The sequence below is a fragment of the Heteronotia binoei genome, chromosome 4 (genome assembly GCF_032191835.1).
Source record: "Heteronotia binoei isolate CCM8104 ecotype False Entrance Well chromosome 4, APGP_CSIRO_Hbin_v1, whole genome shotgun sequence".
Classification (NCBI taxonomy): Eukaryota; Metazoa; Chordata; class Lepidosauria; order Squamata; family Gekkonidae; genus Heteronotia; species Heteronotia binoei.
In genome coordinates this window covers 132,444,073-132,732,430 of record NC_083226.1, presented here as the reverse complement: position 1 = coordinate 132,732,430, position 288,358 = coordinate 132,444,073, and the positions used below count along the sequence as shown (strand labels likewise).

Genomic DNA, 288,358 nt, shown 5'->3' with positions numbered 1-288,358 from the left:
AAGAAGAGGTCATTCTGGCCCTCAAATGGGGCAGCGGGGGTAGGGGGCAGATGGTTCCATTGCAGAAAAGGCAGGTTAGGGTAGGCTGGCGCACACAAGTGGAGGTCCCGGCTGCAGTCCGGGGCTGGGGATCAGTGGAGAGGTGATGTTCGCCTGCAAGGGTTTTCTGGCCTGGTCTCGATAGCCACCCAAGTGAGGGTGGGAGCTGCACTTGGGCAGCCTCAGCTCGCTCTCCAACAGGAAGAAATCCGAATTGGAGGTCTTGTAGCCCCAGAAGTCAGTTATGACTTGGTGGCACCTTCCACCACCACCACTCCTCGTCCCGCCAGGCTTGCCTAGCTGGATCATGCTACAGGTAAGGGCAGGAGACCGTGCGGCACATATCTAAACCTCTGAGTGGCTCCCCACCAGAGCTGCTGGAAGAGGGGTGGAAGGGGATCACTTTGGGGCAGCTGTGGGGAGGGGGGAGGCTGTATGGCAGCGAGCTGGCAGCTTTCCTCCTCAGTGGTGGTAGGAGAGAAGGCCATGGAGGTTGGGACCACTATGTGCCCCCTGAAAAAAAATCAGGGCCCCCCAATTCTTCAAATCCTGGCTACGGGGCTGAGTAGAGAAGTCTTATACATCACATAACACCTAATCCTCTTAATGAGAGTTTCCAGGGGTCAACCCTGGTACCTTCTGTATGCTCTAATATTGATCTTGACCCCTTCGTGCTTTTAGGGTTGCCAGGTCTAGTGTTTTGCCAGCTGGCACCTGAAGTGCTGGCAAAAGGAAATGATGGAAGTCACATCATAGACACTCCATGACTGGCAAAGACTCTGTGGGTTTACCATAGAGTTTTTGCAACTCCCAGAGCATCCTGTGACATCATGTTTGTTTTTACGTGAAGCAATGTCAGTGTCCTGATATGATGTGGCATGCCAGTCCCTGCCTCCTGATTGTTCACAGAGGTTGCCACCTGTGGCCTGGCAACCCTACTTGTTTTCCAGATTTTCTTTCTTTGAAAACATGGCAAATTATAGGTGCCTAGAATTCCATTCTGAAATAGTTTAAGCAGAGAGAAATTAGACTGCAGAAAATTTTGGAGTAGAAAGTAATAGTTTATGCATGCAAGACAATGAGGTTAGAGTGGGCTGCACCACTTCAGACTGAATGTGGTAGATTCCAACTTTGGTTCTTTCTGTAATAAAATACCATGCAAAATTAAAATTAGCAGTAGGCTTGCCAATCCCCAGGTCCCAGCGGAGGTTCTCCCGCTTTCCCAGGCTCCTTCCTGCCCCCAGTCAGCTGGCCAGCGGGGGGAAGCCAGCCCTGCCCCCACAGCCATCATGTGCCTTTTCACTTCCAGAGGCTTCAGTCTCTACTTGAGAAAGCCTTCCTCTCTGGATGGTATGTCTGCATCTTTAAGGCTGAAGGAGAGTGGGGGGAGGGGGAGACGAGGCAGAACAACATGGTTATGAAAGGAACCCAGACCCTCCATTTGTTGCACATTCCTAGCAGAGGTCATTTGCATAGTGTGAAGGTAAACTTGAACATTTGGTTGCCCTGTGTTACTGGGAAAAGCTTGAAAGTTCAGCAACTCGTGAGTAGAGGCGCCAATCCTCAGGTGGGGGCAGGGGAACCCCAGTTTGGAGGCCCTCCGGAGCTTCAGGGTCATCAGAAATGGGGGGGAGGGAGGGAAATGTCTGCTGGACCATAGGGTATAATGGAGGTCCATCAGTGGCTATTAGCCACAGTGTGTGTGTGTGTGTGTGTGTGTGTATACATACATACATACATACATTTTTGGCCACTGTGTGATACAGAGTGTTGGACTGGATGGGCTATTGGCCTGATCCAACATGGCTTCTCTTATGTTCTTATGAGAATTAATCCTGGGGTATCTGGGGCTCTGGAGGGGCGGTTTTTTTAGGTAGAGGTACCATATTTTCAGCATAGCATCTGATGATCTCCTCAAAATGCTCTCCAAGTTTCAAAAAGATTGGACCAGGGGGTCCAATTCTATGAGCCCCAAAAGAAGGTGCCCCTATCCATTATTTCTAATGTAGGGAAGGCATTAAAAAGGTATGTGGTCCCCTTAAATGTGATGGCCAGAACTTCCTTTGGAGTTCACCTGTGCTTGTCACAACTTTACTTATTGCTCCACCCCCTTTGTCTCCTGGCTCCACCTCCAAAGTCCCCAGATATTTCTTGAATTGGACTTGGCAGCCCTAAATTTAGCAGTGAAAATGGTTCTCCGTCTCTGCTTGCTGTATTGGGTTTATATTTGCAGAGAGTTTTTAACCCAAGGGAACAATCCAGGATGTTATCCTCCATTAGGGCCACCAGTTCTGGGTTTGGGTAATCCTGGAGATTGGGAGGGGAGGTGAAGTGGGGGAGGGCATGGTTGGGGAGGGGTGGGACTTCAGTAAGCTGTAATGCCATGCAGGCCACCCTCCAGAGCAGCCATTTTCCCCAGGAGAAGTGATCTCTGTTGTCTGGAGCTCAGTTGTCAAGCTGAGAGATCTCCAGGCCCAACCTGGAGGCTGGCAACCCTATGACCTTCATGATCCTCCATCTACAATTTGAAACTATGCACTCCATGCTACCATCTTATGTGAATGAACCACCTCATTGTCATTTCATCCCCTGCATGCGTGAATGAGTGGAGGTATATTTGGCTGCAGAAACTATACTTGTTCACCTTCAAATTCTTCTAGCAATTAAAAGAAAAATGTACCTGAGAAAACTAACAGCAGTTATCTCAGTGAGGCATTTGACCTTGCTTCCCAGTTCTCATCTAATTCTGACATAATTCCAACAAGCCCTGTGATTAAGAGTGTAGTCTGGTAGAGTGTAGCTCTTTGCCTAAATTTGCTGAGGAAACAGAAAAAAGTAATGTCCATAATAATACACTTGCCCCGTATGAAGTGGCAGTCTGAGAATGCCAATAAGATGTTTGACAAATTCATCCCCCCACTCTATTTTTTTTGAGATTGCACTGCCAAACGACAGGTCTATAATGGCTCATATAAGAAAATATTAAATCCCCGGGCCCCAAATAACTTGTCTGGGTCCACAAATTTCTAGGGAGGATCAGGAAAACACCAACAGAAAGGTTCTCAGAGTTCTTTTCTATAGAATATTCTGTCAGTTTACCAGTTTGTGGGTTAGTGCAGAACACGACGGCCAGGCTGTTATTGGTGCTCCCTAAGTGGGAGCCCATACAGCCGGGGCTGCGGGAACTGCACTGGCTGCCAATAGTGTACCAGATTCGTTACAAGGTGCTGGTTATTACCCTTACAGCCCTATATAGTCGAGGACCTGTCTACTTTAGGGACCATCTCTCCCCATATATTCCCCAGAGGGTACTTCAATCTAGTTCTCAAAACCTATTGGTAATCCCCGGGCCGAAGGAGGCCAAACTGAAAGTCACCAGGGAAAGGGCCTTTTTGATCGCTGCCCCTCACTGGTGGAACCAACTGCCAGAGGAAGTGCAGGCCTTGTGGAATCTTGACCAGTTCCACAGGGCCTGCAAAACCATCCTCTTCTAGTTGGCCTTTAATTAACATGGAGCCTACATCGTAGATGGAATGCCACCGCACTGAAAAAATGGAATGATACAATACTTAGATCTTAGCATCAATTGAAATGAAATACTGATTTTAATTACTGAATGTATAATTTTATTGAATAGGTTGTATGGTTTTTTTACTATGGAGTTTTATGTTGTGAGCCACCCTGAGCCTGCTTCAGCGGGGAGGGCGAGATATAAATCAAATTAAATAAATAAATAAAGCCTGAGCCGCGTTTTGCTTCTTTCCATCCCCCAACATCTCTGTGTTGTGCAGAGAGGAGCTGGGCTGCCTCTCCTTCCTTCTCCCTCTCTCCCAGTGCTTGAGAGAATAGCCGGAGTCCATTGGCACTTTAGACCCATGAAGTGTTCTTCAAGGTATGAACTTTCATGTGCCTTTCAGTATGTTGTTTTGATATTTCCCTGGGAGGTCTGGGCAGCAAAGGAAGGAGGGGGTGTTTTTTCCAGCCAGGAGGGGTGGGGAGTGGGCATTCCAGTAGCTATTTTTTTTACCAAACGACCCCTGAGCAGAATTGTTGCTGGCTGTGGTCATGTGATGGTGAGTAAGGCTTTTTGTTTTCTTTGACCCCCCCCCCCTCTCTTTCTTTCTTTCCCTGCAAGTGATGCCCTGTCTGTATTCTTGGTGGGGGGGGGGAAGCAACAGTGGGAAGGCTTCTAGTGCACTGGTGAACATTCTGGTGCTTTTTGGGCACTGTGTGAGAGAATTTTGGACTGGATAGTGCACTGACCTGATCCAATATGGCTTCTCTTATGTTCATATGTTCTTTCTTTCCATGTCTTTCTTTTCCTTTCCTTTCCTTCCATTTAATTTTTTCTCTTTCTTTCTTTCCTTCCATTTTTACTGGATGAAACTTTTCTGTTCATCATACTGTTGTTGCAGACATAAAAGCTCTGCCAATGAAAAGTTGGCACCCCCAGTTGTAGCCAGCTGGCCTTTCTATGAGATTTCTGTGTGAGTGAGTGAGAGTGAAAGGTGTGGGACAGAAAGAGATTATTGGAGATTACTGCTGTATATCTCAACAGCACTGGAACTGATGGTCCTATGAACTTGGCACCATTTTACTGGTCCTGCTTTTAACTGCTGTCTGACACCAAAATTAAACAACTCCTGTAGATATTTAAAAGGATGAAAGAAGTTTACTTGCTAAATATCTGCACAATAGGTTGCTTTTAAAGGCATGTGAATCACAGCCAGTAAAAAGCTGCAAGCCCCTCATAAATATCCTTTTTGGGATAATTGCAGAAAAACTTGTATAAACTTCATATAACTTGAAATTAATTCATTAATTGCAGTACAACTACCTTTCACAGCACTTCCCAGTGTTTCAACCAAGGAAAAGTATGAAAAATAGCTGTCAAAAGATTTTCTTGAAACTAAGCAAGATTGGTTGTAGCTTGAGGCAGGGTTCCAGTAGTAGCAGCTGAAGGAAGGGCCTACTAAATGTGTCAGCATATTTTGAGGTAGAGCAGCTGCCAGGGCCCAGTGTGGGTGGTACACAGTGCTGGCATTCCTAGCCAGCACTTCCAACTGCATACACTGGCCAGTGCTGTTGAGGAAGGGGTGTGTAGGTGGTGCAGGCAATTGAACATGGGCATTAGGAGTGCTTGCAAGCTGCAGAAGAACACACAAACAGATAGGTGCAGGCAGGTGTGGGGGTGGAAAGAGAGGTCCCTGGGAATGTATGAAAAAGTTGCAGACCACCCGCTTTCCACCCCCATTTTGGCTCAGCATGAGTTTCAGAGAGATTTTTCTGAAAACGAAGTTACTTCAGAAGAGGCAGGTTTGGGGGAATGCCCTGGAAGTGACATCACAGGATGAGGTGGAGTTTCGCTTCAGTGTGCCCCAGAAGTGACATCACTTGGCCCTTGACCTGGAAGTGACACCACAATAAATGACATAATTCCTGTCTCCCAGCTCCACCCCCGAATTTTAGTGGGCCACGAAAGAGAAGTGTGAAAATAACCAGGTCACAGGAGGAAAGTTTGGGGAACCCTGATCTAGATGAAGAGGCCAATTTGGTTTATATTACCAAGACTTGGCTAGTTAAAGAAATAAGAATAGATTTCTCCCATAATTAAGTCAGATCAACATTAAGCACATTGTGTTAATGAGATCCAGTTTTAACTCTCCTGTTAACATAGTTCATGGTCATTATGTTGTATACAGTTTTAGGGAGTGTCAAAATGAGCACTTTCTCTAACTCTTATTAGTTTAAAATAGATCAGGATATAAATAACAGGGGAGAGAGAGAGAGAATTTCCTCAACAGTTTATCCCAAGGACCAGGGTTAGTAAATAGTCTTCAATTTACTTTTATTCATTAAGGAGTTACAATCATGAAGGCTCTAATTTGTTAGTGGGTACATTGTTAAACTGTATCTTCAATATTTGATCCTAAATGCAGTTTTGTTTGATATTGTTTGTGGTTTTATTTATTTAAATTTATTTATTTAAAATGCTCTAAACCTGTCTATCTAGTCAAGACAGGTAACATCAGCAAAAATGTTAGAAAAAACAAAATCATAACTAGACTCATGAGTGAGCATTGAACATTCCTCACAATGATTGAAGTGCCTGGGTTTTCATGTGTTCAAGAGAAAATGGCTTTTGATCAAACATTCATGCCAATAGATCACTTTGTTCTGTTCTCCCCCCCCCCCCCCTCTTTTTACTCCTTCATTGTTTACTGGTCTCCAAAGTGTTTCATTCTGGCAGGGATCAGAAACAATGCTATGTGATCAATCACACATACAACAAAGGACGAAGCATCAAAATAAACACTTTTCAAGCACCCATGATCCCACCCCAGACAAATCACTGGCATAGCTCTGACATCAAGATCAAGTGTAAGACTTTGCCTAGAATTGCTAAAATTTCTTTTCCTGGCTGGACTCCTGAGGTATGCATTTATTTACCCTGTCTCATTGATGCACATATGGGCACCTAATTATTTATAATATGAGATTATAAAAGGAAAGTATCCTTGTTCCTAAGGGGCTCTATGGCTACTGAAATTACCACATGCTTTCTATAATAATAATAAATAATAATAAAATTTTATTTATATCCCGCCCTCCCCGCCGAGGCAGGCTCAGGGGGGCTAACAACATGTCCATACAGTAATTTATACAACACTTTAAAATCAATATTAGTCTTAAAACCATTCTAATTTACAGTTAACATAAATTGGCAATAACAATAGGCATTTCTGGTGCTATTCTGTCGGTTAGCATGATGGCGAGTGAGTCAGAATGGATGGAACAGCAAATATTATGAGAGACTCAGATATGGAGAGATTAATTCCACCATCACTGCTCCTGTTCCTGCTCTGTTCATTTGACAGGGCCTGCAAGTGCTCCTGCCAAACCCCATTTAAGCTCTGTAGCATCAATGTGTGTTGAATGGCTTCCAGCATGCTACCTCTCCTGTAACAAAGGGTTAAACAATTTTCTTTAAAAAGGAGGCCTTGCCTGCTCTTTTCACACTCTAAGACTTCATATTTCCCTGCTGACATGAGATCTATTACTCCAGCATGTCATTCCATCAATTTTATAATCATGTGCACTTCACATGACCTACTTTAGGTATGCCTTTTTGAAGCAACCCAGCGTGTTCTAGCCATAGAACAATATTTCACGGGCTGCCCCACATGTAAAGGCCACTATGTTACCTCTGCCTCTCCTAGTTCATTAGTGACTGCCAAATCCTAAAAAGGAAAAATAATTCTTCCAGGAGCATCCACATCGGCTATAATATACTATAACTCAATTAAATTCAGAATAGTCCTCTTCCCTTAGAGCTTTTAGCACTCATTTTTCTTGTCTAGTATTGCTTTTGTTTTAAAATGAGGGTATAGAATTCTGGGTTCTGCTTTTAATAAACGAACTAGATGGCACAGGTGCCAGTTGACAATGCATTGAAGCAGCCCTTTAATAAATCTTAGGTGGCTGGGCCTTTTTAAATGTACGTGCAAGCAGCAATTCAGACAATTATTCATGTGTTGATGCAGTTGGGGTTAGCAGACAGAATTTAATGTATTTCAAATACCATTATTTCACTTTTCTCCTAATCAGTGGGACTTGAAGCTGTTCACATCATTAAAACCAGCTAAAATCTCAGTTCACAGAAAGATGATATAAATAAAAAGATGAGAGCAAGCCATTACCCATTACCTATCATATTAACTGACTTCTACTCACAAGCCACCAGAAGAACATTGGAAAAATTCTGCTTTACAGAATTTATGAAAACTCTGTAAAGCTGGGACCCTCTCCATGTCCTTAGGAAGGCTGGCCCTAGACTCTTTGGCACCCTAACTACTTATGCCATCCCTCTTTCCCTGGGGTCACTGCAGCCAGATCTCTCCATTCTGTCCTATGAGCCCATAGGATAGAATGGAGGGATCGGGCTGCCACTGCGGCACAACTCTATATAAGGGGTTTTAAACTTTGAGCAGTGCACTCCAGGGATGCAAAAAGCTGGGAGAAAGCCCCGCCACCCACGCCTCTCAGAGGCCCATGGGGGGGGGGGGACTGGGCAGGACTGTGATGTCACCGAATCATGTGGGGGGCACCCAATTCGGCACCCCCAGATGGCCAGCATCCTAGGCAGTCACCTAGTTTGCCTTGTGGCAGGGCTGGCCCTGAGAACAGTTTGCCTTGAGCAGGGCTGGCCCTGAGTAGTGGCTGCCCATGAAGCCTAAGCATATACAATTAGAATACATTCTGAACAGTATTATATGAATTCCACATTTTGCTATTAGTTTTCTTGGGTAGCTAATTCTTTTTACACATGATAAAAAGAAAAGACTGATATGCCAACATAGTTCTTTGGCAATTCCTTTCACACCTTGATGCCAATATTCAGTTTTCCTATGGACTTCCTGGGATGGGCAGTCAATTCTTTGAAAGCCTCAGATTGCTATGTTCAAAAAAGAAAATGAGTGATATGCCTCACAAGGATAAGAAAGGAACATTATCATTCATTCTGAGATTTAGAGACAATAGAGGCTATATTCAAGGTGAAAGCTTTCCATTTCTACTTTATTTCTTTTAAAGACGTAGATGCTGTCTTTTCAGCTAAAGAATGACACAATGTGGCTTACATTAAATCAGAGTTTAAAACAATTTAAAACATTACTAATGAGCAAGAACACAGGCAATAAAGTAGTAGACAAAAATAAGAAGCAGCACAGTTTTTAAGAAGTATTATTCTACCCATTTGAAAGCTCTCTACAAAAAAATAATTATTTTAACCTAAACTTAGAAGATATCAGATGACTTTCCCTGGGTAGAGAGTTTCAGTCTGGCTGCCACCTCTTTTGTCTTGTAGTCATCCACAACCTCTGTGACATGGAGTTGAGCATTTTTGATAACCCCAGATTTTGGACAGGCTTATGCAGGAGTAGGTGATTACTGACTTCAGATATTTTAGGACTTTAAAAGTCAACATGAGTGCTTCAGCTGGGCCCATAAACCAAGAAGGACCAAAATATGTTTGCAGTACTCCAATAACATACTGCATGTGGCACATATGGGATATGAAAAGATACAGTATAGCCCAATCTCATCAGAACTTGGAAGCTAAGATGGATCAGTACCTGAATGGAGACTGCTAAGGAAGACTTTGTAGAGGAAGGCAATGGAAAACCACCTCTGCTTTTCATTTGCCTTGAAAGTCCCTTGCTGGGGTTGCCATAAGTCAGCTGTGACTTGACAGCACTTTACACACACACACATGGCACAAACAGGTTAAAACTGTTGCTGCCACATGCTATTGGGATCAGAATGTTGTAAGTTCCTTGTTGGCTATCACTGTATAAATACAGCAGCAATGTTACAGAAAAGTATGCTTGCTTTGCATTCATCATTGCCACTGGAAAGTTCTTGAAATGGAGTCTAGCTGAAGTCTTGTCGAATGGGGTCTGACCAAAGTCTGGCAGACTGACAGCCAGTTTGGTATAGTGGCTAGGAGTGTGGACTCTAATCTGGAAGAACCAGGTTTGATTCCCCATTTATCCACATGCAGCTGCTGGTGTGACCTTGAGTCAGTCACAAGTTCTCACAAAGAGCTGTTCTCTCAAGAGCAGTTCTCTAAAGAGCACTCTCAGAACAGGAAGATCTCATCTGAAGGAGCCCTATTATCTCTAATCACAGAAGTATATTATTGTTATCGTTATTAATAACCTTGCATTTCCCCTAACAAGCTCAGGGTGACACGTGTTTGTCATCACAACATCCCTGTGAGATAGGAGAGCTTGTGTCCAGTAACAGGACCTGCCCTGGACTTGCATGATCAACTTACCTTGGCATAGAAAATCCATAAGTGACTAGCATCTGTAGCGGCCAGTTCAGGATGCACTCAGAACAGGTAGATCAAGGCAGCAGACTCTAGGATCCAGAATAGGATGTGGCAGCCAGATGCAGCCAGTAGCATCCTCAGACCCTGCCTGGAGCAAACTAGGCAACAGTTGCATCTGAGACAGAGCTTCAGAACACTTCTGACTGGGAAAAGGGGCAGAGAGGAGGAGCAAGCCAGGAAAAGGGATTGGAGGGATGGCCTATTTAAGAAGGGTCTGCAGCAGGACAGGGCGGAGGAAGTATTTCTGCTCAGACAAGGTGAAAGAACAGATGCTATGGAACCACAGATGAACAAAGTGGTGCACCTCCTTCCCCTTTCCAATCTGAGTTCTTGCAGGTCCTCTACTAAAGGAAAGGTCACAGTGGATCAAGGGTAACATAGCCTTGATCAAGGGGAACATCACAGGCTGAGAATAACTGGCTATTATGAGATATGTTGTTGTTAGCTATCAGGATTTTCATGGGTCTGCAGGATATAAATGAAGAAGCAAATAAAAGCTGTGCAATGTCTATGAGATAGCACCTAATACAATTGTTCTACTTTAATGTAAATGCATAATTCTACTAAATGGAAAAATTGCTGTTTTATCAAATTAATGTAGGCATGTAGTATGTCCCTCATTACCATTACAATTATATCATTCCTAGAATTCCTTGGCTAAGATGCCATTTAAAATATGATTGTATAATGTCTGCAATATTCTGTAGGTTGCATTTTGCTAGTCAGATGCATAAATTCAAAGTATTTTGGCAGTGCAGGCTATATGTGGATTAACAGACTATGGTTGTTTTCCCTCACTTTCACAATGCATATCCATCTGGTTTTCTTTACTGTTCTGCATTGATTCCCTTCAGCACTCAGTTTGCTTTTTGGTTGCTGTTTTCCTGGGTTTTCTGAGAGTGCTTTTGTGCCAATTTTTGCTTGTTTTGCTTCCAAGCCAAAGGTAATTCAAGAGAGTATAGATTATCTTAGATTTCCCCCTGCCCTTTTGCCACCCATCAAGGGTCACTCCCCCACCCACAACAAAGTCATTCCACCCACTCTGCGCCTTTTGCTATCCCCCCCTCATCAGTGTACAAGATCCATTTTTCCTAGTTTAATTTTTTTTTTTTTACAGTTGGCATGAGACTAACGATATGAGACTATTGCTAGTCTTGGATCGTTGAGCAAAAAATTAAAATAATGAAGGAGAAGTTTAAAAGGAGCTGCACAAAGTTTAGTTTTGGTATTGCCTTAAAAGAGGGATCAGAGAGGAGGCAAATGGCAGTGTCCCCAGTGCAAAAAAAAGAAAAGAAAAGATTTCAGTGCTAGTTGCAAACAAAATTAAGGGAACGGATCATCAGTGTGGAATGAAATTGACATGAGAAGTAAAGAGAGAGAGAGAGCCTGGGATGGGAACTCTAAAGCTTTGAAATTATTTTCCTTTAACACTTTAGTGAACAGCATGGGGGGGGGCATTTTGACAGTCTCTGGAAGCCTAACATTAAAATGGCAGCTGAGCCACATTGACCATCTGCTAACTTAAGAATCGGTCGGAGTTGATCCATTTGGAGGACAGAATGCAATCAGCACAAGACAAAATTTTAAAGATCACAAGTTCACAGCCATCCAAATTTGCAAGGAAGGGCAGGAAATTAGTGCCATTATGCAGCTGTGCTAGGACATTGGTGAAAATACCTGCATTTTTTTAAAAAAAATTAGTGGCACAAGACTAAAAAAGGTGTCCAGAGCTTCTGCAAAATGACTCCTCCCCCATACAAATTGCAGCCCTGTGCAAAGCATGGTGGAGTTGCAGCCAACTTGGGGAGGGACGGTGGCTCAGTGGTAGAGCATCTGCTTGGCAAGCAGAAGGTCCCAGGTTCAATCCCTCGCATCTACAACTAAAAATGGTCCAGACAAATAGGCATGAAAAACCTCAGCTTGAGACCCTGGAGAGCCGCTGCCAGTCTGAGTAGACAATACTGACTTTGATGGACTGAGGGTCTGATTCAGTATAAGGCAGCTTCATATGTTTAATATGTTTAACTTTGCACAGGCATGCACACACAGAGAGACATGTTGCCAACAATCACAGTTTGTAATGCCAATGTCAGTGGGTTCCACTGTGCATTCTGTACACTCAGCCTGTTCCCCCATATTATGAGATGGTGTGATTCTTTCTCGTTTTTCAGAGTGGCTGATAACACAGTAGAGAATCCCCTCAGCAATATGGGAAATGGGGCTTCACAGCCCCTTGTCAGTTTCAAAAAAAGTCTTGTCAATTTCAGCATTGGTTTCCCCCCCCCCCTTTGCCTGCATTCCTTTCTGTTCCCTTTCATTCAACAGACTAATGCTAAAATGTATTCACAAAACCTAAACCACAAGGATTTAAATGGAAAGCTCATGCTGGACACCACTGCACAGCTACGATAATTACATTAAAAAAAAAAAAAAGCTTTGGGCACCACTCCCCACTCATCACAAATGACATTCCATCCTGATTTAGAAAAGTGCATTTTTTAATTGTGGCTGCAGAATAATTGTAGCTGCAGAACATCAGAAGAAAAAGAATGGTGTGTAAGGTGGTCACAGAATTTGAAGTCAAGATTTAAACCTCCTTGTTCCTCCAGCCACACATGGTTTATATAATTTTAATCTCACAGCATCACCCCTTACTGCTCTGAAATTCTGCAGTAAGAACTGCATGTGTAATGGGCCTCTGTGACAAAATTTATAGCCATGGTGACATACTAGATAAAATATTGGACTTGAACCAATTTAATTAGGTTCAAATCATCACTCTGTCATAAAGTTCAATGGATGGCCTCAGGCATCACTGTCTCACACCCTGACATCATAGGGTTGATGCAGTGAGATTAAAATTATATAAACCATGTGCAGTTGGAGAAGGAAGGAGGTATAAATGTAAAATTCTGTGGATTCAAACAGCTATTTTTCTCCCAGTCATGTAGTAATTTCTGTCAGGGAGGGCCCCCTTTTGGCAATGTATCTGTGATGTAAGCCAGTGTGGGTCCCCTTTGGGAAGAAAGGCATGGTATAAATGAAGTAAATAAATGTTCACACATAAAATATTTGTTCTTTAAAAAATTAGAATCATTTTTGGGAAACTCATTAGATTCTAGGCTAATTGAAGGCATCAGTTTTGTAAAAGCAGAACAAGTTGGTTAACAGATAAAAGAAAAGAAACAAATTAGAAATAGAAACACTGCTTTTATAAATCAGTGATGTTTTGGGCTGCAATAAAAAAATTACTTGGGTTATGCCAAGCAAGGCAGAAAATGTTTTCACCTGCTGGTGGAAGACAATGATCAAGGGTGACAGACAAAAATCCCTGGGGAGAGAGTTCCAAAAAGTCAAGCATCATCATGGGCCAAGAAGACCCTTTCTTACGTTGCTACGTGTCTAGCTTCAGATGGAGGGGGTACCCAAACCGAGGCCTCCAAAGATGGCCTCAGTAGATGGGTAGGTTCATAACAATAAGACAGTCCTTAAAATATTATAATCTAATAATTGCAATCTAATTATTAAATTATTTTAAAATTTACTTTATTGTTCTTCTATTAATGGAAGTGAATATTTTCCCTAAAGGTCACCTTTGCAAATCTTATTGAGTTTTCCTACATGTAAGAAATTGGAACAATTCCCAAAGAGAGAAAAGAAATTAAAACATTTCCACATTGCTGCTTGTTCATTTTAAGTTTAAAACGTTTAAGGAAGAAACCTGGCACAGCTATTGACTCAAGTAATGCAATTTACAGTAAGTGCTACATTTTGTTGCTGTTAAGGAAGATAACCGTATTGGTTAAGGGAGACAAATATATTGTCATTTGAACTGTGTGATCAAGAAGAGCAGAATTGTCACATTAATTACATGTGGTGAAATAGTTCACATGTTTTTAATGCTTTCCAGAGGTCCCTATAAAAAAGGGAGCATTATATCTGTACATAAACACACACATACATTAGGGACATGTTCCATTGGTTCTGTCTCATGAAATGAGAAATGAGAAAGGATTATTTCTTGCAATGAAAGATTCCACAGCAGAAGGAAGATTTTGGATCTAACCTTTTGTATTTACTCTATGCACTGATCCTAAAAAATAAATGACAATAACAAGCAAGGATATTAAGTAGCATGAGGATGAATCTGAAAGAAGTGCTGTATGCAAGGACATTCAGAATAGCTACTTATCACCCTAATTGTAACTCCAAAATCGACTCAAACTCAAAGAGAAAACTATTCTCAAGGGAACAAGGGATGTGGCACAGAGATCTGCTGTGGAAAGGCAGAACTGTCTGAAATTGCTGCCTCCTGTTGCACAAGCAGAAGTGTCATTCAACTTGCAGAAGGAGGAAATGGGTCCAATTCATACTATATATAGGATTGTACTATAAACGGAGTTTTTTTAAAAAAAAGATTGTATATATTTGTACTTTTAAATTTTCTTTTTTCAGTTTTTGCTTTATTGTCATGATAATTTTTAAAGTGCAGACATTGTACTAAAGTGAAAGCATTTGATCTAATTGGTATGCATTACTTGATCAACTCCCTTTGTATTAAGATCCCCAAAGAGAGCTGGGTGGTATTTTGTCACAATTCCACCCTATATGTATACTCCTAATTAGATCCAGCAATAATAATTCCCTACAGTTAAAAAAAAATCCCAAGTGCTGCTTTATTTAAAATACCTATATCCTGATTTTAAACACATTCTAACAAATAAAAATAACACTAAGAATCTAAGTATAAATATTTTAAACAAACAAAAGGCCTGCAATAAATCAGTCCCTAACTAGCAACAATATTGGTAAAAAAAACTTGTAAAATGTTCTCTTTGTGAATAACTTGGCCCTTCTGTACAGATATAAGACCATTCAGCACTCTCTCTTGACATGGAAGAAGACACTTTAGATTCATCACTAGTTCCAAATCTGTCATCATGGAATTGACATGTGGGTGTATAGAGAACAAGGGTGCATTTTCTTCTTCTGGTGCATGTCAGAATCTGAATATACCAACCAAGGATTCTGTAAATGTCATTCTATGACTGCCTTTTGATTTCCTTCCAATGCATCTGCCTAGTAGCTGCTTTCTGCATAAACTGTCAGCTTATGAAGGTCCCGTCAGATGTTCAGACTGTCAGAGACACCAATACTTCATCATTGTCCACAGAATGCCATTTGCTTTGCAGAGAGCAAAGAAATCACAAAGCAGTTTATAAAAAAAAAGAACAAAACAGACAATTTAAAATATCAATAACAAAAGAGACATCAGAAGTACCATTATTTTTTTTAAAGAACCTTAATTACCTTCCAAAGGGGGAAAGCCAGATGAAATTCCAAAGAGAGAGTCAACAAATCTATTTTAAATTATTTATTCTCTGCAAGTTTCTTTGCATGCTCATACTTTCTTATGTGACTTTCAATGATGAGGCAAGAGGCAGGGGATTGTATCACTATAATCTTGAAGGCTTCAAATTTACACACCTACACATAATACACACCGCTTGAGAACTCTACTTATATGTGAAGTTCTTGGTTTGAACTTTCATCTGGAGAAGGCAGGAGCAACAACTGGAAAGACAATTGCTGCTTGAGTTGCCCTTGCAGAGAGCTAGCATAGCCATAAAGCAGACCTTGCAAGGCACTCCCTCCTCTTCCTCCCACCGCTTATTTTCCTTCCTGTCCCTCTTCACCTTCTTGTGGGGCAGTAATAAAATTTGGAACAACCATCCTTCCATTCACCTTGCATCAAAAGATATTAAGAAATGTTAACAAGGTTATGGAGGGCTACTGAGATAAACATGTGAATACAACAACATTAAAAGAAATGTAGGAGATCTGAAATTGTATTATATGTGCCAAATGAATGACACAGAATATTCAAATTACTTCCATTTAAACTCCAGGCCAATTTGGGAGGAGATTTTTGTGAGAAAGCAGAGTGATCTTTCTCTCATATTCCTGATTGGTGGTAAGCCCATCAAGAAGAGGTATTTTATTTATTTATTTTTAACAATCTTGAAAAGGACCCAGTGAGGTCTGGGATGAGGATTATTTAAAACACCCATTTAGGATGCATTCACACTAAAAAAAATTGCATTTTGCAACTGTATTTTTACTGTGTAAGAATAGCAAAAATCCAGTTGCAAAATGCATTATCCAGGTAGTGTGAACACAACCTTACTGTGCTCACAGACCGATGAACATGTGAGTACTTACATACAGGTTTTAATATGTAACTTCCCAAATCTTATAAAAAAAGAAAAGAGGGTGAGACCAATTTAAAAAGGAAGCCATGCAGGGAAATACTCATTCCTGCATCTAACATTTCATTTCTATCCATCTCCTATCCTTGGTAGGGATGCCAGCCAAGTGAGAAAATGGCTCCTTTGCATGGTGGACTCTTGGGCATTATACCACATCAAAGTCTCTCCCCAAATCCCACCCTTTCCAAGTTTCACCCCCAAATTACCAGAAATTTCCTAGCCTGGAGTTAGCTACCTTACTCACCTGTGCTTTTCACCAGGTTGAAATTTTCATTTCCAGTACCTAAATTGACGGTAGAAGTACCGTACTTGGAGAGAAAAGCTGCAGGCATAGGAGAGTTCTTCTGCACACCTATATACCCAAGGTACATTGTGCAGCCTTCTATCTTTGTGTAAATAGCTACCCTTTAGTTTGCCTCTCTGCAAGAATGCAGTCTGTACTGGAACCATGTAAAGGGCAATCTGCAACTGCTCCTTTGTGTTCCACTTTCCATGAAGCTGATCTAGATGTATTTATTTACTTACTTTATTTGCAACCTGCTTTTCTCCCCAATGAGAATCCAATGTGGCTTACATAAGTCTCCTCTCTTCCATTTTATCCTCACAACAACTCTGTGAAGTAGGCTGAAAGAATGTGACCCAAGGTCACTCAGCTGGCTTCTATGGCACAAGTGAGGATTTGAATACAGCACCACCAGATACTTGTCTGACATTAACTACTACACCACACTGGATAGACACATGTATAGCCACTTCTGTTGGCGTCTTTCTCTGCTTACTTTGATTCATGGTCCAATTGCTGTCCTGTGAAGACTGAATGAAGAAGCCAGCCAGCAATTCTGTATTGAATGTCAGGATTACTTTATAGACAAGAACTGATGGGAAAGAAATTTTCTAATATGATTTCTACAACTAAGCAATTTATAAAAACCTGAAATCTTACGTACCCTCAGTATATTAATTCCTGCTTTACTTTACTTGCATAGCCCAACCAAATGGAAAGGTTTTGTTTTCCTGATGTAATGTTAAACATTTTGTTAATTACTTACAGGAGTGATGAAGATGCTTGCTAAAGGCTTGGTTTTTCTAGGTGGCAGTCTGCTGGGTTTGGTTTGATTAATATTAGGAAGCTGACATAAAACCATGATCAAGGATTCAATCACTGCTTGTTGTCACTAGAACTGATTGCTGGAATTTTCTTGGTAAACATAAACTAATATGTCAGCTTTTCTATACACTGTCCGTTGTTCATTCTGTTCCAGCTACAGGACCCAAATAATAATTCATTCACATAGGGAATCTGCCAAATACACAAGAAGATTAGAAACTTTTACAGCATCTGCTGTGAAACATCTTGTTATTAGCCCTTGGCTGTGAAAATGTGGATTTTACATCAATTTATATCAGTGCAACCAGTTCAGCTGACATGGTGACTTTCATATTAATTCTGTGCCAGGAAAGCTGCTTTGAGACCATAAACTTTGCAGGCCTGACATTGTGTCTTCTAATGCTTCTTGCAAAAATCATCATCTTCACACATAGGTGGTTACAGAGTGCAGCAATCATAACCCAAAGTCAAACAGCCTGCAGGACTCGCACAATGAAAATTATTAGTATTCCTTACTGTGTACTTTTTCATTTCTCTAGGAAAAAATATTTAGATGTTACCAGCCGTGAAAACCTGAATTCTTTGAAAAAATATTTTGATCATATGTTTTAAAAATTGTTGTTAAATGTTTTTATTGTTCTCTGTGAATTTTTAATTGTATTATTTTGTTTATCCTTGCATTTTATTTGTGAGCCACCCTTTCAGGGAGGGTGGCTTTGAAGTAGAAAAGTGGCATATAAATGCTATGAAAAATAACATGAACTACTTTAGTGAACCACTCCAGGTTCATCTCTGATTTTTGCCTTAGAAATGCTACATTTCCTTTAAATGCCACAAGGCTGATGGATGAAGTTGCAGATCGTACCTTTCTCACCATCTCACCATTTATTTCCCCCTCCTATCCTCATTGCTATGGACCTAACTAGATTTTAGCTTGCCAGTGCACAGATAAAGGAGAAGAAGTGTGCAAGAGACTGATCTGAAGAGAAGCAGGACTGAGGGGAATGGCAACTTGATGGGAACCAGGCAGGAGGGCTTGGGAGTCAAAGCAACTTCCATGCTGGCTTGAGTTCTAAAATGACTCTTCTTATAAAGGATTCCATTACCTTGGGAACAATTCTTTCTGTACCAGGCTGTGGCAGTCTTTAATTAGTGTACATCCTTCTCAATATCACAGGCCTTCAAATGTTAAGAAATAAATTGCTGTAACACCTAGTGAGCTCAACGTTTGTGCAGCAGAAAATAATAATTTACTGTCTATGGCTCTGTTAGCAATAACAGATGGAGTGGGAGAGCTGCAAATCCAAAGTGTGTGGGAATTTAGCAGGGAACAGCAGAGATTATCACCCTTTTCACACATTTTAGGCACAAAGACAAAACTTTTTAAATAAATCAGTTTAACTGGTTTGTATGTTAGAAGGATAGACCCCACAGACATAATTCTGCAGTATTAATAATAGAGGCATTTTTTGGCTCATTTAGTGAGTTCACCTTGGCTAAAATCCTCATTTGTGAACCTGAAATTTGCCAGAACTCACACGATAGAAACTGAATGTTGACAATTATTGACTCTCCATCTGCAGATGATTCAGTCTGACAATTTTTTTCCCTTCAGTCTACAACATGGTGAATATATTAAACAGAGGAGAGGATCTGCATGCTTTGGCATGGAATAAAAGCATATTTTATTTATATTTTAAAATTCTTTATAACTATCAGCAAAGTACAGTAAGACTAGCTAAAAGCTTTCCAAAGTGTAGCTCAGAAGCTCAAGATCCAAGAGCTTAATTTGAGCTGTGGCTCGCTTGCTGGAGATGAGCCATGATCAACATATGAATGACTTTTCCCAGCTTTTTTAGCATTCTCCTCCTGCAGATGTAATGTTTACATTCATACAAAACTTTTATGACCAGTTATACAAGCTAATAACACTTAATGTGGGAAATAGACTGGCCAGACTTCAGGAATAATCTGAGAGGTTGTGAATTTGAATGTTTTCTTCACTTTTCCAAGCTTAGTAGATAGTCCTATTTTAATTGAATAAGGACGTCAAGAAAAGATGTACAATGCTGGATCTGTTATAGCAGGAGTCCCCAAACTTGTTGAACCTGTGGGTGCTTTTTGAATTTTGAGAACAGGTGCCATTACAAAATGGCTGCCATGGGCTTCTGGGTCAATCAGAGAATGCTAGGAGGCTGCAAGCCAAGCATCTTCCTATGATGGAGGCAGTTGTATCTGAATGAGATCTCCTTATGGACACAGTGGTAATGGCTGGGGTTCTTCTGTGGCACTTCTTGTTCAAATGAGATAGAAGAAAGCCTTCAGGGAGGCAACAAATGGGTGCCAGAAAAACCATGGTTCCCCTGCCCTCAATCAGAGCTTGTGTTCATCTAGCTTTACTTAAATTTTGGAATAAAGACAACAGTACCAACATATTTAGCAAACAATGTTATCAGCTAATGACACGTAAGGATGCACACTGGTTTGCTTGCTATAATAACATACTTGCTCATTATTCTATTCCAGATGATCTATTAGGGGCTTTGATTAATAATCCCAATTTACAAAACTGGGTCTATAAATGTGATGCCCTTTTGGACAGTTCTACAATTGTCCAATCCAGATCTTCCCCTTGGTTTAAACCAGTGGTGGCCAAACTGTGGCTCGGGAGCCACATGTGGCTCTTTCATACATATTGTGTGGCTCTCAAAGCCCCCACTGCCCTGTCAACAAGCTTGGAGAAGGTATTTGTCTCTTTAAATTACTTCTCCAAGCCGAACCAGCTGGTGGCTTGGAGCATGCTTTTAAGTTAAGCTTTCTTTCCACCCCTCTCTCCCTTCTTCCTTCCTTCAGCTCTCAGACATCTGACGTTTATTCTTTGTGGTTCCTACATTAAGCAAGTTTGGCCACCCCTGGTTTAAACTATTTAAAAGACCACATCAGGTCCCCTTATTTAGTGAACATTTCATTTCAAATTCTCAGAAAGGCATTCACATCTTTGCATTTTCAGCCGATGCCAATGGCTGCACTTAAGGGAAGATATCTTCAAATTCCAATGGCTCAGCATTTCTGTATCTGTAGTGCTACAGTTTTAGAGGATTTAATCCATTATATTTTATTTTACCCCATGTACACAGAGGCTAGAGCCAAATTTATTGATAATCTGTTAGCAGGGTGTACATTTTCTTCTGACACTGATAAATTGGTTTTCTTGTTATCCGATAATGATCCATTTGCCACCTATAGAGTCTCTCTTTGCCTTGGCTACTAAAAAAATCAGAGCCAAAACTTCTTCCTCAGATTAGTTGGCTTTTTCTTAGATGTCTAAAATTTTATATTTGCCACAAATTGGTTTATCGGATTTATAATGTTTTTAACTTAATTGTTTAGCTATTATCTTAGCATTATGGTCTTTTAATATTTTAGCAGTTTAAACCTCACTGCTTTTGCTTTAGTATTTTAGCAATGTATTTAATGTTGTAGCCCACTTAACCTGTTGTTCTGTATGTTTCTTGAACCATTCTTAATTTCTGTTTGACCACTTTTTATGATACTGTGTTTAACCTTGTATTGTGATGGCCAATGGCCACATACAATAAATCTGCTTCTGACTGCATCACTACACCAGATGTATGGCTAAATTAAATCCAGGTCATCAGCACTTTTTTTGTAGCAGAAACTCCTTTGTATATTAGGCTCCCCCCCCCCCCCCAATGCAGCCAATCCTCCAAGAACTTAAAATAGGCCCTGTAAGAAAAGCCCTGTAAGCTCTTGGAGCCTAATATGCAAAGGAGTTCCTGCTACAAAAAAAGCCCTGCAGGTCAATAAGCTGTTACCGCTTGGAGAAAACATAACCCTTTTGATTTTGATGGGTTGCTCCAGGTTAGTATGGGGTTTCCATTCATGGAATGCATATCCAGAGGTGTCAAACCCATTCGTTGCAAGGACCAGATTTGATATAATTTCACATAAATGTCCCTTTGTCAAGCCAGGCCATGTGTGCCATAAAAAGTAATGCCAGGGATATGAGATGTAAACTTTATAAAGAACACAGGCAAACTTGATTAATAATATTATTTTTTACTCCAAGTACAACATGCTTAAGACATGAACACACAGTATTTCCTTTATTTAGCAGTCTTTGATAACTGACACCTCTTGCTCTGAATTATTGCATCAAAAATCTGGAGTAAACATCTGTGCTGTACAGGGCAAGTGCTGGGGAGCTAGCGCAAGGCTAGCACCCCAGGCCAGATGCCCACCCCCCCCCCTCACTTCCTCGGCAAGGGCAAGCTCGGTGGTGGCCACAGCGGGGCTTCTGGCCTCAGCGTGCTGTGAGAAAAATACCCCTAATTCCAGAACATCGTAGTCACCCATTTGGTTGCCAGGGTACCTGGAGACTCAATTCACACACATCTGCCAGGAGAATGTGGGTTTTGTCTATCAGACTGGAAGGGACTTATGAGTACTAACAGCCACAATGTTGCAGCAGCACTCCGTGTCTCTCGAAGAGGGCTAACCAGGAGAACAGATGGTTTCCAGTTGCTCCATGCGATACCCATCTCGGCCATTGTAGTGGAAGAAGTTGCACCGCCAGGAACTGTCCAGGCAAGTGGTTTCCAGCCTTAACCATAGAATCCATCTTAGGAGGCTAACACCACCAGCAGCTATCTTCCTACAGTGCCAGATTCCATAACAGCGAAGCAGGAGGCTCACGTACTCAACAGATGTCACCTATGCATAAAGCCATCAAGCTTATCTTAGGTGTGGATCCTGCCAGACTGCCTAAGCCTTTGTCCAATGGAACACAAGACAAAGACTGGTGCCAGTAGAGGGATGAAGAGGAGGAAGAACATCTTCACCTAGAGCCAAGTGTCTTTGTCTAGACCGGGTGTTACCTTAGGTAGCAATTTGGCCATCTATTGTCACCTTTTTAGATAAGTTTTAATCACCCCCATCCCAATCATTTCTCCCATTCTTTCCCTTAATGGTCATCCTGGAGCCTCCCACTTTGGCCTATTGTAGCCTGGAAGTCCAATCAGGTAACCAGGGCCAAGGCAGCCCATTGGTCAGGTAGGGGCATCCAATCAGGTGCCTCCACTGGCTATTGGCTACCGCATAAGTCCAGCTCTTATGGTCACTGCGGAGCTTCCCCTTTTTCTGTGGTCATGTAACAGCTGACCACTGTCATCCACCCCTGTACCTCCCATCCCCTAAGGGCTCAAGGTAGTCCTTATAACCTGTGGTCCAGCTCCCCACAGGTGTGCATCTAGCAGTATCCCTACTCTGCTGTTTAGATACATCCCCGATTCTTGGCCAGTTGAGGGTCCCTTCCCCCTAGTCCTCGTTCGTCGCCGTTGGAGCCTTCCTTGAAGGCTACAATCGGTAATTATCATCCTGTTTGTCCATCCTTGTGTTATCTCTGCATTTCTTTCTATTTTTATTAGGACTGTATGTGTGTTGTATGTATTCATTGCCTTGTACGTGTATTCTATATTTTTCTATAATAAATTTTTAATTGTTTTACTTAATTAGTGTCCTTGGCAAATTTAATCAATAATTTCTGGACGTGTATCCTGTATACATAGATTCAAGATCCTTTTTAAGCCAGGTGCCCACCTGTCAATTCCCCAACCTCGTTTTGAGGGCACTTTGGCTTACAGTGCATGCACATGTGCCTGCCATCGCTCCACCCCTTGCACCTGTGCTTTGAAGCACAGATGTGAGGGACGGAATGACAGCAAGTGGCGTGCATGAGTGCTGCTGCTGAGCTTACTATTTCCCTCACTGAGGAAGCAAGGGCATGCAGGAACACCGAAACCAGTTCCCTCCCCCCAGAGCCACACTCCAGACAGCCGTCTCATGCTGCCTAGTGGATGTGCCGGCTCTGGTGCTGTAGCATTCTTGAGAATGCTATTCAGGTGTGTATCTATAAGCTAAGAATGTAATTTTAATATACTGACATTCTTTACAGAAAACAGCTGTTTGCAGACATATGTTGTCACAAATATAGATGGAATTTTAGAAGCAAAAGTCATAAGTTGGGGGTAATTCAGACCCCAAAACTGGTAATATTTGCTAATGCCAACTTCAGGAAGCTTATCCTTCAGTACAATAACATACTGCCAATAAAACAGTGCCACAAATCACACCCTGCATGCTTCAGGTCTTTGATAGACCCACCCAGTTTAGCCTCCTTCCACTAAAGTAAGAGGGTGCCCCATATTTCTCAACCCATGTAAAACAGGGTTGGCTTGGTTTTTTCAAACCTTCTGTTTCATTGAAATGGAATAATGTAGATACTATTAATAAATAACAACAGTTATGATATTACAGAGAATTTACAGAGCTAATATAGCCTCTCCCACTTAGCTTGAGGGATTCTCTTGTGCCAGCTTTCCCACAATTTCTCGCTCTCACACCACCTTCCCTGCTCTTGCACTGGCTTTCTTGCTTTCAGAATGCCTTCCCCACTCTTGGGCCAGCTTTCCCACTCTTGTGCCAGCTTTCTCACTTTCCTGCCACCTTCTCCACTCTCACAGCCTCCCTCCTGGGCCCTTCAACTTTCATCCTAGCCCCTCAGAATGAGGAAGCAGAGGCTGTCGCCAGTGTCAGCAGGGGGGGAGTGAGGGAGGAAGGGCAGCAGTACAGGAAGTTGGGGGTGGGGACAGGTAGGGAGGCCTGTCAGCCTAGGGCACCAAGAAGCCTGGCACTGGCACTGTGCCCATTTTATGAGGTTGTGTGCAAAAGGAAGACTGGGATGAAGAGGTCCCTGAGCTGGGACATCAGATAGGAAGAAACTTCCTTATCCTGTCCCCTGAACATATGACTTTGGCAATTGTAAGTCTCAGATCCTGGCTGTTTATATGACCCCCCCCCTCCTCCATCTCAAAATAATGTTTAAATCTTTACACATAATTAGCCTCTGTGTTGTTTTTTACAGAAAAAAGGAGTTTATCCATCACAATTGCTGTTTTATGTTCTTTTCTTTTTGGGACAAGGTATGAAATATAACAGCAGTAAGTATAAAATGAAGACCCATTTGGTAAGTAAATACACTAGTACCATAATGACAGTTCTTCAGTATCATATCCAGTTGTGTATGCATTTTTTAAAAAGCATAACTGCAGTTTCAGCAGCTCATTCAACCAGTCAATCCAGATTATGAATTTAGGTATTACAAAGTCTTAATCTTTCTTTTTAGTTTGCTTTTGCAAAAAAAAAAAAATGGCTTTGGTTCTTCCCCACTCTATGCTAATAAAGTCATATCAATGTTCAAAACTTTTATTTTCTACTAATGGATCCCATGCATGATCAGGCTAAGTTGAAAGCATGCAAAGGAAAAGACTTCACCACCTTTCTATGCATCTTGTTGTTCAAATGTTCATACCAAATCTTTCTAATGCATTGTTGTTTTGTTTTGTTTTTGGAAGGCTGTGCAGTAAGCACTCTATCAGTGGAGCACATCCTCCATACATACACAAGTCTTTCTGCTTCCCACAGAGTGTTGTAAAATCATCAGTGCTACTATCACTGCAACACAGAAAAATACCACTACTAGAAGTATCAAATGGTTGGAACATAATGAAAATAATTTTTAAAGGAAAGAGAAGAGTGACAAGAAGGATTGCAACTGAGAATGAGAGGGGGTGTGAGAAGGTAAAAGGTTTCCAACAGAGTGACACAATTCACAGTTGGAAGCCATTCCGCACCTTCCCCTGTGTTATTAGCAACACAGACATCCGACATCTAAAGCAGGAGAGTAAGAACAATGACATTTGATTGCTTAGCTTTTCAGATGATTGTATGAGCAGCAGGGCAAACTGGCTCCAGGTATTATGGTTGCCTGAATGAGGTTTTCCTTGGAAACAAGAATTCAGATAGACAGTTTGTACTAAAGGTTTTGCTTTTGGTTCATATAGACAGTTGAATACAAAAGGGTAATGTGCAGGAAGAACTCTTCAGCTGCTAATCCACAGGTAGTTTTAGGTTTGTATTGCCTTCTCTGCTCTTGTGCTTGGACCTGCCTATGGTCAACTCCCTTAACTCCCATCCTTGGATCTGCTCTTTTGTAATTTTTTAATTTAAATCTTCTTACTTTGCTAGATAAATTACTGCCCTGCCTGAAGTGAGTAACTCTCACAACACCCATGACACAGACAGGCAGAGGAAAAAGCTGTTCCTGCCTCCCTGAAAGGACAGTGGGAATCGCCCACCAAGATGTCCTCCACGTCAGAGGAAGAATTTATATTTATCCAAGTAGATCCGGTTCACATTCATTTTACAGCTGAAAGGGGAGAAAGAAGCCTAATCTAAAGAGTACTTGTATCACAAATGACCAGCTAATCTAGCATTATGTGTATGTGAATATGAGGGCATTGTTTCTACAGGTGAGACTTGAATACATGTGTCTCCATGGAAGGTCATGTGAAGTGAAAGTGAGAGGACAAAGCAAGTCAGATGGCAGCTCCCAGGTTAAGGTTCCTATTCAAGGAGATAGCACCTACTACACACTTAGTTAACCTCCCCCCCACCTCCCCACCTCCAATGTTCAGGCATGCTGAGTTGCTCATTCCAACAGAAATAACATGAGTGGCTGTTTTTTCCCATCAGGGGCAGGATGGGAAAAACAGGGAGATTAATATATTGCCTGCTCCAGAAACATGTTCATTGTCGAATGCTGCATCAGTCGTATTTTGGAGTTAATATGCTGGGATAAAACAGAACCTAAAATACTAGGCTAAAAGGGTTTCCTTTTACACCCCAAATTATTGTCATTTTCCACTCGTGGTAGTCACAAGGTTTTCTCACTACTTCAGTTACTCAGAAGGGGTGCTAACAGGGTAGGAGACAAGGTTTTCCTGTGGTTGTGATTTATTTCAAATTCTGTATTTATTTGTTGCTATTTGCATCCTTCCTCTTGGCACAAGGCAGCTATTGTTTGGATCATGACTTTTTTCTGAGGGAATTCAACGGAACGAAGTTCCAAAACCTCTTTGTGGAAACAAAATTCTCAAAAAATGTTTAAAAGAGAGCAGCACTTGTGTCTTTCTTAGAGTTGCCAGGTCCAATTCAAGAGCCATCTGGGAACTTTGGGGGTGGAGCCAGGAACAGGGGTGTGACAAGCATAATTGAATTCCAAAGGGAGTTCTGGCCATCACATATAAAGATTCCACACATTTTAAATCCCACCATTGGAAATAATGAAGGATAGGGGCACCTTATTTGGGGGCTCATAGAATTGGACCCCCTGGTCCAATCATTTTGAAACTTGGAGGGTATTTTGGGGAGAGGCAATGGATGCTATGCTAAAAATTTGGTGCCTCTACCTAAAATAACATCCTCCCAGGGCCCCAGATACCAGTGGACCAATTCTCCACTATACCTTATGGAAATCAGTTTTCATAGGGAATAATGGAGTGCCCAGCAGACATTCCCCCCCACCCGCTTTCTGATGACCCTGAAATTGGGGGAGGACCTCCAAACCAGGGGATCTCCTACCCCCATTGGGTATTGGCAACCCTAGTGTTTCTCCTTCATTTCCCTCTTGAGAGTTCCAGTACCTCTTTTTTCCAGGGTGGGGGGGAAGCCCTGATTTGGATACTGATGCATTAGTGCAGAATATTGAGTAATTGTTATTGGTAATTGTTCTATATGCATTTTAGTCTGGGTATGGAATGATCCCATGGAGACACGTCGAGATATATGATGGTTTCTCATGGCTCTCACTAGGGCAATGATGCCATTTAAAAGTAATTAAAATGCTATGAGAACCTAGCCCTAATTGGGCCTAGAGCACAGCAGGCTGGACTGAGGTGTTGTCCCTCTCCTTATTAAATGTCCTCCTTGTCCCTCTCAAAAATGGCCATACTTCCGCCCCAAGACTGTTCCAGGACTTCAAAAGGCACAGGGGGCTGAACAGCATTGACTTTAAAAGGACATTGTCCTTGTGACTCCATTACATCTAATTTGGCCCTCAGTTCATTGATTTCAAAGGACTTAAACTGGAGCTACTCTGCATAGGATTGCTATTTTCTTATATATCTAGCAGGCAGAGTATCTGGAAACCTAGGTAGGAGAAGTAAGCAAGCAAGGTCATTTCTATTGAAGATAGTTATTAGTGGTTCACTGAATGAATGTATTCATTTATTCCTGACCCAATGGATTTAATTTCTTGGGGAAAGAAGTAATGTTATTTCAAGGACTGCTGTCCAAAAGTCTTCATAGTTAACCTGAGTCACAGAAGTAATTTCTAACACCAAAGAACAGAAATGCAGATAATTGCCTCCTCCAGGCTTTGCTGACATTCTTAATGAGCTTCTAAGGCAGTGTATCCTGTTCTGTTAAATGTTTTGGATCCACTTTTCAGTCATGTTTGCATATTTAGGAATAACATTTTAAAAATGGATCTGAACCCTACATATGTAGGGGAATGAAATGGCAGTGAAGTGAAAGGTTGCGAGTTCTGGACTGGAAAATTCCTGAAGATGGATCCTGAGCAGGGCCAGCTCGCCCACTAGGCAAACTAGGCAGTTGCCTAGAGCACCGGGAGGGGGGTGCCGAATTGGACTCCCTGCCTCCCAGTGCCCAAGACAAATGCCTACATTTGCCTCTCCCCCCCCCCCCCCGCCACCACCACTGCCACCACCAACCCTTTCCCTTCCCTTGTGCCACACTGCGCTCTGCCTGCCCCCCCTGCACACACACCTGACACAATCAGAGGAGCATGCCGTGACGAGGCTGGACCCTACCAACTTCGAGGCAGCCAGCATCTGAGCGTTTTTTGAAGAGAGAGCTGGAGGAGCTTCGCTCCCCCTTCACTTCTTGTTCTGGAAAGGAGGGGGGAGAAGCCTCCTCCAGCATTCTCTTCAAAGCCAGTAGGGTCCAGCCTCATCGCAGCGTGCTCCTCTGATCGTGCAGGAGGGAGGGCAACAGAGCGTGGTATGGCAGGTAGCAGAGATGGCAGGGGGCAGTGGGCAGGGAGAAGAAGAAGAAGAATTGCAGATTTATATCCCGCCCTTCTCCCTGAATCAGAGACTCAGAGCGGCTTACAATCTCCTTTATCTTCTCCCCTAACAACAGACACCCTGTGAGGTGGGTGGGGCTGGAGAGGGCTCTCACAGCAGCTGCCCTTTCAAGGACAACCTCTGCCAGAGCTATGGCTGACCCAAGGCCATTCCAGCAGGTGCAAGTGGAGGAGTGGGGAATCAAACCCGGTTCTCCCAGATAAGAGTCCGCACACTTAACCACTACACCAAACTGGCTCTGCTGGCACTTATCCTAGGGCAGGCACTTATCCTGGGGTAGGTGGAATTTAGGGAGAGGAGGGAGTGCAGCAGGTTATAATGCCATAGAGTCCACCTTCCAAACAGCCATTTTCTCCAGGGGAATTTATCTTTATAGCCTGGAGATCAGTTGGAATTCTGGGAGATCTCTGCCCACCACCTGGAGGCTGGCAACCCTTGAAGAGACAGGATGGCAAGGTGCTAGAATTCCTGGCATCATTTCAGACTGCAGGTGGACAATTATACCGATTCCTCACTAGCAGTCACTCCACCCCTGGACTTTTGCTTTCCTCAGAGCAAGTGACCAGTTCCCCACTAGTTGCTGCGCAACCACATTTTGACTCACGACTCCCTCCAATTTCCCCCATGGTGACTTGGTCTTGTTTTTTGGAGATCCAGAAGCTGCAAGGGAAATTGGAGGGAGCTGTGAGTTAAAATGCGGCCACACAATGACTAGTGGGGAATCGATCACTTGCTCCAAGGAAAGCAGAAGCCTGGAGTGGAGCAACTGCTAGTGAGGAATTGGTATTAGATTTTAGAATACATACCTGCATTTAAAGCTGCCTGCAAACAGAAAACCTGCACTGCAAGCAAAAAGAGACTAGCATCTTTTCTGTACTTGTTCTAATGCTCTAGCGAGAGAGTTTTTTGTGCAAAGCATAGCCCAAGTCAGTGGGTTTAGAATATAGTTTAGCATGGTACAATTAGTTGCTTACTTAAGATGCGTCACCTGAGAAGAAGCATTTCTTGTTTTCTCTGATAGATAAGGGAATGAGTCTTTTATGCTCTCTGCAATTTTTGTAAGCACTTGTATTAAATGTAATTAATTTGTTTTAAAATTAATTAATGGCATGTTTTTGGTCAATCAAAGTGCTTTCAAATCAGTCTAACCAATTAACAAATGCAACATTGTAGCCCTAGTATCAGACAAGAAAGAGAAGGGAGGCAAAATGCATTCATACACATTCAGGTTTTGTGTTGGATGGAATGGGGATTGGATCATCATGTGGAGCAGAGGTCCATTGAGAGCCAGTTTGATGTAGTGGTTAAGTGCATGGACTCTTATCTGGGAGAACTGGGTTTGATTTCCCACTCCTCTACTTGCAGCTGCTGGAATGGCCTTGGGTTAACCATAGCTCTCACAGAGCTTGTCCTTGAAAAAGAGCAGCTTCCGGGAGAGCTCTCTCAGCCCCACCCACCTCACAGGGTGTCTATTGTGGAGAAGGAAGATAAAGGAGATTGTAAGCCACTCTGAGATTCAGAGTGAAGGGTGGGATATAAATCCAATAACATCTTCTTCTATTAGCCACAGGATATAGATGGAACTCTCTGTCTGGGGCAGTGGTGCTCTGTATTCTTGATGCTTGGGGGGGCAGCAGTGGGAGGGCCCCACTAGTGAACCTCTGATGGCACCCAGTAGTGGGTTTTTTTGACCACTGTGTGACAGAGTGTTGGACTGGATGGGCCACTGGCCTGATCCAACATGGCTTCTCTTATGTTCTTATGGGTCTGAATAAATATCTACATAAATAGAATTCTATATACATATTGGTATAGCTCTTTTACAACCAGTTATCTTGTTGACTGGATATATTTTTGTTTTAACTGTAAGTTTTCAAGAACTAGCTGCATCTGGGAATAAACCTCACTGAGTAGATTCTGAAAAGACTTGCTTAGGATTGCTGTACAACAGGGGTCCCCAACGTGGTGCCTATGATGGTGCCCACTGACACCTTTTTCTGAATGGGGAAGACTTGTCTTAGCAGTAGTATGTGCGAAAAGGATCTAGGGGTCTTAGTGGATCATACGCTGAACATGAGTCAACAGTGTGATGCAGTGGCTAAAAAGGCAAATGCAATTTTGGGCTGTATCAACAGAAGTATAGTGTCCAGATCACGTGATGTGATGGTATTGCTTTACTCTGCTCTGGTAAGACCTCATCTGGAGTGTTGTGTTCAGTTTTGAGCACCACAATTTAAGAAGGATATAGACAAGCTGGAACAGGTCCAGAGGAGGGTGATGAAGATGGTGAGGGGTCTGGAGACCAAGCCCTATGAGGAAAGGTTGAAGGAGCTGGGGATGTTTAGCCTGGAGAAGAGGCGAATGAGAGGTGATATGATCACCATCTTCAAGTACTTGAAGGGCTGTCATATAGAGGATGGGGTGGAATTATTTTCTGTGGCTCCGGAAGGTAGAACCAAAACCAGTGGATTGAAATTAAATCAAAAGAGTTTCCGGCTCAACATTACGAAGAACTTCCTGACCATTAGAGCGATTCCTCAGTGGAACATGCTTTCTCGGGAGGTGGTGGGCTCTCCTTTCTTGGAGGTTTTTAAACAGAGGCTAGATGGCCATCTGACAACAATGAAGATCCTGTGAATTTAGGGGGAGGTGTTTGTGAGTTTCCTGCATTGTGCAAGGGGTTGGACTAGATGACCCTAGAGGTCCCTTCCAACTCTATGGCCGTTTTCGCACTAGCGTTTACTCCGGCGTAGCACCCCATTTACCTCCGGATCTTTTCCTGGTTTTCTCACCTGTTGCTCCGGCGCTGCGTCTTGCTCCGGTGCTGCAGGGGTTTCACGCCGGAGTATCTAGATCCACCTCCTTCCGGAGTTTTTGAAAACCTCCGGATCCACACCGGATCCACTCCTCGGAGTTTGCTGTGGGAAATCCATCCACGCCGGATCGACTGCTTTGTGGGCGTCACCCTCTCCCTTTCCGTCCTCCCACCCCATCCACCCCCTTGGCCAATCATCAGCCGTTCGCGGCGCTTCCCAAAAGTGCCCGCACGGCCATTTTTTTTTTAAACTTCATCTTTCTTGCGTAATAGCGATATTTCGAAATTAACAAATAGAAAAAAAAACCCTCCTGAAGCGGCGGGTATGTGAGGTTGCTTTTCCGCTGTTGCGTTATTTCGCAACTTCGAAATTGCATTATACATTATACATTGTTGGGGGGGGGAATCTAGTGCCGGCGTGGGCCAAAGCGTTCATGTGTGTGTGTTTTAAAAAGGCAATGCCTCCCTCAGCTGTGCCACCAGCATTTCTGGACCTGCACAAAATTGCCATGTATAAAATGGGAAGTTGGAGTCCTGCATTCTCCTCCCTGGCTACATTCCGCTCGGTTAGAAAACAGACGCGAGCTCGCTCTTCACACGCGCCACAGAAGGGGAAGGAGAGAATGGGGCGGGGGGGGGAGCTCTGGCAGCAGGAGTCAGTCAGGTCCCCGTTGCAGCTGCAAGCGCCAGCCGGGGAGGGGGAAGAGCGCGGAGGAAATGCCAGCTTCGCCACCCGAGAGAGATCGAGGCTGGGAAGGGAAGAAGCTGCCACACACACACACAAAAACCCCTCGATTTCTCTCTCTTCGTTATTGCGATATTTCGCAACTCCGGAAAATAGACGCGAGGTCGCTCTTCACACACGCCACAGAAGGGGAAGGAGAGAATGGGGCGGGGGGGGGAGCTCTGGCAGCAGGAGTCAGTCAGGTCCCCGTTGTGGCTGCAAGCGCCAGCCGGGGAGGGGGAAGAGCGCGGAGGAAATCCCAGCTTCACCACCCGGGAGGGAGCAAGGCTGGGAAAGGAAGAAGCTGCCACATACACACACACACACACACACACGCAACTCTGGAATTTGTGTTGGGGGGGGGTGGAATCTAGTGCTGGGATTCTCCACTGTGAATGCTTCTGTTAATACATAAAGGGCTGTGGAGGATACTACAGCTGCAGCCACTCCATAAGCAGAAGCGGCACACGTGATGCGGTTTACGTTGTTACGTTGTTACGCAATTAGACTTGCGCTTAAAAAAAAAATTATTGACAGGGCATCGAACTCAAGTCGATGCTAGTGCAAAAACGATTTGAGCCGGGGCTTCATGGAAAGCGACTCCACTAAAGAGGCAATGTGCGAAAACGAGGAAAATGATCCGGACATAATTGCGCCGAGGAATAAGGGGAGCAAACGCTAAGTGCGAAAACGACCTATGATTCTATGATGCCTGCCAAATGTTTTTTAGAAAGTGGGTGGGGCATTTGCCTAGCAAAGCTTTTGATTGGCCATTGTAGATTTTTTTAGCTATGATATCTTTTAAAAATATTGCTTTGGCTGCCACAACTGCACAAAGATCTTTACTGTGCAACTGAAGATAAGCTGGCTAGGTAGCTCCACTTCCTGAGTTAGCCCTGTTGTGGCAGTCATTTTGTGGCTATGCTCACAGACTCAAAAAGGTTATAGACCTCTGCTCTAAAGAAATATCTTGCTCCAGTCCCTCCATTGAGCATCACAGGAAGCCAGGTACTCTCCTCACCTTTGGATTTTTCAAATGATTTCTGTGAATATAAAAATACATTAATAAAATGTGAAAAAAGCCATTGTTTTACAGGTTCTCATTTTAGCGTTGTGTAGTATTTTCTTTTACACAGTCTCAACTATGCAATAATGCAACATTCCTGTTAAATGCATAATATTTTTCCATAGTAAAATGTTCTTGTGTGATAAGGCTTTTTAGCTGCCAGATATTTCACGAAGAATGTTTTGCCCTTGGGAAATGCTAAAAGAGTTATCATTACAAGGATAGTTGGCATATAAATGCTGTCGATTGATTCCATTCTATACAGCTGAGGTATTTAAGTAGATAAAGAAATCTTCTCAAAAATCCATATTTTTGACATCAGTGCTGCTTTTTAAAATACAATGCACTTCTTAGCTTTCATTGTTCTTGGCCTCAACTATTTGCCATTAGGACTGAGAAAGAGCTCCCCTCCCCCAGTTTCGTCTCTTCAGCTGCCGTTTTTGTACATGTTCCAAACCAATCTTGAGCTCCTCATTATTCCTGAAGGTTATTCCTTATCAGGCATAACCCATTTTTCCTCTAATAAAATATTATACAGAATATTGCTGGAACTTCTGTGGCTTATAAAGAGCAGTTGTCACAAAGAACCAGACCTTGAATACTAACAATGGGAAGTTCACCACTGACTGATGATGTCAGAGCACTGTCAATATGATGAGTATTAACATATTACCATTAAAAAGTCATTACTACACAGCAATTCCCTGGAGTTATTATTATCCAATCTTAACTTTAGAAGCATCATATTTTAAAAAAATAATAAAGTATACCTACTGATGAAAACAAGGGAATTTTAATAGTAAGTTGGAATCTATCATTATATCATAGTTATTTAATGATAACTGTTCCTAGAAACAGTATGTGCAGTGGTGGGATTCAGCAGGTTCGCACCACTTCTATGGAACCGTTACCTAATGCGCTATCGGTTCTATAGAACCGTTTGTTGGTCGGGCACCCTCGGATCAACGGGGACTTTCCCCTCTAAGTGCCTAAAACTCACCAGTTTCTTTCCCCCACCAGACTGCAAAAAAGCCCAAGCGAACAAGTTAGACGCGCGCCCTGCCAGGAATTGCGTCTCACTCCCTCCAGCCCCTTCCAGCTTCACCACTCCCACGTGTGATTAAAACCCAGGCGCCGAGGAAAAAGCAGCTCAAGCTAACCACTGTGGTGCCTTCTGGGACTCGTAGTCCTTGCGCTCGGTAGCGCAGCAGGCAGGAGGCTCGAAAGACTACCAGACCCGGCATGCCCCTCGGCAAAGAAGGGCTCCGCTTGCTCGTGCGCGCTCGCGGAGTCAGGAAGCCCCGCCCACTTTCATTCCTGGAAGGATGAGTAGGCGAAGGTCTGTGGGCTGCAAACGCTTGTGGGGGCGTTGGGCTTGTTTGGTTTTTTTGCAAATGGCAGTCAAATTAGGTGACAGATTTTTCTTTTTGCAGAGAGATAAATATTGGAGCGTGTTGCCATGTATGCAAAACAAGGCTTGATAGCTGGGCTTTTCCCCAGCCAATGGTTGATCTGTTCAGATGGGTTCTGTGGCATGCATTTGGGAGCCCCAACTGTAGTAGCTTTCAGGTGATGGTAAAAAACCCCTCTGCCTGGACATGTGAGTCCTCCACCCGTGTTTGCTCAAGCTTGTATAACCAGCTTTGGTTGGCACACTGCTTTTTTAGGGAGGCCAGCCTTTTAAGCTCACATTGCCAGAGTGACACTTCGTTCTGCAAAGCCGGGGTGTCAACCATCTGACCTGGGGGCTGAACTCAAAGTTGAACTTGTTGATCTTCTGACAAAAATATGTAATCTTTCATTGAAATCTGCCTCCGTTCCTGAAAACTGGAAGGTAGCAAATGTCACCCCCATCTTTAAAAAGGGTTCCAGAGGATTTCCGGGAAATTACAGGCCAGTCAGTCTGACTTCAATACCGGGAAAGTTGTTAGAAACCATTATCAAGGACAGAATGAGCAGGCACATTGATGAACACGGGTTATTGAGGAAGACTCAGGGTGGGTTCTGTAAGGGAAGATCTTGCCTCACTAACCTGTTACAGTTCTTTGAGGGGGTGGACAAAGGGGACCCAATAGATGTTGTTTACCTTGACTTCCAGAAAGCTTTTGATAAAGTTCCTCATCAAAGGCTCCTTAGAAAGCTTGAGAGTCATGGAGTAAAAGGACAGGTCCTCTTGTGGATCAAAAACTGGCTGAGTAATAGGAAATAGAGAGTGAGTATAAATGGGCAGTCTTCGCAGTGGAGGACGGTAGTGCCTCTCCCCAAAATACCCTCCCAGTTTCAAAAAGATTGGACCAGGAGGTCCAATTCTATGAGCCCCAAAAGAAGGTGCCCTTATCCTTCATTATTTCCTATGAAAGGAAGGCATTGAAAAGGTGTGCCATCCCTTTAAATGTGAGGGCCAGAACTCCCAATATGGAAATATCTTCAATAAATCTTTCTTTAAACATAATCTAGTTGTCTTTACCTCTTTTACTGTTCTTATTGCAGTATTTAATGCGTGAATTATTAAACTACCTTTCGGTATATCTTTTGATATAGTTAAAATGGTCATTAGGACATAGAACCTGTTGTTAATTTATTTGAATCCCACCACTGAGTATGTGTAATGGTCAGAGTGTAAAAGTAAGACAAGAAAGGCTCAGGTTCAAACATTCACTCTGTCATTAAGTTAATTTCATGACCTTGGATCAGTCACTTTTTCTTAGCCTAACTTATTTCACAGGGGTTTTGTGGAAAGAAAATGGAGGATGAGAACCACATGTGCTATGCAGAACTTCCTGGAGGAAATGCACAGGGAAATTACTGGCAAAATTTTCTTTCCCTGTCCATCAGAGGTTTCAGAGAACCACTCTCCTGTTTCTCCTTAAACTCTACAATGCTTATAATGTAGTTTGGATATTCCAGCTGGAAAAAAAGCACAGCAGTTTCCTCCAGTTGCTATGATGCCATATCCTCCCAAGCACTGATTCAGAGCAGACAAGTTAAAGGAATTATTTATTTATTAAAATATGTATAACCCATCTTTGCTTGTGGTTCAAGGTGGCTTATAGTAATAGTTAAAAACATTTCCAGTTAAAATCAGAATAAAATAAGAAACCCCAGATCTCTCCATTCTTCTTAAAAGATGCCTGCCATTCAAACTCCCTCAAAAGCCCCAATGGACAAACTAAGGCTTGCAGCACCTTCTGAAGATCTCCAAGGAGGGGGCTTCCCCTGACATCTCCCTGACCCCATTCCACAGAGCAGGTATCACAATGGAACAGAACCAGGCTCTTGGATGATGCCCGTCAGGCCAGTCTAAATGGCTGGATAAAGATGTTTTTACCTTCTAGCAATGTAATAATATCATTTTAGCCACTTCGGCCACTAAAGCCAACTCATAAATTTGGGTTGATTGTCAGAATAGAGCTACAATTGCCAGACAGGAACTGGCACCCAGCTGGAGACTTGGGGGGAGGGGCAGGGATGGGGAGTGACAGCACATTGACAGTGTGATGTCATTTTTGGGACAAACTCAGAAATGATTTCTTCTTGTTTTGACCTGGAAATGATGTAATTCTGCCAACACAACAGCAGGTTTTTTTCTGGATTCTCCCCTCACACAGTTTATGAGACAACAGTGGGAGTCGGGATTACTGGCAGGTGATCTCCTGCTATGGCAAGAGACACGGGAACCCTAAATTAAATGGGAACATTCTCCCAACATTGCACATACTTTGAAAATAAATATATCAATCTGGTATTTCTGTGAATACAGAGTGTTTTCCTATTAAAATGTAGTGCAGTCCCAAACAGAGTTATGCCCTTCTAAGTCACTGAAGTCAATAAGCTTAGGAAAGGTATAACTATGCTTAGGATAGCATTGTAGGTAAACAGAATGTTTTCATGCAAGATTGCTTCAAGTGAGCCTGTAGTGATACGGGCTGCCACACCAATTTCAGTCATAGTCACACATGTATTCTCTAGAATAAACACTATAATATACATCTCCTAAGGGAGTATCCTCTGACTAAAACCATTTAACTGTTCTGTTCTGAAAATATTTTACAGTTCACTTGTTGAGTCCAGAATAGAATATACAGTACTAGAGTCAACTCATTTATAGTGACCACAGATGTATAAAATCATTTCAGGTTGTGGTGGGGTAGCCATGTTGGTATGAAGCAGCAAAACAAAATTTTAGTTTAGTGGCATCTTTAAGATCAACAGAATTTTATTCACAATATAAGCTTTTGTGTGCAAGCTTTATAGGATCAATTCGTCAATTGCTCAGTCTGTTATGTGTCTATATTATTAGTTTTATTATTGTTACATAAAGTATTGCATGTTTTTGGCTCTTCTGTATACGCTGAAGCAGCCTGTCGGTCACTTCCGGGTTCCTGTCCTGCATCTCGACCTGTGTTATTAGTGACAGGCTGCTTCGGCTCTTCTGTGCACGCTGAAGCAGCCTGTTGGTCACTTCCGGGTTCCTGTCCTGCATCTCGACCTGTGTTATTAGTGACAGGCTGCTTCGGCGGGCCGCTGCGCCGGCCCCCTGGGTCCCACAACGATGGGACCGATGCCACAGGGATGGGCTCGAAACACTCTATAACCCCTCAAAAGAACAGCAGTCTAGCTCGCTTCCCCCGAGCCCTGCCGCCATAAGCCTCAAGGGGGCTCATTTTGCGGCATCTCCTGGCGGGAGGGTGGCACCCGCACGGGACACATATCAAATGAAAGAGGGGGCGCAGGGCTATCAGAAACAGCCGGCGGAGGGAGTCGCGAGACCAGCCCACTGGGGGATCCACACCCCGAAAGTGATGAAGGTGGCGCAGATAGAGCCAACAGAGCAAACAGGACAAAATAAATAGGCTGCATTATGCAGCACAACTGAGAAAGTGCCTTATCCCATATACTGATGAAGTATATACAGGATTTGAGAACAAAATTGTTTCCGGCGGTGATATTTGGGGGATTTTTGGGGACGTCACAGGAAGTGCTGTGAAGTCACTTCCTGTTTCCGGCAGTGGCATTTGGGGGAAATGATGTCATTTGGGGGAAATGATGTCACAGGAAGTGATGTCACTTCCCGTTTCTGGCAGGCGACGCGGGGAAATGATGTCATAGGAAGTGGTGTCACTTCCTGTTTCCGGCGGTGGCATGACATCACCGGAAGTGACGTCACTTCCTGTTTCCTGTTCCCCTACCTTCCCCCCCCTCCAGGTGTCCCTGGCTGGCCTTCAGACATTATGGTCACCCTAGATCACGATGTCCATGTGTATGAAAAGTAGGGGGCTTTTTCTTACAATGAGTAGTTACCTTGTTTCCACACTGCATTTCCATTAATTTATAATGTGCATAAAATGTAATTAATGTGGTGAGTCTGTAGCTTTTCTCAGCAGGAATCCACTTAATGAATTTCATGATAATCTGGGATGCTAATTTGTGAATGTTTTCCTTATGTTCACCTGGTATTCACCTTTGACCAACATAATGCTGGATCAATTTGTGCAAGTGACATCAGCAAATGAAGATTATCTATGGTTGTGCTTACTTATTTATTTGCTCCGTTTTTACTCTGCCCCCCCCCCGTGGGAATCCACATCAATTTACAGCATTCTCCTCTACTCTGTTTTATTCTCACAACAACCCTAAAAGGTAAGTTAGGCTGAGCATGTGTGACTGGCCCAAGGTCACCAGCAAGTTTCCATGGCAGAGTGGGACTTCACACCTGGGTCTTCCAGATCATAGTCCAACACTACATTGGCTTTCTGTAGTTCTTCTTCTTCTTGTAAAATAGTTTAGTTTTAACATTTTAAAATAAAAAAATCATATCAATTATTTTTATTACATTAATACTACCATAAATAGTAACTACAGATGATAGGTGGTGGGATACTCACTATGTTAGAGTACTTTGATTCAAGTCCAGTACCACCCTAGAGACCAATAAGAGCTTCAGTGTATAAGGTGTCAAGAGTCAAAAGTCTCTGTCAGAAGAAGAGAACTTTGATTCTCAAAAGCTCATACCCCAAAAACCTTGTTGGGTTTTAAGATGCTATGGGCTTGAATCTCAGTGTTCTACTACAGACCAACACAGCTACCCTCTGAAAAGTTCACTGTGTTAGATGATAGTAAGATTTTCAGATAGTTTATCACCTTCCACTGATATTCTACCAAGGACTTATCAGTATTCTATTGAAGACTCGTGCAATATTGAAATTATTACTAAAAAAAATGCATACCATCACAAGAGAAGATTGAAGAAAAGGTCTGACAATGCAGTGTGGTATTCCTAACATCTAAACTCAACTTAGGAGGTAGAACTAGATGTTACAGCTGATAGTGAACTCTTCCTGCTAGTTTAATGCAATGGGTTGGATCCAGCAACCCAACAATGATGGATAAGGACTGTGACAGTTTTCTGGAGTAACTATACAAAGAACTTAGCCTAGAAAATTGTTACAGTCCTCATCCACCAGTGCCTTTCACTGAAGGATCTCTGAGTAGTGTCCAGTGAAGTCTATACACTAGTCCAGATGTGTCATTTTCCCACTTTCCCCAAGTGTTCCCACCTGCCCAAGGGTTGCAGGACTAGCCATGCAGGTTGGAGTCTGCACCCTCTTTCATCAGCAAAGTTATAATAATAATAATAATAATAATATTTTATTTTTATATCCCGCCCTCCCCGCCAGGCGGGCTCAGGGCGGCTAACAGACATGGGGATCCCATGATTCACATAAAACAAGATAAACAGTTTTAAATATATCAGTCACAAATAAATTATTTAAAATAGTTAAAATATATAAAATGGTGCTAAAATACTGTATCATAGTGTACGCAAGATGGCTAGATGTCCATTCGTTGGATTAATCAAGTTCTATCTCAAAAGCCAGCTGGAAAAGAAATGTTTTGCAAGCCCTGCGGAACTGGTTCAGGTCCCGCAGGGCTCGCACCATCTCAGGAAGGTCGTTCCACCAACGAGGGGCTATCACTGAGAAGGCCTGCTCCCTGGTAGCCTTCAACCTAGCTTCTCTTGGCCCAGGGATTGTTAGTAAGTTCTGAGAACCGGATCTCAGCGCTCTCTGGGGCACATATGGGGAGAGGCGGTCCTTTAGGTAGGCAGGTCCTCGGCCATATAGGGCTTTAAAGGTGATGACCAGCACCTTATAGCGAACACGGTAGACAACCGGCAGCCAATGCAGATCCCGCAGCCCAGGCCGCGCAGGTTCCCACCGTGGTAGTCCCTCCAGTAGCCTGGCCGCCGCGTTCTGGACTACCTGAAGTCTCCGTGTTCGGTATAGGGGCAGCCCCATGTAGAGGGCATTGCAGTAGTCCAATCTCGAAGTGACCGTTGCGTGGATCACAGTTGCTAGGTCGGTGCGCTCCAAGAAGGGAGCCAACTGCCTCGCCCTCTTAAGGTGAAAGAAGGCGGATCTAGCAGTGGCGGCTACCTGGGCCTCCATTGATAAAGAGGATTCCAGTAGCACTCCCAGGCTCTTGACTTTGCGCACTGGTACCAGTGGCGCACCGTCAAAGGCCGGTAAAGTGATCTCCCCTCCCGGTCCGCCGCGGCCCACGCAAAGGACCTCAGTCTTCGCCGGATTCAACTTCAGCCCGCTCAGCCTGAGCCAGTCAGCCACGGCTTGTAATGCCCGGTCCAAATTTGTAGGGACATCGCCAGCCCGGCCGTCCATCAATAGATAGAGCTGGGTGTCATCTGCGTATTGATGACAACCCAGCCCATACCTCCGTGCAATCTGGGCAAGGGGGCGCATAAAGATGTTAAACAACATCGGGGAGAGAACTGCCCCCTGAGGCACACCACAATGAAGTGGGTATCTCTGAGACAGCTCCCCCCCAATTGCCACCCTTTGTCCCCGACCATCAAGAAAGGAGGAGAGCCACTGTAAGGCTAGCCCCCGAATTCCTGCGTCGGCGAGGCGGCGGGTCAGCAGCTGATGGTCGACCATATCGAACGCAGCCGATAGGTCTAGCAACAGCAATACCGCCGAGCCGCCTCGATCCAGTTGTCGTCGGAGGTCATCCATGAGGGCGACCAGGACTGTTTCCGTCCCATGGCCCGGGCGGAAGCCGGACTGGCATGGGTCTAGGACGGAAGCGTCCTCCAGAAATTCCTGTAACTGCACCGCCACAGCCCTCTCGATAATTTTGCCCAAAAAGGGCAAGTTTGAGACCGGCCGGTAGTGTGCCAATTCGGCCGGGTCTGATGACGGTTTTTTCAGGAGAGGGCGGACCAATGCCTCTTTCAGGGGTGTTGGAAAAACGCCTTCTGAAAGGGATCGATTTATAATATCCCGTATAGGATATCTTAATTCCTCCTGGCAGGCCTTAATTAGCCAGGAGGGGCATGGGTCCAGATCACAAGTTGTGGATCGTGCAGTGCCAAGAATTCTGTCGACTTCCTCCAAGCTGAGCGGGTCGAAGCAATCCAGAGTTAACTCAGAAGACACGCATTGGGTTTCGAGTCCACTTACTGCCTCAAAATTGGCGGGGCAGTCCTGGCGGAGCGATTGGACCTTATCCGCAAAGAATTTTGCAAAAGCCTCACAGCCAATCTCCAATTCCTTAGCTTTTGAATTGCCTTGAGGCAATGTAGTCAGATTCCGAATTATTCTGAATAATTGGGCTGGGCGCGAATTTGCGGATGCAATCTTAGCCGCAAAGTATGTTTTCTTTGCGGCCTTGATTGCCATCTCATAGGACTTCATAAACTTCCTGTAAGATGTTCTAATCGCCTCGTCACGAGTACGTCGCCATTGCCTCTCTAGCCGTCTAAGGCCTTGTTTCAGCTGGCGTAATTCCGGGGTATACCACGGAGCCAGCTTAGTCCGAGGTCGCAGAGGGCGCCGAGGTGCGATTTCCTCGATGGCCCTAGAGAGCCGGCTATTCCAGGTCTCAATCAGGCCATCGAGGGAATCGCCAGAGGGCCAGGGGTCCCGTAGAGCCATCTGGAACCGTTCCGGGTCCATTTGGCTCCGCGGGCGAGCCATAATCGGCTCCTCGCCTAAACAGGTTTGGGGGGGCATATTTACACGGGCCTTGAGAGCGAAGTGATCCGACCATGGCACTACCTCTGCGGTTATGTCGCTCACTACAATCCCGGCCGCGAAGATCAGGTCTAACATGTGTCCGGCCTGGTGAGTGGGGGTTACAACAAATTGAGAGAGTCCCAGTGTCGCCATGGAAGACACTAGGTCCGTCGCCTGACTGGAGGACGGGTCATCAGCATGGACGTTGAAGTCACCCAGGATTATCAGCCTTGGGTGCTCCAGCGCCCAGCCTGTCGCCGCCTCGAGCAGGGACGGTAAGGCGTTGGCCGGTGCGTTAGGCGTACGGTACACCAGCCAAATCGCCAACCCCTCTTCATCCCCCCACGCCAGACCGGCACATTCAATGCCCTCAATCTTTGGGGCCGGGAGCGCCCTGAAGGAGTAAGCCTCCCGTGCAAATATTGCCACTCCTCCCCCCCGCCCACTAGTCCGCGATTGGTGGAAGACTGAGTAACCTGGGGGAGCTGTTTGCGAGAGGGCTACTGTATCACCCTCCCGGATCCAGGTCTCAGTCACGCAAGCCAGGTCCATATTCTGCTCGAGCATAAACTCTCGGAGAATTGAGGTCTTATTGTTAATGGACCTGGCGTTGCATAACACCAATGACGGAGGCGGGTTACTCCTGGCCCTACTACCTGTCACCCTTGGGATGGGCCGCAGATTGGAGGGGGGCCGAGCACCGACTTGTCTCTGTCTTCCTCCCTTATAATATCTGCTCCCACCGCCATACCTCCCCCTCCCCAGGAGCACTGGAATCCCTGAGCCGGCCATTCCTCGTTGGCAGCAGCTGCAATAAGACCACTATCAAGGCTGGTATCTGGTTATACTAGTTATAGTGGTATACTAGTACTGGACAGCTTCACCCCCCCCCCCACCAGGTTCTCCCAACCTACAGTTGATTCGCACCCCACCAGCCACTCTGGTCTCCCAATTACAGACCCACTACCTATTCCCTAGTTTAATTAATTAATATGGAAAGCCCTCCCACAATACTCCCTCAATTGATTAGTTAAAAACCTAATAACTTCAATTCTAGCATCACTAACAAAATAATACCCTAACAATCTTCCCAGTTAATGAGCTAAAAATTTAACAAAATATACAGTCCAAAATAAATATATAAATAATTTCAAATTACTAATCAATCGGCTAAAAATCCAGTTAATTAATTAATATTAATAATAGTGAAGTTTCCAATTAGTGGTCTGTATTAAGTGCTGGGTAAGTGCTGAGCAGGTAAAATAGGTAAAGTGCTTGAGTAAGTGCTAAGGTGCTGGGTGGATAAAGTGCGAGGATGAGTGCAGGCATCGAGTTTATAGCATAGCGTGTGCTACACTAGGACAGCAGTCGGGGTGGAATGTAATATGTGATCGGGTCCATGAGTTCTCGGCCAATACCCCTGGCACAATCCGGCAGGCCCAGGGAGGTAAACCCCCCCGTGCTTCCCAGTCGCGCTTCAGGGCTCCACAGGTCTTCTTATGGAAATTGACCAGTCCAGTCAGGGACCCACAATCCACTGAAATGACTAGTGGCCTCGGGGCCGCCACCTCAGGCTTCCCTCCGTTGGTAGCAGCCCCTATCGCCGCTGTCAGTCGCCCCGGCCGCGCCCTCACTCAGCGCTCGCGTCGCGTGATTGCGAAGGTCTCCAGCCGCTCGCCTGCCTCTGTACTCTCCCTCGTCCGGCCTCTCCGCTCGATCTCTCCGCTCGTCCACCACACGCCGCTAGCTATGTTGGGCGTGGGCGTCCCAGCTGCTCTGCTCCGTTCTCCACTCCACTCCACTCTCTCCGCCCGTCGGCCACTCCTCTCGCTGGCCGGCTTCACCCGGCTGGCGGCGCGGCTAGCGCAGCCCAGCCCGGCGTCTCAGCTTCCTCCGCACTCGCTCCCAGGCCTCGCCTCGCCCCGCAAGCCGACAGCAGCTCCGGCAGCTCCGCGGGACCCTCGGCACTCACACCAGTCTCTCCTGCTCCAGGTGGGATACCTTGTTGGTTGCACTTGATGTTTTAACGTGCAAACCAGTTGTTTTTAGTTGTTTCTGGGGATGTTTAAGGGAGCTCTAGCACCCAAGCTCTTGCCGTCGCCGCCATCTTGCTACACTAACAGCACTGCATTTGCTACACTAACAGCACTGCATTATTTAATGCTTGTGGGTCTTGCAATCTTGGTAATCAAGACTGGAAGGAATTGCTGCCTGGAAGGGAACATGGCAAATATCTGTGTTACTTGCACAAGGAGATTGCTGGATTCAGCCCATTGTGTGACATAGTATCACTTGCAATGCATCTCTCTGCTCCATCATCAACCACCAATAACAGCAGGCATATAATATTTTCTATTAAACTAGAGATTACAAGAAAGAAAAGGGAAAAAGTAAAGAGATATGAAGGAATGGTACCTCCATTTCTCTTATAACATGTATTTTCATTAATATTACCCTATTCTTCTGAGACCACTAATTACCACCCCAATTACAATTTTACTCTCTTGTTCTCCACAGTTGATCTTTAATTTCATCTTTATGACCAGTTCTTTTCCTCTCCGTCGCTGCATTTTGTGCATCGCAAATTTCTAACTGGCTGATACTTTCCTCATCTGATAAATGTTGCAGTTCAGGAAGCCATAGACTGCTTCTGGAACAACAGCAAATGTGTCACTAAAATTCAAAGACTGGTCAATTAAGGTTAAGCATGCCTGACTACTTTTGTTACTGTCCTATTCTGCTCTGCTGTTACTCAAGCAATGCAGTAAAATATCTTAGCAGCTGCTCTCTAAGAAGAAGCAAGTCACTTAGGAGAGAAACTGAAACAAAAAAAAACCCTATCAACTGAAGACAACTGTAACTCAGCACTTTGTTAGAATACTGATGTTGCAAACATATTATGAAAAACTGTCTTGAAACAATATAGTCAAACTGATTGCCATTCAAAAACCACTAACCCTGAAGAATCACTGTAATCTAAATTACAACATCAGTAATCACCATCTACTGAGAATTTAGTAGCACATCCCCTTTTAGGGTTGCCAGGTCAGTGCTGGAAAATACCTGGAGACTTTGGAGCTGGATCCAGGAAAATGTGAGGTTTGGGGAGGGGAAGAGCCTCAGCATGAAATAATGCCATAGAGTCCACCCTTCAAAGCAGCCATCCAGGGGAGCTGATCTCTGCCAGCTGCAGATCAGTTGTAAAAACGGCAGATCTCCAGGCCCCACCTAGCTGGCAACCTGTTTTTCTGCTTTTAAATGCAACAGTTTAAATTCATCACCTTTTTCTAAATCAGTTGTTCATTCTCTTACAGTAATTTGACATTCAGACATCTTAGATTCTCTGATTGTGTTTCTCCACCTGTAATTCTCTGCAGGTTCCCAGCTTGTATAAATAACTCACAGAGCAAAAAATACATTGACTGTTGCCACCTGGAAGAGAAGAGAAGCTAAATTCAAACATCCATTACAGTCTGGCTCTGAGTCAAATGACACATTTTACCAGGGATCCCTCAGTATGTTAATCCCATAGTGCATGGTTGAGCCCTAAAAAGCAACTTGAGGAAGATAATGTGGTTTAGGACTGTTGGTAAGAGTTCTTTCTCCAAGGCCATTTGTCTGTCTGAAACTGCTCTCCCCCATTTGTTTCTTGTAGCCCAAGTGGGGGGAGGGAATTACAAGGATGTTCCCTTGGCCAGTCTTTTTCCCCTATTATGGCTAAAAGAAACCAAGAGTGGATGGTTTTATTTGGGAAACAGTATGAAGAGGAAGACTTAAACACTGCTTCCCACGCACAGAAAACCAGACTCATAGCAACCTTGACTCACACTTGCTTTCAGGATAGCATCCTCTACACATAGGGTTTGCAGTTCAATCCTAAAATGGTCTATTAAGAATCCTACTGAAGCCCACTCAATGGGGTTTAGTCCCAGGGAAGTGTTCTTGGGATTGCACTGCTAATCATGGATACATACATAATAACTAGTTTGGTCCACTTAACTTCTTTAGTCTTTCATAATACAAAGAGACCTTCCCCAAAATTATTTAAAACAAGCAAACCTTTCCTATTCAAACTTGGTGATTTTGTATTGCAGCTCTGTTATGAGTTAAAACAGCACTGTCTGCGTAGCATGCCACTAGGTAGACATTAAAGCAAAATGAACACTCTTCTGACTGATCCGTAAGTTTTATTTCCTCATCTTCTTTATGAACAACACTGAAAAAGATGAAGAAACACACTGACGTACATAGGTCCTCTATCCTACAACAATGCCATTTTGTTCTCAACTGGGTTTAATTGCAGCAAGTTTACATAACAAAATTAACAGTTTGCAGAAGCCAAATTGTTCTGAAGCATTTTTAAAAGCCGTGATAATTTTATTAACACTAGCCAAAAGAATACAAAACAGAGTTTAAGATTTCAAGTTCTCTAAAACTCTTCGTAAGGCTGGATGCTAAAAACCAGAAAACAATGGGAGGGTGGTAGAAAGAAAAGATATTTCAGGCATAAACTTAAAACTTCTTGTGTGCATTTGAAGGTGATATCTGGTTGCATGTTTGGTGTCTGGTAAGAAGATGACAGAACAATGACAGTTGCAAATATAAATCCAAAATTATAATTACATCATTATACTTAAGTTTGAGATGAACATCTGCAGGGTTTTTTTTTTTTTAGCAGGAACGCACAGGAACACAGTTCTGGCTGGCTTGGTGTCAGGGGTGTGGCCTAATATGCAAATAAATTCCTGCTGGGCTTTTTCTACAAAAAAAAGGCCTGGACACCTGTATATCTAAATCTGCTGCCCACATTGAGAGAAAGGAAATTTTTCTGCAAACTTGGGGGTCATGCAGCAGAGGCCAGGAGTTGCAGTGAACTCATTTGCAGCTACGACGAGGGGGGAAAGAAGCCATGATACTCAGTGGGGATCCCTTCCCCCTTCTCGCTCCAGTCACATCCCCTGATGGAAGTAGGGATGCCAGTCTCCAGGTGAGACCTGGGGATCTCCCAGAATTACAGATCTCCAGACTATAGAGAAGTCCTGGAGAAAATGGATCCTTTAGACTAGTGGAGTCTCTGGCATTTGTGAGGAGAAGCCCCCTTTTTGAACATTATAAATACCAGCATGGGTAGGGTTGCCAAGTCCAATTCAAGAAATATCTGGGGACTTTGGGGGAGGAGCCAGGAGACTTTGGGGGTGGAGCCAGGAGACATTGGGGCGGAGCCAAGAACAAGGGTGTGACAAGCATAATTGAACTCCAAGAGAGTTCTGGCCATCACATTTAAAGGGACAGCACACTTTTTAAAATGTCTTCCTTCTATAGGAAATAACAAAGAATAGGGGCACCTTCTTTTGGGGCTCATAGAATTGGACCCCCTGGTCCAATCGTTTTGAAACTTGGAGGGTACTTTGGGGAGAGGCACTAGATACTATATTGAAAATTTGGTGCCTCTACCTCAAAAAACAGCTCCCCCAGAGCCCCCAAAACCTCCAGATTAATTCCCCATTATACCCTATGAGAATTGATCTCCACATAGGGAATAATGAAGACGTTTCCCTCTCCTCCTCCCTCCCCCCCCCCCTTTCTGGCAACTGAAGCGAGGGACTGGCCTTTCTACTCACGAGTTGCTGCCAGCTTCTTTACAGCAGCAGTCACACCATCCCAAAGTGGAGCCTTGCAATCAAGCCTCCGGAGGTGCAAAGGCACATGGTCCTTTGCAGGCGGGGCTTCTCTCCTCCCCCCCCCCCCCAGCCAGCTGACTGGGCGCGGGAAGCAGCTTGCGAAAAGGAAGAACGGCTGCTGCAACGGGGCTGGGTGGGAAGGGAAGGGAGGAGGAGAAGCATTGGAGTCCGTCAAGACCCGCCTGCGTTCGGCAGCCACCTCCACCCGCTCGCTGGCGAGCCAGCCTCCCTTCTCAAGATTTCCCTTGCCAGGCTCAGCACCTCCTCCCCGGACGACGCAAATGCTCCTTGGCGCCATTCCCCCCTCCTCCCCCCGCTTCCAGAGTTATGGAAAGCGGGAAAAGAGGCTGAAAATCCAGTATTCTCCCGCCAGGGCGGGAGGCTTGGGAAGGCTAAGCATGGGTGCCAGCACACCGGGAGAAGGTGACTCGCGCTCATCTGGCCAGGGAGTGTGGGTGCACCTATCCAGGAATATAAAGGACTTGTGTTGTACAAAGAGCCACGAGTTAACTAGACACTCTAAACCGGTATAGAGTGTCTATAAGCAAAAAAGAATGTCTTCCTGTCGTTCAGAGTATCAGCCATGGAGTGGAAGAAACTGCGCCGCCAGGGAGTTGTCCAGGTGAACAGCTATGAAGCACTGACCATGGAATCCACCGTGGAAAGCTAATACCACAGGCAGTCATCTTCCCAACAGGCTTACTTCCATTCTAGCAGGACCAAAGGCTCACGTACACATCGGATGTCACCTTTGGCTGACCCATCAACCCAAAAGACTGTTTAAATGTTCAGAAATCGCTTCCTTTGATCGACGGAACCCAGAACAAAGGCTGGTGCCAAGAAGGAGACTAGAGAAGAGGACGACCATCTCCAGCCAGTGCCAAGGCTTTTGTCTAAACCGGGTGTTACCTAGGCACCAATTTGAATACCTATTGTCACCATAGTGTTAGTTTGAAGTGCCCCTTTTTCCCATTCTTCTCACAGCGGTAACTTTGGAGCCTCCCCTGGGTACTTTTCAATATGAAAGCCTCACCAGGTAACAATCAACCCAGCAAGTTGATTGGTCAGCCCCAACACCCAATAAGGTATCACCAATCAACTCCCCATTGGCTACTGCATAAGTCCAGCCCTTATGGTCATTGCAGAGCCTCCCCTTTCTCCCCCCCATCCTCTGAGGGTCAGCAATAGTTTATTTAACCTCTGACCCAACTTTACTCGTGTGTGTATCTATCAGTATCCCAATCCCCGCTGTATAGATCCATCCCCGATCAGTTTCGGGCCCCTCACCCACACCCTCTCTTGTCGCCATTGGAGTCTTCCTTGGAAGCTACGATAGGTAAATACTACCCTGTATGTCTACCCTCATTGTTCCCCTATCGATCTATCTATATTTCTTAGGACTGTGTGTGTGATTTTATGAGTATTTTATCTTGTATGGAAGACTATATTTTTCTCAATAAATTATAAGTGGTTTTATTAAATTAGAGTCCCAAATATTTAAGCATTACTTTTCTGGATGTCTATTCTTGTATACATTGGTAAAAGATCCCTAGTGAGTCAGGTGCCCACCTGATAATTCCCCAACCTCGTTTTTAGGGCATTTAGGCTTACACATTATACCCCATGGAGGTCCCTGTCCTCCTGAGACTCCATCCCCAAATCTCCAGGAGTTTTCTAACCATCTGGCAGCCCTACTCCCCACCTCTTGCTGGTAACCAGGGAAGACCTGCCAACCCTAGATGAAAGAGGATTTGCCAGGCTCATAGGCCACTGTTTGACTCGGGCCTTATGGCTTGAAAGAGGCAAGGAGGAAAAGATGAAGACGGGGGCAGCTAAAGGAAGGTTGGCTGGAGAGTGAAAAGGAGAGAAGGAAGCAGGAAAAGGAGGGGGTTATGGGGAGCCAGAAAGGGTGCCAGGGTGCCTGCTATGGTGGACAATCTTCTTGCTACTTGATTGATCAGTGGGAGCAAAAATGGGAGGAAAGTAATACAACAAAAAGTGATGTACTGATCCAGAAATGATGTCATGACTCATGACAGTGCGCTGTGCCAGTTGATAAGGTCCCTAGGTCCCCTTTCCATACTACTGGGGGTTGCTGAAGGCTGACAATCCTATTGGGAGGGAAGGAAAGAGGAACTAGTGTTGGAAGGGACACAGGAGAAAATGAGATGTCTCTTACAAACCCTTGCAGGTGTCTGCTTGTTTCACTCAGATGAACATACATGTCCCTTAAAAAGCTGAATGCATAATATAGTAGTGGGTTCCACGCAATGATGAGGCGAGGTGGTAGTGTTCATAGCTCCTTTATTCGATACAGCATAGTATAACACTGCACTCAAAGACTGGAAACTGGGCCAATGAGGCTAACTATATATACACTCAAAGTTCCCGTGCTAGCATGCTATTGGACCATTCAAACCAGCAGGGGGCTCATGATTGCAGCAGAGCAGCAGAGATTTGGATCCTGCTGCCTATTGTTCCTGAGTCCCCAAGCTCAGTCCTTCAGGCTCCAATGAGCCAGGCAAGAACTCCATATAATAGTCACATTTTAGATCACATATACAACAGAATGAAATTGGGTATCATTATATTAACAAAACTGGAGACTGATTTTAGAAGATCCCATTTTCAATAATGGCTCAGATATTATAGAATATAGTTCTGAGAGAAATCCCACACCATCCTTTGAAATGAATGGGTGCACAGCCAATGCAAGAACTCAGGCAGAGTTCTTTCTCTCACTCCTGCCCCCAAACCAAAATCAAAGGTCTGAGGGGGCAGCCTAACTTCACTTTGTGGTAGAGCTGCCTATACAAAACACCACAGAGATGTAAACAAAAAGTAACAATAGCTTCAGCGCCTCCTTCTGTAGTTCCATATTTATAAGCACAGCAGAATTGTAATGAAACTTTATGATAGTTTCTGGCGTAAGAGTCACAAATTCAGTTCAAGTGTAGTTGTTGCTTTTCCTTCCTCAAAGCACAGAAAAGGCCATAAGCATCCTTCTCACATCATGGCTTGGGAAGCATGGGTGAGTGACTCAGCTGTAATCACTCTTCTGAATCCCAATGCAGAGTCCAGAATGACTCAACAAAACTGCCTTTTCAGACACAGTCTAATCAAGACTGCAGTCTTATCAAATAGTAGCTGTGCCCACCATCACAACAAATCAATATTTAAGGCCACAAGATACTCATATATGATATTACAGCAGAACTGAGAGACACAAAACAGGCAAGTCTTCTGCTATATAAACTCCATTTTGCCATTAACAGATCCAGACTGAAGACAAGACAAACTTCAGGAAATTGGTGCAACTCAGGTCAATGGCAACTTAAAATGTAGAACAGCTAAACTAATCTCAGGCACAGTTCTGGCAGAAAAGAGCCAATAATTCAATAAAATAATCTGGAGCCTCCATACAGCTATCAGAGTTTAAACTCACAGCAGAAAAAGAAAATACTAGCCAGCACTACAACCTATCATCAACCAATCAATCAAAACTATATTGCTTAGCCAAAAGTCATAACACTCAGGAAATTTCACAAGTTTAATACAGAAAAAAAAATAGCAAACGGACCAGCATAAATTAGTACAAGCTTATCAGTCATCACCTTTAATATCCACAGTGTTCATTTTAAGAGATTTAACAAATCATGAAGCTAGCAGCTGCTACAGCAAGCAATGTAACCATCCTAAGAAATGTATGCCAGCATGCCAGACTCCAGGCGGGGCCTGGAGATCTCCTGCTTGTATTACTGATCTCCAGGTGGCAGAGATCAGCTCTCCTGGAGAAAATAGCTATTTTGAAGGGTGGACTCTATGGCATTGTTCCATTCTGAGGATCCTCCAGGTAGTTTCCAACACTGATCTGGCAACCCTACAGCATCATGTGACAGAAAGATATGGGTTGGGTACATTACTTAAAGCCATTCTACTGAGAACACCCAGCAGCAATTTTTCTCTAGTAGATGGGCATTGAGAGCAGTCCAAGAAATAATGGAGCAGGTCTCCAATCTCACCCATCCACAGGGCCCTCAGCAGGGATGTAGCCAGGGTGGGATGGATGAGTTTACCACCACATCTGGAGTGCTGATTCAAATAATATTTTGAGGGAAAGGGCTTTTTTATTTATACCATAGAGCTCAGCTTCCATTAAAGAACTAAATATTATTTTGAAAATAGGAAAGTCTGGTAACAACTAAAATTCGGTGGTGGGTAGGGTTGCCAGATTCAGCTCAAGAAATATCTGGGGACTTTGAGGGTGGAGCCAGAAGACTTTGGGGTGGAACTAGGAGTAAGGATGTAACAAGTACAATTGAACTCCAAAGGGAGTTCTGGCAATTACATATTAAAGGGACAACTCTCCTTTTAAATGCCATCCTTTCATTTGGAAATAATGAAGGATAGGGGCACCTTTTTTGAGGCTCATAGAATTGGACCCCCTGGTCCAATCTTTTTGAAACTTGGGGGGGGGGGGTGTTTTGAGGAGAGGCACCGGATGCTATGCTGAAAATTTGGTGCCTTTACCTCGAATAAACAGCCCACCATGTTGTTCCATGCCTGACTGGCTAGTTCTTTAATGGAAGCTGAGCTCTATGGTATAAATAAAAAACTGGGGGGGGGGGTGTTTTGAGGAGAGGCACTGGATGCTATGCTAAAAATTTGGTGCCTTTACCTCAAACAAACAGCCCACCAGAGCCCCAGATACCCACAGATCAATTCTTCACCCTATGGGAGTCAGTCTCCATGGAATATAATGGAGTGCCTAGCAGACATTTCCCTCCCCCCCCCCACTTTCTGAACCCTGAAGTGGGAGAGGGTCTTCAAACTGGGGGATCACCTGTTCCCAATTGGCAACCCTAGTGGTGGCAGCTTCCAGTTGCCATCCTCCAACTGAGATCATTTCTGCTGAACAAAATGGCTGCTTTGGAGGGTAGACTGTATGGTATTATATCCTGCCGAGATCCCTCTGCTCCCCAAACCCCAGCCTCCACACACAAAATCTCCAGCTATTTCCCAACTGGCAACCCTGACTGCAACCCCACAGATATGGTGATGTTCTAAGCTCTATATATGATCCATTCAGCTCTGACACCCAACAATCTCCTTGGTGGATTTTCAAGATCACTATCATCCTAATGCTTTAGTAATGATAAAAAGTCTTCCTTTGGCTATCATGCCTGACCATAGCTTCAAGAAAGGAAGAGGTAACTTTGACTATTTACATAAGAAAGACCCTCATATTTTTAATAAGCCTCCAAACTTGAAAAATATTTGCTGTTCTTCATCTCGTGATTCTTTGCTTGTAATAAAATACTTGTTGGTGAGAGGGTTCTAGAAGTTCCTCCAGATTGTGGAAAACTCACATATTTACTGGTCCTCACAGATGTTAAAAGCTACATGGCAACACTTTCCTATAGAAGCCCCAGTGTTGTTGCAACTGCTGATTCATTGCAGCATCAACAGGGCTTCTAGATGGCACCTTCTCTTCTGGATAGGGTTCCCAACCTCCGGGTGGGGCCTGGAGAGCTCCTGGAATTACTTCTGGTATCCAGTCTGCAGGGATCAGTTTCCCAGGGTGAAATGGCTCCTTTGGAGGGTGGACTCTATAGCATTATACCCCACTAAAGTCCCTCTCCTCCCCAAAAATCCACCTTCCCCAGGGTCCACCCCCAAATCTCCAGGAATTTCCCAACTTGGAATTGGCAACATTACTACTGGAAGCAGGGGAGGGGCAAGTTTTATTTTAAAACCAGTAACGGCATGCTGGTATACTAGTTGACATACCAATGACCAGCTTTGTTTTATTTTTAACCCCCCGCCAAAAAAAAAAATCCCTAGTGCCATGCTACAGGAAATGGTTGCTGAGGAGACTGGAGCAAAGAAATGGCTGCCATATGAGTGGTACCACTTTTCTACACATACAGCAATCAGCTTTGCTTTGCTATGATCTTTCCTAAAACATCACAGCAAAGGTGTTTGGGAAAGATCACAGAAAGTCAAAGAAAATCCAGGTGGAAAGGCACCACAATGCTGTGGGGATGTGGGAATAAAACCACTGCTCTCTCTCTCTCTCTCTCGGCAACAGGGCAATCTTGGGAAGGCGGTGGTTTTCCATCCTAGAAATATGCCCTGCCCAGCGCAGCTGCGTCTTCAACAGCAGTGCCTCGATGCTGGTAACCTCTGCCCGCTTGAGGACTTCAGTGTTGGTCACAAAGTCACTCCAGTGGATGTTGAGGATGGTGCGAAGGCAGCGCTGATGAAAGCGCTCAAGGAGTCGCAGGTGATGACGGTATAAAACCCACGATTCGGAGCCATAGATGAGGGTTGTCATCACAACCGCTTTGTAAACATTGATCTTTGTGCCTTTTTTCAGATGCTTGTTGCTCCCTCTGGGAATCCTACCCCCCCAGGGAAAGTGCATGCGCAATACATAGCCTCTCCTCTCCCGGTGTAGTGAACGCCGCGTGGTCACTGTCTGGCTATGCCTGGCAGAAAACCACTGCTCAGCAGCATTAAACCAGGGGCAAATCACCTGTGCAGAAATGGCCAAAATGCATTCAAAGAATATCCATTATGGATGCTTTAGTCTGGAGCATAATGCTGAAATGATCATCTGCAGAGTATCAACAAATGAATTCAGAATTATAGGGATATTTGAATTAGTAAAACTGGGGCATAACTTTGGGAATCTGAATGGCTGTCAGAACCTGCTGAATCACCAGATTCATCCATTTGAGCTTTGGCAACTCCAGCTATCATTGTCAGCTAGTATCACATGTCTCTTAAAGCTGCAGAATTATATCTACAATAAAGGAACGTTCATGTCTGTAACAAAGCTGAACTGTAGTTTGATCACATCTAACTGGCTGAGGTCATGATAAGCAGCAACAACCATGAGGAAAGCATAGGAGGCCTGCTGTTTTTCAGCCATTGTTAGTTCTCACTCCCTGTGTTTCACATCCAGCAAGCATTTTAAGATATTAGTGGAATTATTTTTCTTTCAAAGATGCACAGATTCAATGGTTTCTTCCTGGTGGGTCATTATTCCCACATGGAAGGCTCATGTGAACACAAATAAAAGAAGGCCAGTTAAGGCAGAGAGTAAAGGAAAATAATCAGATCTATGTGAATTTTTACAACATTGTCATTATATTCAGTATTCCTTCTGTGACTTATTAAAATAGAGTTTTGACTTTAAAAGATGTGCTCTTACATTTATGTTCATTCTGAGTATCTGCTATGCATGCAGGGGTACATTATTGGACTAACATGCCCTCCCTCATCTTGCACAGAAACATCCCTTGAAAACTGGCATACGTTCTGACTTGGATAGCCCAGGCAAGCCCGATCTCATCAGATCTCAGAAGCTAAGCAGGGTCAACTCTTGTTAGTACTTGGATGGGAGACCTCCTTGAATACCAGCAGTCAGGAGGATGATAGGGCCAGGCTTTATTCAGTCACCTCTCTGAATATCCTCCAGGCCCCCAGTAGGGGTCAGTTACTAGAGGATGACATGATTTCCGGGTGCCAGATATACACATGCACATACACAATACCAAAATACCAAAAAGAAAACTGGCATACACTACTGGCACAAAGCGTTCACAGGCCCAATTCTCTCCCACAGGAAATGCCTCTGCCTTTTTCTCAATTAACAGTTCACAATTAACAGTTCACAAATAGCTGTTCCCAATAGCTGCTTTGAGCAAGCAAAGCAAATTCCTGCCCTCTGGTGGAATTTCATAGCCAATATGTTATTTTGAAGATCCATTCATGATATGCCAGAGAGGAGCTCTAATTTTGCATCATGATCAGAACAAGGAGGTTGCCATCTATTGTAGTATCAGTCTGAGACAAATCTGGAAGAATTCTTTTGTTCCTCTGCTCCTTATATAATCCAGTGGATTTCTTGACTTGGGCCATCCCTGATCTCCTCCAAATTAGGCTTCCCACCCCACCCCACCCCGCTTTGGCGGGAGACTTCTGGGTTTGCAGCTTCATCCCCCGGTCTCCAGAAATCAGGAAGCGGGAGGGTGGGGGGGTGGAGGGGGGGGGGAGAACATACCTGTAGGGTTCATGTTGGTGTAGCAGTTTGTAAAATGTCTGTCCTGAGCAGTTTGTAAAATGTCTGCCCCTTTAAGGCTGGGCAGGAAGGAGGAAACAGGAAGGGCTTCAGAGAACGGCCCCTCCCTTTCTTTGCTTTCGTTTTCACAGCAGGCAGAGGGAAGAAGACCAAGTAAGTACCGGTATTTGTGTGTGTGAGAGAGGGAGGGGGCAGGGAGGGGGGATTCCCTGGTATGGAGGCCCCCCCTTTAGAAAGCGTGGGGGGGGAGGGAAATGTCTACTAGGCACTCTATTATTCCCTATGGAGAACAATTCCCATAGGGAATAATAGGGAATTGATCCGTGGGTATTGGGGGCTCGGGGGGGGGCTATTTTTTTGAGGTAGAGGCACCAAATTTTTAATATAGCATCTAGTGCCTCTCCCCAAAATATCCCCCAAGTTTCAAAACGATTGGGCCAGAGGGTCCAATTCTATGAGCCCCAAAAGATGGTGCCCCTATCCTTAATTATTTCCTATGGAAGAAAGGCATTTAAAAAGGTGTGCTGTCCCTTTAAATGTGATGGCCAGAACTCCCTTGGAGTTCAATTATGCTTGTCACATCCTTGTTCCTGGCTCCACCCCCAATGTCTCCTGGCTCCACCCCCAAAGTCTCCTGGCTCCGCCCCCAAAGTCCCCAGATTTTTCTTTAATTGGACTTGGCAACCCTACTCCAAATTCTGCCTTCCAAAGCTAATATTCTCAGATGGGGTGAAGCAATGCTTCAGGTAGAACTGTGCTATCATGGCTCTAATTTCATTTCTGTAGGGAAAACTGGCTCTTAGTAGATTTGTGGTCAGTGTGGGGAATTTTGCTTTGTCAGATGAGCTGCAATATTTGAACAACTACTTTAAGTTATCAAATATATTGCTCTAGTGATAAAAAGAAGTCAGAAGGATGTTTTCATACATTTAACCAATCAATCTTTTATATTTGGAGGCCTGAAGTCAAATTTGAATTTTAATTAGGTCAGATTGCCATGGAAGTGCCTCATGTTTATGAATCCATAAAGAGCACTTTTCTTCCCTTCTGTAACACTGAAGTGGATTGTTATCACATCTGATGCAACTGAGTCATAAATTTACTGTCTCTATTTTTGCCCATTCTTCCATCTATTGGACTGGTATACTATAGGCAAAAATCTGCATTGACTTGAGGGAAAATAGAATTTGGTATTTCCAAATATTGCAGAAGGTGATTATTGCCATGAGTCCTTCCACCTCTGTAAAGAAAATCAGCTCAAATATTTCAAAGCATCACAAATAGATATCAGCATACAAAACTATTCTCATGAAACCTTCCTGTGGTCATAAATAATATGTCATTTTAATTGATATAGTGATTCTCTGAAAAACTATTCCTGCCAAGGATGAAAGAATTTCTTCCAGTAATTAAAACAGCAAATTTAGCTGCTACAAGAAGATCATTGTATTTAATTCTGAACAATGGCCTCAGATGGTAAATCAAAATATCTGTGCAATGTATAGAAAGTCTGGTGAAAGCTCAAGGTTTTCAAAATAATATGAAATATTTAAAAATGAGGATTAAAAATCCTAAAATGATAGGTATAATGTCTATTTCTTTAAGAAATTTCATGAGACTATATTGTAAGATCTCAGTGGCCACTATGGTGGTTGATAAGCAACCCTGATCAACTTTGTCAGGGCTTTCAAGACTTGGTTAGTGTCACCAGTGGGGGAGAGAGAGATAGACTAAGGTTGGAGGAAGGGGGGGGGGGAGGCAGAGGAGGGAAGATCAAGGCCTACTACAGGATAAGCAGGTGGCAACTGTTGCCAGGAGTGCCTTTTACAAGCTTTGATTGGTTAGCCAGCTGTGACCTTTCCTTGGTGGATAACATCTGGCCACAGTGGTGCATGCCCTGATTACATCTTAATTAGATTATTGCCATGTGCTCTGAGAAGTGTTTGGACACTTCAATTGGAACAGAATGGTGTGGCCAGGATGTTGACTGAAGTCTGTTGTAGGGACCATATCACTCCAGTCTTGGCCCATCTACACTGGCTCCCAGTGTGTTTCCGATGCCTCTGAATGCCTTTTGGCCTTGAAAAACCCATGGGATTGCCACAAGCTTGACAGCAGTTTTCACCACGTATGTGTCATTGGCAAGACAGCACAGTTTTTCCTGTTGTTTATCTCCATCCCCATTTTCTTCCCTTTGTTATTTCCCTTACAACAAATATTAAATTGTAAATGTGTGTCAGAGGCTTATCTTCTTGTACTCTAAATTGTCAGGCACACTGATGGCACCATATGAGTATAAAAGTAAAGGTAAAGATAGTCCCCTGTGCAAGCACCAGTCGTTTCCGACTCTGGGGTGATGTCACATGACCTTTTCATGGCAGACTTTTAACGGGGTGGTTTGTCATTGCCTTCCCCAGTCATCTACACTTTCCCCCCAGCAAGCTGGGTACTCATTTTATCGATCTCACAATTACCTGGTGAAACTAACCACCTGCAAAGGCATGGTAATGGGCACACCAACCCTTGGCCTATACAAATCAAGCAAATGGTTCTTCAGATACTGCCAAACATTTGCATCCTTTGTTTCTCCTATGGACACTGCTACTTCAGCATTTTGCTTCTTCAATCAATATGACAAAAGTCTGGAAATCGATCGAAGGAAAGAGAAAGGAAAGAGAAATCCTTTCTTTAAAAATACTACAGGCTTCTCTGTCTGCCCCCCCCCCCTTCCCACAGAGTCTTTCTGTTCTCTTTCAGTCAAATATTGCAACTTGGATATTTATATAATCTAATACTAAAACTGGTTTAAAGCATTGTCACACTTCAAAATGAAATATGAGTCCCATTGCATTTTGGCAGAAAACAGGACCTCCATATAGGTTCAGGCCTGCCTCTGGATTCCAGGCGTCCAGCCGGCCTCCCGCATGCCTGCATTCCACAGCTTTCTTTGTGGCTTTGCAAGGATGCTTGGAAACTGCTAATTAGAGTTGTACACACATCATCAATTTCAGCCATGCCACGCCAATGAAAGGAGATGAAGGACCAGATAAAGGAAATGTGTTGCTGGCAGTCATTTGTACTCACAAAGCTATCAGGTAGTTTATTGGTGACCTAAATCTACTTACGGCTCATTAAAGTTTATGGTACTAGATGTGGATGTAGATATGATCATTCCCTTTTAAACAGTAGTTAAATATTTGGAAAAAATACTTATTCCCTGCCTTGAGTGGCAGCCTGAACTAAGATTGCCTAAAATTGTTCAGTTCTTTTCATTTCCTAAGCAATCCTTACTTTCTGTATCAATTAATGCTTTCTAGCCTGACTGTTTTTTCTAGTATTAACACCCTTTGTTCATTCATTAGTTTCTGGGAACCCCAACAATAGTTCCCTCAAATCCATTGCTATCCCATTTTTAAATTTCTTATATGATCCATTGATCCTGTAGAACAATAGGCAGAAACATTCACTGTGTTGATTAGACAAAAGTCAAAGGTCAGCCACCTGGTAAGGTAGGCTTCCCAATCCCCAGGTCCCAGCAGGGGATCCCCCATTTTTACAGGCTTCTCCCCACCCCCAGCCAGCAGGGGAAGTCCCACCCCCCACAATCACCATGCAGTTTTAGAGCTCCTGCAGGTCTGTTTTTTAAATATGTGCCTTTAAGGCTGAGCAGGAAGCAGGAAACAGGAAGGGCATTGGAGAACGGCCCCTCCCTTTGTTTTGCTTTCATTTTCAGATCAAGTAAAGTTCTGCAGGAACGAGACCCAGTAAGTATTTGTGTGTGAGAGAGAGGGAGGGAGGGGGCAGGGGATTATCTGGTTTGGAGGCCCTCCCCCCACTTTAGAAAGCGTGGGGGGAGGGAAATGTCTACTGGGCACTCTATTATTCCCCTATAGAGAACGATTCCCATAGGGAATAATGGGGAATTGATCTGCGGGTATTGGGGGCTCTGGGGGGGGCTGTGTTTTGAGGTAGAGGCACCAAATTTTCAGTATAGCATCTAGTGCCTCTCCCCAAAATACCCCCCAAGTTTCAAAACGATTGGACCAGGGGGTCCAATTCTATGAGCCCCAAAATATGGTGCCCCTATCCTTCATTATTTCCTATGGAAGAAAGGCATTTAAAAAGGTGTGCTATCCCTTTAAATGTGATGGCCAGAACTCCCTTGGAGTTCAATTATGCTTGTCACACCCTTGTTCCTGGATCCACCCCCAATGTCTCCTGGCTCCACCCCCAAAGTCTCTTGGCTTTGCCTTCAAAGTCCCCAGATATTTCTTGAATTGGACTTGGCAACCCTATGGGAAGGCGTTTAGCCAGTTTGGTGTAGTGGTTAAGTGTGCGGACTCTTATCTGGGAGAACCGGGTTTGATTCCCCACTCCTCCATAGGGTTGCCAAGTTCAATTTAAGAAATATCTGGGGACTTTGGGGGTGGAGCCAGGAGACTTTGGGGGTGGAGCCAGGAGACATTAGGGGTGGAGCCAAGATCAAGGCTGTGACAAACATAATTGAACTCCAAAGGGAGTTTTGGCCCTCGCATTTAAAGGGACGACACACTTTTTCAATTCCTCCCTTCCATAGGAAATAATGAAGGATAGGGGCACCTTCTTTGGGGGCTCATAGAATTGGACCCCCTGGTCCAATCTTTTTGAAACTTGGGGGTTATTTTGGGGAGAGGCACTAGATGCTATAATGAAAATTTGGTGCCTCTACCTCAAAAAACAGGGCCCCCCTGAGCCCCAGATACCCGTGGATCAATTCTCTATGATTTGCCTTGTAGTTAGCAACATTTTGCTCACTTCCCTTCCCCCCCTTTCCATATTCATCACCTTACATTTTAAATATGGTTTTTCTTTTTATGCATTTGGTGTTATCATGGTAACTTTGCACCCAGGGACAAAACCTTCTTTTGGACTCCCCAAGGAAGGTCACTAAGAAAATCCAGGCATTCTTAATATGTAGAAGAGTCTTTCAAGAGGCAGAAAAGATTGTTTAGTTTCCAGGGGAGGGAGGGAAGGGAAGGGAGCGGGCGAAGGGCAGCGGGGCCAATCACCTGCCTGGCTGGGCTTGGCAACATTCAAGGGCGGGCCATCGGAGACCTTCGGGGTGGAGTCTTGGGGAGGGGGCGTCAGGATCCAGCCAGCCAGCCGTGCTGCCAGCAAGGAAGAGGCTCTGCCTGGCGGTAGGGTCTCCTCAGGAGGAGAGAGGGGGGGCTGCCCAGGGAAGGGGTTGGGAGCGCACTAGGACGGGGGCTGCTGTGCTTCTCCCGAGCTCTGGCACCTTCGCCTTCCCCCCACCCCCGACAGCTCCCTCCCTCCCGTCCCCTGCCCTCTTTGCCATTTGGGTTCGCTCTCCAGAGGCCCCCCCTCCGGCTGGTCTTGAGGAGAAGCGGGAGTCGCCCTCTCCCGTGGATGGCTGCGCTCCACTCCGAAGAGTCTCAGAGCAGCTCACAATGGCCTTTCCCTTCCTCCCCCACAACAGAGAACCTTACACTTAAGAGATCCGCACACTTAACCACTACACCAAACTGGCAGGGACTCCTCGGGAGGAGAGAGAGGGACTGCCTCTTTGGCGGCGCGCTGGGCAGGGGCGCTCCTGCTGGGCCGTGTGTGTTTGCGTGCTGCCCTTCTCCGGTCCGGAGCTCCTGCACGTTGGCCTCCCCCGCCCCCACCGCGAAGGCTCCCTCCCTCCCGTCCCCTTCCCGCCTTGCCTTTTGGGGCCTTCTTGATCGAGAGGCCAGCGGGCTCCTGAGCGCCCCTCCGGCTGGCCTGGGGGGAAGGAAAGGGGGGTGTCCTTTGTGGCCGGCGGGGCCTTGGAGCGCAGCAGGGCGCGGAGGGGGGAGGAGCCAGCCAGCAGGTGCCCGGGCTGTGCTGCGCTCGAGGCACAGCCTGTGCCTGGCGGTAGGGTCTCCTCAGGAGGAGCGAGAGGGGCTCCCTCCCGCACCGTTTCCTGAGGAAGGGCTTGGGGTAGGGTTGCTGTTTCCCCCTTCTCCCCCCGCTTCCATTTTTGGGGGGAGCGGGAGAAGAGGGTGGAAATCCTGGGGTCCCCCGCCAGAGCGGGAGGGTTGGGACCCCTACTCCTCCATTTGCACCTGCTGGAATGGCCTTGGGTCAGCCATAGCTCTGGCAAAGGTTGTCCTTGAAAGGGCAACTGCTGTGAGAACTCTCTCCAGCCCCACCCACCTCCAGGGTGTCTGTTGTGGGGGAGGAAGGTAAAGGAGATTGTGAGCCGCTCTGAGACTCTTCGGAGTGGAGGCCGGGATGTAAATCCAATATCTTCTTCTTCTTCTGTTTTGGTGTTATGATCCAATTCCAGCAGGTCTGGAGAGATGGCATATGAATTGTCTAAAGAAAGAAATACCTAGCTTGATCCATCTAATGACCTCTGCTGTCTGTCTGTTGATGATGCTGGTAGTCACCAGAGAAGCACAAATATTTCATTTTTCGTTTCTTTTGGTTTCCAACACATTCAGTTTGAACAGTTTCACCGCATATGTTTTATTTGTTACTTTCCCTCTATCATTCATTTCTTGTATGCTATTTTAATGCCATTTTGTTACCCTGTTGGAAATCAGTCCTAAAATGGCTGACTGACTCCATCTTAGTAATAGTGATGTTGTTTCTGCAAATGTCATGCTGAGTCATGCTAAATCATGGCCCAGCTGTTTCTTGTTACTGAGGTAAGGTGGAATGACCTCACCTGTAATTAGGCTTTGTGCTGACTCTCAGAGCTGATGCAACCTTGCATGATTGGTGAGTGTATTAAGGGAAGCTCAGTGAGCTTGCTCTTCCTGCCTCTAAGGATTGTGTGTACTGTGTTACATACCGTCCGGGTGGCAGCGAACACTGCTGGTGTTGATCCTGGGCTATTGTGCTTGGATCATTCTGTGTATACTTACTGGTGTATACTCTTATCTACTGTAGTGTGAACTGATTACTGTGTATGACCTTGGCCTGGCAACGACTTTGAATATTGGATACTGTCCTGGTAAATATATTCCACTGTTGCATACAGTTGTCTCTCTTGTCTATTACTTCCTGTGTTCTCTGTCCCTCTTCTTCAGTGTCTTCTGCTGCATATAAATTCTCTAACATACCCTATCCTGATGTTTTCTAGTAAACTTTATTACTTTGATAAGCTTAAGCCTCGACTCCAATTATTACCATTCCTAGACTCTGAATTTAACATGTATTTCCCAACACGTTTTTGTTCTGTTTATATATAAACCAGTCATCTGCTTTAACATCAGCCTCACAGTTCAGTTTTGTTACTTTGGTTGAGGAAAAGATGGCTGCAATGCACAAAAGAAACACCAACTTTGAAATTGAGCCGGAATGTCCACAAAATGAATATTTTCTGAATATTAAGAGTATCCTTTTTCACGGTGTTCTCAAAGAGTTGCCAGCCTCCAGGTGAGGCCTGGAGATCACCCACTTTTACAACTCATCTCTTGCTGATGGAGATCAGCTCCCCTGGAGAAAATGCCAAAAATATATTGGCTTCAGTCTCAATGCAACAAACTGGAAAAATCACCAAAGCAAAAATGGTTTGAAATGACCACTATTTACTACAATTCATTAAAGTGAAAAATTGAAACAGAAAAAGATTGGTGTGTAAAGCGGGCACAGAATCTTGTCAATATTAAAGACTTAACTGCTCTTTAAATCCACAGTAAGATGTGCATGCATAGTGGGTCTGTCTCCTCTCATCTTCTTGGTTTTTAAAGGAAACATCTTCAGAGCAAAACCTTCTGAAGATGCTAAAATGCAAATAGGTAAAACTGGCAACAGAGATACATGTACCTTTTCTGTAGTGGTTCCCACCCATGGGGGAAGCCTGCCCACCTGTTCTATCATTCATCAGGCTGTGCAAAACAGAAATGTTCAGGAGGATATGTATGTGTAGGCTTGCCAACCTCCAAGTGGAGCCTGGAGATCTTCGCTTTTACAAGTTATCTCCAGAGTACAGAGATCACTACCCTTGGAGAAAATGGCTGCTTTGGAGGGTGAATTCTATGCCATTGTACGATGCCCTCTCCAGGCTCCACCCCAAAATCTGCAGGTATTTCCCAAACCAGAGCTGGCAACCCTGTGTATTTGCCTTCAGAGATGATCCATAGATCACTCTCCCAGGGGTTCCTGAAGATTCTTTAGCTTTGATGTGAGACGATAGGGTTAAGATATAAATCCAATATTATCATCTTCTTCTTCTTCGTCTTAACATTCACAAAGATACTTATTTTATTGGCAATATTGTTGTTTTTAAGCTGTACCTGACATGGAAACAAGGTGCACTGCACTGAACTCAGTTTGGCTAACCATTTGTAAAATATGGGTGGGGGGACTGATGGGGGGCAAGTGGTAAAAGGAGCCATAGAAACCCCCATTACTAAGGCAACCAAGAGCCATTAATGGCTTTAATGGGATTGCTTAATCCCTAAATTACAGTCATCTCATATTAAATAGCAGGAGCATGAAAACGGCTTTCTTTTTTCATCTTCTGGTGATAATGTTCTTGAGAAGTCTATGTGCATGTATTTGTAAGTCTTCTTTTTGTAAAGTAATTGCCATACATCGCTGCTGTGTCTCTTCCTTGACTTCTCCGAGACCCTATCTCTTCTCTGTATGTTATGTTTAATCTTGCACCTCTTTGCTAGTATGAGCTGATTATTAAAAACCATGTATTGTTCCTATGTAAGCCTGGGTATTGTGCATTTGAAGCATTACCACCATTATGTATGCTGTTTGACATTTTTTAGCACAAGTACACCTCACAGACTACTGTAGTCTGTCTTTTTGCATTGAAACATTAATGCCATTACATTTCCCCCCAAGTGTGTGTATGTATGCACACTCACTGCTTTGAAAATGGCATAACAGCCACTCTTCTGCATAAAGAAGCATAGATGTGGAATACTAAACAGTGACAAATTACAGGGGTGTGGTGCAGGCCATGCTGACAACCCATTTTGCTAGAAACTGATAAGGTTCTCTGTGCACCTACAGGAATGGTAACAATGTTCTTGTTCAAAGTATTGTTTGTGTGTATGTGTATGCAGGGTTTTTGTTGTAGAAAAAGGCCAATAGGAACTCATTTGCGTATTAGGCCACATCCCCTGATTTTACCATTGTTTCACAGAGAGCGTCTTTGTAGAGAAAACCCAGCAGGAACTCATTAACATATTAGGCCACACCCCTGATGCCAAGCCAGCTGGAACTGCGTTGCTGTGCATTCCTCCTCAAAAAAAGCCCTGTGTGTGTGTGTATGTGTGTGTGTGTGTGTGTGTGTGTGTGTATATATATATATATATATACACATACACATACACATATACAATACAATACAACCCCTTAAACTCTTGCTATAATGAATTTTGCTTAAATGGCAGTAAAACAAAGATTTCATTTAATTTCATTTATATTCCACCCTACCCCAAAAATCAGGGTAAATAAATAAAATTGGGGTAAATAAATTAATAAAGTTTTTATCAATTTTATTAATTGATAAAAACAATTAATAGTATCAACAATTCATAGCAAACAACCTATGGCTCATGTCAGATAAAAATAAATACCACAGAGACTCCAGTGCCCAAATAATATCCAGAGGCTGCAAAGGCGCTAAGGAGGGGCTATGGACAGGGGAGGCCAGAATAGCTGAGCGTCCATCGTGTCAGCCAAAAGCTCGGCAGAACAGCTGTTTTACAGGCCCTGCAAAACTGTAATAAGTCCTGCAGGGCCCTGATCTTGAATGGGAGCATGTTCCACCAGGTTGGAGAAAGGGCCAAAAAAGCCTTCATCCTGGATGAGCCTAAAGGACATCCCATGGGCCGTGGGGACCACCAGGCAGTGCTGGTCAGAAGAGTGCAAAGCTCTCCTGGGCTCATAAGGGGAGAAGTGGTCCTGCAGGGTATGATGGCTCCAGGCCGAATAGGGCCTTAAAGGTCAAATCATGACCTTGAACCAGATCTGGTATTTGATTAGTAACTGGTGGGCAACACTGGCTGAATGTGCGCTCATGCAGACATCACTGTCAACCGGCATACTGCTGCATTCTGCACTAGGTGCAATTTCCAAATTAGGCTCAAGGGTAGCCCCGGATAGGGTGAGTTACAGTAATCCAGCCTGGAGGTGACCATTGTATGGATCACTGTAGCCAAGTCCTGGGGGATGAGATAGGGAGCCAGTTGCCTGATCTGCCAGAGATGATAAAAGGCTGAACTGGCAACCAGTGACCTGGGTCTCCATCTAAAGTGAGGAATCCAGCATCATCCCGAGACTCCTTACCCGTGGCGTTGGCACAATAGTGCCCCACTGCAGCTTAATTCCCAATCTCAGATCCATCTTAAGTACAGGACCTCCTATATACTAGATTGATTCTTTTATAGTCAGCAGATGGTTGGTGGTTTAAAAAACACTAACTGAACAAATAATACGCCTTTTCTTAATTTGAACAAGTAGCACCTCCATTTTATATATATGCAGAGCTGAAACAGATAGAACATCATATGAAATTGGGTCTCTTTATGAAATTAGTTTAAATTTATATGCCTCAACCAGGTTTCTCCTTTGTCTAGCTGGAGACCTGTGCTACTGATCTGTTCCTCCTTGAAACCAACCTATAAATAATGTTTACTGCCTCTGAACATGGAGGTTCCTTTTAGTCACCATGGCTAGTATCCACTGATTGATCTATCCTCCATGAATCTGTCTAATTCTCTTTTAAAGCTGTCTATGCCTGTGGCCATCTCCTGATGGTGAATACCATATTTTAATCACTGTATGTTTAAGCATTTCCTTTTGTTCATCCTGAATCTACCACCCATCAGCTTCACTGGATGCCCTGAAATTTTAATATTTTAAAAGATGGAGAAAAAATTCTCTTTGTAAACTCTGTCTACCTCATGCATAATTTTATAAAGCTCATATCCCCCCTTAGTTGTTTCTTTTCTAAACTGAAAACAGCTTTTCCTCACAGGGAAGGTGCTTCAACACCCTAATCATCTTGGTTCCCCTCTTCTGTACTTTTCTCAGGTCTGTGATGTCCTTTAATTTCTGGGCTGAGCAGCATAGAGGCCCCTACTTCTCATGCCCTCAGCAGCTTCTGCTCAAATCTCAGGGTTTTTGAACCCTTTTTCCCAGAAAACTGACATCACTTAACTCTACCTTATCTAATGTTATGTATGCCAGTTACTGCTGATACAGATGGCCAGTATCTTGCTTCCTCTACATTATAAGGTTGCTTCCTGCCTATACTATATATGGAGAATCCTGTCCTCAGATAACTGTCAACTTTAACTTAGTTTGTGCTCTCTTGACCTAGATTCTCAACTTATGCTTTTGGCTGAGATCAATATTAATGAAGAGCTAAGAACTCTTGTTGCCAATTTCATAAAGAGACCCAACCCAAAAGGAATCCTGCCACAATAGGATTCCACTAGGGTTGCAAATTCCCAGGTGGGGGCAAGGGATCCCCCAGTTTGGAGGTCCTCCCCCCAACTTCAGAGTCATCAGAAAGCAGGGGGGGGAAGGGAAATGTCTGCTGAGACCGATTCCTATAGGTTATAATGGAGAATTGATCCACGGGTTTCCGGGGCTCTGAGTGGCTGTTTTTTTAGGTAGAGGCACCAAAGTTGGAACATAGCATTCAATGCCACTCCTCAAAACACTCTCCAAGTTACAAAAGGTTTGGACCAGGGGGTCCAATTCTATGAGCCCCCAAAAGAAGGTGCCCCTATCCTTCATTATTTCTTATGAAGGCATTTAGAAGATATGCGGTCCTTTTAAATGTGATGGCCAGACTTCCCCAGAGTCCCCAGATATTTCCCCAGAATTGAACTTGGCAGCCCTAGATTCCATCCACACCAACTCGACCTTTCCCAAGAGTCAGACTAAATGATACAAGGTCTGCTTATTGCCAGAGACAGGCCTAACAATTGGATGCTCTGTTCTCTCCCAGAGGTAGAGCTAAACCACTCTGCCACACTATCAGGCAGAGCTACCCTGCTCTTCTGTTTGCTCATTTTCTGAGCCAGACCTGAGCTCTCACTTCTCTTTCCCTGTGGCAAAATTCAATTCTCTCTGCACTCTCCCTGAGGCAGACCTGAACTCACTCACTCTGCTTCCTTCCAACATTCCATTCCCCTTCAGAAAAGTGATTGGATGAGCAGTACTTCCATAGGCTCAGCTGAGTGGCTTTTCCCCCCTTCAGCGACAAGATGGCCTCCTATCTGTACTTCATTACTTCGAGTATTGTCTTCGAAGTTTATCTATTACAATGCATATTGTTCCGGAGTCTAGACATAGTAAAAATTAATACATATATTGTGTTTTGAAGTTCAGTTCAATTTATTTTGAATGAATGAACCCAATTCCACATAAGCAATTTGAACTTTGCAGCTTCTGAATTTTATTTCTATCATAGAGCTATAGTTGACTTATATTTAAATACACCCAGTGCCGGAGGAAGAGGAGGAGATTACAGAATATTTCTAAGCAAATAGCATATTGACAGCTTTTTAAAAAATCCTTGTAAACGTCTGAACAGCATAAACATTCACTTTTAGATTAGTAAAAGATTACTTTTTTGTGCATGGCTTTAAATGCCAAGACATTTGTTTCAGTAGGTTACTACTGCCCTCCTGTGGCAGATACCAGGATAAAACTACATGCCGCAATTATTCATCACGGAACACAGTAATTAGTTTAAATTTAATCTGAAACCTGCAAGGAGCTGTACTTTTCAAAAACTTAGCATAAATCATTACATCTGTTGTCATAATAGTTACAGGATTCAGGAGAAAATAAAAGTACAACTCTGAACCTAATTTAAAGAGGAGTCCAGCAGTCCTGTAGTATCAGAAACTCAAATGCTTCTCTAAATATCTATATATTACACATCATCTTCATTTTGTCTTTTAATTATAAAACCACTGGCAAGGTACATTTGAAAAAGCACATTTTAAGACCTTGACAGGCATTGTATTTTTAACATTATTGATCGTAGCTACAGAAAGGCACCGGTAAATGATTTAACATTCCTAAATTTGCAAATGACATTAAATTGTTCAGGGCAGTGAAAACCAGGAAGGATTATGAGGTGCTCCAGAGAGATCTGATGGGGCTGGATGAATGGGCATCATTTGGCAAATGAAATTCAATGTGGGCAAGTGCAAAGTAATGCACATTAGAGCCAAAAATCCCAACGATCTGTATAAATACACATTGATGGGGTCGGAACTGGCAGTAACTGACCAGAAGAGAGAACTTGGAGTCATGATAGATAACTCACTGAAAAAGTCAGCTCAGTCTGTGACTGCAATTTAAAAAGATGCTGGAGATTATTAGGAAGGGAACTGAAAATAAATCAGCCAGTATCATAATGGTTCAATATAAATCTATGGTGCAGCCTCATTTGGAATACTGTGTACAGTTCTCATCACCGCACCTCAAAAAGGATATTACAGCATTGGAAAAGTTGCAGAAAAGGGCAACTAAAATGATTAAGGGGATGGAATATTTTCCTCTGAAGAAAGGTTAAAGAGGTTAGGGCTCTTCATCGTGGAGAAACGATGACTGAGGGGTGACATGATAGAGGTTTACAAAATTATGCATGGGATAAAGAAGGTAGAGAAAGAAGTACTTTCCCCCCTTTCTCACAGTACAGGAATTCGTGGACATTCAATGAAACTGATGAGCAGTAGGTTTAGAACAGTTAAACGGAAGTATTTAATTAACATGTAGAATTTACTGCCACAGGAAACAGACAGCTTCAGGAGAGGATTGGATAAACATATGGAGCAGAGGTCCATGTTTGTCGCAAAAAGGAGGAGGAGAAGCAGAAGAAGAAGAAGTCATTGTCTGGGTCTGGGTCTGGGTGAGTCATGTAAGTCAAAAAAGCCCTGTCTTCCTCTTGCCTTACGGAAACAAATTAAGCCTATAATGCTGGGAAATTGTTGTGGCCTAGCAATGAAAATGCCAGGTGCTAATGGCCCAGCCTTTCCTCTTGAGACCAGTTGATGCTAATCTGACATATAAACTTAATTCCTGAGCTGAGGGTAGATGAAATTACAAAAGGAACTGAAGGAACTTGAGTTTGAAGCTTGCACTGAATAGGTTTCTGTGGGACCTATTACACTGGGAAACATGTGGCATTAGAAAACCGCCTTCAGGGAAACTCAGCTGCAGGAACACAACAGAAAAAGCAATATCATCCTAATTAAGGTGAACAGGTAAATCAGTAAATCAACCTGTTTTCATGAGACCAGCAAGACCCTGACAGTTCATTAAGAATTTGTCTCAATAAACATTAAAACAATCAACAAAATTACAGAAATGATGACTACAAGAGAAGATACTGCATGACTAAGGAGGAACTGAACCAGGTCATTGAGCCAGTTCACTGCTAGAATTCGTTTCCATGATCTACAGCTGGAACAGCACTGTTTTCTCCCAGGGAGAGGTAGCCAGAGGGTGGGACAGAGGGAATGCTGAAGACAGGGGGGCAGATAAAGGCAGATAAAGGGTTAGATAGGCCATCCATCAAAACTGTAAAATCCATGACCATTTCATAAGAATATACTTGGAACATATGCACAATGAACACTGTTTCCAGTTCTTGTTGTTTTTAGCCATTTCCCACAATGGGACAGAGAAGAGACAAAACAGAAGATTAAATCAGCATGCTGGAAAGCTGCACTGCCCCATTTTCAACTACATAAAATCTACATAAACTTGCTCCCCCTTTGTAGCTGATCATACTACTGCATCTTGTGTGGTACTTCCGAAGCCAGATCCTGCATTTGTAGGTACATAAGAACATAAGAACATAAGAGAAGCCATGTTGGATCAGGCCAATGGCCCATCAAGTCCAACACTCTGTGTCACACAGTGGCAAAAAATTTTATATACACACATACACTGTGGCTAATAGGTAAAGTTCTTATTTATTTTTATTTTTATTTATTTTATTTTATTTGATTTATATCCCGCCCTACCCCACCGAAGCGGGCTCAGGGCGGCTTACAACACAAGGATTCTAACATAAAATTCAAATTTTAAATATAATAAGAAAATACATAATTAGAAAATTCTGAAAAATGCCAGTCACTGTGAGTAACTTCTAAATAGCGTTGGTATAGCTGCAGCATCTAGGATATTTTATGAACATTTCCCCTTCCACTCAAATAGTGTTTGGTCCAGTATTTATAAGCTACATCTAGGAACATTTTAATATCATTTTTATCAAGAGTTCTAAACTGGCTCATGATGTTTGGATGCATACACATTCTGTTATTGCTGCTTGGACTGTACTGTGAGTTGTACTATGAGTACAAGTGAGCCACAGTGTCTTTAACTGCATGTGTGAGGCTCCCTTTTCCATACATGTATGGAACATACCAGATTGCCCTGGTTCCTCATTGGCTGCAAGATTCTTTATGCATGATTGTTTCCTTGGAAAGGATGTAAAATTCTTCAAACAACTTGTGCATTTTGTCAAGTTTTAAATTGGTTTGCACTTAGGGCAGTGGCTATAGTTTTGCTTTAGCTTAAGTATTGTGTTTTTACTATGTTTTGTGTATTGTGGATTTTTGTATAGCTTTTTCAGTAGTCTTTTTAATAGGAAGGAGAGTTAGAAGTTCTCTAAACAATAAATACTAGCAGTATATGGCTCAGACAAGCCTGATCTCAACAGATCTCAGAGGCTAAGCAGGGTGAGTCCTCAATATCTTCTGCCTTGAAAACCCTACAGTGTCACCATAAGTCAGTTGTGACTTGACAGCACTTTCCATCGCCAGCAGCAGCGGCAGCAGTATATAGAGTTGGTTTTGGATGTGGAAAACTCACATGTAAATGCCTGCTTATCTCAGGAACGACATTTCAAGTATGCATAGGGGTGCAAGATAAAATTCATAGCAATGTTCAATGGCTTATTCTTGGAAATGATCAAGACTAAGCAGGAGAAAGTATTCCAACTTTAAGAACTTTTGGTTGCTTTTTTCATAACTTCTAATAACTAGAGAAATAATTTTTTCTAGGAATCAATGCCTTTTAATCTAAAGCACAGCAATGCAGGAATTGCTCTTAGCCACTCTCCCTAAATGATGTTGTTGTTGTTCAGTCGCACAGTCAAGTCTGACTCTATGCAACCCCATGGACAAAGTCACGCCAGGTCTTCTGTCTTCCACCATCCTCCGAAGTCTGCTCAAATTCGTGTTTGTTACATCAGTAACACTGTCCAGCCATCTCATCTTTTGCTGTCCCCTTCTTCTTTTGCCTTCAGTCTTTCCCAGCATCAGGATCTTCTCCAGGGAGTTCTCCCTTCTCATTTGGTGACCAAAGTATTTGGGCTTCAGCTTCAGCATCTGACCTTCCAGAGAACAGTCAGGGCTGATTTCCTTTAGGACTGACTGATTTGATCTTCTTGCAGTCCAAGGGACTCTCAAGAGTCTTCTCCAGCACCACAGCTCAAAAGCATCTATTCTTCTGTGCTCGGCCTTCCTTATGGTCCAGCTCTCACAGCCATTCATTACTACTGGGAATACCATCGCTTTGACTATATGGACTTTTGTTGGCAGGCTGATCTCTCTACTTTTTATTATACTGCCCTGGTTCGCCATAGCTGTCCTCCCAAGGAGCAAACGTCTTTTAATTTCATGGCTACAGTCACCATCTGCAATGATCTTGGATCCCAGAAATATGAAGTCTGTCACTACTTCCATGTCTTCCCCTTCTATTTGCCAAGATGTGATGGGGCCAGATGCCATGATCTTAGTTTTTTTGATGTTGAGTTTCAAGCCTACTTTTGTGCTTTCCTCTTTCACCCTCAACAAGAGGTTCTTTAGGTTCTCCTCACTTTCTGCCATTAGAGTGGTGTCATCTGCATATCTGAGGTTGCTGATGTTTTCCCCGGCAATCTTAATTCCGGCTTGTGCTTCATCCAGGCCAGCATTCCACATGATGTACTCTGCATATAAATTAAATAAGCAGGGTGACAGTATACATCCTTGTCGAACTCCTTTTCCTATTCTAAAGCAATCAGTTGTTCCATATCCTGTTCTGACAGTTGCTTCTTGACCCTTATACAGGTTTCTCAGGAGACATGTGAGGTGGTCTGGTACTTCCATCTCTTTAACAACTTGTCACAGTTTGCTGTGATCCACACAATCAAAGGCTTTAGCATAATCAGTGAAACAGAAATAGACATTTTTCTGATACTCGCATGCTTTCTCCATAATCCAGCGAATGTTGGCAATTTGATCTCTTTTTCCTCTACCTCTCCGAAACCCAGCTTGAACTTTTGGTAGTTCCCAATCAACAAACTGCTGAAGCCTAGCTTGTAGGATCTTTAACATGACCTTGCTGGCATGTGAAATGAGTGCAATGATGTGATAGTTTGAACATTCCTTGGCGTTACCCTTCTTTGGGATTGGTATATAAACTGATCCTTTCCAATCCTGTGACCACTGTTGTGTTTTCCAAATTTGTTGACATAATGTGTGCATCACTTTAAAAGCATCATCTTTTAGGACTTTGAATAGTTCAATTGGGATACTATCATCTCCGCTCGCTTTGTTGTTAGTAATGCTTTCTACAGCCCATTTGACTTCACACTCCAGGATGTCTGGCTCAAGGTCATCAATTTCACTGTCATGGTTGTCCAGGACATTGAGATCCTTCTTGTATAATTCTTCTGTGTATTCTTGTCACCTCTTCCTGATCTCTTCTGCTTCTGCTAGGTCCCTACCATTTTTGTCCTTTATCATGGCCATCTTTCCACGAAACATTCCCTTGATTTCTCTAATTTTCTTGAAGAGATCTCTTGTCCTTCCTCAGCTATTTGTAAAGCCTCATCAGACAGCCACTTTGCTTTCTTGCATTTCTTTTTCTTTGGGATGGTACTGATTGCTGCCTTCTGTACAATGTCATGAACCTCTGTCCATAGTTCTTCAGGCACTGTCTATTAACTCTAGTTCCTTAAACCTATTCTTCACCTCCACTGTATATTCATAAGGGATGTGATCAAGGTCAAACCTGAATGGCCTAATGTCTTCCCCAGTTTTCTTCAGTTTAAGTCTGAATTTTGCAATGAGTAGCTCATAATCTGAGCCGCAGTCAGCTCCAGGTCTTGTTTTTGCTGTCTGTAAGGAGCTTCTCCATTTTCGACTGCAGAGTATATAATCAATCTGATTTCTGTGTTGCCCATCAGGTGATGTCCACGTGTAGAGTCACCTATTAGATCCTAATCCACTAAGATGTTAGATGGCTGGCTTTGGACAACTTGTTCTCAGTCAGACTAACCATCCTCAAAGGATTGTTTTGAAGCTGAAACGTCACTCGTAGCTCCTTGGAATGCAAATGAAACAGCAATAAAGCAGATTTGTTTCTCATCCATGGACACTGCAGCTAATATCCTGATCAGCTTTTGTCAAGCTTCCTGGCAGTCAAACAGATGTGAAAGGAAATCTTTTATTTGATGTTGCTCCCTTCTAACGTGTGAAGGCAGATGAGCCTAATCCAGCACAAAGAAGAACAAAAGCTGAGAGCTCACCATGTGTCAAGACAGGCCCCAGAACAATGACTGCTCTGCGAGCCCTTGATGGCAACACCTGCTGCAATAGGGCTAATGTTGACACGATGCGAGCAGAATTGAAATTCTGGTTCAGGTTCCCAGAAATCCTGGTGCAATGTTGAGAAAATCCCCCGGCAAGCTGACATTCATAGTAGGGCAGAAAAGGGCTAGTTGTTAATGCCCTCAGCTGTCTTAGAAATTGCTTGTAGAAAAGATTAGTGTACAACATCTTAAGATTTTTCACTGGACTCACAATGTCAAGCAGCCTTGACCATAAGGGCATGTAATATGGTTACAGGGAAATTAACAAGCATCGATGTATGGAAAATAGCAAGCATGCCAGATTTAAAGTGGTTTAAAAGCAAATCCCTCTCCCCTGGGGAACTCTTGTAAGTACAGAAATTGCTAAACTTTGTTAAAATTGCTAGACTTCTTCATAGCTCCCTCATCAAACTACATTTCTGAGGATTCTTTCAGGAAATTAATGAAAGTTTAACTGATAAAAACAGAGGTAATTTGATAGCAAACACATACTGAAAGTGACCCATGATAGCATAATGTTAAGAGCCAGCATGATGTGATTAAACCAAGACTAAGGAGACCTGGAGGAGGGAAGACAGCATGGTGTAGCCTGATCTCATAAGATCCTGGAAACTAAGCAGGGTCAGTACTTGGAGGGGGGACCACACCAAGGGTGACTCTGCAGAAGAAGGCAATGCTCCTCAGTTGCCTTGAAAGCCCCTTGCTGGGGTCACCATAAGCCAGCTGCATCTTGATGGCACTTTACACACACACAAGGAGACCTGGATTCAAAGTCTACCATGAGGCTCATAGGATAATCATGGGCCAGCCATTCTTTTACAACCTATCCTACCATACAAAGTTGTTATAACAATAAAATTAGTAAAAGGAACATAGAGGAGGGGGGAGTTGGTTTTTATACCCCACTTTTCTCTACCTTTATTTATTTATTTATTTATATTTCTACTTATATCCCGCCCTTCCCACCGAAGTGGCTCAGGGCAGCTCACAACATGTAAACTTACATAAGTTTAGCTTAAAAACAATTTCATAGTAACAGTTAAAAGTTTAGCTTAAAAACAATTTCATAGTAACAGTTAGAACAATAAATTAATAAAACATAGAACATAGAACATAAAAACCGGCAGTCTGTCAAATGCATTCTAGCTCCATCCAGAAATTCTCAGTGTCAGTTAGTTGTTGTAGGCCAGCCGGAAGAGGACTGTCTTACAGGCCCTGCGGAACTGCCCTAGGTCCCGCAGGGCCCTCACCTCCTCCGGCAGCTGGTTCCACCAGTAAGGTGCCGTTACCAAGAAGGCCCAATCCCTGGTGGATTTCAGACGGGCCTCCTTTGGCCCGGGGATTACTAGCAGGTTTTGTGAGCCCGATCTTAGTACTCTCTGGGGAACATGTGAGGAGAGACGGTCCCTAAGGTAGGCAGGTCTCCCCAGTGGAGACTCAAGGTGGCTTAAATTGTTCCCCTCTCCTTCATTCAATCATCACAACAACCCTGTGAGGAAGGTAAATCTGAGAATGTGTGACTGACCCAAATTCACCCAGCAAGTTTCCATGGCACAGCAGGGATTTGAATCTGGGTTTCCCAAATCCTAGTCCGATACTACTATAGGACTACTTTGTTTATATAGGACTATATTTATTTATATAGTACAATTTTATTAGGACTACTATAGTTACGCAATCAATATAAATTAAGGAAAAGAGTGCTCGGCATGGAAGAATCAACTGAGAAATAGATTGAAGTAAGTGCAATGAAACCCACAGCTTGTCTAGTCTGCTTATTTTCTCTTTAGAACTCAACTTCTCCCATTTAAATTACCAAATATCTCTTGCTCAGTTATACAAAAGAATCCTGTCCTTAATCAGTACATGCAACAATAAAACATAGTGGTTGGGTGGATTGCAGCTCTTTCACAACTCAATAGCAACACAAGACAAATTGGCAAACCAGCCCCTCTGCATTTTTGCATTACTACTACTCCAACTGCAGCCACTGCTGCCACCACTGCCAGATGGAAAATATAAATTATATTAGAAAGGGTTTTGTCTTTTAGCAGCAAACATGACTCTATATGGAAAGCCATGAATGTTTTGCAATGTGGAAAAGTTGTGCATGCAACAGGGCACAGTGAGGCTTCCATAAGAGTCTTGTGCTAGCCTCATTGAAAGGAGCATTGTCTACGTAACACCCTTTTACTAGGACCAACCAAGTAGCACATAACAGTGTGTGATCTTTGAGCTCTGAACTTTTCATCAGATGAACTTGAAAACTCAGACACCATATTACGTATCATTTGGTTGGTCCTGATTAAATACCTTTACCTTTAAATAAGATATTATTATTGTTGTTATTATTATTATTCCACCCAGCTAACAATTTCTTGCTAGTAACTCTTATGACCAAGAGAGGGAGTTCATGTGCTTTTAGTGGGAACAAGCAAAAGGCTTTTGAGGATCATTTATTCAACAAGACTGAGCACAAACTGAGACAGGCATGAGACCAGGTTTCAGAATAAAAAACAAACAGTACTTCTTCCATGTGCACACCATTTTAACATATCTAAACAAAGATGCTCCTGTCCCACATGACAATAGTTTCAGAGAGTAGCTGTTTTGGTCTGCTGTAGATTTGAGTCCAGTAGCACTTTAGAGTAGGGGTGTTGAACTCATGAGGGCCAGATCTGACATAAATGTGTGCCATACAATGTAATGCCAGGTTGCATATAAACTTCAGAAAGGACACAAACACAATTAAAGTTTTTTTTAAAAAAAAACTTAAAATATGCTTAAAGGATTAGCACTCTTGCAATATTTTGTTAATTTAACAGTCTCTGATCACTGACACCTCTTGCTCTGAATTTTTGCATCAAAATTACAATGATCTATGTTGTGACCCACCGTGAGCCCACTTCAGTAGGGAGGGCAGGACAGAAATTGAATTAATAGATAATAATAAAATCTGAAGATGATGTCTGTGTTGCAGATTCTTGAATATACTGTTCAGTTGTTGTTCAAGTTTATATCTTTAAGTTGCAAACCTACTTTTCATTTATTGATGTTCACTGCAGAAATCGCATGGTCAATGTTTTGAGCCTAAGACCCAGAGGAAAACATGAAAAGGTTGTGCATTGCAAATTTTGCTCTGCTCTGCTCTGTAGCCCCTGTGCAGTTGGGCAAGCCTGGCAAAGCAAGCTGTGTTGCAGAAGGAAGCAAGAGAGAGGAAGAAGGAAGCAGACGTGCTCACGGGCCTGATAGGAGCCCTCTGGGCCTGATCCAGCCCCCAGGCTGCACATTTGACATCCCTATCTTAGAGGCTAACAAGAGTTTCAGGGTATAAGCTTTGAAGCAAGAAAGCTCCCTTCCTCAGACATTGTCTGAGGACTAACATGAAGGGAGGTTTGAGTCTCAAAAGTTTATTCCCTGAAATTTGTTGGTCTCAAAAATGCTCTGGACTCAAATCCATCCCACCAATGTTCTTTTTGCAAGGCCAATCTAATTTCACTAAGGTTCTGATTCCATGTTAAGCTACCATTTATTTAATTTTTTCTGATGTAGCTAGTAGAGATGTGCAAAAAAAAATTCAGTAGTACACGGATTCTGAAATATACGGGGGGGGGGGATACGGAATCCCGTATATTTCTGAATTCCGTAGTCGGAATTGCCGCATATACGGTAGATGCGCGGCTATTTCCGAATATACAGCCCCATTATACCCTATTGGCCATTGAAATCAATGGCAAATAGGGTATATTTGAAGCTGCCTGGAGGGGAGGGGGTTTGAGGGAGAGCCCCCAAATTTGCAGGAGACCTGCAGGGGACTCTCCCCTACAAACCCCCCAAGTCTCAAAAAGATTGGGCCAGGGGGTCCCATTCCAGGGGCACCCAAAGAGGGTGCCCCTATTCCACCATTATACCCTATGGGCCATTAAAATCAATGGCAACATAGGGCATAATTAGAGGCTACTGGGGGACAGGGGGTTTGAGGGAGAGCCCAAAAAACTGCAGGGAACCCGCAGGGGACTCTCCCCTACAAAACCCCCAAGTCCCAAAAAGATTGGGCCAGGGGGTCCCTGTCTTTGGGCTCCCCAAAAGGCCCATTGCCAACAATGATGGGGAAAGCCCAATTAGCCACTTCCTCCACTATAATTGCTGTGGAGAAAGTGGCTCTGGCCAGAGGGGGGTTTGAGGGAGAGGCCCCAAAACTGCAGGGCAGCTTCAGGGGACTCCCCAGCATGAAACCCCCCTGGCCCAAAAAGACTGCACCCATCTGTGGGCACCCCAAAAGGAACACTGTTCCCAATGGTGAGAAGAAACCAATTAGAGCCACTTCCTCACTGTAATTGTGGTGGAAAAAGTGGCTCTGGGGAGCAGGAAGTTTTGAAGAGAGCCCCCCAAACTGCTGTGCAGCTTCAGGGCACTGTCCCACACAAAACCCACAAGGCCCCACAAAAATTGGACCAGGGGGTCCAATTCCTGGGGCACCCAAAGCCAAACCTAACTTCACACCAGAGAATCTCTATAGGATCCAAATGCACTACATCCCTCTATCTACTCTATGAACCCTGCAGGCCTGGAACCAAAATAAACCCAGTTGCCAACGTCACTGCCGCACAAAGCACAATCTGCTCAAGGTCTGCTCTGCAGACCTGGCGGCAGCAAATCCAGATGCCAGCTCTCCAGCCCTGCCCCAAACAACACAGGGAGAGCTGGCCAAGCACAACAAGCATGCTGGCTCTGGGTCTCTCACCCAGGTGCCAGCTTCCCTGCCACAGAACACAGAATCTACAGATGCCAGCTCTCCAGCACTGCCCCAAACAACACGGAGAGAGCTGGCCAAGCACAACAAGCATGCTGGCTCTGAGTCTCTCACCCAGGTGCCAGCTTCCCTGCCACAGAACACACAATCTACAGATGCCAGCTCTCCAGCCCTGCCCCAAACAACACAACTCTCAAACAAGAGAAGTGGTGGACCACCACACCTAGCTCCACATCATTCTGTATCTGACACAAAGCAAGAAGTATTTTGACTTACCTTGAGTGATGGATGGTTGGCTGGTCCAGGCTCTTTTGCGTTACCCAGGGTGCACCACAAGGAGGCGAGCCAGAATTGCCAAATGAGGAAGATCACTGGGAGGGCCTCAGATTGTGTGAGAGGAAGGCAACCATTCCTTCTTTCTCAGCTCAGCAACACACCAGCATCACTGTCCCATTAGAGGGACCTCAGCATCGGTATGGCTGCTGGCTGCCTGTCATCATCACTGGCACCTCCCTCTTTCTTCCTCCTTCCCCTGAAAAAAAACCTGGGTTATCCGGGATGGGCCTGTGGGTGCTGTCGGTTACAGTTGGGGGCTGCAATGGACCTTTCAGTATTATTAGGCATGTGTGGATGGGGGACTGTGGAAATTTGGATCACTTTGCAGTTTTTAAACGAGCATTCACTTTTAGTTTAAGGAGGGATGAGGGGTGGGGGGAGATGCACTGCCAATCAATTTGTGAGTGAGTTTTTGGGCTGTCTTTGGACTCCAGTCTATTTTTAGTGGAGGAGCGTTTTACAACCACCTTCCAAGCGTGGGCCAAGAGAGGATGCAGGCACGTGCTCACTTCATTCACTCTCAAAGTCTATGTTCGGGGAGCTGAACAGAGGCAAGTTGACCTTCAGGAAGACCAACTGCTCAACTGTCCAGGGTTGCAGGCGATTGTGATGTGGGCAGACAACGTCGCCCATATGCGAAAAGACGCGCTTGCTCTGCACGCTTGTCGGTGGGCATGAGAGGAACGCCTCGGCCATGGAGGAGAGGGCCGGCCAGACCTCCTCCTTCGTGACCCAGTAGTCCAAAGGAGACGCTTCCTGCGGCTCAAGGAGCTCCAAAAAATAGTCCCTCACCATCGCAGCACCCATCTTTGCTCTTGGTGCCCTACCACTCCTAGAGGAGCCAACAACCCGCCTGATGAGTGTCACCTCAGGACTCTTCGTGGCGTGAGTCTGGTGGGAAACACTGCCTAGCTGGGGAGGTTGGGGATGATCAACAGCAGTAGAAGTGGCAGATGAGCTGCTTCCACCCCCCCTCCTCCTCAACTACCGGCACTGGGCCTGCCCTGACTCTGGAACGCTCGACCTTCTGGGAGAGCTCATCTAGCCAGCGATCGTGCTCGTTGGCCCGCTCGGCGACTGTGCCCTTAAGGCGCGGGTCTAACATGGTTGCCATCATATAGACCTTATCCTGGGTGAAAGTCCGAAAGTGGGCCTCAAGCACTTCCTGCAGCCTAACAACCAGGGCTCGCACCGCTGGAAGAACGTCTGCACGGCCTTGAGCTGGCACTAGAAACGAGGCCAGGTCCTCACGGGCCATCTGGGGACAACCAGTGTGATGCTCGCCGTGTCAGACAAGAGCATTTCTGTGTGGGTCTTGAAGGGCCCAAGAACCTCCACAGTCTGAGAAATGACCACCCAATCCTCTTGGGTGAGACGGTTCTCATCCTGAAAGACCCTCGTCTCAGAGACAAAGGCATCCAGGGCTGCTCTCTGCTCCACCATGCACTCCAGCATGAGACAGGTGCTGATGTCACCAATCAGGCGGTGCCCTGGCACTCCTGTCAGTGTCTGTTTCTCATGCAACCGATATGAGTCCATATTGCTGCGTGAGAAGTGACCCGTGATGTGCCGACACTTCTGGAGCAGAAGTCGGTACTCATGGGTCGCGGCTAGATACCGACGATCCTGGCTTTTCGTCTGGCCCAATGCGTCCTTAACCACCAGTTGGAGAAGGTGGGCCACGCAAGGAAGGCGTTTTAGGCCCTGACGTTGGACAGCCGCCTTGATGTGGGAGCCACCATCAGTCACCACAAAGCCCATGGCGACGTCCCCGCTGCCTACCTAACCCAATAACTGCCATGAGAGGATGGCTCTGAGAGTGTCCGGTGTGTGTGGCGCGTCGACTGCTTCGGCGTGCGGCAAGGCCTGGTAGCCCTGACCCTGCCTGCCACTACTGCTGCCACCCCCACACTGCACTGCCCCCAGCTCTCTGGGTTGCCACCAATGCGCAGTCAGGGAGAGATACCCCTCGAACGCATGTTGAGAGCTCCAGATATCTGAGGTGAAATGAACAGTCCCCCCGGCAGCACGGGACAAATGCTCCTTCACCACAGATCTGGTCTCCCTGAAAACAGCTGGCACAATGGTCCTGCTAATGGTGGTTCTCGCAGGAACTTTGTACCAGGGCGCCAGGTACTCGAGCAACCCTAGCACCCCAGGATTCTTGATCACTGAAAATGGAAGCCCATGGGCGATCGACCTGGCAAGGTTCCAGGCGATCACCCTCCTGCCATACCTGATTCCCCCTCTTGGCACACAGGTGCATCCCCCACCAAACATCTCAGGCAGAGATGCCTGGCGTCCCTGTACTCCGACAGAACGCTCCTGGAGAGCGGAGGTAGTCGCGATGGGACAGATCTTCTGGCTGGGTGGTGTTGGCTGCTTGGGCACCACAGCACCAGCCTGCTTCTCCCCCTTAAGAAGCACCCCCAGGTGGTGCTTCCGCAGATGATTCCACATCACCCCCCCGCCCCGGAGTCGGGTGGGCAGGATCCCGCCCACGACTGATCCGGGCCCTGCACAGCTGGCACCTCGCATAGCGTGGATCCTCCATAAGTTGGAAATGCTTCCAGACTTTGGAGGTGAACGGATGCCCAAACTGATTGGCAGCTTGGGTGTCCGGAGCCACCTCCTTTGAGGTGCTCAGGCCAGACACATCATGTCTCGTGGTGGCAGGAGGAGCTGGCTGCCGGGGGGAAGTGGGCGGAGATGGAGGCACCTCGCGTGTCTCCATCTCTTCCCCCTCCACCCCATGTGGCCTCCACTCCTGGTCATCCCCTGAAGGACTGCCTGTGCCTGAAGAAACCAAAGAAGGGGGCTGGTCCTCCTCAACCAGCTTCTCCTCCAGCTCCTGCACAACACTCTGCACCCTCCTTGGGGTGATCATTTTGGACAGAAGACTGTCCCCAAAGCTCATCTCCAAGGAAGGCTGCTCTTGCTGCCCCTCCTCCGGCTGCTGAGGCCGAGCGACATCAGCTGGAGGAGAGACTGCCCGAGCAGCAGACCCCTGCTCAGTGCCAGCACCTACTGGCACCTCTGCTGAGGGCGCCCCAGCAGCAGCCTCGATGAAGGGCCCAAGGTGGGCCTTCTTCTTCATCACACTCCGGCCAGAGGTTGGAGTGCTGGAAGGCGGCTGTGTATTGGCCCTACGCACAGGTGGGGGGGAGACCTGGGTCCTCCCCCTCCACCCCTCTAGTCTTCTCCTTGGCCTTGCCCCCAGGGCCCCTCTTCTGCTGCCTGTCACTCATGTCACCCTTGGCCAGTTTCACACAACCTGAACTGAGAGTGGGGTTTTTTACAAACCTAACTCACTGCACTGTACTCTGAACCAACAGGTGCCCTGACTTCTTTTTAAGAACCCTCCCACCAAAACTTGTTTGTTTGGTTTTTTTGGTCCCTAACCTGTCCCTCTTTGGGTTGGGGTAGTAGTAGTCTGGTAAAGTGGATGAGTAGGGGACACATTTGGGAACACCTAAAATCTGACAGCAGAATGATGATTACACATTCTCCACGCAGGGACTAAAGGCTCCAATCCACAAAGGTATTCCATATAGCAACTGAGGGAGGATTTTAGCATTGTAAATTTTCAGAGTTGCTTGAATGAACTGGTTAACTCCTAAGAAACAGAACTTTTTAATTTGCGCCAGAGAACATCTTACTAGACTTACAGCTCTATTATGATGCGTTGGCCATTAAGGTTGTAGTTAAGGGTAATTCCCAAATACTTGTAAGCCTTCACTTGTTCAATTTCTTCTGTACCAATGTACCATTTACATAGGTGCCAGCTCTTTGAAAAAAACAGGATTTTTTATTTTTTATAATTAATTACCAGTCGATTCAATCTACAGTATTGATGAAAGGCTTTCAAGTGTTTTTGGAGGCCAATTCTGGTACGTGAAAGAATAACAGTGTTGTCAGCATATAGCAGTAAAGGCACTGCTAATTGTTCTAAGAAGGGATGGTGGCCATTCACAATGGACATATGTTGGTTCAAATCATTCAGAAACAGATTAAAGAGATAAGGGGCAAGAACACAGTCCTATTTTACTCCCTTAATAATTGGGAAACTGGAAGAGAGCTGACCATCAGGGGATACTTTAATAACACCCGAGGTAGCATTATGTAGTTTCTTGATTAAGAAAAACAGCATGTTGATTAAGAAAAGTAGGCGTGGTTCCATCCCCAGAGTTATAAGTTTTTTCCATAGCAGATCTCTGATCTGAGTCGAAAGTGCCCTTTAAATCGATAAAGGCTGTTTACAGTTTCCCTCTTTTAGGCTTCATATATTTATCTGCCAAGAAGGCAAGGTTGGAGCAATGATCAATTGTAGATTTTCCTTTGAGGAAACCAATTTGTTCCGGGCCAATTATCTTTTCTTTAGTTAACCAATTTAATAGGTGATGTTCAAGATGTTTAGAATACAGCTTACATGAGATGGAGAGTAGACTGACTGAGCAATAGTTTCCAGGGAAAGCCGAATTACCTTTTTTATATATTGGGCATATTAATGATCTTAACCAGGACTCAGATAGTTTGTTCCAGTTGCTCAAAAGCATTAAATCGTCCTCAGGTGGTGGAAGAGAAACATTTACCAGAATCAGCATAGAATTAGTTAAGTGAATTAGCAGAGCCTGTGCTAGGAGAGGGGAAGAGTCAAGTAAAGTTACGTCGGAACATATATTTGTTTTAATCATAATTGTTAATCCAGCTTTAAATCTGCCCCTGGAAGCATTTCTATGAGCAGCAAGGTTGAATAGAAGAAATCCAGGGATATTGATTTCTAATTCTGACCAAGTTTCTTGAAGTATAATACAATCATAATGGGTAAGGAAATTGATAAAATCAGGGTCACATGATTTATTCAGCCAGCCGGCAATATTCCAAGATAAGCGGTGAAGATCTCTAGTTGAAGACTTTTCAGAAAGTCAGTCCAGCTCTGTAATTTGGTTGCGTAGTTTTTGAGAGTCTTGATATATACAACCATTGGTAGATGGAAAGCTGGATGGTGTAGAATTAGAGGCCAAATTGTTAGAGTTAAAGTTGGCCTGAAGAGAATGGTTGGAGATTATAGGAGTACAGGCTTCTTCTTGTTGATCTGAATTTGTTGGTAAGGTGTCCTGTGAGATTTCTATTTGTTTATTGGGAATCCCTTGGATTCTCTTTTGGAATTTAGTCTGTTTTAATACGAGATTTTCCCTCAATAGATTCAGCCTCTTTAGGATATCCTGTTGTTCTTGCGCTTGAAGTGATTGGAAGTGATCTCTGATATTATCTTCCAGAATATTATTTCCTGCTACTATGTCCATAGTTTCATCAAAATTATTAGGCGGGGAAGGGCAGTTGGTTGAATCAGCTGGCTCTTCCCTATTTGAATTTTTTTTGGTATTTTGGAAATTTCTAGGTGGATCCAATATTCTCGCTTGAGGTAACTTCTGCCACTGTTTTGTCTAATACCCTCTAAACCCATTTGTCCCTTCATCATGGTACGTATTGTCCCATCCCAGTGTTAAATGCAGTAGAAAGTTTCCTGTCTGCAGGAGTCCACTGGGAACAATTTGTTCTGTTCTTTAGGATCCTTATGAATGTATGAGTCATTTGCTGAGCCTTCCTTGGGCAAAAATCACCTAAACAAGGTCTATTTACAGCAAAATCAACACTGTCCAGTTGTTGTTGGACAACTAATTGGACAGCGTAAGTCAAGGTCACATCCATAATGTGGTTCAGTTTTCAATAGAAGAGAGATGGTTATTTCTGTCAGGTAGGGCAAGATCCATAGTAAAATTCAAAACAGTATTTGGGGTATTTTCCAGTTTAAAATGCCCCCGGAATTATATCTTTAAAATGTGTTTTTATGATTATCTTTTTTCATGACTATTTTCTTTATACTGTAGCTACAGTGATACAGCAGTATGTCCCCCCCTCAACCCCTCTTTTTTTTTAAGCTAACAGTTTATGACATGTTGAAGGGGTACATGGGCATTAATTATTTATAACATTCAGAGTGCTGAATGGCTCAGAGGTGCTCCTGAGAATTAGTTACATGTAGGGCTTTTTTGAGCAGGAATACAGTTCCAGCTGGCTTGGCATCAAGGAGTATAGCCTAATATGCAAATGAGTTCATGCTGAACTTTTTCTACAAAAAAGCCCTGTGTGAAACAATGGTGATGTCAGGGGTGTGGCCTAATATGCAAATGAGTTTCTGCTGGGCTTTTTCTACAAAAAAAGCCCTGGCTACATGTGTTCCAAAAAATGGCAAGGGGAGATAATGGCCCCTCCTCTCTCTAAGCCCTTTTAAACATCTCCACAACCAGCATTACAAATTTTCAAATATGCTAAAGGGGGAGGGACTATTTTAATTGAGTTGGAAGAGGAGCGAATAATATCCTAAAATAGAAAGAAGTGTGTCTCTCAGGCAAATATGTGACAGTCTAATGCTGCCTAGTGTGAAAGTGAGAACACAATATAAACAGCATGTAGATATTTTTACATCCCAGCTCCTTTAGGCTTAGAATGCTATTTTTCATGAAAGAAGAAAATTCATTATTCTCCCTGAAGAGTCTTCAGGTACCCCATGGACTCAATTTCTGGATATTTCTAGTGCCTGTATATACTCTTGCAGACCTGGGTATGAGAAATTCATTTTTATGGATCATACCAATGGGAAAAAAAACTTACTAAAGGAAAAATACAAGTATAGAGAAGTAATAGTTAACTATTGCTGCATTTAATTTAGTTTATCATACAAAATAAACAACTGCATTCCATTGTTACCATCAAAAAGCTAGATTTTTTAAAAAAAATCATACATAAGTACATAGGGAAAGCTCTCCCATTAATTTGTCAAATACCCTTTTAAAGTAATTTAAACCAGCTGTCATCAGCACACCTTTTAGCAAACATATCTGATACCCTAAAAGCATGGTTGGCAAACATGGTTCATTATAGAATCATCAAATCACAGAGTTGGAAGGGGCCATAAAGACCATCTAGTCCAACCCCTACTCAATGCAGGATCAGCCTAGAGCATCCTTGACAAGTGTTTGTCCAGGTGCTGCTTAAAGACTGCCAGTGAAGGGGAGCTCACCACCTCCTTAGGTAGCTGATTCCACTGCTGAGCAGTGTTGGGTGTCTCAGCCTTGCCTCATAGGGCTTGGTCTCCAGGCCCCTGATCACCCTCATTTCTCTACTCTGCACCCATTCCATTCTGTTCACATCCTTTTTGACGTGAGACCTCCAGAACTGCACACAATACTCCAACTGTGGCCAGGCCAATGCAGTGTACAGTGGGACTATGACATCTTCCAGTTTGGATGTTATGCCTCTGCACCCCAAGATCATGTTAGCCTTTTCTGTCATTGCATCACACTAGTTGCTCATATTTGACTTACAATCTACCTGTACCCCAAGATCCTGTTCATATACACTGCTACCCAGAAATGTATCCCTCATCCAGTATGCGTGTTGCTTAGTTTTGTTACCCAGATATAGAACTTGGGCACTTATTCTTGTTAAATTGCATCTTGTACACATCCACCCACTTTTCTAGCATGTTCAGATTTCATTGAATTCTATCCTATCTTCTGGTGCATTTGCTGATCCTCAGAATTTGGTGTCATCTGCAAATTTAATGAACAGCCCTTCTGCAGCCTCATCCAGATCATATATAGATATATTGAAAATGCCAGGTCTCCCATAGAGCATCTCCTAGTGTTCGGCAGTATGAAAATGGGGCTTTGTAGCTTCTGTCAGCTTCAAAAAAAAATCTTGTTAATTTCAGCAACTGGTTTTCCCCCTTTGCCTATGTTCCTTTCTGTTCCCTTTCATTCAACAAACTAACCTAAAATGCATGCTCAAGACCTCAACCATGAGGATTTAAACAGAAGGTGCTTTTTGGAGACTACTGTGTAGCTGCGATAGGGCAACTGCATAATTTAAAATAACATCAGCCTTGGATACCACCCCCCATATGTCACAAGTAACATTCCTGATTTAGAAAAGTGCATTTTTAAATTGTAGCTGCAGAATAAATACATCAGAAGAAAAAGAATGATGTGGGTAAAGAATCTGAAGTCAAGATTAAAGGCTTACTGTTCTGAAAATCTGCAGTAAGTAGTGGGCCAATGTCTATGGAACAGCTTTCTTCAGGGCATGTTAATCATCCCTGGGCTTAGTGTTATTTTATTCAAATCTTACCCTATATTTTAACAGATTCCACCTCCTTCTCTGCTGCATACTTCCTTGAAGTAAATCTGTTGGTTTTGATATTACTTAGCATAGAAACTTAGAGTGAAAATTAGTCATTTGCATTTACCAGTTATTTGGATTATATTTCATGCTATATTATTCATTGGAAGGGACTACTATTGACAGTGGAACTGTTTATATTTTGCCTGGAAGCATACACTTACTCCTAACAAGCATAATTAAAGAATGATCACATTTTAAGTAATGTCTGAAATATTTATTAAGAAATTGTTTCATAGTGTAGTGTGAATTCAGCTTTATTTGAAATTACTTACAGAACTGGTAAGGTAAAGACACAGGGATCCAAATACCTAAATACATGGTTTTTATATGCATGGAATATTATACATATTGCTCATTTTGGTTTGGTAAGCATGTACTGAAGCTGCCAGAAGAATTGAGTGTTCAGATTTTGACAATGGTAGCCAAAGCTATGCAACTTAAAAGATCTTCACAGGACTGTTCCAGAGAACACTACTCCTCCCCCCTCTTCAACATGCTATTGTCACGTTTGCTGATTGTTCTGGGAAATATTGTCACCCACTAGATTATTGATGCAAAGCCCTTGCAAAGGCTACATTGAATTAAAGTCTTAAATCATCCAGTGATGTCACTGCTGTCTGTGTCATTGTGTTAGGTGACAGCAGAGGCTTCTTATTGAAAAAGATACAGCAGCACATATTGCAGAGGAGGGAACTCAGCATGTACAAATCTCACTGGCAAGGAACTGTGAAAAGACTTTATTTAAAAATAACAAAAGTATTAATGCTTTTTGAGCTGAAAAAATGTATCCATCCCAGCATCCTTTGCATATATAGTACACACTTAATTCATAACAACATTATTTTTGTTTTTAAATGTTATTTTCCCCATATTTTTTAAATTACAGATTCCCCTCTCCCCAAACACTTTGCTTTAGGGTTAGCAAAACTATTCATTTAGCCAAATAATTAGTTAACCACAATAATATACAAAATATGCAAGTAATACTTGGAGAATTTTTAAAGAAAAGACCAGATTCCATTCCTCAGGATGTAGGTCAACTTGTGTTGTGTTACTGTTGAGCAGATTTAGGCAGACTATCATGGCACAATAGTATATATGGATCAAAGTTCTTCAGACCAGAGTTTCAGTATATTTATTAATATGCTGAGGTTTCAATATCAGCTTGATTGTAGGGAAAGTGTGATACTTTCCTGTGAATTTCTCCCTTATGATAGATTTGTACCCATAATATCACTTGAAAGGTATTATAGCATTTCTTATGACTGTAGGGTCTGGTATGACTCCACTTGATGCAAAAATAGGGCTGCCAATCTGTCAGCAGGAAAATAAAGCAGAAAAAGGCCAGCAGCCCAACACTGTGACATCATTTCCAGGAAAAATCCAGAAGTGATATTAGTACCCTCTAGGAATAATTGAAAACTCTAATATTTAACTACAATTCTTAGAGAGGCATAATGACACTGATGTCACTCTCCTCCATCTCAGACAATGTTTGGCAACTCTATGCAGAACCCTTGCTGAAACAAAGCAGATTCAGGGATTATCAGTGTTAGACTTACATGTACCATACCAGGGTCCACAGAAAATAACAATAACCACAACAATGATAGAGTGCAGTCAACCTATTTATGGCAGCCCTCATGGGGTTTTCAAGGACAGAAATGAGAAAAAGTTGTTTGTGATTGCCTTTCTCTGCATAGCAATTCTGTGTCTTCCTTGGTGGTCTAAGTACTAACCATGACCAACCCTTCTTAGTTTCCTAACTCTGACAAGCTCCAGCTAGTTGGGGTTAAACAAAATATAAATTAAAACAATAAACATTACTTTGTGAGCACCTTTTAACATTCTCAATTATGTGGCTTTCATTAAAATATCACAGGCACTTAATACCACCATCCCTTGTATATTTCAGTATTCTCAGTGATTGAATGAATACTTCACTCCCAAACACTTGCAGTTTGGCTATATTGATACATACCTAAATAATTCTAAATTAGGTTGCTGTATTTCTGTAATTGAAGAGAACTGTGAAAGCTATCTTAGAAACTTCATCCCATAAATGAGGGGTGTACTTTTCTTAAGTGACTTTGTTAAGCTTTGTTTGTTGTAATTATATGTTAGTAAGAGTGCTTTTTGTTTTGTTCGCTTTTTCTACTGGTTTCAGTTGGAAATCCATTTTGTTTTGTATTTTTTGTTTATTTTTAGCTTTTATTTACTATTACTGAAACATACAAGAGAAGACCATTGAAAAAAGAATGATGAATGCAACAGAGCTAAAAGATTTTTTTAAAAAAGATAACTATAACATATCACCTATTGGCAGTTCTTCCATCCATCAATCCATCTCATCCAGCTTTTGGAGGAAATTTTCAGGACTTGTATCCCTCACTCAAAGGTCCTTCCCCAATCAACATTAGAGATGCAGGAGAAATGATCTCATTAAAAGGGATTGTGTTAGGCAAATAAAATAACTTGTAAAAGCTCATATAACGGTTAGAACAAATAAATAACTAATAATCTGTTTATATTACTGTCTTAGAGATCACACATTCCACAGTCTAGTTATTCTATGCACATCTTGATGTTTTCATAATAAAGTTAGTTTTAACAGTTTATACAAATCTTTAATTTTAATTAACCAATCTCAAACCAATGGGCTATGACTTGAGTGCCATATTTCTGCAAAAACAAGTCTTGCAGCCATCAATAAATATAAAGCAATAATTTGTTTTTTTAAGAATTTACATTCCAAACAGATGCTCTATCACTGAGCTACAACAGCCCCTTGGGCTGTGAGACTACATAGTTCAATATGAGACTATATAGTTCAATAATGCAAGCTCAATTCAATTCTTAACATTACATTGTAAAGACTATGTTCTCAAACATTGCCATAACTGGACAGTTACTTCTTATTGTATGAGGATTTAAACCTTTTATATACACTACAGCTTCACTCAGCCAAATACACTTTCAACTCCTCACCTCCCAACTGCTGTTTTTCAACTATCTCGCACTAACATTCCACCAGCTCCCATTGGTTGCTCTTAGAGAGGTGGAACCTAACCTGTCCATCACAGTATTCTTTTGAGATATTCTACTTATTCCCTCAAACATGAGTAAAATTGCTTTAAAACCAGTGTAATCTTTATAGTATCCAACCCAGTTAATCAGTCTCAAACCAATGGGCTATGACTTGAGTTCCATGTTTATGGTATCCAACCCAGAAACTGTTGTGATTACAGTTCTGTGAATTGCTCACAGGATACAAAGGGAGGATTTCTTTAGTGGCCAGAGGCAGGCAGGCAGCCGGAAGATGAAGTCCCTCTACTCACTCTTGCAAGGAGGAGCTGCTGACACCAGACACTTTCTAGAATACAACCAGCTGCTCAGAGCCTGCTTGTCCATCTTTTTCACAGCAAAAGGCTGTTGTTCTGTGGGTTCAAAGGCATGATATGTGGGAATCCCCCCCCCCCCTTCCAGCAAGAACACCCTGTGAGGAACCATCAGTGACAGCTTGGGGGGGAAGTGACCACAATACATTTTTCTGTTACCTCCACCCAGTACCTCAGGCACACTAAATAAAATCCTGTCAGAAAATAACTAAGCACCAGATGCTTTCAAATTCAAAACCAAAAAGTATATTTATTGATTTGCAAAAGGCAAAGAAGGGAGTGAAATAATAGTAATTGGTTGGAATTTAACAAATCAGTTGGCAGGCAGGCATTCAACTAAAACAAACAATCTCTAATCCCCATAAGATGTTAGCAGGCTGAAGTAATATCAGAACTACAGGCAGGCTTAAAATCTATAAACTAACAAACAGGCAGGCTGTGCTTCCTTAGCACTAGGAACACTCTATGCAGAGAAAGATTATCAAACCTATGCTCAATCTACCAGGATATAAAATAAAAAGGACCACACACACTTTGTCTTTCACACTGAGGACTATCTGACTTGTGCCAGAATTTTCCCCACACAGACGCTCTCATTAGCACACGGGCACACCCCAGGCCTTAGAGTGATGCCTCAAAACTCACAGCTTCTTGCAAGTTGATATATTTGGTATCCATGGCTGCAGCTCAGCCAGTAAGAGCAAGCTGTTCCTGCTTACTCAGGCTAACTGCTTCAGTCCATTACACACCCATAAAGAAAAAACCTTTCTTAAAGTAAAATTAAAAATATTAGTGCAACATTAAAATGCAACAGGATTTCAACTGAATGAAGAAACAAGTATCAACTTAATAGTCCCTCCCCACAAAAGTAATTCTCAGGGTTCTCTGTGGAGGAGCCATGGCAATTAGACTACTATAGGTATGGCTTATCAAAATATTAGCATAATTACAATAGTAGCCATGTTAGTCTGGTTATTCCAGGGGTTGCCAAACTTGCTTAACATAAGAGCCACATGGAATAAATGCCAGATGTTTGAGAGCCACAAGAAATGAATGTCAGATGTCTGAGGGAGGGAGGGAGGGAGGAAGGAAGGAAGGAAGGAAGGAAGGAAGGAAGGAAGGAAGGAAGGAAGGAAGGAAGGAAGGAAGGAAGGAAGGAAGGAAGGAAGGAAGGAAGGAAGGAAGGAAGGAAGGAAGGAAAATAGGGGGCAGGAAGAGGTGGAAAGAAAGCAACTTTGTTCTCCAAGCCTCTGATTGGCTTAGCTTGGAGAAGTGATTTAAAGAGAGAAATGCCTTCTCCAAGCTGGCTGACAGGGTGGTGGGGGCTTTGAGAATCACACAATATGTATGAAAGAGCTGCATGTGGCTCTTTTTCAGTTTGGCTACCCCTGGTTTATTAATATATTTAATTCATTTATACGTTGCCTATCTCCACAATGGGGATTCCAAAGCTGTTTACATCATTCTCCTCTCCTCCATTTATCCTTATGACAACCCTATGAGGTAGTTTAAGCAGAGACGTAAGCCAAAATGCCCTCAAAAGAGGTTGGGGAATTAACAGGTGGGCAACTATCACTCAAAAGGATCTAGAATCTATATATACAGGATTCGACTTCCAGAAATTTTTACTAAATTTACGGAGGACACTAGTTAAGTAAAACAATTATGCTTTTATTACAGAAAACTATAGAACACACATACAAGATAATGGATACATACAGCACACATATAGACCTAATAAAAATAGAGAGAAATATATAGAGGTAACACAAGGATGGACAAACAGGGTGATAATTACCGATCGTAGTCTTCGAGGAAGGCTCCAATGGCGATGAATGAGCGAGATGGGGGAAGGGACCCTCAACTGATCAGGTATCAGGGGCGTATCTAAACAGCAGGACTGGGGTACTGTCAGATGCACACGTGTGGGGAGTTGGGTCAGAGGTTATAAGGATTACCTTGAACCCTTAGGGGGTAGGAGGTCCAGGGGATTATGACACTGGGTCAGGTGGGACATGATGCTGTATCACATGGTACATTACCTCAGAAAAGGGGAAGCTTCAAAGTGACTGTAGGGGCTGGACTTATGTGGTGGGCAGTGGCCAGTCTATTCTGGGTACCTAATTGGATGCCCATATCCAGCCAGTGAGCAGACCTGTCCCTAGTTACCTGATTGGGTTTCCAGGTAACATTAGGCAGGGGGAGGCTCCAGAGGGGAGGCATGGGTGGAAGCATGGGTGGAGGGGATTAAACCAGCTATCCAAATTTATCTAAAGGTGACAATAGAGGGCCAAATTGGTACCTAAGGTGACACCCGATCTATACAAAGAACTTCTGGCTCTGGGGGAGACTGGTCTTCCTCTTCTTGCTCTTCTGGCTAGCACAGTCCTTTGTCTGAAGTTCCATTTGACAAAGACTTGGGCGGTCTGGCAGGATCCGTGCCTAAGCTAAGCTTGATTGCCTTATGTAGATGTAACAGCTGTTGAGTACGTGAGCCTCTCACTTCTCTGTCATGGAGTCTGGCACTGCAGGAAGATGGTCGCTGATGATGTTAGCCTACCAACATGGTTTTCATGGTCAAGGCTGGAAACCACTTGCCCTGTTCCTGACAACGAGCCTTCTTTCACTGCAACAGCCGAGATGGTGCACGCACGGAGCGGCTGGAAACCCATCTGTACTTCTGGCTAGCACTCTTCCAGAGATATAGAGTGCGGTTGTAACACTGACGCTGTTAGTATTCACATAAGTCTCTTATAAAATGGTAGATAAAACCCACATTTCGTAGCAGATGTGTGTGAGTTGATGCTCCAGGCACCCTGGCAACCAAACAGGTGATTACGATGTCTGTATATAACTGAAATTAGGGATCTCTTGCTCACAGAGAGGGTGATTGAACAAAGTTCACCCAGCAAGTTTCCATGGCATGAGTGGAAATTCAAACTGGGACTCCCAGATACCAGTCATACACTCTTAACCACACTGACTCTTTGTTGCAGAAATCAAATGGCACCCTTAAGACTAACCAGTTTTATTCCAGCATAAGTTTCATGAGTCATACCTGAGTTCTGCAGATATTTATGAAACAGAATTTTTACATGAACATTCATAACCAAAATCACCAGGGGGGCGGGGTGGGATGAAATAGCTGTGGCACAGGCAGGGGTGAAATTCTAGCAGGAGCTCCTTTGCATATTAGGCCACACACCCCTGATGTAGCCAATCAAGAGTTTACAAGGCTCTTTTTTGTAAGCTCTTGGAGGATGGCTGCATCAGGGGTGTGTGGCCTAATATGCAAAGGAGCTCCTGCTAGAATTTTACCCCTGGGCACAGGGATATCTGTTGTAAATCATTCAGAGATGTGTGTGAAAGGGGTGTGAAAGAAAGCTGGTTATTACATGTCATGATTGATGAGAGCGGTCACAGGTTCCAGCCATCCATGGGATTCAGTTACAGAGAGCTGAATCAAATTACAGCGAAATTAAATCTGATCTATCCCTTGTTGGGAGCCTGTCCTTTACCACACTTGGCAAGCAAATCTAGGCTAGGCACATCTTTTGCCTCCTGCATCACTCACCACACTGGATCAGAGAGCCTAGATGGGTTGCATCACTCTCCAGTTCAATCTCTCACTGTATTGGGACAAGGCTGAGTCAGCCCTATTCCTTGCCTTGGTGGGGTGAGACCATGCCCATGCTTTACTGGGCTAGGCTGGACCAAGCCTTCTCCATGCCTCACAGAATCACCCCTCCCTTGGGGCTGGGGTGGTGGTGCCCTAGGCCATCAGCTCACTGGGACTTTTTCCAGTAGCCTCAATATCCAGTCTGCCCATGATCTTCAATGAGGTGAAATTTTTATCCTCCTGTAGTAGATTAACAGTTTCTGACTGACACTTCCTTTGTCTTTCTAACAATTTAGCCATTAGTGACACTGTTTCTCAAGTTGTTTTCCTTACAGCTACAATTGTATGAGCCCCCCCCCCCCACCCGACCAACAAAAATCTTTTTTTTCCCCTACAGGGAAATAAATGAACTTTACCACTAGACTTTTCTTTGGTATATATGAGCAGACAAGACAATAACATGTTAAATACCAGGACAAAGGAGAGGGCAAGAGTATCTCCACAGCACTCCAGAGGCAGATTTAATCAGCCTCAGTTATTTACCTCATAGTTGGCTTACATTTAGTGAATTAGCACTAATTCATTTAGTGACTTACAAAACACTAACAGGCCTGTTCATACTCAAATCTTTGTCCTCACTGGTTAAGTTTGCTTGGTGGTGGGGCAGAGCGGTGTAGGGGTTTGTCCTTTAATATTCACAGTCTTAACATGCTACCGGTTACTAAGTGTATGCTCTTCCCACCAAAATAAAAGAGGGCTTCAAGGTTGCACTCACACACTATTATTATAAAAGAGAAATAAGACGACCAACATCAACCCAAGGCAAATGCAGAATATCAAAAATACAATATCTAAATCAGAATCATTCTAAAACCACTGGAAATATTTAGACAAGGAAACTGCTGCACTAAATATGGGCTGTGTGACAATTATTTTATTAACAATGAAATAAAATATTAAAACACAACAGGACAATATTGAAAAACTTCTATATGTATGAGCTGTACATTTTGTTACAGTAGTATATAAGTAATTGTATGCGTTTTTAAATAATTAGAACACTCTCGTTGTATGCCCATCATCTCAGTCCTAGATCTTGATTACTTTAGCAATACCTGCTACCAATTCCACACAAAGTTTCAGTTATTACAATGATCTTATGAAATATGCATACATTTATCCTTATTTTTGTGGGCTCTCATTGGGTTTAACTCTCCACTCTGCTGCATGAGTATTTTTACTAGTGGTCAACTGTATATATATATATATATATATATATATATATATATATATATAAACTAGAATGTTAATGTTATGAGAGTCACAGATTACAAAGTCTCCATACTGGCTGATGTTGCTGTTTTGGTGGCATGTTGTTATATCAAATGTGTGTGATGCTGAAAATTGTGTGCTCTGTAAATATATAGTATTCTGTGCAACATGCTTGGGTAGACCACTATGACACATACATTGATTCTAAAATTCTTCCACGTGTCACTTGAGTCATTGGAAGGTTCTTTCTTTCTGATGAGGTTCCAATAAACCCCTTGCCAAGAACCAATTCTAAGATCAACACAAGTATCATGTGGTCTGTAGTTTTCAGTTGTGCTGAACTAGTACATTGGGTCTCCGCCCCCCCCCTAAAAAAAATCCGACGCTAGCCATAGCAGTACTTTTCAATGGTAAACCATTAAAGCATGGAGTAAAAGAAAGCCCACAACATATTTGAAAAATATGCACTTTTTCACCATTCAAAAAGAGATCCAACAACTTGTGTTTATAGAGAAGAAAATGTGAAACAAACAAAAATTTTCCTTTCTTCCCCATTTCAAGTTTTACAGTTGTTTCAGATATCTGAAACCTTCTGCAAATTAACCCAACATATCAGCTTTAGATGGTTATCACATCTCATGCATTTAGTATCCAAGGTGCAAACATGAAGTTAGTTGCTGGCTCTGTGAAGATAAATCCAGATGAACTCACCTGCCCACCACTATCTAGTCACTGTCTTAACACATGTTATTCTTGTGATTACTGACAACATATTTAATAAAGTTGCCCTTAAAGTGACACCAAAGTGCACCAATTGGTTGTGGATTCCAATAAAGAAAAGTATCCCTAGCTGCATGAGACACATCCCAGCCCAAACAATCCTAACATGCTGTATCTAAGCAGTGCCCATTGCTATTAGTACAAAAATCTGGCTTCCAAAGGAGGAACATGTAGGCGCTGGGGTGAAGGTACAACCAAACTCAGGCAAAACTGCTAGTCAAGAGGATATTTTGGAAGAGTGACATTATTAACTTATATTGAGATACAAATTTCTCAAGGTATGAACCAGATGTTTGTACTTTAATGTATGAAGAAAACCATACTGTGTATTGTTTATAAGCTGTACCCATATGCTTGTCCTTGTTCTCTCCTTACTTATTTAATGCAAAACAGGTAAATGGTTTCATTAATGAGTGCTAGCTGGATCAAGTTTGCATAAAGAACTTCCACATACAAAAATGCTGTTTTAAAGTCAGTTTGGTGTCTTGATGCAAGGAACTGGAGAAGGGACAAAGAAAATCAGAGAGAAAGATAAAGATAAAGAAGAGAAGAAGGGTGGTAAAAAAAAGTCAGACATTCTAAAAGGTGATACATGGTAAGAGTTAAACTTCATAACTGTTTTCTCCCCACCCCCCGTGTGTGAGAGAGAGATTGCTGTATATAATTTTCTGTCCCACCCCCCTTGGTATCACAGGCATTACTTCTTAGGCAAGGCATCTGGATCCTTCTTTGTTCTCCAGTGGTTCAGGGAGGGGGTACTTCTTTACAAACACTTCAACAGAAAAGTGTTACAAGTTGTTCCTCTGGGACAGTCACAGAGCTTCCCAATCCTGGCTCCTTTTCTCACTGCACACTGCTCTCCAGCATCACACTGTTGATAGCAACCAACGGTTAGACAAAGGACACAATGAAAAACCAAAACTAGAGCAAAACGTTGCAACTGGATTCCTGAAAATTTATTCTTGAGGACTTATGCTTAATTTCTAATATTATAAGAAGAGATCAAAGGAATGGAAGATTAAATCACTATATCTGAAGTTCTGTTACACTACTGGAAAATCTACAATCACATTAAAGCTCTTAATATATCTCAGAAACATATTTCCTAGAAATACGTACTAGTTTTTAAACAAACATGTAAATATATTTTAATTAAATAAACTTATCTTTTTTGAACAAAGCCCAGATTTTTATGTCAAATTTTAAATATATATAAAACCCCCAAACTGACAGCTCCCAAACCCGATGTGAAAATTGCTCAAATGTCAGACACTGACTTTTCAATATGCAAAATTTAGGAGTCCATGATGGCATCCCTCTCTCCAGTCCCACTGGATTTCATCTGGAGGGGGTCACATGTATTATTTAGAAATCCACCTTGCACACACACAAAAAACAAACCTGGGGAGGAGGCAGCAGGAGATCTCATCCATTTTGATGGGGGGAGGGTGTTTTTATTGTGCTGCAGGATTCACCAAAATTATATGAGGGGAAGACTAACACTGATATCCTGTGATCATTTTGCACAAGGAAATGAACACCTCTGTACACAACTGGACTTAACTGCTGCATAATAGTGTGTGGGCTGTTTAGTAGGACTGAAAAAGACAGAAAGCCTGGAACTCTGTCAATTACACACAGAAGATTATTAGAAAGAAAAAAGTGGAAAAGCTACAAAGGGAGTGAAGAGGGGAGACAATGGACAAGCCTCAGTGGCAATTATTTCAGAAGAATCTCTGGGTTTCTTAAGACTCACACCAGTCCATCTGTTTGCTGCTGTGTTTGGATCAGAGGTGCAATTTTCAGATTCACAGACCCTCTGGACTCTCTCCAGACTTCTTTTGTTCCCCTGCTACTAGCTGCTCTTTCATTTTTTTGCCAGAAGTCACTCACCATAGGAACTTGGCCATACTTCTTCTCATAATGAGGGAGCCTTTTGCTTTTCAGCTTCTCCAGGACCTCTTGCAGAGCCTCGATCTGCAAATACACAAACTTTCCCATCAATAGACAGAACAATCTGTAAAGTGTGGGGTGGGGAGATGCAGCACTAGAGACAAGGCGTTTCTTCCCCCAGGAAGGCTGGGCACCAGGCTTGTTGTCCTCATTGAACTACCTCCTACTAGTTAGAGTGCTGCCTTGACTTTCCTTCCTCCTGTATTAATCTTGCTGCTCTTCCAAACTTTAATTGCCCAAGTTCCCCCTTTACACTATACAAAAGAAAAGCTCAGCACGTAGAAGCGTTAAAGATAAATAGATTCAAACAAGATCCCAGCACGATTCTACTCCCTGTTAACACACACACTTCCCCCGACTTAGTTGCCTCGCAGTAGGGTTTACCAGTTCCTTCTCATGGGACGTGTCCTCCATGGCGGAATAGAGGTCCAGGGCTCGCGGCTGAAGCTCCGTCTCTTCCTGCCCGCTAACTCCCAGAAGCAGCACCAAAGCGGCTCCCAGCAACGCGAGCGCTCGAGAGCTCTCCATGGTGCTAAAGTACAGCTCCGCCGCGCGGAGCCTTCTTTATAGGGCTGTCAGGGTCACCTGTTGACAAAGCTTCAGGCACTGGGATACGTCAATCCATCGCGGTTGGCTGGGAGGGATGGGGAGTGAGCGACCGTATCGGGACCTGACAGATGAGTTGGGCAATGATCTCAATTTCCTTCAGGGCAGATAGGAGCAGCGAGGAGACGCAAAACAAAAACCGGAAGGGAGCGCTCAGAGGTAAAGAAGACTTCACTTGCCTCAGTCTTTAAGACAGCAGCACTGTAGATGCAAGGCAAAGTGCTACTCATTCATGTGAATTTCAATAACGGATAAGGGCATCAAACCTGATGCACTGTCACATTTTGGTTATGTGTTACATTTGTTAAAATACATATATTAAGCACCTTTCTCCAAAGCATCATTTACTTTTAAAGTAGTATGTAGCTGAAGGAGTAGAAACAGCAGCATCACAGTTGATTGTTTTACTCATTTCCAAAACTTATACCCCTCCTTTTTACTCTGATCAGGGACACCGAGGTGGCTAACAGATTAAAAACATGCATATTAAAACACATATTTAAAAAACATTAAAACAACCCCCCCACATAATTAAAACTTTTCAAATCAAGTTACAATATGGTACAATAAAATAAACATACATAAACCAACAAATATAATATAGGAGGGTGGGAAGGAATCCTGAGGGGATGCCAGATGAAAGAAACAAAAAAAAGTCTTCACCCATGTGGAAGATGGCAACAGAAGGAAGCAGCCAAGTCTTTCCATAGAGAGGGTTTCAAAATTCTTGTGCCATGACAAAGAAAGCCATCTCTCAGGCTGACACCCAGCACCACCACCCCCAGAGCATCTAACAATGACCACAGTAGTCAGGTAGGTTCATAAGGGAGTAGGTGGTCCTACAACTATGCTGGTCCTAAGCCATATGGAGCTTTAAAGGTTAACCTTACCACCTTGAATTGTGCTCAGAAATGTATTGGGAAGCAGTGTAAATGGGCCAAGACTGAAGTTGTATGGTTCCTATGGCTCCAGTTAACATTAGACACCAACTGAACATATGTCAAAGGCAGTCTCACATAACTCATATTGCAGTAATCTAATGTGAATCTAACAAGGGCATGCATCACAGTGGCCAGATCTCACGTGTCCACAAAAGGCAGCAGCTGACTAACAAGTCAAACCCAGAAAAGGCATGCCCGGCCACAGCAGCCACCAGCTAACCCAGCAATAGGCTTGTCCAAGAACATGCCCAAACTATGGATTTGTTCCTTCAAGAGGTGTGCAGTCTCTTCCAGAATGGGTGACACTTTAAGTCCTGGATCAGACCTTGCACTCACCAGTAGCACTTATTGTCAGCTTATTAACCCACTCGCACTCCAAAGCTCCAGAATTTACAGCCTCCCTGGGATCATCCAGGAGTGAGATAGAGCTGATTGTGTCATCTGCACGCCAGTGACAATTCAGCTCAAACCTTCAGATGACATCACCCAGCTGTTTCATGTAGATATTGAAAAACAAAGAGGACAAGCTGGATCCCCACAGTTCAAGGGCCTCAGCAGCAGCAGTCCCCCAATACCATCTTGTGAACCTACCTTCCAGGCACCACAAATAAGATGTACATTCAATTCAATTAGCATCTTAGTCTCTAGCATCTGTAGCAATGAAGACAAGTGGAATATGACAAAAATGGCAGGGGGGTGGACCAGTGGTGATGTTTTGGAGGGGCCACAACACTCATAAATCTCTAATTTCTCTTATTACAAGTTGTTCACAAGTTATTATAGTGTAAACACTGCTGAGAGCCAGGAAATCCCTTGGCTCAAATCTCAGCCCTGTAGACAGGCTACTCTCTCTCATCTTCAGTCATAAGGAATAACAACAAAGAACCAATTCAGCAAGCTTTTGTAAGCATTATTGGGCTAATGTGTGAGAAATACTTGAAAAACTTGGGGAAAGTGCTACAGAAATGCTAACAATTGCAAAGATTCAAGTTTGGCAGCATCTTTATTTAGTTATCTGAAAGGCTGGAAGTAGGAAAGGAACCATCTGGAAGCATGGCTCCAATACCTTTTTGGTTAGTGGCTAAGACAGCCCAGAGTCAGACATCTTTCAGCAAGCTTTTGTAAGCATTATTGGGCCAATGTGTGAGAAATACTTGAAAAACTTGGGGAAAGTGCTACAGAAATGCTAACAATTGCAAAGATTCAAGTTTGGCACCATCTTTATTTAGTTATCTGAAAGGCTGGCGGTAGGAAAGGAACCATCTGGAAGCATGGTTCCAATACCTTTTTGGTTAATGGCTAAGACAGCCCAGAGTCAGACTTCTCCATACATGTTGTCTTTACAACTCATTTAGAACCTCTGCACAGTAAACTAATTGCACACTAAATATATCAGGATGCATGAATAGATCGTACCTGTATTTTGTCATTGTACTGGGGGGTTGTGTGTTAGCAGGTCCATTTCAAAGCTTTTATGATTTTAACCTGTCAAAAAAATGTCTGCCAAAGAGCTTCAGGTTTACTAACTAAAAGCACACTAGATGTATTTGATATGTAAAGCTTTTCACGTAGTCTGAACCTATCTACATCTATATGAAATCCCTGGAAGAGATTGTCAGGAGATTTGGAGTTGCTACCCATGTGAAGAACACTCTGCATTATTTCTCCCTAATGATGGAGTTGGGTGGGTCTGTGGAATTTGAATATGCGCTGGGAGAAGGTAATAGGATGGATGAGGGCTAATAAATGGAAGCTCAGTGTAACCAAGAGGCTACTGTCAGGAGCTGAACACACCGGAACAGTATCACTCATGTGTTGGAAGATCTGCACCGGTTGCAGATCTTTGCTTTCAAGCACTATTCAAAATGCTAGTTCTTACCTATAAGGCTCCTGTCAATGCCCTGGTTGACCTCTGAAATGGAGAAATGGCCTAGGCAACTGACACAATTTGATTTAGGTGCCCTCTCTCAGGTCAAAGGACCTGGGAAGCCCCTTGGTTTACTGAGGGACTGCAGATGATGAAAAGACGGAGGAGACAGCTAGACTGATAGTGGAGAAAGACTCAGGATTAATCTGGCAAAGCATAGGCTAGAGCTCATTTGAAAGCCTACTTTGTGAAAGTGATGGCAGCAAAGAAGCAATGCTTTCCCACCACCATTGGATCTGCACAGTGTAGACCTGCAGAACTCTTCTGTGTGGTCAAGGCCCAGTTGGGTTTTGGCCAACAGAAGCAAGTGGATTGTTCTGCAGCCTGCTGTGATCAGTTTGCTAAGCACTTTGTGGATAAAATCTCTTGAACCTTTTCTGATTTGGAGTCTATGTTAGCAGCAACAGGATTGGATGGTCCCAGCATGGCAGTTTGTCCAGTTGTACAGGGTAGCTTTCAGCTTTTGCAGTTTGAGAACATGGACAGGATTCTTGGAAATTTGAGAACAAGCTCTGCTCACAACCTGAGTTTGATCCTGGCAGAAGCTGGGCTAAAGGTTGACTCAGCCATCCTTCTGAGGTCGGTAAAATGAGTACTCAGCTTGCTGAGGGTAAAGTGTAAATGACTGGGGAAGGCAACAGTAAACCACCCCATAAAAAGTCTGCTGTGAAAACATTGTGATGCAATGTCACCCAAGTCAGAAATGACTAGTGCTTGCATAGGGGACTGCCTTTACCTTTTACCTGTCTCTCCTGGCAACCAAGATGATTATGGGGCTGGAGCATTTCCCCTATTAGGAAAGTCTGAAGAGTATGAGATATCTCAGTTTAGAAAGGAGATGGCCAAGGTGGGGGGATGACAGGGATTTATAAAACTATGCAGGGGGTGGAGAGAGTTGACAAATAAAACTTTTTCTCCCTTTCCCAAAACACTAAAACTTGAAGTCATCCAATGAAGCTGATGGGCAGTAGATTAAGGACAGACAAAAGGAAATACTTCTTTACACAACCAGTGATTAAAATGTGGTTTTTGCTGTCAGAGGATGTAGTGATGGCCACAGCTTTAAAAGGGGATTCAACAGATTTATGGAGGAGAGGCCTATTAGTAGTCATGGTTGACTTAAAAAGAATCTGGTGACTAAAAAGAACTTCTACATTCAATGGCAATAAATTTCTGGATACCAGTGCCAGGAAGTGACATCAGGGGAAAGCCTCGGCCTGTGTGTCTTGTGCCTGCACCTCCAGCTCCAGAGGAACTGATTGGCCACTGCTTGAGAAAGCTGAGCTAGATGGATCACTGGTCTGACCCAGCATGGCTGTTCTGTTAACTTTGTTATATGATTTTAGATTTTACTTTATGAGCTACCTCAAACAAATTTCTGAATACACAGAATATTTAAAATAAATAAATCCTTGGCATCTCCACATAAAGCGTCTCAGCAGCAGGTGCTGGAAAAGACCTTTCTCTGGTTGAGCCCTTGGAAAAGCCACTGACAAAACTAGATAGACTAATAGCTTATTATAAGGCTATTAACCTCAAGTGTTTGTTTTATTTTCAATCTGCCAGCCATCCTGAGGTGATAGCTGTTACACTGGAAAATGTAGGACATCCATGAAAATATATCTATGAAAATATATCCTTTGATGCTTAGTAACTTATGGATTGAATAAATTACTCAATTGGCTTTCATGGTTAAATGGTTTTGCTCACTATCCTCCCATTGGTATTTTTTGCCAGCCCCAAAATCTGTAAACTTACATTAATTCTTAAACTAGCATATTTTAGCAGCAATAAGCATTTGCAGTTATTCCAAGGCATATTTTGGCTTGAGGCTATACTTATTATATTGAAGGCACTTTAGGAAAAATAAGTATCTTGCTTCACATTATAATAAGAGAACAGAAGGTAATATTCTCAGTTGCATGAAATCTGTATAGATACATCCTCCTTCTTATCAAGATTATTGATGAATTTATTCCCTGCTCAAGAAGAGATTTAATTACTACTCTCTGTGGAAATGCTTATGGGCTGATAATATAATTCTGAAGCATATGGGTAGTGTTGGGGGGGGGGGGGGAATACTCAGCCTGTCCATTCCTGTAACTAAAAGACAAATAATGTTAGGAATAGTTAAGTGAAACATTGTTTGTTTACTCAGGCCAGGACGTGTTCACCCAGGCCAGAAGAATATGTAATACCTGATGGAATAATTGCTATGGTTCCTTGTTGCAATTGCTACTTAGGCCTTATTCCCATATAATATTTTTATTTCAGGGGCTTGTCATTTCCTTATTACCAAAAGCAAAATGCATCTGCAAAAGGTCACCAGGCTTTGATTTAAACATTATTAAAAATAAATATAATTTGTCACTACTATTGATTACAGCTTCAGAAGCAGGAACATTTTATATAGAATGCAAAAGTAGGAAAATTTCAGTGCACGATAGTTATATGAATCCATATTAGCCCTTTATGGCCTTGGCAATTATCACTTCCCTCCTTGTTCCCAATGATCCACATCGAAGAATTTATTTATTTTGTTGATATTAAATATTTTTATTCATTCTTTTGCTGATATTAAACATTAAACACATTCTCCGTTGCTGTCCTAATATCTAGCATCAGTTGCAATCACTGATTTTGATAAAACCATAAAAATCCATCCATTTGCACAGGCTTTGAGTAGTTAAACTATGCATTTGGATTACAAACTTGAAACTGATTATTGCTTTGGTTTCTTTTGACTGTTTTATTAGTGATGATATATTGAGTATTTTATTATGCATGTGGAGTGGGAGTTTTTTCTACTATTCATTGTAGTTTGCTAGTAAGAGCATATTTTCATTGAAATATGGGTTGTAAACTTCCTGATAAATAAATAAATCATTGTTGGCCTGCTTTGATTCATCAATAATTTCTGTAAAGGAACAGTTTACTCTTCATGCAGACTATGGATCAGCAAAGCAGCTCATAAAGCTAAGCTTGTACCTAGTATTCAAAATCCTATTCAGCAATAACTATTGTTCAGACTCTACTTCCTCCCCATAAAATGGAAATTTTCAACTCAGGGCTTTAGTGATAGACATTTGAGTTATTTTGAATGGTGAACAATGAAACTAAGAGACCTTACTTTTTTCTTAGCCTTATTTAAATTAGACTTGAGTGTCACATTTAGAATTCATGGATCAAAGACTAGCTTGCTATCCAATTTGCCTATATGTCTTACTCTGCAGGAAAAGAGCAGAGTGAGTTCCATGATATTTTAAAATGTCAAAACATCTAGCAACTCTCATTGCATTGAAATAGACGTCTGTTTCTCCCTGCATATTAACTCAATTTTTCCTGGCAACTTAAACCACCACCACCCGTCCCACCTATGTGTAATTCTTGAAAAAGCTTCATTTGACTACCCACCTGAATTGATTGATCTGTCTACTCTGCTATTAATTGTAGTATGCTGGGGGAGGGGAATGCAAAAAGACATGTATAATTTCATTCTTTCCAATCTAATCACAGTTAATACAACTCTTTTCAATTAAGATACGTATGTACTGAGCACATAATTATATTAACAAATTAATTAATACTGGAATTTAGAGACAAATAGAAACAATAAGTGGGGGACCTACAAGAAAAACAGGTTGCTTACCTGTAACTGATGATCTTCGAGTGGTCATCTGTGCAGTCCCACACATGGGTTTTCCCCCTGGAATAGAACCCGACCTCGGAGAATTCAAAGCTAGCCTAGGAGCTTATTTTGGCGCGCATTCCCTCTCGGTCTGGGGAGCAGGCATCCACTGCACATGCCTAGAGCGAGGGGGAGGCGGTCCACCCACCCAGTTTCTTCCAACCACTGTATAGAGAAAATTGTTAGTAGAGAAGCGGAGAAGGCTGGGTGGGTGGGTGTGACTGCACAGATGACCACTCAAAGATCATCAGTTACAGGTAAGCAACCTGTTTATCTTCATCGTGGTCTCTGTGCAGTCCCACACATGGGTGACTGGTAAACTGAAGTGCACGGAGGTGGGTGCCGGTTCTGTTAAACATGCATAAGAGTAATAAGAAGTATTGTACTCACAGGGCATGGAGCTGGAGACGTCAGTCAAAAATGGAGCGAAGTATAGCCTGCCCAAAGGATACGTCACACCGAGCACGAACATCTAGGGCGTAGTGCGTGGCAAACATAGATGGAGAAGACCAGACCACAGCGGCACAGATGTCTTCCATTGGTACGACTCTACAGAAGGCTGATGACGTGGAGATGGCTCGAGTGGAATGAACTCGCAAGTGTTCAGGGACGGGTTGTTTAGCCAACTGGTAGCATAAGGCAATGGCGGCTACAATCCACTTAGAAAACCTCTGAGTTGAGATTTTGTATCCCTGCTTATGTGTTCCATAAGCCACAAAAAGTCTAGAGTCCTTACGGAAAGTACGTGTCCTCTCAATGTAGAAAGTGAGGGCCCTTCGTACGTCAAGATTGTGTAGGGTCCGTTGCCCGGTGTCACTAGGTTTTTTGTAAATGGACAGCAGGGTGGTCGACTTTCCGAGGTGATATGGTGAGACGACTTTCAGAAGGAAAGCAGGGTCAGGGCGTAGAACCACTCTGTCATGGTGGAAGACAGTGTAAGGGGGGTCTGTCCGAAAGGCACAGACATTGCTGACTCTCCTGCCGGACGTGAGTTCCACCAGTAATGCCGTCTTCCAAGACAAGAGATGCAGTGGAATGGATGCCATTGGCTCAAAAGGGAATTTCATCAGTTGACTGAGGACAAGAGACAAACTCCATGTGGGTTGCAGTTGGCGAATTGGAGGCTGAAGATGTAGGATGCCCTTTAGGAAGGCTTTTGTTGTGGAATGCATCCTTCAATGTGTGGATGAAGGGCTGAAATAGCGGCCAGGTGAACCTTTAGAGAGGAGTAGGCTAGGCCTGAGTTTGACAGAGACAAAGTGTAGGTGAGAATCTGTTTGAGAGAAAAATGAGGGTGGTGAACCATGGTTGGTGGGGCCACCAGGGAGTGATGAGGATACAGTTGGTCCGGTCCAGTCTGATTTTCTGAAGCGTTCTCGTTATTAGTGGGATAGAAGGGAACAGGTAGTGTAGTGGTCCCAACCACGAATGGAAAAAGGCATCTCCCGCAGATTGTGTGGATGGAGGGCCCCAAGTGTAAAAACGTGGGCATTGAGCGTTGTTCAGAGAGGCAAAGACGTCTATGGCCGGAATCCCGAATATCCTGAAAACTGTTTGAAGATAGTTGCGGTTGAGGGTCCATTCGTGGTCATTTACAAGGTGACGACTTAGTGCATCCTCTCGAGCATTTTGGATTCCTGGCAGCTCCATCGCACAGGGTTCTATTCCCGATACTTCCTGGTTCCAAAGAGAGATGGAGGACAACGTCCAATACTGGACCTTCGCAAGCTCAATCGCCATATCTTGTACAAAAAATTCCACATGGTTACCCTGCAGTCTGTTCTTCCGTTGATCCCAAAAGATGCTTGGATGGCGTTGATAGACCTTCAAGATGCCTACTTCCACCTTACTATCAACCATCACCACAGAAGATTCTTGAGGTTTGCTGTCGGGGGCCAACACTACCAGAACTGTTGATAGGAGTGCACCTATGAATTGGATATCCTGTGTTGGGATCAGATTGGATTTTGCCAAGTTGACTTGAAGACCCAATGAAGACAGAAGAGATAGAGTGGTTGATATGTCTTTTTGAAGTTGCTCTTTGGATTGGGCCACAATGAGCAGTCATCTATGTAAGGATATATGGAAATTTTTTGTTGGCGAAGTGTTGCCCCCACCACCGCCATACACTTTGTGAAGACTCTTGATGTGGTCAATAGGCCAAAGGGAAGGGAACTGGTTCTATGGCTGCCTTGGCCAGCAAGGCAGTGATCTCTTCCTGAAGAGGGAGGGATGGAGGAGTACGTACGAATCAATGGAGTCTTGGGGGCGAATCGAACTCTATGGTGTAGCCCCTGTGGATGATCGCCAGGACCCAGGAATCCGATGTTATGGATTCCCACATGAGGTAAAAAGGAAGCAGTCTTGTGATTCTGGATAGATGTTGTTGAAGAGGAGATGGTGTTATGGAGTCAAAGAGACTGTTTTGAAGTAGGAGTCGCCTTTTTTGTGGTCTGTGCACGAGGTCATTGATGGAAGGGTTGTTTAGCTGGTGAAGCTTTGTGCTTCCAGTAGTCAGCCTAGGTGAGTGGGGACATTTATAAAAGGATGGTTTCCAGACTCTCTGTCTATTGGCCTGAGGTTGTTGTTGACTGACCCCTAATCTTCTAGCCCTTTTTCTACTATCATCGACAATGGTCAGGATGCCATCAGTTGTAGCATTAAAGAGGCCCTGACCGTCGAAGGGTAGGTCTTCAATTTTAAATTTGATGTCCGGTTGCAATGATGAGGAGTGGAGCCAGGCGTGCCGGCACAAGACGATGGATGTGGCCATGGTTCTGGATGAACAAGCAACAGCATGACGAACCAAGTTGATCTGCTGTTTGCTGACTCAGGAAAGCTCTTGCAGGATTTGTGATGCTTGTTTCTGTGCAGAATCAGGCAGAGATGGAACCAGTGTAGTGAGTTGAGACGTCGTTAAAAGTGTAGGCTGAAAAGTATGCCAAATAATTATGTATTTTAGAGGTGGCAGTTGAGAGGGAGTAAATTTTTCTCTTTAAGGCGTCAAGTTTCTTCCCTTCCTTCTCATGTGGGACTGGGTGATGTGTTTGTTTGGACTTGGATAAGGAGTGCACAATCATAGAGTTGGGTGCAGGGTGGTTAAATAAAAATTTAGAATCCGGTGCGTGAATTTTATATAAGGATTCGAATTCGATCCTCTTTGATGTAGGTGGTACCGATGCAGGCTTGTCCCAAGCCTCCTTTAAGCCTTCTAGATGGACAGGAAGCATAGGGAGGAAGGATCCCGCAGGTAAGTCCACATGGACTAGATCATAGACCACATTGGATACTCTCGGTAGATCAGTGGTGAGCTTTATATTGAGAGTGTTTGCCATGTTGGTGAGCAAGTCTAAGCCTTGGATCCTTCAGATGGTGAGAGATCTGTTGGCTTGGTAATGTCAGAAGCGGGTGAAGCTGGTGAGGATGCTGCGGAGTGAGAAGAATCCGAGTGTTCAGCTTCTGATACCTCAGGAATATCGACAGGAGTCGTAGGACGGTCGTGTAAGGGTTTGGTAGGCAGTGATACAACCTTACCCGTAGGTTGGTCCGGTTGAAGTGTCTGCTGTTTCGATGGAGCCGAGAAAGCAGATGTTGAGGGGGCCGGTGACATTGGTTTCGGTTCCTGACTGTAATGTCGGGGTCCATGAGGCGATGAACCTTTGTGGTATCATGGGTAGTAAAGTTCATCACGGTACCGAGGTCGGTATGTAGCTTCATGGTACCAAGGTTCACTGTACCTATGTTGATAGACTTCCTCACGGTACCGGGCTGGTGGGATTCTTCATGGTACCAGTCGATGGAGCTCGTGGGATGGGGACCTAGAAGATCTGTAGTATTGCTGGTGCTGATGTGGGGACGGTGATCTGGAGCGAGATGGGTTACAGTAGTAATAACAATCCCTGTGTTGGCTTGGAGACCAATCAGTGTAGAGTTGAGTTGGAGACTCTCGATGAAGCAGAGAGACAGCAGAATCCTTGAAGGTGCGAGGTACCGACACCTCACAAAATGAGTGGACCCCCAGGAGATTGGCTCAATGAGCCTGAAGTCGAGGCGAGGGTTCCACGGATTCAGTGGCAAGGATGTCCTCTGGTAGGGATTCGTGGACAGATGTCGATCTAGATTGGATGCAGATAACCTCGTTGGTTATGACATCGGTGGGAGTTGAGAGTTCCGGAGGAACAGTTGGTGCTGTCGATGCTGAAACCAAGGTAGGTGCCACCAGATGTGAGGTTGAAGCCATGGTATGGTCGGAGGGTCTCGGGTCCGAGGAGCGACGGTCAGTCTTTGTGGATTTCGACAGTATCAACTCCGAGTGATGTTTGGAAGACAATTCCAAGCGGTGTTTTTCTTGGAGTTGTCAGATTTCTTGGTGTTTTCTGGATTTATGCTTACTGGGAGCTGATGCCACGGAAGCTGCCAGTCGAACCACGTCCATTTGCAAAGTTAGGGAAGGTGGCGAAGTCTGAGACCCAGAAGCCTGGGACATTACAGGCCACAACGAGGACTCTAAAAGGTGGCTCTTGAGTCTAGCTGCACGATTTTTCCTGGCCTGTTTCCTGAACTGGCTACAATGAACACAGGTGTCGGTTCTGTGGGTCTCTCCCAAACAAAACAGGCACAAAGAGTGTCCATCGGTTGAGGGAATTTTGGTCCCACACCATGAGCACTTTTTAAAAGTCGTTTTAAGATCTTTCCCTTCCATACGCCTGGGAAGGAGTGGGGGGAGGAAGGGGTGATAGTGAAGAAGATAAAGATAGTAAAGAAGATATATATATAAAAATAACGATACCAGTCGGGATGTAGAAGAAGAAAAAGAAAAGGTCGAGAATTGAAGAAAGCAGAATGAAGTTGAGGAGACGCAACGAGGTAGGTCTGACCCAAACGGCAGTTAAGAAGAAACTGGGTGGGTTGAGCACCTCCCCCTCGCTCCAGGCATGCGCAGTGGATGCCTGCTCCCCAGACCGAGAGGGAATGCGTGCCAAAATAAATGCCTAGGCTAGCTTTGAATTCTCCAAGGTCGGGTTCTATTCCAGGCGGAAAACCCATGTGTGGGACTGCACAGAGACCACAATGAAGATCATGCTGGAGCATCTCATTTCCTCATTACATTCCCTGAAAGCCCACATCCCCATTATTTCCTCATTACATTCCCTGAAAGCCCATAGAGCCTTTCCCTCTTTTCTGTTTCCTTTTCACCCTCCCAGTGCACAGAAGTTGCATGGGCCCAGTTGTGTGGTATGTAACGAGCAAGGACTTGCTAAGGGCATTTCACTTTTCTCCTGTACACTATTTCCTCTTTCCTTTCTCCTGGAATCCCCCATATTCTAACTTTATCTCTTTTTCTTCTTTCCACAAACCTACCTACCTTTTATGTTCCCTCATATTCCGCTATATTTATTTCATTTATATCCCACTGTTCTCCACAATGGGGACATAAAGCATCTTATAGCATTCTCCTCTCCTCCATTTTATCCTCACACCAACTCTGTGGTAGGGTAGGCTGAGAATGAGTGATGGGCCCAAGGTCACTCAGTGAGCTACAATGGCAGTGAGGATTCAAACTTGGGTATCCTAGATCCTAATCTGAAACTCCTCCACAACACTGGGGTTTTTTGGATGGTTTTTGTGGGGGGAACAACAGCAAGCAGCCAGTTCTGGGAGAGCCAAACAAGTTACATGATAGTAAGATGCTTAGTGGTTGCTGCCCAGCCTGGCCCTGATGAGTCCTCCCTCAAAGTCTCAAATAATCATGGAAAGGATCCTGCCTTTTACTAACATGTGACGGCTGGTAATAGGGTTGTAGTTGTCCAGCATCTGCCAGGGAAGGCATATGTTTCTCACAGACACTGCTTCTTTTATTTTGGACTCACAGTTTTGTTTTAAGATTTCAGATTTTTCTGTAAGCCTTAGGGCTTTGTTCCGGTTTGTAGAAATAAACATTTTGTATATTCATGACTCCAATCTCTGGCTTTAAGTATCTACAGATTTGGTCAGGTTGACAACTGTTTATATAAATTTACCACTAAAACCTATAGTTACTATACAAGAGACACTGATCATTAAATCACCATCATGCAACAATCCAAAAACTATACGATTCCATTTAACAAATATACAAAAATAAAACTGAATTATGACATTATACAAATCTTTATTTTACATTACAAATTTTTAGTTCTTCTGATTTCATGTATTAATTAAAACCCATATTATAATAATCCAGAGATGCCAAGGCTTTCAAATCACATCCTGAATACTCCAAACTCAGTCTTCTTAGTGGGTGCATTGAGTGCAGCACTTAAGCTGAGACCTAAAACCAGTCTTGTGTCAGCTGGGTCAATAATTCCATCATCCCATAACCTGGAATAGACAAAGTAAATAATAAAAGGTTACCTTTTAAGTATACAGACATGCAAATCTACAGCTCTTTAGTAAGTGAAAAACGGGTGCTTTCATAGTTGGGTTGGATCCCACCATGAGATATCAGAAGAGAAGTTTTACTTAATGCAGTTCCTTCTGCACACTACACAAGAACTATTGTAAAATCAACCACATTGTGCAAGAGCTACTGTAAAATCAACTACTGATTTTTCACTTCTGTGGAATCCAGTGCATTATCTCAGCTGTTGGAACTACTTTTTGTGAGCAGCTTCTGTGCAGCTGAAGTATCATTTAAATAATCCAACTACCCAGGAAAGAGTTAATTATGAAGATCACAGAAAGCAAGAACAGGGATACCAATGCCATGAAAAAGCCATGTGCCTGGAACATTTAAATACTACTTAGGAAACCATTTACAGAAAAGTCATTCTCTCAAGACTAGAGAGATATTTAAAGCATCCCACCAACTCAGAACATCTATGCAGTAAAGGTGGTTTCAGGGTCACCACAGATGCCAGACAGTATCTAAAACAGATTATTTCCTCTAAATTGGAAAAAAAAACCCACAACTAAATATAAAAGTGATCTCACTGTATTAAAAATGATGGATTTGCAACTCATGGGATAAATTTACCACAATCCAGCACAAAATTAAGCACTCTTATACTTATTGTTTTCATTTTTGCAGTGAGTGATGGACCAAGTATTTGAACAGCATATCTGTTTCATCTGGAATTATTCACTGTGATGCTCAGATTCTAAATATTTATACTGACATTACCTCCATTCATTGTTGTCATAACATGTTAGTATCATTCTGAAGTAGATTATGCCCCTTCCACACACTTACATACAAGCACATCAAGCATGCATATCTGATTATTAAACAACAAAAGAATTACGTTCCAAATCCAGGGCACACTAAAGACATACAGGGCACATAGCAAAGTGAAGTACTTTCAAGTATCATTCTCTGTAAACATACAGCTAATCACATATGTCCATAGTTATTAACTTTTCTACAACACTCATATACTAAAAAGGAAATGTAAATTACAACCAATTAACTCATTTGTTAATGAAGTATTTTAGCTTTAAACTCACAAAACTATTCAAAGTGGTGAGGTATTTCTTTATAATACCCTACCAACAGTCATTTCATTAATCTGCTTTGTTTAAGAATATTCTTCAACAGATGAAGACTAATTCCCTGTAACAATAAATTCCCTTAAAGACATTAATACCATTTTTTAAGGTTTAAAAATTATTCCAACCCTCTAAATATCTGCATCTTTAAATGTACAAACTGGTATGTGGATATTGTTGAGTGTTGGTCAACTGCAAAGCCAATAAAAGCATCTATAACCTCTAGGTATGTTCACATTATTATGATCAAGTTGTGGGATGGATAAAAGGTCATACAAACAAAAATCCTAAATGCTTTGCAATGCTCATCTAATAAACAGTCAAAAATTGGATTTTTAGACCAAAGTATTTTTCTCTGGCTAAAAATATTCAAGCTTTCCGTTCTCAATTGTTTGAAGATTATATTTTAAATCCGATTACATGGGAAACGTGCAGCCCACTTCCAGAATGTTCATATTCTAAAGAACAGGACAAATCATGAACATACAGCAACCTGACCTATCAAGGCCTGCTATAGTCACACAAAAATCAGAGCAATTTTCTTTTCAAAAGGTTACAATTTTAAAGCACACTAAAAGATTACACAAAACTCGTCTACAAACGTAATAAAGGCATTTCTGAGCAGTGCCTCTCCTCTGCATCCCAGCTCCTCTGCATCTCTCTTTCAGAACTTGTAGCAGCACATGCTGAAATACGCAACAAAAGAAAAAGAAATCTCACATGGCTCCTGTGGGTTTTCACACAAAGAGGTCTTTCAAAGAACAAAGATGAAGCTGATTTGTTGTACAAATGCAGAGATGGAATACTTCTCTAATATCTCTAGTGCCCCTGACTGGCAAAACCAATGTTTGGCCATTCTGTGCCTAGCTATACACCAGCCAGCAGTGAACAACTCTGAGGATAGCACAGAGAGGGCCTTACTAGATGGAAGTCAGCGATGCCTTTTTTATTCATCAAAGAGCCTATTTTTGCCTGAAGACACTTGCTCCAATACAGAAGCCTCTAAGACCTCCCAGACTACTCTCTGTAAGCATTTTAGTCTACTGACAGCCTGGAAAATCATGCCTTCTAGCCAGAGCTGCAAGTTGTTCAACACTTCTGACAGCTGCAATAGCACTTTCTCAAGTTTTGTCTGACGGGAACCAATAGTTTGGATCTTCAGCATTCCTTGCACCTTGCCATAGGCACAGGTAGACTGATGGAGAGCCAGGGTCAGGAGGCAACAGCAGGGGACCCTTGGCCTCTACAATGGGTTTGTTGGCCCTAAAGAGTAACTAGTTGGTCTCTACAGGGGTTTGTTGGCTCTACAAAGTAACATAACCTCTCTCATGCCTGGACTCTGTTTCAACTTGTTCACCCTTAGTCATTCAATCACAACTGTCAGCCATTGGTTCAGGACCTCTACAGCATCATCAGGTGATTTGAATAACAAAATGTAGAGCTCAGTGTCATTGGCATAATGATGACAACTGATTCAAAAACTACAAATGATTTATTCTGAGGACTTTACACAGTTACTGAATAGCACAGGACCATACTCACTAAAGACAACTGGTCCCCAAAAACTCTCTTGAGTTCTGCCCATAAGGAACAATTTAAGCCAATGAAAAACATTGCCCTTAATTCCAACTCCTACCTCCAAACATCTCAACAGGATAAAGTAGTCCTTACTTAACAAAAAGGAGATGATGAATCCAACCCTCTGCCACTGCCTGGGTATTTTCAATATTTTAAGCAAGATATCAAAATTAAATGAAAAAAAACCCCATGACCCCATGAAAAAAAAAACCCATAATAGAAAGTGTTACTGGCTCTTTCCAATTACCTTTGAAAGTAAGCCTTGTAACAATCTTATGTTGTGATTTTTAAAAAACCCTTCTCTTCCTTTAAACCTTTACAATACATCGTTTGTTATGGAAAATAAAGATTTTATTGACAACTTGAAAGGTTTTCCACTGTAAAATAGACTTTCTCTCTTTGTTTAGTGAGACTGCCTTCTGGAACGATACAAGGGATTAATTATTAAGCAACCTATCAAACCTCATGGTGAGAACATGAATCACATCTCTGTTCATTAAAAATTCATAACAGGACCTCGGCAAGGAAAAGAAGCAAGTGGCTCAAGGAAGAACACTGCTCATCTCGTTTGTTACAAGGTAAGCTGATTAAACTCCTTCTAGTGATCTGTATGTAGATTAATCTAACTCATTAAAAAAAGTCTGGCTAATGACTTTTGATAATCAAGAATGCTGCACGTGAAAGCTTTTAGTTAATACATGTTAGATTAGGAAATACAACTAAGGAGCTCACTACTGACATCCTGTATATCAAAGTGGATATAATTTGCATGTAAAACTAATAAATGCAATCCTGATTATAAAACTTTTGTGATCCTAGAGCCTGCTCCCCATTCTGTTCAAATGGATGGGCCTTGATGTGAAGATCTGAGGTGCATCAGGGCAGATGGATAAACTGCCATCCAACAGTGTCTACATTGTCATATATGATAGAATTAACCACTTTTTAGAGAAGAGAAGGAAGGAGGAGGACGGGAATCAATCCATTCAGAATACTCAACAGATCATTAACCCTGTCAAAAGCACAGACCATATATTGGCTGCTGTGTGTAGGATCCGGATTGTTTCTAATGCACAATAGAATTCACATGCAGAAGGGGGTTTCTCATCTGTGGGGTTTGCCACTTCTCAGAAGCTTTCTGGGGTAAGGGCAAAAGGCTCTGAAAGTGACTAAGCCAACCCTAAAACTTTAGAGTCAAGAAGGGATTGCACCTTGGGTGCAAGCAGAGGGTTTTCCTTCCACCTTCTTTTACCTCACACCAGCAGCTCCATCCAGCACCAACTCTCCAACCCATTCCACGCAGCTTCCTCCAACTACTGCTCCTCTGCCTCTTCCCCCCCCCCACCCTCCACCTGCTGCTTTTGCTGCTGCAGAGCCCTGTGCCCTGCTCAGCTCTCCCAGCTCTGGCTGCTGCAGAGAGAGGGAGGGAGGGAGGGAGAGAGACACCCATCTGGATGTCAGGGGGCTGTGCCCTCATAGGCCCTGTCTGTGGCTATTGGCCTGCTTCCTTTGCACCCTGCTTTGGATACTGTCAGAAGGACATGGGAGGAGGAGAGGTATGCATCTCCTCATGCTGCTTTTGTCTAGGATGCTGTCAGGGGGACAGTATGGGAGGAGAACACTTGGGTCAGATCATTCATTTGAGACAGCCCTACCAAAAGGCTTGGTTCAGACATTACAACAGCATTTTTGAGCTTGACCAGAAATCCATGTAACAGGGAACAAATGATTCTTTGCAATCCTGGCTTGCGGAGAATCGTCAAGCCATAGGTTGCTGTGTTAAATGTAACAGCATTCTGTGGTTTGCCAAAAACCATGAAGTAACTAGAACAAAGCAGTAGACAAGTCCATCTTTAAGACCAACTAAGTTTTATTCAGAATGTAAGGTTTTGTATGCACTTAAGTAGACTTCATCAGACAAAATGGGAATGGAAGCAGCAGTTCTTAATATAAGTGGGCAGTGTAGAATCATGGAATGTTTTTTAGCAGATTAAAAGAATCACAAATAGGGATCTGTGTTTGTTAGTGTTAGGACAAAGCAGGGCTGAAAAAACACTGGAGGGTGATAAAAAGCAGACTGCATTCCCATTTTGTCTGATTAAATCTGCTCAAAAGCATACGAAAGCTTACATTCTAAATAAAACTTAGTTGGTCTTAAAGGTGCACGTCTACTGCTTTGTTCTATTGCTTCAGACCAACACGGCTGCCTACTGGGATCTATCTACATGAAGTAACTAATTAGACTGTGGAGCATGAAGGGAGGCAAAGCACATTAGCCCAAGGATCAACCCTGCTAATTCACAGAGTGATGAACCATAATTTGGCTTTATGGTTGAACTGAACCACAGAGTTTCATCCACTAGAAACATGTGGAACTATGAATTCAAAACAGTGATACCATTAATCTCTAAATCACTTCATCTTCAGGTAGGTCAAGTATCACATGGACAGACAGACCAAATGTATCTAAAGTGTTCTTACACTTAGGAGTAAGAAAAAGAGGCGATGACACATTGCTAATTGTTATTCTTTTTCCCAAATTCCAGGCAATATCTAATTATAGACATAAATTTTAAAATAACTTATGTGCAAATGATTAGTGTCTTGACCTGGATAGCCCAGGCTAGGCTGATCTCATCAGATCTCAGAAGTTAAACAGGGGACTTCCGGTGTGAGTTTCCAACAGAGCTGTCGTCTCCTGAATAAGGGGAAAACTTAATCCTTTGTTCAGGGTAGTAAAGAGCCTTATCGGGTTCTCTGCCTGCATTTCTCAGTTAGAGAATTGCCCAGGATGACATCAAAAATACTTTGAGCCGTTGATCTCAGCTGATGATTGATTCCGGAGGGGATTTTTCTGAGGCTTTGATGAACCGGCAAGGAAAAGGAGCGTCGTCCAGCATCTACAAAGGATTAAGAGCCATTCAATTGGCTTAAGCATGTTTGGATCTCACTCTCTTTTGAAACTGATAAACATCTGAAAGACCAGGAAGACCGAAGTTTAAAAAACACAGCCGCTAAGGTACTTTGATCATTATCTCTCACTCCAGGACATTTCTAAGCTAATCTAAATAACAGTAGAAGGTGGGAAAACTGGAACAAGAACAAAAGCGAGGGGAGGAGGAGAAACTTTGAAATTTGGACTTTGTTAAATTAAAGGCATTGCTAGAATTTGGGAAAGAAGAAAATTGTTTTGAATACCTGTGGTCAGTGACAAAGACTTCTGTGTTATGGCTCTGTACTTGCAATCAACATAACAAGTATTCAAAGACTGCAATATTTGGAGAATGAGAGCTGAGCTCAGTGATCCACAAAGTAAAAGCTGAAGGTGTACTGGCAGTCAACATAACAAGGATTCCAAAGACCGCAATAGTTGGAGAACATGAATCAGGAAGTAAAAGTTGAAGGAGAGAAGAGCAAGAAGAAGGTCTTTGCTAGGGATTTTTAACCATAGAGAAAGTACGATCGCCATTTTGAAAGAGGGAAAATTGCCAAAAACTGTTAAAAATCAACATCTCAGCCCAGGAAGGTAGGAGAAAGATGAAATTAGTCTTATTTTAAACAGCAAGTTCTAAGCTACTGGACTTGGTGCTAAATTTAGAATTGGAGCCCTCTGAGTTTTGGGGGGGGTTTTTATGTCAGAAGGAAGATTAACTCGTGCAAGATCTCATTCTTTGGACAAAATGCAAAGCCAGTTTGATACCATGAAAGCCAGGATTATGAAGGGCATGGAGAAGATGATAACAGCTAGCAAAAAAGAGCTTAAGAAGGATATTGGAGATCTTAAAAAAGAAGTTGAAGATTTTAAAGATGAACTGGGTATGGTTAAAAACAGGGTCAAGGAGGTTGAAGAGAAAGTTGATATACATGCTTCCACCTTATTAAAACTTCAAGACAAGGTAACAATTCATGACTGCAGATTAATGGAAACTCAAGTGCGTCTGAGAGGAATACCTGAAGGGGAGGGAATTGATTTAATGGATTATATGGTGAAAACAATTGCTGACTATTTAGAGGAAGATCCTGAAAAATTTAGAAACATGCTGGACAGTGTCTATAGAGTTAATTCATCATATGCAAAAGATAAAGGCCTACCAAGAGATATAGCTATAAGACTAAGGTCCAAGGATATGGCAGGGAAAATTCTAAATAAAAGTTTTCAAAAAGCCCTAACAGTAGAATAAAGTAGAGTCAAATTAATGAAAGAGCTGCCAAGACAAGTGATAAATGACAGGAAGAAATACAAGAGACTAACAGAGAAGCTGCATGAAGAGGGCACGAGATACAGATGGATACTACCCAAGGGTTTGGGCTTTGAACAACGTGGAAGAAGGGTTAGAATAAGGAATGAGCAAGAGATGTACAGTTTTTTTGAAGAGAATAAAGACTCTGCATCATAATGGAGTACAAATTATTATCCTGGAATATAAATGGACTAAATTCACCACAAAAACGAAAAGCAACATTTCATTGGATTAAAAAGCAAAAATGTAATATAATTTGTTTACAGGAAGTTCATATACAACAAAAGGATTATAAATTTTTGTGGAATAAACAACTGGGATTGGAATTTTTCTCATTGGCGGATCAAAAGAAAAGGGGTGTGGTCTTTTATATTAAAGAACAATTAGAACCAAAATTGATATTTAAAGATAAAGATGGAAGATATATAGCAGTGGAAGTGATGATGGATGCAAAGAAAACGTTGTTATTAGGATTATATGCGCCCAATGGAGCAAAAGATACTTTTTTTAAAGACATTAATCGACAGTTGGATGAATTGTCATATGATCAGATTCTGATGATGGGTGATTTTAATGGAACAATACAAAATAATATAGATAGATAGATCGGGCCAAAAGAGGAATGATAAAGAAGGAAGACTGCCAAAATAATTTTTTGAGTTGGTTAAACAAGAAAGCTTGGAAGATATTTGGAGAAAATTTAATCCTGAATTAAGAGACTACACTTTCTTTTCAGCAAGACATAATTCTTTTTCCAGAATAAATATGTTATGGGGCTCTAAAAGCTTGGGCCTCATAACTAGAAAAGTGGAGATTCTACCAAAGGTTTGTGCAGATCATAACCCAATATGTTGGATTACAAAATTGCAAAAGAAAACAAGAAGATGGAGAATAAATGAGGACTTGCTACAAGATATTGTGACTTTTCTAGAAAAGGAAACTGCAGCGTTCTTTCAAATAAATGACACAGGTTTGGGATACTTATAAAGCAGTAATGAGAGGACTATTAATTACATTGAATAATAAAGATAAGAGGGCCAAAGAAAAGCAGATGTTAGATATACAAAATGAAATAAAGAAAAAAGAAGGGGAATTAAGAAAAAGACCAGGGAAAAAGAAATTAATAAGGGAAATTACAATACTACAATCCCAAGTAAGACATTTGTTGAATAAAGAACTAGAATGGAACTTAAAAAGTTTGCAACAGAAATCATTTGAAGGTGCAAACAAACCTGGGAAGTATTTAGCTGGGCAACTGAAGAAAAAGAAAGAAAATAAAACCATTAACAAAATTGTGACAAATGGAAAAGAGATAGTGGATCAAGAAGGAATTAAAAGAGAATTTTTTAAATATTATGCAAATTTATTTAAAGGTGTGAAAATAAAAAAAAAATGGAAGAGTATCTACGAAATATTAAGATAGTACCCCTGACTGAGTATATGAAAAAGATTTTGAATGACCCAATAGAAAAAATTGAAATTGAAGCAGCAATAAATGTAACGAAAACAGGCAAGGTTCCCGGGCCGGATGGATATACAACTAAATTTTATAAAACTCTTAAAGATGAGATAGTACCAAAATTGCAAAAATTGTTGAATACGATAAGAATAAAAGGGGAAATTCCAAATACTTGGAAAGAAGCTGTAATTTCGTTGATCCCCAAGGAAGAGAGAGATGTCACAAATGTAAAGAACTATAGACCAATTTCATTACTAAATAATGATTATAAGATTTACACAAGAATCTTGGCAGAATGACTGTTGTAAATATTGTAGAATATTGTAGAATATTATGAGAAACACCCAGAAAAAGAGGCGGCATTATTTTTTGTGGATGCAGAAAAAGCCTTTGATAATTTGAATTGGGACTTTATGTTTGCAGTAATGGAAAAAATAAATCTGGGAGAATATTTTATAATGACGAAAGCAATATACACAGATCAATATGCAAAATTCTGCATAAATGCAGACCTTACAAAAGAAATGAAGGTGAGTAAAGGTACAAGACAAGGATGTACGCTTTCACCATTGTTGTTTATAATGACTCTTGAAATTTTGTTAAGGCAAATACAAGATGACAAAGAGATAGAAGGATTGAAAATTAGAGGATTTTCTTATAAATATAAAGCATTTGCAGATGACATTGTGTTCATAACTGAGAATCCGATCCAAGTGATACCTTTGTTGATAGCTAAGATAAAAGAATACGTAGAAATGGCAGGACTATATATAAATAAAGTGAAGTCGAAATTTTTATGCAAAAATATGCAACCAAATAGAAAGAATTGCAGATTTTGACGGGATGTGAAGTTACTCCTAAAGTTAAATATTTAGGTCTAGAAATAATTATGAAGAATATCGATTTGTATAAAAACAATTATGAAAAGTTATGGTGCGAGATGGACAAAGATATGATGAAATGGAATAGACTTAATTTGTCTTTGTTGGGTAGGATTGCTGCAATTAAGATGAATATTTTGCCAAGAATAATGTATTTGTTCCAAACTATTCCGATTGTGAAAGATAGCAAACAATTTAACAAATGGCAAAGGAAGATTTCTGAATTTGTATGGGCTGGGAAGAAACCAAGGATTAAGATGAAAATTTTAACAGATGCTAAGGAGAGGGGAGGTTTTCAACTTCCAGATTTAAGACTATACCATGATGCAGTTTGTTTGACATGGATAAAGGATTGGATAATGCTGTTAAATAAAAAACTTTTATTGTTAGAAGCTCATGGGAACAAATTCGGCTGGCATGCTTATATGTACTATGGGAAAAATAAGATGGACGGTCTTTTTTCTCACCATTATATTAGAAATAATTTATTAAATACATGGATAAAATATAAGAAATATGGTGATGAAAGAAAGCCGCTTTGGATAGTGCCAGCAGAAGTAATAAAAATAACAGCTGCATCTGATGAAGAGAGAGGGATATATAACCAACTGCTAAAGATTCAAGGTGATAAAGTTGAATTAAAATCTGCAGAAGAGTTAAACAACAAGTATGACTGGTTTCAAATGTAATAAATAAAAAGCTTGATGGAAAATGATATTAAATCTGTTGGAATTAGATGTGAGCAAACGGAATTGGAAAGGGTTCTGCTTGGAGATATTGAAAAATTAATATCGAAAATATATAAATTATTGTTATAATTGTCTACAGAAGAAGAAGTAGTAAAATCTCAAATGATTAAATGGGCAATTAATTTAAACAAGGAAATACAAATGGCTACATGGGAATATCTTTGGAAGAACTCGATGAAAATATCAACATGTCAGAGTATTAAAGAGAACTGTTTCAAGATGATGTATAGGTGGTATATGACTCCGAAAAAACTGGCAAAGATGAGTAAAAAGATGTCGGATAGATGTTGGAAATGTAAGAAACATGAAGGTTTTTTTTACCATATGTGGTGGACTTGTGGAAAAGCGAAAAAGTTTTGGCAGATGATACAAGAAGAAATATCGCAAATTTTGGGATATGATTTTAAGAAAGTAGCAGAGACTTTTTTATTGGGACTACAAATGGAAAAATTTCCAAAAGAAGATAGAACTTTAATTTGGTACTTGCTCTCAGCTGCTAGGACATTATATACGCAGTTATGGAAACAAGAAAAAATACCAGAGAAATGGGACTGGATTGTGAAAGTTTTATCATGGAGTGAGATGGATAAACTAACAAGAATTTTAAGAGACTATGATTTGGAAGTGTTTAAGAGGGAATGGAAGAAATTTAGAGGATATATAGAAAAAGAGTGGAATTTGAAAGGACATTGGGCAATTTTTTTAACAATGAATTTAAGAAAAAGGGAAAATTGAACTTTGATGGGTTAAGGGTACCTTTATAAGTGAACTTAAGTATATAACATCGGCAGAAGTCTAGAAAAAGAGGGAGGGGGGATTAGATAAATATCATATGGGTTAGGGATTGTAACGATATAATTTGACATTGTTACCATTTGTTATTAATAAATTGTTTTAAAAAGAGATCTCAGAAGTTAAACAGGATTAGCCCTGATTAGTATATGGATGGGAGACCACCAAGAAGCCCGGGGTCATGATACAGAGGCAGGCAATGGCAAACCGCTCTGAATGGCTCTTGCCTTGAGAATTCCATGGGGTTGCCAAAAATCAACTGTGACTTGATGCCAAAAAAACTTAGTAACCTACTACTCCAAATGGATTTAGTCATCTGTGGAAAGAAATGCGCTGTTTCGTGTATCAAAACAGTGCATATATTGCATGGTTAAAATCCAAATATATTTCAGTCCTTTAGGTTGCAGAAAAACATTTTTGATGGACCTTCTGCACTTATGTAAAAAACAACAACAATGAAATAAAGTTATTTTCAGCCACATATTAAGGTTTTTGTATAAACATAGATAGCTTGATGACAATTTTAATGCAATTAATTCATTGAAAAACATGCCTATTTATATAATTCACTAATAAAAGATGAAAATCCATACACCATTTGTTCCTTCTGCCTTAGAGAGACAGAGGACGTTTTGCAACTGAAACACAACGCTAAATGCTCAGCTGATCTAACTGCACGTTAGTTCTCCCGGTTCTAATGAAGCATTCTTGATTTACACCACTTGTAAAGTCCACCTTCATTCAGGACCATCTCTTTTCCACTAGCTGCAAAGAACACAAGACAGGCTGCTACCAAGAAACGCAGCAAATCAGCAGCAATTCATAATTGCTATGGCAACACCCTCTCAAAAAGGCAGATTGCTCTAGCTCAGCGTAATTATTTGGTATTGGCAGGAAAAGTCAATAATAGATTTCTGCATTTAAACTTAGACTTATTAACATCTTCTAATACATTATAACAGTCACATTTACAAAATGCCAGTTCAAACTTAAGTCTATCAAAAACAGTTCTTGAAACATATGAGTAGTATTAACAAAAAAGACAACTCTGTTACTTTTATTTAACGTTGTTTGAACATGGTTCTCAAATTATCATCACAAACCAGCAGTTAACATAAAATATGGATTTACTACTGTTATACAATAAAAACATACTACTAATATTGAGAGATGCTTGCTACTCTTATGTTTTTTAAATCCAAACCTATCTCCAATAGACTACAGAAAGCCAGCAAGGTGCAGCTGACAGACTACTGCAGTTGGTTCTCAGATACCCAAATGCATACTCTCTGCAAATTTGGATACACTGAATGGTCTTGTGTCATTTGATCTCAGCTCCTTGTCTGCATACCAGGGGTAATAATCAACCTCATAAAGATTTCACAGATATATAAGACTGAACACTATTTGCACATGAATAACATTATGCAAATTACTAAAATGCATCCAATCCAATTAAGCACTGATTCACCTGAATTTTACCTATTTTACAAAAATGTATATCCTATCATTCTGCTCTCACAAGGGCCACCAAAGTGCCAAACAAATTTAAACATACATAATAAAATCACATTTTAAAACTGTTCACTGTGGGAGAATCAAATAAAACATCCACTAACAGAAGATAGCAACAGAAGGGGACAGAGGAATCTCTCTGGAGAGAGAGTATCAGGATTTTGGAGCCACAACCAAGAAGGCCCTCACTTGAGTTTCCATCTGTTTAATCTCAGAAGGTGGGGGCACCCAAAGCAGGGCCTCTGAAGATAACAAGAGGGGCCAGGGTAGTTTCATAAGGGAGGAGGCAGTCCCTCAGGTATGCTGGTTCCAAACTGCACAGGTTTAAGAATGAAAAAGTTAAGCATAGCCTAGTTTGCTCCACTGTGATATGCAGCCAGCTTAGCCACTCCTGGCAAGAGGTTTCATTGTTATTAACACCCAAAATAATTATTGTGTGTATTAATAGAGATCACATTCAGCATTTTTTTTTCTTACCGTGCACTGGAATAGTAAGGATTTCCTTCCTCTTCAAACCTTCTGATGATTGGCTCTTTCAGGGCTTTTTCCTCTTCTTCAGTTAACTGCAGGAAATTAAGATGTTAAATCTTATATTATATTTCAAATGAAAAGTTAATATAAGAACATAACCACCCTGTGGGTCAAACCAGTGGTCTATCAAATCCAGCATCCTGTCTCACCAAGCAGCCAACCAGTTCCTTTGGAGGTCCAACAAGACACAAAGACCCAGGTCTTCCCCTGATGTTGCCTTCTCACACTGGTATTCACAGGTTTACTGCCTCTGAATGTTCACTCAAGGAGATCGATCTGCTCCACTAACCAGAGGATGGTGCAGACACAGCTCAGAAAATGCTACCCCAAAGACTGGCCTACAGCATAAACCTTGGTCAAATGGAGTATAGAAAAGGTCAGTGGCAACAATTTGAGTAAGAAGTTTGAAACTTTTAAACCTCATAACATCATGATAGCTTAAAACTTCATACCATATGCTTTCGTTTTAATCTCTGCTGAAGCAGCACTGCAATCTATTCTCAAAGTAGTTCAAGGAATGTAAGTATAGACATGTACTAGGTTAGGCAGTTTTCAAGACCTGAGTGAAGCTGTTAACAATAGGACATTTCGAAGGACATTAATTGATAGGACAAAGTAGGAGTCAAGTGTACCTTTAAGACCAACAAAGTTTTATTCAGAACATAAGCTTTTGTGTGTTGGTCTTAAAGGTGCACTTGGCTCCTACTTTGTTCTACTGCTTCATACCAACACGGTTGCTCACTTGGATCTATTAATTGATAGGATCACCATAAGTCAGAAGTGATTTGATAGCACTTAATACACACAGGTTAGGCAGACAGTTATATAATAAAGTGCCCAGATCACTCCAGCCAATCAGGACTCCAATCTTCAGCAGCACTTACACTAACTCATAAGTGCTTTGCAAACCAGACTATGATCTGTTAGCAGAGTACGGACTCATAAAAGCTGCATAACTTATCACACAAAAGCGAATCTTCTGCTTCTCTTCTTCCACCAGATATAAGTACGTTTGCATCCTTTGTCAAATAAGCACATCGAAGCTGGTTTCTGACTCTATAGAATGAAGGAGAATGGCAAAAGGTATCTCTCCTGATTCAGGCAAGAATACTACTTCCTCTACTTATTCTAAAGCACCCCACCTACAGTCCAGTCTCGATGTTCTCAAATTAGTGCAGCTAGGCACAATATTACCAATGACTTGGCCATACCAAGAAATCACAATGGTACCAAGTTATGAGCATTCAATTCCATCTTCTTAGCAAAGGTTAACTGCAGAGAATGCTTACCTGCTTCCCTTCCCTTGCTTTTCTGTCCTTGGCTATTGTAGCCAAAACTGTTGCTGCTTGCTCTCCTCCCATCACTGAGATGCGAGCATTTGGCCACATAAAAAGAAATCTTGGACTGAAGAGAGAGAACATAAACTGACATAGAATAGATTATTATTATTAGTTTATTTATATTCCACCCATTCCCCCATTGGGGGCTCAGAGCAGATATCTCTTATACTGGCAAATTCCCTTCTCCAGCTACTATGCACTACCATTCTGGTTACCAGTGCAATCTGCAACATCTGAAAGCAGCAGAGAAGACTTCCAGATCCATCAGTCCTGACCCACAAGCCACAGACACTTGGATTTTCAATACAAATCTTTAACATGGCTCCCAGTTATCAGAGTTCCTGGCAACTCTCAAGATAGTATAACACATAGGAAGTGGCATGCATCTCATATATGCAGAACTAATTCAGCAGCAAATATGCCCATCTCATTCTGCTAAGTAGTCACAGGGCTTTGTGGTCCCCCTGAGTTGACCTATTTTACTATACTGGTCAAAAATAAACACCACAGTCTCCACCTGATAATGGAAACCTAGGATATTACAAACTCCTCCAGAAGTACTTTTTACGACTTATCTTAGGACACATGCTTACCTATAGGCTCTTCCACACATTCCATAATTTCCAGCACCATAGGAACCTCCAATAATTACTGTTATCTTTGGCACACTGGCACATGCCACAGCAGTTACCATCTTGGCTCCATCTTTTGCTATTCCACCAGCTTCGTAATCTTTACCAACCATAAAACCTAGCGAATTGTAAGAACAACATAGTCTTGTCTTTTTTATGTTTTGAGTCTATGCAGGGTTTGATCTTTTTGTTATTCTATCATTTTACATGGCAAAATTTTTACAGCACTTCATATATTAGAAATATAGTAATATATATTTTACAATATGTTTAGTGCAACAATATATAAGATATATTATTTATTGTTAATTAGTTTCTCAATGACAGTTCTACAGCAATTTCCTAGAACAGTTAAAGTTTGTTATAAGTATGGATAGCGGGGTTGCCAGGTCCAACTAAGAAAATATCTAGGGACTTTGGAAGTGCAGCCAGACCTTCCCATTCCCTAAAACAAATAAATAAAAATACAGCAGTGCAGCTCCACTGAATATAGTCTTCATTTTCTTGGTCCCAGCAGCTGCACTTCTGCTACATGAAAGTGAACACACACACAAAGCAGTCAAAATAACACAGTTAGCACGCACACACTTTTGTGATCTCACTGGGGCAATTTACTCACAGGAGTTGCTGAATGTAACCATCTGCTGTATTTCAATCAACTTCTTCAGACTAACAGGAAAACAAAAGCAAAGCAGCCTGGGAGGGCAGTTTCCTCCAAACAAGCAGAGAGACTCTGCTTTCTGCTCTTCCTTTCTCCCATGCTTCACACACTCACTGGGAAGACCCATGTGGCTCTGCCTACTCACCCCGCCCATTCAGCTTTCCTCTTGTTCAGGTTTAAAGGCACACACACAGTCCAAAACACACGCAGTTTGCAGGCTTCTTTTAAGTCTGTGCTGACTTAAAGGCACATGGTGGCTGCTGCAGCTGGACGGTGGAGAGGAGCCTGTAAAACTGGGAGATCCCCCACTGGGACTTAGGGGCTAGCAAGCCTAAGGGATAGGAATGGATCTATTACTACTACACACTGACTCGTTAGTGGATTATTAGTGTGCAGCTTTAAATAATATTTTCCTTGAAATTTTAGCTACATAAATCTTAATGACTTATCTCACCTGTGATGTTTTGTAAGAACACAAGGGGGATATTTCTCTGGCAACAAAGCTGAATGAAATGGGTCCCCTGTGAAATTAATAGAATATTGACAGCTGAAATATTGACAATAATAAACAGCTCCTTTGCAGTCCTATTGTTAAAATTAATGAGTGCTTCCAAGCCAGTATTTAGAAAGCTGTTCCCTTTTATATGTATACTATTTTTTCCTAATTAAAAATAAGCATGCAGGCTCAAAACTGAACTTGCACAATTCCGTACATTTTAACTGATCTAACACATGGAGTTTGTTATTTTTCCTCACTGTAATAATTATTTCTCCTCAAAGCAGTGATAGGAAGATTTTTAAAATACCTGCTCCTAATTAGGGTCTCTTATTTGATAAAAAGCTGATATGTAAAGCACTTACTCACTCTCTGGTTAAGTGTTGCATTAGCTTTAAAGTCAGTTCTAACACATGAAGGTGTGACAAACGAAAGGTGGTAGTTACTGAGGTAACAGTTTGCTGCTGAATATAAGTATCAAGCTTATTGCTATAAGGGAACAGATAAAACTGAGGGATTATTTCAGAAAGGCTAACTAGAGATGTCTAACATTTCAAAAATAGTGTGTTTGTTTTATTGATGGAAGGCTACATCTAAACTGAAATGTAATCGATAGAGAGACTCAACATTTCTATATATTGCATTTGTTCTTGTTACACAGGATCATCTCTCCAGACAGCCTAGCCTTGAAGCAAGGATTTTAAAAGATCTTTTCAACCTTGGAACACAGCAAGAAGGGGAAGCTGGCAAAGTCTGTTCCCTAATTTCTTCAGATCCAGGCCTACATTATTTTCTGACATCAGTTATTACGAAAAAGTTAATTATCCCCTTTGGCTTTCAGTCCATTAGTTTCTTTTGTTTCTTATCAACAAATACCTGCCTTCTTTGCTGATTCAGAGAAGAGAACACCATTGTTTCCAATTATTCCTACGGGATAACCAAATATTCTAGCGAATCCTGAAAAAATGAAAAGTACTAAGCGTCAACAATGCTTCTTGCCATGAGTACTTCCATTTTGGTCCAGACTATTGTAACCTGAATATTCTGTTGCTGCATTTGCTTGCTGGCTAATCAAATATGTTTTGTCTGTGAAACATACAAGTAACCTTTTCCCACCCTGAGCTACTTGATGCTACTTGGTATGCATCAAGGTCAGCCACACTCAGAGACTTGCTTTTGAAGTAACTCACTTCAGCTGGAAGTGATAATGGGGGGGGGAGGGAGAGGAGATGCTTCACTGGTAGAGAAGAAAGGTGCTTATTGCTTCAAACCTGTAACGGTCCAGACTTATAGTATAACTTAACTGTTTGAACCTGAGGGACTCTGTTCTACCAAGACACAGTCTTGGCTCCGTAACTTCTTCATTAATTGAATAAACTTCATATGATTCACCATGATAGAGGTTATCATTGATGGAGATTGTGCAGTACTTGGCACTAAGAACTTGCATGTTCATTTCATAGATACAACTTAGAGGACACAAAACCTAAAACATTTCACTATTATTTGCATAAACCATCTGAAGATTGTGGCTATAATCCTTTTAAAAATAGAAAATTTTATTACCCATAAATTATTTTAAAACATTTTAATGGATAGCACAGAAATCCAGCATGCAAATCAAATAAAGGTGGAGGACAATTTTAGAATACATAGTTTACTTTAACATAATACCTGTGATTAATGTATCTCCATATAAGGCTTTGAATTCATCAAATTTACTTCCATCTACAATTCTAGCAATGACCTTAAGCACAAAAAAGATATTCATTATTAGTTCATTCTTCACCACAACTTAAGATGCTTTTAAGCACACCTTCTCTTTACAAAAGACTGATATTAGATGCATAGTAATGGGATTCCCGGGCAGTCCAATCAATGTTCTAATGACGCAGATAGCTCACTGCAGTTTAAAACCCAAAGATCTCTTGTCCAAACTTATCCACTAAACTCAATATGCTAAATTATTTCATATCACTAACTTCCCCTTCACTTATCTCCATGAGTTTTAATGTAGACACTATGGGCACAAGAACACTTGCAGAATGGAACTTTCCTATCTATCCCTTTCTGATGTGGCCTTCTGTATTAAACTCTGCTCATGGGGACTGGGAAAAGCATCAGAGCACCTACAATAGAAGGGTTGAATTGATTGAAATCCCCTATGAAAAGAAATGCTGCTTGTGTGAGAGGAACAAAGCATACAATCTAGCCCTGTGAATTCATGCACATGCAATTAAATTGACAATAGAACAAAACCCATAATTCACAGGTACATGTATCTTTCCTGTGTTCCCCTCTCTTAAGCAGTCCTATCTGACCACAGGAAACTTGATTTCCAGGATTGTGGGATTCACACAGATTAATAACAAAAAGGGATCTGGAAGAAACTACACAACGGGTGTGTGATTTCACCCCCTTCCATCCCTCTTCTGCAAGCAGCAGAGTCACTGATGCAAAAAAAGCTATTTCACCCTTTCTCCCTTCCTCAAGCCTCCCCCTCACCCACATGGCTGTTAATCAGTGTGAGTCCCATGATCCTAGGAATCAACTTTTGTAGAATCCACACCAGAGATTTGTAGGGAAAATCTAAATGACTTTGATAATCCTTAAATGAAGCTGGAAGACTGGTAGATCCCCAATTCAAAAACAAAAAACATTAAAATATTACAGAGACAGAAAATCATGGCAGAATGATCTAGATGATATACAGATAGATAAGTTTAATGCAAGTTTTGCAATCATTTAAAAATATTAAACCTAGACATTTCTTAATGATATTTTAGCAAAATAAGATCATTATAATTTTCACATCTCTGAAATTTCTGTAGAACAAAGTTTATGTCCAGTGGAAGAAAAAGTATGTGTGTGCACATGGAAGCTTATACCCAGAATAAAACATTGTTGGTGCTACTTCAGACCAACACACTACCCACCTGATATTTCAGTGTCTTTCAAACACCAGAACACTGGAAATTAGAGATATCTTTAGAAAGCAGAATTTACTGCCTAATGAGGGCGGCCTCAATGCAGCTGAAAAGCCTAATGGCAATATCTGTGGTTACATAATTCTGGGGTATGGACAGAAATTGGGGTATGGACAGAAGAGATAGATCTTTCTACAAACCTATGAAATGCCACAGGTTTGCAGAAAAATCTGAAATATCAAAAGTGGGGGGGCTAAATGATCCAAAGTTATAGAAGTACTACCTGTAGCTTTAAGACACATAGGCAACTACAATACTATTTTCACCTTCAAACCTTCGTTTCTGTCAGTTAAAGGCAGAGCCATTTCCAGGAATGTTTTGGCCTTTGAGGATGCATCAGGGCCAAGCCAAGCATCAACCACTTGTAAGTTGTATGACTCACCAAGTCCCAGCTGCTTGCTACTGTTCAACAAAGCCAACCCACAGTAGCCATTATGGTGCATTGATTAGAGTTTTAGACTAGGATCTAGAAGACCGAGGTTGGAATCCCTACTCTGCTATGGAAGCTCAGGCCAGTCACAAACTCTCAGAGTTGTTGTCAGGATAAAATGGAGCAGAGAAGAAAGATGTAAGTTCCTCTGGGTTCCCATTGTGGAGAAAGGCAGACTATAAATGAAGTAAATAAATATAGCTGAATATGGAGGGAAATATAAAGGTAGGTTAGTTGGCAGGTGAGAAGTAGAGCAGGGAACATTGAAGGTATGGAGGCCACCAATAGACAGGAAAGAGAAAATAGTGGGTGGGTGCGGGGGGGGGGGAGATACATGGGAAAAGTACCTCCAATGCAGCTTCTCCACCATACAACTAGGCCCACCCTAGCCAGCATCATATAATTGGGCCCAGTTCAATCCAAAACTGGCACTGCACAACTAAGATTGCCAAACTTTAGGTGGGGATGAAGATCTTCCAGAATTATAGCAGTTCCCCAGACTACAGAAATTAGTCCTCCTGGAGAAAATGGCTGCTTGGGAGGATGGACTCAATGGCATTGCACTTCTTTGCTGAGGTTCCGCCCCAAACCTCACTCCCAAATCTCTAGGAATTTTGCAACTGGGAGCTGGCAACCCTACAAACAATTCAGCTACAGTTGTCCTGGGGAGGCTGCTGGGGGGGGGGGGAGAAGGGGGAACAGCTAAACATGGGGCAGGGGGGAAAACTAAGACAGGTTGGCTGGTGAGTGGGAAGGAGAGTAGGAAAGAGGAAAAAGGGATAGGCTATGGGAACTGCTAGGTTAGGGAAAGAAGACATACTTGGGGAGGAGAAAATGAGCTGTCCCTGCAGGTCCTCCAGTTTTAATTTACTAATAAAAGATTGGCCCAAACTTTAAAATAATCAACACTGCCTCAGCACATCTAATTTGTTCAATACCAGTGATGAAAAGCTTCTACTTAGTTTAGTTTTTGAAAGTCTGATTGCAATATTTTCATCCAGTCACAGCACTCTTCTGATTGATCATTACCCACAACTGAAAGATTTAATAAATTATTAGTAGATTAGAGTTAAAATTAGCAGAAACATTCAAGAAAGGGCTTTTTGTTAAGCAAGTGTGGACTTCTGGGAAAAAAAGATCAATGAAGGTCTGTTGAAGAGGGATGGTCAATATAATTATAGTTTTCGAGCCTCTGCACATACACACAGGAACACCTATATGTGCACATAATTCTGTAACTATATTTTAAATGTATACCTCTCGGACATCAAAATTTCTTTTAAGCTGTTCTCCAACTATCCCATAGAGTTCATCAGCAGGAAATAAAGGTTCTTTTGAAGGTTCTATTGTCACCTGCAAAGAATTCAAAATACTCAAACTTTAGCAACCTAATCACAATTCATTTTTTAAATTTTTCCTTGATCTTTAGAACACACCTTCTCTATTCTCTTTCCTTTGGTCCCACACGTATCTTGTTGTTATGTTGTTGATGCACAGCCAAAGAAGCTCTGTGGTTCAATACAGACTCACAACTCAACTCAAAATAAAAAAGGAGGAACATGTCATGGGACTGTATGCACTCTGATCTTATTGCTACCCAGTTAATGCATTATGTGTAACCACAGAGCCCTGAAGTTACTCTGAAGAGCCCTGAAAGCATATAATCAGGGTTCTCAAAGATTAGGAACATGGCTGGTCTTACTTGAACCTTGACTGAGATTTATGTATAATATTAGAACTGAGAATAGGAGAGTGGGAATATGAGTGTGAAAATGGAAGAAGAGGGGTAGAAATATGTGCCTGATGCCAAAACCCAACTACACTTGTTGATCCAAATATAGGCCATAATCTTTAATCCAGTCAATGCCAGTGTTCACATGACCAGGGTCTACATGAACAAGATTTAGCAAACCAGTTTTAAAATCCTAGTTTCAAACACCAATGAACAGCTAATCCTGATTAGCTTTTGTTAAAACATAAAACCACTGATAGCTATGGGGCAGGGGAAAGAGAGAGGACTCTGAAGCAACTGCCCACTGGACTGAATAATGTCCATCCCCAATCTCTGGCTCTCTCATAGATTCTTTATATCCCAACCACAATCAAGTACAAAGGAGGACACAAGCTTTGATTAAATGACTGCTAATGTAGAAACTATGTGCTCCCTAAAGGTCTTTTATCTGGGAACCTGCTAGACCAGGGGTAGGGAACGTTGGCTCTCCAGATGTTTTTTGCCTACAACTCCCATCAGCCCCAGCCAGCATGGCCAATGGCTGGGGCTGATAGGAGTTGTTGGCAAAAAACATCTGGAGAGCCAACGTTCCCTACCCCTGCGCTAGACCAAGGCTGTAATTATTTATGAGGTAAACAGAAATAGCTTTTTCATAGATATTTTACTAGGCAGACACAGGTGAACAACAAATGCTTATTTAACATAAAATATTTATTAAGTAAATGTTTTGTGTAGATGGTTTCAATATATAAGATAAAAACGTCATCTGCATAAGTTAAGAGATTTCCCCCAAAGAAGGTAACCACTCTGAAGCTAAACCTCAGTCCATAGCTGAGCATCAATAAAAGTAAATAAACCCTGAGGGGAGATTTGATTCCCCTTTCTCCAGACATGCTATCTCAGCTGACAAGGTTCACTGGAATTCACTTCCACAGGATTTCCTCCTGGTTCAAAGTTTGCACTTTTAACATAGAGAGCACTTCCACAGAACCTGTGCATGTAAATTAGAATGTAAATTGGGCCTTTAATAGGATGCTTGTTTCACTAAAAGAAACTTTCTTCCCTACACCAACCCCAAACCCTAACTAAAACCCACGTAAAAGCCTGGCTAAATTGATGCTGTAATCCAGAACCATCAAACTCTTAAAGGTACACTCAAAATCTGTTCTCCCCCACCCCTTACGTTGAGGCTGGCTCACCACCTCCCATCCAGAGGAGTTCCATGGACTCTGACTGGCTGACAATTACTTGGATTTACATGAGGCTAAAAATCACAGGAATTCTGGGGATGATTGCCACACTATACTATAGTTAATTTTGAAAAAGGAAAGGAGAATGAACATTAATGAGAAGGAGTGCACGAACTTGGGAGTCTGCTTCCAATCTTTTAGCCATAGTTAAGAGATCCAGTGTATATATCTGCACTTAGCCATGCAGCATTTCAGAACTTTAAATAGAATTTTCCATAGCATTGCAATGTCTAGAAATATCCTACAATAATCTAGCATTAGCAGGAAATAGCTTTTTATTATAGTTACTTGGTGAGTATGGAAGTGAAAACCTATACTTACATCTACTTTTTTCTGGTAATTCAAGCTTCTCACCACGTTTCTAGCTAAATGAAGTGCATGATCATCGTCCAAAGCATAGAGGTCAGTAACTCCAGATTTTCTGCACAGATTAAATACAGGACAATAGTGTATTAAGTGAGAAAGTTTTACAAGTGTAATATGTCAAATGTTCATAAAATCTTAAACATCATAGGTCTTTCCAAAGGCACAAACAACAGAGAAACATATCAGTATGAAATCCACTGACAGTAGTAGCATATGCAACCATTAAGGAAACACACTCAATCTAGCAAAATTTAGAAGCCCCACAACTGAAATGAGGTGTGTGTTTTATTTTACCTGCAGTGAAGATCAGCACCTCCAAGATCCTCTGCTGATACCTCCTCACCTGTTGCTGCTTTAACCTAAAGATAAAAGCAACAGTTCAGAACAGCAGCTGACAGAGTTGGGCCTGAGTCATTCTTCAGATTTTTCTTTAATTTACCTGCAATAAATTGCCAAATTATGAAATTTCATACATATTCTTCAGTTATTATTGGCTGTTTGCAATCTGCTATTGATGTTTCTCAAGGCTGAGGATCTCACAAGTCCACAGCTCTAGATTTGTGAAGAGATAATCATGGTTAGCGTTAAAACAGGGAATCTGAAGTTGGTAGAACTCTAGTTTAAAACCAGCCATTGTTAGTGTTCAGCTTGGTGCATATATAATGCTATACCATGCTTAACATTAAAGAAGTGTCCTAGTCCCTTAACCATAAATAAGAGTTTGGGAAATACTTCCTACTAATTTTCTGCCCCAAAGCATTTTCTCTCTGCTCTAATCAAGCTGATTACAATATGCATTGTACCTTGCATCCTTTACAAGCATTTTCTGCAACATCCCTCCTATCTTCTGACTGCGATAAAAGGGCTCAGAGATTTCCATTTTTATTGTATATGACGAAGGGAACTTTGACTCTTGAAAGCTTATACCCTCTCACACTTGTTGGTCTCTAAGGTGCAACTGGACTCAAGTCTACATTTTTGCAATCCTTTATGCAAGAAGCAACAAAACATACTGATGGACTGAATATGGTGAGCAAAGAAAAGGGATAAATTGAAGATAATCAAATTAACAGTGTAGATGGTGATGCTATCCAAGGAGAGGGATTCTTGAGAAGAAAGATGAGAAGCTTAATCTTAGAACTTTAAGTACAAAATGACAATGAAACATCCTATTGAAAATAACAGGCACACAACTAATTTGGACGGAGAAGAGAAGTTCTGGGGATGGAGATGTAGCTATGAGAATATACATGGTACTGGAGGTTATTCTACAGATTCCTGGGAGGCCCTAATGAAAAATGTGTAATCTTGCCATTCTAGGAACCCAGAAAATATCAATAAGCATAAAGGAAGTGTTCAAATCCATTGAACATTGTTTCTGCAGAACTCCTGTCTGTGTAGCATTATTTTTATGCTTCTCTTGAATTATTCCAATGAGGCCTAGCTTGGGTGGGCAATTATTTAAATTGTTGCAAAAGCTGAATATTGACACAGACAGAATGAGATTCATACACTAGATCAAACAGGAAAGTTGCCCAAGTAAAACTCATGTTATGATAACATGCTGAACAACTTCCACAAAACACAATTTATAAATTAATTGATATGGAGTACTATTCTTGCCAGCAGCATCAACGTCCTCTCGCACAAAAATCCTTGATTCTGAAAAAGACGCCGCATTTACAAATAATCCATGAACTCTTGTTTCTTTCCATTTTTCTAAAGTGACACAAATCAGTGTCTAAAATTCCAAGAGGAAATTAAATAACAAATTAATTAGTGCTAAATGGCACACTTTCGTCATCCAGAGGTTGCTATTGATTTTCTATGTCTTCCTCTGCTGATTACTTTATAGCAGAAAACCATCAATGACACAGGAAAACTCTATGCATACTAAAATAATCCGTCTTGCAATCTAAGCAACACTATTTACATGTTTTAACTCTGCTACAAGACATCTTGGTATGTAAAAAAGAAATATGATTAGCGAACTCGCTCAAGCATTTCTCAGTGACTGTAGGTATTCAAAAAGTTGTATTACGTATTTCTTATTGACAAGACACGAAGAATTGCTATTAAGTGTGCAATTGTATTATTGGCAGGGGACTAACGTAATATTTTAAAAAGAGAAATAGTACATAACACTGCCTTGATATTAATGGATGGTGTAGGGAAAGGAGAGGAAATTTAATCCTCCACTTGGTTTTGTTAATCAAAACTGGGCAACCTATCATGAGGTAAAGGTGTAGAATATTAAAGGGCACATCTCTTCTCCCCTTTAAAATGCTAACAAAAGCATAAGGAGTACAGTTTCAACTAATGAAACTGAGTAAGGGTTAGATCCCCTCTCAAATCAGGGCTATACATACGTGTTTTTTCATGATCTTTAGCAAATTCCCACAAAAAAGTTTGTAAAATAGGATTATGTAACTTTGGTGGTATCAAAATAAAACAGGAAAGAGTCTATAATATGTTCAAAATCACCCACTCACCAATGGTGGTCCTCCCAAGAAAATTGTTCCCTGCTTGCCAACTATTATACTTTCATCTGCCATTGCAGGTACATAGGCTCCTCCTGCTGTGCATGAACCCATAACCACGGCTATCTGATAGAACAAACAGAAAGAGTAATGAAAAGGACAGAAGGATTCAGTAGACACAAATGACATATGTGCACTTGCAATTCAACATATAAACAACTGCTTCTTTCTTTTCTCTTATATCTAAACTGAGGGTCAGTTCAGATGACTATGATTTGGGCTTGTATGTCTTACAAGCCCTTTCTTCATTCACCTCCTTGCAAGCTGTGATTCTATTAGCATTTCTTCAGGGCAGATCATGGCTCGCTGTCACTACAGTTTGCACTTCCCTCTTAAACAGGACTGCAAGCCATAGTCCAGCTACAGTTTGCAATATTGATTTAATAGCAACTATAGCTCACTAGTTCATAATAATGTTATGGGAAACCATTAGTTGTGTTACACTAGATATCACTAACCAATTCATACTGCACCAGGAGGGAAAAGATGATGGTGTATTGCAAGCACAAACTCATTCAAATACGATCAAAACACAGTTTGACATTATACCTGAACCCTCAGTAAATTGCTCAGTTAATGTATTTCTCCTTTGTTCAGGAGGAGGAGATTATATTGGATTTATACGCCACCCTTCACTCTGAATCTCAGAGTGGCTTACCATCTTCTTTACCTTCCTCCCCCACAACAGAGGTAGGTGAGGTAAGTGGAGCTGAAAGAGCTCTCACAGAAGCTGCCCTTTCAATGGCAACTCTGCGAAAACTATGGCTGACCGAAGGCCATTCCAGTAGCTGCAAGTGGAATGAGTGAGAAATCAAACCCGGTTCTCCCAGATAAGAGTCCGCACACTTAACCACTACACCAAACGGGCTCTATACACACTGATGTTCATGTAGGGAACCCTAAAAAGCACAAGGATGAAGCAGCATCTCTCAGTGGTGCAGCTCCAATTGTCCATTTGTTCCAACAGAACTTTAGAAAAGTAGCAAGAGAGGCACCACAGCTACACATTCCTCTTTGGTGTCCATGTTTTTAAACTAACATGCACAATCTCTTGGATTGCAGAAGAAAAGCAATAAGATCAAGTGCGTTCATTAAAAAAACAAAGAAACAAGCAGAACATTCCATTTCTACTCTCACCTCTTCACTTTATCCTTTTCTTCCTTTTTCTCTTAATTTCTATACTTTTTCTCAGGCTTCTTGTACCTTGTTTCTGCTTATAAATCCAACTTTCCTGTTGACTTCACCCTTTCCATTGTCATCTATTCTGAATGCTCTAATGTAATTAATGTGTTCCTTTCAGTGGCTTCTTTTCTCTTGTATTCTTTCCCCTCTTCCCAATAAACCTTCATTTAGCCCATCTTCTGTACAGAGATAACCAAATTTCACTTAGAAACTCCTGCCATCTTGAATCCTTCCATTTTTATCTTTCCACAACTTTTGCAGAAATTTCCAACAGTCTTCTAGCCATTATCAATGTGCAAGCTGGGATAGGGTGATTAATAAATCCAGTAAATAAATAATAAGTTCCTGTTTTCTTTATCACACCCTTTTTCTAGACTCAACTTTCAAGGCTCCATTTCTTGATTGGTTCCATCATTATATTTTATTTAGTGCAGGCTTTATGTGAAGATTCTTTGTTTTCTTCCTTCCTATTCTCTATGGGTGCTGCTTAGCACTATGTTCTGTCTCAGTTTTTTTTACTGGTCACTGGGCCCCTTTTAAATACAAACATTTTCCCCCAGTAGCCATTTTGAACTTTTTAGTGCCTCTTCACACTCTGTGGCTAACAGGTTACTTATTATGCAGTAGTAATTTCTACCCAGATGGCTCAATTATATAGCAAATCTCTCACACATTTTTTCCCTGTTTTCCATACATTTGCCCATTCCTCTGACTAGTTTTGTAATGAAGTTATTTTGTTTCTCCATTCACTTTTCAAATCCTACTATCTCCAGTGTTGGATCTTGCCTACGTTTCTATTTATTAACACTGGCCAAACCCGTGTCACACTTTCAGCTTTTCACTGCTAGGACAAATGTTGGATTTTAATTATCTGATCTACATACTACTGTAATTTGGGGAGAAGGAGCAAGGGAGGGTTGTCCCCCTGTGTCTCAACAGATCATTGATATCTGTTCATAGGGCACTCTGGGTTTCTTCTTGTTGTAACACTGCACTGTTTTACCATTTTGATGAAGGAAAGACAGCCTAAAAGGGAAGAGATATGGACTGGAAAGCCATAAAAGGGAAGGATAGGGACTGGGAAGCCCTCTGCATACTATTACAGGCCAAGACTTTTGCCATAATGAGGACACCAGCCCAGCATCCTCAACTCACTGAGGATCACAAGAGTAGAAGGTACCTCATAGTGCAGCAGTTGACTACATTCAACTACTAAATTAATGATTAGTATAATCAACTCCAACGGTAATGATTATCACGGAAGATGTAACAGTGTGATCTAAATAGGTGATCAGTGCTGATAAAAGTTGAAAGTACCAATCATCTTTGGTGTTGCTCAGATAACAGGATTCCACACACATTTGTTTGTGGAAAAGATTTTCTTCATACACTTTATGTGAGTAGATCCAACACAAACCCAGTGGCAGCCAAGACACAAAATGCATATTTTTTTCTTAGATGATACACTTATTTCCATATGCAGAACAATGATGGATAACCTCTTATGACAAAGAAAAGGTACTGTAATTGCAAAACGGCATTAACAGAGAGCATTCATTCAAGAGGCAGTCATTAAGACCTACAGTACAAGATGTAAACACTATCCCAACTGAAGCACTCAGGCTTTGAAATTGGAAGAACAAAGCATGACATTTTTTTCTAGCATTAATATTACAACATGGAGAAAGTTCCAGGCAATAGTGAAGAAAATGAAAATGATGTCACCTCCCACCCCTGCAATCTCAATGGCTATTTATTAAAAGCAAATGCATTTTATAAAATAGAAGGTCAACCAGGCTTCACCATTTCTTGAACAAGCCTGTATTATGCTCATTAAGTTTTCTCGAGAAACGTACAAAGCACCATTCGTAAATGTTCATACCATCAAGAAGCTTAAAGGCACAAAAGTCTTATTTTAGCTTGATAAACACCATTATGCTTATTCCCCTCATTCATTATTGAGTATCAACAGAAAGGAATATTAGTTATTCACCCACAAAATTATATAAATCAATCTTGAATTGGTGAATAATGAACAATGCTTTATATTAGATTCTGCAAGGGACTGTGTCAAATAACCAAAGCTATCTATAAATAGAAGTCTCTGACCTATTTTTTAAGAGTACTATTGCATTATTATTAGACACGCCTTTTATTTCTAGGCCTCAAGCTCAGGGAAAAGTTGTTCTGCCAGTTTGCAACAGAAGCTGCTTGTGCACAGCACTGATTGGCTAGTACTCATATTATTGCAAATCTATATTCATACCTTCCCATGACCTGATTGTCAAGATTCCTCAGCATTAATTTTTGCAAGATGTTGAAAACTCTGTTTTGAGGATTTGAGGAAAGAGCTCAGGTAAAGGGGAAAGAGCTCAGGGAATGATTCAAGGAGACATTAGATGTCTCCTTGAATCATTCATACTTGTCAAGGACTGGATGCATAAAAGTTAGAAATGGAGGAAAGGAAAGGTCCCCTGTGCAAGTACCAGTCATTTCCGACTTTTGGGTGACGTTGCTTTCACAACGTTTTCACGGCAGACTTTTTTTATGGAGTAGTTTGCCATTGCCTTCCCCAGTCATCTACACTTTCCTCCCAGCAAGCTGGATACTCATTTTACTGACCTTGGAAGGCTGGAAGGCTGAGTCAACCTCGAGCCGGCTACCTGAAAACCCAGCTACCGCCAGGGATCGAACAGCAATGACTGGATGCATAAAAGTTAGAAATGAAAGCAGCCACTAATTGTTCTTGCTTAAGGGAAAATTCAAAGAATCAAGAAATCAGGAGTTCTGCTTAAGTTCACTTTTGAATAAATCAGGACAATATCACACATGAACTGAAGAAGACTATTAGCAAAACAACAACCACAACACATCTACAACCTATCTTATTTCTAATTAATGTTACCTGTGGAATTCTTTTTGAGGACATGATTGCCTGGTTATAGAAAATTCTACCAAAATGATCACGATCAGGAAACACTTCTGCTTGACGAGGTAAATTTGCACCTCCGGAATCAACTAACAAAAAGTAAAGATTAAAAATGATACAATTATCTAATCATTACTTATCAGAAAGAATTTAGCTTAATGTCATACTGGGGAGTGAGAAAAGAGCCTCACTCTGTTCCTCCATTCATGTATCTTAACATGCTGCTGTCATTGTTACACTATAAATTGTACCACTTGCAGGAAGTCAGTGATACCAAGCAAAAAGCAAGGGAAACGACAGGGCATACAAATGAAAGGAAACCAGCCTCTGGTCTAAGTCCTTTTATCTATCCCCTTCCCAATTTAAGGACTTATCTAGTAACAGAACAAAAACACTATAAGTTGATATGTATTTATTAATTAAAGCATTTATATCCCACCTTTCCTCTTGGCTTAAGGCGGCTTACAATAATAGTTAAAACATCCTTAACTAAAACCAAATTTATATACAGATTGAATTAATTAATATTTCATGCATATGCTCAGTATTCCACCCCTAATACTTCTCCCTTACTATCCTTCTTCATTATGATGTAGTAGGGAACATGTACAAAAATCCACCAACTGCATCTGCAGTTCACCCTAATTATGTTTGAGGAGGAAAATCCATGTGTACAGTATAAAAAGCATAATTTTTCCGCAACCAAAGCATGCATGAGTCAATATGGATGTGTCATCACTACATCTCCTCAAAAATAAGCTCTCAATCTTTGTCCATCAACAGTTAATAACAATTACAATGAAACTCACCAAGATATAGACAAGGGAGATGATTTTGCATTGCAATTTCTTGAGCCCGTAGATGCTTCTTCACTGTAATAGGATAATATGTTCCACCTTTGACAGTTGCATCATTGGCAATAATCAAGCATTCCACTCTGAAATGTAAACATTCTGTGAGAAATAAACAGTTCTCAATTTGTTTAATGTCATAATTGTTGAAATATGTGCATCTGGTCTTTCAATGTTATAAAATCTCTGAAGTAGCTAACCAATTAAAATCTTTAAAAATCCCAAGAAACCATAGCATAAAAACTGAATAGTTCCCTGGGAAGTATATAAGAGAACAACATAAACCAATAATATCACCCAACTGTATATTATAGCTAAATCCTCTGTACCTGGTTGACCCCCAACCCCTAGAGTCTTCAGAAAGAGTTCTATTTATAGCACATTGTAGTGATCTAACCACAAAAACAATTACTGTCAGTTCTAAATGGGTAGCCATAAAAAAGCAGTATAAGAGTAAGAATCCAGTAACATTTTAAAGACTAACAAAATTTGTGGTAGGGCATGAGCTTTCATGAATCAAGGCCACTCAGAAAAGCTCATACCTACCACAAATTTTGTTAGGCTATAAGATGCTACTGGACTTTTACTCTTTTCCACTGAAAATTCTAAGATTTAAATAAAAGGGCTATCGCCTCATAAAATGTGGAATCATTGGCCATCACTGCAGTTATTATAAGCATATGAATTCAAGACTACCCAAAGATTGCAGTGTGAATTGTCAGAAATGCTGAATTCCACTTACAAACCGGCAATTTCCACCAATTCTCCCTTCCTGCTGCAGACCACCTTCACAGAGGGTCATTGATCTCCAGCAGCATTTAATGGAGAACTGTGAGAGCAGGGGGGCAGGAAAGTTTTATTCTGCTGATGGAGAACTGAGTCTGGATCTCCCTTATGAGTCCCAATTTCACAAGCTACAATGTATCACTATTTCAACTTTCTCACATTTACCATGCCATACCTCAGGTTTTTTTTAATGGCAGCAGCATTCATTGCCAACCAGTTCCTGGGCAGTATAAAAAGTAAGCATTAAACTGGCCTTTCTGTTGTTGCAAACTATTAACTGCTAGTTCACTTCTTCATGATATTGTTTAGTTTTTATGCTGAGATTGTTTTTGTTTAATTTACTATTTAGTACCTTTCTCCTGAGCTTCTTAGGCTGAGAGCCTGAGGTAAAAACAGGACAATTTCTAATAAACTCACTTTGACTGACTTTCAAAAGGCACACTGGATTGCTAACAAAATAAAATACTGGATGACAGATATGATATAACAAACAGTATGATTTAAGAACAAGAGAACATATTATTGTTCTCTTATTATACACTGTCTCTTGACAGTTTTATCAACACTTCCAAAATACAAGGAAGTAAAAAATGGAATTAAGGGACAAGAGACTTCAAGTAGCACCTCTCACCCTGAAACACGTCCAATTCCTGTAATAATGCCTCCGGCAGGAACTTCTTCACTGCCATATAGCTGGAAGCCTGCAAACTGGGAGAACTCCAGGAATGGAGACCTGAAAATGACAAAAATGTCAGGAAAGTTATACACATGAAATCTGCCTGACACTAATTGGTGCTGTAGGTAAGACAGCTTCTTAATTTTTATTGTGGTTTTGCAATAAAATTACAGACTGATAAAAGTAAGCAATAAATATAAACATCATTATGATACCATATCAGAGTCCATAAATAATCCATAAAGCACTTTCTCAGACTTTTGGCTAAGATCAAGTGTACCACTGTGGTTTAAACACACTGAAACTTAAAAACTAAAACTCTAGTGTAGTGTACCAACAGTTGTTTTGGAAAATGTAAAGATCATTCATAGTTTCCTCAAGTGTGATGAGACTTATACAATGGATTGATTTTTCCAATGAGACATGCGTTTTGGAAGTCAGTGGAGTATGATGCACTTTTCACTGTTTTTGGCTTTGTTGAAATCTTACCAAGGATTAATGTTTCCCATATTTTGTTATATTACTTTTTAAGTGTATCTTTGATCACTCTTTTCAAATTTGGATACTATCAGAAACTTTGCAGTTATTAATAATAGTGACGCTAATTTTACTTTTATTTTTTAAAAGCTTCTTAATAAAAACGCATCTGGATCTAACATAACCTAACTAGTGATTTTATTAATACGTAAAGCCACTTTCATACAGAAATGATGTATTTTTCAAAGTTTTAATAACAATCCATGTAGCTACCTACTTTTCACATACTCTCCATCAAACCTGTGGCTAAGTATACTGCAATCTGTGAGAAGTTAAATACCACTGGCTCACTTTTATTGTTTTCCGTCAGCAGGTGAAGGTTTTTTTGTTTTGTGGAAAGAGCACAGGGAAAGTGAAGAGGGTATGAATCTCATCATAGTCAAGGATTGGATGAACAAAAGCTGCCTACTGACTGGAAATGGAAACAGTCACATAAACACATTGTAGTTTATGTAATGTTTCTATAAGCTAATTCATAAATATTCCAAGGCCTATCTGAGGGATCATGTTTCCCAATATTTTCCTACTCTTTTCCATTTATTTGCATATGATGATTCTCATGCCATGTATTGCTCCTAAATTTCTACACAACAGTGATTAATTTAAATCGTAATTTGTCAACTCAAATTCTCAAAATTGTGTTAAGAGGGCTTAACACTCTTCAATACCTGTAACACCAAAAGGTGTTAAGAGGGCTTACACTCTTCAATACCTGTAACACCAAAAATTACAGAAGTTTTAGGTGAAATGAAGTTTGAGTCCAGTGACACCTTTAAGATGAACAAAATTTTCTTCTGGATATAAACTTTTGTATGCACACAAACTTATTTGGGTACCATTAAATATAGGTAGAGCATGGGGAGGGTGTTGTCAGAAAAGGCTAATTAGAGTCAAGATATAAGTAACTGATCAATAAGAATAGCTAAGACAATTGGTAAAATCTGTGAATAGCAGCAAATTAGAATAAAGAACAAAAGATTTTATGGACAAATGTGAGAACTGAATGACTCTAGCATGCGTAGTGAGATAAGAAACCGATATCTCTGTAAAGCCCTGGGGGTTCTATTGTCCTGAGTGTTGTAATAACTTGCAACTCAGCAATGCCCTGGTCAAGACAGTTTCTGAAATCCCTTTGCAATAAAACTGCTACTTTGAGGTCCACCACTGAATGTCCTGGAAAATTAAAATGTTCTCCTGAAGCAGAGGTCCCCAACTTCTGGGCCACGCACCGGCACCGGTCCTTGATCTGTTAGCAATCAGGCTATGAGTTGTATAATTATTTCATTATACATCACAATGTAATAATAGAAATAAAGTGCACAATTGTATCATCCCAAAACCATTACCTCCACACTTGCACCCCCCCGGTCCATGAAAAAATTGTCTTCCACAAAACTGGTTCCTGATGCCCAAAAGGTTGGGGACTGTTGTCCTAAAAGTTTCTCAATTTTATGATACTTGATGTTAGATTTATGTCCATTTATCCTTTGGCAGAGGGTATGACCTGTTTGCCCTTTGTAGAAAACTGAAGGGAAATTGTTGCCATTTAATGGCATATACAACATTAGAAGATGAGCAAGTGAATAAGCCTGAGATGGTGTAGGTGATGTTGTTAGATCCAGTGATTCTGTTGTCTGGGTTTATATGTATGTAGCATCTGCATTTATTACAAGCTCTGGTATCAGTGTCCATGTTCAAATTAGGTGGTGTATTATTGTGGGCAAGTAGTTAAGATTGGGGGCTATCTATGGGCAAGAAAAGATTTGCCCCTCAGTATTTATGAATGAGAACTGTCATTATCCAGTAGAGGTTATAATTTGTTCATAATGCATTGAACTGTTTTGAGCTGAGAGCTGTATGTGACCACTAGTGGTGTTTTGATATTGCTCTTTTGGGCCTGTCTTGCAATGGGTTTTCTCTGGGTACCATTCCGGCTTCATTAATCAACCATTAGTCAACCATTTCTTGACTTCATCAGGTTTGTTGTAGAAGTTATAGGTATTTAAACTAATGTATTTCCAAATTGCCTAGTTATAACTGTAATTTAAAAAAAAAACCCTACGAGACACATATTTTAAACAATTAATTTCCCCAATTTTTGAAGGCTTCCAGTACCTAAAATAGTAGGAGAGAACATTTCTCCCTATGGATGCAGGTGAGCAATCCTCTCCAATAATCCCATATCATTAGTGTTATTATTTCTTGTGTACCACATAAGTTTCTTCCTGTACTAATTATTCTAAAGAGAGGATATGTCCACTAATTTATGCATAATGAAGTATGGTAGGAAGTTAAGATGCTAAAAAGGCACAGATCTGTAAAATTTTAACCACCCTTAATTTATTTATACCTAGATAGCGGCCCCGTGACACAGAGTAAAACAGCAGTGGTGCAGTACTGTGGTCTGAACTCTGCTCATGACCTGAGTTCGATTCTGGCAGCCGGCCCAAGGTTGACTCAGCCTTCCATCCTTCCGAGGTCAGTAAAATGAGTACCCAGCTTGCTTGGGGAGAAGTGTAAAAGACTGGGGAAGGCAATGGCAGACCACCCCGTAAAAAGTCTGCCATGAAAATGCTGTGAAAGAAACCACCCCAGAGTCGGAAACAACTTGCACAGGGGACCTTTCCTTTATGAGGCCCCGTGGCGCAGAGTGGAAAAGCAGCAGTACTGCAGTACTGTGGTCTGAACTCTCTGCTCACGACCTGAGTTTGATTCCGGCAGAAGCTGGATTCAGGTAGCCGGCCAAAGGTTGACTCAGCCTTCCATCCTTCCGAGGTCAGTAAAATGAGTACCCAGCTTGCTGGGGGGGGAAGTGTAAAATACTGGGAAAGGCAATGGCAAACCACTCCGTAGAAAGTCTGCCGTGAAAACGTTGTGAAAGAAACATCACCCCAGAGTCGGAAACGACTGGTGCTTGCAGAGGGGACCTTTCCTTTTCCTTTTTCAAATACCCCCAGCTATTTATTATCTAATTCCTTTATAGTACAAATTATTTCTTATTTTTTTCTTTGTTAAATGCCTAGGAAGTCATCTTTCCTCTACAGACCATTTAAAATGCATCTCATGTAATTTCACGTCACCATGAGTGTTATATTCAAAAATATTCTACTTTTACACATCACTTGTAATTTGATTATTCAACAAAATAAATGTGTTTGGTTTCCAGTCTACTCCTCTTCTGTCTTTTTCCTTCTATTAATAAACGACATATCTGAGGCATGATCTGACCATATTTTATGTTCTATGTCCTTATGATGAATTTCAGTAATTAAAGTGAATGACGACATAAGCAAATCTACTGGTAAGGACTGTATGAACTGATGAGTAATGTAATTCCCATCCATGGATGAATCTGTCTCCATGTAGCTTGAGATCAAATTTGCTAAAAGTCTGATATAAAGATGTCCTCATTCAGATTAATCCATAATCTTTTAGATTATCAGTGCAATTCTAAAAATACTTTTATGGAACGGTCCTACTGAATAAAATGAGATTCAATTATGAGTAGACTAAACCTATTAAGGATTGCTCCCTTCTCTTAAATTTAGGTTTAGATGTATCCAAACCTTTATCTGGAGTGCAATTAAAGTTTCCAATTAATACCTTCTTTAAGGATATCTTTCTTCTTTAAAGATACCCAAGCACCTTACAAATCTCAAGAAAAGTTTAAATGAAATTCTGCTGTATCTTATTCAGTTGCTTGTTGCTGTGAAAATCAGATCAGGGATATGCCTCTCAAAGAGTGTCTGCTTCTTTGGGATTACAGTTCCCATGTTATATACTCAGGGTAAAAGGCTGATGAAGATCCCATTGACAATATTACAAAAATACTCTTTGAGCAACTAATAAATTTGTTGTTTGAGTTTCTTGGTCTTAATTATATCTCTTTAAAAGAATTACTGTTCCATCAGGATCTCATTTCCCATGTAATATGGTTAGAAGAACTTTATTTGACGCTTTGCAGTAATGATTCTTATGAGATGATTACATCACTTGGAAGAATTAAGACCTTGTTTGCCATGTGATAAGAAAACTGCCTTTCAAAAGGAACTCATTTTCTGCATATTTTATTAATAAGAACTGTGGAGGAACGCCATCTTAGTTAATGTTGGTGCTTTGTTGGAAGGGAACATTAAACTACTAAAGCAGGCTTTGGCCTAGCCTCCCTTCATCCCCTCCTCCCTTCCAGAGTTAAACCAGCGCCTCTAGGGGGAAAGCCTCCTAGAGGGGCAGGAAGTTCTTTAGCCTTCCTCTCATTGCCTCCCCCCTTCTGGAGTTAAACCAGCAACTCTAGGGGGAAAGCCTCCTAGAGGGGCAGGAAGTTCTTTTGTTTTATTTATTTGAGTTAGGCGGGAAAAGGCCAGTTCTCAGCTGGCGCTCAGGGAGAGAGGTTGCCAGCCTGTGGGCTCCTGCCCGTGGGAGAGGCGGAGTGGCCCCCAGGCAGTAATTCACAAGGTAGGGCAAGTTTACACCAGGGACGAGAGGATGCATTTAAATCTACCTTTTATTTGTCCTTCTTGTTGCTGTTCAGGTGCTGTGCTAAACTTTTACATGTAACTGTTTTTGGTTTTGTTTTTATTTTTTTCTTTCTCTTCTTATTAAACATTTTTACTGTTTTGAATGCTGGCAGTCAAACTCTGTACCACATAGATCCCCAACCGCTTAGACCACGCTGCTTTATGAAGGGGGCCCCGGGGAAGGGGGAAGGCATGCAGTTGGATAAGGTGCCAATCCTCCAGGGGTTCCCCGAAGAAGTGCTGTGGTCTCTGTGATACCCAAGTACAGGGTGGCAGAGGACCTTGAGGCCTGGCCTCATAGCTGGAGAGGGGGATTGGGAGTCCTGTTCCTCTCAATCTGAACCCCTAGACTGAGCAGGTGGTGGCAGCGAGCCCAGGTGGCCGGAGGAGAAATAGCTCCCTCCAGGAGTTGGCGACTCAATAGGGAGTTGATGGGACCGGGTCTGAAGGCAGAATCGGGCCGGTTCCGTCACAAGAGCCATAGAGAGTTATAGAGAATTTATCCAGTTTCATTGCATATCCATTTGTTTAGACTAATCTTACATGTATTTCTCAGGGAAAACAGGAACTCATTTCCCATATGATGTCATATTGAGAATCTCCATAATGTGCAAAGTTAATTTGGGTTGCACCTCTTGGAAAAATTTCTTCCATGTATGCTGTTTTTATTTTTAGTTTCTATGACTCTTATTTGCTTCAGGTACAGTAATCTGTAGTGCTCCCAAAAGAAAGATTCCTTGCTGAATACTGCATGTATATAATATTGACCCTTTATAACTCACCAGGAGCTTCAACGGGAAACTCCACCTGTACTGAAAGTTAGGTGTGCAAAATCTTGTTACAGGATTAAACTGCTGTTTCCTGGATATTATTGCTGCCAAAATATCCTGAAAAATTAGTACTCAGACATCTTGGAATGGAAGCAACCCTGTTTCTCTTGCTTTCTTTTACTATTCATTCTTTCTTCCTGTGATGGAAGAAATTGGCTCTTAAGTGACAAGCAGACTGTTCTATTAAGGGTCCTACTCTGTATGCTCTATGCCCATCTGCCCCAGTGTATTGTTTGGGCCAGCCACCTTGAAAGAGCAGCACAGAAACTGATTCTTCTGCCCTCTCTGGGACCCCATGGAGTGGTAAACTGTTTACTTGGGACTGGTTTTCAAAGTCTTGTATTTTATCTTTCATACATTCTTTTTTTCTTCTCTTTCTTTCATCTTTTCTGTAGCTCTCTTATTTCCTATAACAGTAATGCTAATTCTACTGCAGATTCAGTGACAGCTGCAGTATTTTGCAGGAATTCTTTGATTACTGTTGTCAAAGAGTTCAAGAAAGATCCTCAGGTTTTCTAGTATAAAGTTATGAAGATCTGCTATAAGCATAACAAGATCACCTCCCATGACCAAGTCTGACAGGCTGTGATTAGACTGCTGTTCACACCACTATTTAAGACAACCATTTCCCATGCTCTCCTCTAACCCTGCTGTATTTCCATTGGAAGGAGGGGGGGAATGGGAGAAAAATGTTGAGGTTTTATTTCTGTTTGAAGTTGCTCTGTTGTTTACCTCTCTGGTTCTCCCCACTCCTTTTTTTTTTTTTTTTGCTATGACTGCTTTTTCAGTTGTAACTTTTTAAAAAAACAATTAAAAAGTAGATGCTCAGGTAGCATTGAGACAACTAACGGGAGTGGTATCACTTCCCCTCTGGTAGATAACTTTTTACAGTTTGTGGTTTATAAATGTGTTTTTAGGGACAGCCTTAACCATATTTTTCATTCCAAGTAACAGAAATTTTAACTTTTAAATATTATTGACCATTACATTTGAAAGTAAGGTAACAAAATAATTTTATTATCTACATCTTGTGGGTTAAAATACTAAGACTGAAGATGAAAATACCCACCCAGGATCTATAAGTCTGTCAATTCTCTCTCTAGGTAACAATTTTCCTCTTGATGTGTGAAGTTTCCGTGCACTCTCTCCACCACCTGTCATATGAAGGTCTTGATTAGTCTACATATACAATCTCATTTTTTCATAAACAGATATACAGAACTATTTACTTTTAGAAACACCTTCTTATCTGAATATTGTTATTTACTATTATGGATTACAACTGGAGGACCTGGCAGGATTTCCGAACAATAGAAAAACAAGCTCCTTGTTGCTGGTAACCATTCCCCTCTTTTTACCTCATAAAAATTTTTAAAATTATTATTATAAACTGAGATAAGGGTACAGAAAAGCAAGAAGGAAGGGGGGAATTATAAGTATCATATTTATCTGTTATTTGCTCATCATAAGGACAAAGAGCATCAGTATAAAACATAAGCATTTGAGATAACTAATAATCAGTAATTTCTACATACTATTCTTGTTATTAAAACCTAACATTTATTGTCATAAGTTACTATTATTAACATTCATTATTTCTTTATATATTCTAATACATCGTAGTACTATATGGTTATCATAGTCAAATTTAAATCTGAATTTTAAAAAGAATCTCTAAAAATGTAAAAAGATAATGACAGGCTGAGTTAATATGTACATTTGTAATCTTAAGTATATCATTATTTCATAAAGTATATTATTTTTAAAATACCTATATTTATGCTATTATAATATTATCTGCAACAACCTAAATTATATTAATACAGTTATATTAATGACTATACTAACTTTATCCTAATAAATGAAATAACAAAAAGCACTTCAGTAGCTAATACAAATTATTCATTTTTTATCTGTACTTATAGTAAGCATGGTAATTTTCCCTTTTTTTCAAATTCTTTGACTGGTCTTCTATTTATATAATTAGTCTTTGGCCATAATGGCATATTCTGCCATTTTATTTCTCCAGTTTTTGTTGTTAGGACACTCCTCAGCTTTGCATTTAGTTGCTCATGTTATTCTGGCTACTGTCAGCATGTATCTGAACAATTCATGAAGAATTCTTTCAGTTTTATCTGGTAAAATTCCCAGTAGCATAGTCTCTGGTTTCATTTCAAAATTAATTTTTAAAACTTTCTGAATCTCTGCATATATATTTTTCCAAAATCTTCTTGCCTTTTTACAAGTCCATTACCTATGGTAAAAAGTGCCTTTTGCCTCTTTGCACTTCCAGCAAAACTCAATATAGGAGTTATGTTACATTGAAAGAATCTCTTATACCAGTTTTCTCTCAGTGTTTGCCTTGCAGTAAATTTTATACGTCTCAGAACCCATTCCCTCAGAACCCACTGCCTCATCTTCAGTTTCTGTATGAGATTGGGTTGCCATGGCTATGTGTTTTATGCTGTCTGCTCTGTGGTGAAATGGTTCTTACAGTGATTCATTCTATTATGAGGGTTGTGGAACTTATTCAGCTGGTTCAGATCTCAAGCTGTCAGACCTCATGAGGAATTCACTTTCCGGTTTTTTTCCACCACTACCTCCAATATACATACAGAATTCCTTTTCACTGCTATCAGCAGCCTCCCTAATAACCTGTAACCCAGACACTTTTCTTCACATTAAGAAATCACCTTTCTATTTCAAACCACTATGGATGTTGAAGAAACCTTGAAAAGCTCAATTATTAGGCATCTCAAACTTTGGAGTGTTTTTTTTTCTTTTTAGAGCTTTTTTTTAAAAAAAATGGTCATTGCTATAGCACTACTAAACTATATAAGTTATGATTATTTTATGTACTCTTCTGGCGCAGTGGGAAAAAATTAGAGGAAATGGCAGCAGTTTCCTGGAAACAAAGTGGCTACACAGTAAATAGATAAACAAAGTAAACAAAGATACAGGAAACAAAGTGGCTACACAGCAAATAGATCAAAGCAAAACCACTGTGCAAACACAAAATGAATCAACAATAACAGAATAAAGTGACAAATAATTTATAAAGTTACCCCAAATACACAGGAAGTATATTTCATAAAGGGATGGATTCCACAATAATTTTCAAGAAGATTCCATGGAGAATGCAAGAGGTCCATTCAAAAGGCTTCCCCTGGAAATTCAATCACAGTCAATTTCACAAGATGTGGTTGATCCAGTCTCCCAAAATATAGGCTCCAAAGATACTAAGTTTCTTCCTTACCAGTTTGTCGATTTGATATACCACGTTTCGCAAAAAAGCTTCATCCAAGAGCTATCCTGTAAACTCACAACAATGACATCAAACCAAGACATATTCAGTTTCCAAAAGGCACAAGCACAAGAGCTTGTTCTTGGATGAAGCTTGTTTGCGAAACGTGGTATATCGACAAACATTTAAGGAAGGAACTTTGTACCCTATATTTTGGGAGACTGGATCAACCACATCTTGTGAAATTGATTGTGATTGCATTTCCAAGGGAAGCCTTTTGAATGGACCTTTTGCATTCTCCATGGAATCTTCTTGAAAATTATTGTGGAATCTATGCCTTTATGAAATATACTTCCTGTGTATTTGGGGTATCTTTATAAATTATTTGGACACTTTATTCTATTATTGTTGATTCATTTTGTGTTTGCACAGTAGTTTTACTTTGATCCTATGCAGAAGCAGCACTGCCAAAGTGCCTGTCTCCGCATTCACAGTGGCAATGAACACAAAACAGAGATTTCTTATCAAGTGAATGCAGCCCATGTTTGATTAATACAGTACTGAAACCCTCTTCCATTAATTAATGGAATTATTAATACAGTACAGAACCCTACTTAGAAAGGAGCTTAGCAGCAACTGATACAAGATAAATGTTAAATTGTACTGTTACAGCTTTTCTCTTTTATGACTTCAGGCATTACCATTTGCCACAACACTAGAAGCCAAATCCAATCAAGTTGCTATATAGGATGATCTAATAAGAGAAGTATGACATACCCAGTCGGATTTTTTCTGCTTGCCGCTGGAGTTCTGTCACGAGTGCTTTCATTCTCTCATAATTTTCCTAGTTGGAGAATTAAAGTAAGCAGGAGAATCATTCAATTTTATTATATAGCTTTGTGCCCTAATATTTAACTGGATATATAAATAATTAATAACAGTAACAGCCACCTTCATTAGCTTTTTCCAAACCGTGATGCTCCAAGCCAGGTACAGATAAGTAAACTAAGTTATTAATACATTTAAATTGATACATTTGTACTGACTATTAATTTTTTATTAATAATAATAATAATGTCCAAGCATTTCCATTTATAAAACTACATATCCATAGTCTACAGAATTTTGTGGCATGTTGTCAATGTACGGAAGGATTTCTGATTCTTCTTTCCCAAAAACAGCCCAGCAAGCTGCTTTCTATACACAAGAGGTTTTCAAAAATAGTTTCTGATGTAACATAAGAAACTGCTGTTAGCAGAAAACTAAGAAGCCCAATGTATGTGCACACACCCTTCCATGCATCCAAAGGAAGGAATGCTCTGGAACAGATCCCAGGACACATTTTAATAAGAAAATGAAACCTGCTTTAATCACAGATCATCACTATGTTGATTGTTCTACATTTTCCATAAAACCAATCCAGGTTAACATGCCCCTCAATATTAAAATAACTCTCTCAATAATGAAGCCTTGTGGGCTCAGAACAATATCTCAAATCACCAATTTAGCCTCAGAAAGGCAAGAGAGGAAAAGAAAGAACACTTCTGGGGAGAAAACAAAAGATGAAGGTACACACACATGATAACAACCATAGATCACCATCTGCCTGTTATTCATGCTTGTCAAGATTTTTTTTTAAAGCTACTTACACTGAAATGATATTTTAAAGTTTTGATATCAGGTAAATGTTAAAATAAGATTACCAAAATATAAATATGAGCAGAATGAGTAAGAGATTTAAACTTCTGTCAGTCTTACCAATGACAAATCATACAAGATGAACAAATTAAAGTACACCCTCATACTCAAGAATATTCCTTCCCTCTCATCAGCTTTTTTTTTGGGGGGGGGGGGTGCAGGGATGGAGAAACTGTATTTTTAGTAAATTGCTGAAAGCACTGGAAGGGCAGCACTAGGTGTTATGAGGATAAAAGAGGAGGCAGTCTTGATTCTGGGTTTCACTGTATCACAAATCATCATCAGCAATGCATATGTTGGTACTTACCACAAAAGGAGCCAGCCCCAAAACCAGCCTTAAACTTCTTGCTGCCACAGAGCTGCTGATGGGGGCTGGGGGTTGGGAGGCTTTCCTCTCCATCCCTCCAGTCAACAGACATGCAGTGCTTGAAATGGGAAATGGGAGGATATCCTTTCTTCTTCAGACAGTATTGAAAGCAACTGTAGACCCCAATAGGACTATCAAAGCTACCACAAGAGACAACATGCAGGGAGAGATAATCCTTGAAGTATGTGGGCCCCAGATCATAAAGGGCCTTAAAGTTAAACATCACCATTCTGAATTGGACCTGGAAACTAGTCAGCCCAGATAATAGGCTCCTGCATATTGCATATGCTGTAGCTTCTAGATCATCTTCAAGAGCAGCATCATGTAGAACACACTACAGAGATCTAGACTTCAGGTTACTGAAACATGGATCCAAATGCTCAGATTGGGCATGTGTAACCAGGAAGCCAGCTTCTTGACTAGAAGCAGGTGGAAACAGCTTTGTTTCTCCACCACCCCCATCACAGACACCTGTTTCTCCAAATGGAGACCAGGATCCAGCAAGACTCCCAAGCTCTTAATAGCGGCATTCAGCAAAAGCTTCACACCATTGATGATAGGAAGCATAATCCCCTCTAAAGCCAAGGCCCTTCCAGCCACCATCACTATGGTCTTAACTGGATTCCGCTTCAGTTTGTTCTCTCTCAGCCAGCCACTTGATCAGTGCTAAAGTTACTCTAATTTCCAGAGCCACTTGATCAGTGCTAAAATTACTCTGATTTCCAGAGCAGTTGCCTATATGTCTTTGGATGCTGTGATGCAAGAAACATTTAACTCCCTTGGAATATGTGGAACTAGACATATGTTGCTCCAGACTTTTGCCTACATTTATACTGAGCATCGGATCCCTAAAACAAAGACTATCTTGGTATTACAGAGGCACAAATTAGGAAAAACAGTCTGAGTGTATTTTTTAAAAATTGTCATAATGAGGAGGACCAGGAAAACAGAAAATCATGAGAAATGTGTAATTATTAACACATGGGGGGAAACCTGAAGATTAATTTGAGCATGTAATCTTGTTAAATGCTGTAAAATCAACATACACTTTCTGTCTGACTAAACTGCATTTCTATATCCCGCTTTGTAACAACCTTCCACTTTGTCTTATTAAATTTGCAGACCAAGACAAACAACAAATGTCAAGAAGGGCAATACTCATAATTTGCCTTGCGCCTTTTTGAGTTTGCACAGTATCTAATCATACTGTATTTTTCCCCCTGGACTATGAACATCTCTTGGAAGGGACCTCACGTTTCATCGATGGTAAAACACTGTGTACATTATTTGTGCCTTTCACAGCAAAAGCTGAATCTGTGTAATCGCTGACAAAGGGCCATCTTTGCTTGTCATATCAGATATACTCTGTTTGTAAAGAACAGCAGAATACACCTATCAATTTTGACCTCTGCGCTTGAAACTTCTACAACAATTTAACCCTCTTCTCTCCCCAAAAGCAATCAGGCCACACAATAAAGGCCTGTAGAGCTCTGGCCAGCAACTTGTTTCAAAGGAAAGCCAGTTTAAGGAGGGACTGGAGAGTGCTGAAAGAATTAAAAAAAAGAAGTTGCTTTCAGAATACTATAATACTTTCTAGAGACTTTCCAAAGAGGCACACCATATCACAAGCAACACAACACATGCTCTGGGCTCTTGGGCACATGATAAATGCTAATGTGTATTTAAAGCTTCAGTTTGGAACATATGTTCAGAGATACATGTGCTTACAGGATGTGACCACAAAAATTAGACCAGTGATTTCACATTGGTATCAAACAGCATGGGGATAAGACAGAACCATGTGTTTAACAGCAAACCATACAGCCAAAAAGTAAATTCCCTGAACCACCTTCTGGAATCTGCCCATCTTGACAAAAATATGTAATCATTAAAATCTGCCTCATTCCTGAGGACTGGAAGGTAGCCAATGTCACCCTCATTTTTAAGAAAGGTTTCAGAGGAGATCTGGGGAATTACATGCTGGTCAGTCTAGTCGATACCAGATAGGTTGGTGGAAGCTGTTACAAAAGACAGAATTAGTTGGCACACTGATGAACAAAAGCTATTGAAGAAAAATCAGCATGGATTCTGTAAGATAAGAACATAAGAGAATGTCTCATCCAGCCCAATGCTCTGTCACACAGCAGCCAAAAAAACAGGTGCCATCAGGAGGTCCACCAGTGTGACCAGGACACTAGAAATCTTCCCACTGTCTCCCCACCCCCCAAGCACTAAGAATACAGACTATCACTTGTCCCAGACAGGGAGTTCCAGCTATATCTTGTGGCTAATAGCCACTGCTCCATGTGTTTATCCAGTCCCTTCTTGAAGCCGTCTATACTTATAGCTGCCACCACCTCCTGTGGCAGTGAATTCCATGCGTTAATCACTCTTTGGGTGAAGAAGTACTTCCTTTTATCTGTTCTAACTCAACTGCTCAGCAATTTCATTAAGTGCCCACAAATTCTTGTATTGTGAGAAAGGGAGAAAAGTACTTCTTTCTCTACCTTCTCTATCCCATGCATAATCTTGTAAGCCTTGTACAGATCTTGCCTCACTAACCTTTTAGTGTTCTTTGAGGGGATGAACAAATATGTGGACCAGGGTGACCTAACATGTTGTTTACCTAGACTTCCAAAGAACTTTTGATAAAGTTTCTCATCAAAGGCTCATAAGTAAATCCAGCAGTCATGGGATAAGAGGGCAAGTTCTCTTGTTGATTAAAAACTGGTTAATTAACAGGAAACAGCAAATGAGTATAGCAGTTTTCACAGTGGAGTAAGCAGCGTACCACAGGGCTAAATACTGGGTCTGGTGCTTTTAAACTTGATTAATTACTTGGAGTTGTGAGCAATGAAGTGGCTAAGTTTGCAGGTGACACTAAGTTCTTCAGGGTGTTAAGAACTAGGGAGGATTGTGAGGTGCTCCAGAGGGATGTATTGAAGCTAGGTAAGTGGGCATCAACATGGAAAATGAGGTTCAATGTGGCCAAGCGCAAAGTAATGCCAAAAATCCCAACTACAAATACACGTCAAGGGGGCCAAACTGGTGGAGAGGAGACTGATCAGGACAGAGTAGTAGATAACTCACTGGAAATGCTGACTCAGCATGCAACAGCAATAAAAAAGAGAAATGCCATTCTGGGGATTATTAGGAAGGGAACTGAAAAAAAAATCAGCCAATTTCATAATGCCCCTGTATAAATTTGATGGTGTGGCCTCATTTGGAATAGTGTAAAGTTCTGGTCACCACACCTCAAAAAAGATATTATAGTATTGGAAAAAGTGCAGAAAATGGCAACTGAAATGATTAAAGGGATGGAACACTTTCCCTTTGAAGAAAGGTTAAACAGGTTGGGGCTCTTTAGCTTGGAAGTGACATGATAATTTGCAAAATTATACATGGGATAGAGAAGGTAAAGAAAGAAGTACTTTTCTCTTTTTCTCACAATACAAAAACTCATGGACACACAGTGAAATTAATTAGAGTAGGGTTTAGAACAGATAAAAGGAAGTACTTCTTCACCCAAAGTAATTAACACATGGAATTCATTGCCATAGGAAGTAGTGGTGGCTACAAGCACGGACAGCTTGTAGTGGTAGCTACAAGCATAGACAGCTCCATAAATGTATGGAGCAGAGGTCCATCAGTTGCTATTAGCTGTAAGGTATAGATGGGACACTTTGTCTGGGGCACTGCTGCACTGTATTCTTGGCACTTGCTGGGGGGGGCAACAGTTGGAGGGTGTCTTGAATTTGGCTCTATTGGTGGACTTCCTGATGGCACCTGGTTTTCAGCCACTGTGTGACACAGGTTATTGGAATGGATGGGCCATTGGCCTGATCCAACATGGCTTCTCTTATGTTCTTAAACAAGAACAAAACCACCAAAATATAGTGCTTCCAAATCCCTGGGTACAAAGCTGATCCATAATAAGGTTAGGGCCTTTTAGCTTGGAGAACAACAGTTGAGGTATGACACAATAGAGGTTTACAAAATTATGCATGGGATAGAGAAGTTAGAGGAATAAGTACTTTTCTTCCTTTCTCACAATACAAGAGCTGGTGGGCAGTAAGTTTAAAACAGATAAAAGGAAATACTTCTTCACCCAAAGAGTAATTAACACATGGAATTCACTGCCGCAAGTGGTGGCAGCTACAAGCATAGACAGCTTCAAGAGGGGACTGGATTAACAAATGGAACAGATGTCCATCAGTGGCTGTTAGCTACAAGATGGAACGCTCTATCTGGGGCAGTAAGGCTTTGTATTCTTGGTGCTTGGGGGAGGGGAGCAACAGTGGTAGAGCTTCTGGAGTTATGGCCCCGCTGGTGGACCTCATGACAGCACCTAAGTTTTGGCCACTGTGTGACACAGAGTACTGGACTTATCCAACATGGCTTCTCTTATGTTCTTAATGATATCATGTGAAAAGTGTTATGTGTATGCAAAAACCAAAAGACTCTATGAAAGGAATAATGCATGCTTTTTGTTTGCAAACACATGAAAATCCAGAGTCATGCACTGCTAATTTGGACAGCAGGTTGCAGTTCCTAGTATAGCAAACAAACCCTATGCATGAGTGCTGAGTGGAAGAATGCGCCAGATGATTGGAGGAGGTAGGTTTTTCTTTGCTCCAGTATTGCTGTTGCCCCACCAATGGGTGAACTGCTGTGCAAAGGAGAGTTCTGGTCATATCCTCTTTCATCATAAGCAGCATGAAAGGGATGGAGGTCCCTTCCCAAGCAATTTACTTGCAGCACAACTGGATAACTGGAATAGGAAAAGCTGAGGTTGCTTATTTAAAAAGCATAAACGGAGAAACAATGTTCTGCTGTAGACTAGACTTGGTACAGGGAATAACACATGCTCCAATTCACTGCTGCCTGAGGAGGCGCAGAAATGCTCATCTAAGGCAGTGGTAACCTTTCGTATCTTATGTGCCACCAATCATTATTTCAAAGAACTTGACATTTGCTTGTTCCAAAAAGGACATTTATAAGCATTCTGTTTTAAGGACATGAATAATTTTAAACACAATGGATAATCCTCAGGAAACCATATATCAGACACTTGCTGGTTTGTTTCCACATCAAAACCCTGCATCCCAACAACTTCTGCATCCCACAAGTTGAGAACTGGTCTAAAGTACTCTTTTGGGGTATTTTATGGTGTTCCTGCAAGAAGAAAGCAAAACGGAAGGAGAGTCTAATTGCACCGTACAAGGGTCCTGAGCAAAAAATGAAGTTTCAATGAAGATTCCTTAAACAAAACAACAACAACTCTCCCTAATAATCTGCCAACACCATCCTGTGACTAAGAACAAGAGTCAAGGAGGCACTCCCCACCTCGTGCAATTCCATTCAGGAAAAAGTCTCACCTGCTGAATTTCTGTCTGTCCTGCAGTTACAAAAAAGACACAGGAATTCTGAATTTAAATGTGTGACCAGCCAGCTTGTACATAAGTAGACCTGCAGTTACTTACTAGGGGTAAAACCAACAAGATTTATTTCTAAGAATATATGCTTCGGATTGCGCTGCAAATCGCTATAGAAATGAAAGCATAACAAAGCGTTGCAAGAAGAAAGCTAATTCATCGGCCAGAAACACCCCCTCCACCCTTTCCCTGGACGCAAAATGCAGCTGAGTAGGCGAGCGGGTCACCCCAAACACCCCAGAAAAGCTAGTAGGGACGGGTGGACGGAGTCACCACCCTTCTGCTTCCCCTAAACTCCATCTTTGAGAGCTATTAGCAAACCTCGCAGCTCCGCCTCCTCGGCCTACCTGATAAAGCGAGGAGGTGGTGTCGGACTGCGAGCCCACAGTGGCCACCCTGTCCCCATGGTAAGCTCGAGTCACAGCAGCCACAGCCGACCCCGGGCACCGAAAGAGCGAGCAGAGGCGGCACTTGAGGCCGGGCAACATCGCGCCGGAGCCACCACAGGAAGCAACTTTCCGGGCCTAAAACCAGCCGCTCCGCCACTCCCCTGGTTACAGCCAATGGGGAAAAGGAACAAGGCCCAAGCGGCGTGCGGCCTTTCCTTCAGAGGCACTTCCTTCTCCTTGGAGAGCGGTTGAAGGCACGGCCGAAGGGAACGGGAATCTGGAAATCAAACCCTTTCCTCCGCCCCCAAGTCCCTCCCGCTTGGGAAGGCGATTCTTGCCTTACTGTATTGGAGGATTTTTTAACGTCCTCTTTGCTAGCGTAGCTCTTATGCCCTAAACAGACTGCTAGTGGTCTAGGGTAGCTGGTTGGTCACTGTGCGACACAGCATGCTGGATTCGGTGGACCACCTGTCTGATTCGTTGCCAAGCTCCAGGTGGTGGCTGGAGATCTCCCGGAATTACAGCTGCTCTTCAGACAACAGATATCGGTTCCCTGGAGAAAATAGCTGTCTTGAAATGTGGACTCTATGGCATTTTACCCCTCTGACGTCTACCCACCCCCCAAATCTCCAAGAATTTCCCAACCCAGAGCTCGCAACCCTATGGTGCTTATGTTCCAATTAGGCCAGTGGTCATCTGCTCTATCTAGTATACAGAGGTACATAGAAGTACATTAATGACAATGTATAACACTCCTTGATAAACCATGTCTTTGTTTAAAGCCATACAAGCTAATGGTATCAAAGCTTGTCATTCTGTGTGTTTTGTGAAGAATTCAATAGGTGAACAGCTGGATATCAGTTGTAAAAGCAGGAGGTCTCCAGGTAAATTTAGAAGCTGGCAATCTAATCCTATATGCCTGGAATCTGTTAAAAAGAGTATTTGCAATTACAACCCTTTAACAAACTTTACCTGCTAAATACCCATCTCCAGCATGCACCTATATGGGGAAATGGCAGTCCCACACAGTAAATGTGGTTAGTAATATGAACAATTTGAAAAGACAAATGCTAAGAAAGTTATGTGTCATTCCTATTGGCCAGGAAAAAAAACAAGTACCCTTTTCTTCTCAAATTAAAGGATAGTGACCAAGCCCACTACTCACATTTGACTGGGCAGCACACCTTAAAAGTATTTTGAAATATCCAGGTTATGACTTCGTACCATGCAGTTCCAATTTATTTGTTTTAATTGTGCACTGTATTTTCCATAAAGCCATGTTGTGCAAGTTTAAACATGTAAGGCTACTAGATCCAGTTTCCTAGCTACATTTGTGCCACATAAATAGTTGGTAGATACAAATTTTGTACTCAGTAGCAGAAAAGAAGGCAAATGGGATTGGATAAACTATGGATGCAGAACATTTTGTTAGCATTCATCACTATGCTTGGAACAGAACTCAGCATACAGATCAGTTAACATCCATTTTCCTTAGGGTTGCCAGATCTGTGTTGGGAAATATCTGGAGAGAGTGGGGGTTAGGAAGGGGAGGGGTCTTAACCTGGTACAATACCATGATAGAGCCCATCTTCTCCAGGGGAGCTGACCTCTCCCATCTGGAGATCAGTTGTAAACGCAAGAGATCTCCAGGCACATTTGGAGGCTTGCAATCTAATGCCTGGTATCTGTTAAAATGAGAGCATTTGCAATTACGACCCTTGAACAAAAACTGTTAAATCATTAAATCCTTTTACATGACTACTTAGTGTATACAGCATTGTGCTAGCCCACATACAGCTTAGCAACTCATCTGCACACATCAACAGTCTAAAAGTCAGTTTTGCTTTTTATATAAACATATCTGCCTGGTCAACAAAGCTATGCTTCTGAGCAGACAACTATTTACAAACCAGTGTTAGTAATTCTAGCAGGTTAGTAATGTCAGACAAATGAAATATCAAGGTAAATATTTGCCAAAACTGAAGACTTGATTCTCCAAATATTTTAAAAGCTGAGCAGTCTGGGGGTAAAGTGAATGGGTTTCTTTCAATTAAGAACACAATCCAACCCAAGTTAAGTATATTTTAGTGTCACATTTCAATGGGAAAGTTACAAAAAAAACCCATTAACTGTAGGGTTATTGTATCACATGTAGATAACCTAATACACCTTTCTGTGTATTATGACAGTTCCATAAGTGACATAAATGATTGGGTTGTTTCTTTTAAACCCCTAATGAACCTTCAATACAGTTAAAACCAGATGGAAATTGTGAAAAGTCCCATTCTCTCTCTCACACACACACCCATGGTTGATCTAGCCTTCCAGTGGTCCACAACCATTATTGATATCAAATTATTTTTAAAAAATTGGAACAATGTTTAAAAAGGTAATGCTCCACAGAGCCAGTATTGTGATTCATGTAGACACATAGCTTATAAATATACTTTGGATAGTGGTTTGGATAAACGTATCATAGTCAACTCAGAAACCTGAAAAAACAATCGTTTGCTTCAATGGCTAGCCACTCCTATGTCTTGTTTTACTAGGACTATCAGTATGTTTGTACTGGTTCTAAACCAGTGCTTTTAAGTTGTAGTCAGGTGGCTAAGACAGAACAAGCCAAATCCATACAAAATAGAGGTAATGAAATGCTGATGCTTTGGAGCACTGCTAGTGGCCCTGAAGCCACCTTTGGCTCTTCCGAGCACCATTTTCCAATGTGACAAACCACTTCATGTTTCAGGAATGTGGACAAGGCCATTTTCCAAAGCACAAGCCTGCTCTGAACCAGTCAAAGGGCCTCACAGGGCCAGACTAGACATGACAGCATCCTTGTGTCTGCCATAAAGACACAGCCACTACTTAAAAATGCTATGAGGGTCCAATCCTGATTGGGCCCACAGTACTCTTGTTCCTCCCCATGCCTTTTCAAGGGCCAAAAGAATGGTTGGGGATGGGAATTTGGCTGTCAGCACTTTAAAAGGATTGAAAGAAAACAAGAATACCTCAGCCCAGTGCATTGTGGGCTGGATCAGGATTGGGCCCTTGTGGCATTTTGAAACAGCAGCAACATCCTCATGGTGGCCCCAAGGATGCTGTCACTTTTAGTTTGACCCTTAGGAACACTCATGGTTGGACCCAAGCAGCTCCTGAAGTGGGAAGTCTGAATACCCTTTACTTCCTTCTCTGCCTTCTTGCTCTCACCTCAGCACTAGGCAGAACATACTCCTGAAGTATTGCTCTGCAGAGAAGGTAAGAGTTTCACATATCCTTCCCCTGCACAGCCTGATAAGCACTTAGCTAGCCAGGAGCCTTGCATATGGGAAATAAATCTTCACAAATTCCACTAATGGCAAAGTCTAGCACATTAAAAAAACAAACAATTATTGCAGAAATATTAGCCAATCCTTATCAGATGTAGGAATCTGATTACATTAGGCTCTAATGAAAAACTTAACAAGGAAGTGATATAAAATTATTTATTCACATAGTTTACATATATAACATGACTGCTCTCTTTGAAACAGAAAACTTACACATGAACAGTTGAAAAAAAAAGAAGAGTTGGTTTTTATACCCCGTTTTTCTCTACATGACGGAGTCTCAAAGCAGCTTACAATTGCCTTCCCTTCCTCTCCCCACAGCAGACACCCTGTGAGGTAGGTGGGGCTGACAGAGTTCTGAGGTCACCCAGCTGACTTCATGTGGAGTGGGGAATTGGTGTAGTGGTTAAGAGCGGTGGATTAGAGTCTGCTGCTCTTAACCACTACACCAAGCTGGTATCAAACGTCATGAAAGCAATCTCTTACCACATTTAAACAAATGAAATGGATTGTGCCTTAAACAAGGATACTGCTCAGTTTTCTTCTGTCATTAATTTGTGCACTATTCATACCAGAAAGAAACATACATTATCCTATTTATTGAAATTATCCCAAAGACAGCATAGTTTTACAGTGAAAATTAACAGGATTTCTTGGCCTTTCCACTGAGTAAGAAGAGATAAGGCACCTTATACCAAAGTTTATCTTTTATATGATTTCTGGAAAATGGACTTGTTTTGCACTGTTGTTTATATTACTCTAGGAATTTAAATTGGTGTACATTATTCAACAATTTCTCCATGCATTAAAATCACAAAATACACTTTTCTATACTGGAACTTATCCCCCTTCCCATTTTTAGCACTGAAAAATGCTTCTCTGGGTTCACTGCATTTGTTATAAGATTCAGAGTCATTATGGGTGATTTTTACTCTGTATGGAACTTATTCCAATATTATTAAATGTAAAGCAAAAATTAGCTCTCAAATCAGTCTATATGAATTTGCTATTCTGTTAATTATAATAATTGATTAGTTACTATTTGGCATTCTGCTCTTGCAGGAAGTAACAAGAGTCTTACAGAAATCATCTGAATATACAATTTAGTAAATATTTTGTGTATGTATAATCCCAAAACAAACCTAAAAAACAGAATCAGCTCCTTAATTATATAGAAAATGATCTGTACTACTGAATAACAGTTACAAGCAGAAGGCTAGATACTGCATTTGATCAAAATGTGTATATTATCTCCACTAATATCAGGAGAACCAGAATTTAGAATCAAATCATTAGTTGAAGAAGAACTCAGGGGAAAAAAATCTCTTACACTTTTTTAGATTTTACCATGTTACTGATCTAGACAGGTTTTCTGAAACTGACAGAGGATGTGGGTTTTTTGGCAAAATCATGAACTATCTGGGGTGTGGTTTTAAAAAAATACTTCCAACAACATCTGAACAGATTACAAATGGGAACCCCCTCCCCCCCACCGCAAACACATTCACTTTAGAAATCAATTACTCTTATAGTATTATCTTTTTATTCTATAGGGGCTAATCGTAATCTCCCATTTCTTATTTTAACATGAAACTTTTCTAGGCCAGAGATGTTATATGCATAGTCTTTAAAGAATTTTACAACACATTGTTCACTCATTGCTCTTTTGGATTTAGACTTTAGTGTTGATTAATTATACATTTCCCTTTTATCTCCAGGACACACAGAATTAACGTGGGAAAGTTATCTTTTGGTACATTCAAATTTAATAAATAAAAGTTTCACATTTATCTCTCTGTACATTTAAAGGACCCAAACTCAATAGTTTTTGTACCAATTCACGTGTATTAGTTATAAAAATAAGCTTACAATAAAAATATTTTATGTACTGAAATGTTCAGAACTTGCTTATTTACAGAGATAAATATGACTACACATACATTCCCCTCCTTTTAAAGGTTTACTTCACAAAAAGAAGTATAGATAATTTACAACCAGCACTACAAACATCAGTGTTACATTAAGGAGGTCATACAAATAATCTCCATTACATTTCTTTAGCACAGCCTTGTTGTTAGTAACTATGCAATTGATGTACACAGATCAGTTGATACCCTGATCATGTGCACTTTTCAACTTAAAAATTTCAATTTCCTAATTGTTCCAAAAGCAACAGGCTACTTGGAATACAAAACCAACTCCTTCAGCTTCAACGGTGCTCTATATGCCTTTAGAGTGCCAGAACTAAATGAGAATTTGTGACTGACTGAAAACATTACATAGCTACTATGATGCATTCTTGGATTCCAGATGTCTCCTAAATTATTCTGAATCATCCACCTCCATAAAAATATCTCTAAAGAAATATTCTGAGATCCTAGTTGGTTCTTCATCTTTTTCCTGATCCTTAGAAGAATTTTCATTCTCATAGAGCTGGGAGCAAACCTACAACAAAAGAAAACAGATTATGTTTACAGGTCTGAATTTTTTTATGTATATGCTGAACAAATTCATACCTGGTTTTAACTCCAGAGCATGTTGCAGCAAAAAAAAAAAAAGAGTCTTATGACAGGGGTGTCGAACTCATGTTATGAGGGCCAGATCTGATATAAATGAAGCCTTGTTGGGCTGGGCCATGTCAGGTTGGCTGGGCCATGTTGGGCCAGAACATATGTGTACCTATATAAGATTAGGTAGCAGCAATATAAACTTTATAAAAGACACAGGAGGGGGAGGAGCCTCAGCCAATAGAAGGAAGAGAGACTTGGCTCAGTAGCTCTGCTGTACAATTGAGAGAACCTGGGAAAACAAGCTCTGCCCTCCCCGCTTCCTTACCAAGGGAGGAGGCTCAGCCAATGGAGAAAATAGGTTTTGCTCTCTAGCTCCTGTGCAATTGAGCAAGTCTGGCAAAGCAAGCTGTTATGCAGAAGGAAGCAAGAGAGAGGGAGAAGGAAGCAGATGACAGCCAGTTGCTCGAGGGCGTGATAGGAGCACTCTGAGGGCCTGATTCGGCCCCCAGGCTGCATGTTTGACACCCTGTCTTATGGCATCTTCAAAATCATCCCAATTTTTTCAAGCCTAAACTTTCATGGAATACAGCCCATCTACACAGATGCAGATACACTCAAAGCATCTGAAGAAGTGTGTTGAGCCCACAAAAACTTAAGTTGTAATAAAATATGGTTAGTCTTTAAGATGTCACAAGACTCCAGCTTGTTTTTGCATCTTGTTTGCTTCAGAAAACAGCAAGCGCACGTAGGTACACAACTATTTTAAAAAAGGTAAACGTAGTCCCCTGTGCAAGCACCAGTCATTTCTGACTCTGGGGTGATGTTGCTTTCACAACATTTTCATGGCAGACTTTTTATGGGGTGGTTTGCCATTGCCTTCCCCAGTCATCTACACTTTCCCCCCAACAAGCTGGGTACTCATTTTACCAACCTCAGAAGGATGGAAGGCTGAATTAACCTGAGCCGGCTACCTGAACCAGCTTCCGCTGCGATTGAACTCAGGTCGTGAGCAGAGAGTTCAGACTGCAGTACTGCAGCTAGTACAGTTTGGTGTAGTGGTTAAGTGTGCGGACTCTTATCTGGGAGAACCGGGTTTGATTCCCCACTCCTCCACTTGCACCTGCTGAGATGGCCTTGGGTCAGCCATAGCTTTCATAGAAGCTGTCCTTGAAAGGGCAGCTGCTGTGAAAGCACTCTCAGCCCCACCTACCTCACAGGGTGTTTGTTGTGGCGGGGGGAGGTAGAGGAGATTGTGACCACTCTGAGACTCTGAGATTCAGAGTATAGGGCAGGATATAAATCCAAAGCTTCTTACCACTCTGCGCACGTATGATATATATGATATACCTTATCATATATAAATATTGCAATACACTGTATGTTAATTAATAACTCTAGTGTGCAATCAAATGTCCAAGAAGACTGTGGATACACAGGTTAAACAAAAATGTATCACAGCATAATTTATATCAAGATCTGATAGTCCTAATTTCCAAACCCATTCTTACCTAAGTATAAAACATCATTATGACCCAAACACATCAGAAACACCATCCCATAAATATCATAACAGATGTGCCCTTTTAGAGATCACACATACCTGAATAGTGGAAGAGCTTACATTCTCACATTTTGAGACAGTTGATGGAAAGGATCTGTTCCCTTGAATATCCTTTTTGTTGTTCTTTGAGAACAAAGTTGGTTCAAGAGTGCTTTTAGAAACATCAGTGCAAGATTTCTTCAAACTCTGTTTGTTCCCTTGAGTAGTTACTTCTTCAGTACTAGTCTTGCAGATTAAAGGTAAAAATCCCAAAGATCTTTGATATGGCCTACTGAAGAAATCAACATTAACACAAAATTTTCAAGATAATTTATATTAAGTCACTACAGTACTGAAATGTTTTAAAGACCTCCTGAAATAGACTTAATCTGAGTTTAATTATTTTTAACATCATATACATTTCTCCCAGGACTGGATTAATATTCTGCTATGGAATATGGAACCAGCTAATTTAAGGCATCTGCAGTGGAATAATTCACTTTAAGAATATCAGATGAAGTAAACGATCTATAACTTGGATTGGAATTGTCTCTCTCTTTGCAAAACGTTCCAATGACAGAACAGGACAAGGCAGACTGGAATTAAACATAATGAATGAGTGAATGTGGCTATATTGCATGCACTGTACATTTCTGCATGAAAGTAGGAGATAAGAATGCATGATTTGAAAGACTAATTTATGGAAACCCCAGAATATGGAGGTGCAACGTGTGGACCAACATTTTTTCCAAAACATAAACACTGTAACAACTTAATATGTACTGCCATGTTCAAAGGACAATACAATATCCCACATCCAAAGGAAGTCAGACATAAGAGAAAGGTCCCTGAACTTTTAGGTGCGCTGGCAAAGCTGTTTTCTATCCTATAAATTTAGAACAGCAGTACTTATCTGGAAGTATGGAAACATAGTCCTTAAAATAACATTTTTTAAAAATCAAGTTGAATTAATGGTAGGAATGGTACTGGCTTGTCCTAGGGCATGCTACTAGAGGCATATTGGGAATCCGTGCAGGACCAGCATAGCTATGCACATACAGAGGGTTCAGAAGCATAGCTTTTTGATCCTTTCAAAGCTTCTTACATATGCCCCAGAAGGGTTAGTAAGTGAGTTGGTTCAGACATAACACAAAGTCAAGGTTTAATTAAACTAACTATCATTAACTGACTATTCAAACCCATGCCACCACACTAATTATGGTTAGTGGGATACCTCAGACTGGGATATGAAGCCAAGACATGAAGCTGGCTTGTTAATCACAGTTAGTTTTAGTTATGGTTCTATGTTGCTTACAAACATATATTCTGGCTAAATGCTGGTTTGTTTCCACATCAAAACCCTATCCCATTTCATCTACAGAGCTGCCTGGCCACTCTTGCCTTCAGCTTGCTCTTTGCAGCATCAAGCCTCTCTCTAACATTTGCTCTAAATCTGCTTTGCGCTGGGTTCCTCTCCCATCTTGGCTCTCTTTCATGTGTCCCTAAGGGGAAAAGTCAATGCCACTGCAGCACTTACAAATTGCCTGGTTAAGAATTCTAGAAGTACAGGTAAGGAAGGCAACATCTCTTAACTGTGTTTTCCCTCACAGAGTATTTCTTGATTAAAATGCTGAGGGGATACATCAAACTGCCACTAACTATGCTATATTGCTGAAAGCATGATTCTAATCCCTTGTGGACACTGGATTAAGATTATTCAAGACACAAGTCATCAATACACCGGAAAGAGAAGACAGAGTCTGTCATGTGGAATGCACAAAATTCCTGAGGTCAGTACATTCTGCATGACATACACTGACCTCTCTTCCAAATGCTTCCATCACTGAAACTTTAGAATTGGCCATCAAGGGAGAGTTATTCAGATTCAAAGCCACAAACAATATGATTGTTTCCAGAAGCATACAACAGTGGATGTATGTGCTTAATTTAGGAACAGTGGTCTTTGTTACTACAGTGGAACTGTGAGGCAAGTCTAAAAAGAGCTGCAAAATAAATACCTGGATGATATTTTTGGAAGGACCACTGTGCTTTCAGTTTGTCCTGATCGTACAGGTTTGTAAATGTCAGCAAAGCGTCTTTGTTCTTCACTGGTTTCTCCTTTTCCTGAACAGAGTGTTCTTGACACCTGCTCATCTGTATCAGGTGGTACCCCAGGCAGCAGAGAAGCCTGAGGTTTCTCTTTTTCTTCTACCGCGTGTGATTCTGTAGGTTCAGGTACTGATCTAAAGGTAGTTGAGTTTTGCTTCTTCAAAATGCTCAATTTTTCTGAGTTTTTTCCTATTAAAACAGGAAAATATGATTAGACAGTAGAAATAGAGAATCTCTCATCTGTTACTTAGTCTGCCTACAAAGCAAGCTGTTTCACTCATCTCCCCATTAGAGTATCTTCTGAATCTATTTATTTATTTAGGAAGATAGTGGGGGTGCAGAAAGAATAGTGAAAGAAAAAAATGGGGTTATACAACATAATTGCTTTTATTTGTTTATACTTTCAATTTCTATCCCGCCCTTCTCTGAACTGCAGGGCTCAGGGTGGATTACAACATGCTAAAATAGTTAAAAAATTAACTTTACAATAATAAAACTCTAACACTCAGGTGACAATGATGCATAATAAACCAATGCATTATAGATTATAACTGTCAGGAAGGGACACTTAAGAGGGGAATGGAATCACAAGGTTGGGAGTCAGTGATTGTCAGGGCATTGCTATCCCTGACAGTAAGGCTAGTGGAACATCTCTGTCTTACAGGCCTTGTGGAATTGTTTCAGATCTCGCAGAGCCTGGATCTCACTAGACACAGAGTTCCACCAGATTGGGGCCAGGGCCAAGAAGGCCCTGTCACTGGTTGAGGATTGCCAGATTGTTGTCAGGCCAGAGATCACCAGTTGGTTGTCACTGGCTGAACATATTGCTCTTGGCGGGGGGGGGGGGGTGCATGCTAAGAGAGGCAGCCTTGAAATATACTGACCTCAGACCATTTAGGCCTTAAACGTCAGTACCAAAACCTTAAACTTGATCCAGTACTCAACTTGAAGCCAGTACACCTGGCAAAGCACCAGTTGAATACCTGTGAAAACCAGTGCATTCTACACAAATGCAATTTCTGGGTCAGTCTTAAGGGTAGCCCTGAATAGAACAAGTTACAGTTATCCAGCCTGGAGGTGCACATATCACTGTAGCAAGATCTTAGCAAGACAGGCAGGGAGCCCGTAACATAGCCTAGCATAGATGAAAAAATTCCAACTTGGTTACATTTGTGATCTGTGCCTCCATTGAGCAGGAGGCATCTAAGACCATGCCCAAGCTCCTGACAGCCAGCTTTGTTGTAAAAGACACACAATCAAGTGCTGGGAACTGGCCTCGCATCCTGGCATCTCCTCAATCCATCCACTGGACCTTCATTTTTGATGGATTTAAATTCAGCTGGCTGTTTCTTGTCAAGGACAATCATATAATACAAAATGTAAAAAACGGAAAGAATTCCCTTTGTTATAATTTTTAAGGCTTTATATATACAATAGTTCTTACTTCTACTAGGATATGATCATATTCAATAATTTAAGTTTAAGTTTCAAACTTGAAAATTAATCTGACTACATCATCATTTTAATCATTACTACATATTTTCATACTTCTACATATTCATTAGAACCTTTAACTGATAAAATATATATTAATAATAATAATAAATTTTATTTATATCCCGCCCTCCCCGCCTAGGCAGGCTCAGGGCGGCTAACAACAGTTCAATAAAATTATACAATATAGAATATACAATATAAGGTGATTTAAAACAACATTGAAATTATACATTAATTTAAAACAACAATCTAAAACCAGTTCAAATGTCTGGGTCATTCCATAATTTAAACGGCGGTGATCTTCCTGATGTTATTCTGTACACTTATATTATGGCAGGGGTCACTAGATAAATCATTGGTGGATTAAACAGCCATCCTATCAACGTCTACAAAAGCCTGCTTGAAAAGGATGGTCTTACAGGCCCTGCGGAATTGGTCCAAATTCCGCAGGGCCCGTACCTCCTCCGGAAGTTGATTCCAAAGGCACGGGGCTATAACAGAGAAGGCCCGTGCCCGTGTACTCTGTAATTTTGCCTCCTTTGGCCCAGGGATAGTCAGCGTGTTCTTCCCTGCTGACCTCAGTGCTCTTTGGGGCTCATATGGGGAGAGACGGTTCCCTCAGGTAGGCAGGTCCTCGGCCATATAGGGCTTTAAAGGTGATAACCAGCACTTTGTATCGGACCCGGTATGTAACTGGCAGCCAGTGCAGTTCACGCAGCCCTGGCTGTATATGCTTCCATTTCGGGAGTCCTAATAACAGCCTGGCCGCTGCGTTCTGCACTAGCTGCAGCTTCCGGGTTCGACACAAAGGCAGCCCCATGTAGAGGGCATTGCAGTAGTCTAGTCTTGAGGTGACCGTCGCGTGGATCACTGTTGCCAGGTCCCGGCGCTCCAGGAAAGGAGCCAGCTGCCTTGCCCGCTTCTGGTGGAAAAATGCCGACTTGGCAGTGGCCGCTACCTGGGCCTCCATTGATAGTGAAGGCTCCAGTAGGACTCCCAGGCTCTTGACCCGGCCCGCCACTTTCAGCGGCGCGCCGTCAAAAACTGGGAGAGGTATTTCCCTTCCCAGAGTGCCGCGCCCCACGCAAAGGACCTCTGTCTTCGTCGGGTTCAGCTTCAACCCACTCAGCCTAAGCCAAGTTGCCACGGCCTGCAGTGCCCGGTCTAAATTCACTGGGACACAGTCAGGCCGGCCATCCATTAGCAGATAGAGCTGGGTGTCATCCGCATATTGATGACAACCCAGTCCAAAACTCCGGGCAATCTGGGCAAGGGGGCGCATGTAGATGTTAAATAACATCGGGGAGAGAACTGCTCCCTGAGGCACCCCACAATCTAGTGTGCGCCTCCGGGAGAGCTCACCCCCGATTGCCACCCTTTGTCCCCGACCTTTGAGGAAGGAGGAAAGCCATTGTAAGGCCAGCCCCCTGACCCCTATGTCGGCGAGGCAGCGGGTCAGTAGCTGATGGTCGACCGTGTCGAACGCTGCCGACAGGTCCAACAACATCAGCACCGCCACGCCACCTCGATCCAGTTGCCGCTGGAGGTCATCTGCCAAGGCGACCAGCACTGTCTCCGTCCTGTGGCCTGGGCAAAAGCCGGACTGGCAAGGGTCTAGGATGGAAGCGTCATCCAGAAAACCCTGTAGTTGCAGCGCCACTGCCCTCTCAATAATTTTACCTAAAAACGGTAAATTAGAAACCAGTCGGTAATTTGCCAATTCGGCCAGATCTGCTGTACATTTTTTCAGGAGGGGGCGGACCAAGGCCTCTTTCAGAGGTGATGGAAAACGCCCCTCCGAGAGGGATCTATTTATTATGTCCCGTAAAGGACATCTAAGCTCCCTCTGGCAAGCTTTAATCAACCAGGAGGGGCAAGGGTCCAAATCGCAAGTTGTTGGGCGCGCAACAGAGAGAATTCCGTCGACTTCCTCCAGGCTGAGCGGGTCAAACCGACCCAACTCCAAACCCGAAGACAGGCGTGGAGCCTCAAGTTCCCATACTGCATCCAATGTGATAGGCAGGTCTTGGCGGAGCGACGTGATTTTATCTGCAAAATATTTCGCAAAAGCCTCACAGCCAATCTCTAATTCCCTAACATTTGGTTTGCCTTGAGGCAATGTAGTAAGGTCTCCAATTATTCTAAATAATTGTGCCGGGCGCGAATTTGCAGATGCAATCTTGGCTGCAAAGTAATCTCTCTTTGCGGCCTTGACTGCCATCTCATAAGACTTCATAAACGTTCTATAAGATGTTCTCGTCGCTTCGTCCCGAGTATGCCGCCACTGCCTCTCTAGTCGTCTGAGCCCCTGTTTCAGCCGGCGTAGCTCCAGGGTATACCATGGAGCCAGCCTCCTGTGAGGGCGCAGAGGACGTCGAGGTGCGATGCAAAGGAAGGTCTATTATAGATCTCATATCAAGAACCCATTTATATTCAAGATGTCACATTTTAATTCTACTAATATTTTGTTACCCAGATAGGCAGTCTCCTAATTAGTTGGAGGAATTAGCTTTAAATGAGACAAAGCAAGAGGAAGAAACTGGCATTCTCCACCAATGTTCACGGAGATTTTTTCCTCAAGAGAACTTTTAAATCAACCAGGCAGATATTCCACCAATATTTTTTATTAAAGGTTTTTATTAAAAAGAAATAGAACTAAGCAAAACACACACACAAATACATATAAAACACACAAGCTAGCTAAGAGGAAATTAGGAAGCAGAGGGAGAAAGCAATTTCAGGGAAGGCTGTACAATTAACAGTTTTGAAGAGGAAGGTCTGCGGAGGCAGCAGTGAAAGGACTAGCATTTCATGGAAAAAAGGAGAAGGCCCATACTCAAGTGGGGGTGTGAGGTATGATGCCAAGAACACACACACTTCTGTGGAGCAGGGTCCTATAATTAAAGGGGAAAGTGCTCCCAGGAACAATCTGATTTATTTGCCCCCCAAACAATAACTTGGTTTTTTCGGAGGTGGACAATTATTTTGGAAAACCTTGATGGGTTTATCATAGGTGGACTATAGTTGCAAATATTGATGACCTGGTAAGTGCCGGATGGGAAAAGCTACCTGGTTTGGTGAATAGTGTTAAGTGTTGCTAAATTAAGGGTAAATGGGTAAGGGATGATATTTGTCAGTAGTTTCTTGGGAGACCTATTGTCCTAAATTATGTGTCTCTCTGGGGCAAAGAGAGGCTCACTAGTCAGCCAGCCACTCTGACTCACCTTCAAATATAATTTTCCAGGCTTCTCTCTGGCTGGCAACCATTTTGGGTCAGGCAGTGTCTTATATTTATGATTTCTGAGGTGATATTGTATAAAGAGTGTTTATCTCTCACTGCCCTTCTGTGGGAGGAGGAAGTCTGACTGCTAACAACTTAATTACCATGCATTTGTATATAATATTTTAGACTGCTTCTCATTCTAAGTTTGTCTCCTGCTAGTATAGTACACATAATACACACTCCATCTTTCCTCACCAACAAGAGCATCTTACCACAATAAAATAAAATTAGTAGCACCTTAAAGACCAACAAAATTTTCCAGGGTATAAGCTCTCATGACTCAAAGTTCATTTCAACAGACACCATAGTAACAATCCTTATACAAGATCCAAAAAGCTATTGAGCCAAAGTGATGCTTCTCATCAGTAGTTTGTCATAGCACATGACAATCTAATTTTGAAACTCACAGGGTTGCAGAAGAAGTCTGAGATATGACATGGAAGAGTCTACTATTCAAAGAAAAAAGTCTAGAAATCTACTGGATTAGCACAAACCCTGCTGTGAGAGACCCAGGAGCCCCCCAGATTGATCAAGGCCCATATTGACAAAGATCTTTTTAAAAAAACAACAACCCCAAAATAAAACTCCCCCCTCACATGTCTTTATGTATGAAAACAAATGTAACAGCCACCTACCGGCAGGTTTTTTTGTTATGGAGCTGGATTTAAGCAAGGCCTCCTGTATATAAAAAATATGAAAAACAAGCAGTTCATTTTGTTTTTACAAGTATCTGTCAAAAGCCCAGTGAAATAACTTCTTAATATGATCAGCATGTCAAAGAATAGGCTTGCCAGTTCGCAGGTTCATAGCAAAACAAGCAACTGTGGAAAATAACAAAGTACCATACAATATAATTAAAAATATAAACAAAATTCAAAAACAGCTGCAGCGATAATTATCATAGAAAATTTACTAATCACTACCAAAACACTACTCGCTACAATATAATATGCATAAATCACAGTACTAAATTAGTAACATCACTTCTAAATCATTAAATCATATCAATGTCCTTAAATACGTCGTTTCTCCAGTCCGTTTCCCCAAAATTAGTTAGCAAGACGATCCTGTCTCTCCCTTGCAGTGGATTAAAGTGCTAGTGCGCTTCAACAATCCTGTGGCCAATCTCATTCTCATATGTTGATAGAAGATTCCATAGAATATTTATTCCAGCCAAAGTTAAGGCTTTCAGTTCTTGAAATAATGTGAGGAAGTGTAAGTAACCTCTGACGGGGACACGCATTTATCACTGTTTCCAGTCTTTTATCAAAGAGGTTTCTCCCACTCATCAATTCACCCTAACAACAGCCACACATGGAGAAAGCTAGCACTTTAATCCACCGCAAGGCAGCGGCAGGATCGTCTTCCTAATTAATTTTGGGGAAACGGACTGGAGAAACAATGTACTGAAGGACATTGATGTGATTTAATGATTTAGAAGTGATGTTACTAATTTAGTACTGCGATTTATGTATATTATATTGTAGTGAGTAGTGTTTGGTAGTGATTAGTAAATTTTCTATGATAATTATTGCTGCAGCTGTTTTTGAATTTTGTTTATATTTTTAATTATACTGTATGGTACTTCGTCATTTTCCACAGTTGCTTGTTTTGCTATCAACATTTACTGTGGTTCTCTAGCTGTTTCAGTTCCCAGGTCCAGGCAGAGAATCCCCAGATTCTGCAGGCTCCTCCCCACCACCAGTCAGCAGGCTCCTCCCCCGCAACAGCCATGATATACCTTTAAATCTGAGCAGGACATTTTAGAAGAAGCTTGCAAACTGTGTTTGGGAATGTCTGTGTACCTTTAAATCTCAGCAGGACAAAAAGCTGCATGAAGCAGAGCAAGCAAGCACCTGCCACTTGGCTTTTCCTGGTGAGTGTGTGAGAGCAGAAGAGAGCATAGTCCCTCTGTTTGTTTTGCATTTGTTGCAGAAGTAGTATGTACAGTAAAATTGAAAGTAAAGAGTTAACTAGAACCTGATCATGGGATGGAGGAAAACTCCACCCTCTAGAATGCTCTCTTGCTTTCATTTTTCTGTGTTAGTCTGAAGTTGGTTGAAATAAAGCATATGGTCACATTCAGCAACTTCCATGAATAAAGCTATTTATATATTGCCCAATGAGATCACAAACTGTTTTAGTTTGGGAAAAGATTCACTGTTTATTTTGGCTGCTTTGTCAGTGTGTGTTCCCTTAATAAAGCAATACTTGGAAATGCTACCAAATATGAAAAAGGGACTTGTGGGAGTAAGACAAATTTTACTTTCATTTAGTGAAAGTGCAGCTGCTAAGGAAGCCTTTGAAAGCTAAAAAGAGTACAAGGAAATGAAGACTATATTCAGGGGAACTGCATGGCTGTATTTTTGTTTATTTATTTAAGGAAACAGGAAAGTCTAAGGGCTCCAGAATGTCCCCAGGTACTTCCTGAGTTGGACCTGGCAACCCTATCAAAGAATGGTATTCAGTTTAAGCTTTCTAATAAGCTTTCTGACTTGTGGTAGATAGCTTCATCTTATACTGGAATTTAATCAGAAATCATAAGATTCCATTCCTTGTTAAAGGCTGTTTTTTTTTTATAGCTTGTGCCCAAATAAGAGTAAGATGACAAACAATAAACATGCTAAAATAGCCTGCAACTTTTGCCACTTTATCAAATGCAGCACATTTCTAAAATCTCAAAATGCGTACAAGCAAAAGCAAATAGAAATGAGGCACTTCAAAGTTCCCCAAAGTGTTGCAAAGTCTCACATAATTTAATATTCTTTCTTTGAAATTAATTCCCTACTATGCACATCTTAAATTGTCGGAGGCTGCAGCACTATATAACCTCTATTACGACACTGTTAACTTGGAACATGTGTCATTTTCAACTGCATAGTTCACCAGGTTACGGAGCAGTTTGAAATAGGCCTGTATCAGTTGCTGCCATAAATGACGAGCACTCTTACAAATCAGAAGCGCTTTCCTGCCCTTCTTTTATGTTGCAACCCAGCTTATCCTCATTCCAGCAACAAACAGTTGCTCCAGTATCTATGTTTGAAACAATGCCTAAATGTTACAGTTTCCTGAATTCATTGCTGACCTTATTTGAGCATTTCAAGCTTTCCCCTGCTGAAAGTTTTTTCTTCTCAGGAGGGCTGCCACTTCTCTCAAGATCCAGAGCATGTCTCTTCCGATCTTTCAAAGCAGTTGAACCACAGTCAGCTGATTTCTCTGCTGAGGTAGTCTGAAGTTGGCCTATTTCAGTAATGTTGGCCATGGAGACTGTATTTTCTTCAGCTGCAGCTTTTATGGATCCACTGCTGTATAATGTTGTCATGTGAAATTACTGATATTTAGAGCTTAAGGCAGGGTAAAACTCTTGTTAATGGGAACACATTAAAAAGATTTAAGGCTGAAATACTTGCCACTATCATTCAGAAAAAGTTCCACTGAGGTCAATGAGCTTCATTCAAAGTGACTGATAAAAGCATGGCTCTAGAAACAATACTGATTTTTTTCCCAGGACTTATGCTTACACAATGCTATTTTATATTACGAGCAAAGGCTTACAAAATACTGCAATAGTCCCTGGCTAGCTATATAGTCCTCTTCATCACAATCTGCTCATATGTTTGTACAGCCAGAAGTAGTGAGAAAAAAATATCCTTCAGATAGCCCTATGGAGGGCCCCCCTTAAAGCTTCTGAAAGTCAAAACCACCTCTAGTACATTATCCCTTAGAATGATTTTACAAATGTACACAGACTTCACTTTGAACAGATGGAAATGTAATAGAGATGTCACATTAGCAAAAGGCCTGCAGTTTTATGGCTTTAATATTGATAATTTAATGTTTTATGGTTAATCTCATGAGCCCACCTTGAGCAGGACGCTGGAAAAGCAGCATACAAATTTTCTAAATAAATAAGTTGTACACATAACAAAATTATAAAGAAGGCTTAGAAGCAGCCTGTTTTCCCTCTTCACTTCTTACTCTGGCCTCCAGAACTGAACTGGAATGAAATCAATGCCAACTTTAAGCCCCTGCAACAAAGTCACCCTTTAATCTCCAAAAATAAAGCAACCTGATTCAAAATGGTAAGTATCAGTTCATGATGCCTGATATTTACCTGTCTTCTCTTGTCAATTCCACCAGTTCCATACTATCTGATGTGAAAAATACTGGTGCTGGAAGCAACTCTTCAGAGGCTTGCTGTAGAGAAGCAGATGCACCACTGCAATCTTGTGAATCAGCTGAAATTTCCACCAACGTTAAAATGATAGTCTGCTCCTCTTCCTCTGCTGAGCATTCTTTGACACCTGCCCCCACTATGAAAGATACATAAGATACAATGTAAAAGCTTAAAGCAATCTATAAAATGCAACTAGCAATGAGGGGAAGTCTGGGGACACCTCTGCCAGCTGCACAGTATCAAAGTTAAGCTTGTTTTCCTTCCAGTTTGGTACAGCCGTGGACCAAGACCCAAGGGGCCTAGGCAACCTATCAGGTGCCTAGGACCAACCTGGACACTTGTGTTGTATTTTGGTTTATTATTTATTTTTGTAGGCTGCTCTGGTCCCCAGGAGGGGGGAAAGCGCCACATAAATGCTGAAATACATCTGTTCCAAAGTACAATTCTCAAAGGTATCTCAATTTCACAAGCAGAAAAGATTGCAAAGACATTTGTTTAAAAGAAAACAGAAGTCTTAAGAGATTCTTAAAGCTTTTATACCACTATTTTATTTAGACATAAGAATGGTAGAAACATTCTTCTATTGATTGATTTAAAAAAGTGACAGGTCCATATTGACAATGCAAGTCACCATCTCAGATTTAGTTCACTAAGAAATCTTTGCTTCCTAGTCCATGTATTTTGTTGTACTTGTTCAGTGTGCAAAGGCACCCAGAGAATGAAATTCTAGAGGCATCTGGGAAATTTGGAACACCACCTACAGCCTTTTTACTCAAAAGACATTGCAGTGTTGACTTCTGATACTCTAAGTTAGAACAGACACTCTTTGTGGGTCGCCATTATACCACTCCCTCACTGCACATAGTTGTTAAATATCAGAACTGGACATAAAACTGCTTCAAGAAGGCAGGGTTCTTCAGTCATCACTGATAGAATTAATACATCTGCAACATTTATTAGTAGTTCAATATGTATCTCAGGCACTTTAATGATATCCCAGAGATTATTTTTTATGTTGATCCATATTTACATTTTTCATAAAGTCTGCACATAAAGAATGAAGCTTTTTAATGTAAGGCCAGTTCTAAAAGCAGCAATTTTTGATAATAAAACAAAAAATGTACCTGTAGTCATCTCCATGATTGCTGAACTATCAGAATGTTTTCTTTCTTCATTCTAGAAATAAAAATGTCACAATGAAAACACCACGTTTGCCAAAAAATTGTTGCACTCAGGGAATACAAATGAGATAATAAAATAATGAAAAATGTGTGATATTTACTTTTAACAAACTGTGTATTTAGCCAAGCAATGAGTTCTCAGAGTCTATACAAAATATTGCTTCTCCCAGTCCCTCCACTTCCCAGGTAAACATTAAGTAAAAAAGGATGTGAGCCAGTAAAAATTATGACCCAAGAGAAAGTATCTCTAAATGGTAGCATTTATGTAACATCAGTCAAAAAAGAAGTCTTGGGCTTTGTCTAGAATGCTCCTTATTTAGCCTATAACATTTTGAAAACAATGAACTTTAGCCTCTGGCTCAATCTTTACTGCAGATGACTCACAGAAAAGATTGCTCAGTAGTTCAAAGAACATTCATTGCTTCAACTTCCAATTATTGCAGTATTTATTAAAAAAAATTACAGAGCCTAGGGCTGCTTCACTGATGACATTTCTCTTACGGGGCTTTTCTTCATTAGTGACTCGCAAAAAAAAAAAGGTCTAATTGCCTGCAAGAAGAACAGTTTGACATGCATTTTCAATGAAGATAACTAAAAAGGAAAGTTTTATCCATCATCCAAATGTTAAAATGTATTCCTAGTTTGTCTTAAACAACAAAAAGCATCCAGAAGCCACTTCTCTTTCTTTAAAAAAACAACTTTGTTTTTCTTTATTAGTGAACATAAACAAGAATACCTATAATCAGGAATAACATCAGGATCTCACCTTTCTTTCTGCAGTAGTTTGAAGAAGGAGAAGGCTGGAGGCCCTTTCCACTTAAATGGAGTAAGACTGGAACTAGGGGAAGCAGCCCTTCCTCCCAGATTGCCCAGCCAGATCCATTTTCCTGCCAGCCAGCACAAAGGTTAGTGCCACCTAGGGGAAGACCAGCCACAGACACCCTATTCCTCACCCAGCCACATTCATACAACGAGCTCCCACTAATTGTGCAGATCCCAACTTATATCTGCTTCAGTTCCGCAGAGCCTGTAAAACAGAGCTCTTTCAGCAGGCTTTTTGCTGAGACAGTGGACGACACTTGTTACAGGCCCTCCACCCTTCATTCCATCCCAGTGCTGTAGGACCTGCTGGATCTGGACAATAGGCCATTTGTGAGGCAGAATTTGCCATTTTAGTCTCTACTGTTACTCTGTAATTTTAGATTTTATACATTTTAAATTGGATTTTAACTGTTGATTGTTTTTATGATATAACCTGTCCTGAACCTGAAGAATAAAACAATAACTAAATTAATATGCAGCTATATAAACAACAATACTTCTTACCTGTGCTGCTTCTATAGAAAAATGGTGTTCAACATGATCAGGACTTTTTTCATGGAATTCAACATTTATTTTTGAGTTGGAGTCATTTGGCAGTCCAGAAGGCCAAGTTTCTGTTCTTGGAGAAGGTTGTGGATCACTGAACATTGATGTGTCTTGTGAAGCCTCTATTGCCAAGTTCTCTCTTTTGAAAAATAAACATACCTAATTTTAGAAGCAACATAGTTTGAAATTGAATATTCAATTATTATTCTATATCAAAGTTTTAAAAACAAGGTTAGTTAATGAGAAATACAATGCCTCTTTAAAAAAAATCCTCTCCAAGTATTTTTCAGAAAGATATGTCACTATTTTCACACATAAAGCTACTGAGAGAAGGCAGCAGATCAACAAATAAAAGTCAATGAGGGTATAAGCCTTACCTGACTGTGAAAAATATACAACTAAATAGACAACCTGTAAGCATATAGTCAAAACAGGTACATGCACAACTATTTGCTGTTCATTTGGGTGAACAGAGGTGTATACCTCTGTTTTATAAAATACAATCCAAGCAAATAATCTCAAAGCAACTAACAGGAATACAAATGTATTAGTATGTATTAAAACATAACACAGAAGTTGTGTGTGTACCGTTCAATGCCATTTTTCTGTGCAGCACAACTGGATCTTTCAAGCTGAAAATCATGCTTGTCTGCAGAGCTTATCTTACAGGACGCATCCATTCCAAGATTCTGATCCAGTTCAACTTTCTGATTTTCTGCAAAGGATTGTGGTATGTTCTCCTCTGTCATTTTAGAAGCATCAGTCAACATCATTTGTAATACATTTTTACTACTTCACTACTTTACTTTATTAATTCACTACTTCAGTGGATCAACTATATATGCAAACCAACAGCACGGCACATTATGCTCAGTTCTTGGAAACAATATTTTAATATATTCCACATTATTTACTCCAAAAACCTAAATCTTATTCCTTTAACTGGCAGTAATATACAGTGTTGTCAGTTCTCATAATTCAAAGTTGACACACAGAAGCATTAATGCCCTAGTTCATAAACACCTTCATCATTCCAGTAAAAGATTATCCCTACTTCAATTGGATGCTTCAGTTGCACTAATCAAGTAATTCCAAGAAAGCTAATATCTGAATGACGTTTTCAGGGGATTGCATAGTTATTCAATGTATGATTAAGAATGCAGCTAGAAATGCTATGTGCTTAAAATTTTTTAAAAGACACACAAAAATCCAAACTCTATACCGGGAATTGTGCAAATCACAATAGTTTACTATTACAGTGCTTGGATTCTGAAAGATTGCAATATTCGGACCCAAACTGGAGTAGTAAAAGAAAAAAGAAAGCATTGGCTGAAACGGGGGGGGGGGGGGGGGGGAATAGGAGCTGAGTTCACAGGCTAAGGATACTTCTTTCCCAATGGCATTTTTAAAAAAGATGCTCCTTTATTTCCAATGATTCAACAGAAATTGGCTACGCATTTACCATGTGGTATGGAAAGGGATAAAGAGAAACACTCCAGAATGCTATTTGGAAACACACATGCAAATTTAGCTGAATGCTTTCTGTGGATCACAGCCAGTGATGGATAAAAGGATTGTCTCAAACATTACCCAAAGATGTAAATGCAATTAAGTGCCCACTGAGTATATTTTCCAACTAGAAAGTCAAAATTAAGCTCTATTTCTCTATTTCTTGCTTTTGAAATTGTTTTAACCATAAGACCTACCATTCTGAGTTTGATTAGATTGCTCCACACCTACATCCAGACTTTTTGAAGAAGCACTCCTGTTTACCCCTCGACCTCTGCCAAGATTTGGTTTAGGCTTAGGAAACCTGCATCTTGCTGGTTTGCATACTTTATTTCCTTGTGATGAAGAACCATCACTGCAAACAGACAAAATATAATGAAATAACACCATCAGACAAAAAATAGTAAAAATAATCTTCCATTTCAGTATCACATTCAGGCAACCTCATGTTGCAACCAAAGATGGTTTAGAAATTCCTGATAGGTTGCCATAACCATCTGCTTCAAAATAGCATCTGGTAGGTTTGTCTTTACTAGGTACAGTTAAAACATATGGGTACCTACATCAGACATAAGCTATAATGAGTTAAGTGTTTCAGCCTTTGTCCACTCTGAACTATGTGCATCTTACAGGGGATAGTGTTTCTGATTATTCATGTTTGCTGGATCTCTCACTTTAATGCATGAGCAAGCCCTACAAACCTTAAAAGTTTCAGGGTGCAAAGCACAGCACTGTCATTGTATACTTACCTTCATTAAGAGAGAAGGAATGGAAATAGCATAAGGATGGAAATGGACTGGAGGAAAGTTAGTTGTACCGTGATGGTGTACTGTGGCACATGTAGTTTAAAAAATGGCAGTGGGATTCATGCCACTTATTTTTCAGAGAGTAATACAAACCTGCAGACCCTACTAGCTTCCTGAAAGTGCTCTTCCAAGCCAAATGCATTATGATCCATAAGAGTAGCTTTGTTCATATTGTGAGATGAAACTGCTTCCTTGTCTGAAGGACTGGAAACTATCACAGTGGCTGCAGTTGAGCCGCCTTCAAAATCCGATTGCCCAGTACTGTGAATGTGATCCCCTGGAGAAGTTCTGCTTGCATTGTTGAAAAAAATCAGTTCATGTTTTGAAGGAGCAGAAAGCAATGTATTACTATCCAATACACATTGTTCTTCATTATGCTCATTCAAGAAGTTATCAGCAACAATCTCTTCATCTTGATCAGGAAATTTCCGCAGGCTTTCTTTTTCTTTTTTTGCAACAAAAAGGTTAGAATTATAACATTTGATGGATTTTCAAATAGAAGCATTCAAAAAACGTAAAATTTAAACTGAACTATAGTTTTTCTCCCCCAACTTGCCAAATGTTTCTTTTAACTGCAAAGTTGATGGTCAAGTTCCTATCAACAAAGTGCCTATCAAAAGAGCAGCAAAATGAGACCACCCTGAGACAAAAAAAGGAATGTTTGGTACACAGGAGTCAGCAGCTATCAAGATATGGGGGGAAACCTTGTAAATTAATGTTAACAACAACGACAACAAAAAGGAACAAGCCATGAAAAGAAACTGGCCTGGCCCCATGTTACCCTCTGATACTTTCATAGAGGGCATTAAAAGGGAGGAGGAGGGCAGCTCACAGATCCTGTTTGCAGCCCTGTGTGACAGGGAGAGCCAGCGTGGCAACAGTGGCCAGGGACAGTCATGCCCTGCAAGACAGGACAGACTGCACAGGCAGCTTAGAGACCAGGTGGCAGCAACACCAGGAAAACCTGGCCATCCCCATCCCAGGTGGGCCAATGATGGGGTCTGAACTGGGCCAAGGGGAGGCCACAGGGAGGAAAGTATGCTGTGCCACCCAGCAGCTCAGCTGATTGTGCACCAACACTAGCATAATCAGGTTTGAAAGTATATTCACATCTTCATCCCCACTTAGTCCTAAAACATTGTTATTTTACTCTGCTACTACAACACTGGACTCTTTCTCTTACTTTACATCCCTTTCCTCTACTTGCATTTGCTTTTGATGAAAAAATTTATATAGTCGTGCTGTCATGACAAGATAAGGAAAAAAGGGAACATGGGAAGAGAAGCTAGATTTGCAACAAAAACTGGATACTGTTGATTATCATGATGGCCTGTAATGGTTTGAAAGGAACATTAAAGTTAAGAAGTCCACTAATACACAACATACCTTGGGTGCTGATGTTCAACTGGAATGCTGGATCTCTCATAGCAAGCAGAGTCATGGCTGCTTCAGTGCTACCATCATTCACCCCTGAAAATATAGTTATATTTACAAAAAAAGCAAAGCAAAACCAAAGTCAAATACCACTCATTGCCATAATAATTCCTAATACACAAAACAAGATAGCATTTGCTAATTCTGTAAAAAAAGAAATTCACAGATCATCCTGAATATTAGATGAAATTCTTAATGTTTGCATAATTAAGCATCTTCCATCCACTTTTGTTATTTATTTTAGTGAATGACATCCCCTCTTCTTAAAAACAATATTTACTTAAAACAAAAACAAGGCAACCCTTATTGACAGAGTCAGATATTAATTTTCAACTTAGTGGACCAGTCTCAGACATTTACCTTTTTGCTCTTCTGACCTCTCTTGTATAATCACCTTGTAGGAGACAAAAATAGATGAACATTAATGAATTTTATCTGGAAGACTGAATCTAAAGCTAAACAATATCTAAAAAAACCCCAAACTAAACAATAACAGAATAGAAAGTATCTTGAAAGTTATTAGTGGAGCCTTAGAAAGAGCTAGGAGAGTTGACCAGAAGGAATTATTTAAAGGGAGAGACATATGTATCATATGTGCATCATAAGGTAATTCTTCATTATATTTTCAAAAATGTCATTTGCACTATTGACTATATGCCCCTTGCAGAATCTATTAAAGGTATTATTTCAAAACACTGGAACATATTAAGAGATGTACCAGTGCGCCAGGTTTTTTATGAATAGGCCTCTTTATTAACCAGTTGTCAGGTATTGCCCAGTATTTAACCAACATCATGGTATGCGCCCTAGGAAGCAATACCATTCCTGAAAGACTGTGATTAATTTCTTCTCAAAGGTGTGAAAGGTGCCCAGAATTAAATAAGGATTTTAATAGCTTGAGATCTAAGTGGTAAGACAAATGTGAAGAAATCGTATTCTGAATTATTGAAGATCTTAGACATTTGCTTGACAGTCAGTATAACATCCCTTACAATTTTTCTATAAGCTTGTTGTCAACCTTTAAGTAGGAAATTGAAGATGCTTACAGAAATGTCACTTAGTAAGCAACTGCTTTTGAATGAAAACTACTGTGATTTGGTAAGAAAGATTATTGCAATTCTATCCCACTACAATGTTATTGGTATACAGCAAATGATGGTTAAGCTGTTTGGTTTCTATTGTAGTTTATATCACAGAGGAAAATAAATTAAACAAGTGTTATTATACCCAGGAACCTTGCATGAAGTTGTGGAGTTCTCTTGGGAAGAGGTTGTGGGATTCTCTTGTAGGATTTTTCTTCTGAATGAAATTGTATCTTTCACTGGATTAATTAATTTTGTACTGTTCTTGATACATTTATGTAGTTTTATGAATTTGTATATGTTTTTTGTGTACTAAGTGATTCCATTTATTGAGATTTTGATATTCTGAGCATTTCATAAATCATTTCTATGTACTAATTCATTAGAATATAACAATTACAATTATAAGTTATTCTTTAAAGTTTCTTAGGGCTTTCTAATACAGTGGTTCATTTCCAGTTCTTGCTATTCTAATGCACTGTATCCTTCTATATCAAGGTTTAAATGGCTGGCAGCCATTTAACCCATCAGTTTTACTTCCCACTCCCTTTGAAGGGTGGGGAAGCAAACTGAAGGGTTAAATGGCTGCCAGTCGTTTAAACTCAAGAGCTGACTGATGGAACCCCTGCTGCTTGACGGTCACATTTAAAAGGCTGGCCCCAAAGAGCCGAACTGGTCACAAATCTAGGAAGTGTTCAGGGAAGGCACCTTCCCCAAATGTCAGTTCAAGCCAAATTTTGGGTTGTGAACCAATTCACGCCCATCCCTACTCCTCACTTTTCTAATAATGCACAGCTCCTATGCCCAAGGCACATTCGCATTTAACAGAGAAAATAAACATTAAATAAGTAAATACAAAGAATTAAAAAAGGGAGAAATACTTACTAATTGTGAGGAGTGCAAATCTGTATTTCTCTGTATAACAGACTCAGCACCTATATTCTGTTCATGGAACAGACATTCAGGAGTAGAAACATACACTTCTTCTGGGATATTCTCATATACCTCAATCTGGGAGGGGAGAAACATAAACATAATTTCAATTTAGCAGTGCTAAAAACACCACTCTACCAAACATCTCTCTCCTGCAAAAAGTGATCTAACAGATTCTCATATGTATCATAATTACTTTTATGTGCATTTAAGTTTTTTTTAATCTCTAAAGTAATTCTTTATTGTATTTTCCGAAAGACCAAATATTATGCAATTTTCAATATTCTGCTTGATCCTAAACTTGTTTACTTACTAGGAAGCACGCTAAGGACAGCATTTTCAATATAAAATGGAAGCAACTGGGATTATTTATGTTTCAGAACTGAGGTTTAAATGTCTGGTACTTAACTGTGCATATGCTTGTGTGGTCACATCAGGTGAACTGTTGGAAAAGGACCCTTATAAGCCACCAGCAAAGCGGCACACAGAATCTGCTTATTTTATATCTAGACCAGCTTTCTTATGATGTTGAAACTTGTCAACTTATAGAAAGCAAAGCTCCTTTCTGTTCTTTCACATTTGAAGTTTGTTGAAAAATACTTGCAAGATTCTGAACTGTAACTATGACCACACCCAAATGGCATATGTTTCACTATACCTATAACCATCTCTTGACAGGTATACCTCTTCCATTGTTTCTTCAATCTGAACAGGAACTGGATTTGGAGACCGAAGTCCTTTAGGAACAAACACTGGAGCTTTGTTTACTTCCTCAGGCAAAAAACATTCAACTTCATAGTATGGTTCAAAGTCATCCACATCATTATCATCATCGTCTTCTTGAGAAGAAGCCCTAAGGGTCACCAGATTAACCTTTGAACTTCCATATTCCTTTCTGGGTTTCTTGCCAAAGGCTGGTTTTAAGCGTCTATCTCTGCTGACATTTGGTTTAACCTTTTGGAGGCGTCTTCCCTTTTCATTATGATCAGTCTCACATTCAGAAGTGGAATATGTTGGCCTTGAGTCACGGACAGGTTTTCTCTGCTTCAATGTCCTGTCTGGCTGTTTTCTGAGTATAAATCAAGATTGATTTGGTAAAGAAGAATTATAAGAGAGGGGGGAAAGTCAAGGAACAATATATCAGGGTATATGGCTAGAATTCCCATATTAGGAAGGACGAAACTCTAAAACTTGTCTTTTGATTAAGGCCCTGAATTTAAGATACCTTTTCAGTGTCTCAGAGGCTCTCTCCTGGACAGAAAGGGAGTTAGAGATTTTTTCTCTTATTTGACTTTCACGTCCCAGGGACTGCTCTGAAGATTGACATGTTTCAGAGGGTTTGCTTCTTTTGGAATCCTCCAGTTTAATGTCATCTACACACTTCTCTTGTCTCCGAGATTCAGAAAGTGATGTAATCCCCACTTGTTTTCCAGAATCATGCTGATGAAAACAAAACAAAATCTGCCAAATAAGTGTTTCTGCTAAGAAGAAAATTTGAGACCCACCTACTCTCCCCCCCTGCCCAGCTTTATAAAACACACACACAGACCCATATCTAGAACAAAATGTCATTTTGTGTATGTAACTATCACAGAAACTGAGCCAAATTATGCTAGTCGATGCACATCGGCAGTTATTGCCTATCTATAATAATCAAGTAGGACAGACATTTGAACAATCAAAAGTACATAACGTCCAGGTGAGGGGAAAAAGTAAACAGAAAGAAGAAATGGAGAGATCTTCTGCCCAAAGGCTTCAGATAACACCTTAATGAGCCTCAGAGTCTCTATTATTTCATTTTAAAAATAATTTAAAAATATTTTTAAAATAACAGCTCTGATAATGTTTGTTCATAAACTGCTGCAGACAGTCTGGTGGCAGAGTCTAGTTCAAAAACAAGCATGTCTGTACAAAATGACATACTCACTAATCAATGAATGAATTAGGATGAATAATCAATACTTACTATTACTGAGGATATTTTTCCCGATTTGTCTTCTGTATCTTTTCCAGCTTTATTTTCTGTACTTCTCTCTCCCTCTGAAGAAACTTCTTTCTTTCTAGCTCTTCTGGATAGGTTTGGCTTTGGCCTCTGTAGATGACCCTTCATAAGCAAGGTAGGCATTATACTTTTTGATGAACTTTGTTCTTGAGAGCCAGAAACAGCACTAAATCCAAAATAAAGCAAAAATAAACTGAGATATTACCAGTTTACATGTACCACTGAAACACATTTTCACAAATATATCTTTAGCTATTGGTATTAGAAGAAGAAGAAGATATTGGATTTATATCCCGCCCTCCACTCCCAAGAGTCTCAGAGCGGCTCACAATCTCCTTTACCTTCCTCCCCCACAACAGTCACCCTGTGAGGTGGGTGGGGCTGGAGAGGGCTCTCACAGCAGCTGCCCTTTCAAGGACAACCTCTGCCAGAGCTATGGCTGACCCAAGGCCATGCTAGCAGGTGCAAGTGGAGGAGCGGGGAATCAAACCCGGTTCCGCACACTTAACCACTACACCAAACTGGCTCTCCACACCAAACCGGCTCTCCACACCAAACGTAGGCTTCAAAAGAACAAATTGCTTTCCTTTTTAAAATTTTTATTTTTTCAAAAGAAAAAGAGGGATGCAGAAGAAAAAAAAGGGAAAGGGGAAAATATAAAGGAACAAATTGTTTTGAGTGAATTAAGGCTTAAACACAACTCAGGTAGTCTGTGAAAAATCAAACAAGTATGATGCAAGCAATTAGTCTCTCTTACAGGTACCATTACTTTCAACTGTATAGGGGATTCCAAGATAATTTTGGTTGTCCTTGATACACAGACAACAAAGATTCAGGTGCTGAACTGTGTTGGTCTGAAACAGCAGAACAAAGTTTGAGTCCAGTGGCACCTTTAAGACCAACAGAGTTTTATTCTGTATAAGCTTCTGTGTGCATACACACTTCTTCAGGTATACTGAAACAGAAGTCACAACAGTTACATACAGATAGATCCAGGTGGGCAGCCATGTTAGTCTGAAGCAATAGAACAAAGTAGGAATCCAGTAGCACCCTTAAGACCAACAAAGTTTTATTCAGAATGTAAGCTTTCGTGTGCATGCACACTTCTTCAGACAAGGAATGAGGTACAGTGAGCAGAGCTACATATAGCTGGTGGGCAGTGGTTTAGAATGCAAAGTGGCACAAAGTTAAAAGTACAAACAGTAACATGTCAGAATGTGAGAATGTCTGTTAATTATTCTATTGCTAGTAAGCTGGGCCAAAATGAAGGCATTTCTTGCTCAGAAGTTTTTTCCCGTCCAACTAATTTACATTTTAACATGTAACATACATATAACCATCATTCTAGTTTGCCATTAGAAAAACAATACATTAAAATATAGTGGAAGATAGGTTTAGTATATGTAATAAGATAAACAGCCAATACAAAAAACATTCTGATACACTATTCTAAAAGAGAAATACATTGGAATACTGTGGATGTATAGCTATACTTGGTGAAAGTGGGTTTAGCATATGTATTGAGATAAGAAACCAATATTCCTGTTCAGTCCTGGGGAGGTGTTTCATAATAATAAGTTTCATAATAATTGTAATTTGTAATTCTCCATTCTGTTCTTGAAGTTCCTTTGCAGTAAAACAGCTACTTTGAGGTCACCCATTGAATGCTCAGGAAGGTTAAAGTGTTCTCCGACACGTTTCTTAGTTCTGTAATTCCTGATGTCAGATATGTGTCCATTTATCCTTTGGCATAGGGTTTGTCCTGTTTGCCCTATGCAGAGAACTGAAGGGCATTGTTGGCATTTAATGGCATATATAATGCTGGGAGATGAACAAGTAAATGAGCCTGAGATGGTGTAGTTAATGCTTTTAGGTCCAGTGACTGTGTTCTCTAAGTATATGTGGCAGCAAAGTTGGCATCTGGGTTTATTGCAAGCTCTGGTACTGGTGTCCATGCTCAGATGAGATATTATATTGTTGTGGGTGAGGAGGAGTTTGAGATTAGGGGGCTGTCTGTGTGCAAGAAAAGGTTTACTCCCCAGTACTTTTGAAAGACAGCTGTCACTGTCCAACAGAGATTGTAAATTGTTGATTAACAGATATTCTCACATTCTGACATGTTACTGTTTTATTCGTTTCCCAAGCTAATGCTACCTAGATCAAAGATTTTCTCAATTCATTAATACTGCTGTTCTGCCATTGAATTTTAACTTTGTGTCACTTTGAATTCTAAACTACTGCCCACCAGCCATATGTAGCTCTGCTCACTATACCTCATTCCTCTTCTGAAGAAGTGTGCATGCAACCATTACATATAGGTAGTAGATGAGGAGGAGGCTGCCAGGAAGGGCCATCAGAAACTCAGTCAGATAAATCACTTGCTGAAAATTTCTTTACCTTGCAAGAGTATCTAGTTGTTTTTCCCCAACATCCTTAGACACAGATATTTCTACTTGGTCTTTTAAAAATTCACAGCTTTGTGACGTTTCAGGAGAAGAAACTTCTTTCTGATCACTACATCTTTCTGGCAAGATGGCTTCACTGGCTTCTGACTGGACTCTTTCCTCCAAACCGCTCAAGGAAACACAGACATCAGCTTCATCCTAGATGTTTAGAACCAAGACAGGTCTGTTTGCTTAACAGAATATGGAGCTAAAGGATATATATATTCTTTAGCTATATACCCGCAGAGTTAGGTTACCATTTCAGGCATCTGACACACCATGAAAACTTTAGAACAAAACAAATTACAGAAGTAATAAATTTGTTTTCTCCTAATGTTTTCACAGGCCGGAAGCCACTCTGTCAGGTGCTTGAAATGGTAACCTAACTTTGTATAGATTTTTTAAAAATATGACTTGCAATTATTTTAATTCACAGGAGTCTATGCACAAAAGACTGTTCAGGAAAATCTCTAAGACTTAGGTTGGGTCCATGAATGAAAGGTAAAAAAATTTCCAGTTCCCCTCTCTAGCTACAGAGTTAATGGAAGCCAAATGGAGTAGTGTTACATAGCAGCTGGAAGATAACACTAAAAAAAATTTTTGCAGGGTTTTTAAGACAAGAGACATTCAGACGTGGTTTGGTATTGCCTGCCTCCACATCATGACTCTGGTATTCCCTAGTGATCTCCCTTCCAAATACTGAAATACTTCTGAGATCAGGCTAGCCTGGGCTATCCAGGTCAGGGCAACTTCCATAAATAAAGTCCCATTAACATCCCTACAGTTGAAGCATTCTTCTCTTTGACAGCTAAATGACAGTTTGACCATTTTTAAAAGACCATCTACAATATTCATTCCATTGACTCTTTACCTAACACAACACCTTAAGTTGGCATCTTTATATTAATAAAGCTATACGTTATTTCATTAATTACTTCTTTTATAGTCACAAAAGAAGAAAAACATTTCCTTCTGTTTTTGTCTATGCAGACTTGGATAAAAACCCAACGCTAGTTATTTTTGCAACACAGCCACTGATTCCTTTCAGAACTATACAAACGGAGCCACTGGCATTTCCACTACATCCTGAAACATCCTGTGTATGTACGCACTAATACATAAAACAAGACAAAATGGATAAGAAGCTAACCTTTGAAAGACGGTGATGAGCACTTTTCATGAGAGTCTCAGTCTCTGTTTTTTCTTTTTCTTCTTCAACTGTAAGAGTAACATTTTCAGACATAGGGTATTTCTTCTTGCCATTCAACTTCCCCAAATTGGGTCTGGGTCTCTGGAACCGCCCCCTCATTAACTGAGCGGGCTTGATAGTACATGGTTTGTCCTCCTGGGGAAGGGTTTTTTCCCTACGGTTTAAAAGGAATTATTCTTATGACAAAAAGCAACTAAAATTATTCCAACAAGTGTTCAAATAGCCACTTACATACACCTATGAGGGTCCAATATATTTTATAATGTAAATTTAGACAAAGGCACATTAATTTTATTAGTTTGAAATTCTCATTCAAAGCACTTGTATTCTGTTATTAATAATGCACACAGTTGTATATACAAAGCAGTGGTATGAGCAAGGCGAGACTGCTAGACACAATAAGATATTCCTATTGTTAACAAACAAATCATCATGTACTGTTGACCATTTTACTAGGAAATGTCAAATTGTATATTCTCTTGCATTATGGGAGAGCTTTAAACAAATAATCAGGATATGTGAAAGAATATATTTCACAGAACAAGGTGGAAAAGCTGTCCATAGAAAGAACCATTGCTTCCTCTCTCCTAAACCAAGCCAACACTTCTGTATTTCTCAAAACCATCATGGCTCACCTTAATTACTTATTCCAGCAATAGCCGACCTGAAATTGAGGACAAATCTATCACTGGCAAAAGATAACCCTTGCTCTGTGGTAGCAGAGGCAATTCAAGCAAACCAATTTTGAATTTTTGGAAAGAACCATTAGATAAGAGTAGTGAAAGGCTGAGTCAGAGATTCCAGTGCCAAGAGAGTCTGCTTACTGCCCTCTGCTAAAGACCAAATGCCTAACTGCCTGGAATAGCTCCCTTACTACAGCAGCAAACAATGTCTGCAGATAATAGTACTCTGTTGCCCTTTCTTCTGTGAGGAGGCATCAAAGCCCAGATTAAATCTGAACCACTACCTGGGGCAGAAACACGTGTTTGATTTTCCTTTCCTCTCACACACTGTAATCTCTCCATCACACTGGTAAAAGAATTGTTCCTTCCAACCCAGCATCAACAGACTAAGACACTGAAAAGCACTTCCGCATAGTAGACCCTCACACAGCAGACAATACATTTGAAAGCTCCTTATCACATGTAACAGCCTAATATGTTCATGTGTTTTCACTGAATTCTTTTATCACTTTTCATATTGCTTTTAACCATTCAAATGTTTTAATATATTCATATTCACCACCTTGGGAACCCTGACTAGATGGAAAGTGCAGTGAAAAATAATATGCAACACCTCTACAGCAATGCCAAATGCCTTCAATTACACTGATGCAAGCAGTTAGAGTCTTTCAGACATTAAACTTTTCTCAAAGAGAGCCAGCACATTTTGCTAATTCCACATGGAAGCTACAATATTTAAATCAGCTCTCAGATCAACATAAGAACATAAAAGAAGCCATGTTGGATCAGGCCAAGGGTCTACGCAGTCTAACACTCTGTCACACAGTGGCCAAAAAACAAGATGCCATCAGGAGGTCCATTATTGGGGCCAGGACACTAGAAGCCCTCCCACTGTTGCCCCCCCACCCCCGCAAGCACCAAAAGATTCACTACTGTTGGAGATAAGAACACCTTGCATGTTCCGATTATTTTCCACTGCCCTTGAAATTTATTCTTAACTGAAAACTAATGTAGCTTAGTACCAAATAATTGTGAACAGTAATACACTAAGGATACCTAGGACATTTACCTTATTATATATACCTTCCTGAAACCTGTATTTATTTGGATGCATGCTTTATTTGCATACAGAACAGTGGGATGGATGAAATGGTAAACTAACAAGACAATCTTTGAAAACTCACATGGCACAACAATCTGAGATCTTCTGAGAGGTACTGGGTACTTGAAAATCTTCCTGAGCCATTTTCTCACAGTCCAACAGGCTATCCTCTGAGGCTTCAGCGGGTAAGATTTTATTGTCAAGCATTAACTGGAAATATTAAGCAACATGCATTTTTAAATTATGAAAAACTCTTTTATCAACGATAACTTCAATTCTGACACATGTTGGTTATTTAAAAATACACATTAAAATTGTTGCTGGGAAAGAGCAGAAATATATTTTGTTAAGCTATTCCAATAGAAGGCAGAAATTCCACTAATATTCTGCATTTATTTGGCAACTTTCTTCAAAATCCTTTGAACATGACAAATGCACAGCAGAATCAAATTCATGCAGGTAAGGAGCCTTCATCCTGAAAACTAAATACACTAACAGTGCAATCCTAAGAACACTCTCCTGGGACTAAACCCTACTGAATAGACCTGTGTAGAACTCTCTGTAGACTTGTTTAGAATTGTGTTGGTAACAATATTCACTATGTTATATATTGACAGCGCATTGATTAGCACCTCTCCAAAACCAGAGAGTACAAATCTAATCTTACAAGACCAATCACTGTAATTAAAAGGTGCACAGTACTTTCCACTATCTGACATAAACATTGGATTGGTTCCAAAGAACGAAGAGGTTAAAGGCAAACAGCCACCAGCACTGTTTTCTATGTCTGCAGTAAAATTCATGCAATGCCATAATTAGTAGGTTATAAAGCAACTGTTATGCTTGAACCAATAGAATTTGCACAAAGCAGAAGAGCATCTTGGATCTAGTTTTACTTTTCTTACCCAGCACTCCTGTACAAAGCATGAGACAGCCCTTTTGCAAGTAAAAGAATGCTTTTGAACCAAACCCATTTAAAGAAGCAAAAGGAGCTGTTAGGGCTCCCCAAGGCAGACGTCTCTGAAAAAGAAATCTAGCCACCACCACAGTATTCATTTTTTTTCTTCTTAAAGTCAAACACAGGCCCTCAAAATGGTCTGTTTTATAGATATTTTAGGCTGCTCAATGATTATGCTGGTTTTATGCCTATTGATTATTTTTATTAGCTTGTATTCTCCCACTCCACTCAGCAAAGTTTGAAGCCTTCCTCTAACTTAAGTGGTTTTTCTGCTGACAGAGACGGCATCCAAGTTGGAGGAAGTATCCCTCAGCTTCAAACTTGACTGAGCTGAGTAGGAGGATACAGGACACTGCTTTTACAGCCTTACGGTATCATTTTTACATGTATGCCACCTTGAGTAGCTCTCTGGACATGCAGCATATAAATTCCTCAAATACATTAAAAAATCTCCACAAGAAGCTTCCGGATTTCTTAAAAAATTAATGAAGTTAATTAATCAGAACTAAATATTAAATAGCATGTAATGCTAACAGCAGCAGCAGCAGCAGCTACTACTTTACAAAACTTATTCTGAATAAAGGAACTGCCTTGGAGAAGGCTGCGCACTACAACAGTAAAATACCTATAACAGCAGAGAATGCTGACACAATTTGCCCACATTGCACATTTTGATTGCAAAATGTCTTTGTTGCTGAACTATTCAAAAATAGTCCAAGGACTTACTGCTATTGAAGAAGTTCTGGTAGGTTCAGATTTTTGTACTCTTGGCTTCTCAGTTCCTGTGATCATTGCTGTTGCTACATTCTTCTCTGCAGATTGTATCTCTTTCCGTCCCACTGCTCTTCCTATATTGGGCTTAGGTCTCTGGAGTCTGCCTCTGAGAAGTGGCATTGGTTGGATAGCACTTTGCTTGCCTTCTTTTGAGCTCTGTCTGCTGGAGAAACAGCAAGCAGCATACATGACAGCTCTCTGCTTTTGACATGTCATCAAAGAACCCACATTTTTTCTATAACAAGAAAGGACTGTAAGTTTTATCAAGTATATGAGCCAAGCAGCGATGCTTTATATACAATACAATTTTTCACAGTAGAACTGAATATTTCTCTCTCCCTGACACAGGCTGAGGGTATGTATGCCTATTCATTCTTTTAATATCACTTTAATTAATGAATATATAAAATACAAAGCACAGTATCATAAATGGAGCAAGATTAACAACATTTTTAAATAATACAAATAGAAAACTTCAAGGTCTTATAAAATAGTTGCTTAGAAATCAAAAAACCCACATACAACGAATTAACTCACAAATTTATTAGTTAAACAGAAAAGGAGCTTTTTGAAAGCTGAAACTAATAGATACAAAATTATTAAAGAATCCTCAGACATCTAACAATAGAATTTAAAAGGGATTGTTTTTCTATTCCTTCTAAAATAAGATTATGTGATATTAGATTGATTTCATATTCAATATTTACAAGTTGGGAGCTCAAAATATTACACTGTGGGATGGAAGTGATAAATATTTTTCTCCACCCAGCTGGGGCTTTTTGAGTAGCTTCCTGCTCAACAGTCAACAGGTTCTTACCCAACTGAAGAGTTTTCCTGGCTATCTCTGCACACTGAAACCTCACTGGGGTCACCACTGTCTACAACTGAAGAGTTTGGAGGAGGGGGAAGTGTTGTCTGCATTGCAACTGCCTCTTGAGCATCTGTTGTATGTCCCTCTGACAAACATAAGGATGGCAGGATTCCACATGTTGCTCCTTCCTAGAATATATTGGATGGTCAAAGATGAATCCACAAAGCACAGGGAAAAGCAGCATGGACAGCCCAAATAGAAAAAAAACATCAAGTTTATTAAAACCAGTACTAATCAGAACCTACTGATACTTGCCCTTTCACCTTGTGAGAATATTTCAAAGTCTAAAACTAAGAAAAAACCAAAACACCATCAACCAAGGCATTTTACTAATTCCCAGTACTTTCAGGTGTCTTACTTTTGCTTTAAATATAAAGTTACCTGCAATCATGTCCCTATCAATATGCTGATTTTTTGTTTAATTAAATTGCTGTCTTTAAAAGTACATTCTAGAGAGCTTCTCTGGGTATAGTCAAGAGATTTGCAATGCTTGTACAACTTCTAATTTATCTCTCTTCCTTTTCCTCTTCCCCACAGTTTCTTTTGTAAAGTAACCCTTCATAACAGATTTTCAAAAAAAAAATCATTTTGTAATGCTGGGAGCTGCTTTTTTTTTAAAGTAAAATAAAGCCACTGGGCTCATTTATGGAATTAGTTGCACAGATCTACTGTCAGAAGAAGCATACAAACTGACTGCCAAGACAGAAAATACCCTGTGTAAGGGCCAACTGTGAAATCTGAGTATTAAAAGTTTAAAATGTAAACCACGTGTTAATTCTACATATTAGTGGATTTGTTTTCACTAGCAACTGGTTGTTTACAGATTCAAGAATAACATTAAATGCCAATTAAAAAGTAGCAGATTTAACATCTTACATCTAGGTCAGACAGCTTGCCACATTCACTGCTGAGATGTATTGTTTTCTTTTCTGCACTTTGAGTCAAGTGGTTGTCCTCAAGCATCTCTTTTTCTGGTCCTAAAGGTTCCTTTCTTTCAGCTGCCTCTCCTAAATTCTTCTTTAGTGTCTGAGTGAAATTCTCCAAACAATGTTGTATTTCAGCAGCTGTTTCCTTTTGTATTTCCTGAAGACTGGAATCTCTGATAGACCAAGAGAGATCAACAAAAGTTTGATGGCTACTATATAATCTAGAAGGAATGTAAGTCTCTCTTCATTTTCTAACTCTCTGCATCATGGTAAAAGTCAACATATAACATTTTCCAAAAGACATCACTAAACAACATAGCCCAACTGAACAAACACTAAGTTCTCAGATATTAAAATGGCTTGTTCCCTAATTAGAAATGACAGCTATTAAAAAAGGCACCAAAGTAGCCACACAGCATAGGCATATCCACATTGTACGTGTAATTTCCAAACAATCAATTCCAGTGATGATTACATGAACAAAACATGTTGTAGGCAATTTTATTTTTTTTCTAGCAATTCCCAATTACTTTTCTCCAGGATTTCAATGCCAAACTAGTCATTCTGGCAACCACAGGTCCAACCCATGGCTGAATATCCCATTTCAAAGAAGACTTTAGTCATTTAAAAATCCCCTTGTGGTCATATTCTTCTCTAACATGACATGACATTATTAAATAGCCAAATTCTTCTCTAAGACATCTTGTGTCCCGTCCCCCCCCCTTTTAAGTGCTGAAAAAATGGGGGGGGGGGGACACATGATTGCCTGGTTCCACTGCACTACAGACCCCAGGAAATTATCAAAGACATTTGAAGAAGGAAGAGGGTGCACATCAACAACACATGCTCATGTGTCATGGTAAGAATTTTATGGAGAGGATGTAGTTCAGTGGAAAAGCAAACACATTGGATTGCAATGCATCAGATTCAATTTCCAGTATCTTCTTAAAAGATTTGAGGTAGCAGGGCTAAAAACTCTAGAATGCCACTGTTAGTCAGAGGCAACAGGACTAGAAAAAATGGACCAATGGTCTAAGTCTAATTAAGGCAGCTTCATATGTTCCACTTGTTGCAGGGAAAGGATAATATGTTTAAAATGTACATAATCTTTCCCTTCCATAATCTATTGCAGCCCCCAAAAGTAGTCAAATCCCTATGACACTAGTTTTAAGAGCAAGAGAAAGCTCACTTTTGAAGCTTATGGCATTAGAGAACTGTTAGGGAATTTAGAAGCATAGGAACCTTTCCTAGATCACCCATTCCACCTGGCTTGACAAAGGGGGAGGGGGGGTTGAAACTGGCAGGAACCCCATAATTTTAGCGAGGGGGAGGGGGAACCTGTTCCAAAGTATCCATGATTTATTAAAGAAAACCATATTGCACAAATTTTCAAACAAGAAGCAATTTCAGAATTCCTCTTACAGAAAAGACAAACCAATACTTATAAACAAACAGTGCACTTATTATCTATTTAGGAAAGCATTCCAGCACTCTGGCAATACCTAACCACAGTGCTTATAAAGGCTGTTAACATCTCAAATATTGGTGTTAAATATCTTTAGAATCCAGATTAGCTGTCAATCAAGAAATCGAGTGGTCAGACCCTTTCCTTTTCTGACCAAAAGACTAACCAGAGTCCTTGCATCACTAGGTTAAAACACCCTCCCTGTCAAGGCAAGACCTTGGAGCCACAAGTCCTCATTTGTAGATGTTTTGATTTTGAGCCTGGAACTCAGAAATGTAAACAGCTCTTTTAGAACAAGGTGCATTGTCAGGCTTGAACACCATCCTGCAACACTATATGGGAGAACCAAACAAAGAGGCCTAAGCAAATTCAGCCTACTGCACAGAACTGTCCCATCTTGCCTATAATTCCACCACAAGAATGTGGTTAAGATGTGTGTTCACATACCAAACTACACCACAAACAGCATACATGTTTTCTATAAAGAGGTGGCCCATTGTATTTCTTATTCTCCAACTTCAAAGAGAATAAACTTACCCACTAACAAGCTCCAACACATCTTCCACACTACCACTCAACTGAGATGTCTCTTTTAGCTCAAATTTTGCACATGATGGCTTCTTTACAGAAGGCTGGATTGAGTGTATTAAACCCATTTTATCAGGAGTAGCAACAGCTTTGTTTTCTAATTCCTCTGAGTCAGGTGCACCAGCTTCATTATTGGTTGCCTCCTAGGAAACAGATTAAATTCTCTAAAACCTCTAAATCTTTGAAGACATTAGACAAGTGTTGCCCAGCTAAGGGTACAAAGTTCATTAATACACTTTAAGACTACAGATTTTAAAAACTTCATTAGAATCTCAATTGTCCTTGATTCTGAATTCAAGGCTTAATCTTTGTGCACATGAACAAATAGGAAGTGAGATGGGGACTTTTGTAGAAGTTGCTCTGAGTCTTAAGAAGTGCACACAAGAATGTGTGATTAAGATAGACAACAGCTGCAAATGTTTTTTTCACTTAAGAAATAAATTTTAGAAAAACAATTAATACTTTAATTTACTACATGTGTGAGTTTTCAGATCCAGTACAGCATTATTAAATATTTTTTTTGCCTTCAGGCCAGTAGTTCCTCAGATTAAAAATGGCAGGCATACCTTTCACTACCATTTTAAAAACTATCTATGTGGCTCCCACAGCCTTTAGCAATCTTCTCCATTTCTTATTTGTTCAGCACTCGCTACCTAGTCACAAGCAACTAGAGGCTGTGTGGTATAGTAGAGCTGGACATGGGAAACCCAGGTTCAAATCCCCACTTGTGCCAGTCACATTTTTTCAGTCCAACCTACCTCACAGGGTTGTTGTGAGGGGAAAATGGAGGAGAGGAGAATGGTATAAACCTCCCACTGGGGAGAAAAGCAGAGTATAAATGAATTGAATAAATAAAGCTTGCATTTACGAATGCAATGGCACATTAGAGACTAACTCTTACAATATGAATCCTGGTCCTTAGGGGCCTAATTGCACAAGCCTTGACAGAAGCATTCCAGACTTAGAGTATGCCTAGGATTGTACTGTTATTCATCCAATGTGCAAAGCATACAAAGGAAGTTTCACTGGATTCTAAAGAACATTTTCACTATTGGTAGTGTTCTTCTCCACCACAGAAGCTTTTCCTACTGGCACAAGACTCCTCTTATTGAAGGAAAGTACCACCACTTAGGGAAAAAGTTACAACTCCATATACTTACACTGGCTTGTTTAGTGAGGAGGTCACTCCCGCTGCACCCATATTGTGTTAGAGTCTTCTTGGTTTCCACAGTTGCTTCTGTTGTTTTTTCTTCTGCTGCTTCTGAGATCCTTGGTGTTTCTGCTTGCCTTTTAGCAACAGTTCCTAAATTTGGTCTTGGTTTCTTCATTCTCCCTCTTGCTAGCAGAGCAGGTCTCAGGATGGTCTGTTTGCCATTTTCTTGTAAAGCAGATTTTTCACAAGTCCTGAAAGACCAAATTAAAAAAAATTGTTAAAGAATTATTAGTATGGTATGTGTTCATTTTGTAATATACTTTAAAATTAAGCAGAAAGGGCAGCAATTCTAAACAAATCTACTTTAAAGGAAAACCCTGCTTACTCTCAGGAAGTGTTCTTAGGACTGCAACCTACTATCAACTTTGAAATCCTACTACCAACTACAAAGAAGGTTTTTGCACAGTGGTATCAATTCCTGTTTTGATCTTACCAGTTTAAATTTTGTAAATACTACCAATTGCATTATTTGAATTAATTTTTAAAATATTAATTGCAGTAGGGTTAAATGTTAATTTGCTTATGTATCTTATAGTTGTTTAAGCAAGCCCGCTTTAATGAGCTCCCTCACAAATCTTCCAACATCAGATAGCATGCCTGAATTCTACAGTATGTCTGCCATTCTTTAAATCTGAGGAACCACTGGCCTGAAGGCAAAAAAATATTTAATACTGCTGCACTGGATCTGAAAACTCACACATGTAGTAAATTAAAGCAGTGTATTAATTGTTTTTCTAAAATTTATTTCTTCTCAAGTGAAAAAAACATATACAACTGTTGACTTTTTAAAAAAATTATAAAGTCAGGGCAGCATAGTGGCTAGATTGCAAGATTAGGAAATAGGAAACCTAAGCACAAATCCCTACCTACCCATGAAGTTTACTGAATGACCTTGGGTCAATTAGCTTTATTCAACATAACTTAACCTCACAGGATTGTTGTGAGGATAAAACTTGCAAGAATGAACCACATAAGCTGCTAGGGTTGCCAAGTCCAATTCCAGAAATATCTGGGGACTTTGGGGGTGGAGCCAGGAGACATTGGGGTGGAGCTAGGAGCAAGGGTGTGACAAGCACAATTGAACTCCAAAGGGAGTTCTGTCCATCAGAATTAAAGGGACCACACAGTAGTCCAATGAGATGGTATTGTTTCTGAATGCTGCTCCTTGCACAGAAAAAGGGACTTTCTGCAAACACAATACCAGCAGCCCAGGGAGAAGAGACTGAAACCCTCCAGTCCAGATTTTTTTGTGTGTAAACAACCCCCTCCACTTTTTGTCTAGGCTATCATCCCCCAACTGCTATCATGCACCTGTTCTCTGAGGTGGTACAGCCCTCCCCACAAGGCACCTGAGGACTCTACCACCACTCCCACGCACTGGGTCAGGGGTGGCCAAACTTGTTTAATGCAAGAGCCACATAGAATAAACATCAGATGTTTGAGAGCTGCAAGCCATGAACGTCAGATGTCTGAGAGCTGCAAGACAAGGAAGGGATGCAAATAGATGGAGGGGGAGGGAGGTGGAAAGAAAGTAACTTTAGTTTTAATGAGGCTGTGGGGGTTTCGAGAGTCACACAATATGTGTGAAAGAGCCACATGGGGCTCCTGAGCCACAGTTTGGCCACCCCTGCACTGGGTCAACCCAAGGAAGGCCGCTCACCAGCTGCTTAAGGTCCTCCTCCGAGAGGCCGGCGAAGCAGTACCGCTGCTGCTCGAACTCTAGGCCACCACCACCACCCGAGAGGGGCGGAACCCCCCACCGGCGGCTTTCGAGGGGAGCTCAGAGGAAGCATCCGCGCTGAGGTGCCGTGGCTTCCTCAGCGGCGGCTCTCCCTGCGCCGCCCTCCGCTCCCTGTTCAAATCCTCGTGGCGGCGCCAGCAGCATCATCACCATCAACGGCGCTTCACCTTAACATCTAAGCTTCTCTGCGCCTCCGCCGGGCGGTGAAGCGCCGTTGATGGTGATGATGCTGCTGGCGCCGCCACGAGGATTTGAACAGGGAGCGGAGGGCGGCGCAGGGAGAGCCGCCGCTGAGGAAGCCAGGGAGGCAGGTCATAGCCCCGGGGGCTTCGGAACGTCCTGCGGGCGCCACCGCTGCCACAGACCGAGGCCAGACAGCCGCAAGCTGACCGGCCCGCCTTCCCTCAGCCTGCACCTCAACGGCACGGCACGCACTCTCGAACGGAGCCACTGCGCATGCAACAGAAACCTGCGCGTGCTGCTTGACACATGCACGCACACCTCTTTCTCAGAACCGCCTTCTGCAAATTCAGATTCGCGGCTGGCCACGGACCCACACTCCTTGGCGCCATTTCCCCCCCTCCCCCCACTTCCATTTTTTTGGGGAGCGGGGGAAGAGGCTGGAAATCCTGGGGTCCCCCACCAGGGCGGGAGGGTTGGGAAGCCTATAAGCTGCCCTGAGCCACTTGCAGGAAGGAAGGAGAATATGCACCAAAAATATCATTTGATTTATTCTTACCATCTTTCCCCATTGAACTACTTTGCTGCTACTATGTTCTACAAGACAATCTATTCATATTTGATGTGATCAAGACAAGTGCAAGCAGACATTTCTTTCTGAAATTTCCAAGTACAAGGTCCCTCAGAAATGACACATTATGTGGTCAGGGAAACAGTAGCAGAAAAGGAAGAACACTTAGAAATAATTATCATTCTTATACAAACAGAAGGCACCTGCGCGTGAACAAAGTTGAATCTCGTTATCAACAACACACGAAACAATGCAGCATAAAATCTCCCTGTTTTTGCCATACTTACAGAGATTCAGCATCCAAAACTTGGTAGTTCTTTTCTGTAGTCTCCCCTGGGATGGCATCAATTGAATCATCCTGATCATTGTTCTGAGAATTAAGCAGAAATAAATGTAAGCTGCTGCACCCTTCCAGGCAAAACAAATCATGACCACCCACTGTAACTTAAACACAGGAATGAACAACAAAAGCTGTAAACTAGGTGAAAGCTTTCCAAATACATTGATCAGATACAATTTATCAATGATCAAAAATATAGCTATACCTATCCTCTGTGTATGCGTGTTTATCACACGTGCCTGGAATCAGCTAAGGAATTCATCTGGCATCCTAAGAATGTTTCCATTAATCTTGTAACATTGTTGTGAAGCTTGGTTACATGTAGACAGCATCTGGTGAAAGCTAAGAAACCAAAAAAGGGACTAGCACCAGGGATACTACTAAAGTGTACTGCAACCTCCTTGTACATTCCTGTCCCAAAAGGACTTGAATTCCTAAATAAAAGTAAAATTTTATTTCTAGAGTCTACAATAAATATATATGTTTTCAACAATCCAAATATTTGCATTCAGGAGGCAGAATTATGCAAAGCAAGCATATGCACGTTTACTTCATTTCTGATAATGCATACAGTGTAGGTATCTTAGGAGCAAATTTTGGTCACCAAACATCTCACAGCCATTCTTCTGAATTGAGGCTATCAGTGCAATCCTGTGCAGAGCTACTGCATTCTAAGAACACTGACATCAATGGGTTTAGACTGGAATAACTCTGCACAGGATTGCACTGCTGATCTATTAAGCATTTTAAAGTGAGAAGCTGGCCCAAACATACTCAGTATACATCTCAAACTGCTTGGAAGCTGCTACAGAAAGTAACTTTAAAAATCTTGTACATAGATTGTTAGTGTTTCATACAGCACAAAAAATAATTTAAAACCATTCAAAGATTATTTTCCAGCTCTCAGATTTAAAAATATATATATTTTAAGGAAGCATAATAAATAGCCAATGTGGTTAGAAGAAGAAGAAGAAGAAGAAGAAGAAGAAGAAGAAGAAGAAGAAGAAGAAGAAGAAGAAGAAGAAGAAGAAGAAGAAGAAGAAGAAGAAGAAGAAGAAGAAGAAATTGGATTTATATCCCGCCCTCCACTCCGAAGAGTCTCAGAGCAGCTCACAATCTCCTTTACCTTCCTCCCCCACAACAGACACCCTGTGAGGTGGGTGGGGCTGGAGACGGCTCTCACAGCAGCTGCCCTTTCAAGGACAACTTCTGCCAGAGCTATGGCTGACCCAAGGCCATTCCAGCAGGTGCAAGTGGAGGAGTGGGGAATCAAACCCGGTTCTCCCAGATAAGAGTCCGCACACTTAACCACTACACCAAACTGGCTCTCTACACCAAACTGGTTAGGATATTTGATTAGATCTGTGAGACCCACATTTGAATTACCACTTCGTCATGTAAGCTCACTGGGTGACCTTGGGCCAGTCAATCTCTCCCCAACCTACCTCATAGGGAAGTTGTAAGGATAAAATGGAGGAGGCCAGAACAACTTAAGTCACTGAAGAAAAAAGTGGGATACAGAAGGATAAATAACATACCTTTCTCACTGATCCGTTAGGCTCTGGACAAAGCACTCTGTGCTCTAATTTCCCTTGGAGAGGAGCTTCTTTTCTGCAAGATGCTTTTATAATATTAGGTTTAGGTCTCTGCCGGCGGCCTCTTGTTTCTCCCTTTTCTTCAGGAGCTTTCTGAGCACCTCTGCACAAAAAAAGTTTTACACTCACACTTTCAAATCCCAACTCTGCATAAGCAAAATTTGTCTTTGAAGTAACTTATATTCTACATTTAGAATGATCAGAATAAGAAAAGATTTAGGAGTAGAAAGATAATAAATTAACAAAGAGGGAGAAATAAAAACTCCAGGTTCCATAATATTTAAAAATATAACTGTGAAAATTACAAAAAAAATTAATAGCTGCCATTTTCAATAGATGGAATAATTTCTTATAACTCAAGTTTCTGTAAATATTAGCATTTATTCCCTCAAAAATTACAACAGCACCACTTCTTCCATTTCCTTGGCAACCACCTTATATGGGTGCCTACAGAAGCAGCTTCCTTCAGCATAACATGTGGTGGTGTCAAGCAATGAAAATTACAGGGGGAAATGTATTTTCCATATACTTACTGTGACTCCCTGCCCATATCACTATTTGATCTTTCTGTAAATTCATCTGTGATAGATCCAATTATTTTAGCTGCCTTATCTTCCATAATAGTCTAATTGAAAGAAACATGAAGAATTTTTTTACAAGAGTGTCCATAATGAGGCAAACACTTTCTCGAGCACTCTGAAAGGCAAAGTTAATCACTGAAATCAATGCAAGTTCCAGAAGGCAATAAAGTTAACGGGTTTGAGACAGTGCAAAATATATACTTTAAAATTCTCTAATCATACCTTTCCTATACCACCCACAGGTTTTGAAGAAGAGGGCTGGCTCTCTAATGTATTAGCAACTGGAAGTTCATTCTTTTCTGAAGTTCTTGATAAGTTTGGTTCAAATCCTTGCAGTTGCTGTTTGATGGGAACCTTTTCAGTAGCTGTTTTATCAGTTTCTCTGGAAAAAAAACTGGACATATTTCATAGAATCACAGAGTTGGAAGGGACCTCCAGGGTCATCTACTGTAACCCCCTGTACAATAGAGCCCCAGCGACCCCTGCTCATGCCCAGAAGATGGCAAAAAACCTCTAAGGTCCCTGGCCAAACTTTTACATTGTCTTCCTCAACACATTGAAATATATAGTCTTCACAATCAAGTACACCCTCCAAAAACAGAACCACTTAATGAAAATCACAGACCAAGTTAATTCCAATTTCAGCAATCTATGCATCACCATGCTCCACAATATAAGATCTGTAGTAAAGAGCAGACAACCAAGATTTTACAAAAATCTTCTCAGACTATGTTAGAAAGGCTTACGTAGACTACAGTACCTGGTTCACTGACTAAAAGCAGAAATGACCATCCCATATTTCTAGGAATAGACTGTAGAAAAGCAAATATGAAAGCAAAGTCCTCAAGGAGGGCAAAGATACTTTTATCATACTTTCCCAAAATGTATTAATTTCATCAGTTCTCATACCACTGTGCTTCCTTTTCTGCTCAATAAAATCTCTGTTATTAACACTTCACACTAACTGCAGTAAACACAGCAAACTCATTTCTGGCTGGCATTCATGAGCTTCCCACCTTATCACTCAGTAGGTCACCTGGAGTCTTTAGTGAATTGTTTAGAGAATACAGTGGGAACAGCACACATGATTCAAGGCACTTAAATCTACAACTTTAGGAGCTTCACTACAAATGGGGAGAAGAAATTCTCATTCTCTAAACAGCACTATTTGGAGATGTGTAAAAACTTCCTGTAATTTTAAATCCTTCAGACAAGGAGGAGATAATGCTTCCACTCACATCTCAAAATCCAGAAGAAAATGCCTACTATCAACAATCAAGGAAAGTAAGTGGGTTGCTGCTGAATATTTCCCACACAGCTTCCATCAAGAATTTACCACACTGACTTCAGTATCCTGTTTTGATACGGACTAACAGAATCTCTTGGCTTGACTTCACGAACGAAGATTTAAGAAAGGTGCATACCTTTTATAGTTAGGGATCTTCAGAAGACAACAAATGAACTAAAGTCATTCTCTAATCCCTGATGTTACAAATGCACATTCAGACATCATAATAAACTACTGCTTGCTTAATCTGTATTGATAGAACTAACTTTGATTTGCCTACCAGACCTAAGTAACAAATCCCAGTTTATGCATACAGCCTGAATTGTCTACTTCTTAGATGCTCTCTTGCCTCCCAACAGCGAAAATATCTTCCCAGTACTGCTATCTATGTGGTCAAATGAAATCAAAGGCCAGAAATTTGCTATGTACGTTTACCCCAGTCGGTCTGAAGTATTAATAACCGAGAATTTACCAAGTAGAAAAGGAAATACAATGGTTTATTGGACTGTGCATTCAGGCACCATGACCAACGTGGACTTGATTGAACCATGACTTTATAAAATTCTGTTTGCCATGATGTCTGAATGAAGCCAAGGCAACCAACAGGAAAACATGAGCAAGGCTGAAAAATTACATATACACAGAAGCAGAGCAAATGAAGCTCAGGAGCAAACTGGAAATCTATCAAAAAGACAGTCAAGAGAGCAATCAATCTTTAAGAAGAGAAAGCTCATTGTTCAATCAAAACAGTACAAAAGTATCAGAGATGGGCCATTTTTTAAAAGGCAACAATAAAACAATGCACAGAATAAACCTGCAAGATGTTTAGAGCCATCTTATTTATACAGTTCAATCTAAGAGTGTATACATGTGTACAAATATGCTTATCAATTTTGCATATTAAAAGAGGGCTTTGAAAACATAGCCACAAGCAGCTTCTGTTCACACAAGAGGCTTGCAATAGTCCAGAGGAGTTTTAGACTTTTTTCTGACCCTTTCCCAATGCTGTGTCACAGTTGGACATACAGCACAGGAGAGGGGACAAGTTAAAGAAATCTATAGACCCCTTTGAGCTTGCAGAATTAGTTTCAGGAAGTTGGATCCAGCAGTTCATTTCCACTAATAGTGAAGCTTTCCTCTAAGGCAGGGATACTTCTTTCACCATTAATGCAAGGCTCTGCCACTAGCAGAACAGAACCTTTGGATCCTACCCACGATTTGGAGGATTTTGTGCTGCAGCCACACACTGCTGAATACTGCACTATTACTGAGCTATAGCAGTAATTCTTAATTGGATTTTCCTGTGTGTGCAATAACATCCAGGCAAAAATTACACATTTAGTTATTACGTATATGAAAAACTATACTACTCACGTTATTTCAGTTTTTTCATTGCTACTTGATAGCACAAAGGTCCTTTTATCCAGTTTATCTAATTCAGCTAATTCATTCTGTAAGGAAATCAAAACTGCAAAATTATCTAATGCTTCTGATTTCTTTAATAGCTATTGTGGTAGAACAGCAATAGAAAGCCAAATTCTTCAACAAAAAGAGGGGGGAAATTTCACAGATTTTCTCAAATGTATAGCATTAGACTTTAAAAATTGAAGAGAAATAAATTATCAATGTACGAAGGATCTATACTAGAATTACTTTTGGCAGTCTTGTTTAGGATGCTATGGAATTAACCCATTAATTGTTCTTCCTATTTGTTTTGAAATTCAACAACTTGTGCATATAAGGCAGTTGAAAGTATGCCTCATCCATCTGTTTCAATTCTAATACTTATTTCTTGATTTCCCCCCCCCTCCTATCTTTTCTTCAAGGAAACTGAAGGCAAAGTGTATGGTCCTTTCCTTCTCCCTAAATGCATTCTATCTCTACAGCAACTCTGCAAGGTATGTTAGGCTGAGAGATGGTGATTGGGCCTATAGTCACTCAGCGGCCTTCAAGGCAGGGACATGTTGAATGACATAGTCTCCCTAGTCCAGTCCCAACCACTATGCCACACTGATTCTTTTTCCTTTAATAACATGACACTGGTGCAGAAATTTATGCTATCTGCTGACCATGAGAAGTTCCTCCACTGAACAGTAATTTTAATACTAATATGTTAGAATGTGTCAGAGAAGAGGTTTCCAGAACTAGTTTTCAACCCAACAGGCTATTACAGAAAATACAGTATCAGCTGTTTGGTATGCATATACATGCAGGAATGCACACAGAAGCAGAGTTCCTCCTCACTACAGCATTGTTTTATCTGTGCAAAGAAAGGCAATCCATGTGCATAAATTTATACTCATTTGCCCTTGCTAGATTAGGATGCAAATCTTAAAGCAATATAGGATCACAGAATCATAGAGTTGGGAGGGACATCCAGAGTCATCTTGTCCAACCCCCTGCATAATGCAGGAATATGCAATGTCTTGCTAGAATATGGAGCCTTGGTATGCTAAGAGTGTGCATGAATATTGTTACCATTTCTGCATGGGTTTCTTCAAATTCTTCTTCATTTGCACTTGAAGAAATCGAAGACTTTGAAAACTGCTCAACAAGGTCCTTAGAATTAGCTTGTAAAACTTGTAGCTCAGACTTATCTTCAACAAATGTGCCATCTTGAATACTAGAAGACAAGAACACCTGTCATTGGATTATTTTCCCACCTTACTTCATGGGTTCATACAGGATTAGAACATCACATTTTCTCTTTCACACAATGCTGCAAGTTGACTAACCCAAAACTACCCAATGAGCTACAATGTGAGTGTGAGCTACAATGTGAGTGAAAGGTTTTCTGCTTGGGCTTCCTCTGCTCAAACCTCCATAGTACTGTGCCGGCATGCATACAGTACAAGCTGGAGGCCCATGAGGGGAGGGAGAGATCATAGAATTATAGAGTTGGAAGGGACCTCTAGGGTCATCTAGTCCAACTCTCTGCACAATGCAGGAAACTCACAAACACCTCCCCCTAAAATCACAGGATTTTCATTGCTGTCAGATGGCCATCTAGCCTCTGTTTAAAAACCTCCAAGGAAGGAGAGCCCACCGCCTCCCGAGAAAGCCTGTTCCACTGAAGAATCATGCTAATGATCAGGAAGTTCTTCCTAATGCTGAGCCGGAAACTCTTTTGATTTAATTTCAACCCACTTGTTCTGGTCCTACCTTCCAGGGCCACAGAAAACAATTCCACACCATCCTCTATATGACAGCCCTTCAAGTACTTGAAGATGGTGATCATATCACCTCTCAGCCGCCTCCTCTCCATGCTAAACATCCCCAGCTCCTTCAGCCTTTCCTCATAGGGCTTGGTCTCCAGACCCCTCACCATCTTCGTCGCCCTCCTCTGGACCCATTCCAGCTTGTCTATATCCTTCTTAAAATGTGGTGCCCGAAACTGAACACAATACTCCAGATGAGGTCTTACCAGAGCAGAGATAAACTATTAGGAAGCTCCTCCCTACCCAAATAATATAGTATCACAACAGGGTTGAGCACCAGGGCTAGATGAACAGTTGCTTGGCCCACCTAGTTCTGAGTCTCAGTAATAATAGTACTATAGTTCAAGGTTGCTAAGGTTTTGGCATAATGGAAGCAGAAAGTTGCTTAACTAGTTCTGGACTTGAGCAATATAAAGCCATAAGGGGCTATTTTTTCCCCTCTCAACGATGTATGGGAGAGTGGGGGGTGTGATGCCCCCTCACAGCACACTTTCCTTGATCCTAATTTCACCTCACTAGCTCATAATACTTAGCTCTGTCCTCTTAATCACTTCGGAATGCTTCAGGAGGTACATTTTAGGATCAGAGGAAGCTCTCTCTAACTAATTAGTTTTTAAAAGCTCATAGCATCTAGGCTGGCATGAAGGCAGAGAAATAGGGGTGGAGGATTTCTAGAAACTATCTCCCTGTCCAGGTCCAAAAGCTGTTAGAAGCTCAATCAAGCAAATTTCCCCTCCCTCACCCATTTTCTTTTCCTGTTCCTTTCAGCTAATAAACTGCCCATTATATTCTACAGCTGCTCAACCACTGAGGGAAAGGCTGTGTATATCTTTTTTTAATATCATGTTTTTCTGCATACACAAAGGGTTCCCTGAGTAGACACAAGCCCCAGGCCTGTCAATGGAGGCTGTATTTGCTGTCCTGCAAGTAGGCACAGGACCACCAAGTTCAATATTACATGGATCAATTAAATACATACATTATGTTTTTGGGGGGTTTTACTTGCCTTCACAACAAATGCAGGAAACTATGCCACTATTCCCATTTTAGAGATAGAAACAGATATGTCAGGACAAGTCTTTCTACATTACACAGAAAAAGCAATCATTGATCAGGGATCTACACCAAAATCTATAGCCTAATATTCTCAGCAGTAGTGTCACCAAGTAAATAGTAGATCACAATACACATAATAATTTGTTATTTGTCTATGAGTTCCTATTCCATGTCTTAAAGCTGTGGCAGTCCTACCAATCCTAAAGTGAAAACAAGCTATTTTACATATTCCTATATCCCTCTTTAAAGACTTGACCTGGACAGTTCAGGCTACCCTGATCTCAGAAGCTAAGCAGTATCAGTTCTAGCTAGTACTAGGATGGGAGAATGCCAAGCAAGTCCAGGATTGCTATGCAGAGGCAGACAATGGTAAACTATCTCATTTATCTCTGCAAGATAAACTGGCTGTAATTTGACAGCACTTTGTACATACATGTCCTTCCTTTCCTTTTTAAGCACTGAAAATACAAAGCCAAGTGCCGCTAATATGTTGGGGCACAGCCATTACACCCTTCTAAGCTTATGCCTTACAAAGGTGTAATTCTGCTTAGGACTTCACAGTTAGTCATGTATCCAGCTCGTGGGCTTATGCTGCAAACGTAATAGGGACTATGCCATATTGCAATACAAGTAGTTGCAACATAAAAAACTGTAATGCCGGGAATGTGCTGTACTGGACTGTGTATATCATGCTTAAATTAAGCCCTGATATAATTTATTACCTGGATGAAATCAGACTATCTTCTCCTCCTGTCTCTTCATTTAGCTGTTTGCTGCACTGTGGATTGTCTTCAGCTGAGAAATGAGTATCTTCAAGTGTCTGCCCATCAGAAACCTCTAGTTCACCACCAGTCTCATCAATACAGTGGTTCTTTGTGCTAGATGATACACTTTCTCCTAACAACAGATGGTCAAGCATTATATATCCTGCAAAGCCATTAATTAAACTTTTTATTTACAAAATGAAGGCATACTTGTCCCAAGTGACCAGTGATGTCTGAATGCCTGTTTAGCATACAACTTTATGGAATAGACTTCTTTTTAAAAGAGTTTTCTCCCCCAAACCAACCTCTTTGTTTTGTTTTACAATAATGCAAGTTAAGGGGAAGGAAGAAGAACAGTGTTTCTCTTGTTGCCAGCCAGTATTTGGTTGGTTCAAACATTTCATAATAAGCTCGATTTTGGTTACCTCTGGCAGTATTCTGAGAAAAATCTTTAATTATGGCAATATGAGCCAAATGTAGTTTCCAGGATACATAAAATTTTTAAAATGTAATTTGTAGGCTGCATGGAATTTAAAAAATAGTCTCACTGCACTGTCTAAAGAATAACTCATGCTATTTGACTGCACGGCTTTAGTCTCAGTCAGAAAGTAAATCAACATGTTTCAGTGAAGTGACAATAGTGGTTCTTCAAGCTGTATTTGCTGCTTTATATGTATTATCATTCAACCTATACCATGTAGCATTTAGTAAATGAAAAAAAAATCAGTAATATCAAAAAATATCTTCACAATAATGAGCTTTAAAATAATTTAGACTCTTACTTTCCTTCCTCAGTCTTTCTCCCTCCACTGATTCTGAAGGAATAGTTTTTCCTTCAGAAAGGTTCTCAGCTTCCTGTTCAGAATCCTTTTTTTTCTTTTTTCTTTTCTTTTTCATCACAGATTCATTTACTGTCTGCCCTTCAGTCTGTTCCAGGATGCTAAAAGACTCTTCATTCTCCTTTTCTGCAGTCCCACAGTCTACCTCCATTTCTGCATCAGAAATATTGGCATTCTGATCATCCTGTCCGAGGCTGGGTTGTCCATTAATAACTTTGGCTATCAAAGGATACAATATAAATATACCAACAGTCAAATAATTCTCAATAAGCAAACTAAAAATAGTCCCCCCAAATTTTAAAAAAGTGTTAGAATTCTTCTTTTTTCATATTAAACTCTCAAAATGCTTGGCATGCCATCTGTACCCCTCTCTTCACCATGAAACTACTCCAGCATTGACTACATATGAAACTCCTTGATTTCCTTCTATACTATATAAAACAGTTATTTGTTTGTCACAATCAAATCTTTCTCAGGCTGCCACCCATGTAACCTCAGATGATAGGGGCACCCAAAGCAGGGCCTCTGAAGATGACCAGAATAGTCAGGTAGATTCATAATAGAGTAGGTAGTCCTTACAGTATCCTTGTCCCAGGGGTGTTGAACGCATTTGTTATGAGGGCCGGATCTGATATAAATGAAACCTTGTCAGGCTGAACCATGTATGTCATAAAATGTAATGCCAGATAGTGAAGATGTAAACTTTATAAAGGACACAGACCAACAATATTAACATTTTTTAAAAACTTAAAGTATGCTTAAAAGATCAGCACTCTTGCAATATTTTGTTTATTTAACAGTATCTGATAACTGACATCTCTTTCTCTGAATTATTGCATCAAAATCTGGAGACAATGTCTGTGCTGTAGCAATCTTGAGTATGCTGTTCAGGTGTTGTTCAGGTGTATGTCAGTAAGTTGCAAACCCACTTTTGATTTATTGACATATTACAGAAATCTCATGATCAATGCTTGGAGCCTAAGACCCAAGGAAAACATGAAATGGATGGGCATTGTGAACCTTTGTACATAAGTTGCTTTTGTACATAAGTTTTGTACATAAGTTGTTTTACATAGATGTACTTAAGTTGCCGGGTTTGATTCCCCACTCCTCCACTTACAGCTGCTGGAATGGCCTTGGGTTAGCCATAGCTATCGCAGGAGTTGCTCTGTAGCTCTTGTGCAATTAAGCAAGCCTAGCAAAGCAAGCTGTGATGCAGAAGGAAGAAAGAGTGAAAGAAGGAAGTATATGACAGTGAGCTGCTCACAGGCCTGATAGGAGATTTCTAGAGGACTGATCCAGCCCTCAGGCTGCACGTTTGACATCCCTGATATAGAGCTTTAAAGGTCAATACCAGCACCTTGAATTGGGCATGGAAAAAAATTGGGAGACAGTGAAGATGGAACGAGACTGGAGTCTTGTTGACCCCTTCCAGTCATTGGGCCGCTGCATTCTACACCAATTGTAGCTTTTGGATAATCTGCAAGAGCAGCCTCATATATGGTGTATTGCAGTAATCTAATCTAGATGTTACTACGACATGCCCCAGCACTACACACGAGGACTTAAAACACCCACAAAACAGTGCTTCCCAGTCCAAACTCTGAAAGGCTATCTAGAACGATACCACGAGGAGGAGAAGGACGAAGAGATTGGATTTATACTCCATCCTTCACTCAGAGTGGCTTACCATCTCCTTCCCTTTCTTTCCTCACAATAGACACCTTGTAAAATATGTAGGCCTGAGAGAGCTCTTTCAAGAACTGTGACTGATCCAAGGTCACTCAGCAGGCACAAACAGTAGAATGGAGAATCAAACCCAGTTCTCCCAGATTAGAGTCCACACACTTAACCACTACACCAAACTGGCTCTCAAAAGCCACCAAGAGATCCAGGAGAATTAACAGGGCTGTACTCCTCCTTTCCATCTCCTAGTACAGGTCATCTACTAGGATGACCAAGGCCATTTCAGTTCCATAATCAGGCCTGAAAACGAATCAGAATGAATTCAAACAATCTACTTCATTCAGGAATCCCAGAAGTTGCCCAGTCACAACTTGTTCAATCACACTGCACAAAAATGTATGTACCACATTTCAATTAAAAAAATTATTATGGTGTTAAATCAACAGTACAACAAAAACAGTAATACAACAACAATTAAATTAGCAAAGCAGCAAAAACTGCCAAAAACCCACAGAAATTTATAGTATTCTACTGTTGGCAGTTAAACATTCAGCCTACTAAAAGCCTGGAAGAGAACAAAAAAAAGTCCTACCATTAAGGACAATATTTAGCAAGGTTCCTTTAGAATGGAATTACAAAACTGCAGAGCAACCACTACACAGTACACTTCATACTTGCTAAGTATGCACAGGGAAGGAACAAAAGATTCCCAATCAGATTGTGATGGGTGGGAGACTAATCAAGTTGTAATTATTACTTAGCAACAGTTCTACATTTTTTTTTAAATACCTTTTCGCTTTTTCTGAGACTTGGGCAGTTTTCTTTCACTGACTGTTTTTTCTTTTTGCAGCTGACATTTTCCATCATTTGCCTTTCTCCTTTCATTTTCCAGGACTTTCTCGAGGAGTTTCGCAAATAAATCAAAATCGAATGGCCTTTTTTCTTCTGTCAAACAAGAAAATGATGTGAAAGTTTGTCACATGAAAACAAATAGTCCGTGTAATTACAAATTCATGTCACGATCCTTTATTAAGTTTTTTTTTAAATACCACAGGCTCTTGAAAATTAAAGTTCATTCAGCAATAAATTGGTGAGCCACACTAGACGTCACAGTGTCCTTGTGGCTGCCACGAGGATGCTGCTTGCCATTTAAAAGTCAGTTTAAAATGCTGCAAGAGACTGATCCAGAACACATCTGCAGTGTAGCAGGCTGAGATGCTCTTATCCCCAACCCACCGCAGGCACCTTATCAAAGTCTGAAACAGCAACATCCTTCCCCACACACCCCGTTCTGACACTTGACATGGCATGGGGGAACTACAGTTAGAGTGCTATGCTGCAGGCTCAATTAGGATCAGGAACTCATGGCATTTTTAGATGACTTTAAAATGGTGGTAGTTGTGCCCTCATGGAGGCCAGGTCTAGAGGAAGATTTAAGATGAAAGTTTAGCTACTTAAGATCACAGTGAATCTGCATGGACAAAAAAATCCCATTAATTGAATAGAACAAAAGAGTTAAACCAGGGGTGGCCAAGCTTGCTTAACATAAGTAAGAGCCACACAGAATAAATTTCAGATGTTTGAGAACCACAAGACATGAAGGCAGGCAGCCAGGGAAAGGAAGAGGAAGGGAGAGGTGTAAAGAAAGCAACTTTAACTTTAAATGCATTCTCCAAGTCAGCAGCTGGCTTGGCTTGGAGAAACGATTTATAGAGAGAGATGCCTTCTCCAAGCTGGTCAATGGGGCAGTGGGGGCTTCGAGAGCCACACACTACATGTGAAAGAGCCACAGTTTGGTCACCCCTGAGCTAAACAATCCTCAATAGAGGTGATATCTGAACCTGTCCATCTGGGAGATCCTAGTACTGAAACAAGCCTTCCATTCTACAAGCACTGAACAAAACCTTTACATTATAACAAGAGATAATATTCAATTTTAGTTTATTTTTACTAAAAGACACACAGAAAGTTTCACTTAGGATAATAGTTAATCTAGAAATGCTTACTGAATGCTTTATCTATTCTCCATCCATTGGCCTTTTCTTCCCGCTTAAATTTATTCTGAAAACAGAAAGTTGTGCCACATTATTGATTTTCAATAAGAAACGAAATTTTATTTTAGTCTGAACTATAGCGTATATTCCCCTTATAGCTTCTCACATTTTTAACTCAGCAGTGAATTAGTTCATCTATCTTTATTCATAATAAAATCACTGTATCTAATAGTAAACCAGCTGGCCTATAAGGATGCTTTAAAAAAAGCTTTCCATTCAAGAGGGGGGTTAAACAAACCCTTCATTCAAAATCTTCATACTTTGACAAGAGATATCAGTATGTAGCTTATCTTTACTAAAAGACACAAAACATGAATGATAAAAGCTTCACCACTAGGTCAGTCAGACAAGGTCTTTATATAAACACCTCAACACACAGGTATGAAGGAAGAACATGAGTCTGTAAATTAGCTAGAAAAAAAGGGGGAAACTCCACACAAAAATGGCCTAGCAAAACAATCCTAAGCAGAGCTATACCCTTTTAAGTCCATTGAGGTCAATGGACTTGGAAGGGTGTAATTATTTTTAGGATTGCACTGTAAATATATTCCAGAAGGGATGAGATGCTAAGAACAGCAGTGTCAGTCAAAGAGAGAAAATAGAAGGGAGACAGTCTGCTCAAGCTGCTTACAGAATCCTGGAAGACAGTTTTGGGGATGAATTTCTGAAATCTTACCAACACACACAAGTTCTCAAGGGATGCTGGCTTATAATTTTAAAAGAAAACTGATTTTAAAAAAACCTAAGACAGGAGAAGATAGATTTATTTATTTCCTTGCAAGTGCAAGGAGCACTTTTCTCATTTTAAATAATATGGAACACACCAAGAATATAGTGCAGGTCTGGCACACACTCACAGTAGTGGGTATTCCTCAAAATTAATAACCTCTTGCAAACACAAGTACTCCTCCCACTATAAAGACAGCATCCTGTCTGGTTGGGTGCTGTTTACTGCAATAAATAGCTGTCTTGGGACACTTTTGAGGGAGAAAAGTAGAGCAGAGGTTTTTTAATAATTCTAAATGATCAAATAAGGAAAAAGTTGTTGCTGGAAAAAAAGAAAAGAATGGGGAGGGGCACATTTCAATTTTCATGTAGCCACTTTCCTGGGTAGTGCAGGGAAGATTCTTTCACTGTGTAAACACAGATTAAGACTATGGAGAAAAACAACATAAGGGCACTTGTCCTTGGGATGTGCCTCATGACTTCTTTTAAAAGGACACCCTTGGCTAACATGGTCTGTGCAGATGAAGCAGAAGCCATATGAAAAACAAGCTGGGGTGCAACTAATATGAAAACAGGGATGAAAAAGGCAGCTTAAAATGCTGTGGTAAATGAATTTGGCTTATAGGCCTGAAATTTTGCAAAATAATCTGTACAAAGGCCCTGCTGTGATCATTTGCAAATACAAAAGTATATTAATCTGAAAAGAAATATTGGTCTTAAAAGTGCCACTTGACTCCTACTTTGTTCTACTGCTTCAGACCAACACAGCTGCCCACTTGGATCTATCAATTCAAATAATCATTACTATATATTTAAAAGAACAGCAGTCACAACACAGAAGAAAACACCTTTGGTGATTTTTAATTTTTAAATGTTTACCTTTATTTCCGTTCTTGCTCTGTGAGGAAAAAGCTGACTAATCATTGAAAAGTCAGTTCCAACCATGCTTATGGCTAAGAAGAACATCTCTGTTTCTGTGTAAAGAACATAGCAGTAAATATATGGATTTGAACACTAGGATCGATAGATTTAAAGAGTGAACTATCAGAACATTTATATATTAATAATAAAATATATACTACATTTTATAAGAAAATTTCTTATCTCATTTTAAGAGCAAAACAGCTTTCAAATCTAATGGGTCAAATTAATTTCTTCAAAGCATCTGAAAAAGCAGCTGATTGTGACTGTTGAAAAGCATTCATATTAACAACATAGAGTTAATCCACAATTATATAATGTGTGTCTACAAATACTATAAATAGACTAAGTTTGATTGGGAGAGGGAGTGTTATGTAAATACATCAAACCCTTCCCAAACATATTGCTGCAACTTATAACTACATTATATTTCATATTCCACACTATGAATTACGGTACATACGTTTTCACTATGAGTGATCAAGATACAGGGTACAAGTAACAAACAGATTAAACAAATTACGTCATCACTCTATACTGACTTTGTTTGGCAGCATTCCCTTAAACTAAGCCAACATCTGGCAACCTTAGTGTCAAAGTTTCTCCTCACCCCAAGCCTGGGATAGGAAGACCCATTGTTTAGCATGCAAGGCAAAATAAGTGACTAACTACTAGAGAGAGAACAACTCCGGCTTTAAATGGTATCTGCTACCAGTCTCTTTTCGACTATTTCCCCACAGCATCAGAGAAAAGAGACAAGCCTCTGGGCCTCTCAGGGAATTAACAAGAAAGTCAGCCTTATAAGGTTGGCTTGCAGTCTGAGTTTCCAAACAAAGATGTTACCAGTAGGTGGTCAGGTCCAAGACTTCTGGATTTAGCTTGAGGCCAGAAGAGATAATAATCCACACCACGTTAAAAAAATATAATTGACCTATTAAAGTGCAAGACTGTCAAGAATAAAAATAACAGATCTAAGCATATCCAGAATAACTAATACAATATCCAGAGGTTACCATTGTAGTCCACAAGGTTGCTAGGTTCAGCATCAAACTCTAGTTTTCAGAGACATGTCAGGGAATCAGCCCATACAGGAACAGTAATCAAAATGGCAAGGTTGAGCTGGGCAACCACTGACACAATGCTGGTCAAGTAACCACCAAGATAGAAGCAAGACAAAAAGCTGGCTAACTTATAGAAAAGATTCTGATAGGCCACAGGCCTGAAGTAGCCGATTAGAATCAGAGAGATGAAGTAACCCTCTTCTCCTTGTTGCTGAGACATGTGACAACTGTACTGCAGCTTAGCCATTTTCTGTACTGCAGCTTAGCCATTTTCTCTCAGCCATTTATTCAGATGTTTGGAATTTGTCAATTAAGAAGCCCAGGGAGAGGATGGTACCTCCTCAGCCAGATGCAAGCAGTCAGACTGAAGGTCAAAGCTCTGTTGTTTTAACTATCTTTGTGAGAAAGTATCATGTAGGCCATAAACCTAAACCAAAGTTTAGCAAAACTTTAGGGAACCATAATTCTTTACACTTAGCTCTTCAGAAGGCAAATCCAAAAAAGAACATATCACTGTAATTCTATATTGACAGCACTAAAAGTGCACCTACCCTTTTCAGACCATGGCTTCGTATAATAGTTTTTTCTAAAACTTGAGTAGGTTGTTGTAGAACCACGCTCAAAGATGGGGTCATTTTCTTCCACCACACATTGCCCCTTCGTCCTTAAAACTTCTATAGTCAAACTAAATCAGGACATATGGAATACGAAGAAATGCAGTAAGAAATAATGATACATCAAAAACAACAGTAGTCTTTTACCAGAGCTGGAACCAAGACTGCATGAGAAGCTCTACAATGTATCAACAGAGATTTAAAATTAATAAGTTAAAAATGTTTCAATGAACTTAAATGAAGCCTTAAATTTTACATTGTGACAATAAAGTAGTTCATTAACCATAAAGAGCACTGAGAGAAACAAAAATCCCTAACAGCTCTAGAAATGTTTTTTCCAACTGTCAAAATCTAACCTCTCTTCATCTAGAATAATCGAGCCATCTTCTGCTACTTTTACTCGAGGAACTAGGAGGGGGCCATCATCCTCTTCTCCCTCTTCTTCCTCGACTTCCTCATTTTCATCTTCATGATCAGCAACAATTTTATCTTCAGGTCTGAAATTTTGGAAATTAATACTTCACAGAAAAGTTCATCCAAGTCTGTTTTCTAACATATGTTCTTCTCTAAGGTTCTCTCTCTCTCTGTATTAGGCTACACATACAGCAGAATGAGGTGGAATAATGTGTTGAACCATTCAAGGTGTCAAATACTCCCCACATGTAAAAACTCCCCTAAAATGAAGAATTAGCACACCAGGAAGAAAAATATATCCTATTCTGTTGCAATGTCATATTAATTTTCCACTTACAAGGTGTTAGTGGTGTGGAGGAACTCTGAAAGACATCATCCCTTACCTAAAGTCTGAAACAGTACAATAAATTTTACCTTTTTATTGTACTGTTTGTGTAGATCCCTCTAGTGTACTTAGAGTGCTGTAAAGCAGTGGTCCGCAACCTTTTTGGCATCAGGAACCGGTTTTGTGGAAGGCAATTTTTCCACAGACCAGGGGTAGGGGGGGCATGGTTTCGGGATGACACAATTGTGCACTTTATTTTAGTGTGGTGGTTAAGTGTGGTGATTAAGTGTGTAGACCCTTATGTGAGAGAAATGGGTTTGATTTTTCACTCCTCCATTTGCAGCTGCCAGAATGGCCTTGGGTCAGCCATAGCTCTTGTAGGAGTTGTCCTTGAAAGAGCAGCTGCTGTCAGAGCTCTCTCAGCTCCACCCACCTCACAGGGCGCCTGTTGTGAGGGTGGAAGATAAAGGAGACTGTGAGCCACTCTGAGATTCAGAGTATAAATCCAGTGTCATTATCTTATTATTATTATTACATTGTAATTACACTATAATGAAATAATTATACAACTCACAGCCCGGTTGCTAACAGGCCACGGACTGGTACTGATCCACAGCCTGAAGGTTGGGGACCCCTGCTGTAAAGTACCATTATATCTGAAGTGACTTTCTGAATGAGCTTTTAAGAACCTCTATAAAGGTATGGCTGAAAGAATACAAAAATCAGCAAAATTGCCTTGACAAATAAAATGTTAATCAACTATTAATTGTGGCTAGGGGCCATGAGATCAGATGCTATCTCTCCCTCACTCACCCATTTCATTTGCGCACAAATTCTTCTTGCTGTCATTAACCACAGAAGTAATAGCCATCCTTAAACTTAACCCTGGGGGTCTTCCTAATCCAGCATTTAAAAAGGAATATAAGAACAGAGGAAAGGAAAAGAGGGAGGGGGGAAGCTTTTGGCAGTCAAGTCGCAGTTAATCTGTTGTGGTTTCTGTTATTTTTATATAACATTGCTTTCTGTGCTCTCTAGCATTTTTAACTCTTTACTACTTTGGTATTTGTAAGAATGACATCTTATAAAATATTTCAGTAAACAGATAAAAGAGAAAGAGGAAAAAAGAGAGTAAGAGCACCTGAATATATATCTTGTTTCTGGCTCCTTAATGTATCTAATGGCTGTTTAGCACTTCTAAACAGGCCCTAGCAAAGGTTTAGCATTCAACAATTAACAGCAAGAATACATTTTCATCGGAAAAGATACAAGGATTATAATCTTTACCACAATCATATAGTTGACGAATATTTTAAAAATTACAAATCCATCTATATTAATGTGTAACCAATTCTATTCCCATAGAAAATACAAAGATTACTCTTTTGTTTGGGCTGCAGTCCTTTCTAATTTCTTTTCTTCCACCAAAGAAGACCTATACAATATCAAACATTTTTATTAGTCATTTATGCAAAAATAACATTCAAACATTTTGTCTTAGTCTGATAGCAAACTGTCTGATCTTCCTGTGTGAGTTATAACCTTATTGACAAAACAGTTTTAACTGAAAAGGACAAGCAATGGCTAGGGATCCAGTCGTCTGAAACTCCCAGATATCAGCCACACATGACCAGGGTATGAACTATAATCTCAGCATGATAGTCCACAGTTTACCATTCAGGGCTCTTGGGGAAGTTTCTGCTGTACTGCTGAGATTCACAAAAATACACTACACAAATAAGTGAGTATTACCTCATTTCTGAAAACCATTCTTCTTAGGAAGCAACAGACCTGTGCCTTTCTCTTCTTAAATAAGACGCGACTGCTTTTCACATGATAATCATTGAAGAGAAAATGCAGTATAGCATAACAAGCAGCAGTAGCATAAATAACCATTCTACACACAGGTTCCAAAACTCTCATTCATGTTTTCTCTTCCCCAATGAGGTAAAAAGGGATAAGCAGGACTTTTTTTGTAGCAGGAACTCCTTTGCATAGTAGGCCACACACCCCTGATGTAGCCAATCCTCCAACAGTTTACAGGGCACTTAGTACAGGGCCTACTGTAAGCTCCAGGAGGATTGGCTACAGCAGGCGTGTGTGGCCTAATATGCAAAGGAGCTCCTGCTTCAAAAAAAAGCCCTGGGGATAAGGACCCAACCCACCATACATATGAAGGAGATTGTGGCAGTAAATTTGCTTTGTCTACAATAAAGCAGGAGAAACTATGTACACCATCCTAATATATTTGGAGGAAAAGCAGAATATTGATATAATTAATCAGTTAATTAAAGCAAATATTTTTATTTAAAAACATACTTACTTCATGGGATTGTTTTCTGGCAGATAATATATGAAATCTCTCATAATCATTTTTGAACGGTCTTCTGGCAAATGTTTTTCAATTATCGGATACTTAGATTTCCGTTGTTGCTGAACAAAAACAATATTTTTATTTATCTTTTGTTACAATTTTGCTTTAAAAACTGGTGGCAATTATGAAAGTTATAAAGCAGTTTTTAACAAGACAGAATGTTCTCCATTCTATCATCCATATGTTTCAAGTTCAAATGCCCATACTATTCGGATTCTATATGAATAGCAATTCAGAGTCAAACAGATATCCTAATGTAATATATTAGCCCACATGCCTTTTACATTGCAGAATGGTATCCGCTTAGAATCAAGAGAAACAGCAGTGAAATTAACAAAATTCTGTTCAGCACAGCACTGTCTGTGCAGAAGCAGAGACATTAAGCAACACCACTTACTTGAAGGCTGAGGCTGCAATCCTGCTTGGGAGTAAACCCAGTAAGAGATCAGTGACACTTACGTCTTAAGACAATATATTTAAGATTTTTTATATTTAAGATATTTTTACTGTGACAACAAACTGATATGCTGCAAAAGTGAAAATAGTTATATAACATGTGAAGAGAAGGAAGGTCTGCATGATGAGACTGCAACCCCTTCACATTATGTAGCAGCCAAAAGTATTTAACAAAAGATCACAGAAGTTTTCAGAGGCTGTAAATGTAGCCTTTAACTGTTCCATTTTCCTAGATTTAATTTTTAAAACAGCTTATATATATTTTTAAAGGCACTTAGTGAAACTGCAGTTTTAAAGCAATAAAAATGATTTTTATCCACCCCAGATTTTCAACATTCTGATCACAGCTGAAAGCATATTGTATCCCAATCCTAAATATACAGATGTGCTGTTAAATATTGTTTAATTAGTGGAATTATGTACACACATGTTACTATTTGGACCAAATTTTTTGGGGGTAGGTGTTATTTCTGTATTTTTTCATATAATACTAACAAAATCAGAGTCAATTGGAAAAAAAATTAAAGTCAATTCCATAATTGGGAAAAAAATTCTTCCTTGCTTGTAGCTTAGTATTTATTGTTGCAATATTTAAACATCCTAATAGTAAGAATGTACTTTTGTTTACTAGACAACAATAGGATCAGAACAAAACCAGACACAACACCATCACTTCAAGCTATGAGGCTGCAAGGAAAATGACAGCACTGAAGCTCCAACCTGCAATGCTAGAAATACTGTAACAAAATGTCTTGACAATATACTGTCAAATCTGAAGCAGCTGAAGGCAAACCCCTTTCCCAGCCTGCTCCTGCCACCAGTGCTGTGAGCCCAGGCCCCAGGGTAAAATGCAAAGTGGTTGGTGTTGCAAGGTCCCCCCCCCCCACTTACCTTGAGCCACCTTGGAAGGGGACTGGGAAAACAAGCTGCACTATATCCCCCACCCCCATCTGCAGAAGTTGAGGGGCAGCAGCCGAGGTTCAAGGCCATATGCACAGCAGGACACAGGCCAAGCAAAGTATCATAAGTCACAATTGCCTGTGTGGCAGCAACCACCTCCAGCCAAGGCTGCCAGGAAATCCATGGTGGCGCAATGCTGGGGATTCAAGTCAAAGCTTGTTGGTAAGCCATGCTACCTCCATGTAGCAGCAGCCATCCCAGGCTGAGGGCTGCCAGATCATCTGATGGGGGAAAAGGCACTGTGTGTAACAGAAGCCTCAGGCCACCCAACGACTAATACAACTAGAGATCCTGGCACTCCCCCCCGCGCATGTTGGCAGCTGACTACAGATGAAGGCTACCAGATGATCCATAGGGGAGGAAAGCCTGGCCACCAAGTCACATGTTAAGTGGCAGGACTAGGCCCCAGTGTATGGAAGGAAGTGCCAAAGAATGCCCCTCATGAGCCAAAGAACAGCTGCTGGACAGCAGGTCACAAATACAGCAGTGGAGCTGGCTGCCATAAAGCCCTAACATAGAATTTTCTGATCATCTGCACACACCATGTGCAAATGCTGATACCTGTGGCCATCTAAGACAGCACCCCTGGAGCTGCAAGCTGAGTGCAATGGCTCCTAACTTAACATTGAGGCTGTCCCTGAAGTGAAGGGGATCTGCTTGTCTGCTGCAGACAAGGTTGTTCTGCTGTGCTGAAGCTAAAATCAGAGCTGCTGCCCCAGCAGCCTCCTGTTCCCTCCCTTACACCAGTTGCTCAAAGCCGCTGGATGGGGCTGTTCCTGGAGTCCTGGATAGGCCTGTTCCAGCCCCTGGCTTCATGTTTGACAACCCTGGCATAGCTCATTCCAGCCAAGGCCAGGAATTGGGGGGCGGGGAGATGTTTGTAAGTAAATGGGATAGATGTGTCATGAGCCACACAACCTACAAAAGACCTACCATCAGCTTCCTCATAAAAATTTTGCTAAATACATTACCATACCTTTTCTTTCTTCAATTCTTCCTTGAGCAGCTGCCTCAGCTTCTTAGCTTTGATTATTTTTTCATGATCAGAGCATATCTTTTTTTCTTTTGCTGCCGCAGGTTTGGCCTGCTGTATCTCCTCCTGCATCAAACTTTCCTGTGTGGGTCTCTCTTTAAGTGGTGAGGATATGTTGTTCTGCTGGGCTTCATCACTTTTATGAGCTGTTACAGCCAGATTGGTCTCCTTATTACCAGATTTTTTAAATGGAGAAAATTGTGGTACTTGGGGAAGAGGTGTTTTCTTCTCAGGCAATATGGGAGATTTTTCTATATTAGTCTTCTCACATGAAGGTGATTCCTTTTGAAGGACAGAGTTACCAGGAGGAGAGCGAGGTACCCACTTTTGAGAATATTTTGACACTGAACTGACAGCACAACATGCAGAAGTGGATGAAACTCTTGGCTTAGCAAGATTGGGTATTGTGGATATTCGTTTTCGTCTCTGAAAAGGGGAGTCTGTGCATTTAATACTATTTCCATCACCACTTGAATTGCCGGTCTTTTCATCTCTGGAAAATTCAGAGTGAGGAAAAAATTGTCATGAAATAAATCTGTCATAAAAGGGCAGCTGGACTATTAACAGCAAATTAAGTAGATGCCCCATAGTACAACAAATCAGGGAATTCATTTTTGAAAAACTTATTGAGTTTAGAGATCAAAATTAGCCCAGGGAAGTTGAGGCTTCACAACTGGTTAAATGCAAATATATTTTTAGAATCCTAACCATTGTTTTTACTGTTAATGATTTAATATCAGCAGTAGGCAAACTCATTCACTTCTCATATGAAAGCATAGGTTACTACTATAAGACACTACTTTAAGAGTTAAGAGTAGAAAATGGCGATGAAGCAGGAGCTCTACTGCTAGAGCTCCTGAAACTGAAACTTTTATGCCAACCACACGCCTGCAACAGCTACTTCTAACGGCGGACCTAGTAACATGCTGCTACGGAAAGGTATGGGGCGAAAATTTAAGAGCTTGGTGGGCTCCAGTTCCCCAGAGAGACAAAGAAACATAGCCTACTGTTTCGGGCCTGGTGCTGACATGAAGGGCCGCCGTGACCGCGGCCTGGTGTGTGAGCGAAGCCAGGCAGAGCCAAGTGGCGAGCGGGTCCGAGTGGGCCCATGTGGTGAGCGAAGCAGCAGGCTCCGGCGGGGTCAGACGCCAGAGAATAGGGCATCGGAGAGGAGATATCGGCAGCAGCTGGACCACCGGATGAGGCGCCGGGAAGGCAGCGGAGGGCACCCGTGGATGCAGCATTCAGCTTGCTGCAGCTCGACTGGTGCTTCCTCCTGCGGTGGCTGTCAGCTGCTATTGTGCCTCTGAATTGGGCGGGGAATACTATAAACAGCCATCCTGGGCACCGACCATGAGTGGAGCTAGTGGAGCTCCTGGAGTCCTTGTTTATGCAGCGGGGAGGTGTGGGGGGGCCTTTACCCCCCCAGGTCTGCCAAGCTGCACAGAGGGGTCAACGGACTAAAGCCTTTGCTCGAAAGAATGAAAAATTGAAGACTTCGCTCTGCACCTCGCTGCACAACCGCACTTTGGAGAACTGGGGACCCTGCTTTTCGCACAACCACATTTTGAGGATATTTTGCACAACATCTGCACAGCAGCACTTTATTTTGCTACAACAACTACCTCCAACTATCTCCGAGCTGCTAGTTTATAATGATTGAAATTTTAGCTGCTAACTGATAAATTGTTTTAGTTAACTAATTTATATAAAGAGAAATTTATTGTTGAATTGATTGGCTTTCAGATAGAATATATATTTTTGGCAAATTAATTAAGGGTGTTTTATGGTTGGGGAGAGTTTCTATAATTAGTAATGCCATCAGAATTAATTTTAAGTATTTTAGCTAATTAATTTAAAAGGAAGATTGTGGGTTGGGTTTAAATTAGTTGGTTAACTTTTAGAATTGGCAGGTCGGTAACTTAAGGGAATTGATTGGCAAGGTCGGAGAGGATTGGGGAGTTAATTAATTGTAGGATGTGAGTTGTGCTTTCTACATTGGTTGAGGCTGAAGTAGAGACCAGTAGGAGATGGCAGGCCTGGGGATTCCGGTACTCCTGGGAGGGGAAAGTATGATGGTGGGAACAAACATCGATATAAGAGGAGACCGAGACAAGGTGGTGCTTGGCCACCTTCTGGTCTGCATCCTATCCCAACGTTGACAGGTAGTGGGGCCAGATTGAATTACTCGCCTCCGTCACTGGTGTTATGCAATGCCAGGTCCATAAATAACAAGACCTCGGTCCTCCGAGAGTCTCTACTCGAGCAGGATGTGGACCTTGGTTGTGTGACTGAGACCTGGGTGCAAGAGGGAGACACTGTGGCCCTCTCCCAAATGGTTCCCCCAGGTTACTCAGTATTTCACCAATCACAGACTAGTGGGTGGGGGAGGGGTGGCTCTATTCATACGAGAGGCTTACTCCTTTAGGGATCTTCCAGCCCCAGAGATCAACGGTATTGAATGTGCCGGTCTGGCATGGGACATTGGGGAGGGGTTGGCGATTTGGCTGGTGTACCGTCCATCTAACGCACCAGCCAGCACCTTACCATCCCTGATCGAGGCCATAACAGGCTGGGCATTGGAGTACCCAAGGTTTGTGATCCTGGGCGACTTCAATGTCCATGCTGACAACACAGCCTCTAGTCAGGCCTAGTGTCATCCATTGTGACACTGGGACTCTCCCAATTTGTTACATCGCCCACTCACCAGGCAGGGCACATGTTAGATTTGATCTTTGTGGCCAGAATTTTGGTGGACAATATTACTGCGGAGGCGGCGCCATGGTCGAACCACTTTGCCATCAAGCCCGTTTGGGCGGTGAGCTTATTTTGGCTTGCGCGCGGAGTCTGATGGACCCAGAGCAGTTCCAAATGGCTCTACGGGACCCCTGGCCCCCTGGCGACTCTCTTGATGATCTGGTTGAGTCCTGGCATGGCCGGCGCTCCAGAGTCATTGATGATATCGCACCTCAATGCCCTCGTGTTAAGCTGGCCTCGTGGTGTACCCCGGAGCTGCAACAGCTGAAACGAGGACTCAGACAGTTAGAGAGGCAATGGCGGCATACTCGAGACAAAGTGACTAGAACATCTTATAAAGAGTTTATGAGGTCCTATGAGATGGCAGTCAAAGCCACAAAGAAGACTTACTTTGTGGCCAAGATTGCGTCTGCAAATTCACACCCGGCACAATTGTTTAGGACAATTCGGAATCTTACAACACTGCCACAAGGCAGGCCAAATGCTAAAGAAATAGAGAAAGGCTGTGAGGCTTTTGTGAAATTTTTTGCAGATAAGATCGTGTTGCTACGCCACGACCTCCCCGCCACATTGGATACAGTATGTAAACTCAAGGCCCCATGTCTGTCTTCTGGTCCAGTCCTGGATCGCTTCAACACACTCAGCTTGGAGGAAGTTGACAGAAATCTCTCTACTGTACGCCCAACAACTTGTGATCTGGACCCGTGCCCTTCCTGGCTAATTAAAGCCTGCCAGAGGGAGCTTAGGTGTCCTATACAGGACACTGTAAATAGATCCCTCTCAGAGCAACTTTTTCCAATGCCTCTTAAAGAGGCTGTGGTCCACCCTCTGCTGAAAAAGGCTACGTCAGATCCGTTCGAATTGGCACATTACCGGCTGGTCTCAAATTTGCCCTTTTTGGGCAAAATTATTGAGAGAGCAGTAGTGTTACAGTGGCAGAGTTTTCTGGATGACGCTTCCATCCTAGATCCCCAGCAGTCCAGCTTTCGCCCAGGCCATGGGACGGAGACAGTGCTGGTTGCCCTGGTGGATGATCTCCAGCGGCATATGGATCGAGGTGGTCCGGCGGTGCTGATGTTATTATACCTATCGGCTGCGTTCGATACAATCGACCATCAGTTACTGACCCGTGGGGATTCAGGGGCTAGCCTTGCAATGGCTTTCCTCTTTCCTTGATGGTCAGGGACAAAGGGTGGTGATTGGGGGAGAACTGTTCCAGAGGCATCCACTTAATTGTGGAGTACCTCAGGAGGTGGTGCTCTCCCCGATGTTGTTTAACATCTACATGCGCCCCCTTGCCCAGATTGCCCGGAGGTATGGGCTGGGCTGTCACCAGTATGCTGATGACACCCAGCTCTATCTACTGATGGACGGCCAGCGTGGTGGCCTCCCAGAAAATCTGGACCTAGCGTTGCAAGCCGTAGCAGGATGGCTAAGGCTGAGTAGGTTGAAGTTGAATCCAGCGAATACAGAGGTCCTTTCCCTGAGCTGCACCGGCCCGGGAAGGGAAATCCCCCTACCAGCTTTTGATGGTGCGCCATTGGAAACAGTGCACTAGGTCAAGAGCTTGGGGGTGCTACTGGAGCCTTCCTTGTCAATGGAGGCCCAGATTTAGCCACTGCTAAATCTGCCTTTTTTCATCTTAGGTGGGCGCAGCTGTTGGCCCCCTTCCTGGAGCACAATGACCTGGCAACAGTGATCCATGCAACAGTCACCTCGAGGTTAGACTACTGTAATGCTCTCTACATGGGGCTGCCCCTGTGCTGAACCTGAAATCTGCAGCTAGTGCAGAACGCAGCAGCCAGACTGTTATTGGGACTCCCTAAGTGGGAGCACATACAGTTGAGGCTGCGGGAACTGCACTGGCAGCCAATTGTGTACCAGATTCGTTACAAGATGCTGGTTATTACCTTTAAAGCCCTATATGGCCGAGGACCTGCCTACCTTAGGGACCGTCTCTCACCATATGTTCCCCGTAGGGTACTGAGATCTGGTTCTCAAAATCTATTGATAATCCCCGGGCCAAAGGAGGCCAGACTGAAAGCTACAAGAGAAAGGGCCTTTTCGATCACAGCTCCCCACTGGTGGAACCAATTACCAGAAGAGGTACGGGCCTTGCGGAGCCTTACCCAGTTCCGTAGGGCCTGCAAGACTACCCTCTTTCAGCTGGCTTTTTCTTAAGGTGGAACCTATTGTACCATCGTCAAGTAAAATTGTAAGATGAGTAACATTGAGACTGTAGCACCAAACTAATTTGTTGGTTTTAAATTTGATTGTTTTAATTAGATGGTTTTAATGTAATAGTATGTATAACTGAACTGTAATATGTAATTTGTTATGTACCAGTGTACTTTTATTATTTTATTATTGTAATGTTTGTATTTTATATTATGCTATGTGAGCCGCCCTGAGCCTGTTTCAGCGGGGAGGGTGGGATATAAATTTATTATTATTATTATTATTACTTATAATATGTGCTAATGATGCAAACTCGAGAAAGAGCTAGTTCATAACCCTGATACAGCTTACCCTTTTTAATACACCTTCTTACAGAAAATTTCAGCCATGATTTTTAAAACCACATCCTATACATGTGAAATTATTTCTATGTAAATGTGTCACAGATAGAGGTCTTAGGAAAGCAGGAAAAAAGGATTCAACCAATGTACAAGCATAAAAAGCACAGCACTGCTCACTACTCACATAAGATTTAGGGCAGGGCAGGGATATTGAACTCATTTGCTATGAGAGACAGATCTGGTTTTCAAAAAGTTTTATTGGTTTTAAGAAAAGAAAGGGATGGGGGATGGGGAAAAAACACAATACATTTTGGTATTATTTTGCATAGGAATACTTTCAAAAAACTTAATTCTACAATATTTTCTTTACATAGATTGTCCCCTATTATTTTGTCTCAGCTGCACAAAATCCATTTTCAAATTTTATAGTATAAACCTTTTGTTAAAATTGTCTAGTAATTTTGACAACTCCAGTAAAGATAAATTTTATAATATAAAGTATAGGAAGAAAAAAGATATGAGAGACAGATCTGACATAAATGAAACCTTGTCAGGCCGGGCCATGTGTGTCATAAAATGTAATGACAGGAAGCAGAAATATAAACTTTGTAATCGATACAATGATTTTAAAAAAACTAAAATAAAACATGCTTAAAGTATTAGCACTCGTGCAATATTGTGGTCAGTATCAAAGCAAGCTCTTCCTCCCTCCCCACTTCCTCCCCAAGAGAGGAGCTTCAGCCAATGAAGAAAATGAGCCTTTGCACTTTAGCTCCTATACAACAGAAATCCTGGCAAAGCAAGCTGTGACACAGAAAGAAGAGAGACGTAGAAGGAAGCAGAGTTTCTCGCAAGCCTGACAGAAGCCCACGGTCCACATGTTTGACACCCCGATTTAGATTTTTTTTAAAGGCATCTTATTGGCTATTTTTCCATCTTTTGGCACAGATGTTGATGTTAATGACAAACCATTTCCTTTCTTAGTTAAGAACTCTTGTATATATACTATCCAAACACATTGATTTTTTTTTCAATTAATAACTGTCAATCAGTCCTAGGACCTCTTTGGACACCTCTACAATCATTTGTTACATATTACCAGGGCTTTTTTGATAGAAAAAGCCCAGCAGGAACTCATTTGCATATTAGGCCATACACCCTACATCACCATGGTTTCACACAGGCTTTTTGGTAGAAAAAGCCTAACATGAACTCATTTGCATATTAGGCCACACCCCGACACGAAGCCAGCCGGAACTGTGTTCCTGTACGTTCCTGCTCAGAAAAAGCCCTGCATATTACTGAATTCACAACCTTTCATATGCCTACCAAGTTCAATATAAATACCCTACTTTAAAAAAAACACTGCATTCAGCTAAAACCTGTACTTGCTCCAGATGCCTTTCATGAACAAGGTGCATTTCAGATCATACTAACTTTTTTATGCTGCGCAAGATTCTGAATATATAAATGCCTTCCACAGTCTTATTTCCTGAAAATTCTTCCCAATAATTTTCAATATGTTACATAATATTGTGAAGGAGATAGTAAGAGACACAAATAGACTTCTATACAGACAACAATCTCTCCCCTTGCAGCTACTCAATTTTAATGACTAGTCCTCCTCTCTCTCACCTAACAAAATACTTGTTTGCAATTGTTCCTTGACAAATACTGCTTAAGTGTTTTATTATCTTCAGCAGTTCTAGTTAAGCCAATTAAAATGCTTACATGTATACATTCTCCACACCAGTTGTTTGAAAGAACATAAAACATTTCTGCACTGTACATGCAAACAATTATAATGTGACATTTAGATGCTAGCATTCTCCACCCTGTCAATAGAAAATAAGGCTAAAAGCTCAAAATTGCTGAGAAGAAATCATGTAGTGTTCAAAAGCCCTCAAAGAAATACAAACTACAAGCTAGTGATCCATATTGACTGTCCCTGGCCCAAAGGATGTCTGACTTGCCTCAACCAGGGTCACGGCCTTTTCGGCCGTGGCCCTGGTGGAATCAGCTCCCTACAGAGATCCAGGCCCTTACTGAACTACTACCATTTTGTAGGGCATGTAAAACTGAGCTATTCCACCAGGCCTTTGGTTGAGGCAGTGGGCGTCCTATTCCATTGGCTGGCTTCCTTTGCTGTGATACCATAGCTGCTGCCGATACCATCTTATTATTCTTAATTACTGTATTTCAGACCTTCAGTATACTGTAAAATGTGCCCAACAGAGCCGCCATCTATAATCTATAACTTGTCTATAACTTGCTTCTGATTATTGTACTGTTTCATGTACTATTTTATTATACTGTTTTATATTGTTCTGGTTTTAATTGTAAGTTTTAACTGTGTTTTATTATGTTGTTATTCATCTGAGCCCATTTCTGGAAAAGGGCAGAATATAAATTGACCAAAATAAATATCCTAAGAGACATTCCGTACAATGACAAACATTCTAATACTGTATGATGCATTACCAGAAACCTGATTGCAGAGAACTTACTTGAAGAATTAGGTGAACAATTATGTAAATACTTAACATAAACCTAACAAACCTAACACCATTACACAAATTTATAATATATACCAACTGAAGGAAGCAGGTGCCCATCATTATTCTTTGTCTACCAGAGAAATCAAACCTTTCAAACGCTATATTATAATTAGACATCCATCAGCACACCTCCTCGTCATAATACTCAAGCATCCATAAAGCTGTTCCATCTCCCCCCATGCTACCCCATTCTATTACTTATAATTTAAAAAGTCATATTTCACTGCAAAGAGTTCTCTTAAAGAGACAACACTTATAGGACAAAGTGCTGCACGCATAACCTCAGTAATATCATTGTTTCAATTATTTTCATAATATAAATAAGCTCTAGATGCGCCAGACCCTCAGTTTCACTATTTAAAAAGGTCCAAAACCATGCAAGAATAACTGTGGATGTTAGTCAACTGTAACCTGCATGGTGACCCAGGTTCACAAAAATATATGTCCTAGACTGGGGCAATTTTTTAAATCTACCCGCTCACTATTATATAAAACATTATATACCTGAACTTCTAAAAAGCTTCTAACAAAGTTCCTCACCAAAGGCTCCAAATTAAATTTAGCAATCAAGGGATAGGAAAATAGTTAAACACTAGGAAGCATGGAACAGCTTTCACACATGCTAAATAATGTAATTTCAGTTCACTTCAGCAACTGTTGCAAGCAGATCTTGCCATTTCACACAGTACAATCCAGTTGCAAAATGCATTGATAGTGTGTTATTTAGTGTGTGGGAAAATGCCCTAATTGTCACAGTGAAAGGAAACAAACAGTGGCATGCTTCAACTAGTACTGAGGCCATTGCTTGTTCATAAACTTGTTCATAAATGATGTGAAATTGGAGTGAACAATGAGACTGAACGTTTTATAAATGACAGCAAATTATTCAAGAAAGGTAACTTAGTTAATTGCATAGACAAACTAACACAAAGACTTCTCCAACTCCAACACTCAAAGTGTTTAATCGATGGACAATGAATTTAAAAAAAATCCCTAACTTTCCATAAACACAGATAGAGCCTGAACAGGTTGCAGTTAAACAGGAAAGAGATTCTTGCATTGGGATTTACACATAATTCTGGAATTCACAGCCACAAGATGACCACCAGTTTAAATGGACTAAAAGGAGACTAAATAAATTAAAAGATAACTGGTTTATTAATAGCTATTAGTCATGGCGGCTTGACGAAACCTCCATGTTCAGTTGTAGTACAGGAGGGCAAAAGCAAGTGGATGCTGATGCCTTCTTTCTATTCTTGTGGAGCCGCTGGCGGCATCTGGTTAATTACTATGGGAAAAGAAGTGCTGAACTTGCTTGACCCTCGGTCTGATCCCGCAGAGCTCTCCTCTAACGTCCCTAATAGTGTTAGTAGAGACACAGAGTTCGTCCGTGCATCCGTTTATATCCTTTGATAGCTCTGTATTTGATTCTTCTCAACTGAACTCCCCCAACCGATTCTAGTGAAAAGGACTGCGCCTTAAAACCGCGATAGCGCTTCCACCCACCGCCTGACGGAGCCGCAGGTGTGAACAAGGCAGAGCGCCTCTCGGGCTTCTGCGGCTTGTCCGCTCTCTGGTACAAACGGGCTCAATTTTACGGGAGAAGAAAAATAAATGGCCGCTAGAGCCAGAGGCCGAGCTCACCTGCTGCTGCTGCCGCCGCCACTACAGCCTTGCTGAGGGTCTCCGACAGGCCCTGGCTGGGAATCGGAGCTCGCGTCAGCGGAGCTAGCGGTGGTTTCCGGGGCATGCTGAGCCTCCGGGGCCGCTGCCGGAGCCTCTGAGCTGTTCCCGCTGCCACTGTTCCCTCTGCCCGCCGCGCTCGGTCTCACGTTGGGTTTCACGTTGAACCTGGAGCGGCGGAACATGGCGGCGCGACAGAGATGCACCGACCCGAGCTAAAGCCCACCGTCCCCTTTTTCCTCCGGCCGGCGGGGCCGCCTCATGTCACTGACCCGGGCCGGTCCAGCCCAGCTCCCCTCCCTTCCTCTCGGTGGCTGTCAGCTGCTGCGAAACAGCACGCTGGTTGCGTCATCACGCTGCGACAAAACAGTGGCTGGAATTCTACACCTCTTGATAAAGACACGCCCTCCGTGTCAGACATGCGGAAAGCGATGCTATGCTTGAATACGCCGTAAAATTCCGAAGGGAGCAAAGTCGTGTGGGTTGCTTGTCGCGATTCCAGGCGTGTTCCTTTTTGCCTGTATGCTTGCCTGACAGCTCTGCTTCGCTGTCCCTAAACTCTTAAAACTAGGCTTCTGCAGAAATTCTGCTTATTTCAGTAGAAAATGAACGCTACGATCTTACTCAAATTTATTCGTTAATAAATCCGATTTGCATAGCGCTGCACTGGGCCATGAAATGCAGAAAGTACAGAAATAAATAATGAAAAATTGAAAACTAATAAAATATAGAAACTTTTCCCTACTTTTGCCAAAATAGTTTGAGACTCCCCGACCAGTATAGCTTAGCAAAACTAATTTATGGACTGTACATTTTAAATTAGATTTTAATGTATACAAAGTTCGAGTCCAACAAAGGGAGGTGGTCAGCTCTCCTTTGGAGGTTTTTAAACAGAGCTAGATGGCCATCTGACAGCAATGCTGCTTCTGTGAAATTAGGCGGAAAGGAGGTATGAATTTAGGGGGGTAAGTATTTGTAAGTTTCCTTTGTTGTGCAGAGGGTTGGACTAGATGACCCTGGAGGTCCCTTCCAACTCTGTGATTCTATAGTTTTAAAGTACTATTTGAGGAATAAGCTTTTTATGTGCACACACACTTCTTCAGAATGGAAGAAGAATGAAATGGAAGTTACCAGTCCATACTTATAGGTAGAAGGTGGGCAGCAAATTAGCATACAACATAATAGATATTTAACAGATGCAAGGTCCAAACAGGCATAGCAAGCTTAAGTTACCATTCTGGGGGGACCCACCTGATTTTAATTTATAGTTATTTTTCACCATTATGTCATGACCCCTTCACCCTGCTGTTTATTTTTGCCTCTTACATTTAAACAATCTAGATAATGAGAAGCCAATCACTGCAAGTAAAGAAGTGGTCTAGTAGTCCATGGAAGCATATGCTGCAGTCTGTAAGGTGTCAGTAGACTTCTGTTTATACAGAGAGCAAAAGCCTGATTCTGTACATAGTTGGATGCTCACAAATGGTTGACTTCAATGGGCGGAAGCATGTTGATGTAAGGCAGCAACAGGAGAAGGCCTCAGGTTGACTCAGCCTGCCATCCTTCCGAGGTCGGTAAAATGAATACCCAGCTTGGGGTGGGGGGAGTGTAGATGACTGGGTCGAAAACGACTGGTGCTTGCACAGTGGATTACCTTTACCTTTTCTTTTTTTTAAAAAAAAAAAAAGGCATTGAACTCGTGTGGGGTTTACTTTTGCATAAGGACTTGCACCTTCGAATTATAAACAAACCCCATTGTACAAATGCCAGAACCGTCACTGTGCCAGGGCCTCATTCTATGCAGGTTTGAACATATGGAGCTGCCTTATACTAAATCAGACCTTTGGTCCATCAAAGTCAGTATTGTCTTCTCAGACTGGCAGCAGCTCTCCAGCGTCTCAAGCTGAGGTTTTTCACACCTATTTGCCTGGACCCTTTTTTGGAGATGCCAGGGATTGAACCTGGGACCTTCTGCTTCCCAAGCAGATGCTCTACCACTGAGCCCCCGTCCCTCCCACCGTTTACTTGGAAGTAAATCCCACTGTCAATTCCAATTCCACTCTAGACTTTAATCCTGGTTCAGCCTGTCCCCAATCTGATTTTCTACACTAGAATCATAAACTCATAGAGTTGGTTTCTATGATTCAAGTGTAGAATGTCAATTTGGGGACAGGGCTAAACCAGGATTAAAAGTCTAGTGCGGAATTGGCCCAAGTAAGTGCACCTAGGTCAATGCAGATTTATTAGGTGCTGGCGGCAACAACTAATAACAAAAGACCTTAAGGCACTGACATTTATACTACTATAAACTTTCGTGGGCGAGATCCCACGCCAACACATCAGTGGCCAGCAGCCCTCGAAAGCTGATGCTACAATGCCTTCTAATTTTTCAAAATATCTTTTGTTGCTTGTTTGTGCCTGAAGTGGTTAAACTCAACGAACACCCCCGCCCCTTAGAACAATAACAAAGCCACGCATTCACTCCCAGGTCTCAACGACGTCATTGGGGGCGGAGCTAGTAGATCAAGCAGGCGAGACCAAGCGTCGTGACGTTACACAGGCGGTCCCTTACATAAGCGGCGCCACGACAGGCGGGGCACGCAGAAGGTTCTGGCAGTTGGAGTGGTAGATTGGGGTTTCAGTGGCTCGTGCCTAACGGTTACCGCCGCTACCGCTGGGGTTATTGTTTCGCCATGGCCCGTGAGTATTCTTTGCTCAGCTCGCTGACCTCCCCACTTTCTCGGCTTGCTGCATTCGTCCCTTGGTTTCTAGCGATGGTTGGCAGCGGCTCTGAGCGGTCAGGCCTGGCTGTGGCTCTCGGCCAGAGGGAGGCGCCGCTGCCTGTTGAGCGCGCCGCCTCTTCTGTGGGCGGCGATTGTAGAGGTAGAAGCTCGTCTAGCGGAGGGGCCGCTTAGCCGAGCGAGAGCAGACAATAAGCTCCTCTGTGTGGGATAGTCGTCCCTCCATCCTTTTTTGAAGGAGCATCTCGTTGACAGGAGAAGGAAGAGCGTGAGACGGCAGGCGAGGTCCACTGCCCTGGCACTCACCACAGGAGGGCTTATTGCTGAGAAAATATGCGCAAGCTTTAAGTGTGAAAGATTGACTCGAAAGAAAGACGAGCCAGAGTTCCTGGATTTCCTCTGGTGTGGTATCTCATTGCTATAGACAGTTTTTCCTGGTGGTATATTATTTAAACTAGGAATATTATTTAAACTAGGCTTTTATTGCAGAAGAACTCCTTTATAAGCATAGTGAAGATTATTGGGGCAGTCTGGTGGCTGGGGATTGTGAATGTCTAAACAAGAGTCCCCAACCCCTGGGCTGTGGACCCGGTATTGGTCTGCAGAGACCTTCACTACTCTTTATTTAAAGACACCCCCCATGGGGGGCAGGGATGGAGTGTGGGCTTGGGGGCAGCCTGGGGCAGCAAAAACCCCAGCACCCCCACTAGTCCATGGAAAAATTGTCTTCCACAAAACCAGTTGCTGGTGCCAAAAAGGTTGGGGACCACTGATCTAAAACACCTATTTGAGTAGGTCATGGAAAAATGGGTCTTTCATACCATTGGTTATACTGAAGACTGGACTGTACCAGGTGTAAAATAAGGTTGGAAGTGGAGGTGAAACAAAAGCTGTTGTTCAGTGTGACAGGGCTGTAACCAGCAGGGGACCTTGGGGGTGGTGCCCCCTATAAAATCTACAGCATCTCCACCTAATCTTCCCTTTCACTGAAAAGATTCTGTAGGGGGCACTGCCCTCCTGTGCTCCTGCTGGCTATGGCCATGGTATGACTTCTTTAAATGAGAATGCTTGGTTTGCTTTTCTGACAAATTCTAGTGCTGATGGGTGGCTTTGTTGAAATGCCAGGTGGATCATGCCACTGATGTGATTTTTTTGTAGGCTTATTTGAAAGTCCGTTTTGTGAACTTCATAGATGAAGTTGATTCCTGATTAAGCTTTGACGTGGAAATAACTTGAATAAAATGTATGGATGTGAATGAAACTTCGTTAATGTTTTTAAGCAGTTTGTACAGGCTTCAGGGCAAACAGAGCAATTTGGTGTTTATAAAGTTCAGTGTCTTAATTAATTGATTTGGCTGGCCCTCAAAGAAGTTGCATTCTTACAACATGTAAAGGTGTTTACGTTGTCTAGTGTTATAAAATGCCGAAAGAAACTGTGTTGTGGTGTTGTGTTTTCTCTAGGAATAAAAAAATTCTTGGGTGGCTGTGTTGAAGTAGTGGACCAGTTTCTGCTCACAAAGTGGAATGCTCCTCTCATCTCTTTTTAGGCTTGAAATACTGCTCATCATTGGCCCCTCTTCCCCTGGAGAAGCATTTTTAGGCCTTCAGTGGAGCAGGGAAAATATTACACTCTGAGGGCAGAACTGGTCCATTTTGTAGAAATGCTTGGGTGGATTATAGATTGGTTTAAGAAAGTAAAGTGGATCATGAGGCTGTGGCTCAGTTCAGACAATGCCATGGTTTATTTTAACCATGGTTCGTTTATGAAACAGGTTTTGGCTTGCAATAGTTAAAATTGTGGATTGCCTTAATTCTTTCTCCTACATAGATCAGGCTAGTATCCTGGTCTGCAAACAGTGGCTGGAAACAAATCAGGGTTAAATCAGGCAGGCAGTCAGTCAGGCAGGCAGAAGTCATAGTGGAGACTTAATGTGGCTAATAAACTAATGTCCATGGTTTCACGTCCTTCATTGTTATATACAACTAGTTAGTGGAATGATCTGTCTTCAGTTAATTGCACAAAGTATAGATTAATTATGTCATTGTTCTGTATGATATCTAAACAGAGTCTGTGTTTTGCTGTAGCTTCATGAGCAAAAATTCTGGTTTCTAACTTCCTTGGGGCAATGGAAATGTGTGTCTGGAAATCCCAAAGTTGAGATTAATTTGATTAAGATATAGTTAAGCAATTCAAGTACACTTTTGATTGGAACAATTCTGTTTCCTTACTAAATATCTATGTAATGCATAGATTTGCCACACACATTCAGCTGCAGATTTTATGAACAGGTGTACCCAATTAAGTGTCCTTGGGAGGCATCATTTTGTTCAGTGTTCAGTGTATTAGGGTGGGTGTCCACAGAAAATAGCAAAGTAATGATAAAAAGTGTGGGAATTTGAATGGAAGTGTAAATTGTACTGTGCTGCAACAGTTACTTTGCTCAGTAGATAAAGATTTAGGTGATGGGAGGGAGGATACAAAGGAAGGTGGGTTCAGAAGACTGAAAGTAGCACAGTTAAACAGAAGGATGGTGTAAGGTTAACCATAGGAGGGAGCAGATTATCAGGTCTTTATTATATCTAATTTTCAATGTAACATATTTATACCTGCATTTTGGGGCCATATACACAAAAGCGGGTCTTTCTGCAAACTTGGTAAGGCACCTAATTGTGCAGAAAAATCCAAACCTTTACAAAACACAAAGTCCCAAATGGAGAAGAGTTGTCTGAAAAGGTGTAGCTAATGTAGTTGTGTCCTACAGAACACAAACTTTTCAGGATGGATCTGTCCACTGATTAGCTAGAAGGGGTGGAAAAAGTTTAATGGATTCCTACTTATGTGTTCCTAAAGCTCTCTGGTGCCTTCGTTTCCCAAGTCTTATTGCTAGGGGTGACATATTCTATGTATGGATATCTAGGGAAAGAAGTGCAATACTGGAGGTAATTGCATGTCAAACCACGGAGCAGATTATTCATTCTCAGAATTGTTCTTGTCTCTTTTTGATGTACTCATGAGGCAGTGGAGGGAAGATGTGGGATATTGACAGCAACCTTTGTCATACAGCTTGTGGATATGGCACCTTTGACCCTAAGGTAATGTTTACTTTTGAGCAAGGTACTTGGCACATAATCCTTTCACTGTTTGTACTTATAGGTGGGAACCAGCGTGAACTTGCCCGCCAGAAGAACATGAAGAAAACTCAAGAACAGAACAAAGGAAAAAGAAAAGAGGATACTTTGTCTGCTTCTCAGAGGAAACAAAGGTAAGTTGTATAAAGTTCTGCTGTTAAAGGCATAACGATCAAGGGCACAACATTGAATGGTTGTGATCTTATCTTTAACTGTAAATTGTCAGGAAGGGGGTTTAAAATGAAAGACTATCCTGGGCTAGGATTTGATAATCAGATGTTACTGCTGAGTAGTAGAAGTTTGGGTTTGAGGAAGAACTACAGGCTTGGATAAAAGAATGGATAACGCTGGTAAACAAAACTTTTAGTGTTGGAAGGTAACGGAAATAAATTTGGCTGGCACGCATATTTGTATTATGGAAAAAAGAAGATGGACAGTTTTTTCTCTTACCATTCTGTAAGAAGTAATTTATTAAGTACATGGATGAAATATAAGAAGTATGGAGATGAGAGAAGACCGTTATGGATAGTACCAGCGGAAATAATAAAAATAACAGCTGAGATAGGGGAAGAAAAGTAGTTGTCATATAGTCAACTGTTAAAAATACAAAGTGACAAAATAGAACTGAAAACTGCTGAAGAGTTGAATAATAAAGATGATTGGTTTCAAATGCAACAAATAAAGAGCTTGGTGGAGAATGATATTAAAACTGAAAGAATAAGGAAGGAGCAAACAGAAATGGAAAAAGTTCTGCTTGGAGACGATGATAAATTAATTTCAAAAGTATATAAATTACTTTTACAATGGTCTACAGAAGATGAAGTAGTAAAATCTCAAATGATTAAATGGGCAATTCATGTACATAAAGAAATACAGATGGAAACTTGGGAATATTTGTGGAAGAACTCTATGAAACTCTCAATCAAAGAAAATTGTTTTAAGATGATGTGCAGATGGTATATAACTTCTAAAAAATTGGCAAAGATGAATAACGATGCCAGACAGATGTTGGAAATATAAAAAGCATGAAGGTTCTTTCTACCATATGTGGTGGACTTGTGAAAGAGCTAAAATGTTTTGGCAGATGATTCAGCAAGAGATTTCTAAGATCTTGGGATATGAATTTAACGAAGTTGCAGAGACTTTTCTGTTAGGATTACAAATGGAAAAAATCTCCAAAAGAAGAGAGAACTTTAATCTGGTACTTGCTCTCAGCTGCTAGGACATTGTATGCGCAGTTGTGGAAGCAAGAAAAAATACCAGAGAAATGGGATTGGACTGTTAAAGTTATTACATGGAGTGAAATGGATAAGTTAACAAGAACTTTAAGAGACTATGATTTAGAAGTATTTAAGATGGAGTGGAAGAAGTTCAGAAAATATGTAGAAAAAGAATGGAAAATAAAAGGACATTGGACAGTCTTTGATAATGATTAAGTATAAGTGGGGGGAAGATATGAACTTTGGTTCTTATTAATTAGGGGTACCTTTTAAAATGATGTTTTGAATTTAGTACACCGGTGGGGGTCAAGTAAAGGGGGGAGGGGAGGTAGAAAGTAATATATGGGATTTTAAAAAGTAGTTATTAATGATATAAGAAATTGAATATATTGCCATATGTTACTAATAAAAATTGTTTGGGGAAAAAAAGGAAGAACTACAGGCTTTAAAAAGCATTTCTTATATATTGATCTAATTGTACATAAAAATATACAGAAACTCGTCTTTTTTTTTTAACAGGGATTCTGAAATAATGCAGCAAAAGCAGAAAGCAGCTGATGAGAAGAAGTCTCTTCAGACAGGAGCAAAATAGTTTATGGCTACAAAAAGACCTAACTTTTGCTGCAATGCATCTTGAAATAATAGGGCCTAAAAAGACATATTTGTAAAAGTAGCCAGTCATTAAATGGTTAATGTTTATCTTCTCTTTGCTCTCTTGTCCAGTATGCATTTATTTTAGAACTTCTGGTTAGTATAGTGCAGTTGCAGCTGACTTGGCTTTAATTGAATTACTAGAATATCGTCCAATAAAATTGGATTCTCAGTTCCCTTTGCATGTCTATTAGTAATGGTAGCAATAGCTTGACTGCAGTTTTCATTGTTACAATGTTGGCTCAGTATGGCTTGTGTAATTGTACCAGTTATCAAATATGCAGGTAAACTGGGGACCTTTAACATTCAGAGATGGTATAACTAAAAAGCCCAGTTCTCTGTACTTTCCAATTTGTAAAGGTCAGCTGTAAAGTTAATCTAAATTATTTTTACAATAAAAGTGTTGCATGAAGTATTGTGTAGTTTGGAATGGGTTTTCAAGACAGATGGAATGGCCTTTGGTTGTTGCTGACATTTTGACACTATCCAAAGTTCTTGGGCCAGTGCAGCCAAACTATTTTAAAGCCCTGTTTTGTGCAGCGTGAATACTTACTCAGTTACAACTGAACAAAGTTCCCTAAATACATTGTGTAAAAACTTCAATTAAAATTTAATATGAGTGAAAATCTACATTTTATCTGTTGACTAAGGCTACTTGATCACAAGAATGGCAGCCAAGGTGCAGGTTTCTTGATTCTATAGCAGTCTTTAGTGAGCTTGACCATCTCTCACTTTGGAGTCAAATCCAAGTAGACAGACAGAAAAATGTCACTTGACTAAAAATTAAACATTAAACTCTTTGTGCCCTGCTGTTTGTATCAAACAAGAAAGTTCTTTGATGTGTATTTGCAGATTAGGAACTGGGACAGTTCAAGAAATTTTCTGGACCCCGAAGTTATATGATTCAGGATGTCAAGTTGATGAATTCTGTTTTAGTATGCCACAAGCACTCAGACTATAGCATCCTTCAGGCGTGAGCATTCAGAGGAAAATGGTAGCAGTTCTGTGGAAAGGAATAAAGATTTCAGTAATATTAAGAATATTATAATGTAAAATGTGTTCAGTTACTTTAATTCACTAATGTTAAATGCAAGTATTGTCATTCCTTGGATTAATTTGTCTACTCATTGCACTTCAGTTGAATTTCAGTTTGACAGTACTGCATATAATTGCTAAAATACAGTTGTAATCTTTTGGATCACTTCCTTGTCATCCTGAATTCTAGTGTTGAAAGTAATTTTCTCTCCACAATTTATAATTCTTTGAAGTTCTGACTCCTTGAAAAGGGGTGTAATCATCCAACCTCTTGATTGTTTTGGTAATTATCTGTTTCTTCTGTGCTTATGTTAAAGCAGGTAGGTAACTACAGTTGCACCTAAGCAATATCTTGCATTCAAAGGGAATCACATAAATGGGAGTACTAATAAGGTACATAGCTGACTGGGGGCGTATCAGTGTAAGAAACTTAGGACATGGCAGTCATCCGGCAGTTTGAGGTATCTGCAGCTTCTATCCTTTGTATTGGTCTCCAGCAGCCTCCAGAATAGCTACTTGTTCTTCCAAGGTAGCCTGTTACGCTATCCCTTCTTGACTGAATACAAAAGGCTCAGGGCCAACTGCTTGGGCTTGTGAATCTGAAGACCCTTGCACTTGAGACAGGCAGCCTACAGTGCATATGCGTGTGTTGGGCAGCAGTGGCCTCTTCTCTGCTGAGAGAAGGCAGTGCCGTCTTTTCATCCCTGTTTGTGTTTGCCTTTCATGCTGCATCTGTCTAGTCTGTAGATGATGCTGACGCTGGTGTTTGTTTTCTGATGTAGGAAGACTGCTTCTCAACCATGTGGCTCATTCAGGTATGTCTCCCCTTTCTTTGGAAAGTGCAGGCAGCTTGTTTAACAGTTCAGTGTTACTCACAAAAAACAGCTGTGGATTAGCATAGGGGAGTTGTCCCTAGCACACAATTCCCTTATTTAGGCTGTATAGAAAGAATTTTCTCCTAAGTCAGTTCTTTTATGCATGAAGCATGAGGGGTGTATGCTGGAGGTGGCTGGTGGCCAGGTGTCAAATATCTAAAGTAAAATGTCCTGCAAAGGCCATTCACAAAACTTCTAAAAATATGAAGCTTGATGACCACCTGGAGCTTGCCACAAGTGTAATTAAAGGAGTCAAATAAGGTAAGTTTGCAGCGTGCCACAGTGAAATACAGCAAGCATGCTGCTCAAATGCATTGTAACAAACCAAGCCCCAGCTATGTGAAGTAGCCACAATCTAGTAGATTCCGTAAGGATCTGTGATCTGATTCAAATTTGCAGGTAAGCTCTACTGTGACCCACTTCTGAATAGGGATGGGTACTAACTGAATCAGGAAGCGAAATTTGTCATAAATTTTGCTCTGTTCATGTTTTGCGAATTAAGCAGTTTGTGGATGCAGCAGAAAGCAGAGTCTCTCCCTTTAAACCCATGCTGTCTGTTGCCAGAGAAAACAGCTGAGTGGGAGGGAGCAGCCTATTGCCTGTCACTCAGCTGTTTTTTGGGCTTTCTGCAAACTCCATTGAAAGGGACTGTGGTCCTCTTCAATGGGGTTTGCAGGGCCATGAACCAGCTCAGCCTGAAACCCCTAACTGTGTTTTTCTGGTTTGTGAGCATCACTACTTCTAAGTAAGTAGGCATAGGATTTGATTACAAAACAATGTGGAGTAATATACATCAGTCAATCTCAAAAGTAGTATTGTCAAGTACTCTTGAGCAGCAAGGAGTCCAAGGGTAGCTGAGAATGAGATAAAGAGCTGGAAACCTGTAGGCTTTTAATATACTGGTGTACGATTGGAAACAAGTAGGGTTCAGGAAAGAAGTGCATAATTGCTAATTTTGGACCCATTATATCAACAACATTCAAAGGATGGTTACGTTTTGGAACAGAAGTGCAACTCCATGTCTTAGCTGTGGAAGCATTAATAAATGTTTAAGATTATCACAAGTTCCTCTTGAAAGGGGGGCAGAGATGGAAGGCCCTATTTCTCCAGCTTCCCTTAGGTCAGTTTGCCTACTGCTTGCCCCTTAAGCAATAACCCACACATCGTGGGTAGCAGCTGCCACTTGTCACTTTGAGTTGTGAAGCAGCGTCTGGCATCTATTTCAGCCCCTCAGTTGCACATCTTGTTCACTTAAATAGGAGTATGGCCTACTTAGGGACTAGCTGACCCATAACCTAGTGCTTTTATAACCAAGTGATCTAGAAACAACACAGGTGCTTTAAAAAAATTAATTTTATTTGGGAAAACAAGGTAAATACTGCAGGATGGAAAAACAGTGGCAGGTTTTCATTTACACAAAGGATAATGCAACACATAGACATAGAGCTGTAGCTGCTGGGAATTCAGGCATGCCAAACCCTCAACATCCCCCTCCCCCCCCCGCCTCCAGTATTTGACAGGAGCACCCTTCAGATTTGGCATACATGATGTCCCAGAGGCTATAACACCTGAGACATCAGGCGTGCCAAACCCTTGACCCCCATCTCCCCCCCAGCATTTGACAAGAGCACCTTCAGATGTTTGGTAGATCTAGAGATTCAGTGTGCCTGAGTTCCCGGAGTCTATAGCCAAACCCTCTGGTAGCCACTGGGAATTCTAATGCACCCCCTCTACAGCATTTGACAAGAGCACCCTTCAGATGCTAGAGAATTCTCAGCAGCTATGGCTACATACCCCAGATACAGCTGCTCGGACTTCAGGCACACCAAACCCTGGACTCTTCCCTTCACGTCAGCATTTGACAGGAGCATTATTCCCTATGGGCAAGCCTAATTTCCTAAGGGCAGTCGTGGTTACCATTTTTTCATATGGGCAACTGTGCATTCTTTATTGGCTATAATGTATAGTTTATAGGCAATCAAAGTCCTTAGGGCAAGCCTGCTCTCCATTTTCCCGTATGGGCAAGTGTGATCTCCATTATTCCCTATGAGCAATCATGCATTCTCAGTTGGCAATCATGCATAGTCTATGTGCGATTGCTGTCCTTAGATAATGTGGTCTCCATTATTCTCTATGGGCAAGGGTGCTCTCCATTTCCTGTAGGTAACCATTTTCTATTTGCATTTTTCTATGGACAATTGCTGTGCTTACAAGTAAGTGTGGTCTACATTATTCCCTATGGCAGGGGTACCCAACCCCCGGGCTGTGGACTGGTACTGGTCTGTGGCGTGTTGGCAACAGGGCCCCACTGCCCTGCTGCCCCGCCCCCCGCAGCAACATGCAGCCTCGCAGCCCCACCCGCCCCCGCAGTGCCTCCTCCTCCCTCCATTTGTACAAGTTTAAGGCCTTCTGGTGAAGTGCCTCCCAGGCTCTTTAAAGGCCAACCTATCCCCGCCCCCCCCCCCCCCCCGATCAGCAAGGAAACCGGGCAGCAGGTCGAGCAACCGGCTGAAAAAGCCACACTGCCCTTGCCTCCTTCCCATGTCCAGGAAGGAAGTGGGAAGGAGACAAGGGCAGCGTGGCTTTTTCAGCTGGTTGCTCACGCTACTGCTGTGGCTTCCCTACCAATCAGTGGCGGGGAGGGGTCGGCCTTTAAAGAGCCGGGGAGGCACTTCACCATTGCCTTCGGAAGCCTTAAACTTGTACGAATGGAGGGGGGAGGAGGTGCTGTGGGTGGCGGGGGGGAGGAGGTGTCATGGGAGAACAGGAGGAGGCACTGGGGGATGGGGGGGAGGCTGAATGTGGTGCCCCCACCTTGCAGGCCCTGGGGCCACGGTGGGTGGGCCAGCCCTTGGGCAGGTCCCTGGGGCCAAAAAAGTTGGGGACCACTGCCCTTGGGCAAGCATGGAATCCATTAATCCGTATGGGCAAGTGTGGATTTTCTATTGGCAATCATGTAAATTGGCAATTGTTGTTCTTAGGGCAAGCCTGCTCTCCATTATTCTCTATGGCCAAGTGTGGTCCTAATTATTCCCTATGGGCAAGAGTGGTCTCCATTAATCCTTATGGGCAAGTGTGGATTATCTGTTGGCAATCATGTATAGCAGGGGTGGAGAACTTTTTTTCTGTCAAGGGCCATTTGGATATTTATAACTGCATTCACGGGCCATATTATCAACTTAAAAAAACAGTGCCCCGCCAAGGGAGAACAATTCAGGCCGGCAAAATTAATGCAAATAATTGTTTTTCTACTTGAAGTCATGTGGGGAAAGCCTGATTTGGCACACACACATGACCTGCCGCTCTAGGCAAATGCCTAGGTCCAGGACTTTTTTTGTAGAAAAAAGCCCAGCAGGAACTCATTAGCATTTTAACCACATTTCCTAATATTACCATATTAGGTCACATACTTATTAGCATATTAGGCCACATTATCTAGTATAATCAAGTGCAAATTGAACTGATGGTAGCTGGCTCCCACCCCTCATCCCTGCTATCCCTCCCTCCCTTCATGTCAAAACTGCAGCTGCTCCCAGCAGACCTTTAAATGCACTCATATACCGTGGCAGTAGTCCTTCACAATGCGCACTACTCCAGAGAGAGAGGGAAGAAGGAAGGGAAATAAAGAAATGGGAAGAAAGGGAAATAGTGGGAGAAATGGAAAAGGGAACTGAAAAGGGGGAAGAAAGGATAATAAAGTAAAATAAAGGGGGGGGGAGAAACAAAAAGAGGGAAAGCAAAATAAAGGGGGTAAGAAGGAAATAAATACTGGGAGAAATGGAAAGAAAGGGAAATAAATGGGGGAAGAAAGGGTAATAAAGTAAAATAAAGGGGGAAGCGTGGTCCCAATTATTCACTATGGGAAAGCATGGTCCCAATTATTCCCTATGTGCATTCTCTATTGGTAATCATGTATAGTCTATGGACAATTGCTTGCCTTAGGGCAAGTGTGATTTCCGCTATTTCCTATGGGCAGACGTATTCATTAGTCCCTAGGGGCAAAGATGAATTCTCTATTGGCAATCATGTATAGTCTATGTCCTTAGGGGAAGTGTGGTCTCTCTTATTCCCTATGACAAGTGTGGATTCTCTGTTGGCAGTCATGTTTAGTTATATCTGTAGTCTGGGGATCAGCTGCAATTCCTGGAGAGCCCCAGGCCCCATCTAGAGATTAGTAACCCTCAAACCAGATTACCCTCTTAAATACATTGATAGTGTGTTAAGACGCATGCTATTATGTAACGCTCTCGATTCCAATCGCCTCCACCGCACAAGAAAGGGCCCTTGTAAATTCTGTGCAAGCCTACACAAGAAACAGCATGTCTCATTGCAATACAAAGCTATATATAAAGTCAAAAGTCGATATTATCAGAGTGAAGGTCGCCCGTGCTCAACTGATTATGCAAAGCTAACGAAATTAGGTTAAGCCTAATTTCCATTCCCTATGGGCAAGCGTTGATTCTCTATTGGCAATCATGTATAGTCTAAGGACAATCACTGTTCCTAGTTTTAGTATGTCCCATAAGCAGGAGGACACCCTATAGCCACTGTAGTGTCCCCCTTCTGCTGTGAGTTCCCAGGTTGGACCACTCATTCAACAGAGAAAAGCAGTCTCAAAACATCAACTGTTTATTTGCAAGAAGACAATTCCAACAACTATGCAAAACTGGAAACTGAAACTAGAGCTCCACCCAATAAGGCTAAACCAAATCACACTGATACTAGAGGAGCAAACTGCTTCATTACATACAAACATATACTATAAATTGCCACCTCCTCTCTATATCATTGTTTGGTTTTGTATATATCTGTACTAATCAGATATCCTGTTCAGGTCAGTGTGTTAGCTAGCAGGCAGGCAGTAAAAAGACTAACAAAATATGTGGCAGGATGGTGGAAGACAGAAGGGCTTGGCATGACTTGAGTTTCCTTGAGTCACTACTTCAAATCTAAAGAACTGAGCAGGGACTCTTCAGATGTGAAGAAGCATGTAGTGACTCATGAAAGCTCCTACCCTGCTGCCACATATTTTGCTACTGGACTCTGAGTCACACAGAAAGTGTAAGTACCCACTATAAATCTATATAGGAAGAACTAGGCCACAGTGCCCTCCAGCCTGCTTATTCCTTGTCTGAACCGTTAAATACTGGTTGCCACTTAGTGGACAAGCAGCAATTTTATCCAGGACAGTTTGGCAAGGGATCCTGGAGGTTTTTGCTATCTTCTGTGTATGGAGCAAGGGTCACAGGGGATGTATTTGTGAAGTTCCTGTATTGTGCAAGGGGTTGGACTGATGACCGGGGAGGTCTCTTCCAACTCTATGATTTTATGATGATTCTAATGTTTTTAAACCATTCCATTTTAAATATTATGTAATGTAAAATAGTTCATGCGATTAATATCGTGTATATTCAATTTTGCGTAACTAGATTCAGATTTGGCGCCGTTAACCCTATATATTGGATAGAGGAGTCCGTGTCTTTCCTAGTTGAAATTCCATTTTAATGTCGCTTATAACTCCTGTGCAGGCCTACACAAGAAACAGCGTGTCTCATTGCAATACAAAGCTATATATAAAGTCAAAAGTCGATATTATCAGAGCGAAGGTTGCCCGTGCTCAACTGATTATGCAAAGCTAAAGGAAATTCTGAGCAGGATCCCTGACTTGACGCGCGTTGTCGCGAGAGGCTTTGCTGTGTTGCCTAAAAGGAAGCGCCTCATAAAGCGGCCGGGAAGAAGCCGAGGCCTCCTTGCCAGTAGAGGTCAGTAATTCGATCTCTGCTCAAGCGACGCGAACGAGACGGCCACGCTCGTTGAAGCCTCCGCGGCAGTAGCTCCTCCCGCTCCCCGTCCTTGGCTGATGAGGTATCCATGGCGGCGGCAACGTTGGAGGCCTGTTGAGTGAGCGCCGTCTTGCTTGGTCGACTGGCCCCAGAAAACCCCATGGCTGCTCGAAGCGAGGACGAAGCAATTCTCTTCAGGCGCGGGGCCGGGCAGGTATGTGGGACTGCCCGTGAGCTCCGCGGCAGGGCTTTCCCCCGCCTTCGTTTGCGAGGATCGCTCTCGAGGGCCCTTCCTTGTGCGGTGGCGTTGTATTTGTCGCGTGTTGCTGGTGAATCGGAGGAGGCGACTGGAATCGCGAGCGTTACATAACAGCATGCGTCTTAACACACTATCGAAGTATTTAAGAGGGTGTGCCCATTGTTTCAGTAATCTGGTTTGAGGGTTACTAACCTCTAGATGGGGCCTGGGGCTCTCCAGGAATTGCAGCTGATCCCCAGACTACAAATATAACTTTCCCTAGAGGAAATGGAAGTTCAGAGGGTGGATTCTTACGCATCATATCTCCGATGAGCTTACTCTTCTCCCCAAACGCTGCTCTCTTCAACCTCTGCCTCCCAAATCCCCAGGAATTTCCCAAAATGGAGTTGGCAGTCATAGGATTTAGTTCATAGCTCTTTTTATAATTTTTTTTTAAAATGGGCTAAATAAATCTCTCAGTATTGTTCTCTTTCCTCTGCAGAGTGATGATTCTGATATATGGGATGATACAGCCCTCATAAAGGCATATGATAAAGCAGTTGCATCTTTCAAGGTAAAGCACATCCTGGTGGTGTTAGTGCATAATGTAAGCTGTGGAGATTTAAGCTTCCATGGAAGCTGCTCTCTAGAATTTATTTCCAGATGTAACAGTTTTCAAGGAAGGAAGGATGGGGTTGAGATTGTAATCACTTTAACAGGCAGGCCAAAACCCGGTGATTCACAGATGCAGCATCTCTTAGACCATTTCCACACCCGTTATTTGCCCTAGGGTTGATACTATCGGAAAGTGTTTTTCTCCTGCTTCTCCATAGCATCCATTAATTAATCATCTAGGTTTTCCCTGGTGTTTCTTCAGTGTTTTCCAAACTTGCTTCTGCTGTAAAGTTTCAGGAAATATTGCAGTAAAGCCTGAATGGTTGCCATTTGTTTGGGAATGTTCAGATTTTCCTGGTCCCACCTTCAAGGACCTTTTCTTTCCTCCTCTTCTTGAAGCAGCCATCCCCCACCTCACCCTGCCACCAAGGGCTATTCTGTTTTAATCAGCAGTTGACTGTTGTTATATCAGTAATACAATCTGTGTATTTGGTTCTTTAAATTCACAGCTTTAGCTCCCCCCCCCCAAGTATGTTTCCCTTCTCTTTTGTTGTGGAGATATAAGTAGAAAAGCACATCTCTTCAGCAAAAGGGGCTAGCAGGTTTTTGTTTTTTTACATAAAAGCTGGGAAATTTAAAAAGTTGGGAACTCAATAAAATGATATTCAACTGATGTTTTGCTGGTAGAAGAGGGAGGAAGAGTGACATTTGATTTTTTTTATTGTTGCTTCAGTCCCTTAGTCAATATGGTTCTTTATTGTTGTTTCTGCTGCAACCTTCAGGGTTGTAGGACAATGAGAACGTGGGAAAGATTGCTGTCAATAGATGGGATACAGTCCATCCTGTTCAGTCTGACAGTCTCTGATATGGCACACTGATGGAGAATCCCCTTTTAGTACATTATCACTGAGTAATATACAATACAGACAAGATTGTCATCATTTCTCTTGTGATTGAATTCATTGTAAGCAATATAGTTTAATCTTGTATTGCCAATTTAGTTTTCTAACAAAATATTCTGTAATTGACAACATTCAGATATGGCAGTCGTTGCAATTTTGTTCTGATTCTGGATAGTTTATGGTGCTTTCCCTTGTGTGCATTCTTAAATGGATGGAAGCAGCCAAAAGACATGCAACTGTGTCAGCAATTATCAAGATGTGTTTCTCAGTCAATGTAGCTGCTGAGGACAGCCTTTCTTTTTGCAGCCTTGAGCAAGATATTAGAGCAGTTATTTTAAAAGTGTTGCTCTAGTCCAGGGGTGTCAAACTCATTTGTTATGAGGGCCAGATATAACATGAATGAGACCTTATCGGACCAGGTCATGTATGTCATAAAATGTAATGTCAGGTAGCAGAGATGTAAAGGGGACAAGGAGGGGAGGAACCTCAGCCAATAGAAGGAAGAGAGCTTTGGCTCAGCAACTCTGCTGTGCGATTGAGAGAGCCTGCCAAAGAAAGCTTTCCCTCCCATCCCTTCCTCCCCAAGAGAGGAGCGTCAGTCAAGAGAGGTTTTAATCTGTCGATTCTGTGCGATTGAGCAAGCCTGGCAAAGCAAACTGTGACACAGAAGAAAGCAAAAGAGGGAGAAGAAAGCAGACAACAGTGAGTTGCTTGCAGGCCTGCTAGGAGTAATCTGGGGGCCTGATCTGGCCTTCGGGCCGCATGTTCAACACCCCTGCCCTAGTCTGTTTCAAAAAAGTAGGCGGCAAAGAATGGAAGCAGTGTAGCTAAAGTATGAACCTCAAAGACCTAGGCTATCCTGGGTCTATACCTTCCAATACTTAGAATATGAACCACTCCTCCCATTTTATGCTCTTGGGTATGGTTGGGCCTCTACTGAATAGGTTGCTGTGACATGGGCTTCAGAGAACAATCCATTGTTTAAAATGTTTTTTTTTAACTTTCTCTAACAGAATGCTTTGAAGAATGGTGACTGTTCAGAGCCTTTGGCTAAAATGGAGCAAAATGCTGGAACGAAAAGAAAAAATAACAAAAAGAACAAGAGTAGGAAGAAAAGTAATGCTGCATCACAGAAACAGGTCATTGTGGGGGGACATTTGTGACAGCATACACAAAGGCAATATCTTTTTAAAGCTTTTCAATGTTTTTCTTTTTATCATAAAAAGGACTTTATTTTTCCAAGTTAAAGTTGTTCCCAAATACAAGGCTTAGGGAATAGCAACCTAACCTTCAATTGCCTTCTCTTTCCTATAATGTTGTACCTGAAATTTTACAGGAAAGAGAAAGCCTGATGTTTGATGTCAAGTAGAAAGCCCAAAACTGCTGTTCAGACCATTACACAAAATCATACAATGCAATTAAAGTATATTAAAACAAAGGAGTTTGTCTGTCTCATCTATAAACTAATAAAGACCCCTTAGGGACTTGTACTTTGGGACACTTTTTCACTTTGGCATATATGAATATTGTATGTTGCATATTGGTTTTGAACCACAAACCACATGATATAATTTTATAGATGAGATATACATGAACTGTTTTGTTTTAATATACTTTATTTGTATTGTGTTATTTTGTGCAGTGGTCTGAACAGCAGTTTTGGCTTTCCACTTGACACTTATGCTGTTCCCCACCACCATTTTTTCTTTATTTACTGATATTTGAGAAGGCCTGTTTTGTATTGCTGTCTTGAGTATATGTTGTTCAGTGGTATTATTCCATTTTTTAGCTTTTGAAACAGGAATGATACTTTTGTAACCAGAATGAAATATTTGTAGAAGCTGCTGAAGAGAGTGCCACATTTGATTCCATGTTTTCAGATGGTGCATTTGAAGAACCATGTAAAATAAGGGTGACAGGTATCTAAAACTAACATTTTGGATTAAGAAGGAAGCAAACGAATACTAACTGTGCAGGGAGGGTATAAAAGTATACATCTCAAACAGTCTGCTTGAAGAAAAGGGTTTTTTGAACAAAAGAAGTTTTGCTAATCTAGGAGGCTGATGGAAAACTAGTGTTAGAACATTACATGTATTTTTTCTTTCAATACAGTGGAGAGTTAACGATGCATGCAGTGCAGTTTGGTCTGAAGATGGTAATGTGTACCAAGCAACCATTAACTCAATTAACTGGAAAAAAGGGACATGTGTAGTGGTTTATACTGGATATGGAAATAGGGAAGAGCACCGGCTGTCTGATCTGCTGCCACCAATAGATGCTGAGGGAACAAATGAGGAAAGAAGCGCCGGGGAGGTGAGAGCCAATATAAACTTCCCATTTTACTGAAATGGGAGAAACTTCTTATTTTAACAGCACTTGCAGGGTTTATAGTATGTATCCTTGGCGCAGGCATATTAAATCAGCCTTGGCCTTTTTTGGTGGCAGCACTTACATTGTGGCATGGCCTCTTTGGTGGTGGGAATGATGGGGGAAGGAGTGAATTTACAAATCATGCATGGCTGAGTAATTGGGGCAGGCCTTTAAATGAGGATTGGATTGTTACTAGGGACAGCAATAGCTGGCTGGCCTCTGTTCTGTTTAAAATTATTGATTTTATGTATTGTGTATTATTATAATATGTTATGAGTCCATGATAGGAAAAAGGCAGATTAAAAATGACTTTAAATTAATAGCAGAAGTGGACAGGATGCAGTTTAAATATAACTGGCAACTTTAAGACAGCAAAGTTTTATTCAAGGTAACTGCCTACATAGGAACTGAATTTGATCTTGTGCCTTTTATTTGTTTTTAAAAGCTATACTGTTGTCTTATTCTACACCCAAGGCAGCTTTCAACTACCAGCAGTCCCTACAAAATGAAATTTAAACAGTTTAAAAGATTTACAAATATCACATTAAACAACCAGTAAAAGTTCCCCTTCTTTCAGATGTTGTTGTTTTGTAAAAAAAAACCCCAACAGGAACTCATTTGCATATTAGGCCAAAGCAGCCAGAACTGCATTATTGCGCATTCTGCTAAAAAAAAAAAGCCCTGGTATTATTAGGTTGGATTTACTAGGCTGCCCTTCCCTGCAAGCAGGGCTCAGGGTGGCTTACAACTAAAGAGGTACAATAAATAGTTTAAATTAAAACTCACTTCAAAACATCAGCAGATAGAATGTATACTTCCAGATAGCTAAAAAAATCAGCTTCTATAGACCTCATAAGTGAAGGGTTATGGAGGGGTGTGTGGGAGAGTGCCAGATTTTGTACTGTCCCATTGCTGCTGTCAACCAAATGCCATCCATCTGAGAAGCTTCTGCTCAAATGAGCACTTTATTAGAGCTCCATAAGGTTTCCACTGAGGGTGCCCTCCACGCCTCTGGAAGTTGGTTCCATAGGACCAGTACCACAACAGAAGAAAGAAGCATGGGACCTTGCCAGAGAGGCATAGACAGGGCTGTAACTAGGTGGGGGCCATGGGGGCAGTGCCTCCTCCCAAATCTGCCAGACACACCCTCTTCTGGTCCTCTGACCCTCCCTCTCCTCTTGTCTTCATTAATTGGGTTAGCATCCCCTGACGCCGCCTCCAGAAAAAAATCCTAGATATGGGTGAGGGCATAGACCTTGCAAGGGGAGTTTGTTGTGAGGGTGTAACCAGACACACAGGTTCACATAGGAGAAGGCAGTCCTTACTGTGCTTTTTGCAGTCTTTTGGTAGTTGCATTTAAAACCATAAGAACATAAGAGAAGCCATGTTGGATCAGGCCAACGGCCCATCCAGTCCAACACTCTGTGTCACACAGTGGCAAAAAATTTTATATATACACACACACTGTGGCTAATAGCCACTATTCTTTGGCATCACAAAACCCGAATGCAGGAAGACCAGAGTGTATTTATTATTAGCACATTGTAAGTGTACCTTGAACATGTCTGTGCCAGATTTCTAATTAAAGTTATATTTTCTAGAATGCAAATGAGGCTCAGTATTCAACTGATGAAAGTGACCGGTCCTTCCAGTCACCTGGAAATAAACACAGTCGTACAAAATCAGCGCAATGGAATTCGCACTTCCCTCTGCTGGCGCCACCACCACCACTGGGATTGGGAAGGGTAAGGGAAAGTCATCCGGTTACTACATAGCTGTATTAATAATAATAATAATAATAATATTTAACTTGTATCCCACCCTCCCTGCCGAAGCAGGCTCAGGGTGGCTCACATAGCATAATATAAAATACAAACATTACAATAATAAAAGCACACTGGTTACATAACAAAATTACATATTACAGTTCACCTATAGATATTATTACATTAAAACTATCTAATTAAAACGATCAAATTCAATTTCAACAAATTAGTTTAGTGCTACAGTCTCGATGTTACTCATCTTATAATTTTACGTGGCGACGGTACAATAGGTTCCACATTAAGAAAAAGCCAGCTGAAAGAGGGTAGTCTTGAAGCCCTGTGGAACTGGGTAAGGGTCCGCAAGGCCTGCACCTCTTCTGGTAATTGGTTCCACCAGTGGGGAGCTGTGATCGAAAAGGCCCTTTCTCTTGTAGCTTTCAGTTTGGCCTCCTTCAGCCCAGGGATTGTCAATAGATTTTGCGAACCAGATCTCAGTACCCTCTGGGAAACATATGGGGAGAGACGGTCCCTAAGGTAGGCAGGTCCCTGGCCATATAGGGCTTTAAAGGTAATAACCAGCACTTTGTAACAAATCTGGTACACAATTGGCAGCCAGTGCAGTTCCTGCAGCCTCAGCTGTATGTGCTCCCACTTAGGGAGTCCCAATAACAGTCTGGCTGCCGCATTCTGCACTAGCTGCAGTTTCCGGGTATGGCACAGGGGCAGCCCCATGTAGAGGGCATTACAGTAGTCTAACCTCGAGGTGACTGTTGCATGGATCACTGTTGCCAGGTCGTTGCGGCAGGAAGGAGGCCAACTGCCTCGCCCACCTAAGATGAAAAAACGCGGATTTAGCAGTGGCTGCTATCTGGGCCTCCATATACAAGGAAGGCTCCAGTAGCACCCCCAAGCTCTTGACCTTGCACACGGTTTCCAATGGCACACCATCGAAAGCTAGTAGGGGGATTTCCCTTCCCAGGCCACCACGGCTCAAGCAAAGGACCTCTGTCTTTGCTGGGTTCAACCTACTCAGCCTGAGCCATCCTGCTATGGCTTGCAATGCTAGGTCCAGATTTTCTGGAACGCAGCCAGGCTGGCTGTCCATCAGTAGATAAGAGCTGGGTGTCATCAGCATACTGGTGACAGCCCAGCCCATACCACCGGGCAATCTGGGCAAGGGGGCGCATGTAGATGTTAAACAACATCGGGGAGAGCACAACCCCCTGTGGCACCCCACAATTAAGTGGATGCCTCTGGTACAGTTCTCCCCCAATCGCCACTCTTTGTCCCCGACAATCAAGGAAAGAGGAAAGCCATTGCAAGGCTAGCCCCTGAATCCCCGCATTGGCGAGGTGGCGGGTCAGTAACTGATGGTCGACCATATCGAACGCAGCCGATAGGTCTAACAACATCAGCATCGCTGAACCGCCTCGATCCATATGCCGCTGGAGATCATCCACCAGGGTGACCAGTACTGTCTCCATCCCAAGGCCAGGCGAAAGCCAGACTGGTGGGGATCTAGGACGTTATTCAACTGTTTTAGTGGAGTGGTGCCTTTCTTTAAAAGGTTTGAGTGTAATTGGCCTTGAACTACCAGACTAAGGGCTACTGCTTTAAGAATAATTATATCTACCAAGGTAAAGAGATGAGAGCCTTGCTCAGCTCTGTATGACTGTGTTTCATGTGAAATGAATGCATTTTGGAAAGCTATGCACAAAACCTGGTGCCTTTTGAATATTAATATAGGTTCTAAAATGTTGTTAAATGCTTAAATCCTTTGACAGTTCTCTGGTTGGGGTCAGTGTTGCTTCTTAGCTGAGTTAGCGTAAGCTAGCTCAGAGTTCTTTAACCTTCGGCTCACACATTTTTGTCTTAGCTCAGGTAAAATGGCCCCAGAGCAGTAGTTCACAACTTTAATGCCAGTAGCTCACAAAGGAGAATTTTTGCTCACAAGATTCCACAGCTTAGAGCGAGTATTGGTTGAGGTGCATTGTGTCAATTTGTTTGCTTTGCTTTATAGTCATGGATATAATGAAGACCTTCTTTTGTTGCATGTTAAACAACTTGAATGTAGACTGGGTCAAAGTTCAGTGGACCTCCATCTTTCTTATCAGGCTGGCCTCCACCGTTTCCATCAGGACCACCGGTGAGTGATAGGTGTAAAATGTAACAATAAAAAAGCGTGCTCTTAGACCTTGTTCTGTCAAACAGTAGATAAGGGGTGGGATACAGTGAGGGATTTCCACAGATGGAAGGGGAATGGTTATTGCTGATTTTCCCCATCGCACTGTCCCCTTGTACTCTTCCTGCAAGCTAGCATTTGAGGTGAGGCATTTGAGGCTGCAGTCTAACCTATTTCTAGTCTGCATTACTTCACATTGCATAAAAATTCACTATCACAGAAAGCTAGTAATGTAAGAGGTAAAGGTTCTAGTCTAGCTTATCTTGGACATTTTAGTATCTATGCACTTGTCTTGACTCTTGCCCCTCACGGCTGATAGTATCATGCCAGGCAGAGCTGGTTGACTGAATCCAGGTTAATAAATGCATTTCTATGATAAGATGTTGTTCCAACCACTTTGGAAGACATGGTTGTGAGACCCTTCCTGAAGAAGGCATCTTTGGACCCAAATAACCTAAACAATTACTTTAAAAAAAAAAAGTAGTCCCCTTTGCAAGTACCAGTCGTTTCCAACTCTGGGGTGACGTCGCATCATGATGTTTTCATGGCAGACTTTTTTACGAGGTGGTGTGCCATTGCCTTCCCCAGACATCTATACTCCCCCCACCTCCCCAGCAAGCTGGGTACTCATTTTGCTGACCTCGGAAGGATGGAAGGCTGAGTCAACCTTGAGCCGGCTACCCGAACCGAGCTTCTGCCGGGATCGAACTCAGGTCATGAGCAGAGAGCTTCGACTGCAGTACTGCAGCTTTACCACTCCGCACCACAGGGCTCTTACTACCCAGTGGTTAATATTCCATTCTTGGGCAAGGTGCTTAAGTGGGTGGTGGCTACACAGCTTTAGGCAGTCTTGGATGAGACAGATTATTTAGATTCATTTCCTCTTTTTTAAAAAATATAATTTGTAAACCGACCCCCCAAAGGCTTGTGGAGGTGTACAACATTCAACAAGTACATAAAATAATCATTAATGACATTCAGCTTAAGCAATTTAACAATTAAAGCAATACAATACATGCAGTAAAACGAATCCAGATTCCTGCCTGGTTTTTGGATGGAAATGGCCTTGGTGTTGAAGATGCTCTCACCACAGAATGTGCAACATCTTTAATCTGGCTTAGCCAAGGCACACATTACTTTTTCTTACTTTTTGGGAAGAACTAGATGTTCATAGTGCTGATTATGTTGGCTTCCTCTAGGCTTTGTAGATTGTTGTGATTAGTTGAATTGATGTCTTCTTGGCCTTTCTTTTTTCACCTTTCTTTACATGTTCTTTTGTCTAAGATTTCAGTAAGCACTTGTAGTAGCTTTTAAGGTAAAGAGAGTGTGGTGACATGATGCAGACATACTCTGAATAAACATTATGCCATTATTCAGTTAATTTGGCATTAGAAGCCTCTTAAATGATTGCTTGTAATGAACTCTGAGATTCTAGAGCTGCACAGGAGACTACAACCACTGTTGATCTGGGGCATTTAGCTCTTAAGCTTGTTGCTTTGAAAATATGGATACTAGTTTTAGATGACAAAGATAGTATCATGCTAGCTTTCAGATTATAAATCTGAAAAAATGTACACATTTTAGAATGTTCTGCTTTTTGAAACTTTCTAAAGAGAAATCAACCAGTTCAGTATAAACTTTCTTTTTTCCTAGTTGATACCACCACCACCACCTCTGAGTCCAGACTCGTCAGAAGATGACGAAGCATTAGGAAGTATGTTAATAGCCTGGTATATGAGTGGTTATCATACTGGCTACTATCTGGTAAGAGAGAGGTCTTTTTTTTCCCTTCCTGAAATGCATCTTACCTCTTCAACTCCTTATGTTAATGCAACTTGAATAGAATAGCCTTTTGTGTGGCTTTCTTAATCTAATAAAAAAGCAGTTTGTAAAACAAACCATTATGGGTGGCTGGATCTGTTACCCATCATCTTGGGGATCTAGACAACCCATGGAACATCGTAATATGTAGTTTGACCTTAAAACAAACCCCCAAATTCAAAGAGAGCCACATTGGTCCAGATCCATCCTGTCAAGTGTCTGCATTATTTTCTGTGAGAAAAACCGTAGTCTTACATGGGTTGAAATATTCTTGGAAGGTCACTGTACATGGAGAATTCAGTGTGATATTGACATTTGTTATGGTTTCTGCTGTGCTACATGGAAGTGAAAATGCTGTCAAAATGGTTCTGCTACTTTCTTACTGCTTTAAGAGTAAAACTAAAATTTTAAATCAAACTAGATTGACTTTGCTAACCAAAACTTAACACTGACCCACTGGGATAGTGCTGAATTTATTTCATTTTTTGTCTGTTCTCCCAGAATTGGCTCAGAGAATGAATCTCTCTGCCATCTGACACTTCTAGTGTATGTGACCAGAAAAAACCTTTGCAGCCTGCTCAGTGCTTCTGTTGCCTGCTCTCACATTTGCACACAAACCCAAAAATGCTGCATACAAAACCTGCATAATTCTGGGGATATATTTGATTGGTCTTTAAGAAAATATTGTTTTAGCAGCATACCATAGTGTTGGTTTTATTATATCTCACTTTTGCATTTTTTTTAATTGCCCCTCTTTTATCCTGAGGGTGGGCTCCCTCTGTGGTTGTCTGTGCCTCCTGTAGCATCCATTTTGTGGTTGTACTCACCACTCTGCCTCATAATTCTAAAGGTGCCCACAGGCCCAAAAATGTTGAGGACCCCGGCATAGATAATCAGATTTTAGTGTCACTTCTGTTCCATTGTCGATAATCTATTGGTCTGTAATACACATTGGTCTTCTGTTACAAACAGTTCCATATACTGTATTGCACAGGGTTTAAAACAGAGCCGAATGGAAGCTACGTTGGGGAGACACACCCATTCTAAGTAGCAGCTGTAAGTATTAATTTTGTTTCAGTAGAGAGCAAGCTGTACCAATATCTTGGAGACACAACAAAAATACTGGGCTGTTAATATAGTTTTTCTTGTGGATGTGAAGGTAGGGCAGGAAGAACCATCACACATTATTCTTTCCTGGCAGTCCATGGAAAGGGTGCTGTGAAAACAGTGAGGGGGTTGACTTATTGCTGCTTTGTGGCTTAGGGCTGTAGATGCATTTTTTAAAAAATAAAACTAAGTCAACTGTTCTCTCTGTAATGAGCAAAGCAATGTAACTTTAATTTTCATCCATGAAATCATTTCCATAGATTCACTAGCAGTTTCCTCAAGGATAATGAAACAACAAAACTGGAAGAGGTTTTAAAAAGTAGCATACAAAGAAATGCCTATCATTTCTATATACACCTCTTTTTTCAGATGGCATGTTAAATACAACTGAGTGGCTGATATCATTTTCATGTATTTCCAATACAAATAGCTCATCTTGGACAGAAGATGAACTTAATATTACTGACATGTATTTCTAATATGCTCTAATTTACCTGTATGTTTTCTTTTTAAAAACTAGGTGTGAAAAAATCTCTCCCATGGAGAGGGATACCCCACGTATACATTCTTCAACAAAGATGAAGTGTTCACTGAGAGGGAGATCACTGACTGTATAATCCTCAGAGGCATCACTTACCCACTTTGTACAAATGATACTTTGCTAGCAAGATTACAGGTTTAACCCTGTTTTTATCATGTATTGTCCCACTCTCGAGTGCCTATTCTGAACTAATTCCTCTTCCTCTGCATCTGATTATCTAGCCTTGCACTGATTTAAGGTGCTAACAGAATCACTTGGCAGTGACAATAGGCATAGAGAAACTAGTTGACTGTTGGTTTGAAGATTCCACAGAAAGTATCTTTTTTTCTTCACTTGTTTTTCAGATCTTGTTTGGAACTGTTCATGTACACATCCAGTAAAACACCTGACAGGTTCATGTCATTGCTTATTATGTACTTAAACTTTCTAGAAGGTGTAACCAGTCAGTGATTTTTATAGATGCTTGTGGTTGGTTACCCAGTGGTCCAGACTGTGGGGCTAGAACAAATCTGTTCAAGCGAATAGGGATCTGTTACTTAGCAGTGATGTCACTGAACTTGTTTAAAATACTCAATAAACTTTTTTCCCCAAAACTTTACTTTAATGTTGTTAGTCTGTTTTACATCTAGCAAAGAGAATGGACTTTAATATAGGAAAGATATAATGGAAATCACCATAGGTGTCTTGTTTTAGTCTAATCCTGCCTGCTTAAAAGCCAATATGAATAAGGAAGTCAGTTTTCCTCAGTTGTGTGATTGCAGAGTTATCTGCACTATCATGGTGATTGCTTTGGTCCATTATGAAAGAGTGCTTCCATGTAGCAAGCAATTGTATTGCCACTTAGGCTCTCAGGATACCATGTTGACACTGAAGCAGAATACACACAGCAATCAGTGTAACTTAGCATTCATCTTAAACCTGAAACTTTTATCAACAAATAAGTGAAGAGGCAAAAAATGCATTCTGCTTTAGTAATATGTATTCAAGGTATAGCATTAATCATTTTAGCTCATTGTTCCTTCAGTCTGCCAATTCAGATTGCATAGGTATGTTTCTGCTTATTAGTAAGAAGATACTTTACAGAACTTTTGGCCTTATGAACAACAGGTAGAGCACTGTAGACTGCAGAGGCATTTCTCATCTACCAGTGTTGAAGAGCAGTTCCTGAACTTTTCCCAGCAATTTCTGCTTTGTTTGAACAGTGGAGCATGAAACAATGTAGCAAAGTTTCTCAAAATTCAAGTGTGTGTCGCCTGATTGTCTGACATCATTCAATGAAGGCAGAGTACGAATAAGAAATTGTTCCATTGTAAAAGCTCCAGAAGAGCTGTGGGGGAAGGGGGCATTGCAGATTTTACCTTGTTGAGAAAATATATTTATAGAAAGTCCATTAAAACAGAAACCATAATTTTAGTACAGATGTCCATTTTATGACTTTCAGAAATAAAGATAGGCACATTATTCAGAATAATCCCAAATAAAGTTAAATACTTTTTAAAAATGTTACAAATATCAAATAAATGAGGCTGTGTGTACGCATATATATTACAGAGTTGATGAAATAAAAATACTAATTTACACAAAGATAAATAAGTTATTCTTCCTTATCTTTAACGTATGTTGCTGAATAGACAAAGTGGACTCTGCACAGGAATGTAGCAAGTACAGTCTAGCAATGGGTGATATCATAGACAAGGAGGAACAGGGTGCTTGTGAATGCAGCCGGGACAGCAGTGCAGAGTATCATGAGCAAAAAGGTCACATTCCACACAAAACACATTCTGGCAGACTTTACAAATGTAGAGCTGAGGAAACAGATTTAAAATATAGAAGTGTTAAACATCATGGCACAATAACACTGAATATACTGAGAAATTTTAAACTCTTCTGTGCCTTAATTGCCATCATAGTATTACTGATTTTTTAGCCCTGTATTACATAGCAGTGGGCATACATAAGTGTTTGTTACTATATAGAAAACAGCAGTAAAGAGTTTGTGACAAACTTGAATCAAGTTTTTAAAACTCTATATACTAAATATTACTTCTATTTTGAAAGCACAAACATGCTCCTGGTTATCACTACAATCCTCTCTTCCTTCTGTGTCTTTAGTAGAGGATAGAACTCTCACATACCTTACACATCTAGATTGGCTTACTCTCTGCTGAAAGGTCAGCTTCTGTTACAAAGGTAAATTCTACATAGGTTGCATCCAAAAAACTTAAGAGAAGAGCTTTGTTGGCAGTGGATCTTTTCCTACCTCCCCTTTCCTACTGTAGTTCACTGCTGCTCTTGGGAGGCTGGAAATTTCTTAGGAACAGAATGATGTGTGCAGTGGGGAACAGCAGTGGGAAGGGAGAACTGACAAATTTCTTCTGGTGGAAAATGGCTTTCAATCTAACACACTACATGTGAATCATTAGAGTAAACTGTCCCACAATCAGATTTTTCCAGTCCAGAGAGTGAGTTTGTTTGCACATGCACCAAATTTTAGCTATCTTTTATAGAAAAGCATTTTAAAACTTATAAAGAAACAAGGTCAATATGTCATACATTTAATTTTAAAAGCTGATGAAAACTTGAGGTGCTTTTGTTCATCTATCTTTTATCCAGTTTAACTATTTTTGCATACTTGCATATTACCATATCACTAAATCGTGAGGCCTCAATAAAAACAGATGAACCAGCCTACTGACATTTTCTGCAAAAGAGATTTCCTAAAGATGACTTGCTTTAAGGGAAAGCCACTACAATGCAACTTGTCTGTTGAATATTAAATACTTACATGCTGATCCTTGATTTCTCCTTGGCAACCTTGACAATAACTATTTAAAAGAGAAAATGTATCAAGTTATTTAGGAAAACAAACACCTGCTGCATGTTTGTGGTAAAATTAGCATGTTAGAACATCTATATAACAGCTGCTATTCTTGATACAAGATACTGGATAGTTAAAACTAGCTTCTCAAATACCAGAAACATGTTTTAGGCGTGATGGACACCTCTGAAGAATGTATTGTATAATAGTCTAAAAGATTCTTTGGGAATTCATCTCAAGGAACAGGTTCGTCAGTTTTTTAAAGAAGCAGTTACTGATATAACTAACATGTATTTGAGCAGACTTTGGAGGATGGTGAAAGACTGGAGGGCCTGGCATGACTTTGTCCATGGGGTCGCAAAGAGTCAGTCAACTGTGCAACTGAAGAACAAAAGTTATGGGAGAAGAGGACAGGTTCTCTCTTATGGATTAAAAGCTAGTTAAAGGACAAAGTAAAGCGCAGGAATAAATTGACAGTTCTCACAATGGAGGGAAGTAAACAGTGGGATTCCACAAGAACTGGTATTGGGGCTGCTACTATTTTATTTATTCATAAATGATCTATAATTAGGGCTGAAAAGTATAGTGGACAGGTTTGCACACAGCGCAAAATTATTCAGGATAGTGAAAACCAAGGCTGACTGTGAAGAGCTCCAAGAGGACCTCCATAAATTGAGTGGGCAACAATGTGGCAAATGAAGTTCAGTGTTGGTAAGTGTAAGGGGACATAAAACCCCAACTTCAAGTATAGGCTAATGGGGTCTGAACTTGCTGAGAATGGGAGGGGAAAAGATCCTGGGGTCATAGTGGATAGCTCAATGAAAGTGGCAACACAGTATGCTGCAGCGGTGAGAAAAAGGCAAATTCTATTTTAGGGATAACTGGGAAAGGGATTGAGAATAAAACATCTGATAATGCCTCTGTATAGATCTATGGTGTGGCCTCATTTGGAATACTGTGTACAGTTCTGGTCATTGTATTTCAAAAAGGACACTGCAGGACTGGAAAAGTACAAAGGAGAGCAACTAAGATGATTAGGACATTGTAACACCATCCCGATGAGGAAAGGCTGAATAGTCTGGGCCTTTTCAGTTTAGAAAAGAGATGATTAAGGGGGAAGGATGGAGAAAACTGACATGTTTCTTCCTCTCCCAAAATACTAGGACTGGAGAGAATCCAATAGGTTCAGGACAGACAAAGGAAATACTACTTTATGAAGAGAGTGATTAAATGGAATTTGCTACCAGAGGATGTAGTTTAAACAGCTTTAAAAGGGGATTAGATAGATTCACGGAGGATAAGTCTATCAATGACTACTAGCCATAGTGAGTGAGAGAGAGCTCCACATCCTCTGAATCCTAGAGCGAGGAGGCAACATTAGGGAAAGGCCTCAAACTCTATGCCCTGTTGTTGGCCATCTAGAGGATCTGTTTGGCGACTTGTGTGAGACAGGATGCTGGACTAGATGGACCACTGGTCTGATCCAGCAGGGCTCTTATGTTCTCACTATGCTATGTTAACTGCAATTTTTCTTATGATAGATGCCAGTTGCATTCAGATACCGTGTGTTTAAACTTACATTCATGGTCTGCAAAGCAAATTCTGGTTGATCTATCAGTTTTCAGTAACAAATCCTAGTTTGTAAACCTGGTTTGTCTGTTTATTACCTTCTTTCCTGCCTCCCAGTGAGCAAAACTTCCTCAATATACAATCAGCTCTGGGACTAGGCAGCTGCAAGGATCAGTGCTGCTTAGTGAACTGCTGAATGTGAATTCAGATGCTACAACAAAACACCAATAGCAACTTGATCTAGTTAGCCATCCTAGTTCAATGTCCACCAACAAACCAATTGTGATGGACAGGTTAGGTTCTGCTTATCCCTAAGGGCAACCAATGGGAACTGACTGAATGTTGGCGAGAGAGGGACAACTGAACAGCCATTAAGGGAGTTGTAATCAGAGCTGGCTAGAGGTAGAAATAGTATCTTTTTATTACGTTAGATTTATATCCCACCCATTCTACAAAGACTCAAGGTAGCTAACAACATAAAATAAACAGAGGCAACATTAATAAACAGTATTAAAACCAGAACAATCAAACAATCAAATAAAATCACAATGGTGCTACTACATCTATTATAGGCAGGATTATACAGCATCCTCTCTCCAAAGCTGTCAAATCCTAGGCAGTTGGTACTAATACAAGATACGGTAGGTCCAGGGAAGGTGGCAGCCCTCTCCCATTTAGAGGTCATATGTCATCTGGAACAATTCAGTCTTGCAGGCCCTGCAGAACTGTGATAAGTCCTGCAAGGCCCTGATAGCTTCTGGGGCGTTTTCCAGGTCATTGGGACTGCTACAGAGAAGGCTCTGGTGGAATTTAGCCTAGCTTCTTTTAGCCTAGGGACAACCAGAAGATTTTGAGAACTTGATCGAAGCGCTCTCTGGGGAACGTGGGGCAAGGCGGGGCCACAGATAAGACAGTCCTGGGCCATATAGGGCTTTGAAGGTTAATACCAATGCTTGAAAAGGATTCATTATGCAACAGGCAGCCAGTGCAGTGCTTACTGATGACAACTCAGCCCATACCTCCTGAGCATTTGGGCAAGGGGGCACATGTAGATGTTGAACAGCATTGGGGAGAGAACTGCCCCCTGGGCACCCCACAGATAAGTGGGTGTCTTTGGGATGACAACTCCTCAGTTGCCACCCTTTGTCCTTGACCTTGGAGGAAAGAGGAAAGCCACTCTAAGGCGGACCTCTGTATCCCCATATCGGCAAGATGGCTGGACAGCAGCTGATGGTCGACTGTATCAAATGCAAGCCAACAGGTCTAATAGCAGCAATAGCCAAGCCGCCTTGATCAAGATGCCTCAGGAGGTCATGATGAGGGCAACCAGCACGGTCTTTGTCCCGTGACCTGGGCGGAAGCCAGACTGGAACGGGTCCAGTCCTCCAGGAAACTTTGTAACTGTGCCGCCACCATCCTCTATAATCTTACCCAGGAAGGGCAAGTTTGACACCTGCCGACAGTTGGCCAAACTGGTTGGGTCTAAAGATGGTTTCTTCAAGAGAGGCAGATGTCAGCCTCTTTAAGAGGTGTGGGAAAGACCTCCTCTGTGAGGGATCTGTTGACAATAGTTCGAAGAGGTCACATAGCTCCGTCTGGCAAGCTTTTATCAGCCAAGACAGGCACGGATCCAGAATGCAAGTTGTATGGTGCACAGAGATGAGAATCCTGTCAACTTCCTCCAGGCTGAGTGGACTAAAGTGATCCAGCAATAGACTTGAAGACGCGCTTGGAGCCTCGAGTTCTTGTGTAACATAGAAGCAACCTGCTACTGAATAAGATAAAGTCAACTTGTACCAAAGAATCCTGAATGCCTAAATAGGGCTATGGTTCAAAAGTTGTAAAGACATTTTGTAATCTTTATCTGATCCACTCCAATGTTAAGTTTAAACTCTGTGGGTGTGTGTGGTATGTGGTGTGTGTGTATGGTGAACTGCTTGTTTCTTTAATCCTTTGAGCTGGATATGTATAGTCTTGGGGAAAGAAGAACACGCGCACACAAAAATCTCAGTCTTTTAAAATTAGGATACGAGTAAATGGTGGGAGCATGTGACTGTTGAGTCCCAATCCCCAACAGTTCTGTGCAGTGTCTTGAATGAGGGTGTTAGCAGTCAGAACCCTTTTCTCACTGGATAGCAGTTTATAGACAAAAAAACCATAAACACCCTTCCTAATATAGATATTTCAGCTCAAATATCATATGCTGCAATGCAGAGCCTAGCCTAAAAAGGACATAAAATGGATGCCAGCCAGGAGAAATGTAACACATAGTTTACAAGTGTGTGAAAAAGAGCAGCTGACTTGCTAACAACTTCCTCCCCATCCTAAAGAGATGTATAGTTCAGGACTATGGGTCTCCCAAAATAGATCTCTTCACCTTGAATTAACCCAGAGGTGCCAAACTCATTTGTTAGAAGAGCCAGAATTGACATAAATGTCACTTTGTTGCACCAGGCTATGCAGGCCATAAAATGTAACATAAGGTACCAGAGATATAAACTTTATAAAGGTGATTTCAGATGTCAAATGGCAATAGAAGGTGAATGACAACAGCAGGCTTGGTTGGATTAGGTGCAGAGGGGTAGAAGGCATGGAGACACCAACACTGGTAATGAGACACCAGCATTGGTAATGAGACAGGAAACCTAGATAATTCCATCCAGGGGGATTCAGTCCAGGAGCATGCAAAGAATAAATGGACATAAGTCTGACATTAGAAACCACAACATCCAGTTGCTGACCTAAGAGTGGCATCTGAAATCACTCCACTTTCCAAGAATCCAAGTGTTCTAATTGCTAATCAGGGTCTTTTTGAAAGAAAATAAATCCAAATAGGAATAGAGAAATTCAATTTTTCAGAATAAGCCAAAATAATTTCCTCTATTTCCTCAACCACCGCTGAGGTATTAGATTTTAATGGATGTTTAAGACTACTCAATACCATCTTTAAATTGCACTGAAATTAGCACCAAACTGTTTTAATTTAATGTTTAATTTTAATTTAATTTAATGTTTTAAATGTTTTTTATTGTTGTACAGGGGTGGGGAACCTTTTTTCTGCCAAGGGCCATATGGATATTTATAACATCATTTGCGGGCCATAAAAAATTATCACCTTAAAAAACAGTGCTCCGCCAAGGGAGAACGATTCAGGTTGGCAAAATTAATACAAATAATTGTTTTTCTATTTGAAGTCATGTGGGGAGAGACTAATTTGGCACACACACAAACCCGGGATTTTTTGTAGAAAAAGCCCAGCAGGAACTCAGTAGCATATTAGGCCACACCATCTGGGATAATCAAGTGCAAACTGAACTGTGACAGTAACTTTTCCAGGCCCTGCAGCAATTCTGGCCGGCCAGCCAGGCCCCAGGGAGGCTGCCGCACAGTACATCTAGGTCCTGTGATCCCTGCCTGGCCCTGGGGAGGCTGCTGCACAGCACGGCTGGGCCCCACGATCCTCGTGACCAGCCAGACCCCAGAGAGACTGCCACATGGCTCAGTTCGGCCCAGCAATCCCTGAGGGCCACAACAAGTGACCTCAAGGGCTGCATACGGCCCTCAGGACAGAGGTTCCCCACCCGTGTTATAAAATGTAAGCTGCCCTGAGCATGCTTCGACGGGGAGGGCGGGATATAAATCAAATAAACAAACAATATAAGTTGTGCTTGTCAGAAGAATCCACCCACCCAAGAAGAAGCAGAAGTGTTGGTTTTACAGCTGCCATGTGACTTTTTTCCTCCCCCTCCCTTCCTCCCCAAAAGAGGAGAAGCCCCAGAGAAGGGATTGGAAACTCTGTGTGTGTGAGAGAGGCTTGTTTTTGTATCTCTCCTGCAGGAAGCAGCCCCGGAGCTCTCTCTTTCTGTGTGTGAAAGAGAGGGAGAGAAGGGGAGTGCAAGAAACAAAAAGCAAGGAACTAGTGAGGGAGCTGGGGGGAAAAGAAAGTGACAATGCAGCTGCAGCCCTGGAAAAGAAAGCAGGAGAAGGGAGTTGCTCAGGGGCTGGATTTGAACCCTGCACAGGCTGCATGTTTGACACCCCTGAATTAACCTCATCCACACTCAGCTTCCTTTCACCCATTTACCCTAATTATGCAGCACTTTAACACTGCTTGCAAAACCTGGGAGTTTTCCTATTTGATACTCAGCAAGTCATCAAGAAACATTAAAACCTATAGTCCACCTCATGTAAACTCAACAAGGCTTCACCCAAATCATTATTCACCCCCGAAAAGACCATCAACTCATGATTTTGGGGACAAACATGCCTCAGGGAGTATTGTCACACACTGTGCCATAGCACTGTGTGTATGTTCTTGGCCCCATACCTCACACCCCCACTTGCATGTGGGCCCTCTCCCCTTCGCTCTGTGAATTGCTGCTCGTTTTGCTGCTGCCTCCACAGACTTCGCTCTTTTTGATCCTGGTAACCAAAATCACTTCCTCAGCTGTCTTCCCTTATTTCCTCTTAACTAGGTTGTGTGTTTTTTGTCTGTGTGTTTTGTCCCCTTTTATTCCTATTTCAATAAAACTTATTCCAGCTGAACATTTCAAGAGTTCTTTAAGGGAAAGATCACTGTATAGATAGGTGGAGAATCCCAAAATACCCCCTCTGGCTTTGTCTCCTTTAAGCTAACTCTGCCAATGAAACAGGAGATTGCCTCTTTGGGTAAGAATTAGTGATTATTATATAGTACTGGGCTACCCTGGCTGGTGGTGTCTTTGTGAATAAGAGAGAGAGGATCTTGTGCATTAAAGGGTCAGAGCTCTCAAGCTATTTTAAGAGACAAGAAAGGTGGTGAACTGTGGCTGCCTGGCTATACAAAACTGAATTATCAATTTACTGAATTACAGTCTTACCGGGGAGGGGGGGGGCGGGAATGTAATTTACATTGCTCACACCAAGCAACTTTGCATACCGTTCTCCTTTATACAGTTCCACTGGGACTTCCTGAAAGGCATCCAAAGGGAATAGGTGATGATAAGATTGAGCCAGGTGAGGTGCTGATACCAATGTAAGACCTAAAAAAATTAACCAAGGAATTATACTTGAAGAATCATTCAAATTGCCTGTAAAAAAACCTGGTTTTTACATATGAATCTGTATTATTGACACCACAATTATGTCCTCCAAAAAAAGCTATTTGGAACTGCCTGCATTTACCTCTTCAAGAGGTATCCAATCCAATATTACAAGTACAGTGAATGAACAAAATTCCTTCAATAACCAGGATTGAGCAAAATGGTGACTAAGGGAAACCTCCATAATTAGAGGCAACAAACTTCTGAATATCAGTGGTAAGAAGTAATGTCAGGAACAGGTCTCAGCCTCTACACCATACTTGTTGGATTTCCAAGGCAACTGGTTGGCCACAGGATTAAACAGGATGCTGGATAAGACCGTGCTCTTATGGCTACTTTCAAAAACATGGCCCCTCAGCAGTAGCTACATTATCCCCAGTAAGAACATGGTAACCAGATCTTCTGTCACGTGACCTGGCAAAACAGCTAAGAGAGGTGTAATAATTTATTCTTTAACTCCATTATAAAAGCTAAAGGACAACATCTCATGGGCTACGGTCTAAGTTCTTAGCATCAATGAGACAATAATTGTTAAATGGAATTTGTGTTTAACAATTGAGGACAGCTGATATAAAAATGCTGCAACATGACACACAGATAAAAAGTTTAAACTTGCCGTTTTCTTGAGTAGCAGAAATTTAGATTATGTGCCATATTTACATACACTAATGATCAACAAGCAGGGGACACATACTAGGATTTGTGAGGGGCATCTCATTTCCCTCTCCCTTACTATTTCCTCCTTTCCTTACCTGGCAGCCTCCATACCTCTCCTCTTTTTCCTCTTCCTACTCTTCTTCCTATGCAGCCAGTCAGACAGTCACCCACCTGGTCACCACTGGGCTTTTTGCCATAGTGAGTTCTCCATCAAGGGGCATGACAAGGAGCAAGAGGGGACACTTCCAGGGCCTCCAAGTATATCCCTCTTCCCCCCATGACTTCATTTCACTGCAGAGGTCCCCAATGTGGTGCCTCTGGACACTTTCTAAAAAACACTTGGTGGCACCCACCAAGTGTTTTTTTGAAAGTGGGTAGGGCCAGGTGGGGCTTTTACCCAGCAAGGTTTCTGATTGGCTTTGAGATTTTTAAAACCATTGCTTTGGCGGCAGCTGCCCCCATAGCACAAGGGATCTTCACTATGTGGCTGAAGGTAAACTGGTGAAATTATTTCTTAGTTGGCTCCACCTCCTGCAGCAGTGATTTTATTGCAGTGTCTATTATGTTGTGTCAGAAGTCCAATAGTGCCCACAGGCTCAAAGAAGCTGGGGACCCCTGCTTTACAAAAAACAATGCTTAGAAGGCCCAGCAATATAGTTACCTAGCATTTCCAAGTTCAGTGGGCATTCTTTTCTTCAAGTTATGGGTATTTCTATTATTGGGGGCAAATTTAATCTTCCCATTCTTTTGAGAAGTCCACACTCTCTTGATCTACACTCTGTGGTCTAGTTCAGAAACAAGTATATGATACTGCCAAATTTTGTTTAATTAGTGGCAGAATCTTTTCTAAATTGCTGGAAAAGAGAACCTAGAACAATTTATTTCATTAGTTGTTATTATTTTCCATTTACTCCCAAAAACACCCTCAATCACTAAAGAGGCATCAATTGAGAGTAGGTCTCCATAACAAATAGGCAGTCAAAAATTTGTGACAGCTACAATAGCAATGCCTGCCAATCAACTTAACCCCACCTTAAGCCTCATTACTTCTTTAATCATTCATTTCATTTGTATGTTCCTTATATACAGTAATCTTGAAGCCAGAATTCCATCTGTACACAAATGCTTCTCTTTAAAAGGTCCACAATTAACTATAGCACACTGATCGTATGAAGCTGACTTACACTGAGACAAAACCACTTGTCCATCACTGTCTGTTTACTCAGATTGGCAGTGGCTCTCCAGGGTCTTGAGTAGAGTTCTTTCACCTACTACCAAATCCTTTAGCTGGAGATCCCAGGGACTGAGCCTTAGATCTTCAGCATACTATGGAGATACTCTACAACTGAGCAACAGATCCTCCTCCCATTAAAGAGAGATTTTCATTACAGCAAACTAGATTTTATTACAGCATACTTTAATCATCCATATATACAGAGGTCCAGAAAACTTGCTGCAAGTTCAGCTTTCAAAGCTAAAAGACACATTTTTCTTAGATTCTAGATGGCATGTACCAGATAGTTCTGTGACCTATTTTTCTGCTCCTGCAGCTCCATAATGAATGGCATTTTGTTAAATCAATAAAAAATACACACACTGTTACTTACCACAAACTTTGCATTCCACAGGAAGCTCACAGTATTTGGCTCTACACTGCGGACAGAAATACCCTCCCAATGTAAGACCTGGTTCATTGCTGTTTTCCAGGTGCCTATAAAAGAATAACAGTTTTCTAAAATATGTTAAACAGAAATATTTAGCACATGCAGAACAGTTGGCACATTCTGCACTGGTTCAATACATGTTGCTGCCTAAGGCCTCTCACTGCCCGCCCCCCCATGCTTCTACTACTGCCTCCACCCAAGCAGATAATGCTTCTCTTCTCTCCCAACTCCTATTAAAGTCAGCTCAGGGAGCCACATATGCATTATAGGGCTTCCTGAACTTACAATATTATTTTGTTTTGCAAGATCCATGCTATGGAAATCTTAACAACTGGCTACTGTAATTTGCTCTCTGTGGAGCTGCCTTTGAAGGGAACATGGAAGCTAGCTCTAATTGGTGCAGAATAAGGTTGCTAGATTGTTGACAGTTTGTGCCAAGCTTTGTTTGTGTTAACCTTTAGACCCTTTCAAGACCTAGGAACCTCACGTCCTCCATTATGTGTATCATCAGACCAAGGATTATCAGTTCCTCCACTTACATCAGCAAGAATGAGATTTTAGCTAGTTTTAATAATGCAAGCAGCTTTGAGTCCTACTGATCAGCAGTATGTTAATATTTTAAATAGGTTAATGAATAAGTTTAATAAATAAGAGTTTGCCCATCATTCTGGTGACTGCAGCAAACAAAATTATGACCAAACTCTAGTGCAAGAAAAGATACTAGCAAGAGCTTAGGAAGCACTATAGGGTATAATCAGATTGCTGAATCAGTTCTAAAGAGAACTTGAGGGGTGAGAACATAAAAACAATCTGCTTTCGGATGGAGTGTGGCAGTGAGTTCTGCCCCTCAAAATCTACTGCCAGACATCAATTCATCAGTACTGAGTGCATGGTTCTTATGGTAAGTTGGGGCCTTGGAGTAGCAATCACTGAAATTTCTAAAACACAGAATTTCTAAAACAAAATAACTGGAATTTCTAAAACAATCTGAAGAGTTATAATTTTGCAAAAGCAACACTGAGGCAAAAAAAAAAATTAAGTCTGTGGGGGAACAATTTAGGCAAAGCCAAAAGTTCGACATTTTCACCACAGCAGCTCCAGCAACTGCAAACAACTGTTCAATTAAACAACAGTCAGTTCCCTTCTTCCACTGCTACTGCTAAAGACAGATCTGGCTGCACACATACTTGTTTTCCAATGCTCTCATGTATCTTTTGGGGGCTGTGACTCAAGTACCATCAATATCACAAGTGCATTTTACTCACGCCATGCTAAATGATGGTTTTGCATCAAGATCACTAAGAGATGCGATAGTGTGCTGAGGAAAGCCTGAGAACGAAAAGAGAAAGAAACCAAGTTGTTACAAAGCTTGATCATTATCACTGCTTCTTTGTCCACATTCACATAGTCATACTGGAATCTGGAGTGAAACACCCCAAGGAACCCAGATTACAATTCACGTCCTTTAATTTTTGAGAAGCTGTGAATGATAGATTAGTACAATAATCTTTGCTTTATAATGAGCTGGATGCAGCAGTAGATTTCTGCTAGTAGAAGGAGGGAAGGTTGATTTCCAATTCTGTCCCTTCACTGCAGACATCCTACTTGCCACTCATGTTGCTCTTAGGGGTCCCCTATACCCTAGGAACAGCATTTCAGGGAGAATTTTGGCCTACAGCAGGGCAAGGCAAGCAAGAAAGTCTGGTCTGTTGATGGAAATCTTGTCCATCAGTGGAAATTACCAATGGATCCAACCCAGCAGTTAACATGTATCCAAAGACAACTGGCCTAAGCTATTCCTCCCTCTGTATAACAAAGCATACCATCTTAATTCTAAGGTGAAAGGAATGCATGGAAGCCTGTTTCATAGTGATGAAAGAAATAGCTTTCTGACAAGTCCTTGTGATAATCAGCAGAGCCAGCTGCCAACTGGTATCAAACAGATTTTTGTACACACTGCTCTGATGCCTGAGCATGATCACCATTCTCTGGCTCACTCCTTGCTGACAGCAAAACCAAGGCCTAGTGTGGTACCACACCTCATCAGAACTTTAGCCCTATTTGTTTTAAATGTAGTGCAATTATATTGATCAACTCAAAACATACTTAAAATTCACTATATATATAAAACAATATATAAAAGCCATATATATAAACAAAGGCATAAGACTATTGTATGTCTTGTGCACCACCTCACCAAACATGCACACACAATAATATAAGATGTAACTGTTAATATTCATTATCTCTGCCATACAGAATAGTCTCTCTCCACCCATGTTGAACTTGAGTAAGAGGACAAATTCCCTCTCTGTTTTCCTGCTCTCTCCTCAGTATGAGACACAGCAGGGGTGGACAGAGAGTAAGACTGCCAAGGCATCCAGAGGATGGCATGTTGACAACTGACAAAAGAGATCAAAAACTGTCCCCACCCTATTCTAGCCAGTTTGTTCTTTTCCAGGGTGGCTGCCATGGCAATGATGATTTTACAGTCTCTTCTCTGTGGCCAGCTGGTTCTCCTTCCAGTCAGGATCAGAGAGAAGAGACTGCAAAGGGAGGGGGGACTGAAGGGTCCTTTATTTCCATCTGTACCACAAAGCCTACAGCTCTGTTTACTTTTAAATCTATGCAAGATGCCTGTCACTTGACACATAAATAGATTGTCAGGATCATTCAAATGCGAAGTATTTGGAATATATTTCTTACCCATTCGAATAAGCGAGCTTTCAGAACTTGAACAGGCTGGTGGTGGACTGACATGCTGCATCAGGAGTTCCCTGTAATGACTTTCATCTAAAATTACATGATAGGTTCCTGCCGCATACAAGAAAACCAAAAAGGTTTAGTTGGCAGAGAAGGTACTGAGAGTAGCTTTGCACATACTCACTTGCCACCTTTGGTGAGTAACCGTTGCCTCCGGGTGGCCAATAAGGTAATCTGACAAAAGCAAGCAAGCTTTTCCTCCTCTTTTAAGTCACAGATTATTAACACAGGTATGTTTGGGCAGGTGAGCTACTAAAATTGTCAGTAAGCTCTGAACCCATTTTTTAGACTGGCTGAGAATATGTTAATATAACAATTGAAATATTTGTTAATAAGTGATGTGAGAAGCTTATGATTTTGAAGTATAATTTTGATGACCCTCAACAGAAATGTTTATATTATGAGCAGTTCCTTTGATTTTAACAATTTAAGCAGTTTCTCTTATTTCTTTTACTTTATACTTTATATAGGTATGTTACCATCTGCTCCTTATCACCATTTTCCATTGTCAAAATACACAAGCTATAAGGAAAGCTTAATTTGTTGCATAAGTAATAAAAATGTTCTCAATTTTATAATTACTTTATTTCAAGGTGAACAAATTATATATTATACCAATTATTTTAGATAAGTCATTAAACAATTAAGCTACTTTGCAACGTCATTTCCAATCAGAAATTTAAAAGTCACAGGGAAATAAAAATCATAACATCTGCAAATTCAAGAAATATGTGTCTTATGTGATCATCCGTCATTTTATATTTGCATATGTAAACATTTGCTTATGTACAGAATCACTGGGCTAGATCCAGACACAATCTTTCAAGAATAGAAGGCACATTCTTTCCATTCTAGCTGCAACTTCTCACATCATATCCCATCCCATATAATTTCTGAAAGTCTCCTAGTCCTCAGGAGAAAGAAGGGGCACCAGTAGAAGAGGAAGTCAGGAAAGCTCTTCCTATGAGGAGCTTTGTTTACAGGTCTCTGGAGTCCTCTTTTTCTTAACACTGCAAACATATATAAACATACATACCACCAGTTTCCCGAGCAAGAACAGTGCAAACTCGAACTTCAGCAGAAAGGCCTATGACAGACACTCTGATTTTGATTGCCTTTAAACACTGTAAATTGAAAGAAAGAAAAAACATACACTGACAGATTAAAAAACTGTAAACCACACAAAGTTTTCAGGTTTATTCACCCCAGCCAAGCAGAATTTATCTCCCAACCCAGCCAAGAAAGGTCTTGCATCTTTTTAGAATGTTCAGATATTTTTAAACTTCTGTACCTTAATTAAGTCATATATATTAGAAGGATCACATGTTGTTAGACTGCTGAATATTACCAGAACCTCTCTGCTTGTATGACCTGGCATGTGCCTGCAGAAAGCAAGAAAGCATTCATTTACATTTGTTACAAAAACAGGTACCAGACAGTCAAATCCAAGGCACAGACTTCTCAGTTTTAAATTAATGAGGTTATATTGGTATACATTTGCAGCATCAAAATTAAGGCTAACTCCTGCTTATGCAGAAAAGCAGTAGATCCAGCCCCACCAACCAGATTCTGATGCACATACAAGACAGTGTGCACAAAACATGGAATTCCCTGTGCTTGTTTCTGTGATACCCTCCAAAATATTATTTAAACACAGTAAAGCTGAAATAATGGTTGACAAGTGAGCCTAGGCAGATAACAGCTAAAAGAAAATTAATCATCAGAGCATAAGGACACTATCTTATACAGTCCTCAGAATACATTCAGTGTGTGTTAGTTACCAAAATATTTCTGCAGCTTTATATGAGTCAATCAAGAATGACCAAAGGCCAGCTGTACTACATGGAAGATACAAGAACAGCATTCCTCATGTTTTTGTAACATTAAAAAGGAGCTGCAGGAGGAGGAGAATGGTGTGTGTGTGAATGTCCTTCTCTTTTTCACCATGTCTAAAAGCAGCTCTAAAGGAGATTTCAATTAGAAAAAGGACACTAGAGACAGAAGGATTAAAAACAGCTTCCCCTAGTGTGGCAGCCCTGACATCCAGCATGGTATTGTGGTAAGGGAAGCCTGGTCCCATCAAGGCTGACCAGTCACTTCCTTACTGCCTAACCTACCTGTACGTAAAATGTAGGGCCAGAGACCCATGTAAGCTACTCAGAGCTCCTGGAAAAGGAAGGAAGGGCAGAATGGGAACATATGTAGTTTGGCCCTAAGGAACAATATGATCAGAATTAATTTTCATTTCTATCCTTGTAAAACGTTAAAATAGACTATGGGTACTCACTTTAATGTCTGTGTGGCTAGATTTAGGGCATTGTATAGCGATGGCTCTCCATGACAAGAAATGTCTACAGCTTTCTTCAGAGCAGCTATGTGTTTTCTTGGATTCCCTACAAGACAAATTTATCCATCACTATAAATTAATCCAAAAACCTCTGAAATTTTGTTTGTATGCAACTGAAGGTATAAAAGTTACAGACAAAATGTTTTCTAAAATGCTGGACATAATCTATCCACAGAGCAAACAGAAGTCATATACTCAGTTCTTTTTTAATAGCAGGAGCTCCTTTGCATATTAGGCCACAAACCTCCGATGTAGCAAATCCTCCAAGAACTTACAGGCTTCTTTTTTTATATATAATTTAAATTTTATTAGAAACATTTAAGTAACATTTCAACAGAAACAACACTCCCCAACACGGGGTCCAAAACATAGCCTTACATGTACCGTCACATTTAGTATTATTAGATCGCTTTTACAGAAAAATCTTCTCGAAGAGTGCAAATACATCCGGAAGTCAGAAACCAATGAAATATATCCAAATCAATGTTAATAGATCATAAAATTCACATATTTTGCCGGCAGTTTCCCGAATATAGTGTCAGAGCAGTTCACAGTACAAGACCTACTGTAAGCTCCAGGACTGGCTACATCAGGGGTGTGTGGCCTAATATGCAAAGGAGTTCCTGCTACAAAAAAACCCTGAATATACTGATATATTGTGAATTGTTTTTTAAATGTATTTAGGAGCAAAGTAATAAATATTACTATTACTTGAAACAGAAAGAATGACTAAAAACACCAAACTATTCAAAAGACACAGAAAGAGGTGATATCATTGATCTTTGCTTGGCATAAAAGAAAAGCATTTATCATACCTGAAAGCTCAGTCAGTTTTTCAGCTCTTTTACCCTTTGTTACAATAATGCCAATCTGCAACAAAAAGGCCTGCAGTTAATAGGATTCATAGCATAATAAAGTCTCACAGGAGTTGTGCAAAAATGGAAAACACTAGAATGTAACAAATTATTAACAAATCACTGTACTCTCCAGAACAACTGACTGAATGATGTCCATTTCATACTCAAACAGGTAGTGTGGAAGTAGCCTTCACCCTGCAAGCTGGAATGAAACAGGATCACCGCATAAGATTCCACGGTGAAGAAAGTAGCTCATACCATTAATGGCCTCTAGCAAGGCTTCATATGGGCTAATCCCATATACCTACACAAAGACAGCATCAGAAACACATACCAAACAATAGTAACAACTCAGTTGCAGTAAAGTTGCACACAAGATATTTTAATTGGGGCTACATCTCCCCAACTACTACAGCTGGGCACATGATGAAGTAAAAAAATGAGGTTTCTGAGGAAATGTTTGAAATATTTTGTATTTATTTGTTTAAAATATTTATTAGCTACCTTTCTTCCTCACACAGCTCAAGAGTTATTCAAAGAGTTATTAATTACACAACCATGCTATAGAAGTATCTAGTTTTATATTGCAAGTGTTAGGGTCCTCAGACTCTCTGCTTTCCTTTTGTAAAAAGATCAGTTAATCTCTCTTATAGCTACAAAGACAAGCTTGAAAGAAAGGAGTGTCAGGCAAATTTAAAATGGAAAGCAGAATTTCCAATGCTTAAACACTTCAGTGCAGCTTCTGCCATTCCCTGTGGACATCAGAAGCAACATAAAATGCAAGATTTGCATATATATGCAGATTACATAATGTATACCAGTTGCAAAATTTTGGTTCTTTTTTTAGTGCAAAGTATACAGTGCACCTGCTTGTTTTTTGTTTTTACAATCTCATTCCAATTCATTGCTGCCCTGAGATTACTCACACTGAGATTACATATTGTCAATGGTTTTAGAAAGTGGCCATTATTCACTGGAAGAGCTCATGCTTTGCATGTAAATGATCCCAGATTCAATCCCCAGGAACTACGGTAAGTCAGAAGGAGAGTCCTTTATCTGAAAATTTGGGAGAGCTGTTAGATTTGTCATAGTACTAGGCAACTTCATGTTTTTTATATCAAAACCAGATGTATGTTTCAGGGGGGAAATGTGTTATGGCCAGAAGAAAACAGATTCTGGGAGACTTCTGTACCTACCTGACTAATAGGATTTTGGTCAAAGTATTCTTCAACAAAATATTCCAAGAGCTACATAAACACAAATGTTAAATTAGAACAATTAGCATTGAAGTTATGAAACAGCTTTATTTTATGAAACAGCTTTATTAATATCTCCACATTTTTAGATCCATTCTTCAGAAAGTGTCCTTTAAAGTTCAACCATTTTTATGTAAAAAGTATGTACAGGGAATAATAGCAAAACATAAGATTATGATAAAGAGATTGCTACTGCTAAATAAGCAAGCAATATAAATTTACTTGCAAAAATTAACTTCCCAGTCCACATATTTAATTAAAAGTGAAGTCATCCAACAAATTTCATGGCTGAACACATGTTTAAAATTTGGACTACCCTGCTCTGTCTAGCATTGGTACAGATTTAGAATTATCATGATGAAAAATTAATACATTTTGAAAAAATAAATACCTTTAAGGTGCAAGTTAGCCTGTTTGGTTTTAAATCCTGGTCTTCCATTGTCCTTGACCCATCAACCACTACGTACAGGTGGCGCATCTATACAAAGTTAAAAAAAAATGTAGCTGTCCAAATAGATTTTAAAATGATATTTTCGTAGTAAAAAAAAAATTCCACAGAAAGCACTCAGGCTCTAAAACTTAAAAATTTATTGAGTATTAGTTTGGGGGGGTTTTTTACAACTATCTGCAACCCCAAAAGAAAAATAAGATGTCTGGTCATTGTCCTTAACATCCTCTGAACCAGACTCATTTAATTTCCTTATACCACTCCAAGTAAGTTCACAAACTTACTTGGAGTGGTATAAATATATGGAGCACAGGTCCATCAGTGGCTATTAGCCACAGTGTATGTGTGTATATAAAAATTTTTGCCACTGTGTGACACAGAGTGTTGGACTTGATGGGCCGTTGGCCTGATCCAACATGGCTTCTCTTATGTTCTTATTGTCTTACAAACAGCCAAATTAATTTTAGAACAAATTCAGAAAAGAAGTCTTACCATCCCAAGTCGAACTTGTCCATGATGTGCATAGATTCTGGAAGGAGAAATAAGTATGTTCAGAGATAATAGCTAGTGAATTTCATAGCATACAGTTTGCATAGCTAACATAAATTCAAAGAACTTATATTTGCTTTCAAAAACTATAAGGAAGTTAAAATAGGTTCTGGTCCAGTCAGAAACAGATGAGTTGAGTTAAATTAATTCATATCACTAAAAAAAGTTCAGTTCAATTTATGCATGCTACTGCAGCTTCATAGTTGGTTTAATATTATGTGGTCTGTGTTGGGCTGCCATTGAAGACAACCCAGGAATTTCAACAACTTCAGAACATGGTTACCTGATTATTGTCAGAGGCTAAACGATAAGTTAATCTTGTCTATCTTAAACAACTAAACTGGCTGGCAACATCCAATTCAAGTTGCTAGTTAAGCACTAAAGCCTTTCATGGTCTAGGACCCACATACCTAAAGGACAGTTTCCTATCATATATATCCACGGTGCTCAGGCTATAACCTACGGACTATTGCCCCAATTAAGGTATACCAAAGCCTGTGTCTCTTTCATTACAGCGCCTAGAAAGGCATTTAGGGGATGCTGTAAGGTCATTTCATTAGCCAGAGCTTTTAACGGGGTACAAAATTGCAGGTATTTTATGGGAAGGGTATTATTTTGGCTTTTAGTCTGTTGGTCTTAAATCGTGATGCCATTAGTTATGATTTGCAAGCCTTCTCAACCATCAGGAAAGGCAGGATATAAATATTTTAATAAATCCATGAAAATAAATTTAAACAAAGGTATCAGCTACACACATTATAGAAGGCACATTTACATTTTGTCAAAGATAGTGACATACACAAATATGTTATCTATGGCATATATTTTTCTCTGGGCATACATACTCAACACACTGACATTACTACTCTTTTACATACCACCATCGCTATAGTTTATACTGAGTTTTTAAAATAATGTTATATAACTATGGATGACAGACCCTTATTGCAGTCATCTGATTGGCTTAAATTTCATACAAGGGATGGCTAAAACATTTTCAGTTTAAGTAGTATATATCTGAAATACAGAGAACTTTGCAGACTCTTCTTGTAGAATTACACTAGGATGCAGATTACTTCAGAATATAATTTGTTTTGTATTCAATTGTTTATGAGACGGTTGTGCAGTTTAGTGCCTACCGTTTCCTCTTGGCCTTAAAAAGAATATCCTCTATAGTGGCCTTCAATGATCCAGACTCATCTTCTTTAAGCACCTCCCTACAAGCAAAAGAGTTGTATTTTGTACACACATCCAATACACAGATTGTAATTCTGAAACTTTTTAAAAAAATGAAATTTCCAAATGCAAACATACCATGTTCTTTCATAACCACCTTCCCACCGTTTGGTTCTTTCTGGTTCGTCATCCATTTCTCTGTGCCCAGGCTTTCCTGGTTAAGACACTAACATAACATAAGAATTGGTTTAATTTAGTTTAAAACAACAATTCAAAATATTTTCGTGATGTTGAGGCCACAACAAATAGTTAGCTAAAACAAACACACTAACTTGAGGCTTGATCCTCTGAGGTGCTGTATCTCAGGCCTGAATTAAACATGATGAAGCAAGGCAACATAGTCAGTCAGCATTTGCGTGATTGCTATACAAGGGAAGAACCTACTTAGTCTGAGAGGAAGTTGTATTGTACTAATCTGCAAATAAGATATTTCCTTCTAAAACCTATACAGAACACCCATAATGGTGCAATTCTAAACTGTTACATCCTTCTAATTCAGGAGCCCCCAGCTTTCTTGGGCCTTTGTAATTCTGACATCATGTGGTGTGTGCAACCACAAAATGGCTGCCACAGGAGGTGGAGCTAGCCACAAAATGGCTGATGCAGCTTACCTTCAGTCACATTGTGAAAATCTGCACTCATATCTACAATGGCCAATAGCCCCAGTTACTTTCTTAAAACACTAGGAAAGGTGTTGCTGGGCACCATATTGGGGATTCCTGTTCTCTTTCACTGGACATAAGGATGTAATTCTGATGAGGACTGTACTGTAACAGTATCTGGCATGTGGTTTATTGGAATCTTGTAGAAACTGGAACACTCTATTATGGCCAACCTGGTGAACTGGACATAATGGAGTTACAGAATATGAGGAAGGAGACAGGTAGCTGAAGTAGGATCTACAAACTCATGTTTCATTAGAGTTTGAGGATCTTACTTTGAGAACATATAGATAATTCCATTGTAGCAGCAGCTCATATGTAGATGAGAACATTAATAACAGAATTCCAGGATACAAAGACTTTAAAAAACAAAAACCTGGCCTCGTTTCCCTCTCTCCAAAACCTGCAGTTTAAGAAGTTCTGCCTTTTCTGAGCAGTATAAGTCAATTACAAAACTGTGTGTGTGTGTGTATTGAGCACTTACAACACTTTCTCTCACCCACAGAACTTTCAAAATCACATGTAAATAAATTAATATACATCTGGGAAAGCTGTAGTGAGGTTTAAGATCTAGAAATTACAGGCAAGCTTTGTGAAGGTCTACAATTAAATCCGTTTTTAAAGACACTTCAAACGCCGGAAACCGAACTTCTGCTAGCTCACAACATCACTTCAACACTGCTAAAATCGCAATGTAAAGAAAAAGATATTGCCAGACAATGGGAAGGTTCTCTAGCCCACGAACAGGAAGGAGCCCGTGGGGAGGAAAGCATTTTACCTTCCGAGCGATTCCTGGCAGACTGTCAACTGCCTCGGGAATAGGGCCCGGCGTCTGGGAGCGCTGGAGAATCCTGTCGCCCCTTTTTGCTTTTCCGAGACGGCGGAGTAGGCAAGATGAAAGAAGCTCAGCAAACACTCCACATAGAGCTAAGCAAGAAACCTGCAAGATTTTGGATTCCTTCTAGCAAGATTTTTTTTGTGGTGAGTGTCCGTCTTAAACACTCCGTCCGCAGCGCCAGTGTGAAAAGAAGCGTTCCGCTAAGAAAGGGTTTGACGGTAGGGGAAAAATCGGGTTAAAAATCAGCAGCAGAGTGGTCGATGTGCAGATATGAAGCGATACTAAACACTCCTTTGTGTGGGGGTACACAAAACACAAAACACGCAGGCCCTACTGCATTTTCCTCCCCATACTCCTCCCACGGGCCAATCGACTTGTTCCCAATAGCCCCTTTATGTGTTCTGCACATCAGCCTTCCATCCTTCCGAGGTCGATAAAACCCAGCTTGCTGGGGGAAAAGTGTATGACTGGGGAAGGCAATGGCAAACCACCCCATAAAGGATATTTTCATACACACGAAATAACAGACTTGCAATCAACTTTAAATGCACTTTGCAAATGGATTTTGCTGTGCGAAATGGCAAAATTCACTTGCAAACCTTCGCTGAAGTGAATTTAAACTGCATTGTTTAGCATGTGTGAAAGCTCCTAAAAAGTCTGCCTTGAAAACGTTGTAAAAGCAACGTCACCCCAGAGTCGAAAACGACTAGTGCTTGCACAGGGGACTACCTTTTCCTTTTTACTAAATGTAAAACAGTGCAAGGAGGGAGGAAAGTAAAAATCATGTATGTGTTTTAAGTTTGGTTTTGGAACATCATGAATTCAAATAGTATAGCTGTACAGATCAGAAAAAACTTTTGAGGAGTGAATGTATAAGAAGGGTATTTCAAATACTGCATTTGTAAGTACCTGAGAGGTACTTACAAATTGAGGTCTCTCTAGTCTACATAGAGAAAATTGAGGTCTCTAGTCTACTGAGTTAATTAGTTTTGGATTATACATAAGGGAATAAGGCGATAAACAGAACTGTACCACTGCAGACGGGAATCATGTTTGTGCGTATAAGGTTTAAGGTTTATGTTTAAGGTATATGTTCCCCTCCATTTAAAAAAATACTTCATAAGTAGAAAACTAGCCCATAACAATTATATCAACTATTTTAACCTGGCCTTTTTTCTGGGGAAAAAGGTGCTGGAACTCTCCAAAGGGGAATGAAGGAGAAACACATGCACCCCCTCCCTCATGAACTTTTTTTTGGAGAATTTTGTTTCCATAAAGACGTTCCGGTGCTCCGTTCCACCGCATCCCCCCGGGGGGGGGGGGAGCCCTGATCTTAACCATTTATTCTTCCGAGAAATGTAGAAGTCTTACTGAAGGGAAGTCACCTCAGTGACTTCTGAGGTGTTCAACTAAACTTGTTTCCGGTTCCGGGGGGGGGGCTTGTGTGGGCTGTACTCTGCCGCAAGGAAGTAGTTCTGTTTTTGTTTTACTTTAGCTCATCCAACGCTTTTATATTTTGCTTACAGATTCGTCCTCCCTCTTCCGCGGGGGGGGGGGATTAAAGATTTTAACCAGGCGAAACGTCATAGGGAGTTGTAGGGTAGCAGTTATTATTTCTATCTTGTTTTGCAGGGCTGCTGCTTTTTTAGACCTTAACTGGCATGAGACGCTGAGCTCAGCTGAAGGTCATCGGAACTATAAGGAGAGGCTGGGAGGTTTCTCCCCGCCCCCTTTGGCAAAGCCGATGCTGCTTGTTAGTGTCTCTAATAAACTATCTCATCTCTTCCCCACTCCTTGTTTCATTTACAAATTAGTTCACTTTATCCTTTTTGTCAGGAATAATTGTTTTAGTATTTCTGAATTATTTATTTTATCAGTATGTTATTATATATTTAACAGCATATATTTTATATTCTTTCCCCATCTAGGAATTACCTCGTGTGAAGAAACTGAGGCAGTGAATTTAACAGCAGCAGTAAAGCAAATGGAAATAGGGAATTCCATGCAGGAAAGCTGCTGTCACCTGTAAGAGAGATTATTATTTACTGCATGCTGTTAATGCAAGTTACTAAACTCATGCAAGCAAAATATAGTAACTAAATACAGGAAGGATTTTGCTACCTTTAGGGCAAACTAAATATGAGAGGGGGGGGCGGGTGTTGCTGCTTGTAGAATGTTGTATCCAGGGAAAATATATTGCTATGTAAAGGGCTATTGACTCGACAGTTACAGCTTAAATGTCCAGTTTCACTTGCGCTTTTTGGGTTTATTGTAGTGACATAATTTTGTGTGGAAGAGAGAATATGCAGAAG

At 41.2% G+C, this 288,358-nt stretch overlaps 6 protein-coding genes across 6 annotated transcripts; 2 read left to right on the top strand and 4 right to left on the bottom strand.

Annotated features, from left to right (window-relative positions):
* Positions 1 to 97,444: 97,444 nt before the first annotated feature.
* On the bottom strand, positions 97,445 to 99,393 carry CARTPT (CART prepropeptide). Its single transcript, XM_060236428.1, has 3 exons — positions 99,098 to 99,393; positions 98,654 to 98,737; positions 97,445 to 97,631 (listed from the first exon to the last, which is right to left on the bottom strand). Exons 1-3 carry the CDS (start codon positions 99,239 to 99,241, stop codon positions 97,524 to 97,526), a joined length of 336 nt encoding a protein of 111 aa, XP_060092411.1. The 5' UTR covers positions 99,242 to 99,393; the 3' UTR covers positions 97,445 to 97,523.
* A 12,613-nt stretch (positions 99,394 to 112,006) lies between these two features.
* MCCC2 (methylcrotonyl-CoA carboxylase subunit 2) lies at positions 112,007 to 161,295 on the bottom strand. The gene is made up of 17 exons (XM_060235780.1): positions 160,982 to 161,295; positions 153,912 to 153,978; positions 150,960 to 151,044; positions 143,962 to 144,063; positions 142,503 to 142,630; positions 141,670 to 141,782; positions 137,535 to 137,648; positions 135,337 to 135,401; positions 134,998 to 135,097; positions 132,952 to 133,047; positions 129,952 to 130,024; positions 129,158 to 129,234; positions 128,236 to 128,302; positions 127,082 to 127,238; positions 126,438 to 126,552; positions 125,095 to 125,180; positions 112,007 to 112,235 (listed from the first exon to the last, which is right to left on the bottom strand). Exons 1-17 carry the CDS (start codon positions 161,120 to 161,122, stop codon positions 112,118 to 112,120), a joined length of 1,704 nt encoding a protein of 567 aa, XP_060091763.1. The 5' UTR covers positions 161,123 to 161,295; the 3' UTR covers positions 112,007 to 112,117.
* A 3,196-nt stretch (positions 161,296 to 164,491) lies between these two features.
* BDP1 (B double prime 1, subunit of RNA polymerase III transcription initiation factor IIIB) lies at positions 164,492 to 236,663 on the bottom strand. The gene is made up of 42 exons (XM_060235779.1): positions 236,287 to 236,663; positions 226,752 to 227,301; positions 224,309 to 224,418; positions 223,367 to 223,420; positions 221,606 to 221,746; positions 221,187 to 221,320; positions 219,533 to 219,627; positions 217,880 to 217,934; positions 216,663 to 216,818; positions 214,131 to 214,406; positions 213,307 to 213,481; positions 210,789 to 210,933; positions 209,685 to 209,761; positions 207,245 to 207,404; positions 206,975 to 207,066; positions 206,385 to 206,544; positions 204,794 to 204,876; positions 201,962 to 202,205; positions 200,751 to 200,944; positions 198,699 to 198,921; positions 197,769 to 197,950; positions 196,904 to 197,114; positions 195,302 to 195,429; positions 193,375 to 193,588; positions 192,178 to 192,383; positions 189,745 to 189,946; positions 189,004 to 189,218; positions 188,463 to 188,847; positions 187,731 to 187,856; positions 186,124 to 186,157; positions 185,716 to 185,799; positions 184,423 to 184,768; positions 183,721 to 183,878; positions 182,603 to 182,756; positions 181,973 to 182,153; positions 180,590 to 180,641; positions 179,403 to 179,601; positions 178,374 to 178,593; positions 175,924 to 175,966; positions 170,418 to 170,697; positions 168,460 to 168,691; positions 164,492 to 166,794 (listed from the first exon to the last, which is right to left on the bottom strand). Exons 1-42 carry the CDS (start codon positions 236,508 to 236,510, stop codon positions 166,672 to 166,674), a joined length of 7,323 nt encoding a protein of 2,440 aa, XP_060091762.1. The 5' UTR covers positions 236,511 to 236,663; the 3' UTR covers positions 164,492 to 166,671.
* A 2,152-nt stretch (positions 236,664 to 238,815) lies between these two features.
* On the top strand, positions 238,816 to 244,478 carry SERF1B (small EDRK-rich factor 1B). The gene is made up of 3 exons (XM_060235786.1): positions 238,816 to 239,025; positions 242,221 to 242,329; positions 243,935 to 244,478. The coding sequence occupies exons 1-3, from the start codon at positions 239,019 to 239,021 to the stop codon at positions 244,005 to 244,007; spliced, it is 189 nt and encodes a 62-aa protein (XP_060091769.1). The 5' UTR covers positions 238,816 to 239,018; the 3' UTR covers positions 244,008 to 244,478.
* A 7,026-nt stretch (positions 244,479 to 251,504) lies between these two features.
* On the top strand, positions 251,505 to 263,899 carry LOC132569569 (survival of motor neuron protein-like). The gene is made up of 9 exons (XM_060235782.1): positions 251,505 to 251,973; positions 252,500 to 252,571; positions 254,528 to 254,653; positions 255,627 to 255,827; positions 257,486 to 257,629; positions 259,725 to 259,796; positions 261,486 to 261,596; positions 262,648 to 262,709; positions 263,281 to 263,899. Exons 1-8 carry the CDS (start codon positions 251,920 to 251,922, stop codon positions 262,702 to 262,704), a joined length of 837 nt encoding a protein of 278 aa, XP_060091765.1. The 5' UTR covers positions 251,505 to 251,919; the 3' UTR covers positions 262,705 to 262,709; positions 263,281 to 263,899.
* Positions 263,900 to 264,709: 810 nt separating this feature from the next.
* LOC132569565 (general transcription factor IIH subunit 2) lies at positions 264,710 to 286,414 on the bottom strand. The gene is made up of 16 exons (XM_060235778.1): positions 285,987 to 286,414; positions 284,625 to 284,712; positions 284,450 to 284,527; positions 283,254 to 283,290; positions 282,705 to 282,791; positions 282,254 to 282,304; positions 281,016 to 281,070; positions 280,141 to 280,246; positions 279,145 to 279,235; positions 278,890 to 278,977; positions 277,797 to 277,904; positions 276,356 to 276,419; positions 275,034 to 275,137; positions 272,607 to 272,709; positions 266,087 to 266,126; positions 264,710 to 265,106 (listed from the first exon to the last, which is right to left on the bottom strand). The coding sequence occupies exons 2-16, from the start codon at positions 284,678 to 284,680 to the stop codon at positions 264,987 to 264,989; spliced, it is 1,188 nt and encodes a 395-aa protein (XP_060091761.1). The 5' UTR covers positions 284,681 to 284,712; positions 285,987 to 286,414; the 3' UTR covers positions 264,710 to 264,986.
* Positions 286,415 to 288,358: the final 1,944 nt, after the last annotated feature.

Bases quoted from the DNA above. Each gene is read 5' to 3' on its own strand.
- CARTPT (XM_060236428.1), bottom strand. From the start codon at position 99,241: ATGGAGAGCTCTCGAGCGCTCGCGTTGCTGGGAGCCGCTTTGGTGCTG. The intron at 98,738-99,097 runs GTAAACCCTACT...GTGTATTTGCAG, and splicing joins CGTCCCATGAGAAGGAACTG to ATCGAGGCTCTGCAAGAGGT. The intron at 97,632-98,653 runs GTGAGTGACTTC...TGCTATCAACAG, and splicing joins AGTATGGCCAAGTTCCTATG to TGTGATGCTGGAGAGCAGTG.
- MCCC2 (XM_060235780.1), bottom strand. From the start codon at position 161,122: ATGTTGCCCGGCCTCAAGTGCCGCCTCTGCTCGCTCTTTCGGTGCCCG. The intron at 135,098-135,336 runs GTAAAATAAAAC...TAATCTGTGCAG, and splicing joins GGTGCTGATCTTCACTGCAG to AAAATCTGGAGTTACTGACC. The intron at 112,236-125,094 runs GTAAGAAAAAAA...TGTCTATTCCAG, and splicing joins CCTTACTATTCCAGTGCACG to GTTATGGGATGATGGAATTA.
- BDP1 (XM_060235779.1), bottom strand. From the start codon at position 236,510: ATGTTCCGCCGCTCCAGGTTCAACGTGAAACCCAACGTGAGACCGAGC. The intron at 186,158-187,730 runs GTAAGTATTTCT...GTCTCCTACAAG, and splicing joins ATTTGCACTCCTCACAATTA to GTGATTATACAAGAGAGGTC. The intron at 175,967-178,373 runs GTCAGCAATGAA...TTTTATATACAG, and splicing joins GCTTGAAATGCTCAAATAAG to GAGGCCTTGCTTAAATCCAG.
- SERF1B (XM_060235786.1), top strand. The intron at 242,330-243,934 runs GTAAGTTGTATA...TTTTTTTAACAG, and splicing joins GCTTCTCAGAGGAAACAAAG to GGATTCTGAAATAATGCAGC.
- LOC132569569 (XM_060235782.1), top strand. From the start codon at position 251,920: ATGGCTGCTCGAAGCGAGGACGAAGCAATTCTCTTCAGGCGCGGGGCC. The intron at 255,828-257,485 runs GTGAGAGCCAAT...TATATTTTCTAG, and splicing joins AGGAAAGAAGCGCCGGGGAG to AATGCAAATGAGGCTCAGTA. The intron at 261,597-262,647 runs GTAAGAGAGAGG...TGTATTGCACAG, and splicing joins ATCATACTGGCTACTATCTG to GGTTTAAAACAGAGCCGAAT.
- LOC132569565 (XM_060235778.1), bottom strand. From the start codon at position 284,680: ATGGATGACGAACCAGAAAGAACCAAACGGTGGGAAGGTGGTTATGAA. The intron at 279,236-280,140 runs GTGAGTACCCAT...TGCTTTCTGCAG, and splicing joins CTAGCCACACAGACATTAAA to GCACATGCCAGGTCATACAA. The intron at 278,978-279,144 runs GTACAGAAGTTT...TTCAATTTACAG, and splicing joins ATATATATGACTTAATTAAG to TGTTTAAAGGCAATCAAAAT.